The sequence below is a fragment of the Sus scrofa genome, chromosome X, assembly GCF_054392235.1.
Source record: "Sus scrofa isolate SSC_HxYL_T2T_F1_AM1 chromosome X, Sscrofa_HxYL_maternal_Yorkshire_Landrace_v2.0, whole genome shotgun sequence".
Taxonomy (NCBI): Eukaryota; Metazoa; Chordata; class Mammalia; order Artiodactyla; family Suidae; genus Sus; species Sus scrofa.
The window spans coordinates 97696689-97985046 of record NC_139401.1 but is presented as its reverse complement, the minus strand read 5'-3'; the positions used below and the strand labels follow the sequence as shown (position 1 = coordinate 97985046).

The 288358-nt window shown below is 37.9% G+C and overlaps 3 protein-coding genes and 1 pseudogene across 25 annotated transcripts; 3 read left to right on the top strand and 1 right to left on the bottom strand.

The window, feature by feature from the left end:
• Nucleotides 1–64731: 64731 nt before the first annotated feature.
• On the bottom strand, nucleotides 64732–102700 carry DNAAF6 (dynein axonemal assembly factor 6). 2 transcript variants are annotated; one of them, XM_003135296.6, is made up of 7 exons: nucleotides 102627–102700; nucleotides 94963–95130; nucleotides 91052–91124; nucleotides 88566–88671; nucleotides 85901–85997; nucleotides 70818–70903; nucleotides 64732–65740 (listed from the first exon to the last, which is right to left on the bottom strand). In XM_003135296.6, the coding sequence occupies exons 2-7, from the start codon at nucleotides 95125–95127 to the stop codon at nucleotides 65611–65613; spliced, it is 657 nt and encodes a 218-aa protein (XP_003135344.1). In that variant the 5' UTR covers nucleotides 95128–95130; nucleotides 102627–102700; the 3' UTR covers nucleotides 64732–65610. The 2 variants fall into 2 exon arrangements, with proteins under 2 accessions (XP_003135344.1, XP_005654348.1); XM_005654291.4 differs by lacking the exon at nucleotides 102627–102700 and adding an exon at nucleotides 101933–102089.
• Nucleotides 102701–102881: 181 nt separating this feature from the next.
• Nucleotides 102882–182424, top strand: NUP62CL (nucleoporin 62 C-terminal like). Of its 20 annotated transcripts, XM_085008113.1 has the most exons (16): nucleotides 102882–103020; nucleotides 105508–105637; nucleotides 107194–107230; nucleotides 108020–108064; nucleotides 112546–112708; nucleotides 114734–114822; nucleotides 116224–116427; nucleotides 130756–130860; nucleotides 132926–133024; nucleotides 138188–138344; nucleotides 146348–146498; nucleotides 146757–146806; nucleotides 146951–147082; nucleotides 148714–148825; nucleotides 160016–160082; nucleotides 181508–182424. In XM_085008113.1, the coding sequence occupies exons 8-16, from the start codon at nucleotides 130803–130805 to the stop codon at nucleotides 181600–181602; spliced, it is 921 nt and encodes a 306-aa protein (XP_084864239.1). In that variant the 5' UTR covers nucleotides 102882–103020; nucleotides 105508–105637; nucleotides 107194–107230; nucleotides 108020–108064; nucleotides 112546–112708; nucleotides 114734–114822; nucleotides 116224–116427; nucleotides 130756–130802; the 3' UTR covers nucleotides 181603–182424. The 20 variants fall into 20 exon arrangements, with proteins under 20 accessions (XP_084864239.1, XP_084864242.1, XP_084864241.1 ...); XM_085008116.1 differs by lacking the exon at nucleotides 114734–114822 and having other exon boundaries at nucleotides 112567–112708; XM_085008115.1 differs by lacking the exon at nucleotides 114734–114822.
• A 3604-nt stretch (nucleotides 182425–186028) lies between these two features.
• RBM41 (RNA binding motif protein 41) lies at nucleotides 186029–248203 on the top strand. 3 transcript variants are annotated; one of them, XM_013983724.3, is made up of 8 exons: nucleotides 186029–186058; nucleotides 189548–189664; nucleotides 190510–190702; nucleotides 190914–191118; nucleotides 192997–193068; nucleotides 219462–219865; nucleotides 240578–240725; nucleotides 243074–248203. In XM_013983724.3, the coding sequence occupies exons 1-8, from the start codon at nucleotides 186051–186053 to the stop codon at nucleotides 243235–243237; spliced, it is 1311 nt and encodes a 436-aa protein (XP_013839178.1). In that variant the 5' UTR covers nucleotides 186029–186050; the 3' UTR covers nucleotides 243238–248203. The 3 variants fall into 3 exon arrangements, with proteins under 3 accessions (XP_013839178.1, XP_003135343.2, XP_084864231.1); XM_085008105.1 differs by lacking the exon at nucleotides 186029–186058 and adding an exon at nucleotides 186132–186370 and having other exon boundaries at nucleotides 243074–248192; XM_003135295.6 differs by lacking the exon at nucleotides 192997–193068.
• LOC146394732 (U2 spliceosomal RNA) lies at nucleotides 221847–222006 on the top strand (annotated as a pseudogene).
• Nucleotides 248204–288358: the final 40155 nt, after the last annotated feature.

Sequence of the window (288358 nt, the reverse complement as noted above, 5' to 3'; positions counted from 1 at the left end):
TCACTCTCTCTTTTTATTTTGCTTTTTAACCCCCCGCCCCCGACTCCCGACCGTGGCATATGAAGGTTCCCAGGCTAGGGGTCTAATGAGAGCTACGGCTGCCGACCTATGCCACAGCCACAGCCACACAGGATCCAAGCCGTGTCTGCGACCTACAGCACAGCTCACGGCAACGCCAGATCCTTAACCTACTGAGCGAGGCCAGGGATCGAACCTGCAACCTCATGGTTCCTAATTGGATTCGTTTCCGCCGAGCCACGATGGGAACTCCTACTCACTTCTAAGCTTCACATCCCCCCCCCTTTTTTTACTCTGTTCCCTTTCACCTGAGCATTCTTTCCTTGATAACAGTACCTCTATGCGCTCCCTTGATCCGTCCAGCCAGAACTGATGTTTGTTCTAAAGGGGAAATATAGTTGGCTTCTAAATTAGAACAGTCCTGAATTCAAATCCCTACTCCATTCCTTCCTAGCTCTGTAGCCTTGAGCACTCAGCTCCTCTCTCCAGGGCCCTAGTTCCTCATCTATTAGACGGGGAGGGGGGTGGTCAGTCACATTAAGTGTGCTGGCAAGATCAAGGAAGAGAGCATATTAGGGGCTCTCATCCCTATGCATGTGAAAGTCATCTTCCACGTATTGAAATCCCCAGCCATCATCAATTTCAAACTTGTAAGCATTGATTTGGTTGCTTGTGCTCATTTGATTCATCTATTGGTTATGCACTGTCTTCCGATACACTGTAATTGCTCCATGTGCATAAATAAGGCTTGTCTTCCCAGAAAAGCAGTATGCTCATGGAAAGCAGAGAGTAAGCCACACAGAATGACAATATAATTTATTGCCCAAACCGAGACAGTTTTGAGAGTGGGGGAGGGGGACTGATAGGTGCCTCAGGTCCCTGCATAAACTAGGACTGTCCTAGGGGAACCAGGATATATGGTCACCCTAGTTGTATATCTCTTCAGCATCTCCTCCCGCCCTCAGCCCAGTGCTAGGTAGGGAGTAGGTGCTTGCTAAATCAATACTGTGGCGTGGCCTTGAAGGGCTGGCGGCCTCGGAAGTTAGCAAACATGGCTGGTCTTGCATAGCTCATCCCTTCCTCCCTCTGTCTCTTGCACGCCCTTCTCCTTATTCAGCACTAATGTCACCCCCAAATGGCACATTCATCATCCCAAATTAGCCATTATTAAAGCCATCCATTTGCAGGGCTGCAGCTAAAATGAATTGTGTTATTATTCCAGTTATGGCAATGAATGGCTGAACATCAAAAGCCATTTTGATTTTGCAGCAAGAAGGCAATCAATTATTGTGTCCCGCTGGCTGGTCCAAAGCAGCATCCAGCTTACTGCTGGTGAACAGCAGCCTCCCTCCTGCCCTCCCTCGGCATCCACACCCTTCCTCAGGCCTCCCCTCATGACACCTGAGAGCCAGGAAGGGGGGGAGGACAAATTTGTTCTAAGAGTCTGGATCCACTTCACCTCTCAGAGCCTGGGGGCTTCTTGGCCTTGAGGCTGAGGTATGCGACTCCTCCAGGCTCACACTGCTTTTGTCTCTCCTCTGCTCCTGACCCCTACACACCTGGGCAGCGAGCCAGACTTGGGGCGATTTTTTGGTTCCGTCTCCTCCATTGTCCAGTTTACCTACGCGATTGGCGGGTCTTGTCGGAGCCAACTGGTTTTGTAGCGAGGCTCAGCCACCTCATTTCCAGGCTCCTCCTTCTTGAGTCAAGCAATGCTCTGGACCGCTCACCCCCAACCCCAGCTGCCCAGTACCCTTACGATGCAGGGTTACTGATGGATGAGAAAGGCCTGAGGCAGAGCATCTTCCAGAAAACACCTGCATCTTATGAGGGTCTTTCCTGCTTTGGCTCCCAGGAGTGATTTAAATTCCCAGGGTAGGACCGTGCAGGTTGAGATGGCATGACAGTGAAAACCTTGCCCGGACAGGGTATTGATTGGCAGGCCCTTTCCGGGGTGGGAATAATGATGATGGTGATGAGGAGAAGAGCAGTGACTGGGTTTTGGCTGTTTGCGCTGGCCTGGACATAAACCAAGCAGTCCGGCTCCTCCAAACCCCACTGTGCACAACCTTGAGCTGTTGGGAAGATTAAATGCACTCAGGTCTTGCAGCCCTTCAACGCATATTTCCTGCAGGCTGTCCTGGCGCACTTCATTTCCTGAGGGGCTGTGAGCTCTGCGACTTCCCACGTCACGCTGCCACGGCTCTGCTGCCTGTAGCCACAGCTCCTCACTGAGAGCCTTTCTCCCTTCTTCCCGCCCCCATCCCCCCACTTCTCCCCTCCCCTGGCTTTAGGCATCGGGTCTGCAGGTAAGACCGAGCAAGGATGTGTGAGGGAGAGCACATTTCCCAGGCCCATGTCCCCATCCGCAGATAGTGGTAAGTGAGGCCACGTTAATTAGCTGGAATGAAGTTCTCTCCGCTGGCGAGTACCCCCAAGGGCTCCTAGTATAGAATCCATTTGCCTGTGCCCAGTGACAGAAATTGCACAAGCCCTGGCATTTCCCCCAAGCCCCAGAACCAGGACTGCATGCAGACTGTCAACCCCGGAGGCTCTCTGCTCACCACCCCCAGCCCCACCCAACTCCTGATCTGCATTTCCCAATGTGTGTGCATGCACGCATGCTCACACACACGCAGCTACCGCCCACATATACCTCCCTCACACTCTAACACCCCCTTCACCCACACACCCTTCCCACACCTATGTACCCTCCCTCACACACACACACACACACACACACACACACACACAACCTGAGGAAACATTGCTTCCTAAGACATGGGCTGCAAGGACAGAAACAGCCCTGAAGATCAGCCCCCAAGTAGTCGGCCGACTAATATGTGGATTATTGATGTATGTTTGCATTGCTTATGGGAACACCAGCAAGATGAGGAAGTATTTGATCGATGCTCTTGTTTATGTTTTTAGCCACATTCCTGTCACCCCCATGAAGAGGAAGGCCTCCATTTCCAGGCGCGAAAACAAGCATGAGAGGTAAGTGACTTGTCAAAATGGTGTGTCCAATCAGAAAGTGGACTGGATTAAAAAAGAAAGAGGAGGTCCCGTCGTGGCTCAGTGGTGAACGAATCCGACTGGGAACCATGAGGTTGCGGGTTCGATCCCTGGCCTTGCTCAGTGGGTTAAGGATCTGGTGTGGCCGCAAGCTGTGCTGTAGGTTGGCAGACGCGGCTCGGATCCTGCGTTGCTGTGGCTCTGGCATAGGCCAGTGGCTACAGCTCCGATTCGACCCCTAGCCTGGGAACCTCCATATGCCTCAGGGAGCAGCCCTAGAAAAGGCAAAAAGACAAAAAAAAAAAAAAAAAAAAAAAAAAAAACGGAAAGAAACAGGACTGGAATGGCAAATGTAGCCTTGGAGCCTCTGATTTGTTTTTTCGCTTTTAAGTTACCTCTGAGTCGAGGGTACTGGTTTCTTTGTTCTGGTGGGCCAGAAAGTCCAAAGAGGACCATGGTCCTCCCAGTAGCCATCTGACTTAGATCCAAGGTTGTCTTCCTCTACTCCAACCTTTTTATCCCAATTCGGGAGCGACAGCCTTCAAAATACAAAGACCTGTTCTTTTCAGACATCTGCCGTTTTTTACAATGTAGCAGTAACACAAGCTTACTTCAGATATTTAGAAAATGAAGGTAAGCCAAAATAGTGAGCATTTTGACGCGTTTACTTTTTTTTTTTCTGTATGTGTTTGTAGGCACAGCGTGTACATATTTCAAACCCTAGTTGCTGCATCCTGAGACACATATTCTTTGTTTCTGAAATCAGGATGCATCTTATAATGGCTGTCAAAAGTGGCTTGCACATGGCCAGGCAGAGGAATCCACTGTGACACCATTGTCACTGCTTGCGTGTGTGCAGACTTAGCCAGGTGTAGAGGGTATCTCTTCATGTGACTGTCACTTCAGCTGACTTATTTGCATTGGTAGCACCATTCATGGTTAAATTTTTAACTTAAATTTGGCTTTCTCCCTAATTGTCACTTAAAATGTCTTCCCTAAAAATTACACGATGATGCATCATTGAAATGAAAAATTATTGTGTCTGCAGAAGATTGCTTGTCATACACCAGACAATGCAATTAAAGGCGGTAGAAATTGCCAAATCTCTTGGAATAGATCATAAAATTTTCAAAGCTAGGAAAGGTTGGTGTGACCGTTGCATGCATTGTGAGGGACTATTACTCAGGCACTGAACGTCTATCTGTCAAAAGCTTCTGAGTGACTTTCAAGAGAAAGTCTGATTGATTTCTAGCTCATGTAATTGAATTGAAAAAAAATAGGCAAAGGAAAGAAAAAAAGAGACTATGAATTTAACGAAACAGCAAATGTAGATGGACTCTCAAGGTGCTTCTCCATGCTTTGATATGGTTTGTCACGTCATCACAAGCCAGGGTTGTGAAAAGCAGCCACATGTCAACACGATATGTTGCATTATCGTCAATGGCTAGAAGTAATTCAGAAGAATTTTTTGACTCTGGAATATGAAGCAAACTTAGATTCTACTTTGGGTGCTGTTCCCAAAGAAGAAAAAGGGATCACTTGTATGGATATATGCACAGTACTGTCAGCAGAATACAATTTGGGTGTATTAGAGGTACCATTTCTTTCCCCCCAAAGCTATTAATAAACCAATGTCTCATAATCTATTTCGTATCTGAATTGAAAAAAGATAGTTGAGATCATACTGTATGTAGGTATGGATTATGCCTTTTAACCTAATATATTATAAGCATTTTCAATGTTAGTAAACATTTAAAAACCTGAATCTATGGCTTGCTAGTTTTTATTTTAAGACTATACCGTAATGATTTCAACCATTCTCCTATCAGTGGACATTTAGTGTTATATATAACGCTAACATCAGCATCCTTATCTTTTATCAGGGATTCCTCATTTGAGAGACATAAAAACTGTGAAGGGTCTTGATACATCTTAAAAAACTGCTTCTCAAAGTTTTTACCAATTTATAGTCCCACCTGCAGTCAGTGAGTGTGCAGCTCATCAATACAAATTTTATTGTTTTTGGCTGCACTCATGGCATGTGGAAGTTTCTGGGCCAGGGATTGAACCCAAGCCACAGCAGTGACAATGCGAGATCCTTAACCAGAGCATGCCAAAGACATGTTTTTTAATTGAAAAAATAGGCCTTTGGAGTTCCCGTCGTGGCACAGTGGAAACGAATCCAACTAGGAACCATGAGGTTGCGGGTTCGATCCCTGGCCTCACTCAGCGGGTGAAGGATCTGACGTTGCCGTGAGCTGTGGTGTAGGTCGCAGACACGGCTTGGATCTGGCATGGCTGTGGCTGTGGCTGTGGTGTAGGCAGGCAGCTGTAGCTCCGATTTGACCCCTAGCCTGGGAACCTCCATATGCCACGGGAGCGGCCCTAAAAAGACAAAAATAAATAGATAAACAAAAAAGACAAAAAAAAAAAAAAGAAAGAAAGGCCTTTGCTAATTTGCTAGGCAATAAAAGATAGCATCTCTTCTATGCTTGATTACTACTGAGGTTAAATGCTGAAAAATATAATTGTCGGCCATTTATATTTTTTTATGTGCAATTTGCTGGTTCATGTCCTTTGCTCATGTGTCCATTTGGGCTCTCAAGGTCTGTTGTATTCATTTCCAATAATGTCCAAGATGCTGTTGTTGATGCTTCACCTCATATTCCCCTGGCCCATCTGCTATTACCTGCAGCTGAGTTTCCAGCATCCTGACGGTCCTTCGCCTCAAGTGGACTGTCTTTCTTCTCTGCCTGAGGCTTTCTCAGGCACATAGAAGCTGGCTCTGCCTCAGCCAGACACACCCTGGAAGTGCAGGATATTTAACACCACCGAGGCTTACCTTCAGCAAATGAGGATGGAAATCCATGGATAAATATCACAGGCTCTCTGTCCTCCAGCGGGATGATTCTGAGACGCATCCCACACAGTTTCTCAGAGAGTTCCCAGCAGGCCCGAGTCCCTGCTGCCCAGAGGGGAAACTTGCTCATTAACATCCTTGATATTAGTTTTCTTCCTTCTTGGCCTGTGCTTCCTGGGATCACCTCCGCAATAAACCACCTGTACCCAAATCCTTTTCTCAGGGTCTGATTTTGAGACCTGAAAGTAAGAAAAGCGACAAAATGAAACAAGAATATTTTCTGTCCACACACCTTTTGACAGCAATGTTTATTCTCGCAGATTGAATGCCTCCAATATGAAAGGCATGTATGAAAACAAACACAGAAGGATGAACACTAGCTTCTTAAGTAAACTTTGGAGTGCAGGACACAGCCATGCAGATGGTTCTGTCACCTGGGGAATGCTAGTTGGTTGCTTCCAAAATCTCTTGCAGGAGATGGCTGTGGCCTCTCAGTGCAGAGACAAAATTAGCTTTCTGCAAGGCTGAAGATCAGGATCTGGAATGAGCGAATTCAATAAGGCAAAGTCAACTTAAGTAGGCTCACATGCCTTTTTGATATATAGAGATTTTAATATCTTTGCATTTATGTCTATATTTCTCTATCCTCTACAAATATATTGCCATTCTAATCATATATATATATACATATATATATGTATATATATATACATATATATATACATATATATACATACATATATATATACATATATATATATCTGCTGGGATGCCAATTTATTAATGTACAATGAGAAATACAATTGTTAACTGGGCCAAAATGCTTGAGTAGGCAGATCAGTGTATTCTTTCCCTATGGGCAAGTTGTAAGGGGAGCCAAGTAAATTATCGAAAGATTGCTTGGTGAGCATAAAATCAGAACAAGGGGAGTTAGTCGATCATAAGAATGGTCTCTCGGATTAGATGACTTGAGGCACTCTCATCAACTCTAGGGCCAGCCTTTGCCAAAGAACCCATAATGCTGGATTCACTTGGCTGAGATCATTCTCTTGGATGGAATTGGCTGGTAATGGTCACGTCTTTGCTTCTAGCCGGCCAACTACTTCCTATTCACTCCAAGAAGTGAATACAATTAATTTGGTTTCCACTTACCAAAATTACAGTTGCATTCCAGTTCTGCTTCCTTCAGATTTGTCCTAGTTGATCTTGAGCAAAGTTTTGAGAGTTCCCCAAAGTTCCGGTCACATGTTTATAGATCATTTCCTGGTTGATTTCCGGATAACTAATCATGTGCCTTGCATGTGAATTTTACTCGTTGAACTCTCAAGTGGAAACTTCATTTACTTTTTTGGGGAGGGGGTAAAGCATATATAGGGAGCATCACATAGGTGTCCCCACTCCTGTTGAGATGAAAACTACTTTTGTTCATTAAAGTATAGTTGGTTTACAGTGCTGTGCCGATTTCCGCTGTACAGCTGAGTGACCCCATCATACATATATATACATTCCCTTTCTTATATTATCTTCCATCATGATCTATCCCAAGAGATTGGATATAGTTCCCTGTGCTATATACTAGGACCTCATTGTTTATCCATTCTAAATGTAATAGTTTGCATCTCCTGACCCCAAACTCCCAGTCCATTCCATTTCCGTCCTCCTCCCCCTTGGCAATCACAAGTCTGTTCTCTGTCTGTGAGCCTGGTTCTATTTTGTAGATAGGTTCATTTGTGCCATATTTTAGATTCCACATATAAGTGGTATCATATGGCATTTGTCTTTCTCTTTTTGATTTACCTCACTTAGTATGAGAATCTCTAGCTGCCTCCATGTTGCTGCAAATGCCATCGTTTTGTTCTTTTTTATGGTTGAGGAGTGGTCCATTGTGCATATGTACAACATATTATTTATCCATTCCTGTGGGAGAAGGTGAGTGCCATGTCTTACACCTCTGCTAGCTTTGAAAACTACTTTCAACTTTACAGATTTCTGCCTTCTCTTCCAACTTCATCTCCCACAATCGCACTATGTTCTAGGAATAGCCTTCAACATGACATCCCCAGAAGAGCCAATGTTGGAATGCCCTTCCTGTCCTCATTCCCCAGTGAACTCATCCATTCTTCAAGATCCAGCTAACACATCACTTCCTCTGCGACTACATCATTGAACTATCCCTACCCTATGCCAGGACCAAAGAGATGGACTCTTTCTCTTTAGTGTTGCCACAAGACTTAATTCAAACTCCTGTCATAACGTTTACCCCACTATACTGCAATCATTTATATGTCCATTTTTTCCCACTAGACTATGAGATCCCTGATGGCAGAGGCTATCGTCTTGTTTATTTTTATATTCCCAGAGCTTAGCATAGTGCCTAGCCCTCAATAAATGCTTGAGTAAATGAATTATCCAAAGTCAGAGAGCCAAGTATCCAGGTACTCTTTTATTTTGAAAGCTGTAGTCTTGAAAGATATATGACAGAAAACCATCAAGGGTCATTGAACAAAGTTGACAGAGAGCTATGAGCTAATATCTTATGCCATCCAGTCACTCATCAACAAATATTTGTGCCCAGCAATGGTGACACAGCAGTAAGGCACGTAAGGCCTCTATTTCATGGAATTTACATTCTACTAGAGGCAGACAGCTGATAAGCACATAGATAATTAAAACAATTTCCAGATGGTGGCAACTACTGTGAAGAAAATAAAGCAGAGTGACGTGAAAGTAAGTGACCTGAAGAAAAAGGATCTTTTTTGATTAGGTGGTCTGGGAAAGCCTTTTTATAAATGGAAGTATGGTTGATTTACAACTTTGTATTAGTTGCTGGTGTACAGCAAAGTGATTCAGTTATATACACACATACATATTCTTTTTCATATTCTTTTCCATTACGGTTTATCACAGGATATTGAATATAGTTCCCTGTGCTCTGCAGTAGGACCTTGTTATCTGTTTTATATATAGTAGTTTGTATCAGCTACTCCCAAACTCCTAATTTATCCCTCCACCCCCTTTCCCCTTGGGTAACCATAAGTTTGTTTTCTAAGTCTGTGGGTCTCTTGCAGTTTCATAAATAAGTTCACTTGTGTCGTATTTTAGATTCCACATAAAAGTGATAGGGTATTTGTCTTTCTTTTTCTGACTTACTTCGCTTCATATGATAATCTCTAGGTCCATCCATGTTGCTGCAAATGGCACAATTTGCCATTCTTTTTATGGCTGAGTAGTATTCCATTGTGTATATATACTACATCCTCTTTATTCATTCACTCGTCAATGAACACGTAGGTTACTTCCATGTCTTGGCTATTGTAAATAGTGCTGTTATGAACATGGGAGTGAATGTATCTTTTCAAATTATAAGTTTCTCGGGTTATATGCCAAAGAGTAGCCTTGCAGTATGCTATTTTATAGTATGCTATAGTATGCTATTTTCAGTTTTTATTTTCTAAAGAACATGGATACTGTCTTCCATAGTGGATGCATCAATTTACATTCCCACCAACAGTGTAGGAGGGTTCCCTTTTCTCCATACCCTCTCCAGCATTTGTTACTTGGGGACTTTTAAATGATGGTCATTAGGACTGGTGTGAGGTGATACCTCATTGTAGTTTTGATTTGCATTAGGGAAAGCCTTTTTTTTTTTTTTTCCTTTTCTAGGGCCGCTTCTGCAGCATATGGAGGTTCCCAAGCTAGGGGTCAAATCGGAGCTGTAGCCACCGGCCTCCGCCACAGCCACAGCAACGTGGGATCCGAGCCATGTCTGTGACCTACACCACAGCTCACGGCAACGCCGGATCCTTAACCCACTGAGTGATGCCAGGGACTGAACCTGCAACCTCACAGTTCCTAGTCGGATTCGTTAACTGCAGCGCCATGACGGGAACTCCGGGAAAGCCTTTTTGAAAGCATGACATTTGATCTGATATCTGAATGATGAGAAGGAGCCAGCCATTCAAGGATCTGGGGGAAAGAGGTACTAGGCAAAAGGAATAGCTGGTACAAGTTCCCTGAGGTAGAAAGAGGCTTGTGCAGGAGTTCCGGTTGTTGCTTAGCAGAAACGAATCTGACTAGTATCCATGAGGACGCAGGTTCGAACCCTGGCCTCGCTCAGTGGGTTAAGGATTTGGTGTTGCCAGGAGCTGTGGTGTAGGTTGCTGTGGCTGTGGCATAGGCCAGTGGCTGCAGCTCTGATTCGACCCCTAGCCTGGGAACCTCCATATGCCATGTATGCAGCCCTTAAAAAAAAAAAAAAAAAAAAAAAAAAAAAAAAGAAAGAAAGAAAGAAAGAGACTTGTGATTAAAAGAGCAGAAAGAAGCTCTGTGGGGCTGAAGAGTCCATAAGTGCTAGAAGCATGGTGTAGGATGAGGTCAGAGAGGTGAACAGAGCTCAGGTCATGTAAAGTTTTGTAAGCCACACAAAGATGTTTAGGTTTTATTCAAAGTACAATGAAAAGCCACTGGAGGGTTTTCAGTAGGAGGATGATATGTTTTGATTTACATTTTAAAAAGATCACTAGTCTGTTGCAGGATAATTATCCATAGAAACCAAGATTCCCATGAGCAATACAAAACTGAAAGCTCTACAATAGTCTAACAGTACACTGATATACAAGGAAGTGCAAAACCAACCTCAGGCTCTAGGAGTTCCCTGGTGACTCAGCGGGTTAAGGATCCAGTGATGTCACTGCTGTGCCTCTGGTTACAGCTGTGGTACGGGTTCTATCCCTGGCCTGGAGGGCTTCTGCATGCCAGGGGTGTGGCGAAAAACAAACAAAAAACAACTTAAGGCTCTATTACCCTCGAGAAAGTTGAGCGGCACCAATTTTACAGGTGGTTGGGGCAGGTCATGAAAACCTTACTCCTTTATAAAGAGACCTTTAAACTAAAGAATGCAGAGCCCACTCTAGCTGGACACTTAAAAGATGAAGAGGGAAGAAGGGTAGTTCACAAAATGCCTAGAATAGGCTGGGAAGGACATTCTTTGGTCCACTGGCCGGTTTTATCATTAAGGTATATGTAGCTTTCAGCTCACTTTTAGTGGTCAAAGTCAGTGCCTAAAAACCCACCTCAATTCTCTTAAGATTTAGGAGTTGGAATAGAAATGGGCTGAGCAGGAAGCTGTCTACAGAGCATCCACTTTCCCCTTCTGATCAGTCACTACAGAGAAACCACACAGCAGCTTGTCCCATTCTCAGCTCCTCTCTGCCAGCTACAGGATTCGGAGCATATAGGTGCAATGACAGTTCCACCATACCATCGTCTGTGTGTCCTGAGACACTCTGCATGTGGAATTTCTCTTATATAAATCTTAAGATACAGGGACAGAGGGCCACCAAAGTATTCTGCCAGAGAAGAGACTTCTGCCCAAGCCTGAGCAAGACAGGGCAACCTTATCAACCAGGGAAGAATTTCCAGAGGCAGAACCATGGAGGCCATTTCAATCTCAACTCATCCTCATGAAGAGGCAGGAGCATTGGATAAGGAAGGCAGACCTAGGACTCATAGCTTTGAAACCGTATATCTAGAGGGTTGAGCCCACAGAGAGAGGAGATTTAGAAGACAACCAAGGGGATGTCCAGATGGATGCTGGCGACTGCTGGGAATCTAAGGTAACACACTGCTAGATGTACTAGTGATGCTGATAAGGCAAGGTCTTAGCATGAGAAAGGAGAAAACCAAAAGTCCAAGGCATGGGACTGCCTCGATGGAAGAAGGGGGCTCCTGATATGATTTGTCTCCAAAGGATATTTAGAACCCAGGTTCTTCAGGCAAGGGGATCAGAGTCCAGCAGGACAACTGAGGAAAAGGTTTTAAATTCTTTCCCCCAATGGATACACAAAAATCAAGGTAGCCTCTAGACCGTGGATGCAGTTGAAATATCAGGTGGAGGAATCGAAGTTGCTTCCCAAAAAGTCAGGGGAGTTTGGCCCATGTAGATTAAATTTAAAGCACAAAGACCTCACCCGGTAATCTGACAACTATATGAGGGCCCCCAAGAGGGGAAGGGCCTGGAGTTTTCTAAGATGAGCACCTGGGGAGAGGTTTTTCTGGTCCCTTAGTGGAAAGGAGCCCCAAGAAGAAGGCAGGGAGAGAATTGAATGGAGGAGCTACACGCTGTGAGTAAAATGGCTTACCTAGTGAGAGGAGCCTAATGGAAATGTGTGGGAAGGGCTGATTAATTAACTGACTTGTATGGAGGGATATAATTATAAATCCCCCACAATTCTATTACAGTGGCTCCAGTAGGGGCAGCCATTTACTTCATAGCCCTTGAGCACCTGAATCAACAGTGCGTGCAGTGCTCATTCCCCTCCATATGAGACCATCATCCAAAAGTGACTGGAGATTACAGATCATCTTTGAGCAGTGCATGGAATTGTACTAAGCCAGGCACACATGGGGTGAAGGGTGGAGCAAGAAAACAGTGACCTCAAGATATGGAGCCCATCTTTGAAGCTGCTGATTGGCTACACAAATACCAAGGGCCTATTAAGAAATATCCATCAAGGAGTTCCCGTCATGGCTCAGTGGAAACAAATCTGACTAGCATCCATGAGGACGCAGGTTCAGTCCCTGGTCTTGCTCAGTGGGTTAAGGATCCGGCATTGCCATGAGCTGTGGTGTAGGTCACAGACGCGGCTCGAATCTGGCGTTACTGTGGCTGAGGTGTAGGCTGGTGGCTATAGCTCTGACTGGACCCCTTGCCTGGGAACCTCCATATGCTGCAGGGGGCACCCTTAAAAAGAATAACAAAAAGAAATATCCATCGAGTCCCTGGTGGCTCAGTGGTTGAGGCTCTGGTGTCATTAGTGCTATGGCTTGGGTTCATCCATCTCTGGCCCCAGAACTTCCACATGCTGCAGGCTTGGCTAAAACTAAACAAAAAAAGAAATATCCATATCAATTGCCACTCACTCCTCCTCCCCAACATATTGCAGAGCGACTTCAGGCCAGGGAAATATGACACCCGGTAAATTGGATGGGGAGACAGATAGCAACTGTGTGATATGCTGCCCGGAAGACAGCTGAAGCTGCAGGTCGGATGCAGGACATTAAGGGAAGGAGTGAATGTCACAGCTCCTATAAAGGGACATATCACTGAGGAGTCAATTTTTATTATATTGTTTGACCTGATGTGCTTGAAATATAGCAAACTGTCCAACTCTATGACACCTGAAAGATTTTGGCCTGACAGTTCCTGATCCCTTCAATATGGGTGGCATTTCATTTAGAAAAATATATGACCATTACCAGAAGAGATATAAAGCTGAGAGAGAGAGAAGAGATCCCAGCAATAGTTAGTCCAAGCGCTTTTGGCCTTTTTCTCGACCTTGGGTTGATCTGTCAAGTCTAAATTGTATTTTCACACAGCCTTTAGTTATTCTTCCAAAGTGTTCTTAGAGGCAGTGGGCTGTAGGGGTAGAACACCGAGTCTGGTTACATTCAGACCATCAGAGTTCTAACAAGTGACAACAAGGACATGAGTGGCTTAACGTCTCTGAGCCTCAGTTTCCCCCTCTCTAAACAGGAACAACCCCTGGTCTACCTCACGATGTTGTTTTGAAAGTCAGCTGAGAGAAGACGGATGTGCCTGGTAGACCGAAATGCACTCTGTCAATGCGAGGGTTGATTGTTCATCATCACCAAGCTTCAGGGCCTACCATCTTGTATTTGAAAGAGCCATGGAGCACGTATTTTACGTTGGTCAGATTTGGCCTGGGTACTATTGAATGCCAACCTCTGTCCCAGAGCATAGACCTACCTTGGGACGGATGATGTACCTTTTCTGTATTTTGTAATGTTCCCCTCAAAATCTCTCTTAACTTGAACACTATAAGGATTATCTGAATCTTTCCATTTGTATTGAGATAAAAGTCACACAACATAAGCGTCTCCATTTTAACCATGTGAAAGCCTACAATTCAATGGCTTTGAGTACATTAAAAATGATGTACAACCATTGTTACTAATTCCAGAACATTCTGATCACCCCAGAAAGAAACCATGCCACTGAGCAGTCACCTCCCTTCTTCCCCTTCTGCCAGTCTCTGACAACTGCCAATCTGCTTTCAGTCTCTCTGAATTTGCCAATTCTGGACAGTTCATACAAATGGAATTATGCACTATTTGACTTTTCGTATCTTGCCTTTTTCATTTAGCATCATTATTTCAAGGTTCATTGATGTATAAGTACTATATAAGTACTTCATTTTTTAAGGCTAAATAATATTCCATGGTATGGACATTTTGTTTATCCATTCATCAATTCATGGATATTTGGATTATTTCCACTTTTGGACTCTTAAAAGATTGTTGCTATGAATGTTTGTGTACAAATTTTTGTGTGGGCATATGTTTCCATATTTTAAGTATATACCCATTTTCCTTGGGTATATAGTTAACAGTAGAATTGTTGGGTTGTATGGTCCTTCTATGTTTAAATCTTTGAGGAACTTCTCAACTGTTTTCTATAGTGGCTGCACAATTTTGTAGTCCCACCTGCAGTGTATGAGGGTGCCAATTTCTCCACATGTTCATCGACACTTGTTATTTTCTCTTCTGTTTTGTTTTATAGTTATAGCCACCTCTGCCATTTTATTTATTTATTTTTTCTTTTTACAGCCTCACATGTGGCACATGGAAGTTCCCAGGCTAGAAGTCAAATCGGAGCTGTAGTTGCCGTTGGCCTACGCCACAGGCACTACACCTGATACGCCTGATCCGAGCCACCTCTGTGACTTATGCTGCAGCTTACGGATCTTTAACCCATTGAGTGAGGCCAGGGATCAAACTGGCAACCTCAGGGACACCATGTTGGATTCTTAACCCACTGAGCCTAAATGGTAACTCTCACCTCTGCCATGTTAGTATTTGTTTTCTGTATGTCTTTTGTTCCTGGTTTTCGATTTTATTTATTTATTTATATTTTTAATTTTTATTTTTGTCTTTTCTAGGGCTATACCCATGGCATATGGAGGTTCCCAGGCTAGGGATCTAATGGGAGCTGTAGCCGTTGGCCTACACCACAGTCACAGCAACGCCAGATCCTTAACCCACTGAGCAAGGCCAGGGATCAAACCTGCAACCTCATGGTTCCTAATCAGATTCATTAACCGCTGGGCCACAACGGGAACTCCTTTCCTGGTTTTAGATTTTTATTTAATTTTATTTTTTGAATTAAAACATAGTGGAATACAATACAATATTGGTTGTAAATCAATGTTGTACCAATTGTTTTCTATATATCTTACATCATTTTGGTTCATCAATTTCTGTTACTACCTTCTCTATGTTGAATATTTTTGTGGTGTACTGATTTGATTCCATTCTCATTTATTTTACTATGTAATTTTTGTAAATTTTCCTGGGGATTACAATTAACATCTTAATTTATAACGATCTAGTTCAAATTAATACCAACTTAACTTCAATAGTTTACAGAAAGTTTTCCCCTATGTAGCTCTGTCCTTTTCCCTTCATACTGGCTTGATCACAAGTTATATATTTATACATTTTGTATTTGCCAATATAGACTTAAAATTATTATTTTTTGTCTTTTTAGGGCCGCTCCCGAAGCATATGGAAGTTCCCAGGCTAGGGGTCAAATCGGAGCTGTAGCCACTGGCCTACACCACAGCCACAGCAATGCAGGATCTGAGCCAGGTCTGCGACCTACACCACAGCTCATGGCAATGCTGGATCCTTAACCCGCTGAGCAAGGCCAGGGATCGAACCTGCCTCTTCATGGACGCTAGTCAGATTTGTTTCTGCTGAGCCACGATGGGAACTCATATAATTGATTTATGTAATTGTCTTTTAAATTGTATAAGAAAAATAGAGGCATTACTAACCAAAAATATAGTAATACAGACTTTTACATTTACTTATTTAATTATCTTTTCCAGTGTTTTTTATTTCCTCATATGAATTTGAGTTATGTTTAGTTTGCTTCCATTTCAGCCTGAAAGACTCTCTTTGGCATTTCTTATAGGACAAGGTTACCAGAGATGTATTTTCTAGGATTTTGTTTATCTGAAAATGTCTTAATTTCTCCTTCATTTTGCCAATTACAGTATAGAATTCTTGACCAGCAATCATTTACTTTCTTTCTTTCTTTTTTTTTTTTTTTTTTTTGTCTTTTTGCTGTTTCTAGGGCCGCTCCCGTGGCATATGGAGGTTCCCAGGCTAGGGGTCTAATCGGAGCTGTAGCCCCTGGCCTATGCCAGAGCCACAGCAACGCAGGATCCAAGCTGCGTCTGCAACCTACACCACAGCTCACGGCAACGCCGGATCGTTAACCCACTGAGCAAGGGCAGGGACTGAACCCGAATCCTCATGGTTCCTAGTCAGATTCGTTAACCACTGTGCCACGATGGAAACTCTTCATTTACTTTCAACATTTTGAAGATGTCACCCCACTTCTTTCTGGCCTCCATGGTTTCTGATGAGAAATAACCTGTTTGTTTGTTTGTTTGTTTTGTTTTTTGCTTTTTAGGGCTGCATCTGCAGCATGTGGAAGTCCCCAGGCTAGAGGTGGAATCAGAGCTGCAGCTGCTGACTTATACCACAGCCACAGCAATGCCAGATCTGAGCCATGTCTGCAACATACACCACAGCTCACAGCAAGGCCAGATCCTTAACCCACTGAGCGAGGCCAGGGATCGAACCTGCATCCTCATGGATACTAGTCGGGTTCGTAATGCACTGAGCCACAACATGAATTGCCCCTGTTTATCTTATTAAGAATCCTTTATGTATGAGTTACTTCTCTTTGACTGCTTTCCGATTTTTGTCTCTTGACAATTTGATCGTAGCATGTCTTGGTTTTGATCTCTGGATTTACCTTTTTTGGAGTTAAGCTTTTTGGGCATGTAGCATGTCTTTCACTATAACTGGGGGGCTTGGGGCCATTATTTCTTCAAATATTCTTTCTGGGACCCCTCATCTCCTCAGTGACGACCACTATGCATATGATTGTACACTCGATGGTGTTCCACGCACCTCTGAGGCACCATTTATTTTTCTTCATTCCCTTTTCTTTTTGCTCCTCAGACTGGATACTTTTAATTGTTCTACCTTCACCTATTCTTTTCCTTCAGTTTCAAATCTACTATTGAACACCTGTAATGAATTTTCAAATTTCATTTGTTGTAGTTTTTTAACCTGAGAAATTTCTATCTGGTTTCTTTTTATAATTTCCATCTCTATATTCATATTATCTATTTGGTGAGACATCATTCTCATGGTTTCCTTTATTTCTTGGTATGGTTTCCCTTATCTCTTTGAGTATATTTAAGTTATTTAGTTTTTTTTGTTGGTTTTTTACTTTCATGGCTGGATCCGTGGCACATGGACGTTCCTGGGCCAGGGATTGAATCCGAGCCACAGCTGCAACCTATGCCACAGCTGCGACAATGTTGGATCCTTTAACCAGGGATCAAATCTCTACCTCCGCAGGAACCCAAGCCACTGTAGTCAGACTCCTAACCCACTGTGCCACAGCAGGAGCTCCAATTTAGTCTTTTCCTAATAAGTCCAATGTTTGGGCTTCTTCAAGGACAGACTCTATTAATTTCTTTGTTTCCTGTGTATGGACTCTACTGTGTTAAGAATGTATGGATATACTTATTTTGCCTTGTAACTTTTTTGTTGACTACTGAACATTTTGACTATTATGATATGGTATCTCTGGAAATCATGTTGCCCCATGCCCCCACCCCACATAGTTTTCTGTTGTTCCTTGTTGTGTTTGTTCTTGTTTGTTTGTTTATTGACTTTTCCAAACCAATTTCATGAAGTCTGCATTCCTCGTACATGGCTATCGAAGTTTCTGTTAATTTAGTTTCTGTCAATTAGTGGTCAAAAGTCACAAAGCTCTTCTACAAAGATTCACCCTTCCCCCCATTTTTCTTAAGCACTTGCCTGATGGCTATAAATCTTTGATTGTTTTCCAGGGCTCCAATAAAGTTGATTCTGACAGTTTTATCCATTTATTCACTATTTTGGTGAATAAATGGGCCCTTGGAGTTCCCTATTCTGATATTTTCACTGATGAGTTTAACTTGTTTAATTTCTTTCACCACTCTGGCCTCAGTTTACTCATACGATAAATAGGAAGACTATAAATTATCCCACCAGGTCGTTGTAAAATTAAGCAATGCGTGGTAGGTCAGCAATATTTGTTTTCCAAAATGCTATTTGGAAAGGGTGTCACACTAAGCTTCATAGATCATTACCACCTTAGCTCTAATTGGTTTCTAGGGAGAAGGTGGATCTTGAGAAAAATGTAGACATAGGACAGGTGAGTTGATTTAAGTGGAGCACAACGACTTGGATGCTACTCCTTATCTCCTAGGCAATCTGAGAAGTATCAGACACTGCCTAGGTAAAGGAGTAGAATGAGAAGGCAGGAAATACAAATTTTTAGTTTATAATATTTTCCTAGATCAATTGCCAGTGGCCACCACTTGTGATGGAGCCCCACAGAAAGCCTCTGAGACTCATAAAAAGCCTAAGATGAACAAAACCAGAAGATCCTTTGCTTATTAAGACTTTGTTTAATATCCTGCTTTCTCCCCCAAACTTTCCTGTCCAATCCATAGAGATTTCTCCATCTTTATCCTGATTTGGGGGGGGGGTATCAGTATTCTGGAATTAAGTCATAAACTGCTTTTGTAGTGTTAACTCTTCATGTATACCAACTCAACTCATCCTCTACTGCCCCTCCCTAATTGCACTATAATCTCCTTGAGAGTGTATTTTGACATCTATTTCTTTGTATTTGTTATAGCATTCAACAAGTGCTATGCACATAGTAGGTATCCAGTAAACATTTAAAAATATTTATAGCATGATAAAAAACAATTGTCTCAAAAGTAGCTGGAATTCTTCCAGCATCTCCATGTCAAGGCACAAGGCACGTTATTTGAGTGATAATTAGTTTCTGAGCTCAGCTACAAGCTTTGCCATGCTTCAGCAGAGAGCAAGGGTCCTATGTAGTACCCATAATGGAGCAAAATTCTTGAGCCAAATCAAAGAAATTCTTTATCAAGGGGAGCCCTTCTATCTCCAAGTCATACTGCTCTCTATTAATCGTGCATTACTTCCTGCTGTATCAAAAGCCCTAGAAGCTCTTTTAGCCCAAACAATCCTGGTTTCAAAGTCAAGTGTTGATTCTCCATCCCAGACCTTTTAGGAAGCAACAGAAACTTTGCACTTGCCCATTCTCCACGGCCTGTGAGGTCAGCTACCTCTGGGATGGATCAGTGCATTCTTCTAGTATCTAGGCTGTCAGAAAGTGATTTTAATGATAGGGGTTCCTCCCTAGCCTCTTGGTTTCATTACCTCTCTTGATTATATAGGGCAACCTGGCCCATTCTACAGAGCTTCTTCCTGCCATCGTATTATTGGCCCTTAGTTATGAAAGCTTTTGCCTGGACTGCTGTGTCAGAGGTTAATGTGACTATTTTTTTTTTTCTCCTCAGACTCACTTTACTGGAAACAAACTCCCTATAATGCTGCTTAGATAGTTATTTATCTTTATAACTTGAAAAGGCCATGTTCATGCTAGGGGCCCTGGGTGAATCTTACCATTGTTATTTTCACTCTGTCACCTCCCACTAGTCTCATCAGCTAAAAAGATCCAGAACGGACTGTGAAAGAGAGTAGGTCAATGGGATGCAGAGCTTGGCCTTCTAAAGGGCATGCTTTTTTCCCAAAATGGTTTGTCACTGGACACTGGAAGACAAGGACATGGATGGCTCTCTTGGACCTTTCCATCTTGAATTTGAATTAGCCTGGCCCAAGGTGAATCAATAATGATCTTTGCTTTATGCTTTTCATCCACCCTAATATGCTACTCAGAGCATCATCACTGGTACAGCACAGGGTAGAGGGAAGTTTCTTTGTATTGGAAGAACAGTCACATTTTCTTTCCAGTTCATTCTTCAACTCAGGATGTTAGCTTAGTACTTTCTCTGAGGCTTGACGTTTTGGGGGATAGTGGGCGATCCACCCTAGTGTTTAAGAAATCACATCGTAGCTTCTCTGGAGATGCCTCTGTCATCTGGAAGGACAAGAATACAAAAAGTTGAGCTATGTCCTGGACATGAAAGAGCTATAGGGCTGGATGGAAAAGCAAGGCCTGGGACAGCCCCAAAGCCTGGTTCAAAGGCTGCCTCCTCTGGAACATTAAATGGTTCTCTCTTTTGTGTTTCTAGAGCATTTAAAAAACCTTAAAATAGCATTTCTTTATTTTTAGTTGCTCAATTAATATATGAATACATTCTTATTTTAAAGGACTCAAATGATACAGAAAAAGAAAAGACCTCTGGAGGGGGGATTAGGCTTGCAAGGCAAGCTTATCCTCTCCAGAGGTAACCACTATTATCACAGTGGTTTAACTCTTAGACATCTTCTATGCATGTGCAAACATACATATATATATATACACATAAATATATATTATAAATAAATATAACATATAATATATAATATACAAAAATGTATATATTAATACATATAAACATATAATATCTAAATATATATGTAATATTTATCAAACATATTTATATATGTATATATATGTGTATATAATGTGTATATATACACACACACATTGAAAATGTAGTGATTTTTTTAAAAATATAGTTTCACACTATTTCATTTTGCAACTTTTTTCCTTCTAACCAGTGTTTCTCAAATGTTAGCGTGCATCAGAAAAACCTGAGGGGGGGGCTTGTTAAAACACAGATTTCTGATTCCCACCTCCAGAGTTTCTGATTGAGTAGGTCTGGGATGAGGCCCAAGAACTTGCATGTCTAAAAAATTTTCAGGTGAACTGAAACTGATGGTTCAGGGACCACACTTTAAGAACCACCCCCTTAAACTTCATTTTATTCTAGAAACTGCTGCATTGCATTCCCCAGTTGCACAATGTACCTACCTCTTCTACAGTGTTTATCTTGTGGAATTATGGCTAACAATCCTCTCTGCCATCTTTGCTACCAGCCCCCTACACACACACACACACACACACACACACTCACACACACACACTCACACTCACAATAGATTGGCTCTGTGAAAGAAGGGATTGCATCTTTTTTTCATATAGCCTTCCTTGTGCCTGGCATGTAATATACACCACATAAATTAATGAAAGGAAAGAATAAATGACCAACTGATCTGTGGGGCTATTGGAAGCTATTTGTGTTTGGGGGGAGGTCCAGTAAGATTTAGGAGCATTAGACATCTTGGACTCCCTTTGAACTCTGATGAGTCAGACATATTAATGGTACGGATGTGTGTGTGTGTGTGTGTGTGTGTGTGTGTGTGTGTGTGTGTGTGTGTGTGTGTTACAGTGGGGACAGGAGAAAAACTGTAAGTTGATTTCTTATCTACCTCGTCCTCATCCTTCCACCTCCTCCAACACTGTCCACTTCCTTTAAAAAAAAAAAGCAGTTGCTTATATGAGGGCAAAATAAATGGCCTCTGTCTGTACTCAGATGCTGATAATTTGCTAGTTACGTGTTACCAGAGGTAGAAATCACTCATCTTGCACTTTAATATCCTCATCTATAAGATGGAATGGCACTGGAAAGGGATACTCATTTTATACGTTGAATTTAGCTCTTTTCATTTGAGAGTCATAAGGCATTCTTATCGCTTTGGTCCTTATCTCGTCTGCCTGTGGCCTGATAATTTGCTATCGGAGAAACATTTACTACAGTCATATGCAGATACCTGACATATCTCCAGTGGGCTTGCAGTCTGTTTCTCAGTCGCATTTCTTTACTAACGTGTGAATTACAATCCTCTGCTCATTGTATGAGGACAGCCAAAATCACTTATTCATACTATTACCTACTACTAGCGTGGTATCATGCTAAAACTTGAGGGCCAGAGAAGAATTTTAAGGTGAGATTTCTGTTCTCAAGGAGCTTAGGTGTTAGGTGGAAATACCAGACATTTACATGTGAAATCATCAGGTAGCAATACATCATGATATATGATTAGGTGCCAGGATATATAGTATAAATTTGTGTGGTTCAATATGCAGCCACTTGCCGTTTGTGGCTGTTGAGCAACTGACATGTGACGAGTCAGAATTGAGATGTGCTACAAATGCAAAATAGGCACCAGATTTTAAAGACTTAGGATAAAGCAAAGAACATAGAGCATCTAATTAAGGCTTTTTGTTTGATTTATTTTTTGTCTTTTTAGGGCCACACCTATGGCCTATAGAGGTTCTCAGGCTAGGGGTTGAATTGGAGCTGCATCTGCAACCTACACCACAGCTCATGGCGATGCCGGATACTTAACCCACTATGAGCAAGGCCAAGGATCAAACCTGTGTCCTCATGGATACCAGTCAAATTCATTTCTGCTGAGCCACAACAGGAACTCCTAATTAAGAATTTTTAGGAGTTCCCATCATGGCGCAGTGGTTAACGAATCCGACTAGGAACCAGGAGGTTTCGGGTTTGATCCCTGGTCTTGCTCAGTGGGTTCAGGATCCGGCGTTGCGGTGAGCTGTGGTGTAGGTTGCAGATGCAGCTCGGATCCTGCGTTGCTGTGGCTCTGGCGTAGGCCAGGGGCTACAGCTCCAATTAGACCCCTAGCCTGGGAACCTCCATATGCCGCGGGAGCAGCCCAAAGAAATAGCAAAAAGACAAAAAAAAATTTATATTATAGGTTAAAATGATAATTTTGATATATTGGCTTAAATAAAATATGTTAAATATTTCCCCTGTTTCCTTCCACTTAAAAAAATTTTTTTTTTAGGGCTGCACCTGTGGCGTATGGAGGTTCCCAGGCTAGGGATCGAATTGGAGCTGTAGCCACTGGCCTATGCCACAGCCACAGCAACATCAGATCTGAGCCGTGTCTGCAACCTACACCACAGATCATGGCAACGCCGGATCTTTAACCCACCAAGCAAGGCCAGGAATCGAACCTCCGTCCTCATGGATGCTAGTCAGATTTGTTTCTGCTGAGCCATGGTGGGAACTCCTCCTTTCACTTTTTAAAATGTGGCCAAGAGAAAAATTAAAGTTAGGTATATGTGGTTCACCTTGTCTTTCTATTAAACAGTTGGTATAGATAGTTGTAAGAATCCATAAAAAGCTAGAGCAGTCACAGAAGAAATGGGGCTCTTGGTAATGAATGATGAAAACTCAGCTCAGCGTAATTAACACACACACGTATACACATAAGATGGGGGGCGGTTTACTTATTTGGCTCAGTTAACTGGGCAACCTACAGAGTATATTTGGGACTAAGAAGTCATCTTGCACACCATGTGAAAATAACACAGTAAAGGCATGAACCTTCTGACGATGCTGTTTGAGCCTGAGGCTCACAATGTCCCAGGTAAGCAACCCGAGCAGGAAAAAGAGTCTCTTCTCCTCTAGCTTCAAGAGATAGGTCCTAAGGAGGACCCTCATTGGCCCAGCCACAGCTATGGTTGAGGCGAGGACAGAGCTCTGTGACTGCTGGCTTTACCAGGGTCACATGGAGAGGGGGACGTGCATTTCCAACGGAACCAGAAGAGAAGTAGGAAAGAACAGACAAAACCCATAGGTACTATGTCCGCTACAGCTGGACTATAGGTGTGTAAAATACAATTTAGGTAAGAATATAAATATACTTTAAATAAGCTAATGTGTTACAGAATGCTGGAGACAGACTTTTTTTTTCTTTTAATTAACTTAAAAAATTAATGCCAAGGAAATTTTAAGTTTTGACTCACCCCTTTTTGCTGGTATGTGGTATCTCCTCCTCTCTAGAGAGCCAGTGTGGTATAGGGTATTGAGCTTAGACTCGAGACTGAATTAGGGCTCTGCCATTTACTTGACATGCAGCATTGATAAGATACCTAATGTCTTGAATCTCAGTTTTCTCATCTATAGTATGGGTAGAATAATACCTACCTCATAAAGGTGTTAAAGAGAATTACATGTGTTAACAAATGTAGTAGGTGCTCAATCAATACTTCCTTACCTCCTTCCTCTTAATGGTAGAGAACATGCTTGGAGCGACATGTGCAGCATTGTGCTAAGAAATGTTTGCCAGCCAATTCCCTGGATAAAATGTACTCTGCTTGGTAGTGTTTGCCAATTTCTGTGGTATAAATATTCCCACCATGGCAGATTTCAAGGTGCTACTGTAAGGTCACTGAACACACAGGAATAGATGTGCAGAATCAGCTCTCTCCATACCACCTTTACAACTCAATTCTCTCCTCGAGCATTTAAACCATACTGCTGCCCCCTTCAAAGGGGAATACAGAACAGAGAAGTTATCATTTGTGAATATTGTCCCAAAAATTCTCTCCTGATAGCCCTTCTCTGGCCTGGTTCTTCCGATTACCTCAGGTGAATCTCATGTAACTCTTTCAGCGTTTCTTTGGGCCTAGTAGAAGCTAAGCAATTACTTTGTGGTTTTAGGGCTACTGGCTCCCCCATGAATGGAGATCTTTTATTGCAAAGTTCAAAATGGCTTTCCAGGCAAAACCAGGCAGGATGCTTAAACTCAGTCAATAAGAAGGCTTATCTCAAAGGAACTTCAAAGCAGCTTCTCCTCTCAAGTGTGCTTCCTTTAAAAATAAAAGATCGAGGAGTTCCTGTTGTGGCTCAATGATTAACGAATCTGACTAGGAACCATGAGGTTGCGGGTTCGATCCCTGGCCTCGCTCAGTGGGTTAAGGATCTGGCATTGCTGTGAGCTGTGGTGTAGGTCGCAGACGTGGCTCGGATCTGGCGTTACTGTGGCTGTGGTGTAGGCTGGCGGCTACAGCTCTGATTAGACCTCTAGCCTGGGAACCTCCATATGCCGTGGGAGCAGCCCTAGAAAAGACAAAAAGACAAATAAATAAATAAATAAAAGATCGACATCACCACATACCTATTCAGATGACTAACAACAACAACAAAAAAATAGTGATACCACCCAATGCTGGTGAGGATGTAGAGAAACTGGACCACTCATGCATTGCTGGTGAGTATGTAAAATGGTACAGATACTCTGGAAAACATTTGGCAGTTTCTTAAGAAACTAAACATGCCACTACCAAACCACCCAGTGATTGTACTTCTGGGCATTTATCCCAGAGAAATGAAAATTTATATTCACACATAAACCTGTTCATGAGTGTTCATAGCAGTTTTTTTCATAATAGCCAAAAAATCAGAAACCCAGATGTCCTTCAACAGATGAATGGTTAAACAAACTGCGAAACATCTCTACCATGGAATGCTACTCATCAAGAAAAAGGAGCAAACTATCGATATACACAGTAACTTGAATGAATCTCCAGGGAAATGATGCTGAGTTAAAAAAAAAAAACAACTAATCACTCAAACTTGCCCACTGTATGATTTCATTTGTATGACACTCTTGATGAAAGCATAGAGATGGAGAGCAGGTTAGTGGTTGCCAGGGGGCAGAGATGGGGATATGGTGCAAGGTGGAGGTGAACTTGGCTATCAGTGGCAACATGAGGGATCTTTGTTGTGTTGGAAGTTCAGTATCTTGACTGATGGTGGATACAGGGACCTGCACAAGTGATGAAATTGTATGGAACCACACACAACACACACGCACGAACGCGCGCATGCGCACGTGCGCACACACACGCAGAGTATAGGCAAAACTGGGGAAATCGGAATAAGATTGGTGGATTATATCAATGTGGACATCCTGGTTGTGATATTACATATAGTTTTGCAAGATGTTACCATCTGGAGAAACCAGTTAAAGTGCACAGTGGCTCTCTCTGTATTATTTCTTTGCTTTTCTTTTTTAGGCCTGTACCCATGGCATATGGAAGTTCCCAGGCTGGGGGCTGAATCAGAGCTACAGCTGCCAGCCTACACCACAGATCCGAGCCGCATCTGTGATCTACACCACAGCTCACAGCAACGCTGGATCCCCGACCCACTGAGCGAGGCCAGGGATCAAACCCGCATCCTCATGGAGACCAGTCAGATTTGTTTCCACTGCGCCACCATAGGAACTCCCTCTCTGTGTTATTTCTTACAACTGCATGTGAATCTACAATTCTGAATGAAACAGCCAATTAAAAAGAAGTCAGAGAAAAGCTAAAAAAAAAAAAATAAAAAAAAAAGAGAGGAAAGAATAAAAGAAGATCCTTGACCGCAGGGTTCTCCAAAGTGATAAAGGCCTTTCATCTCTTTGCTTCTGCCAAATGTCTCATCCTTTGGCACTGACCTTTTCTCCATTAATATCTTCACTTAAATGCCTATACTTTTTCACTTGCCCCCAATTTGCTACTGTGTGTTGTGTGCAACACACAGTGTTTCTTGGTCATCGTCTCCTGTCTAATCTCACACCCCCCCACCACCCCACCCACGCAGGCACACAGAGTATTCTTATTGATTTGTCTTTTTATAAATGTGGTGACTTAAAAACAACAAAAATGTTGAAGACACTGGCCCAGGGCCTTCCTCTGCTAGTCTATCTCGGTTTGATCTGGCAGCCTCACTTAATCTTCCAGGCTAGGCCTTCTTTAAGCCATGCCTCAAGCCGCTTTCCTGCATTTTATTTAGACAGAGGTAATCTAGAAAACTTGTTTTTTCATCATTTTAGAGTGTGCTGTTGACAGACCTAGGTTTGAATCAAGGGTTTAGCACTTACTAGCTGCGCCTTTAGGCTACTGAGAGAGTCTCTTTCCTTATCTGTGAAAGGAGATAATAATATCTACCTCATAGTTGCTCTGAGGATGAAATGAGATAATAGATGTTAAATGCCTAGCGTACAGTAAGTGCTCACTTATCATTATTCCATTATTCTTGCACTTTCTGCCTTTAGACCTCACAGCAGGCCAGCTCTGCTCTCCCAGGCCTGTTTTTAAAATGTTTTTGTCTTTTTAGGACCGCACCCATGGCAGATGGAAGCTCCCAGGCCAGGAGTCGAATCGGAGCTGCAGCTGCCGGCCTGGGCCACAGGCACAGCAATGCCAGATTCCAGCTGCCTCTGTGTCCTCCACCACAGCTCAGAGCAATGCCGGATCCTTAACCCACTGAGCCAGGCCAAGGATCGCTCCCATGTCCCCATGGTTCCTAGTCAGCTTCACGACCGCTGAGCCACACCGGGAACTCCTCTCAGGCTTTTTTTGGTCTGTATATCCAAGGCCAGGATCCATTGTTTCCAGTCTCTGGCCTTCTGATGACCTGCCTGCTTTTGCTACCTAGTGCCTTTATAAAGCTAAAGCTGATGACTGTGGGCAGTATAGAGGAAGGATGTGGCTACTACAAGGGATATCTCAAGTTCAGTCCCACCCTTGTTTGAGTCCTAAACCTAGAACTGCCCTGAAGTCCGTTCTTGCTTTCTCAGCCTTTGGGTGTGTTTAGCAATGTCCCATCTAGTCCACCTTAGGTGGGGAGGAAACATCCAAGAGCTGGTAGGCTTATCCTTTTTCCCCAGTCTCACCATAGCCCTCGGGCCCTAGAACTCAACCGATCTCTCCTGTACTAGTTATTTTTATTTTTTATTTTTTATTATTATTTTTTTCGGGCCGCCCCTGTGGCATATGGAGGTTCCCAGGCTAGGGGTCAGATTGGAGCTCTAGCCACCGGCCTACACCACAGCCACAGTAACGCCAGATCCGAGCCACATCTGCGACCTACACCACAGCTCATGCAACACTGGATCCCTGCCCCACTGAGCGAAGCCAAGGATCGAACCTGTGTCCTTATGAATACTAGTCAGATTCATTTCCCCTGAGCCATGACGGGAACGCCCGTCTGTACTAATTAGAAATGTGGTTGCTTTACTCAGATATTTGTAGTCAGAAATATGGTTGCGCTACTAGATAATTCTAGGGTGGTAGGGTGATTCTTCTCCCACAACCTAAAGGAGAATTTTTCAAAGCCAGTCGGAGAAAGCGAGCAATACCAACATTATCACAAGCCTTTCTTTCCCCAGGAGAGGTCGTGTACAGAAAGCAGTGGTTCTCAAAGTGTGGTCAAAGCAGCATCAGCACTACCTGGGAGTCCATTAGAGATGCGAGATCTTGGGCCCCATCCCAGACCTTTTGAATCAGAAACTTGGGAGGTGGGGTTCAGCAATCTGTGTGTTAGCAAGCCCAACGTGACTCTGATAAACAATGCGTTTTGTTGTTGTTGTCTTTTTAGGGCTGCACCCACAGCATATGGAGGTTCCCAGGCTAGGGGTGAATCGGAGCTACAGATGCCGGCCTCCACCACAGCCACAGCAACAGGGGATCTGAGCCTTGTCTGCAACCTACCCCACAGCTCATGGCAACGCCGGACCCTTAGCCCCCTGTGAGTGAGGCCAAAGATCGAACCTGTGTCCTCAGGGATACTAGTCAGATTCGTTTCTGTTGAGTCATGCCGGGAACTCCAACAATGCAGTTTGAGAGCCACTTGTGCAGTACTTAGGAACACAGAATCTGAAATCGGATTGATTGGGCTTACCTCTTCGCTCTTCTATTACTAGCTATGTGACCTTGGACAGGTTACTAATGCTCCCATGCCTTAGTTTCCTTACCTGTAAAGTGGGAATAATAGTACTCTCCTTGAAACTCCCACTGTTTTTCCTCTCGGCCTCATCGACATTACATTTTCCTGGTTTCTCTTACACGTCCCTGGCCCCTCATCCTCTTTTGTTAGTTCCTTGTCCTCTGCTGGACCTCTGCATGTTGGAGGCTCCAGGGCGCAGTCCAGGAACCTCTTCCTCTTTTCTATTCCATTCTCTCCCTAGACAATTTCATCTGATCACAGGGATTTAAATAGTATCCATGTGTTGTTCACTCCAAAATTATTATTATTTTTAATTTCTTGGTTTTTAAATTTCCTGCCTTTTTTTTTTTTTTGTCTTTTTAGGGCCACACCCATGGCATGTGGAGGTTCCCAGGCTTGGGATCAAATCAGAGCTGTAGCCACTGCCTCACGCCACAGCCACAGCAACACAGCATCTGAGCCACGTCTGCGACCTACACCACAGCACACGGCAATGACAGGTTCCCCCACCCCACTGAGCGAGGCCAGGGATCGAAGCTGTGTCCTTATGGATACCAGTCAAATTCATTTCTGCTGAGCCATTATGGAAACTCTGACTCCAAAATCAATTTCTATCTCCAACTCTCCTATCACTCAGAACTCAGACATAGATATCTGATTACTTGGTACATCAATTTGGAATTTCATTAGGCATCTCAACCTTTACCTGTCTAAAGTGGAACTCTGGCTATCTGACCAGCTCCTTCTCCTTGAGTCTTTCCTATTTTAAAAAATGATCTCACCATTCACCTGAGTCAAGAAACCTGGGAATCCGCTTGAGTCTTCTCTTTCCCTTTAAACCTGACATTCAGACCATCACCCAAACCCTAACTCCAAAATACAAACAGAATTGTCCTTGCCTCTTCTTCCCAGCACTTTACACCAAGCCACCACTGCCTCTCATATTGTCTACTTGCAATAGTCCCCGAATTGGATTCTCTGCTTCTGCTCTCACTGCATTATGGTTTACTCTCCAAAAGTTATCAGGGAGATCTTTAAAAATGTCAATCTGACCACCGCACCCCTCTGCTTAAGACCTTCTAATATCTTTTCTGAACAAGTATTTTAGAAGAAGAATGAAATCCAGGCCTCTGGCTCAGGCCCACAAGGCCTCCATGATTGAAACCCTCTCCAACCTCCTCTCATATGACTGTCCTTGTTGCTCACGATATGCCTGTCATGCCAGCTTTCTTTGTACTTCTCCAACACATCAAGCTCTCTCCTGCCTTCAGGCTCCTGTACTAGCTGTCCCCTCTGTCCACAGCATTTCTCCCCTAGATCTGCAAATGGCTGGCTTTGTATCATTTAGATCTTGGCTTAAATGTCATCTCCTCAGAGAGCCATTCCCTTATCAACCAATCAAAAGAAGACTGTCCATCTCAATCAATTACCTTGTTTTTATTTTGTTCATAGCACGTATTAAAGCACCTGTTGTAATATATTTCTTTGTCATGATATATTTCTTTGGGTGTTCATCTGTCTCTTTGTGCTGGAACGTAAGCTCCGTGAGAACTGGGACCTATCTTGCTTACTGTTGCATCCCAGTGTCTAGCACTGTGCTGCCATGTAAAAGGCTCTCAGTAAATATTTGCTGAGTTAATAAATATTCTCAAATACAGTCATCCTTCAGTAATCTCAGGGGACTGGGTCCAGGACTCCCTTGGACACCAAAATCTGTGGATGCTCAAATCCCTTATATACAATGGCGTATTGAACCTACGCACATCCTCCTGTATACTTTAAATCATCTCTAGATTATAAGACCTAATACAACGTAAATGCTATGTAAATAGTTGCCAGCACTCAGCAAATCCAAGTTTTGCTTTATGGAACTTTCTGGAATTTTTTTTCCAAAGATTTTCAATATGTGGTTGATTGAATATACGGATGCAGAACCTGTGGCTACAGAGGGCCAACTGTAACTATAGTTCTAGGAAAATGGGTAGTTCTCCATTTGTATGATGAAACATGCCAGGCATGTATTCCTACCTGCATGCCTGTATTCACACCTAACCTTAGGCTCTTTTTTTCTCTGAGCAACTAATGGGGCACGCTCTCTCTCTCTCTCTCTCTCTCTGTCTGTTTCTCTCTCTCTCTGTCTGTTTCTCTCTCTCTCTCTCTCTCTCTCTCTCTCTCTCTATATATATATATATATATATATATATATGTATGTATGTGTATATATATTCGGTAAACATAGCTGAAATTAATAAATGAATGAAATTCTACAACCTCCTCTCTGTTTCACCTAGCACATAGATACAAGCGAGAGTGATGATCCTTATATTTGCTTAGTTGTTACATTGCCCTAAAAACAACCCCCCCAAAATGAAGGAAGAGGGCTACCTACATGTCATAAAGGAAAGAAGGCAATAGTTAAAACAATTAGCAAATGCCATGTCTCAGTTAGCTAGCTGCAGGCTGTGAGTGTGTAGAGGGGGCGGTCTTTAGTGGGGTGTGGAGGAGGCGGAGTGCTTGGGCCACTGCAGTGGTTCTCACACTTTGGTATTTATAAAAAACAGTGGTTCTGACTCAGTAGATCTAGGGTAGAGGTGACCAGCCATTCTGGTTTGTCCAAAACTTTCCTAGTTTTCATACTGAAAATCCAGCATCTGAGGAAACCCCTCAGTCCTGGGAAAACCCAGATGACTGTTCACGCTGGTTCTGAGGGAGTGTGCTTCTGATGCAGGTTGTCCCCAGGCCACACTCTGACACACCGCGACATGAAAAAAAAAAAAAAAGGTTTGGTGGAGACCCAACTTGCCTCGGTAACTCTGATCTTCATTCTGATACGAAATAATAGGGTTGGCTCAGCTGCTGCTGTTCTCTTTCCAACCTTAGCTAAAAGAACACTTTGTAAGGCTTCAATTGATTCAAGAAGATTGAAAATGCAGGGCTAAGTGATTAAACCTCTTACAGATGGAAGAACATTTAAATGCCTAAATTGCCTGAGTACTTTAAAAATACGGAGAAATGGCCAAATTGTATCACCCAAAAAGGTCTAAAATAATCAACTAAAAGGAACCACTCAGAATGTGAGTGGCATCGTGTCATTTCTTCCCAGTCTGCTGACCTCTTCACTTCAATAGCTATGGGCAGAGTTGTTAAGTGATCTATGAAATGTTAACCTTTCTATCACGGCTGCAGATGCTGTCACCGGAATAAATTTGAATTCGGTCGATGAAAAGGTGTCAAAGGACACCAATCTCTCGTTCCTCAATCATCTCCAATTCTTTCAAAGATTTTCTGCTCAGTTGTCACTGTGACTGGAAATCCATTTCAGTTTCTTCACCTTAGCTTTCATAGTTGAAGTGTGTACCATTAAGGATACAACCTTAGTTTCAAATAAGCCAGTCTGAAGAGAGACAACTATCTAAATAAAGGCGTATCTTCAATAGAGGTGCTATTTACGGTTTGTGGTACGTGTTGGTGGGGATGTGGAGATATTGGAGTCTTCGTACATCACCGGTGAGAATGTAAAATGGTACAACTGCTCTAGATGCAGGTTGGCAGTATCTCAAACAGTTCAACATAGAATTATCATATAACCCAGCAATTCTATGTCTAGGTATATGCCTCAAAGAACTGAAAACAGACTCAAACAAATACTTGTATGCAGATGTTCACAGCAGCATTATTCACAATGGCCAAAAGATAGAAACAATCCAAGTATTCATAGATGGCTGAATGGATAAACAAACTGTGGTATATATACATACAGTGGAATATCATTCAGCCTCAAAACGGAATGAAATCCTTTCATCAAGAATGGAGATCTGACACATGCTACAACATGGATGAACCTTCAAGACATCATGCTGAGTGAAATAAGCCAGGCACAGAAGGAGAGGTATGGTTTGAGTCCTCTTATATGAAATATCTAGAATAGGCAAGTTCATGGAGATGAAAAGTAGGTGAGAGATTACCAGGGGCTAGAGGAAAGGAGAAATGAGGAGTTATTACTCAGTGGGTACAGAGTTTCTCTTTGGGGTGAGGAAAATATTTTTGATATAGATTGTAGTCATCATTGTATAATGATGTGAACATAGTTAATGTCACTGAATCGTACCCTTAAAAATGGTTACTACTTTATGTTATATATATTTTACCTCAATTAATGGAAAAAGACCTGATGGTGAGTAAGCAAGAAGAAGCTGGTGGTGGTGGTAGGTTGGAGGAGAAGATGAGAAAGCTGCTGTCCTGAAGGTAATTGCCTGGTAAGGTTGCAGCTTTGAAGATAAGGATTATCTAGAGCCTGGAACACTGCAATAAAGCTATAGAAGGTAGTATGTGAGGTACCACTCAGGTGAGTGGTGCATGTAGTCCTAGGAGTAACCCTTCCATAAGCAACAGAGTACATGCATGGGTCAATGATCAGCAAAGCCTTGGTAAGTGGAATTCGAGTGTGAGGACAAATACTTACGAGCCTAGGACAGCACCTAGCAGGTGTTCTAAAAAATTGTGCTGCATTATTGATTGATGGCAGGATAAGGGGCACTAGATAAATATTTTTGAATAAATAAATTCATATCATTATCTCTTTTGGAGATGCATTTTCCCCACATCTTTGGGGAAATCCTGTTCCTGTCCTCCTAGGCCTCATACCTGAGATTTTGATTCACTATATTAGGGCCCAGGAATTGGCATTTTAATAGACTCTCCAACTGATTCTGAACTCAGTTGTCCAAGGACCTCATTCTGGGAAGTTTTTCTGTTTCCTGGTGCCAGTGGCCTCAATTCTTTTTTTTTTTTTTTATTTTTAAATTTTTTTGGTCTTTTTGCCTTTTCTAGGGCTGCTCCTACAGCATATGGAGTTTCCCAGGCTCAGAGTCTAATCAGAGCTGTAGCTGCCAGCCTACACCAGAGCGACAGCAATGTGGGATCCGAGCCACATCTGCAACCTACACCACAGCTCACGGCAGTGCCGGATCATTAACCCACTGAGCAAGGCCAGGGATTGAACCCGCAACCTCATGGTTCCTAGTTGGATTCATTAACCACGGAGCCATGAGGGGAACTCCAGTGACCTCAATTCTTAACCCGTCTTCATCATTCATCTTTAGAAATGTGATACACACCTCATTTTACCTCATTGTTTTTGGCCGTGCCCATGGCATGTGGAAGTTCCTGAGCCAGGGATTGAACCCGAGCCACTGTAGTTACCCAAACCATGGCAGTCACAACGCTGGATCCTTAACTGCTAGGTGACCGGGGAACTCCAACACTCATTTTAGAAAAGACTACTTTCCCCCTTTCAAGGCTCTTGGCACAGTTGTAGAAAATCAATTGACCATAGGTGCATGATGTATGAGTTTTTAATCAGTTGTACATGTACATATATCCATTCCTTTTCAGATTCATTTCTCATGTAGGTTATTACACAGTATTGAGTAGATTTCCTTGTGCTATGCAGTAGATCCTTGTTACCTATTTTATATACAGCAGTGTGTATATGTCAACTCCAACCTTTGCAAATGAAGCGACCATCAAGGGATTAATCTCCAAAATATGCAAACATCTCATACAGCTTTATACTAAAAAAGCAAACAACCCAATTAAAAAACAGATGCTTGTGTTTATTACTGGATTCTCAATTCTTCGCAATGTATAATATATCTCAATTATCTATACCAGTACCACATATCCTTTTTATATTGACGTAAAGTTCACATCACCTATAATTCACCATTTTAACCATTTTAGGTGTAAAATTTAATGGCCTTTAGTACCTTCAAAATATTGTGCAACCATCACTAATATCTAATTCCAGAATGTTTTCAACACATCAAAAAGAAAACCTGGGAGTTCACATCTTGGCTCAGTGGTTAACGAATCCAACTAGGAACCAGGAGTTTGCAGGTTTGATCCCTGGCCTTGCTCAGTGGGTTCAGGATCCGGCATTGCCGTGAGCTATGGTGTAGGTCGCAGACACGGGCTCGGATCCCGCGTTGCTGTGGCTGTGGCGTAGGCCAGCGCCTACGGCTCCGATTCGACCCCTAGCCTGGGAACCTCCATATGCCGCCCTAGAAATGCCAAAAAAAAAAAAAAAAAAAAGACGAAAAGAAAACCTGTATCTATTAAGCAGTCACTATTCATTCCACTTCCCCACCCCCCCAGCTCCTGGCAACTACTAAGCCACTTTCTCTGTCTATAGCTTTGCCTATTCTGAACATTTCATATAAATGGAATCATATACTATATAGATGTTTGTGTTTTCAGGGTTCAACCATGTTGTAACATGTATCAATATTTCATTCTTTCTTATGACTGAATAATATTCCATTGTATGGTTATCCCCCATCCATCAGTTGATGGGCAATTGAATTAGTTCTGCTTTTTCACTCTTATGAATAATGCTGCTATTTATGTACAAGGTTTTGTGTGACATATGTTTTCATTTCTCTAGGAGTGGAATTTATGGATCATATGATAACTCTATGTTTAACTTGTTGAGGAACTGCCACAATGGCTGCCCTACTTTAGATTCCTACTAGCAATGCGTGAGGGTTCCAATTTCTCCACATCCTTGCCAACATTTGTTATTTTCTATTTTTTAAAATTATAGCCATCCTACTGGGTGCAAGACAGTATATAATTATGGTTTTGACTTGTATTTCCCTAATGACTAATGATGTTGAGCATCTTTTCATGTTCGTATTGGCCACTAGTATATTTCATTATACTGTCTTTTACAACTCCTTTGTCCATTTAAAAATGAAGTTGTTTGTCTTTTTTGTTAAGCTATGTTAAGTTTTTGTTAAGTATGGACTCTTTATATATACTATTTATGCTAAACCCTCATCAGATATATCACATGTAAATACTTTCTAATTTCATGGGTTGCCTTTTCACTTCCATTGATAGTGTTTTTTTGAGGGTACAAAGTTTCAATTTTGTTAAAGTTGAATTTGTGTCTTTTTTCCTTTTGTAACTTGTGTTTTTGTCATCTCTAATAAGAATTCATTGCCAAGTTCAAGTCATACAGATTTTACCTTTATGTTTTCTTCTAAGAGGCTTATAATTTTAGCTCTTGCATTTAGATCTTTGTTCTGTTTTGATTTAATTTTTGTATGTGATGTGAAGTATGGATCCACCTTCATTCTTTTGCATATGGATATTCAATCACCCCAGCACCATTTGTTGAAGAAACTTTTCTTTCCCCATTGCACGATCTTGGCACCTCTTCAAAAATCGACTGAATGTATAGGTTTCTATGACTCTCAATTCCATTTTATTGATCTAAATGTCCATTCTTATGCCAGTACCACACTATTTTGATTACTGTAGTTTGTAGCAAGTTTTGAAATTGAGAAGTGTGGGTCCTCCACTCGTGTTCTTTTTCAAGATCATTTTCATTATTTAGGGTGTCTTGAAATTCCATACAAATTTTAGGATAATCTTGTTTATTTCTGCAAAAAAAAAAAATCAGTGGGATTCCATTGAATCAGTAGATAGCTTTAGTTGGTGTTGTCATCTTAATAATATTTAGTCTTCCAATCTATAAATACAGGGTGTTTTCTCATTTATTTAAATCTTAATTTCTTTCAACAATATTTTGTAGTATTTAGCATATAAGTCTTATACTTCCTTGGTTATATTTATTCCCAAGTATTTTTCAATCCTATTGTAAGTGTAATTATTTTCTTGATTTCTTTTTAAGATTGTTCATTACTAGTGTATAGAAATACAAATGATTTTGTATGTTGACTTGTATCTTGCAACTTGGCTGAATTCACTTACTAGCTATAGAGGTTTTTTGTTATTTAGAATTTTCTATGTATAAGATCATTACATCTGTGAATAGAGATAGTTTGATTTTTTCCTTTCTAATTTGGGTACCTTTTCTTTTTCTTAAGTAATTGCTCTAGTTAGAACTTTAAACACAGTGTTGAAGTGGTGAGAGCAGATACACTTGTGATTTTCCTGTTCCCCTGGGAAAACCTTCCAGTCTTTCACTATTGAAGTATAATGTAAGCTGTGAGTCTTTCATACCTACTCTTTTTCAGGTTAGTTGAGGGATTTTCCTTCTATTTCTGGATTGTCGAATGTTTAAACCAAAGTTACATTCATAGGATAATCTCACTTGGTCATGGTGTTTATTTCTTTTTATATGTTGTTGGATTAATATTGCTAGCATTTTGCTGAGTGTTTTGTTCCTATATTCATTAGGGATATTGGCCTTTATTTTTATGTGTGTGTGTGTGTCTCTGTGTGTGATGTCTTTGTGTTTGGTATCAGGGTAACATTTCATCAAATGTGTTAGGAAGTTTCCCCCTCCTTTCAATTGTTTTTGGAAAAGCTTAAGAAGGGTAAGTGTTCATTTTTCTTTAGACACTTGGCAAAATTTTCCATGGAAACCACCTAGTCTTGAGGCGATTTTATTGTGGGAAAATTTTTTATTTCTAGCTCAATCTCTTTACTCGTTACAGGTCTAAACAGATTTGCTACTGATTCTTAAATCAATTTCAGTAGTTTCTGTGTTTCTAAGAATTTGTCCACTTCATTTAGGTTATCTAATTTGCTGATATATGGTTGTTCATGGTATTCCTTTTTAATAATTATTTCTATTTGGGTTGCTAATAATGTCTCCTCTTTCATTCCAGTTTTGGTTATTTAAATCTTCTCTCTTTTAAGTAGGTCAGTCTAGCTAAAGGTTTGCCAATTTTGTTTATCTTTTCAAAGACAAAATTTTAGTTTTATTGATTTTCTCTATTGTTTTTCTATTCTCTATGTTATTTATTTCTACTTTAATCTTTTATTATTTCCTTCCTTCTATTTGTTTTTGGTTTAATTTGCTCTTTTTTGGTTTCTCAATTTGGAAGATAAGATTTTTGGTTTGAGATCTTTTTTTATTTTTATTTTTTTGGCTTTTTATGGCCACACCTGCAAGTCCCTAGACTAAGGGTTGAATCAGAGCTGCAGCTGCTGGCCATAGGATCCAAGCTGCATTTGTGACCTACACCACAGCTCATGGCAATACCAAATCCTTAACCCACTGGGCGAGGCTAGGGATCAAACCCACAACCTCATGGATACCAATCAGATTCATTACCACTGAGCCACAACAGGAACTCTGAGATGTTTTTTAATGTAGGCATTTATAGCTATAAATTTCCCTCTGAGTACTGGGTTAGTTCCATCTCCTAAGATTTTAAATGTTGTGTATTCATTTTCATTCATCTAGAAGAATATTCTTTTCTGCTTTGTGACCCCTTTGTGATCCATTTATTGTTAAAGTGTAATTGTTTAATTTTAACGTATTTGTAAATTTTCCAGATTTTCTTTTGTTACTGATTTCTAATTTCATTATGCTGCCGTATGAAAGCATATTTTATGTGATTTAAATACACTTAAATTTATTGAGACTTGCTTTATGGCCTAACATATCTTCTATCCTAAAGTATGGTCTATGTATACTTGAGAAGAATGAATAGTCTCTTGTTATTGGGTGGAATATTGTTCATGTTCATGTTTGTCATGTCTGCTTTGTTAACAGTGTTGTAGAAGTCTTCTAAATCCTTGCTGACCTTCTGTCTAGTTATTCTATCCATTATTGATAATGGTGTGTTAAAATCTCCAACTATTTATTTTTTAAATTAACATATAATTGATTTACAATGTTGTGCCAATTTCCACTGTTGTTATTGTTGAACTGTTGTCTTCCACTTCAATTCTGTCTGTATATGCTTCAGGTATTTTGGATTGCTCTTGTTAGGTACATGTATGTTTGTACTTGTTATATCTTCCTTTTGGATTGCTCATTTTAACCTTATAAAATGTCCTACTTTGTCTCTTTATATAATGCTTGTCTTCATTTCCATTTTGTCTGTTGCTAGTCTAGCCATTCTCGCAACCTTTTGGTTACTGTTTGTGTGATATACATTTCCCCATACTTTTATTATTCAGTATATTTATCTTTGAATCTGAAATGAATCTTTTGAAGGAAGCATCCAGTTGTATTTTGATTTTGGTCCATTCTGCTAATCTCTACCTTTTGATTGGAGAATTTAATTCATTTACATTCAATATAATAACTGTTAAGATAGAATTTATGCCTGCCATTTGTCTATTTTTTTCTATGCGTCTTATGCCTTTCTTGATTCATTATCCCTCAATTATTGCATTCTTTTGTGTTAAGTAGATATTTTCTGGTGTACCATTTTAATTCTTTGTCTTTTTCTTCACTTTATTTTTGAATATATTTTTCTTTGAGGTGACTCCAGGGAGTATAGTTGGCTATAATCTATAACAAAATAGTTTAGAGTGAAACTAGTAGTATGAAAAACTGCTCCTATATTGCTTAATCCACCCCTCCTTTATCCATGTTATTATCACAAACTATATCTTTATATATTTGTCCAACACAGATTTATAATTTTTACTTTATGAAGTTGTTTTTTAAATTAGTTATGAAAAAAAGGAGTTACATAGAAAAAATACATTTGTGCTGGATTTTATATTTTCCTATGTAGATATTTTTGCAAGCACTCTTTATTTCTTCATGTTGATTCAAGTTAATATAATGATTCCTTTAATTTCAGCCTGAAAAACTCCATTTAGTATTCTTGGAGAACAGTTCTGATAGAGATGAATTGTTTTTTCTGTCTATCTTTTTTTTTCTTGCCATGCCCATGGTATGTGGAAGTTCCTGGGCCAGGGATCAAACCCAAACCACAGCAGTGACAATGCTGGATCCTTAACCTGCTGTGCCACACGGGAACTCTTCTGTCTATCTTTGAATCTCTTAATATCTCCTTAATTGTGAAGGTAGTTTTGCCAGATATAGAATATTTGGGTGACCTATAAAATTTTTTCTTTCAGCACTTTGAATATGCCATCCCATTGCCTTCTTGCCTTCATGATTTCTGATGAGAAATCAGCTGTTAATCTTATTGAGGCACTCCTATCTGCTTAGTCATTTCTCTCTTGCTTCTTTCAAAATTCTTTGTCTTTTGACAGTTTGACTATGATGTATCTCAGTGTGGAGCTCTTAGTTTGTTCTACTTTGATTTCATTGAGCTTCTATTATGCATAATGTTTTTCATCAAATTTGGGAGATTTTCCATCATATTTCTTCAAATATTCTTTCTGCCTCCCCTTATCTCTTTCCTTTTTTCTGGGACTCACAATATATGTATGTGGGCATACTTTATGATATCCCACAGGTCTCTTAGTTCCTGTTCAACTTTCTTCATTCTTTTCTCTTGCTGTTCTGCAGATTGATAATTTCAATTGATTGATCATCATATTCACTGACTTCTGTTCAGCACTAAGTGAAATTTTTATTTCACTTATTATACTTTTCAACTTCAGTATTTCCACTTGGCTCATTTTTATAATTTCAATATCTATACTGTCTATTTAATGAGATATTATTCTCCTAATTTTCTTTATTTTTTTTAAGAAATGGTTTCCTTTAGTTCTTTGAACTTAAAATAGCTAATTAAAAGTCTATGCCTAATACTTCCAATGTCTGGGCCTCCTCATGGACAGTCTCTACTTCTTGGTGTTTTTCATGTGTTATGGCCATAGGATTTATTCATGTCTCATAATTTTATATAAAATACTGGATATTTTAAATAATATAATTTGGGCTTCCCCTGTGACATACAGCATAACTACATGGCATTGTCTCTGTACTGGCTCTGGCTTAATCACTGTCCCTGAAACTCCCACATGCCACAGATTTGGCCAAACACTTTAAAAATAAATAAATAAATAAATAAATAAATAAATAAATACTATAATTTGACAATCCTGGAAATTATATTGTTCCCTCTCCCTGGAGTGTATTGTTATTGATGGATTTTTGTAGTTGTTTGTGTGTTCAGTAAGCTCGGTACACGTCATATGTGGCCAGTGAAATCTCTGCTCAGGTAGCTTAAAGGGCAGCTATATTTAGGTAGAGATTTCCTTAAATGCCTAGAACTAGAACATCCCAGTTTTTGCCTAGGGGCTCTGCAAGCATGTTGGGCACCTTTAACTCTCATCCAAACAGTTAACAATTCTGCATTAGCCTTCATTTACTGCTTGCACAGAACCACAAATCAGTCAAGGGTGAAACCTTATGGCTTTCTCAAGTCTTCCTTAAGTGTATGCACAGCCTTACGTATGTGTTTGGTTTTCTAGATTACAAGAAGATATGCAGTAACTCTTCAGAGTCCCTATGGAAAACTTAATTTTTCCTTTTAAGCTTTTTAAATAATCTATCGTTTGCTCTGTTATCAGTTACCTCAGAGTTCTCTTGTGGTGCAGTGCATTAAGGATCCATTGTCATCAAAACAGCGTGGTACTGGTATCAAAACAGACAGACAGACCAATGGAACAGAATAGAGAACCCGGAAATAAACGTTAACACCTATGGTCAATTAGTCTTTGACAAGGGAGGCAAGAACATAAAATGGGAAAAAGAAAGTCTATTTAGCAAGCCTTTCTGGGAAACCTGGACAGCTGCATGCAAAGCAATGAAATTAGAACACACCCTCACACCATGCACAAAAATAAACTCAAAATGGCTGAAAGACTTAAATATACGACAGGACACCATCAAACTCCTAGAAGAGAACATAGGCAAAACACTCTCTAACATCAACATCATGAATATTTTCTCAGGTCAGTCTCCCAAAGCAATAGAAATAAGAACAAAAATAAACCCATGGGACCTAATCAAACTGAAAAGCTTTTGCACAGCAAAGGAAAACAAAAAGACAACTTACGGAATGGGAGAGAATATTGTCAAATGATGCAACGGACAAGGGCTTAATCTCTAGAATATAAGCAACTTGTACAACTCAACAGCAAAAAAGCCAATCAACCAGTGGAAAAATGGGCAAAAGACCTGAATAGACTGTTCTCCAAGGAAGATATACAGATGGCCAGCAAACACATGAAAAAATGCTCAACATCGCTGATTATAAGAAAAATGCAAATCAAAACAATCATGAGATACCACCTCACACCAGTCAGAATGGCCCTCATTAATAAATCCACAAATAACAAGTGCTGGAGGGGTTGTGGAGAAAAGGGAACCCTCCTGCACTGTTGGTGGGAATGTAAACTGGTACAGCCACTATGGAGAACAGTTTGGAGATAACTTAGAAATCTATACATAGAACTTCCATATGACCCCGCAATCCCACTCTTGGGCATCTATCCGGACAAAACTCTACTTAAAAGAGACACATGCACCCACATGTTCATTGCAGCACTATTCACAATAGCCAGGACATGGAAACAACCCAAATGTCCATCGACAGATGATTGGATTAGGAAGGTGTGGTGTATATATACACAATGGAATACTACTCAGCCATAAAAAAGAATGACAGAATGCTATTTGCAGCAACATGGATGGAACTAGAGACTCTTATACTGAGTGAAATGAATCAGAAAGACAAAGACAAATACCATATGATGTCACTTATATTTGGAATCTAATATCCAGCACAAATGAACATCTCCACAGAAAAGAAAATCATGGACTTGGAGAATAGACTTGTGGCTGCCGGATGGGAGAGGGAGGGAGTGGGAGGGATCGGGAGCTTGGGCTTATCAGACACAACTTAGAATAGGTTTACAAGGAGATCCTGCTGGGTAGCATTGAGAACTATGTTTAGATACTCATATTGCAACAGAACAAAGGGTGGGGAGAAAAATGTATACATGTAAGGATAACTTGATCTCCTTGCTGTACAGTGGGGAAAAAAAAAAGGGATCCATTGTCATCACTATAGCGACCCAGGTCATCGCTGTGGCATGGGTTTGATCCCTGGCCCTGAAATTTCCACATGCTGCAATGCAGCTTAAAAAAAAAAAAAAGATAAAAGCTTCATAGAGAACTTGGTATCCATCCCATTAAAACATTTGTTGAAGTCTTCACAAAGTTAATTTCTCAATACTTCAAAGCGACATATTGTTTTGTTTACATTATTTCCTAGAAAACCAATGAAAGGTAAATTTGAGCTCAGTTCAAGTCAAACTATTTCAAAACAATACAATTTTCTAAGCACTTTAAATGTAACTGAGGATCAGATTAGCAAGCTTTCCCAGAGTCTTGTTGCTAAATCATTCTAAGCTTTAAAAAAGAATATTTAGAACAAGCAGTTAAGTAGGAGAATGTTAGCACAGTTAATGAGAGAAAGTGACAATGATGCCTTGCCATATCAAGATTCGAAGGTATTAACTACCTTCAAAGCTGTGAAATAGTAAAGATACAGTATTCATAACAGAAATAGTCTAAGCCATAATTTAGTCCTAGGTTTGTCTGACTCTACAGGCTATTCTCTTTAATTACTAGGTTATATATTGCCTCTTCTCTCTGTATCATGTCAATTATCTGATAAAAATCTGGATTTACTGAATCAAGGCTAAACTCCTTTTCTGATTTTTCAAGCTCCTCTCTCATTTTTCTTCCACCTACCTAGCCAGATTTATTCTTTGCTAATCCCTAAAGCAATCATCCAATTTAGTCAGATCAGTTTGCATACTGTGCTTCAAATCTGTCATATTCATTTCTCATTCTGGGCTTTCACTTACCAGGAGCACTCAAACCTCGGCCATCCTACAAAAGCCAGATCAAGACCTATCTCCTATATGAAGCTTTTCCTTATCTAATCCTCTGAAAACCTACAGAATTTATCATCTAGAGCACATATTTTTTCATCGGACTTATTTTTCAGTGATTTAAAAATTGATTTATAATTTATATACCATAAAATTCACCCTTTTAGAGTGTACATTTCAGTGTTTTTTAGTATAATTCACAAAAATGTACAACCCTATTTTTATTGCCTGCTCTTCACCCCATTAGTGAGAGAGGGAGTCCCACTGTAGGGTTGTGAGAATGGCCAAGCACATGACACCTGACACTGGACAGATGAGACTGACAGCAGTTTATTAATCATTTATGCTCAATCCCCAGGGGAAAGATACAGCATGTCACACAAGGTCACAAAGGAGCTGTACTTGGGAACAGAGTGAATAAGCAAGGGCTGTGGGAGGCAGGCTTTGTAGTATAAGGAGGGTGGGGTGATCTTCATTTCCACATGAGAATATGATGGTTTGTTTGAATAATTTCACAGACTACCAGGGAACTGAAACTTTTTACTTAAAGATAAGCAGGAATTTTGCCTGGTCCCTGTGATAAGGAGGGTTGTTTAGCTAGGGGACCTTATCCACAGGAGTAGATTGGGAAGGATGGCTTATGGTTAGGCTATTAGATCCACACCCTCCTCCTCATTTTAGATATCAAGGCAGTACATAATACTGAACCACAGACCATCTCCACTTTCTAGAACATTTTTTATCACTCCCAAAACAATCTGCCTCTTCATTATCTCATTCCTCTGTGTTCCTCCCCTGCCAGACGTAGGCAAACACAAATCTACATTCTATCTCTATGGACTTGCTTATTCGGAACATTCTTGATTAGGATACCTTTGTAGTAAGTGTTGAAATTGGGGCATATAAGTTCTCCAACTTCACTTTTCTTCTTCAAGATTGTTTGGGCTATTCCGGGTCCTTTGCATTCCCACATAGATTTTAGAATCAGTCTGCCAGTTTCTGCAATAAGCCACCTGGTATTTTGATAGGGTTGGTGGGTTTGGGTAGAATCTGTAGATTTGAGGAACTCTTACCATCCTAACAATATTAAATCTTCTATTCCATGACCGTGGAATATCTTTCCACTTATGTAGGTCTTCTTTAATTCTTTTCAACAATGTTTTGTAGTTTTCCATATACAAGTCTTGACATTCTTTTGAGAAATTATTCCTAAGTCTTTTATTATGATGCCAGTATAAATGTAATTAATTTCTTAATTCATTTTCAGATTGTTCATTGCTAGTGTATAGGAATTCAACAGATTTTTTTGTGTTGATTTTATGTCCTAGAGCTTGATAAAAACATTTATTAGTCCCAAGAGGTTTTTTTTTTTTTTTTGAGGGTTCTTTGGGATTTTCTATATACAGAAATCTGTATATTTTTTAATATATAAGATAAGATTACACGCAAACAGTAGTTTTACTCCTTCCTTTCTAATCTGGATGATTTCATCTTTTTTCTTGCTTAAATGCCCTGATTAGAACCCTCAGTCAAATGGTGAATAGAAGTGCTAAAAGTGGACCTCTTTGTCTTATTCCAGATCTCAGGAGAAAGCTTTCTACATTTCACTCTTATGTTGGCTATGAATTTTTCATAGATGCCCTTTATTAAGGTGAGGAAATTTCCTTCTATTGCTAATTTATTGAATGTCCTTGTCATGAAGGGTATTTAAGTTTGTTAAATACTTTTTCTGTATGTATTGAGGTGATCATATTTTTTTGTCCTTTATTCTATGAATATGCTGAGTTACATTGATTTTTATATATTGAACCAACCTTCCATTCTTGAGATAAATTCCACTCAATCGTGGTGTTTAATCCTTTTGATATGTTGCTAGATTGTGTTTGTTACTATTTTGTTGAGCATCTTTGCATTCGTATTCATAGAGAACAGTGGTCTATAGTTTACTTGTGTTGTGTTTGTCTTGTCTATATATCAGCATAATACTGGGCATGGGACTCTGAAGGAGTTCTGTATTTATTTATTAGTTAGGGCTCTCTAAAGAAACAGAACCAATAGGAAATATATATGGGGATATAGACACAGATATAGATTTATTATAAGGAATTGGCTCACACAGTTATGGAGGTTAAGAAATCCCATGATCTTCCATCTGCAATCTGGAAACCCAGGAAAGCCAGGGATGTAATTCAGTCTGAGTCCTAAGACCTGAGAACCAGAAGAACCAATGATGTAGATTCCAGCCTGGGTCTGGAGGCCTAAGAACTATAAGAGCACGGGGGGAAAGAAAAGACTGATGTTCCAGCTTAAGTAATCAGGCAGAAAGAGTTGAATTCTTCCTTCCTTCACTTTATTGTTCTATTTAGGCCCTCAATGGATTGGATGATATGCCCACCCATAATGGGAGGGCAAACTGCTTTACTGAGTCTATAGATTCAAATACGCTAATTTCATCCAGAAACACCCTCACAGACACAACAGAAATGATGCTTAGCCAAATATCTGGACACTCTGTGATCCAGTCAAGTTGACACATAAAATTAACCATCGCAAACTCCCTCCAGTGGTTTCTAGGCTTATTGTTTTCACCATGATTGTGGCCTGTGATTTGCAAAGTTACTGTGGAGCTGGAAGAAGGTGCAAGTAGGAATAGGGTAAGTTAAAATGCCACAAATCTTGCTATTTTTACTCAGGTTCAGCCATTTTTCTTAAATAAACATTCCCTGGGTGGTTGCAAGCTTTTAGTTAATTTCCAGAGTTGTTATAAAGTTAATTCTTGAGATTTTTTTTTTTTCGGTCTTTTTGCCTTTTCTAGGGCCTCTCCCGCAGCATATGGAGGTTCCCAGGCTAGGGGTCTAATCAGAGCTACAGCTGCCAGCCTACTCCAGAGACATAGCAACTCGGGATCCGAGCCGCGTCTGCCCTACACCACAGCTCACGGCAACGCCGGATCCTTAACCCACTGAGCAAGGCCAGGCATCGAACCTGCAACCTCATGGATACTAGTTGGATTCGCCAACCACTGCGCCACGACAGGAACTCCTTGAGATTTTTTTTTTTGGCTAGTTTTCTCATTGCTTTTATGGAGAAGAGGATTTTTTGTAATCCTTACACTACCATTTTTTGCTAATGTCCTGCAATGTAACACATATATATTATTTATTTGCTTTTGTGTCATGTGCTACTCATATTTTCCAAAGCAAACTATAGATTTTTTTTTTTTTGGTTACACTTGTGGCACATGGAAGTTCCCAGGCCAGGGATTAAAGCCACACCACAGCAGTGACCCAAGCCACTATAGTGACAATGCCAGATCTTTAACAGCTAGGCCACCAGGGAACTCGTAAACTATAGATTTTTTGACTGTATACTTCTATACACCACATCTACAATGTCTAGCAAAGAATTTCACTTACCAACCTTATTGGAATTAAGCTCATCTTTTATGTCGAACAGGTTGTATTTGTGAAATAAAACCAGCTGTCATCTACAAATAGATTCTCTCCTTAGTGGAGTATATTCAACAAAGCTTGAAACACTCCATAGGTGAGAATGGCAAAAAATAAAGTCCCAAGCTGCAAAGGCAGCCGGATCAGTGATGCTTTGATTATAATTTTGCAGCTGACTTTCGCCTCTACCGACTTTTTATTTTTATTTATTTTATTTTTTTTGTCTTTTTGCTATTTCTTTGGGCCGCTCCCACGGCATATGGAGGTTCCCAGGCTAGGGGTCTAATCGGAGCTGTAGCCACCGGCCTACGCCAGAGCCACAGCAACGTGGGATCCGAGCCGTGTCTGCAACCTACACCACAGCTCACGGCAACGCCGGATCGTTAACCCACTGATCAAGGGCAGGGACCCCAACCCGCAACCTCATGGTTCCTCGTCGGATTCGCTAACCACTGCTCCATGACGGGAACTCCTCTACCGACTTTTTAAAACAAACTTTTTATTTTGACATAATTTTAGACTCACAAGAAGTGTCAGAAATTGTATAGCAAGGTTTCTTAGTTTACCTGTCTTCCCCTAACGTAAACATCTTGCATTACCATAGAGCAATGATCAGAACTGAGAAATTAACATTGGTACAATAATATTAACTAAACTATAGACTTTATTCAGATTCCTCAACTGACTTTTAAAGTCTATAGTGCATCAAGGATTGTAAAAAGAAAAAATGGAGGATGCAGAGAAAGAAAGACTGCCTGAAGTTGTGTATGGCCAAAAGCAACACATAAGAGGGAGCAAGTTGAACCCCAAATTCAGGATAGGCACTACGTACACCATATATATTATACAGTGTCTCTTCCTAATTGGCTTCTGGAGAGTTTGCCTTTTTTTAAAAAAATGAAAGCACTCATTTATTTCTTTATTCAACAAATGTTTATTACACAACTGTAATGTTCCATACATGGAATGATCTCTGTCCACAGGCAGGTCATGGTCTGGTAGAGGGAACAACCATTAGCAAATATTAACTATATAGTGTAATCCATATTATTTGAAAGAAGTGTGTACCAAGTGAGTATTCCTTTTTTGTTTATTGTATGATTCCACTTACATGAAATGTTTATTTTTTAATTTTTTAATTTTAATTTTTTTTTTGTCTTTTTGCCATTTCTTGGGCTGCTCCCGTGGCATATGGAGCCATGACATATGGAGGTTCCCAGGCTAGGGGTCCAATTGGAGCTGTAGCCACCGGCCTACGCCAGAGACACAGCAACGCGGGATCTGCGACCTACACCACAGCTCATGGCAACGCCGGATCCTTAACCCACTGAGCAAGGGCAGGGATCGAACCCTCAACCTCATGGTTCCTAGTCGGATTCGTTAACCACTGCACCACGACGGGAACTCCTAATTTTAATTTTTTGTATTTCCCCAATACATTACTTTTTTTTCTACTGTATAGCATGGTGGCCCAGTTACACATACATGTATACATTCTTTTGTCTCACATTATCCTGCTCCATCATAAGTGACTAGACATAGTTCCCAGTGCTACACAGAAGGATCTCATTGCTAATGCATTCCAAGGGCAATAGTCTGCATCTCTTGGGCATATATCTGGACAAAACTGGCCTTAAAAAAGACACATGCACCCGCATGTTCATTGCAGCACTATTCACAATAGCCAAGACATGGAAACAACCCAAATGTCCATCAAAAGATAATTGGATTAGGAAGAGTATTCCTTTTTGTTATTAATCTTTTTGTGGAGGGTGCTTTTGGGGGAGCCTCTTTGTCAATGCGTGGGACAGTGGAGCTTTTTATTTGCATCAAGATTCCATGTTAACCTTGGCATTGCCTTTCCCTGTACTCTGAGTTATCTACAAGGCAAATATTGTAAACAAAAACAATTACCTTCACCCTTACTACCTAGGACAAAGGAGTGCCCCCTACCCCGCCACTCCTGAATGTGGGAATATTCAGACAGTATATTTAGATAAAAATACACTTACGTTGAAAAGCGATGCTGTCTTTTTCTGCTTGGAGTATGAAACAACAAAACACTAGCACGTCTCTTGTTCGGTGTTCATAATGAGGCTTCTTAAATTTGTACTAGTATAAATTCAGTGTAAGTCTTATTCATACATATGTGAATGTATTTTAAAGTCAAATAGAAATATTTAAGAATTATCTTGTCAGAGGAGTTGACTAAAAGTGCATTGCACTCAAGTAAATTCTGTTACTTTGTAATATATTACAAATCATCAACTGCTCTTCTAACAGCATAATTTATGGATGATTTCATGGTAAAATTAAATGGGAGAAGCCAGAGTGTGACAGTGAATGTTTTAAATGCATTTCATAATGCTCAAATCTGGTATTAGAAGGCTAAAAATTAATTGTTCTAAAATAAATTCCAGATGGATATAGTTTAAAAGTAGAAGATGAGACCTCAAAACCACCAAAATACAAATAAGTGGATAATCTGTCTACAAATAAACTACATAACAGTAAAAAATTTCTATTAGAAGTACTATAAACAAAACTAGGAGTTCCCTTCATGGATCAGTGGAAACGAATCTGACTAGTATCCATGAGGACTTAGGTTGGATCCCTGGCCTCCCTCAGTGGGTTAAGGATCTGGCATTGCTGTGAGCTGTGGTGTATGTTGCAGACATGGCTCACATCTGGTGTTGCTGTGGCTGTGGTGTAGGCCGGTGGCTTACAGCTCTGATTTGACCCTTAGCCTGGGAACCTCCATGTCCTGCGGGCGCGGCCCTTAAAAAAGACAAAAAATTAAAAGGTAAAGAATATTCTGGGGGAAATATTTGTAAAATGTATTCCAAATAACCAAATTTGATATTCTTAATACATGTTTTAGAAAGCAATAAGAAAAAGTTAAATATGCTAATAGGAAATGATCCAAAGTTAAAATGGTCCTCAAAGCAAGAACATAAGTGGCCAATAAATGTATGAAACATTGTTCAACCTCACTAGTAAGTCTGTAGTGTAAATGCCCTACAGTTATATGTTTTGATTGTAATATAAGTGCCTGACATCAAGCTTTTGATTGCTGAGGCATCCATTGCAAAGACATATACATCTTCAATATACACATTGCCAGCTACACAAGAAGATAAAGAATCAAGCCACCCCACCTATGAAGTTCTCCTTCTATTTATTTATTTTTTTGCCTTTTAGGACCACACCTGTGTCACACGGAAGTTCCCAGGCTAGGGATCCAATCAGAGATACAGCTGCCAGCCTGTGCCACAGCCTCAGCTACACGAGATCCAAGCCACATATCTGCGACCTGTACCACAGCTTATGGCAACACTAGATCCTTATCCCACTGAGTGAGGCCAGGGATCCAACCCAAATCCTCATGGATACTAGTTGGGTTTGTTACCACTGGGCCGCAACGGGAACTCCAAGTTCTCCTTTTAGAAAGCCCTGGGCAACCTAGTTAACTAACTGCTGACTTTCCCTTCCTACATTTTAATTCCTGCTTTTATGTTTTAAATTCACCAATGAAGAGTGAATCTGGGGAAACCCTGTAACATGTCACCCTTGAGCCCAATAAAGGCGGAACCCAGGTCCACACTCTGTTTACCACATCTCTCTGTGTGGTCCTCGAACATGCCATGTATTGTCTAGAACCTGTAAATAACATCCCTTGTTTTTTCAAAGTTCCCCGATGGTTGTTGCAGAAGTGCGTCCTGCAATTGTAATAAGAACTACTACGAGGGCCAGTCTAGCCACAACATTGACTCCAGTTGGGGAACCATCTATGGTGGCTCCTCACAGGTAGTACAGGTCCAGGGGAGGGCCCTAGGCATTCCTGGCTGCTAGTATTGCTATCAATAGACAGAAACCAACACAAACTGATGTCAAAGAAAGGAATTTGTAAAAATGACATGATGCTGTTTTTCCTTATTAAATTGGAAATTATGAAAAAGCATGATGACTTTCAGGATTTCTTAAGAGTGTAGAGAAATGGGTACTAATATATTGTTGGGGAGTTATATATTAGTGCAAGCATTTTGATAGGCAAATTGACTAAATTTATAAAAATATTTTTTATCCTATTAATAAGACATTTATATTTGTATTAAAGTATAGTTGATTTATAGTGTTGTGCCAGTTTCTGCTATACAGTACAGTAACCCAGTCATACATATATATACATTCTTTTTCTCTTTCTTTCTTTTTTTTTTTTTTGTCTTTTTGCTGTTTCTTTGGGCCACTCCCGTGGCATATGGAGATTCCCAGGCTAGGGGTCCAATCGGAGCTGTAGCTACCAGCCTAAGCCAGAGCCACAGCAACGCTGGATCCGAGCCGCGTCTGCAACCCACACCACAGCTCATGGCAACGTCGGATCCTTAACCCACTGAGCAAGGGCAGGGACCGAACCCGCAACCTCATGGTTCCTAGTCGGATTCGTTAACCACTGCGCCACGACGGGAACTCCTCTTTTTCTCTTTCTATCTTCATCATGGTCTATCCCAAGAGACTGGACATAGTTTCCTGTGCTGTACAGTAGGACCTCATTGCTTATCCATTCTAAATGTAATAGTTTGCATCCACCAACCCCAAACTCCCAGTTCATCCCACTCCCTCCTCCCTCCCCCTTGGCAACCACAAACCTGTTCTCATGTCTGTGAGTCTGTTTCTGTTCTGTAGATAGGTTCATCTGTGCCACATTTTAGAGTCCACATATAAGTGATATCGTATGGTATTTGTCTGTCTCTTTCTGACTTACTTCACTTAGTATGAAAATATAGAACTACCGTATGATCCAGCAATACCATTCTTGGGCATTTATCTGGAAAAAACTATAATTCAAAAAGATACATGGACCCCTATGTTCACTGCAGCACTATTCACAATAGCCAAGACATGAAAACAACCTAAATGTCCATTGACAGATGAATGGATTAAGAAGATGCGGTACAGCAGGACAAGATGGCAGAGGAGTAGGAAGACACGCTCGCCCTCTCCCACAAACACAACAAAAAAAGCACATCTACAGAATAAATGACTCACACAGAACAGCAACCAATCGCTGGCAGAGGAACCTAAACTCCAATAACGGCAAGAAATTCGTGACATTATTGGGCAGAACAGGAGAAAAGAGGAGAGCGAGAGAAGGCGAATCCGAGCGAGACGGGGGCTCCCGAAAGGGAACTGCGGAGGAGAAAGGGATCCCGCACCCTGGAAAGTCACCTACCGGGCGAAAGATCAAACGAACCGGAGGAATCTCCAGATGCAGAGAAGAGTGTAGCAGTAAGTTGGAGTACGGAAAAGCCGATCAAGAACCCAACGGACCATCTGAACTACGGGCGGAGTCACCAAAAATTGAGACGCCTGGGTGGGGGCTGGGCACCGAGACCTCGCCTCTGAAGGTTAGTCCCCGGGAAAGGGCCGGGGGATGCCTGGGAGGGGGGCTGAACACCGAGACCTCGCCTCTGAAGGTTAGTCCCCGAGAGGGGGCCGGGGGACGCCTGGGTGGGGGCTGAACACCGAGACCTCGCCTCCGAAGGTTAATCCCTGGGGGGTGCCGCCTGGGTGGGGGCTGGGCACCGAGACCTCGGCTCCAGAGATTAGTCCCCGGGCTAGGGGGGCGGGGCAGAGCGGAAACTGCTTGGGAGGTCTAGAAACCAGTTGACGGGGCAGAGACTGCCTGGGAGACTAGAAAACAAAGCCGTCGCAGAGGAAGGGAGCAATACTCCAGGAGTGGGGAAGGGGAAAGCCACATCAGAGGGAACCTGGGAGAAGAGCCTGGTCTGCGCCCGTGCTGGGGAGGGGAGAGAAGAAGGGGTGGGTCCCCATAGAATACCCCCCACGCCACAGCAAGCTTACAGGCCCGCTAGCTAGCTGAAAACTCTGCTTCCCAGTGCATCCCCTCCCCCCACCCCCGCCACGCCCTACGCTCTCATGGACCTGGGGCTGCCTGCCATCCAGGAGGGCTGGCCTCAACAATTGCCTGAAGCCTACCACCGCAGGGGCTGTCCCTGCACAGGCCTGCTTGCCCTTTGGAGGGGCTACACTTCCGCAGAGCAGCACCAAACAGCACCAGCCCACGAGAAAAGGCCTGCAGCCTAGAAAAGCTAGAACAAGCTTAGCCAGGCTGTGAATAGATCGGCCTAATTCTCGGACGGTTTTTCTGAGTCGGGCTGCCCCGGGGAGGAGCCTCTTCGGTTTCCAACGGCCCTGCTACCCGCCCAAGCCCCCAGGGGATGCTCTAGTGGACCAGCTGCATAGGACTGCCAGCTCCAGGCAGGACCCCCTGCAGCCCAGAAAAGCTGCAACAAGCTCAGCCAGACTGTGAAAAGATCCGCCTACATTCTCAGGCTGTCCTTCTGAGTTGGGCTGCCCTAGGGAAGAGCCTCTCAGGTTCTCAGTGCCCCAGATAGCTGCTCCAGCCCCCAGGGGGTGATGCACCCCTAAAAAGCAGCTGCCCAACACCGCCAACCCCCTGCAAGAACCCCACAGCCTAAAAACACCAGAGCAAGCTCTGCATGGCCAAGTGGAATCTGCTACCATCACGGTGTGGACCTCTCAGTCCTGTCTACCCTCAGGAAGTCCTCCTTTGCTTCAAAGAAACCCTGTTAGCCCCATCAACACTCCAGAAAAGCCACACTGCCTCAAAAAAGATTGACCAACAACGCCAGCCCTCAGGAAATATTCCACGGCAGTGACAAGGCAAACACTGCCTGATCACGGAGAGTACAACTCCCTCAGGAGAAAGAAAACAACAAGCAAGATGAAGAAGCTGAGAAACCACCCCCAGTCAAACCAACAGGAGAACTCACCTAAAACAGTCAACAATGAAACAGATCTCGGCAGTCTGACAGACCTGGAGTTCAAAAGAGAAATAGTGAAAATACTGAAGGAATTAAGAGAAGATATGAACAGTAATGCAGATACCCTCAGAAAGGAACTAGAAAATATAAGGAGGAGCCAAGAAAAACTAGAACATTCATTTGCAGAGATGCAAACTGAACTAGGGGCAGTAAAAACCAGAATGAATAATGCAGAAGAACGAATCAGTGATATGGAAGATAGAATAATGGAAATCACTCAATCTGGTCAACAGACAGAAAACCGAATCAAAAAACTGGAAAGCAATATAAGAGACCTATGGGATAATATAAAGCGGGCCAATCTACGCATAATAATAGGAATTCCAGAAGGAGTAGAAAAAGATAAGGGAATGGAAAATATATTTGAAGAAATTATTGCTGGAAACTTCCCAAATCTAAAGGATACTAGATTCAAGATACAAGAAGCACAGAGGGCCCCAAACAAACTGAACCCAAACAGACCCACACCAAGACACATCATAATAAAAATGGCAAAAGTTAGTGATAAAGACAGGATCCTCAAGGCAGCAAGAGAAAAACAGAATGTTACCTACAAGGGAACCCCCATAAGAATATCAGCTGATTTCTCTGCAGAAACACTACAGGCCAGGAGGGAATGGCAAGAGATATTTAAAGTGCTAAAAGGGAAAAATATGCAACCTAGAATACTCTATCCAGCAAGAATATCATTTAAAATAGAAGGGGAAATAAAAATTTTTTCCAACAAACAAAAACTTAAAGAATACAGCAACACAAAACCCAGGTTAAAGGAAATATTGAAAGGGCTTCTCTAAACCAAAAAGAAAGGAAGGAAAGGGAAGAAAAAAGAAAAGAAAAAAAAAAGAAGAAGAAGAAGAAGAAGAGGAAGAACTAGGACTGAGGAAACTGCAATCAGAGAGAAGTCACTCAAATAAGCCAGCATACAGATTTAATCATGAACATGCTTCAAACAAAATAAAATTAAAAAGAAAAAAATAAAAAAGAGTCATCAAAACCATAAAATGTGGGCAAGGGATGTCAGGAGGTAAATAACCCTTTTTGTTTATATGTATGTCTCTCTTCTTAATTTTAATATAGTAATGAAGTGTTTGAACTTACAGGACCATCAGGCTAAAACACACATTTATGGGAAGGGGTTAGCATACTTAAAAAACAGGGCAATCACAAGCCAAAACCAAATATTGCATTTGCAAAAAATGAAAAAAAAAACCACTCAAGCAGATAATAACAGGAGACCATCCAACCAAAAAAAAAAAAAAATGGAGAACCATAGAATCAACTGGAACACGAGGTTCAAATGGCAATAAATAATCATCTATCAATTATCACCTTAAATGTCAATGGACTGAATGCCCCAATCAAAAGACACAGAGTGGCTGAGTGGATAAAAAGGCAAAAACCTTCAATATGCTGCCTACAAGAAACTCACCTTAGGACAAAAGATACATATAGATTGAAAGTGAAAGGGTGGGGAAAAATATTTCACGCCAATAGACACGACAGAAAAGCAGGAGTCGCAACGCTCATATCAGACAAAATAGACTTTAAAACAAAAGGCATAAAGAAAGACAAAGAAGGACACTATTTAATGATTAAGGGATCCATCCAAGGAGAGGATGTTACTATTGTCAACATATATGCCCCAAATACAGGAGCACCCAGATACACACAACAAATATTAACAGACATAAAGGGAGATATTGATGAGAATACAATCATAGTAGGAGACCTAAATACCCCCCTCACATCAATGGACACATCCTCTAGACAGAAAACCAATAAAGCAACAGAGATCCTAAAGGAAACAATAGAAAAGTTAGACTTCATTGATATCTTCAGGACACTACATCCAAAAAAAGCAGAATACACATTCTTCTCAAATGCTCATGGAACATTCTCAAGAATCGACCACATATTGGGACACAAAGCGAATCTCAATAAATTTAGGAGCGTAGAAATTATCTCAAGTATCTTCTCTGACCACAATGCCATGAAATTAGAAATCAACCATGGGAAAAGCAAAGAGAAAAAACCTACTCCATGGAGACTAAACAACATGCTACTAAAAAACCAGTGGGTCAATGAGGAAATCAATAAAGATATTAAAAACTACCTTGAAACAAATGATAATGAAGACACAACCTCTCAAAATCTATGGGATGCTGCGAAAGCAGTGCTCAGAGGGAAATTTATAGCAATACAGGCCTTTCTCAAAAATGAAGAAAGATCCCAAATTGACAACTTAACCCTCCACCTAAACGAATTAGAAAAAGAAGAACAAAAAAGTCCTAAAGTCAGCAGAAGGAAGGAAATTATACAGATCAAAGAAGACATCAATAAAATAGAGACTCAAAAAACAATAGAGAAAATTAATAAAACCAAGAGCTGGTTCTTTGAAAAGGTGAACAAAATTGACAAACCCCTGGCCAGACTCACCAAAAAGAGGAGAGAAAGAACCCAAATAACCAAAATTAGAAATGCAAAAGGAGAAATCACAACGGATACAGCAGAAATACAAAAAACCATAAGAGAATACTATGAACAACTATACGGCAACAAGTTTGACAATCTGGAGGAAATGGACAATTTTCTAGAATCTTACAGCTTGCCAAAACTGAATCAAGGAGAAACAGACCAACTGAACAGACCAATCACTAGAAATGAAATTGAAGAGGTCATAAAATCACTCCCTACAAATAAAAGTCCAGGACCAGATGGCTTCACAGGTGAATTTTATCAAACATATAAAGAGGAATTGGTGCCCATCCTCCTTAAACTCTTTCAAAAGGTTGAAGAAGAAGGAATACTCCCAAAGACATTCTATGAGGCCACCATCACCCTCATTCCAAAACCAGACAGAGATACCACCAAAAAAGAAAACTATCGCCCAATATGATTGATGAATATAGATGCAAAAATTCTCAACAAAATCTTAGCCAACCGAACCCAACAACATATCAAAAAAATTATACACCATGACCAGGTTGGGTTCATCCCAGGTTCACAAGGATGGTTCAACATACGCAAATCAATCAGCATCATACACCATATTAACAAAAAAAAGGTCAAAAATCATATGATCATCTCAATAGACGCAGAAAAAGCATTTGACAAAGTTCAACATCCATTCATGATCAAGACCCTCGCCAAAGTGGGTATAGAGGGAACATTCCTGAATATAATCAAAGCCATTTATGCGAAACCCACAGCAAATATAATCCTCAATGGAGAAAAACTGAAAGCCTTCTCACTCAAATCTGGAACAAGACAGGGATGCCCACTCTCACCACTGCTCTTCAACATCGTTTTGGAAGTCTTAGCCACAGCAATTAGACAAACAAAAGAAATAAAAGGCATCCATATAGGAAGAGAAGAGATCAAACTGTCACTGTATGCAGATGATATGATACTATACCTAGAAAACCCTAAGGACTCAACCCCAAAACTCCTTGAACTGATTAATAAATTCAGCAAAGTGGCAGGATATAAGATTAACATTCAGAAGTCAGTTGCATTTCTGTATACCAGCAATGAAACATTAGAAAAGGAATACAAAAAAATGATACCTTTTAAAATTGTACCTCACAAAATCAAATACCTCGGAATACACCTGACCAAAGAGGTAAAGGACCTATATGCTGAGAACTATAAAACTTTAATCAAAGAAATCAAAGAAGATGTAAAGAAATGGAAAGATATTCCATGTTCCTGGATTGGAAAAATCAATATTGTGAAAATGGCCATCCTACCCAAAGCAATCTACAGATTCAATGCAATCCCTATCAAATTACCCATGACATTGTTCACAGAACTAGAACAAACAATCCAAACATTTATATGGAACCACAAAAGACCCAGAATCGCCAAAGCAATCCTGAGAAACAAAAACCAAGCAGGAGGCATAACTCTCCCAGACTTCAAGAAATACTACAAAGCCACAGTCATCAAAACAGTGTGGTACTGGTATCAAAACAGACAGACAGACCAATGGAACAGAATAGAGAATCCGGAAATAAACCCTGACACCTATGGTCAATTAATCTTTGACAAGGGAGGCAGGAACATCAAATGGGAAAAGGAAAGTCTATTCAGCAAGCATTGCTGGGAAACCTGGACAGCTGCATGCAAAGCAATGAAATTAGAACACACCCTCACACCATGCACAAAAATAAACTCAAAATGGCTGAAAGACTTAAATATACGACAGGACACCATCAAACTCCTAGAAGAAAACATAGGCAAAACACTCTCTGACATCAACATCGTGAATATTTTCTCAGGTCAGTCTCCCAAAGCAATAGAAATTAGAGCAAAAATAAACCCATGGGACCTCATCAAACTGAAAAGCTTTTGCACAGCAAAGGAAAACAAAAAGAGAACAAAAAGTCAACTTACAGAATGGGAGAAAATAGTTTCAAATGATACAACTGACAAGGGCTTAATCTCTAGAATATACAAGCAACTTATACAACTCAACAGCAAAAAAGCCAATCAATCAATGGAAAAATGGGCAAAAGACCTGAATAGACATTTCTCCAAGGAAGATATACAGATGGCCAACAAACACATGAAAAAATGCTCAACATCGCTGATTATAAGAGAAATGCAAATCAAAACTACCATGAGATACCACCTCACACCAGTCAGAATGGCCATCATTAATAAATCCACAAATAACAAGTGCTGGAGGGGCTGTGGAGAAAAGGGAACCCTCCTGCACTGTTGGTGGGAATGTAAACTGGTACAGCCACTATGGAGAACAGTTTGGAGATACCTTAGAAATCTATACATAGAACTTCCATATGACCCTGCAATCCCACTCTTGGGCATCTATCCGGACAAAGCTCTACTTAAAAGAGACACATGCACCCGCATGTTCATTGCAGCCCTATTCACAATAGCCAGGACATGGAAACAATCCAAATGTCCATCGACAGAGGATTGGATTCGGAAGATGTGGTATATATACACAATGGAATACTACTCAGCCATAAAAAAGGATGACATAATGCCATTTGCAGCAACATGGATGGAACTAGAGAATCTCATACTGAGTGAAATGAGCCAGAAAGACAAAGACAAATACCATATGATATCACTTATAACTGGAATCTAATATCCAGCACAAATGAACATCTCCTCAGAAAAGAAAATCATGGACTTGGAGAAGAGACTTGTGGTTGCCTGATGGGAGGGGGAGGGAGTGGGAGGGATCGGGAGCTTGGGCTTATCAGACACAACCTAGAATAGATTTATAAGGAGATCCTGCTGAATAGCATTGAGAACCATGTCTAGATACTCATGTCGCAACAGAAGAAAGGGTGGGGGAAAAAACTGTAACTGCAATGTATACATCTAAGGATGACCTGACCCCCTTGCTGTACAGTGGGAAAATAATAATAAAAAAAAAAAAAAAAGAAGATGCGGTACATATACACAATGGAATACTACTCAGCCACAAAAAAGAATGAAAATAATGGCATTTGAAGCAACATGGTTGCAACTAGAGAGTCTCATACAAAAAATATTTTAAAATATGTGTATTTAGGAGTTCCCGTCGTGGCGCAGTGGTTAACGAATCCGACTAGGAACCATGAGGTTGCAGGTTTGATCCCTGCCCTTGCTCAGTGGGTTAACGATCCGGCGTTGCCGTGAGCTGTGGTGTAGGTTGCAGACGCGGCTCGGATCCTGCGTTGCTGTGCCTCTGGCGTAGGCCTGTGGCTACAGCTCCGATTCGACCCCTAGCCTGGGAACCTCCATATGCCGCGGGAGCGGCCCAAGAAATAGCAACAACAACAACAACAAAAAAAAAAAAGACAAAAAAAAATGTATATTTAATGATTTTACTTCTAGGAATTTAAGCTAAAGAAATAAGTATGAGATGTGGACTAAAAGAATATACAATAATGCTCATATTGTATTATCAATATAGAAAAAATAGGAATAGGCAATCCATTATTATTGGATATTTAGAATCAATTAATTATGTTATATATACACATATGGTGGGATGCTCTGAAACAATTAAAAATCATTTTCATTGACACCATTATTGCATCCAGACCCTGCTTTAAGACAGAAGGCCTTATCCCTCCAGCAGCTAGGAGGGCTACTGGCAGACAGTCCTCAGCTGTCAGCCTTCCCTGGGAACTCAGCTAAAGAGAGTGACCTGTCCTAAGGTGATACCCTCTTTCAAGATGCAGCTTGCATTCAATGACCAGTCAATGCTGGAGTATAAATGTTCAACTTCCTTTTCCAATTTGGGACAATTCTGAGAGATTATTCTAGATTCAGAGCTCCCTACGTGATCTGCTAAGGCCTTTTGGCTGCATTGCAGCCCAACTTCTCTCTTTATCCATTCTCGTTTCCTTTCCTTTCTCCCACAAGTGTTGATCCCAAAAGCACTCTCCAATATACTTTTGCCTGAGTTGGCATCTAATTTCAGGGAAATTCTGTCCACAACCAACTGTGTTAAAGAATATAATGTGAGAAAAAGAATGTATATATGTATGTGTGCCTGGGTCGCTTTGCTGTACAGTAGAAAATTGACAGAACACTGTAAACAAGCTATGATAGAAAAAATAAAAATCATTCTAAAAAGAATATTTATTAACATGGGATGATATTAAAAATATTTTGCTCAATTAAGAAAGATGACTGGCCATTTCTGACAATACGGCCACCTAAATTAACTGAAAACCTTCTTGATATAAACCTGTGTAGTGCAGGATAAAATACACACTTTTTTAAATTGCAAAACTGAGTTCATAAGAAATAAAGGAAAATTCCCAGATGCAAGAAATGAAGAGGAAATGAAAAATCAGAATTGTAATCTTGTGGGTGGAGGTTGTGGTTGCCTTGGGAAGGAGTTTCAACTTTTTAGAACCACAGAGTCAGGAGGTGAGGTCTTGGGCACAAGCATCCCATCATAAAATCCCCTGGGAGGTCTATACTCTCTGTAAAAGGTTGGAGTAGGAAAAAAAATATGCATCTGTGGTATAAAAAACAACAAGGAAGTTTATCTGTCGCTAAGTCAAAGATGGGAGAAAAAAGTTCCTCTGAGAATTTAAAGCACAGGCCTGGAACTCATGTGAGCTTTGGGTTTTAATTTATACTACCTGCATATGACCAGGGAAGTTGTACCCTGAGACTCTTGGCAGAAGCCAAGGTAAAACTGCTTTGAAGGGCTATTCCCGCAACACAGACTTAAGAAGTTTTCAGAGAATTTTCTAAAAGCCCCATTAAATAAGATATCAAAAACAAAAAACAAACAAAAAAAAAACCAACAAAACCCTTCAAGAATAAGTGATCTACAATGACTGAGAGTCAGTGGAAACAATCACCAGCAAGACTAGAATCAATGAGTTGGGGTATAGATTTGAGAAAATTGCCACTATTATATGTATGACTGGGTCACATTGCTGTACAGCAGAAATTGGCACAACATTGTAAATCAGCTACACTTTAATAAAATAAATAAATACAAGAAAAAATAGAGATGGAAAATATAACAGAGAGGCTAAAAAACATGGAGGATAGAATGAAAGGTCCAACCTTAATCTAAGTGAAGTTCCAGAAGGAAAATAGAACAGAAGAAAGGAAATATTTGAGGACATAATGGCTGAGGATTTTCCAGGACTGGTGGAAGATTTAAGAACAAGTACCAAGTGAAATAAATGAAAATAAATGTATATTCATACACTTCCAAGCCAGCAGGAGAAAAAAAGAATTTTGAAAACTGACAGAAAAAAAGGTAAGCAAGGATGAAAAAAAGCATAGAAAAAAAGCAGAATAGAGAAGAATCCCATGATAAAGTGATATAAATAAATCCAAGTGTATATTAATCATAATAAAAGTAACTGGACTAAAATATTTGAGCTTAAAGACAGAATCTTTGTTGCATTTAAAGATCCAAAATTTATCAAAATTTTGTTCATAAAAGCCATACCTAAAACATAAAGGCATGGAAAGTGGTGGAAAAAGGTAGGCCAAGCAAATACTAACCAAAGTTGATGTAGCTAATGTTGAGCAAAACATACTTTAAAGCAACAAATATTAAGGATAAAGAGTGTCACAGAATACTGATAAAAGGAATAATTCACCAGGAAGATAGAGCAATTTTTAAATCTGTCTGCACCTAAATGTATTGCCTTATATATATAAAGCAAAAATTGACAGTTCTCATCGTGGCTCAGTGGTTAATGAACCCTACTAGCATCCGTGAGGATGTGGTTTGATCCCTGGCCTTGCTCAGTGGGTTAAGAATCCGGCATTGACGTGAGCTGTGGTGTAGGTCGCAGATGTGGCTCGGATCTGGCGTTGCTGTGGCTGTGGTGTAGGCCAGAGGCTACAGCTCTGATTCGACCCCAGTCTGGGAACCTCCATATGCCAGGGATGCGGCCCTAAAATGACAAAAGACAAAAAAAAAAAAAAAAAGCAAAAATTGACAGAATTATAAGAAGATACCAACAAATCCATCATCACTGGTAAACTTTAATGTAAACTTCTTCATGTTGATACAGAAAGCAGACCAAAAATTAACAAGAATGTGGCAGATCTAAACAACACGATTAACAAAAACTTGAATTCTGGGGTTAGTAGATGCAAACTATTGCTTTTGGAGTGGATAAGCAATGAGATTCTGCTGTATAGCAGAGGAAACTATATCTAATCACTTGTGATGGAACAAGTGAAAACAAGAGAAAAAAATGTGTATATATATATATATATGTATATATGTGTGACTGGGTCACTTTGCTCTACAGCAGAAATTGACAGAACATTGTAAATCAACTACAATAGAAAAAATAAAAATATTACAAAAAATAAAATTAAAAATTGAGATATATATATAAATATATATGTAAATTCTGTACCCAATATTTATCAGCCTTTAAAAATACATGTGGATCTTGGAGTTCCCGTCGTGGCGCAGTGGTTAACGAATCCAACTAGGAACCATGAGGTTGCGGGTTCGATCCCTGCCCTTGCTCAGTGGGTTAAGGATCTGGCGTTGCCGTGAGCTGTGGTGTAGGTCACAGACGCGGCTCGGAGCCTGGGAAACTCCATATGCCACGGGAGTGGTCCAAGAAATGGCAAAAAGACAAAAAAAAAAAAAAAAAGTGGATCTTTTATCAGACCCTTTTATCACAATGTAACAAAATTAGAATTCCCAGAAACAAAAAGATAATAAAAATAATTTACTTGGGAATTAAAAGAAAGTAGATTATAAAGCCAGTTTGCATGATATACCATTTTTTGGAAAAATAATATCTATGTTATGCCTTGAAAAAGAAGGGTGGAAAGAGGCACTAAAAATGGTTAAGACTGGTTATTTATGGTTTGTTGGCTTACAGGTGATTTTAAATTTTGCTTTGTTTTTAAAAAGCTTGTCTGTATTGTTAAAAAGTTTCCTGCTTGGAGCATTAAGCATGTATTTTTTTCAGATTAGGAAAAACAACAACAATGAATTTTACTCAGGATGATGCGTAGAATAATAACTTGCCTGAACTAGTGCGATAGCCTTCTAGCTGCTCTCCCCATTTCCATTCTTGCCTCCTAATACATTCTCTTCTCCAAAGCACTTAGCAGAAAATTCAGTTCCTAACCTCAGCCTGTAAAGTTCTACTTGACATTGCCCCAGCCTATGTTTCCAACATTACCTCCGCTTACACTTGCTGGCTTCACTTTACTACAGTCACAATGACTTTCATTTCCTTGAGGTCCACTCTCCAAGTTCTTCCCATCTTTGCACCTAGAAGCCTTCATGCCCTCCTTTCCTCAACACTCTCTTTGCCTGGCTAAATCCTAGGTATTCTCCATGTTCCAGCTGAAATACCAGATCCTCAAGGAAGCCTTTTCTGCTCTTCCTCCCCAGCCTAGGTTTTGGTTTCTCTAATACTCTCAAAGCACCCATTCTTTTTCTTCATAGTAACAATAAACTTGAAAATATATGTTTATATGTTTATTTGGTTATTGTTGGTCTCCCTTGCTAAACTACTTGCTCCTTGAGGACAGGGGCCACATCTGGTTTGGTCATTACTATATCCCGAGCACCTACCATAGTGCCAGGCATGTGATAAATGCTCAGTGGATAGTTGCTGAAAGAATTAAATGATGAGTGCATGAATGCATGACTGAATCCTCACAAGTGCTACTAGAGATTATGGGACCAAAATAAGCGAGGTAAAGAAGTTCATGAAGGAGAAAGGTAATCATATGCCACAACTGTGGTTTTAACTTCTACTTCTCCTGGTAATGTCTGAGAGTCATTGAAAAATTCTGAGGAGATAAATTTCCTTTTTTTTTTTTTCTGCATTTGCTTTAGTGAACTATTCCTCTGTTTAAAAAAAGAAAGCCCTGGCGTTCCCATCGTGGCTCAGTGGTTAATGAATCCCACTAGGAACCATGAGGTTGCGGGTTCGATCCCTGGTTTTGCTCAGTGGGTTAAGGATCTGGTGTTGCCATGAGCTGTGGTGTAGGTTGCAGATGCGGCTTGGATTCTACATTGCTGTGGCTCCGGCGTAGGTCGGCAGCTACAGCTCCGATTAGACCCTTAGCCTGGGAACTTCCATATGCTGCGGGAGCAGCCCAAGAAATGGCAAAAAGACAAAAAAAAAAAAAAAAGTCCTGTGAATCAGCTTAAAAACAAAACAACAACAATTGTTACTTCTGAGGCCAAGGACAGTGAAGTAGGATTGTTTGTGTATGGGTATAAATCACTGGATCACATTTCATTGTCTTGAAGCTCTATTTCATTACATAATTGATACAATACCACATAACCAAAGCCCAATTCAAGTTGGCCTGGATATGCTCTGTCTTCTTTTCCAGGGACAACTTATACACATTCAGTGAGCTTGAGTAATAATGGCCTTGGTAATTAGGGCCAGTACATAGGAAAAAAAGATACGTCTTCCACTGACTCATTGTTGCTTTCCAGAGAAGAAAAATATTGGTTACTGCTCTGGCTTGCTCCAGAGTTTACAGTTTAGGGTGTAATCGTAAATTCTTAAAATATAGCCTTTTAAAAAGATGTTAACAAAGCAAAGCAGGACACTCTTTTGATCCTGTAACACCATGAACTTAAATTCACAGTTACTAACTTCCTTTCAGTTAATCCCACTCTCAATTCTTGCCCTCACAGAAGAAAGTCATGGTGGTGATTTCAAAGTCAGATTCTCTACAAGAGCTTCGTGTTTGAACACAACCACTTTTTCCAGAATCTCAATCTCTTCCTTCTGTTTGACCTAGTCAAAAACTAGATGCTTGGTAGTTTTTGGCATAATTAAGTCAAAAAATCTCTGTATTTAGTCCCTTAATAGTTCACATCTTTCAGCTGTTCCTCTCTTTTCAAAATTTACTCCCAGGTAACTCCAGAGTTCTACAATGATGTGTCAGACAAAATCACACAAGTTTTAAAATATAATTTATTCATAAATAATTCTAAAATAAACTTATGCAATACAATACAGAGGAGGTAGGGTACATTGGCATAATTCATAAAAATAAGTATGTCCAATTAAGAATAAATATAAGAAATGAGAGAACGGGATTTGTAACTGCACCACACTTTATATTACTTTTAAATGTCAAGGGATTCAATTACTAAGTATAAACACAGTACTCAACAAAGCATTGTTAATAATTATTAGTGCACAAAGGGAAAAATAATTTTAATCTAAATAGAGCCAAACACTGAGAGCAGGACTGAGGAAGCTGAATAACACTGCTCAAGAGTCTTTCTTATTCAATAAAGCATGTTGTTAGCATGGCACATCAAACTCTTTGTAATCCTTTGTTATTTGTATATTCCAGAACAATAGTGAGAGCCTAAACAGAGAGCACTTGAAATCATGTGATTAAATCAACAAAAAAGCAAACCAAATAAACTTTTCTAGTGATGATAATGGCCAATTGCTATGCAACTGATTGTATCGTGGTATAATCAATTGGCTTAAGTTCTTCAGACTACTGAAATAAGTAGACTGACAATTTCATGGTCATATTTCATTTATTTAATTGACCATGTAGTAATCTAAGTGGTTAACCTGTAAATTCTATCCAGCTATCACTATAAAAATGGAATAACATTAGTATGAGAAAACAGTATTTCCTATTAGAGTAATAGAAGTAACTATGAATGATCAGAGTATCAAAAAAATTGAATTAAGGCCCTATCTGTACTATTTCAGAATAATAAAGAGAAGATAGAAAATATTAACCAATTTTTTCAAAGTGTTTATTTTTTTTGTGCTGTTTTACCACTTTTCCTCCTTATTCATGCAGTTTCAGAAGAAATTAACAAAATCCAGTTCTCGTTTCATAGTTACAGTGACTTCGAGAGTCTCAGTTTCAAGGATATAGTAAGCTTTGGCACTGCTGCATTCCACAGGATGGGGAAGGGTTACCAACAGCTTTCTAAAAAAAAAAAAAAAAAAACAAAACAAAATAAAAACCTACAATCAATGATATCAAGAAGATACCACTTTTAATAAGGTGATGGGAAGCAATATATTCCATCAGAATGTTAGGAACCAAAAATGTATAGAGACGGCATGAATACTGGACCAAAAATATGCCTAAAAAACACAAGTAGTATATACCAGTTTGGCTTTAAAAATCCAAGCAGTAGGTTTTTTTTTTGCCATTTCTTGGGCCGCTCCCGTGGCATATGGAAGTTCCCAGGCTAGGGGTCTAATCGGAGCTGAAGCCAATGGCCTACACCATAGCCGCAGCAACTCAGGATCCAAGCCGTGTCTGCAACCTACACCACAGCTCACGGCAACGCCGGATCCTTAACCCACTGAGCGAGGCCAGGGATTGATCCCGCAACCTCATGGTTCCTAGTGGGATTCATTAACCACTGAGCCACGACGGGAACTCCCCAAGCAGTAATTTTGATCCCTCTTCTTTTTTCTAAATTGACGTCCTTCTGCATGATATAAACATAGGTTCATTGGCATGGAAATAGAACCATTGTAACTTTAACCTGGTTGGACAGATCTGTTGCCAGGCATACATATGTGTAGATGGGATGTGGTTGCCCGAGAGAAATCTGAAAACTGAAATCTGAAAACTATAATTCCACTAACACAACTTTAGGTTGAGCCTCTACTACAGGTGTAGTTAATGAAACTCAGGCCCAGATTGATTTCAATATCAGATCAATGAAAGCACTTTGCTTACTTCTGGTTCTTTCTACCCTGCATTGACCAAAATTTCCTGCGAGAGATTGCTGAGTGTAGTTTGCAGTTTATAGCTCAATTGCTGGATAGCTGTATGCTTTAGGTGCATGGCTGGGATAAGGCATTTGTAATTCTGTCACAGTGGTATGAATCTGAATTATGTATGGGGTCAGCACATGCTGGTATCTGAAGAAAATTAAATAGATGAAACACTTGTTACTCGTTCTCAGTAGAGAAGGCTTGAGTATCTCTATAAAAAGCAGACAGAAAAGCTCTTTTAGAGGTATAAGATCCAAATCAGTAAAGGAATGTCATCATTTTAGCAGTACTTATTGCATACTTGTACAAAGAATGGTATTTGAAAACAAAACCCTTGAAAATCAATTGCCTCTGCTCATTTGCTAAGACCTCTGTTGAGGAAACTGGGTTCATTAAAAGTATTTATCACACATCTCTAGAACCTAAAGGAGACATTTTCTGTTACTCTTATTCCATTCCAGATACTTGGGGTAGGAGAAACACCTCCTTCCTCCTGAAGTAATGAAATCCTGATGTATTTTATTATAGCCAGTAATATTTGACATCCCCCCAAAAAAGTGGGCACAAAAATATTTAAGGTCCATCTTTTAAAAGTTGTTTATAACATAGGTTGTGCTAGAGTTAGATTTGCTTTATCCCTTATCCTACAAATGATAATATGTTCACTTTTAAAAGGAAGCAAAGCTCAGTGGTGGTAGCTTCATTGCACTAAAAGACAACTATAAATCAGCTCAAGGAGGAGTTCCAATGATAATGTGCATTTCTCTGTCCGGACAGAAATAAATTCAAAAGAGATAGTTAGTGGCCATTGGAATGATCCATCTATCCCCACATTTTTTGTCTAGTCTTTAGTAGTATGGCTTCACATACTAAAATTTTGAGTAGAAACTGTGCAAACTTATTTAGGCTTTTAGAAGGGAAGTACTTTTGCCTAGTCTGTTTTACTGTCTCATATCTGAAGTAAGATTTATATTTTAAACAAAATAAAATTCTACAAATACACAATTCTACAAATATGTAGTTCATCGAAGAACAGGACTGTATTTTACCTTGGTGTCCCCCCAGTGTCTAGCAGACTTCATAGATGTTTGTTGAGTGAATGAATAAATGAATGAGAAACAAATAGGTCACCACAAAATGATATTTGAATAACTAGTAATAGATTAGTACTATAATAAAATATGAATGAACTTTTTTTTTTTTTTGTCTTTTTGCCTTTTCTAGGGCCGCTCCTGCAGCATATGGAGGTTCCCAGGCTAGGGGTCTAATTGGAGCTATAGCCACCATCCTGCGCCAGAGCCACAGCAACGGAGGATCCAAGCTGCATCTGCGACCTATACCACAGCTCACGGCAACGCCGGATCCTTAACCCACTGAGCAAGGCCAGAGATCGAGCCCAAAACCTCATGGCTCCTAGTCGAATTCGTTAACCACTGAGCCACGATGGGAACTCCATGAATGAACTTTTAAGCCCAATCCTTTTGCATTTACGCTGAAAATATATTTATTTTTAAAGAAGCTACAGTTTAGTCACTGATCAAATGTTTATCCAGTGTTAATTTTCACTAGAAATTATTTAAATGCAAGTAATAATATATGAAAGTAAAACCAAAAAATTTAATCTATACAGTGGATACTAGTTTAGAGATTTACCTGCTTACATTTATATTAGAGAATTCAAGTTGATATTTTGTGCAAGAGATTTAAATAAAGGGCAATCTTGTACTGTGTCTATTTACATAATGCACTTTTTATTTTATGTAGTTAATACATTATTTGGTTTACATATCTAGGCTAAAAAAAGACACAGCCTTTTTAAGGTTTCCTATTGGAGGCATAACTATTTTCAAAGAAAGTGCAGAAATAGCTACTGAACTGCAATTCACTATTCCATTTAGAAGAATTTTCTTTTAGGTATTAATGCCTTTGAACATCAGTCAATTCTCAGTCTAAATCGAAGGAGCACAGTAAAGGTGAAAATACTCTAAAGCGACACGCAACCAAAAATTAACTCATACTTGTCTTTAGAATGTGTTTTTATTATCATATTCAAGAAATTCATTTATGATATTCTTAGAATGCATCTAAGAAATAATGAAACCCCATATAAAGACAAAAGTGAGGAGATTCTGAGACATTATACAATTTCTCCTTTCTTCCTTTCTACCTTCATCATGTTGGGAATCTACATGCCAAAACAACCAGTTTTTTAAAATGAAGAATCCAGTAAACTCTTTTGTCTCTTTTGGTTCTATAAAGATAAAAATCTGGGTTTTATTAACGATTTTAGTGCAATTGACTATCAATAGAGTGATATTACTAGTCAGTCCAGTGAAAATAATTCACTTGTTTTGCCTAGTAGATGAGCAGAATGTCCCCTTGTATCTTTCTTGGAGCCAGTAAGCATAGTGCTGCAGGATGTCAAAGTTAGAAACTAAAGAGAGTAGACGTGCATATCAATAAATGCAAAACAAGACACATTTCCAATAATTCAATTTTAGGTAATAGCATGGCTCCAAAGAATGTTCGAGTGTTTAAGAAAAGTGATAAAACCCTTAATTCTATCTTCTGTCTTCTATCTTAATTAATGATTTTTTTTCTTAAGAGACAGTACCTGTCTGCACTGAGCATTTAATGTCTAAGTACAATATGATGCAAGTGACCTAGTGCAGCCCACATTCTATGTGGAAAAGTATCTCTGTGTAAGTCTTTCATTTAGTGGGCTCTGATAGATAATCTGGAATGACAGCATAGCCAGAGCAGCTGCTTAAAGATTGATGGCGACAGTGAGAACTGCTAGGGGAACGGAAATTAAGTCCGCGGTGTGTAGATATGTGTGTGCTTTTAACAAGCGTCAAATATCATGGAAGATTGACTGTTCATTTAACTACCTTTCCTTGCAAAGGTTGTGTGGGAGAGTAAATGCGTGTATAACATGTAATGAAAAAATTACAATACTCATTGAAGTGAATGGTAGGAATAAGGAATGTACTTCTTATAACGTGACAATTTTTTCGAGCGAATACATTTTTGAAATTATATTGAGAAAATATTTGCTATGTATTCATCTGTAGATCATTTTGGGTTAAATGCACCTACTGCAGAAATCAAGGTTAAGCTATTTATGTACGTTGAGTTATTTACTCCTATAAGTCTTTTGTACCAGAGACCTAATTTTTAAAAAATTTTCCTGAAGCCCTACGATCAACAAAAGAGAATGATAGGTACTGATAATGGAAAGTAGAGAATGTGCCAGCAGCTGACGGCTCCCTACACCCGGTTTGAAATGTTTATGAGTTACAGAGAAAGAACCACTGCAGTCAACCAAAGTGTGCTCAGTGCCATACATCCAGATGAAAAGCGAACAAAGCAGTGAGATGTTTAGATATTTTATCTAGCATCTGCCAGTTTGCATCGATTCCTTCCTTATAGACTTACTTTCGAGAGACAGGACTAATTTATCCAGGTTTCAGGATAAACATTTTTATCAGAATTTTACTGTCCATTTGTTTGGAAACATGATTTGAACCTGTGTAATAATAAGACTATTTGGAAAGTATCAAAATGTTTAATTACATTATTCCATTATCATCTACATTGTATTTATATTTATATTTATATATTTGGCTGCACCCGTGGCATGCGGAGTTCCTGGGCCAGGGATTGAACCAGAGCCACAGCAGTGACAATGCTGGATCCTTAACCACCAGGCCTCCAGGAAACTCTTCATCTGCATTGTTTTTAAATGTATTCATGTAACTTGAGGATCTAGTGATATATTAGCTGTTAGAATTTTTAAGTAATTGATGATAAGACTTTTCTTCTTGATTTTTAGATCAACATAATCAAGTTTAACCTTAGAGCCCCACAGTATCCCAAAAGTTTAAAGATAGTGCTTTTATGCCATCACTGTACCAAAAACAAAACAAAACAAAACAAAACATGTGCAAGACTTACAACTTAAGAGATTTTTCACTTCTAGCTATTTCTCCTGACAGATAAGCAAACTGTATCTGAATGTCAAGGACTATATTTTGGTGGTATCAACCCACTCCAAATGCATGCATACAAAGTAGAAAAAAATCTAGGTATTTACAAATATATTTAAGTTTATATTACCTAGATCAAACTTATGAATGATCAACTGACTTTTTCACTTTTCTTTAGGCTTTAGGGGAGATGTAAAATAACTATACGTTTTTAAGAAGGATATTAACTAAAGATTCATTAATATTATAATATTCATTATTCTAGTTCTAAGTTTTACTCACTTATTAGGAGTACGGAGGTCAAGGATCATTTCCTGAATGTCAATTTTAATTTCAGAAGGGTTTGTATTTGGCAGTTTAATTTTAACCTGAAAGAGAAAATGAGAAGAAAAATGCTGTTGTCTTGAAGAGCAGTTAATTTGAAGAGTGTACAAAAATATGGGGGAATGAGAACTAGTATTTATTAAGTGATGACTCTGTGCCAGAGTATGCTCTTTCCTCATAACAATCCTGAGAAGCAGTGATTATTACCCCCATTTTACAGATAGAGAAACTGAGATACAGAGATGTTTAGTGAGTGACCCAAGCAACTGTCTGTAATTTGATTATAATCTATCTGCTTCCAAAGCTATTATAGAAACAACTTTAGTTACATGCTTGTACTTCTGTTGCATGAAGGTGTATACTAGTGCACCTGTTAGAGTTAGGGACCTTCAACTGCCTTTATACCATTGAGTACTTGGTATAAAAGTGCTTAGTTCTCATGTCGAGTGTGGCTTGGTGATGTCCTCTTGAAGTCTCCTGGTATAAACTCCCATATCACATCTCCTAGAGAAGTGTAAGGAGTCCAGAAAAAGTTAACATAACAAGAGAGAAATAACAATATGACCCCCCCACACAAAAACGGGACTATTTGATTTAGTAAGATTTCGCTTAAAACTGTCTCATCTCAATTACCACATGGCCCAGCAATTCGACTCTTGAGTATGTGTGCATGTGTGTGTATAAGCGCTAACAAACAGGCACATGAACAAAATTATGTACATAATGTTTTTGTTCAGGGCAGCATTATTTGAAATAGTCAAAAGGCACAAAGAACCTAAAAGTTAATTAACTGGATAATGGATAAACAGTTAATGAATAAACAAAATGTAGCATATCCCTACAGTGGAATATTATTCAGCCATAAAAAGGAATGAAGAACTATAACATGAATCACCCTTGAAAATAATAACCTAAGTGAAAGAAGCCAGGCACAAAAAACCACATATTATAGTGTTCTAGTTATATGAAATATCCAGAATAGGCAACTCCGAGGAGAATGAAAGCAGATTGGAAGTTACTAGAGGGGCTGGAGAGGAAGAAAAGAGGAGTGACTATTTAATGAATGTGGATTTCCTTTTGGGTTGATGGAAATGTTCTGGAATTAGATAGTGGTGATGGTTACACAACATTGTAAAGCATACTAAATGTCACTAATGGTAAATTGTATATTATGTGCATTTTATCACAATATAATGTCTCATCTCTAATTTAATTCATCCTCTTTTTGATAGAAGTTGATGATCTCTCTCTCTCTCTTTCTCTCTCTCTCTCTTCATAGTGTATAGTTTCCATAAACAAAGAAAAACAACCCAAGGTTAAGATAAATTATGAAGCCTTATCTAAAATGAGATAAAAGATCTGAAACATTGGACATCTGATGATTTTTGAGCTGGAATAGCAAGAATAAAAGCAACAGGTTATGAAGGAAATATATGTCAATAAGTAGTGGGAAAATTTGGAATTCCTTGTAAGAAGCTTAAAATAGGCAATAGTGTTTTTGCTATATAAAATATGTGAACGAACATGTCTGTGTTATATTTTACTTTATTAAAATTCCATATAAACAAATACTTGTAAATAGAGTTCCAGAGGTCCTACTATCTAATATATCCTTTGGTTAATATTTTCATTAAACAAAGAATTACCTCCTAATTTATATTTAAAAAATTCAAGTCTTCTTAATTAGAGATGCTTTTAATGAGAGAAATAGAACATTTCTCAAAGAGGTAATTATAGGCGCTCTACCTCAAAGTAAATAAGCAGTCTATTGGACAAGAAAGACATGTTCTTTATTATAATAATATTCCAATCTGATAGTTGGGTTGCGATGTTCTTTAGTTGCAGGATAACTCATTTCATTCGAACTAAGAGATACAAATATTTGTTTCTTTATTCTGAAATGGTTATATTTTTCAAGGTAAAGAATTATTTTCCCAGGGTTGAAATGACATTTTGAGTAAGAAAAAAAAATTATGACTTAGTGAAATTTAGATAAGCTTTTGGGTAGAACTTCAAAGTGGTTCTTAAAAGCATTTGCAAGTCAAGTTAAGGGTAATTCAGAAACAACTCACTAATTTTTTTCCTCTTGAGGAAATTAAAGTTGTGCACTAAAATGCTTTCAGAGGAAGGACAGGAAAAGGAACAAATTAAGTGGAATGGTACACATTAATATCTCATAAAATAGAAGATTCAATGAAGAATCAACAGAAAAACTCCTCCTGAAATATGAATCAGATTTCTTTAGAAATACTTTTAATAAATACTTGGAAAAACAGGCATAGTTATTATTGACTTTGAACTGATCATACTCAACACCTAACTTATCCAACAGTAGTAAATATAGACTACGTCACTGACCAAACAAAAGGACTGATGTTCTTTTTTTTACATAAGTTGTGAATTGAGTTCATTTTAAAGAAAAATTATTTTTATAGGTAAACTAAGGAAAACTTGCTAAACATTTCATTGAGAATCTTTCAACCTTTTGGAAGATCGACCTTTGGAGTCAAACTTGGGCTTGAATTCTGGTTCTGTCACATATTAGTTACTGTTTATTAGTTATCTATTGTTGTATAACCAAAACCAATTATACCTCCTCCTCCCTTAATTTATGGCTCAAAACAACAATAAACATTTTCTTATCTCGGAGTTCCTGGTCGTGGCTCAGCAGTAACAATCCCTGGTCTTGCTCAGTGGGTCGGGGATCTGGCATTGCTGTGAGCTGTGGTATAGATCACAGACGCGGTTCGGATCCCATGTTGCTGTGGCTATGGCCCATAGCTGTAGCTCTGATTCAACCCCCTAGCCTGGGAACTTCCATATGCCATGTTTGCTGCCCTTGAAAAGACAAAATAAAATTGCTATCTCACACATTTTCCATAGGTTCTGAACTCAGGAGTGGCATGGCTAGGTAGTTCTGGTGTAGGGTCTATCATAAGGTTGTGGTCAAGATATTGGCTGGGCTGCCAATATCTGAAGGCTTTACTGGAGCTAGAGAATCTGCATCCAAGATGGCTCACTCACATGGCTGTTGGCAAGAGGCCTCAGTTCTTTACCACATGGACTTCCCCATAGGAATTAGGGCCCTGAGTGTCCTTACAACACAACAGCTGGCTTCTCTCCAGAGTGAATGATTCAAAAGTGTGAGACAGAAGCAATGCCATTTTAAAAAATATATAGCCTCAGAAATTACACACTTTGATTTCTGTAATATCCTATTGATTATACAGGTCAGCCCCATTAGATGTGAGCAGGGACTCCACAAAGGGAAGAATATTAGGAGGTGATATTGCAGGCCATCTGGAATGCTGGCTACCACAGTACCCATCACTAACTTCAGTTCATATTTCTGACTTCTGGTCTTGTGAATAAAAAGTATCAAGAAAAGAGACCACACTAATTTAAAGTTTGTGAGACCCCTTTGTCCCACATTCAGCCGGTCTTCAGGCAAGTAGTGGAAACTACTCCCTTAATCTCTCTAGGAATTCACTTTGGGGCTTTCTTGGAGACAGGGAAATGTAGGTCAAATTGCTTACAAATTGTTTTCCTTGTCTTCCATTTACTCTCCTCTATGGGTTTTCTCAGAGCTGGCTTAATATGCCAAAGCCTTTGGGGGTGGGGTCATTAATGTGAGATTGTCATTTTGAGTTTTAAATGTCCTCTTTATTGTCTTGTTCTTATAATAGATTTATATGACAAGATGGTTCCTAAAGACCTTATATTCCTGTAATCTGTAAGTGATTAATACAGGTTTCCCAACTCCTCTGGTAAGTGCCTTTGATCATATTCTAATTTGTTTGAAAATTGAAATGAGAAGGCCAGAGAGCAAGTGTTCCATGGAGCTCATCCATTTTAGGTTTCCTTTTGAACTATCACTTCTTAAATACCAGGACAAAAGAATAAGTGATACATATATATGTAACTTGACCAGTCTATGCTATTTAGTGAAATTTAAGTGAAGCTTAAGATATACAAAAAAAAAAAATGTGGCCTGACACTTCAGAAGACAGTCTTACTTAATATATAGGTTCTAAATACTGTAAAAATATTCTTATTTTACAGAAATATAGCAACCACATCAATATATTTGATTCTTAGCAAAGAAGACTGTGTGAGTTTCCAAACATAACATTAGGAAATCTTGATTAACAGAAAAAGTTTGGGTAGGTCTCCTTCTGAATTGCTTCAGTGATTTAATTTCCTGTTGTTTAATTATTGGAAATATATGTGAGATATTTTTCCATTGTGCCATAGTAAGTATTTTATAAAAACCCTCATGAGCAATGATAATCTATGGGAAAATAAAAAAAAAATTAAAGGTGCTGGACCCCCTATTGTGAAACTGTATAAATACTTACCTCTGAAGAATAAAAATGTAGAGGTATGTGTTTCCCAAAACTAGGACTCAAAACCGACAGATTTCTTTTAAAATAAATGGATACCTTTTCTATAATGTTGCCATTGTGAGACAGTCCAGTACTATATTTCCATACCTGTTTCATGAGATCATGGAGCATGACTCCTCTCCTCTCACAGGCATCAAGAGTAAGCTCAGCTCATTCTGGAGTAAGAATACTCATCTACGGAACCTTCATACTTCTTTTGGTTCCCACACTCACCCCCAAACACAGCCTCACCACCATTAGATGCCTTGAGACTACCAGAACTAAACTCATATTTTTATCTCTACTTGTCAATAAAGACAAAAAGCCTCAGATTTCCAAGTCCTTCCTTATCACCTAATAATTGCCATTTGGTCTTCGTATCTCCTATTTTGTTTCCATTTCCTGGCCCTTACCAAACCTCATGAAACCCTTCCATTAGGTCCTCTGGGACACGTTGTACAACATCCTTTATCTCATAAGCCTCTGTGAATAGTCTCTGCAACTTCTTGGTGTAACTGCAATCTGGATCTCCCTTGATGACACTGATTCCCCTATAGTCTTCTAAATTTATGCCTGTTTTTTTTTCTCCCAATCCCCTTGTACCACTGGGCTTGCCCTTTTCCTTCCAGCTTTTAAAAATAAATCTCATGAATTCACACTATACCAGCAATTACCCTCCTCGTTGCAACCAACTACCAATTTCCTGGATCAGGACCTCCCATCCCAATTTCTCTAAGAATAGTTCTTTGTGCTCTACTGATAATTTCAAACATTAACTGCTGTCTTAAATATTGGTGATCTAAATATCCACTTAAATAATTGGTGATTTAAACATCCACTTAAATAACCTTTCCAACATCCCAGCCTCACTGCCTCATCTCTTTCAAGCTTTTGCACAAATATTTCCTTCTCAGTGAGGTCTTCCCTGATCACACTATTTAAAATTGTAGGCACTAACTACCCAAGGGATCCATATCACTTCTTCTTGCTCTTTTCCTCTTCATGGCATTAATCACCTCCCAATCTACAATAAAATTTATGCGTGTATTTTTCATTTATCTCTTCCACTAAAAGTATGCTCTGCAATTGAGTGACTATTGTTGCCATCTCCTAAGATGAGGAAGATCAATAAGAAAGAGCTTGGGGGGAGTTCCCTTTGTGGCTCAGTGGTAATGAACCCCCCTAGTAGCCATGAGGATGTGAGTTTGAGCCCTGGCCTCACTCAGTGGGTTAAGATCTGGCATTGCCGTGAGCTGTGGTATAGGTCACAGACATGGCTTGGATCCTGTGTTGCTGGGGCTGTGACATAGGCTGGCAGCAATAGCTCTGATTTGACCCCTAGCCTGGGAACTTTAATATGCTGTGAATGGGGCCCTAAAAAGACCAAAAAAAAAAAAAGGAAAGAGGTTTGGGGACTACAAGAATTCTGTTTTGGACATTGTGTAGGTTTGAGTTGTATATTAAACAAGTGGGAGATGTTAAGTAAGTGGTTGGTTATATGAATCCAAAGATCATGTAAGAAGTCAAGATTAGAGAGATAAATAGTATTTATCTCAAGACAGATGGAAAGAGAATAGAGAAAAAACACATAGTTTTTTTAAAGAGTCCTAGAGAACTTTAGGCAGGAAGAAAAGAGCCAGTGATCTAGGACCAAAGGAGATGAGGAATGCCCAGTGATTTTGGAGGAAAATCAGGAGAGAGTGAGGTCATTAAAGTAAAGAGAAAAAAATGTTTCAAGAAGGAAGGAGTTAATTAACAGGGTGGAATATTGCTGGGTGGCTATATTATGTCTTCAGTCTCCCTTTTTCTAATTTTATCCAGGACAACTCTTCATTTCAGGATTGTCTCTCTTATTACAGGTTTTAGAGCATCTGTGGCCCCTGAGTACTAAATGTCAATAACATCCTGTAACTAAAAATGTCTCCATCCATTTCTAGAAGTCCCCTAAGGGCCCATACCATGACTATTTCTTTTTTTTCTTTTCTTTTCTTTTTTTTTTTAGGGCCACACCTGTGGCATATGGAGGTTCCCAGGCTAGGTATTGAATTGGAGCTGTATCTGCTGGCCTATATCACAGCCACAGCAAGGCCAGATCCGAGCCACGTCTGCAACCTACACCACAGCTCATGGCAACGCTGGATACTTAACCCACCGAGCAGGGCCGGGGATTGAACCTGTGTCCTCATGGACACTAGCCAGATTTGAGTCCCCTGAGCCACAATGGGAACTCCTATGACTACTTCTTTATGGTCTATTCATTAAGCCTAGTAACACACAGTAGGCACTCCATAAATATTACATGAGTAAATGAATGGACCTTTGACATCAACTGAAAAGCATTCTTAAGTATTTCCTATTCTGGAGTTCCCACTGTGGCTCAATGGGTTAAGAACCCAAGATAGTCTCTGTGAAGATGCAGGTTCCATCTCTGGCCTCATTCAGTGGGTTGAGGATCCAGCGTTGCCATAAGCTCTGGTGTTGGTCACAGACGTGGCTTGGATCTGGCATTGCTGTGGCTGTGGCGTAGGCTGGCAGCTGTAGCTCCTATTCGACCCCTAACCTGGAAACTTCCATATGCCACAGGTGCAGCTGTAAAAAGAAGGAAAGATAAAAGTCTTTCCTATCCTAAAAAAAAAAAAAAATCCAGCATCGTCCTCAACAACTGTCTCCTCTCTCTCCTCCCTTTCACTGCCAAACTTCCTCAACGAACAATCTATATTGTCTGCCCTCTCTTCCTCACTTCCTATCCACGTCTCAACTTTCTTCAATCCAGTGTTGGCCCCTACCATGCCTGGGAAGCGCTGTCTTTCAAAAGTCACCAAAGACTTCTTAATTGATGAATCTAAAAGTTCCTTCTGCATCCCAGTCATGCTTTACTTCTCTATGATAGTAGAGATTGTTATGGTTTTCCCTATCTCTGAATATCCTTCTTAGTTCCTCTTCCTTTACCCATCCCTCAAATATTTGTATTTTCTATGGTTAATCTGTGAATCTGCTTGCATGGATTCAGAAGTTTCTGCCAGTTCTGGTTCAAGGATTCTGGACCATGTAATTAAAATATTTGAGAAAACCGCCTCATAACAACATCATCAAAATGTGAAATTACTGATTTTATTACCAAGTAATATGTATAAGACATCTTTCACCCTCATTTGATCCTCGACCTTAAACCCATCTCAAACTCCCTCTCTCCCTCTCCTGTGTCTCTCTTTCTCGATCTCTATCTATCTATGTATTTCTCTCTCTCTCATTATGGGGGACTTCTATTTTCAACTCTACTAATTTTGGCATTATTTAAAATTTTAAATATATATATAACTTCCATCATCAGAAATATATTAAGTCTGTACAATTAGATTAGCTTTTAAGGGAGTATTCATTCCCCTACCATCATTATGGAAAAATATTATGATATTAACTATAAATGTACGTATATTACTGAGGGAACTATTAGAAATTTAATTGAAGGTTTACTGTGCTGCCTGGAGCTGATAATAAGGAATTGTATTATAGCTCAAATATCTTTCTTCCTGCCACACAGTATGATATATAACCAATCAAGTAAGGTTAGCATAATCAGAAAGCCTACCAAAAAAAAAAAAAAAAAAGGTGTCCATCCTCCAGAATTTTAAATGGAAAAGAGAACCCATTCCATTATCGAGCAGCCCAATCTATTTATTCATAAGAGGTAAATGAATATGACTGTGTTAACCTTAAGGGAGAAATCAGGATTTGAGAAGCACACCATTCAAGAAGCAAGCGAATTCTCAGAGGATGTGCAGACACTTTGCTCAGAATGATTGATAACCCTTTCTGAGATGAATACGTGTGATAAACATGTGACTCCTGGTTGTGTCTGCCAGATGGTGACTGACTCCTATCCTATCCCCGACTCTCACCTCATTCTCAGTGAGATCCAGAGATGGAATAAGGCTCATATCCCAGTGAGGAGGTGACAGTGAAAAATAAAAATCAGCTTAATGGCTTGTTTTTAAAGTCACATCAGAATTCCCCTTATCAATATAGATCCCTTAGAGTAGGAGCACCAAAATAGTATGTATCCATTGCAGCTCAAAACGAGTATCAAGCTATCTGCAGGCTTGTCCCTGCTCCGAGAACAAATGATGGGTCATTTGGCAGAATATCAATAAACCTAAATCCCATTCATTTTGGGATTTTTAGAGATAGTGCTGTTAAGCACCCATGGATGAAAATGGAAATCCACTGACCTACTTCCCTATTGCACCTATTGTCGTTCCTGCCACAAATAGTCCAATGGGAAAGCCAGGGTATATCCTTATGTATCTTTGATACCTAAAACTCCTTTTTCTACACCCTCTAACTGGCACCCAAGAGGTCAGATACTCAGTCATCCCTGTTTCTCAGGGGTAGGCCAGTTCCCATCTTCCCACCTTGTTTCTGTGACAGATTTTTGGCTTTCTCATCATTGTTGTTTGTAGCCTGAAAGCCATGCCACAATTCCAACCTCATTTCATTGACCCGATTTCTCATGGTTTTCAGTACCTAGCCTGGAACTGGAGTGAGAATTTACTCTTCTCTAATTGTTGAGCCCATCCCAAAGGCCACTTATTCTGTTCCCAGTTAGTCCCATTTCCGCACGTTTCCTAGTATCCCCCTCAACACCTCCCCCTCTCCAAACATACACATACTACCTAAAAACAGTTCTACTTAATTCCAAGCCTGGTGTAAAGCCAGCACTCTGTGGTAGTATACTCTAACCTCTGCAGAGAGCAAATACCAACTGTGAAAGTCAACATCTCCAGTCTCTGTCTTTGAATTCCATTGAGATTTGTATTTCTAATAGCCTTCTCTACACATCCAACAAGATTTTCCACAGGCATTTGAAACTCAGTATCACCCAAAATATTTTTCTCATAGAATTTTGTCTTCCTTCTTTTGCATTCCATACCTGATCCCCACAGCACAAACAAAACCACCCTTTGTTTACTCTCATTTCAAAAGTAATAGATAGTAATTGTAAAAAATATAGAAAATTCAGATGAGCAAAAATAAATAAAAACCATCTCTAAGATTACCATCAGATATAAGTTACCGTACCTTCCCATATCTCGACTAATGCCACCACCACTCATCTAGTCACCCAAGCTTGAAGTCTGACTCTTGTTTCTCCTTCATATCGCATTTGACTACTTTCTAAATCCTATCAACACTACAGTTGATCCCTGAACAACACTGTGTTTGAACTGTGTGGTTCCACGATGTGTATCCTTTTCAATAAATACATACTACAGTACTCTACATCCACAGTTGGTTGAATACATGGATGTGGAACCACAAATGTGGAGGGCCAACTGTAAGGTTAGAAGCAGATTTTTTGACTGTGTGGGGGATGGGTGCCCCAACCCTAGGATTGTTCAAGGGTCAACTGTACCTCCAAAACATTCACTGAAGTCATTCTTTCCTCTCTATCCCCACTTCCATAGGCCAGGCTCTCACTTCTCTCAGCTGAACTACAATTGTCTATTGACTGGTTTTCCATTACTAGTCTCCCAAACTCACACTCATCTCTAACCATAATCTCCACCAACTTCTCCACCACTAGAGTTGTGAAATACACAACTACTCATTTAATTCACCTGCTTTATAATGTTTAGGAACTCTAATGCTGACAAACTAAAGTCCAAATTTCATGTTGTTTTAGTTTGCTTGGGCTACCATAACAAAATACTATAGACATGCCAGTATGATTAGCTTTTGGTGAGGGCTCTCTTTTTGACTTGTAGATGGTTGCCTTTTTCACTGTGCTCACATAACAGGGAGAGAAAGCAAAAAGAGCAAGCTCTCTGGTGTCTCTTTGTATAAGGGCACTAATATTATCATGAGGGCCCCACCTATGTGACCTCATCTAAACCTGCCTGGCATATAGTAAACACTATGTAAATTGTTTGCTGTCATTATATCATGTTAAGTAAAAACAATCAAGATAAAAACTTTTATTTATGGACTGTAAATGCAGGGAAATGGCTCCACTATGGCACTCTGGCAACTTTGCACTAGTCACATAGGTCACGTAGGCAATGCTCAACTGCAGTCTGCCCCCAGTCTTGGCAGAACATCCTGAGATCCTCCTAGAACACAGGAAGATAGGTATTCTTGTGAGGAGCTGCCTCAAGGCTGTTTCTTATCTGTCTTTCTACCTTGTGGGAGGCTCTCTATCTTGCAGGATGCTGCCATGAGGTTCCAGTAAGGCATAGGGCTGTCCAGCTCCCTTCCCCTGGATATATATGCAGGCTATAAAACAGCTTAGCTGCAGTCTAGAGCTGGCTCTTCAGCAAGAGTGTCCCATTACTCATGTCACCTGTCATCTGGCCCCTTTAGTTCAATGTTGTCCTGTGGGGCAAAGGGGCATGAGGAGCTGACACTGTGCTGATCTTGCTTATGCTATCTATGTAAGTAATAAACTACATCCTTTTGGGCTCATTGTGTCCTAGTTGGATGGATCTATGAAAGTCTGTGCTGCTGCTTATGGACTGCTTGATCTCTTAACAAGAAGCATCTGGAGAGAAGGAGAACTTTATATCTATTTTGTTGAACACTGTATATCAAGTATCTGGCCTCTAGTAAAAATGCTCAATAAGTATGTGTTGAATTTTAAAATTATGGGAAACAATGATAAGTGTATATTCAAGGATATGTATCAAATCTATTATAGCAGAAGTCTTGTGGGGGTTAGAGAGTATAGAAGATAAAATATAAAATAAAATATAAAATTAAGACAGAGGCATTCACTCATGGGCTTTAAAGAAAAACATATGCATGTCACCTAGGAGGAAAAAGCCCTCTAGATTCTCTTGTATTCACATAAGAGACTTTGCAAGTTTGACCTTGTTTGCTCAACCTTATATTTGGCCTTTGTAAGCTTGACCTTATATTTGTAATATAAGGAGGAAAGTCTAAATCAACATCTTTCAAACTATGTCCCGAAGAGCACCAGTTTTTCTCCTAGGAGCTGTTTCATGGCTGATAGCACCCTTTTAACCAAGGCAGTAGTATTTTATGCATTTTAAATGTTGGGCTTTCTCCTAGAATTTTGTCTGAAGAAAGGGGTTAGCAGCTAAAAACAAAACAAGCCTACAAGCCACTGGCCTAGTTCTAGCTCTAAAATTAAGGTACAGCATGATGACAATAGTTAATAATATTGCATTGAATACTGAGAAATTCCTAAGAGACTAGATTTCAGATGCTATCACCACACACACACACACACACACACACACACACACACACACACACACACACAAATGGTATGTGAGATGATACGTTAGTTTGAATGTATTAGTCAGATCGTGTAATGTGTATCAAATCAACATATTGTACACTTTAAATATATAGAATTTTTATTTAAAGAATAAAATGTGAAAATATAGATTGAAGCAAAGGAAGTTTGATAGCTATGAGCCCAGCAGGCGTAATTTGGATGATGGAGCTCTTCGGGTTGGAGTTAGAAGGAAAGAAGGGCAGGTTTGCTGAAGACATACATATTCCTAACTCAGAGTTTTATTTTGGACAAACACTTTGATTTAAGACTCATAAATCTTGCTCTCTTATTTGGAGTCTGGGGAGGGTGAAGGAAAGGGTGGCCCTTATAAATTTTTAACCCCCAAATCAATCCTTGTATTTAGACAGATTGTTTGTGTTCCTATTACCTTCCTCAGCTTAACCAGAGGGCTTCTTCTTAAAGTCTCTGGGTCGGACTGTTATATAGAGACCAAGTCCAGCCCCCAAATAACATATTTAACCAATTCTAAGGTGCAATCTTCCTCGCATTTTAATGTTTCCAATACTGGGATGAATCACACAATCGGTGTGTTTTTTTAATGGGGTCGTATTCCTAATTTTCCTTTGTTACTAAATAAATGGCACATCTACAATTTGGTGATGTCTTAGAGTTGAGAAAATGCCATATTATTAACAGGAATAATAAGCTTATAAATTTGTGCAAGAAATATTCAAGATGAGGTCAATAACCTCTTTAGTTGGAGTCTTCCCAGCGGGGTTAAGCAATGACAGTGGATGTCATCATTAATATGCCTACAGGATAACATTCCAGCTACACATCTATTTTTTTTTCCTTTTTTGAGAGACAGCTTACCAGTACACCACTGTCTGCAATTACTCTTTATTCTTGTTACACTCAATACTTACTCAAATAGACCATACTATTTCATGCCTGAATACCTTTCCATGTGCTCCTAACTGTGCTTGGAGTGCCTTTCTCAGAATGTTGTCCACTGGAGAAATCCTATCCACCCAGTGTTGATCCCTTTCTGCTTTATGTCACCACCCACCTGGTTTATGCCTCTAAACACATACCTGCTGTACTGAACCACAATGATTTGTTAGGTGTCCATCTCTTAACTATAAATTCCTTGAGGGTAATTGACTGTTTCTTATTTGTCTCTATATTCCTAGTGCTTAGGGCAGTGCCTGGTATGTAAAGGTGTGCACTGAATATTTAAAGATTGAATGTATGAAGAAAAAGAAAAAACATAACGCTATGCATATAAAGTGCCACAGCACCAACAAATATTTCATTCGTTGCTAGCATTCAAAGGTGTCCATGTCTTACCCAAACCTTCTGAACTCCTGATACACTTAAAAATTGTCAACACTGAGTTTAATTGTTAATAATAAAATGAGTTCGTTCATGTTAGTTTGGTCTTTCCAATCAACTCTAAGTTCATTAGAGGGAGGGATCAAGTCTTTTTCTGCACATACCTGTTGAGTTTTAGATAAATTGTATCCTCCTACTCTGAGGTGTGATTTAGTTTCCAAGATTCTTCATCCAGCATGCCTTAATATTAATATGCTAGTAGCAAGTTGCATGAGAAAAATGGAAAGGCTTGTAACAGTTTTATTTATTTAGGGCCTAGAATTTCTTTAGAGTAATCCGCAATACCAACATCAAAACCATAATTTTACAGTCATTTAAAATTTGAATATTACTGGTAAAACCCTGGGAGCTAATTACTTCGAGATCACTTGAAACCTTAACTCGTTAAGAGTTTGAAAAATCTCCTGAGGTCCTTAAAGACACTATTCCCATTATGTTACTTGATCTGATTGGCTGTCTTAAATTTTTCTAATAAGAGAAAACCTGAAGCTTATGCAAAAGAGAAACCCATTTATCATTTGCTTAAGGAAAAATATTAAGCATCTCCTATGGGCACCTCAGTACTCTATATTATAAAGTATTATAAGAAAGGGAGGGGAAAATACAGATGCATAGCCCCTGATCTCAAAAAATGAATTCCTAGTGCTGAACGCCAGAATTACTAGTGTACATTGCCAAAATGAGTTGCATTTCACACACTTGGTCAGGCCCAGACTTTTCAATAAGATCCTTATGAAACTCACACAAGCAAAAGTGAAGTAGTCTCATAGTGTTGGCGTCACTATTGCTGTTATACAGAAACAGTGGCTTGGCAAAGGATGCTCTCCAGCATACTGTAGTGTCATTCAGATAAGGGAGCCAAGTAACATTTTAGATGTCTTTTTAGACTATTGAGCCAGTGGTTTAGATCCAAAAAAAAAAAAAAAAAAAACTTTGGGGGGGGGGTCTTTCTAGGACCACACCCGCAGCATTTGGAGCTTCCCAGGCTATGGGTCCAATTGGAGCCGTAGCCACCAGCCTACACCACAGCTCATGGCAATACCGGATCCTTAACCCACTGAGAGAGGCCAGGGATCGAACCCGTGTCCTCATGGATGCTAGTTGGATTCGTTAACCACTGAGCCACGACGGGAACTCCTAGATCCAAAATTTAAGGGGGAAAATATCCCCTTTTAAGTCCCCGAATGTGAGCTGAGTCATTAAAAGAAATACAGATATAAGAGATAAGACAGATTCAGGGAAGCAAATATTTCATTTTGATTGACTGTCAACTCATCAGAAATTAATAACCAGTCAGATGGCATGTATGGGACAGAACTGAGATGAAAGAAAATGCAGTCCAAACAGATTGGGCTGGCTTTTTTTCTCTTTTTTCTTTTTCTGGCCAGGGATCGAACCTGAGCCACAGCAGTGACAACATCGAATCCTTAACTGCTAGGCCACCACAGAACTCCCCCGATTGGACAGTTTTATTAGGATTAGAAGTAGTGTGTTATGTAATATGATTCTAGTATGTTTATTTGTACATCTTATCCATATGTGTATATTTAGTTTATTTTGTACATTTACCATTTTTTAAAATTTTCCCAATTCATTATTTTTTTTCCTACTGTACAGCATGGTGACCCAGTTACACATACATGTATACATTCTTTTTTCTCACATTATCTTGCTCCATCATAAGTGACTAGACATAGTTCCCAGTGCTACACAGCAGGATCTCATTGCTAATCCATTCCAAAGGCAATAGTCTGCATCTATTAACCCCATCTCCCAATCCATCCCACTCCCTCCCCCTCCCCCTTGGCAACCACAAGTCTATTCTCCAAGTCCGTGCATTTACCAATTTTAAACTCTCTATTCTATTATCCCTTTAGTACCTCAAACATAGCAACCATTATTTTTTAAAGAGTTTACAGCCTTGTCTATGGTATTATGTATATAACAGTCAATTTAACTCTAATGGTCATGTGGAAAATGGGGAGGGGGGAGAGGCTTACCACTAGATCCTTACAACATGCTGTTGAAGGATCCTTTCTGGTCAATCCCAGGAACATATCTTCTGTTCCCACATGCTGTTTGAATACAATTTCGTATCTGGAAAAAAAAAAAAAAGTCAGCGATATAGAGACTCAAATGAAAGAGCAATTTTCTGTCACAGAGCAGAAAACCAGAAACTTGTGAGGACATGCTATTACAAAAAAAGGACCAAATAAAGTGCTTGCAGTTTTTTCAGGCATGGAGCAGAACCTAAAGGAATTGAAGTCTAGAAATTCCGTCAAAAATACCTAAGACTGTAAAGCAGGATTTATGTTGTATATACTTTTTTTTCCCCTGAAAATAAAGCTTAACTGTTTTGGAGCTATACAAACAAAACAGAGTGAGGAAACTTCTAATAAGTTTCTAATAAAAGTAGACGAAAAAAGGAAAGTCCTTTCCTGAGAAACACTGGCTCAGAAGAATAGTGGGGCCATAGCCCAGGGATAGAATGGTTTATAGGAAACCCTAGTCATAATGAACCCTATCTTTTTAGATGGAATGAAGTAGGCAAACATTTATAAATGATCTTTTCTATTTAATTCTATTCTAATGAAGAAGCAGTAACTCTCTAGATAGGAAGACTAAAGGACTTGCATTGAACTTCTGACCACTTGTAAATAGGAATGCCCAAGGAAGAAAAAGGTATTTCTCAGAGTTGGAACAAGACTAGCTGTGAGTAGCTATTTGAGATGGGACACTTTTTCCTTAATAGACTATAACAGTTACCAGGTATTGACAAAGGTGAAGCCAGGTTAAAACAAAACAAAGATATCGATCTATATGCCCATGACTCCCACGTGGATTTGCTCTAGCTGCTGCCCTTCTCATCTCCAGATGCAATTTTCCAACTGCCTACTATATATATTTGCCTGGATGTCCCAAGGCACCTCATTGTCCTCATGCCTAAAACTGGACTCACTGCTTCTCCAACACATTCCAAATTACAGTTAATGGCTTTACTCTTCACCCAGTCACCCAAGCTATCATCTTTTTTAAAAAAATCTTTTATTTTTTCCCATGGCCTGTAGAAGTTCCCGGGCCAGGGATTGAGCCCTGGCCACAGCACTGACAGCACCAGATCCTTAACCCACTGAGCCACCAGGGAACTCCCCTCAGCAACATCTTTGACTCTTTTCTCTCATTCATTATATCTAATCAAATATCAAATCTTCCTTCAAATATCTTTCGAATAAAGACCTCAGATTTCTCTCCCAGGCCAGTGACTTAGCTCGGGCCCTTATTATTTTTTATTTGGTCACCTGTGAGTCTTCTTTTGTGATCTGTCTACTCACATTTTCTTCTTTACCAATTGGGATATTTTGAAATGTATTTGCATAAGATAGAAAATAAAGATGAAAAAAATCTTATAAAGCAATTTTCTTCATATCCTGACTGGAGTTCTTGCTCATCTAAAGCTTTCGAGGATATTCTTTATACAGAACATCGAACATCAGGATGAAAAGTAAAAATTTACTCAAATTTGGAACGAGCCGCATATGGATTTTGATGTTCATTAAACTATATGTCAAATGAATGACTTAATTCTTATCTTTTATAGGGATGTGTGGGCAGTATACAAACATACTCTGAGATTTACTTTCTTTATCCTTAATATGTAGACAGAAATGTTTTAAAATCCCCTTTGATTTCTTTTTTAATGAAGTTTATGGGTTTTTTTCTTTACATTGCTTATTTGATAGCTGGATGCTTTTTTCCAGTTAATTGTCTGCAGTCTTCTACTGCTTCTGTTTTCAGAACTGATGTAGAAGATAGGAGCATCGAATTTTTTTTAAAAAACATTGGACACAGTTTTATAGTCAGAATTAGAAAAATTCTCAGATCCCTTGCCTTAAAAGTATTCAAGAAATTATAAAGTAATTACAATTTAATAAATATTGCCTTTGTATTTCAAGCTATTCTAAATATTCGATCAAGATTTTATTTTAAAGTACTTATATTTAAAGCTTATTGTATTTAATCATTAATTTCAATTATGTATGTAAACATACTTTAATCCTTAAAAGTATGAGTGGTTTCACTTATTAGTGTGAAAGGCTTTTTATGATAATTCTAAATGTCATATTTATAATTCCTATTGAAAAGGCTACAATGCAAGCCTTTAATCCTGCTTAAAAAATATACTAAACATAATCCTAAAATAACTAGAAAATAAGTCCAGGTAACAATCGATAATTGGAGGGAGAACATAGCCTTTTACCAAAATTGTGGAACACCGAGTAATTAAAAGCAGGTCTTTGACACATAAACACGGCATGATAATTTAGTTCGTATGAATGCTTGTAATTTAATGGGCTGGTATTACCCACTGTTACTTCCACATTATACAACTAAATGACATTAAATACAAATTTATAATGGAAAGGACTGTATTTTTCATTTTTTGTTAGATAATAAGATGTTACAGAAAGGAAAGTGTTATGTTTCATTATTTGTTTCTGCTCTAGGAGGAAAAAAACACATCAATTACACATGCCTTCTCTGTGTCACCGTAGTTTTATCTTTTATGTGGTAGAAGTACTTTATGCATCTTGTCAAAAATAGAATGGTATCAGATGACACATCTAACTTACACCCCTAAACACGTCCTGGCTTCACTTGACTTACTCTGGTGTTTCTCTATCATCCCACGTATCATGGTGCTCTGCTCCCTCTGGAACCTCCTCTGGATTCCAGATGTCCTTGGTATTTTCATCACCTGTTTGAGGGATGACTGTGAAGAAAGGGAAGATAAAGCTGAAGCTCTTGCCCTTAAAATTGCTCCTGTTCTTCTCACTCAGTTTGGGATCACTGAAGTGAAACATTTTCTTTTTTCTTAAATTTATTGAAATACAGTTGCTTTACAATGTTGTACTAATTTCTGATACGTAGCAACGTGACTCAGTTATACATACATATATATTCTTTTTTAAATATTCTTTTCCATTACGGTTTATCACAAAATATTGAATATAGTTCCCTGTGCTATATTGTAGGACCTTGTTGTTTATCCGTTCTATATATAATAGTTTGCATCTACTACCACCAAACTACCAATCCATCCCTCTTCCACCCCGCCCCATTGGCAACCACAAGTTGATTCTCTGTGTCTGTGAGTCTGTTTCTGAAACATTTTCTATTTGTAATCACTAGCTTGTTTTTTGGTCAAAGGAAGCTAAATTAGTAACAACTGACTTAATTGTTTTAATCAACACACAGCCAATACATTTAAGAATTATAACAATAATTGTAGAAAATTTGGAAAAGACATATCAGCAAAAAGAAGAAAATAAAATAATCTACAATCCAACCACCCAAAAATAATCAATGATAGCATTCTGGTGTATATCTTTCCAGTCTCTCTCTGTGTATGTATATGTATATATATATATATATATATATATGTGTGTGTGTGTGTGTGTGTGTGTGTGTCTCATATGTGTATATACACATGTAAAACATATATAATTTAGTACATAAAATAACATATTGTATATAAAATACATATTGTATATAACATATGCAAAGACATACATTTTTTCAGACACAAATAGGCTCATGTGTAAAATATTTTTATATAAAAGAAGAAATCGAATATGCAATTAATATGATTTGGGTAGAAATGTCTTATCTCACATTGTGTTTTACAATATAAAAGCCCTTCAATAACTTTTCCACCCAAGCCTGACATAATTCTTAATAAATATTATCAGTTAAAGAAACAGAAAACAGTAGAGACAACGATCATTTTTAATCCAGTATTTTCTTCATGTAGACACAAGCTGTAAAGAAAATCTCACTTGTCCTTCATGTCAAACGGAGCATGTGCCTGGGTTTCTACATGTCATTTTTAAATGTTTAAAAGTAAATAGGCATGCAAAATCCCAGCTTGCATTTGTTCCAACTACTGGGGCAGCAAATGGAGACCCACATTAGGTGCAGAGCATTATTTTGAGTCCTTTCAAGCATTCCCAGAAATGCACCTGATTGTCAGGTTTTCAATTCTGCCAGTTCTTTTGAAATGATCTGCTTCTATCTAGCATGGGCTTTGTAAAGCCTAATTACAGATTTATATGTAACGTTTTACATATGACTCATTGTTCGCAGAATTTAGAGATTATTAGACCTACATTATCAGAAATACGGGCAGCACAGAAATACATCCAAATTTGAGCTAGTCTTCCATGGAGTGAATATCTCTTGATAAGGCAAATAGACTCTTGAGTATGTAGAATAATAATAACTGAAATTTTAAAATCGTCCACTTAGACCTCATTTTAGCCATTATTCTAAACATTTTTTCCAGATAAAATCTTTTACAATTACCTAAATTGATGAAGGTACTTCACTTTCTTTCCCTGTCCGCCCTCTGGTAACTGTGATCATGACCGACAGAATTAGAACTTTCTGTATTTTAAAGATGTACAAAAAAAAAAAAAAAAGATGTACAGAATGTTCAACTCTGTAGAAATGTATAGGCCAAAATGCTGGGAAAACATCCACAAATATTTATTCTAGTTTTTTTGGGCCCATGAATTTAAAAGTCACTCCATAGGCTTTAATTTATAAGCCTTTTAAGGTAAGAAAAAATCATGTAGTTATTTGTTTTATTGTGTTCTCCAAAAGACTATTAGCTCAATGGAGGTAGAGATCCGTGTTATTTTTATCTCTATTGTAGTCTCAAAGATGATCGTACTACCTGATACATAATAGGGTCTCAATAAATATTTATTGAATGAATTAACAAATGAATTTTATGAAATTGCCAGAATATAGCAGGGTAGCAGGTAAAGAAACGTCTCGGTAACTAGATCTTCAATAATAAAAAAGTTATCTAACCACGTGTGACTTTCTTGGTTTTCCATCTCAGGAAATATGCCCCAAAATGTGAAAAATTAAAGGCAAATTAATTTCTCTTACTAAAAAAATGGCTTACCTGCAACACTAGCATAAAAACAGTATCCATATATGTATATAGCTGTTCGTTGTTCTCACAATTATTTGAGTTCACCTTTGATAAGTGCTAGTGTTAGTATTACTCTCCCTGTAATTTTGCTCCCAAAGAAAAGATTATTCTGATTCTATTGAGCTATATGCTTTATTAAATAACTTACATTTAAGCTCTTCTCTTTTTGGTGGTCCAATATTCCCAGGACCCATGGCTCCAATCGCGGATGAACTGTTTGACTGGAGGAGAAGGAAAAAAGTCCAACGTTCTGTAATTACTACTTGTATAACTTATATGACCAGTAATACTTTAAATTTGATAAGCTTCCCATCTACAATTTCATTGAGCCTCCCAGGCTAATTATCCATTGTTGTTATACGACCGAGAGACAGATGTCAAGTATTATTTTGAATGTGTTTTCCTCATCCTTTCAAAAAGTATTTCCTTTCATAGACCCTAAGGCAGAAGTGATATTTGATCAAACTAAATCTCCAGTTCCTGCCCAGCGAATCATGTATTTCTGGGGATAGGAGACTGAGCCATATTCATCTCTTTGAAAGTTAGAACCAAGCGTTAGTATAACAGCACCGACTCCTTTGGGTTTTGACAGTTGTCTGGTCATAGTTAGATGTGGGACAGAAGCAAGGAAAGTTTTATAGAGAGAAAAACAAACCACTAAATAGAATCTAGGTATTTAGACATTAAACAACTCATTCAAAAGTCTTGATAATAGCTTTTACTCTTTCTACTGTGGATATGAAACACTTCTTCATTCCCATCACCTCATGACACTGAACTAGTGAATTTAAACAGAAATCCCAATTTAATAGTGTCAAATACATGCTGAACCACTTCCATTTTCATGCAAGTTCAGGTTTATTTTGCCGTCTTCTGCACAAGTGTACACCATACCACAGCACTGCCCCTAGCTCAGCAGTAGAAGAACAGTGTTCTTATTTCAACTAAGTATAACACACAGTACACCATCAGTATAGCGGTAACAACCTCATTGGTCCCTGTCAGGTGTTCCAGGAGTTCTGTGACATTTCAAGAAAACCCCAGTGTTTTTACTAATTGTTCTTGCTGATGTCAGATTCTTCAACTCCAATTCACTTCATTGCTGGCAAAAATCAAAAATTCTTATCTCCTTGGGTTCTGGGAAACTAGCACCTCTAACTTTTCCTTTCCCAGGTCCCTGTCCTTATCTCCCAAGACTTCAGACAGGTGCAAAAGGTATAATATCCTGTTTGGGCAAGAGGAATAGTGTCTGTCCTTGAAAGCTGGTGGAAAAGCTCACCTATATCTTTATAATGCTGAATTATCCCAACAGCTATAAATTAGAAATTAATCGATAACATCTCAATGGTTTCTGAGATAGTAACCATTCCTTTCCAAAAGGTGCTTCAAAACTGCTATGTCTGCAGTTAACGTGTTAAAGGCATTTTTATGTGAAAATCCCAAGACAATATTCTGTACATTTTTTTCTTTTAAATCACTGAAGTCATATATACATATACATATATATGTATATATATGTGTGTGTGTGTATGTATATATATACACATACACACACACACACTTTTTTTTTTTTTTTTTTAGCCATGCACAGCATGCGGGAGTTCCCAGGCCAGGGATCGAACCCATGCCACAGCAGTGATAATGCCAAGTCCTTAACCACCAGGCCATCAGAGAACTCTACAGGGCTTCTACAGGGCTTTTCTTAAGTTATTAGTCACCAGATACTAATAATACTTATAGCCAATCAGGGTAAAGCATTTCTTGGAATACAAGGGCCTCTTGTTTTATTGAGTGCTTCCTTCCACAGCAAATCAAAATCTGTAGAAATAAAAACTTGAAAATTCCTGACAAAAATTGGTATACTCTCCATGGACAGTGATGATTAGAACAGAACAGAGAGGGAGTCTCAGTTTATTAATATAATGAAAATAAATGATTAAAAATAAAAATTTCAAGTGAAAAAATGGATCTGGATAATAAAAACATTAAAAACCATCTGGCCATTGTTTCTGTAAGAATATAATTTCAGCCTCTACCGTGAATCCACATTCAATTGTCCGAACAATTTGTCATTGCAATTCATGCCACTTTGCAATATGTAAGAGAGTTAGAATATTCTTTGTTGCATTGTCTGTGAAGGGTGATGAACCTTATTTCCCAAGGTCTTAAGATCCCCTTGTGAGTTTAAAAAACAATAGACATACTCTCTTCTCATACTGTAAATAAACCAATGTGTATGCAACAGTCCTAAATGCTGTTTTCAGTGAGAGTATTTTTAAAAACACATCACTCTTATAATTCTACCGTTCCCAAGATTACAACGTGTTAAAAAATGAAAAGCTGTTTCTCTCCTTGAAAATTTAATAGTTCATTAGAAACATTAATTATTCTCCCACTGTTCTGATACTTCAATTCTATATCCTCTAATGATATCTGTACTGCGGTGTCTGAATGACCAATTATCTCAAAATTGCTTATAACCCAGATATACAGAATCATACATTATTATAGTAATTTTCCTCTATAAATTGTACAATTTGGTAAAATTATTCTAGTCTCTCTATTCTCATAAGCACTCATCTTTCCCCTGGAAACACCTTTAGATGCAAATAAACATCTCCATACATAAATGCCAAAGAACCAGGCTTTGTAACCAGGGTAAATTCTTATCTCTGATGAATATGTTCCAGTTATAAGTTCCACTTCGCTTTATTCAACATCACCATTTCTCAAATACTTTATATATTTTGTCTATATGACATAACCTTACATTTCCCAGGATGTGTGGTTCTATTTCAGCTAGGGTAGCAAAAATGAGTTTGCCTTCTCCCCTTCATTGTTATACTGCTCTTCACTTTCTCTCTGGGTCCTATTTGTTGTATATATTCCATGCTATTACGAATGATCTGGTTTTTCTTTGTTTGGCCTCTACTTATAATTTTTCCCTGACTAGAACTTCGTGGGTCCTAATCCTGGCTCCAAGCCGACGCTGTCCCCCACCTCTACACATTTTATTTCCATTGCCTGACTTATTTGATTCTGCCTTGTTCCACCTAACTTCTTCCTAGAGGGTGGCAGCTCAATCCAATGTCAATCTGAACCACTGAATAAACTGCTTATTTAGATTATAATACTTGTTTTTCCACACTATGGCAAAAACAAATTTGAGGAGGAGAAAATTGATATGTATGTTCATGAGAGATGGTTGTTCACGGTAAACTGGTCATAATAACAAAGCACATTAAAATACAGCAAATTGCTATATTCTGCTAGAGTATGAGATTTCTGCCCCCAATTTTGTTTGCCTTCACATAGGCAGTCTGATAGCCAAGGTTTGCTAATATCTAAGGGGAAGGAGAATGGAGAGCAGGAGGTTACATGAAAGTATTTTGATTATTCTGGGAATACTGGCCGTGAACGTGAAATGGCCAAAGGTCAATTCACGGAACTCTTCTACCCAAAATGAAGCCCATCTTGCCGCTGCAAGCTTCCCTGAGGTTCCCTGTCCTGACCCCAAATGCTATTCAACTAATTAGATTCCGCAGCTCTATCTGAGCATGTAGCCGGAAGCCAATTTTAATAGGCTGAAGCTAGTTTATCCCATTATTTGGCTCAAAATATTTTCTGTTCTGCCTTCATGTGTAGACAAATAAAAAAAATATTAAGGGTTTGGGGGGCCTAATTAATACTAATTAAAATTATTTGTTTTATAAGAATATTGTCTAGGCTTAAAAATCCTAGCTACCACTCTTTGTAATGGTTGTCAAGCATTCTTTGGCCATAAATATAAATGACAAACATTTTGAAATGTGGCTATTGCTACCATAGTTACAGAACTATTTTCCTATTCAGTGTTCAGGTAGTTTAGAAAAAAATATAATTATGTTTGCTAGAAATGTACTAGAGGTTATACTCTCATGCATAATCAGCCCTGCAACCTCCTGTGAATGTATTAGATGACACAGCCCTGCTCCCACAGCAAGGTTGGAACAAGTTGTTCAGATACAGTTTCACGACTTAGCGTGATCAGAACTAATTCATCTATAAGTATAAGACCACCTGTCCGAACTCAAAGTCATCCTCCTCAGGATAAAGTAATTTAGAGAGAGCCTGCAGAGCCGAAACCGAAGAAATGGTCTCAATTTCCATATTTTCGGATTCCATATTTTCGGTTTCCATGTTTTCAGCTTCTGCATTTTCAGAGTCCATATTTTCAGATTCCATAGTCTGAAGAAGAAGATAATCAGAAAGAGGCATTTTAGTTTTCTATTTTATGTTATTTAAGACAAGATTTTTTTCTACCTTTTTTTTTTTTTTTTTTTGGCTGTGCCCACAGCATATAAAAGTTCTGGCGCCAGGGATCAAACCCATGCCACAAGCCACTGCTGTGACAATGCTGGATCCTTAAACTGCTGCACCACAGGGGAACTCCAAGATTTTTTTCTAAATTGCCATATCTCCCTTCTTTCCCTGGGTCACTCCATTATCTCTTATTCCTCCTTGAAAATCCTCCTATCCTTTAGATATAGGTATTTTGCCAACTCACAGACCTGGGGCAGCAAGTAAACACAAATACTCAGCTTGCTTTATTAAAGCTTCATGCTCAATCTAACAAGCATTCCTTGAGCACCTTAATAGTGGAGCTCAGGCTTTAGTGTGTTTAGGAATCACTTGGGGGGTTACTTAAAAATGCACATTCTTGGAGTTCCTGTCGTGGCTCAGCAGTTAATGAACCTGACTAGCATCCATGAGGACGCAGGTTTGATCCCTGGCCTCATTCAGTGGGTTAAGGATCTGGCGTTGCCGTGAGCTGTGGTGAAGGTGTGAAGGTCCCTCGTTGCCATGGCTCTGACATAGGCTGGCAGCTACAGCTCGGATTGGACCCCCAGCCTGGGAACCTCTATATGCTGCAGGTGCGGCCCTAAAAAGACAAAAAGACCAAAAAAAAAAAAAAATACACATTCTTAAACTCTCCCTCTAGAGAAGGGTATGTCAGTGTCATATAAAATGTGCATCGTTATTTGGAAACGTACTTTTGTTGACTACCTTTTTATCTGTCTCATATATGCAGTCTAGGCTGTATATTCCATTCAGTGAACTGAAAAGGAGGTTTGTTGCGAGGAGTATCTATCTCAAGGAACTTTACTCATTTCATACTTTGGCCTCAGGCAGCCCTGTACCTTCTGCTTTATTTAAAATTTTAATCAACCCTTGATGATACCTAGCGCTGTATTGCTATTTGAGACTCCTAATGGGTTGGTTCATTAGCGTCAATAAAAGTTCACACAAAATCAATTATTTGTTTTTTTTCTGGTTATAATAGTGGTACTATGTCTTTTGTGGAAATTTTAGGAAATATATAATTATTTACTAATTTTAGTAAATATACAATATACAATTTAAAAATAAGAAAATCACAACCACCTAATCCTACTAACCAGACATCAGTTTTTAAAATAATCTCCACCATTAAATTTGGAGTGGGAATTCAGGATTTTTAAAAATCTTGGCAGTATCAGACTTTGTCCTGAATAAAGACTGTAAAATCAGGCCTATTGTTAGTGATTTGGACATAAATATAATAAGAATCTTTTCTACACTTCTGCTGATATTTTTAAGCATTATTTTGTAAAGTTAATTCACAGGAAAAACATTTCTTTAGTATTTTTATTAAATGATCCACTAACATTTTTGCATTGTGCCTAGAACAGTAATACCAAGGGACTCTCAAAAGTGTGCGGTACATGGAGTTCCCATCGTGGCTCAGCGGAAATGAATCTGATTAGTATCCATGAGGATGCAGATTCGATCCCTGGCCTTGCTCACTGGGTTAAGGATCCAGAGTTGCCGTCAGCTGTGGTATAGGTCACATACGTGGCTCGGATCCCACATTGCTGTGGCTGTGGTGTAGGCCAGAGGATACAGCTCCAATTCGACTCCTAGCCTGGGAACCTCCGTATGCCATGGGTGCAGCCCTAAAAAGACCCAAAAAATTTAAAAAAGAGTGTGCTGTCCAATCACCTGTCAAAATCAATTTGCACATAGATGGTGTTTTACAGACCTTTTGTTTTACTATTATGTTTTACCATTATTTTGACTTTCTTTCTTAAAAGGAAAACTGATCTTAATGCTTATGGAGATGTCAAGGGCATGAAACAAGTGTTCAGTTGCCCCAAACATCTAGCATAGAGGCAGTACATTATAGTGGCTAAGAATAAGGGCTCTGGAGTTCAAGCTGTGTAGATTTGTATCTATCATTCATTTCTTCACCCTGTGACTTTGGGTATATCATTTAAACTCTCTATACCTCATTTTCCTTATCTATAAAATGGTGATAATGATAGTACTACTTCATAGGCTCGTTACAAGAATAAAGTAGCTTAATACACATCAAAGAGCTTGGAACAGTGCCTGGCACACAGCAAGTACTCAACATACGTTAGCTATTATTGGTTCTTTAGAAATTTAATTTTGCTGGGCATTAATATCACTCCTAATAATGATGTTGAATAACTTAATGATAACACTCATTACATTGAAAACTCATTAAATTGGAAAAGGTGAAATAAGAGGCGATAAAACCATCTTCTCTCACAGTATGGTCTGGTAGTCTGCTATGGAAATGAATAATTGACACATTAAATTAAACAAAGAGGCTCTTGTTTATATTTTTAAAGTCCTAGCTGATTATGCATTCATTAAATATTTACTTAACATTAAAAGCAAAAAGTTTATTGAAACATTTTTTTACCTTTGATAAGAAAGGGAGAAATGGATCCAGATATCAGATGCAATGATATAAATGGTATTTTGAGTTGAGATTGTACAATGAGACTTTTTAAAAATATATAGCAGAAATTGTTTTATTATTCCAGCATTACTTACCTTAAAATATTTTTGTGATGGTCATATTATGCAACATAGGTGAAAGAGTTTGCTAAAATATGAAAGCTTTATAAAAATATCATTATTATTGGCACATAGTGTCAGCACCTACAGGTACATGATGATGAGGCTTGTTAGAGCTCAATGGTGGGCTGGTGAAAGGGGAAGATACTGGAACCAGTAGAGCTAGCCCAGAAGAAGGGTATTTGGAATTCCCAAATATAGTGTCTGAGGTAGCAATCAGAACTGCTATTCATGCATGCTCATCGGCTTGGCAGTGACAAGGCAGGGAGAGTATCAGGATGAGAGCAGTGTTGCAGGGTAGAAAGGTTGAATGACCGTGGTTACAGGGAGGCCTATTTAGGGGAAGGAGGACCCTGGTCCACAGGTAGTGGTATAGCAGGCAGGGATCTGATTCTTAAGGATTGTGGGGGAGAGTTGGCATTTAGAGGAAGGTTCAGAATAGGGCAGGGCTCAACATCACAGCTAGAAAAGAGAACATGAACCAGGCCTGCCATCAGAGACTTTCTAATGCCATCAGAGACTTTCTACCATCAGGGTAGTCGCAGTGGAGGTTATGAAGGAAGGTCAGGTTCAGTAGGTACATTGGATACTGGATTTAAGAAAAGCAGATTAATTCTAAGTCTGCACCACTTGGGAAAGGGCTCTGGCCTGGTTCCCATTTGGTGAGAGGCAGGGCAGCGTGGGCAGCTGGAAGCTATACCTGGAAGCTGAGCATCTTCAGTAACCAGAGCTGGCATGTAGTCAGCAGTTGGTGAATACTGAATGAAGCATGATTAAATTCATATGAATGTTGATTTCAAAGTAGTCACCTTGGAAGGTTATATATTGATATAAATTATGCTATCAATGCTCAAAATATTTTGGAATTGCCTTCATATGTACCACCAAGAAAACAGGTATCATTATGGTATCACTCAGTTTGATTACACATCAGATTTGTCTCCAAGTGCTTTCTCTATCTATCTAAATATCACATCTACTTTCAAAATATGACGATTTCATACTTTGAAGGTATTCAAAGGAACGTGCTACCGGCCTCAAGGCGATTCTAAAAGTGTAGATTCAAAAGTAATTTGAGCAATAACAACAGCATTAGAATAAGTGGATAGCCTCCCGAAGTGACTGCTTTAAAGGTAATACCACTCCTTGAGATGTAAAATGATTTACAGTAGTTTATAGTAATGCTCTTTTTATCTGAAACGTATTAGGAATTAGACTTCTTAAATTCTAAATTATTCTGGTGCACAGTTGGCATAGGTTCATACTTAGCCAGATTGAAGCAGAAGTATCAAAATAAAATTGGCACTCCAGCAAAAATAATTATTACCATATCAACTATAATAATCATCTATAAACACAAAATAATAAATCATGACAAGTTTGATATTGTATTTTTGAGAAACAAGAGAATAAGTAATACTTTGTAAGTACCTAATCAAAGAGTTCAAAGTATCAAAAGAGAAAAACAATGATCTGAATTTTTAGAAAACTATACTCTAAATTCCATGGAAATGAAAATTCTAGGAGTTCTCTTCATGGATCAGCGGTTAATGAACCCGACTAGGATTTTCGAGGATGTGGGTTCTATCCCTGGCCTCGCTCGGTGGGTTAAGGATCCGCTGTTGCCGTGAGCTGTGGAGTGGGTTGCAGATGCGGCTCAGATCCCACATTGTTGTGACTGTGGCTGGCAGCTGCAGTTCCAATTGGATCCCTAGCCTGGGAACCTCCATATGCCATGGGTTTGGCCCTAAAATGCAAAAAAAAAAAAAACAAAAAACAAAACAAAACAAAAAAAACCCAAAAATTCTATTAGCTTTTCTAGAAGTCTAATAAATTAAGAATAATTTATTAAACTATTAAAAAACATATCAAACAGATCACATTGGAAAAACTAAAACAAGATTTCTTTTTATGAACTATGCAATGTTATTTATTTGTTGGACTATCTTTTATCTGTAAATTTAATATAAAGTTCATCTTGAGCCTGGCAATAAAGGCCCTTGAGGATATAATCCCAATTTTCTGCCCTTCTTTCCTATTATTCTCCTACATGTAAACAGCAGTCCGTTAAAAACTGAACTGCTAATTAAACAGACCCTATAATCTCCTGCCTTTTTACTTTGGAATATATTCTTCCTTTTGCTTAGACTATCCAGGTAACATAGCGTAGTGATTAAAAAAAAAAAAGATTCTAGGGAGTTCCCATTGCGGCTCAGCAGATTAAGAACCCGACTGGTATCCTTGAGGATGTTGGTTCCATCCCTGGCCTCACTCAGTGGGTTAAGGATCCAGCGTTGCTGCAAGCTGTAACAAGCTGCAGTGTAGGTCACAGATGTGGTTCTGATCTGTGTTGCTGTGGCTGTGACATAGGCCTGGAGCTGCAGCTCTTCTTCCACCCCTAGCCTAGGAACTTCTATATGTGGCAGGTGCAGCCCTAAAAAGAAAAAAAGAAAGAAAGAAAGATAAGATTCTGGAGCCACACTGCTGTTTTGCATCTGACATTGCAATTTAAATAGGGCAAGAATAAATTTAAAGCAAATTTAAGTGAGAATTTCATTAAAAAATATATTGCTAAATCTTTTATTTGGGATTTGGTTACTTAGAAAATAAGTTCTCTAGCACCTCCCTTTCTTTTTCTCTCACTCTCTTTTGCTAGGCCCATTCCAAAGGCAGCATTTTCTAGACAGTGCCTTTGATTTTCCCACACCGTCCTGAGCCCCTAGGGCCTTCATAGGTAGAGGTGTGATTGGGGGAATTTCTCTTGATACTAGCCACAATGCCCTAAAAAGGCAGCCGCTTCAGAACCAGTCCTTTGCCAAAACATTGGAGACTTTTAGGGACTAAACAAGCTCAACCAGGATGGCTCCAGACCCATGGCACTGAAGCAATAGTATCAATAAACTGAGATTAAGTCAGACTCTGGTTGAGAGGACAGGGGTCATGCTTTCTGTTTATTTTTGCCTCCATCCACAGTGTCAACAGAATGCTCTTAGACTTGAACTAATTGGAGAGAAGTCTAGCTTAAATGAGTGAAAACTCTGAATTATACACTATTCAAAAAGAAATGATATTTTATTTATTAATTTATTTATTTTGCAAGCAAGCGAAGTCTTTATTATAGGAAAGCAAGCAGCTCCCAGGACAGCTGGGAGGGGGAGAAGAGCCCCCCCCCATTGCCTTATAGGGTTTTTTTAATCCCTTAAAGATGGGGGGGTATAGATGATATTTTATTGATTCAAGTTTATATAGCAAATAAAATCAGGGTAGTAAAGAATCACCAAAGAGTTTCATTTGGGGAACTTGTTTAATAGGAAAACACATGTCCCTATGTAGACTACTGACTGTTTATAGCTGAATGATTTCAAAGTACCAAAAATCCATTTACTGTCCTAAATAAAATTGGCATTTCTTCTGCAATTTTATTTACATAATGTCTTATTTAACAATTCCTGTATTAAAATTCTTTTGGAAACACAAAAGTAAACATCATCTCTGCCTATTTCTGAGTTAAATGATAATATACTGGTTAATTGGGTTTTTTTTTTTTTTTTTACATTTTTGACAACTCTGCCCATCAATGATTCCCTGCCTATTAAACCTAATTCATTTTGACTTTGTTTTTACAAAACCCCAAATAATTCCTTTTTTAGGGTCTCTAAATTTCACTGCCAGCAAATCTACTAAGTCATAAATAACCATGGGGACTTAGAGTTTCTGTTACAAATTTAAAGTATATTTAATGGAAGATGATTTTTGAAAGTACCTGGAATATTTCATAAACCTAAAGGTCAAGAAATGAGCCTCTTTTGATTTAATATTTCCTCAATCCATTATTCTTTATTTTAGCCAAACTTCATACACTTGTAATTTTTGTTTGCTTGTTTGTCTCATTCCCATAATCCACCTCTATCTACAAAGGAATTGAAAAAGCACATTTTCTCCAGTGCTTTGAATTTTCCTCCCCAAGTCCATAGGCTTGTTTTTATTTCTTTACAAAATAGCCTCTGTTCTGAATCCTTTCCAGAAGCTCTTAGGGGAAAGGACCCTCACCTCAGTGCTCAAACTCTGTTCTCTCCCCTCACCCCGCCCCCCACTTTTTTTTTTGGTCACAGTTCCTTACCTTTTGACAGGTACAGTCCAACGGCATATAATACTTACTCTCCCAATCAGCTACTTGCTGAGTAGCGGGTTTGGTAGATACAAGTAGCCCTTGCACACCACGCTCCAGCCCACTAAGTGCAGCCTGACTTTTTCACTCCTCAACGGACCTGACCAACGTCCGTTGGAACTCTCAGGTCGCAACGTTCACGTTTCTCGAACACAAGACATTGTCCACGTACCACAAGCCAGTTTTTTTTCAGTCTGAACAGCGTTATACTCCCTAAAAATATGTATCCCAACCAAGGCATGCTGGTCGGTGTACATGTAAAACCAACTCGGAGCCCCCAGATACACTTACAAGGAAACAGTTTTCATTCTCAAATTAGCGTTACGAGCAGTGTCTGTGTCTAAAGAAGCCTTAGCATGTTCATTTTGGCCTTCTGACATTCCATCCGCATCCCTTCCTTGTCTGGTAAAACGGCCCCATCTTTCACTCATATCCTGAATAGCCTGAGTTTTATTAAAATTGAATCTTGCTTTTAGCGTCTAGGGCAGGGGGATTTAGGGAACGGCTCTGTTCTGTCTGAAACTTGCGGCTTTTTGTGGGTATTTCTCAGAGCCGTTAAGTATCTAGAGTTCTCCCTAGTTTCTCTAGTAGCCGCGGCATCTGAGGGGCCCTTCTTTTCACCCTCCTAAGATTCGGGTTTCCTCACCTGGGTCAGTTTTTGGGTCGCTGTGTAGGCTTGGAAAATAAACGGAGAGCTCTGCGTCCCCCTGTTGCCTGGGTAACAACTTTGTTTCTGAACTCCCCCACCCCCACCTCCGCGTTCCCGCTTGACTTTCCTGACCAATCGTAGAAGAGTCTCCTTTGAAATTGCAGGAGAATTAACGAATCAGAGAGCGTGCCAGTCGGGGTCCAAGCCGCCCTTACCAGTTAACTAGGTCGGCCCCCTTTAAGCCTCTGTCTCAGTTAGCGTCGCTCCTGCGGGGACGCGTCCACTGTGGAGGCCAGTTCGTTCTCGCCGGAGAAGGCCCTGGTCTGCCTCTCTGGCCTCTCCGCAGTCTCGGCGGCTACCTATCGATTTACCTTGGGGCGCCGCCGCCAAGGTAAGTTTGCGGGATTTTCGATTGTCCGGGCATCAGCCGGCTCCCTCATCGTTACTTTTTTTTCCTGCACGTGAATTCCAGATCGGACAACTCCTGTCGCCGATCCGGAGCAGCGGGGGTGGAAGGGTAGGCTTGGTGGCCCTGGGGGTTGAGGAGATTTTGCTGCGGCACCACACGCCCTCCCCACGCCCCCTTTCCGCGCGGTGACAGAGACACGTGTAGTGGGTTCGGTCTCGGCTTAGCGTTTGTGCGTGTGAATTGTGTGTGCGTGTGTATGGTGGAATCGCGCTTTTTCCCCCTCTGCTGTGGGCAAGACTTCTGGGTTCGGAGCCCCAGAGGGAGAATCCCTTCGGCTTGCCACGAAGCTCCTGCGAGGTAGCGTCCGGTGGTACGCGTCGCTCCCACTCTCGGGAATGTCGCCGGACCCGGTGCCTGGCTTTTCCCGCCTAGGAGTGGAGCGATGCAAGCGCGCCGCAGGTTTGCCACTGCTTGACAATCGGAGTGCTTGCACTTCTAGAGGTACAGTTGTGACCCTAGTTTCTCAGGAATTCCGTGGTTTGGTTTTAAACAAAAGGGAAAAAGAAGAGATGGCTTAACGAGTATTTGGAGTATTTGGAACTGATTAGCTGTGTTCAATAGTGGGTCCCTTCAAATATTATTTGTGCAGTAAGCAAGGAGAGATAGGATGGTTTTAGTGGATGGTTAATTTTGGCCCCAGGGCTTGGAATTCGGTTATGAATTAACTAAATTGCGTTCCTTCTTTCTGCTTTATGGTGAAGGGGCTAGTAGAGCTTGAGGAATTTGTCCATTCTACTTGTTATTACCGTAGTCAACAAAAAATTAAGGTTGAATATTTAAGTTATTGGCTAAAATTGTGGCTTTGGGGGGAAATTACCTATACCATAATTCCCCCTATTACTGTAGGTGATCAGAGTTTAAGCATCTTAAGTTTTATTTCTCTTCATTGTGGAGCTTAAATCATGCATGTTATGCTGTCTTTCTTCTTGCTTGCTTTTTATCTTTCTATTCTCCCTCACTCTGCAGTATTCTAAGTCTGTATTGCCTAATAAGTGCTTTTTGGAGACCTGTTGGCTGTGACTCACAGCAAGAAATAAATTTTGTATTGTGATCCAGTACATATATGCAATGTGTAACTGACAACTATTTCACAGAAATAGTACTTAATTCCATGCAATTTACCCTGATACTTTCCATTCTATTTTTTAATGTGAACCCACTAATGAATTGTCATTTACAGTCTGAAAAACTCAGGCTTTAGACCCCTTGGTTTTCAAACTGAGTGTTTAGGCATCACTTTGGATGTTTGTTACAAATGCAGATTTCCCTGGTTCACTCCAGGAACTGGTTCTGTGGATTCACGGTAGGGCCCCCTGGAAGGTGGTTCATATAGCATGTATGAAGTGCTTGGTGTAGTACCAGACGTGCAAATATTCAATATATAATAATTTTCTTTTTGGGAAACAAAACTGTTTATGTTTAGGGGGTATAATTGCCTCTTCAAAGTTTGGCCTGCCCCTGGCAAGGCTGAATCCAATGCTAAGGCTGTTTTCTCCAAGGCTGGGGAGGCAGGAGTTTGGAGATCCCTGCTGGGTCTGAGATGAATCTTTAAGCACTTGACTTTCAAGAAGAATTTCGCAAATACAGAAAGTTAGGGGTTGAGGAATATGAAGGTTAGAGAGGTTCAGTAACTTGTCAAGGGTCACGTTGTCAGTGAGTGGGTATCAGATAGAATTCACTTGATTAGATCAGTTTAATATTCTCAGCGCTCCTGCCTTGATAGCAGGTCAGGTCTAAAGGCAGATGTTGAAACGGGAAAAAGAGCTTCCCTGGCTTGCCTGTATCCCAGAAGCAGAGTTAACAGAATTTCTGGATTTTTGACTGCCTGTATCCCATAAGCAGAGTTAACAGAATTTATGGATTTTGACTGCTAGTTTGATTTTAAAGTGATGAAATGAGAGATCTAAAAGATAAAAAACACAACTAAAACTTTGTGGGTTATAGATGTGAAAAGGGGATATAGCTTAGTTATTTTTTTTAATAATATACCAACTGCTTAAAAACACTAATTAAATATTTCATTAAACCAGCATTAAAAGAAATTAAAGTGAAAACTTTCCCTCAATTCTGCTGATAAAACTGATATTTCTGTTTCCCTCCTATTTTATCCAGATGGACTGATATTTTTACGTAATCTTAGTCCCTGTTTATACCGTATTTTGCTCCTTTTATTTAGTACTGTTCTGAGAATTTTTTTCTGTCTTGCTGATAGTCCTCATATTTTTCATTATTAAAAGCAGCCTAATATTCCATAAATAGAGATGGCTATAATTTACTAATAATTTACTAAACTAACAACAGAACAACGATTTATTTCCGGTTATTGCATGCTATCAATAACGTTGTAAAGTCTTGACTATTTAAAATCATTTTCATTTATATAACTTTTACCTTCTTTGCACTCAAAAGGAATCCTAACAGGAAGGCCAGGAATCTGGACCTGAGCTGTGAGTTTTTGCCCCCTCGAATGTCTGAATTTGCCCATCTACGTTTGTGTGTGCTGGAGTAGCAGTGATCAACCACAATATTCGGTATACATGTGAGTTAGGTTGAGTGTATTTTTTAACTAATAAATATGGACATTTTCGAAAGGATTTACATTTAAATAATATATGAATCATAGCAGATTGAAGCAGATTCAAGTGCCGTAATAACACTCATGGTGATTAGCTTTCTCTATGAATATCTTTTCCAAAGAGTATATGAGTGTGTATTCATTTGTAATTTAAATTTTTTTTATAAAGGAAGCAATTAAGTTGACTGGGAGAATAAAAGCTATAATTGGCCTGTATTAGCACATTCCCCTTTTTCAAAGCACAGAGATTGTCTTATTTTTCCGTCATTCTAAAACATTAACTAGCCCCTCTTTTTAAAATTATAAAAATATTTTAAACAGAAAAGTATAGAGACGTGTTATACACCATCATCCATGGACCCACCAAAGATTTAACATTTGTTAACCTTTTGCCAAGTATTCATTAGGTATTGTTTTTTAAAGAAGTAAAACATTACACTAAAACTAAATATAAAACTAAAACACTACTTCTTTGTACCCCTTCCCAGTCTCATTTCCTTTCCAATCCAGAGGTAATTGTTTTTCAGAAACTGTTATTTATTTTTAAGTGCACTCAAATGCAGATGGCCACAAATAATTTATAATATATTGCTTTGCATGTCCTTTAACATTTGCATAAATGGTATGTGGTACTCTTCTACAAGTTTTGAGGGGAATCGGTATTGTTTTTGAGATTTATCTATACTGATAAATGTAGATAAAGTTCATTATTTTTATTGCTGTAAAGTACTCTTCATATAATTATGCCACTTAAAAATATCTCCATTCTGGAGTTCTTTTAGGGCGCAGCTGGTTAAGGATCCAGCGTTTGTCACTGTAGTGGCTCAGGTCGCGGCTGCGACGCCACGGGTTCCATCCCCAGCCCAGGAACTGCCACGTGCCAGGAGCACGGCCAACAAAAACCCCACTCCATTCCAATATTGTTGTTGGACATTTAGGTTTTTTCAAGTATACAAATATCCATAGAAATCATACTTGCCACTAAAAGAGGTAACCTAAAATAGGCAAATTCATAAAGACTAGGTAAAATAGAGGTTACCAGGGGCTGGGGGAGTGGGCAGTGGGGAGTTATTATTGTTCAATGAGTTGAGAGTTTCTGTTTGTGGTGATGGAAAAGTTTTTAAATAGATAGTGGTGATGGGTGAACAATGCCATGTGTGCATTTAATGCCACTGAATTAATTGTACACTTAAAAATGGTTAAAATGGCAAATTTTACATTATGTATATTTTACCACAATAAACAAATTACAGGTGTAAGAATTATGCTTAGTTTTCAAAGGCATATACCTGTTGGCTTGCTTTTTGTGGAATAAAGCCCTGAGAAAAGTGAGATTGATTTAAAAAATAAACTCGAATTATTTTCCTTTGTAAAATGTAAAACAGATCTATTTTTTCCTTGTGAAATGACATTTTTTGAAATCTTTAAATGACTATTATTACTTGACACTTGTACAAGACTTTTGTGAATATTCTGCTTCAGAAGTCTCCAGTTTTTCTTTCTTTTTTTTTTTTTTTCAGATTTTTCTCAAGGTTTGGGGGGAGGATTCTTCTAAAAGTGAGTCGTGGGCCTTTGAGGCTGTTTTGCATTTGAATGCCATTCCTCTTTCACCTCTCAGACTAGTTGTCTCCCCTCCCCTAGCCCTGTGCTTTCTCCGTGCGCGTCCCTGGCTCTGCCCTTTTGGGTCCCTCTGCCTCCTTTCCACTTAACCGAGCCTTGCGTTGGGCTCCTCCTCTCCACACCCCTCCCTCTCTTGCGACTTTCTCAGCTCCTCCAAGGTTTCCCCTCTCCTGAGTGCCCCTGCCCACCCTCCCCTTGGGTCCCACCCCTGGCCTTGTCTTTTCCAATTTTGTAACTGCGAAAGGCATTCACTGAGAATAAGACCTGTTTCATGGAAATGTACAGTCTTCTGCAATGTCAGTGTAACATTTGGAAAGTTGGTCTTAATTTGGGGATTTGAAAAAACCTTTGTCGCCCTTAAAATAAGATTTTGATATTATGGCCTTGACGAGTTATAGTGTGAAGGAGGAGAAAAGCACTTAAGGTGAAAGATAATCAGTGAGTTATAGTGCTTAAGATGTTTAAGATGAACTCAAAACGAATGTACCATTTTCAGCAGCTCTGTCTTTTATTTTGGCACAAAATAAAATGCCCACCATTAGATTTGTGATCTCTTCCTATTCCCTTAAAAATGGCTGAGCTCATTTCACCTCTCCTTATCACATTCATCTAGGATAAAACATGAGTAACTAAGTTTCTGCTTTCACAGTTGGCATCATTAACTGTCAGTGCCAATAAGGACCTTATTGTTCTTTGAGGCTTCAGTTTTTCTACTTTCTTCTTCAGTTTCATTTCTGGAAGGCTTTCTTGGTGGAACAAGGGGTTTCTTCGGTGAGTTTGTACTTTTCCTTTGCTTCTCTGCCTCTCTCCCTAGTTCGATAATTATTGATATGTTAAGGAATCATATGTATCATCAGAAGTTACTATTTATAGGAATGATTTTATAACACGGCTAATCACATTGCATGAATTTTCTGGCCAGATCATTTAGTCGTGATGTTCTTGAGAAGGTGAAGTGAATTTGTGGAACTTGGTGGTTATCAAGTAACCAGGCAGAAGATTCGTCTAATATGCTTCCAAGAAGGCAGGGACATTTTAAAATCAATTACATGGCTGAACTTCTGTGCTAGTCACTTTCTTGACAGTCACTTCTCAAAGAAATGTAGAGGAATAATAGCACGAATGATCCCCCAAATAATTTATACTTTGTGAGACAGAAGCCCCTCAACATTTATGCTGAAGTGGCTTATAATAGGTATCTGGGCTTGAACTTACTTGCTTTTGCCCTTTGAGATGCAGATTTATCTTCCTAATGTGTGTTGCTTAAGCTACTGCTTGTTTGACCTTGGGAAAGTGATTTAGCATCGCAGAGCCTCAGTTTCCTCAACTATAGAATGGAGATCAAAATACCTTTATGATTTGTTGTGGGTCATTAAAAGATAGGGAATTTCGGATTCCTGAATGCTATCTTTTCTTCTTTTCCTCTTAAATAAGAGATTCAAGAATTTTAAGTGGTAAAGTAGTATGTCCTGAAATGACCTCCCATCATTTATTGATCCTCAGTCAGATTTCTTACTACCCAGAACACTCCTAGGATCCATAAATAACAATAGGTAGTACATAGAGAAGATAATTTGCGTGCTGATAAATGAGATGGTATTTTTTTTAAATTGTAATTTAAAATGCAATTTATGTTCACTCTCTGGGCCAGCTAAGAGGGTGCTCCATAAATACCCCTGGTTGACTGATCCTTCACTGACAATGAGAACCCCAGCATTATATTTTGGAAAGTTTTCATATAGCACTTTACGTTAAATTAAATTGGCTGGGGTAGTATATGTGGAGGGCCCTTTGTAAACTTTTTTTGTGTGTCTTTTTGGGGCCACACCTGTGGCATATGGAGCTTCCCAGGCTAGGGTCGAATCAGAGCTGTAGCTGTCAGCCTACACCACAGCCACAACAACGCCAGATCCAAGCTGCATCTGCGACCTATACCACAGCTCACAGCAACGCTGGATCCTTAACCCACTGAGTGAGGCTGGGTATCAAACCCACAACCTCATGGTTCCTAGTCGGATTCGTTTCCACTGCGCCACGACAGGAACTCCTTTTGTAAATTTATTTTTAAGAAAACATTTTGGTAACTCACTTAATGGAACTGCCAAGAGGCGGTGCTTATTGAATCGTTTTCTTCCTATCCAGTTTAGTTAAGTCAGTAAGCCTCATTTAGATTGAACTATCATGCAGGGATCATCTGTCTATTTCCAGGAGCCTTTTGAGTGAGCTCTGATGATTTCTTTGGGCCTACTGAATTTTCTGCAGAAGGCATTTACCATCTAGTATTTCTTTCTTTGAATACGTATGCCTGCATTAAGGCATCCAGGATGGAACTGAAAGCTGGGCTCAACATAAAAAGCTGTATCTTTGTCACCTTTAAGCTCCAAGTCAGGCAGTGTGGATAAGGAGAGAGCACTTTGAAGAGAAATAGAAGTTGGCTAGAGGAACTCAACAATGACAGAGACAGATAGATATTCCTACTCATGGCCACATAGGGTACAGACTTGTTTTCCATTTTTTTTATTAAAGCAGTGATATGCAGAGAGAGGCTAAAGTGTGCTAAGGTCCTATTTGTTAAAAAGCATGGGGAATAATGATGAACTTCAGGCTTTTGTTAGAAGAACATGAATTTATTTATTTATTTATTTTTTGCCTTTTTTAGGGCCCTACCTGCGGCATATGAAGATTCCCAGGCTAGGAGTCGAATTGGAGCTGTAGCCAAGGGCCTACACCACAGCCACAGCAATGCTGGATCCCAGCCGTGTCTGTGACCCGCATCACAGCTCACAGCAACTCAGGATCCTTAACCCACCGAGCAAGGCCAGGGATTAAACCCGCATCCTCATGGATACTAGCTGGGTTTGTTAACTGCTGAGCCACGACTTTAAATATGTTAAAGAGTTCAAGAGAAACTCAGACAAATAGAATATGTAACTTCCAACTATGGGAAAAATGAGTACAGAAAATTCAATTAATCCAATTATGCAGAAAAAGATAATACATGGCCAATAAAAAAAGACAAAATAAGGTGGAAGAGATGAGTCCAGTTATATCAGTAGTCATAATAAATATAAATAAAATTAAACTTACTCTTTAAGAGATTCTTAGACTGGAGTTCCCGTCGTGGCACAGTGGTTAACGAATCTGACTAGGAACCATGAGGTTGCGGGTTCGGTCCCTGGCCTTGCTCAGTGGGTTGAGGATCCAGCGTTGCCGTGAGCTATGGTGTAGGTTGCAGATGTGGCTCGGATCTTGCATTGCTCTGGCTCTGGCAGAAGCCAGTGGCTGCAGCTCCGATTGGACCCCTGGCCTTGGAACCTCCATGTGCTGTGGGAGCGGCCCAAGAAATGGAAAAGAGATTAAAAAAAAAAAACGAGATTCTTAGACTATATTTAAAATTTTTCAGCTTTGCTTTTTACAAAAATCACACTAAAAATGACTCAGAAAGGTTGAAAACAAAGGGATGGAAAAATATATATAGTTGGCATATACCAACCAAAAGAAAAACAGTGAGGCAGCATTAATGCCAGACAAAATATGATTTAAGGCAATTTAGTAATAGACATTTCACACCTGTGAAAGAAAGGAAATCTACCAAGAGGGTGGACCATGAATCTGTGGTCCTGACAACATGGTCTTGAAATATAAAGCAGGAGTTTCCACTGTGGCTCAGTGGTTAACGAATCCGACTAGGAACCATGAGGTTGTGGGTTCGATTCCCGGCCTCGCTTAGTGGGTTAAGGATCCGGTGTTGCCATGAGCTGTGGTGTAGGTTGCAGATGTGGCTCAGATCCTGTGTTGCTGTAGCTGTGGCGTAGGCTGGTGGCTGCAGCTCCGATTTGACCTCTAGCCTGGGAACCTCCACATGCCGAGAGTGGGGCCCTAGAAAAAGCAAAAAGACAAAAACAAAGAAAGAGATATAAAGCAAAAAGCAATGGGGTTATAAGAAGAAATTGGCAATCTCTAATACCAATGGGAAACTTAAAACACCTTTGCCAGAAACTGGTTAAGTATAAGGATGTGACAGATATAAGATCTCAATGAAATGGAAGGGAAAGAATCTTTCATTACAAATTCTTAGTGACAAAGATTCATTTTTAGTCCCAAAGGTGATTTTCATTTGTTTTATTTCTCAAATTTCTAAGAAAGAAAAAGTATAAATGCACCTGCTACATTTTTTTTTTCCCTTTTCTGCTGCACCCATGGCATATGGAAGTTCCTGGCCTAGGGATGGAATCTGAGCCACAGCAGTCTACACCGGATCCTTAACCCACTGTGCCACTGCTCCACTCTGACAGGTGGATTCTTAATAAGAGGGAGATTCTTTAAATTACTTCCAAAAGACTAGAAAGTCCACCAATGCAAGGACACAGGAAAAAAAATTCCACCTTTTGATGGCTACCAGAAGTTTCTCCTTTGGCCTGCTCTGCGACATTGATGACAGTACCTAATTCTGAAAATATCAATTTATGTGACAGTATCAGAACCATGTTTTGACAACAATGGTTTTTCTGTAGACATTTTTAATATCATCATATAATTGAATGTCATAAATATAAAATATATAATATAATATATAATTTATATAATATTTATAATAACATAACATTTACAACCTCAGGAGTGTGGTATCCTTGGGAATATAAGACTAACTATAGCAAGGGCTCTTATTCTGCCCAGAATGCCTCCCTTTCTATGCCTGCCAGGACTGAGTTACTACACTATTGAAATCAGCATTTTCAGTTCACGTTTTTAAGATGTTCCAGTTTTAAGATGTGTATAACTTTAAAATAAGCATGTCATAATTGACACATTTAGATAAATATTGTTCTTCAGATTTACTCTTGGGGAGGTGTTCACTTATAACCATGACACTAACACTACTCAAGATACTATTTCATCAGTTTAGAGAGGTACAGGTTTTCATAGTTTACGGTCTCTGAGATTGAAATGAGTCTTAAGAGTTGATAGTATCTTACAATCCTCTTTGGCCAGATGGCAGTTGTGACATCATAGTTGTTTCCATATGCACATGTAATATCAAAATGCCTAGGATCAAAACCTGCATAACGGGTGGCTTGGGTTAAAATCCCAGAGACATAGGGGATCACCTTTAACTCCTAGTAAGCAGTGGTTGTGGGGAACAAATGGAAAAGATGGTTAATCAGGTTTAGGTATTGATTATGCTGAAGTGGGAGACATATTTGCAAAGCTGGCTTGAAAGCATAGCAAAAGTGGCTTTTCGTTCTTATGAGTTCTTTTAAGAATTGCTGCAGCTACAGTGCTCCTGGTGCCACAGAAGACTTCAAGAAATTTGACTTGAAAATTGGATTCTGAATATTTTTTTCCTAATGTATGCATGTTTGAGTAAAATCTACGTCTACATTGAAAGGAGCTCTTTCAAAAAGTGTAAAAAATGTAAGTAATAAGAAAAATTGACAGGTTGGTGTTGTGGTTTTTTTTTTTTTTCCTTTTTGCTGCTGCATAAAGTAATGGGGCTCTTAACTTTGATGAAATATTTTTGAAACTGATTTCTTAGAATTGCCTTTCAGAGCTATTGTGTAAAAACTGATTGTTAGTCACATCTCATTTTATGAATCTTGACTGGGATAGAATTATAAGTACACAATGATTTTCCCTTAACATTTTAAGGGATATTTAAAGATATTATTCCATCTTCTAACATTTACTGTTGCTAACGAAGAGCCTGCTGTCAACCTGGTTGTTACTCCTTATTAGGTAAATCCTTTTTTTTTTCCTCTCTGATAACTTTCAGATTTGTTCTCTACACTTGATAGTCTAGGATTTCAATATAAAGTGTGTGTGTGTGTGTGTGTGTGTGTGTGTGTGTGTGTGTGTGTGTGTGTGTGAGAATGGTGGTGGGAGGAATTGCCTGCTTGCATTTGGTGGCTTTAAATATGAGGACTCATTTCTCTTTAGTTCTAGCAAACTCATTTATTAACCCTGAATATTGTCTCTGCCATTCTATTTTTTTCCCTCCTGACATTCCTTCTGGATATATATCGAAACTTCTTTTTTATTTTCTCCTTATCTTTCTCTGTGCTTTCTCATCACTTTATCTGCCCTGTGTTCTGGCAGATTTTTTTTCTGTTCTTTCTTCCTGTTCCACGATTTTTTTCCTCCTCAGTTGTGTCTAGTCTACTATTTAAATCTATCGCTTGAACCTCTTTTATTTCTAATACTATATCCATTTCTTGGATTTGTCCTCTGTTCTTTTTCACAGTCACTTGTTTGCTTTGTGTATGTTATTTATTTATTGAGCTCTTTGAACGTATAAAACATTTTAATGTGCCATTCATATTGCTCTATTATCTCTAATTCCTCAATTTTCAGGCTTATAGACTGCTTACTTAGATGTTTCATAATTCTTTTTTTTTCTTTTTGTCTTTTTAGGGCCACACCCATTGCAGATGGAGGTTCCCAAGCTAGGGGTCCAATCCGAGCTGTAGCCACTGGCGTACGCCAGAGCCACAGCAATGTGGGATCCAAGCTGAGTCTGTGACCTCCACCACAGCTCACAGCAACACTGGATCCTTAACCAACTGACTGAGGCCAGGGATCGAACCTGCATCCTCTTGGATGCTAGTTGGATTTGTTAACCACTGAGTGCTGAGCCACAATGGGAACTCCAAGTTCTTCTTTTTTTTTTTTTTTTTTTGTCTTTTGTCTTTTAGGGCCGCACCTGCGGCATATGGAGGGTCCGAGCTGCAGCTGCTGGCCTACGCCACAGCCACAGCAACGTGGGAGATGTTTCGTAATTCTTATCTTTGAGTTTTGATTTTCTGGGGGCTTTTTTTTTAAGGATCATGGGTGTGACCTAGGAAGTGGAGGTATCTCTGCTAAGTGATGTTGTGGACTAGCTGCCTGGGCCCTGAAAGTTTCATCAGCTCCTAACTAGTTTTTATGTTAACATCTTAGTTTGAAATTTCTGTATCACAAAGGTAGATTGAATTCGAGCCACCTATGCATATTTTTTGTACCAGCTTGGGGTGCTTGCCTGTCTCCATTGCCTTTTCCATTCTTCTGTAGAGGTTTCTGAGATTTAAGCTTCACTAGGTCTCTGGAGATTGAGGAGACTATGCCCTTACCCTGTTAGCCTCAAATTTACCCACAATCTAGCATAGTTCCTGCTTTTAGAGCAGATATCTCATTCAAGTCACCCCCTTGGGCTTGGGCAGTTTTAGCTTCTGCTCATAGATATGAATTTCCTGTCTGGTACCTGGAAATTTGTCTTCTTTGAAAACTCTGCTTTGCATTTTTTTAAAAAAAAATGTATTTATTAAGTGCTTTTTAACTGATATTTCTTGGAGATTGGAGTAGAAGAGAGAGATTCCAGTGTGGCTTCTATCTACCATGGTGACTTAGAAGTCTTGTTGAGATCTCTTGATTTTCTTTTTCCATTTCTCTCTCACCCCCATTTAGAGTTTGGAGTCAGGGCTGGTTTATTTTCGGAGGAACTGGTACCCCTATAGGTTGGTTCACTTTTGGCTCTGCAAAGACAACTGCTTCAGGTATAGTTTACTTTCTTCACACCTTGTATAGGAGGGTTGAATTTGGGGACTCTGTCCCAACCATTTAGAAGTACCTCTTCTACTGGCCTGTTCTCATTCATTAACACAGCTCCAGCTAGGCAGAATACATGATTCAGCTTTGGAGCACCAAGTTGCATCAACTCCTGTCCCGGTAGGAACTGGATTTTCCTTAGGGTAAGAGCAGTATGGTTTGATTCTTTTAGTGCCTACAAAGGTAATCATCTTTCAAAGACAAACTTTCCATTCAAAGCATGGAAAGGGTAAAGAGATAGTATGGTCTTTCTAAGTCAATTATTAGGAATTATGCCACTTATTCCCAAGATGGTCTTATAAAATTGAAGCTGTTGCTGATTTGAGACACAAGGCACATTGAATTCTGATCAGTGGTATCCCTTCATTTTATGTGAGCCATAGGAAGAGTACTCACTGGGTTTTGAACATATATCATCTTGAAATTAGGCTGCTTGCTTATTAAGTGTCTTTCTCTAGAGAGATCTTTGTCTATTGATCATTGTAATGACCTTGGGTATACGTTTTTCCTTCATGCATCTCAGAATTTTTAAAGGGAGCATTTTGAAAATGTCCTTCTATGTTAAATTCAGTTGGATCCAGCCATTTCTTTCAGTAACACCTGATAGCCTGATGAAAGCTGGAGTATTCCCTCTGGAATTTTCCCCTATGGTGTTAGTTATCTAATAACTTGTAATTGAGTGTTAAATAACCTTTCCTAGGGTGGATAATTTAAATATTGAAGTGCTTTTTTCATGGGTCATGAAATACATTTAAAAATTTCTGGAAACTCTATTAAAGGGATGCCTCTTGTGTGACTTTGTGATTGTGTCTAGAACAAAAAACTATGGTTTTTAATGAAGTCTGCCAGGCTGATAGAAATGTAAGTTCTGTTGTCTCTACTGAAAATAAAATTTTCTGAACTACTCCTTCCCCGTCAAAACCTTTTAAGACTTTTTTCTCCTTAAAGTAGACCAGGTTAGGAAACCTTTATCTATGAATGAGCAAAAAGGGAGCTCTGTGCATGTATTCCTATATTAATATCTGGTTATTTTTCTTTCTGTACTGAGATGAAATAACCCACAGAATAAAATCTTGCAAAGTGTTCATATTTAAAACACAGTTTGACAAGAGCTATGTTATCTAGCTGCTATTTAATGTGTCAGAGAACTATTATATTGATTTTTTTTCCTTTTTCTGTTTACAATAAATGCACAAAAGTTAAACTTGGGTAACATGGCTTTCACACAACCTACAGTGATTAGAGATGCTTTGGGCTGGGTACCAACACCCTTACTAATGCTGTAACAAGCAGTGTCCAATCACACCAGATGATGGTATCACTCCTTTTGCTTTTGGTTCTGCTACCAGCTCTGTTACTCAGTCTGCAACTGCAACAGTATTCTGATCCAGTGGTGAAAGTGCACCTCAGACTGGGTGCACCAGTTTCAATACTGTCTTGATGGGGAATGCAGCTCAACCAGCACATTTGCAAGATTATCCCTCACTACTGCTACTCGTGCATCTAGTGAAACAGTTGCTACACAATCAGTTGCTCCTTTTTGCCATCCACTGGTAAGGTTTGAACTCTGTTCTGTAACGGGGAAGCACAGTATTAAAGGTTGATTTTGAGATTCTTTTTTTGTTTGTTTGTTTGTTTGTTTAGGGCTGCGTGTGCTGCATATGGAGGTTCCCAGGCTAGGGGTCAAATCAGAGCTGTAGCGGCCGGCCTACACCACAGCCACAGCATGGTCAGATCTGAGCTGCATCTGTGACCTACACCACAGCTCATGGCAACACCGGATACTTAACCCACTGAGCAAGATCAAGGATCAGACCTCCCTCCTCATGGATGCTAGTCGGGTTTGTTAACCACTGAGCCACAATGGGAACTCCTGATTTTGAGAATCTTATTTGATACATTTATCCGAATGTGATTTAACTCTGTTGTTGGAGGTTAGTGTTATTGATGAAGGTGATAGAAATTAAATCTAAGCTGCTCCTTCTGGTTTTGCAGTTTTAGGTTTAGAACCAAATACTCTTTGGGGAAAAGTGACAACCTTCTGAGTAGTCTAGATAAACTGGTCTCTAGTAATAATAGAGTTACACTGAAATGTTTTCCTCAACTGTTTAGTACTTGTGTTTAGCAAGTATGTTTTTGTTTACAATCTGTTGGTATGTTCTGTTTTCCTTTTTTAAAATAAAACTTCCAAAATGAAATTTATCAGGAGATGAAATAGAACAGGAAAGAATATTTTTGGAGTATAAAATCTTAGAGAATACTAAAATAACAGTGCAATAATAAGTGAGTTAATGTGGCATCATTGGGGACTGGTAAAATATTTTGGCTGGTAGAGGCATCTTACATGCATGGGTTACCGGTTTCTAAATAGGTAAGATTCAGTAAAATACATTTAACCTATACTGAACATTAATGAGAAGGCATTTGTAAAGGATCTTGCTAAGGCAAAATGCAGTTAATAAAGGGTACTGATTTATAAGCATATAAGCTCAGTTTTATTATGGATGCCTCAGATATTTTAGAACTTGGGGAAGATACCGAGTGAGATATTGGATACATTTGATTTTATGGTATATATTATTATATTACACAGTATAGTAATGATTTCAGAGCTTTCGGAAACAGCCAAAAAGGTAAAATATTTTTTAAATTATGGATAAGAGAGAACTAACTTATTTATAATTTGTAGTAGTGATAATATAACCAATTTTGATTGGCTGTTAATGGCATTATAGGACACAGAAATGAAGAGGAGCATTAAAATAATTATAATGTTAGAATATTTAGTCACTATCTTGAGGGGGCATCATTTTAATTGTATACAAAATGAATTTTTGGTATTACAAATAATACCTATCTGTTATCAAAAAACAACTGGGAAATAAAAGTTTGACTCTTGGCTCTGTTATTTACTAGTTCCCTGACGTAGGACAAATTGCTCTAACCTCTCAGTGTTTGGTTTGCTTCTCGATAAGTGTTCAACCCTTTACCTTGTTGTGAGGATTAGGTCACTCAGTTAATATAAATAAAATGCTTAGAACCTTGTTTGGTGTGTATGTGATAGGTACTCAGTAAATAAGTGTTAGTAATCTTTGTTGTTTTTATGAAAATATACATTTCCCTGCAGTGTTACATATGTTGGATATTATCCTTTTTGTTTATTTTTTAAGCTTCGGTAGTTGAACAGTGAGAATAGTATCATAGCATCATGTTCCTTTACATTTCCTTAATTATTAGTAAGGCTGACTTCCCTTCAAATTATTTATTGATTAATTATATCTGTGTTGTGTGTGTGTGAGAGAGAGAGAGAGAATGAGAATGAATTCCCTTTTTATATCTTTTGCTCAGTTTTCTAATATGGTGCCCATCTTTATCTCATTTATATGTGGTTTCAGTATCTTAACGCTTTGATATTTGTATAAGAAATATTTTCAGACCTGTGATTTCTGTTGGTGACAAAGTCACAGGTACTGCTAACCTATGGGGTTTGTTGCCTACCTTCATAATTGAAGAAAGTACTCAATTTCTGCTAGATGGTAGGGAAAAGAAAGATGTAATTTTCTCCTCCCTCAAAAAAGAAGTATTTCCCCCAGTTTGTTACGGTTTTATTTTTCTTAGAGTTTTATAGATATTAAAATGTTTTAATCTTTAAATTAAGCTTTTAAGTTTGACAGAATTATAGATTCTCATGCATTTATAAGAAAAAAATACAGAGATCCCACATATTCTTTGTTTTCTCTTGGAGGTGACATCTTGTATTACTATAGTACAATGTCACAACCAGGATGTTGATTATCAGTGGTGAATAATTCTCTCACCACTGCGTCCCTCATTTTGCCCTTTCATTGCACACCTACTTCTCTTCTACTCCCACACTATATTTAACCCTGGAAACCATTGATCTGTTCTCTATTGTTATAATTTTGTCACTTAAAAAAGTTTTATAGGAGTTCCCATTGTGGCGCAGCAGAAACGAATCTGACTAGGAACCATGAGGTTTCGGATTCAATCCCTGGCCTCAATCCGTGGGTTGGGGATCCGGCATTGCTGTGGGCTGTGGTATAGGTCACAGATGTGGCTCAGATCCTCCATTGCTGTGGCTATGGTGTAGGCCAGCAGCTACAGCCCTGATTCGACCCCTAGCCTGGGAACCTCCATATGCCACAAGTGCAGCCCTAAAAAGCAAAAAAGCAAAAAAAAAAAAAAAAAAAAAAGATGAATTAAAAAAATGTTATGGGGAGTTCCCGTCGTGGCTCAGTGGGTAACGAATCCGACTAAGAACCATGAGGTTGCGGGTTCGATCCCTGCCCTTGCTCAGTGGGTTAAGGATCTGGCGTTGCCGTGAGCCGTGGTGTAGGTTGCAGACACAGCTCAAATCCTGCATTGCTGTGGCTCTGGCGTAGGCTTGGCAGCTACAGCTCCAATTAGACTTCTAGCCTGGGAACCTCCATATGCCTCGGGTGCAGCCAAAAAAAAAAAAAGTTTATAATCTTTTGGGAATGGCTTTTTTTACTCAGTATATTTCTCTGTAATGAGCCATATTGTTGTGTGTGTCAGTTGTTTATTTTATTGCTGCATAGTATTCCATGGTCTGGATGGATCTCAGTTTGTGTTAACTATTTGTCCTTAAAATAATTTTTCCACTATAGGTCGGATGCCAGTTTTTCCTTGCTACTTTCTTTTTTTCTTTTTACAGCCACATCTGTGACATATGGAAGTTCCCAGGCTAGGGGTCAAATCAGAGCTATAGCTGCAGGGCACAGCCACAGCCACAGCAATGCCAGATTACATCTGCAATCTATGCTGCAGCTTGTGGCAGTGCCTTTTTCTCGTGTTCTTCTTCTTTTTTTTTAAGCAAATACTTCCATTTTATTTATTTTTTCTTTTTAGGGCCACACCTGCGGCATATTGGATTTCTCAGGCTAGGGGCCGAATCGGAGCTGCAGCTGCCGGCCTATGCCATAGCATTGCCAGATCCCAGCCGTGTCTGCGACCTTTGCACCTCAGCTTGTAGCAATATCGGATTCTTAATCCACTGAGTGAGGCCAGGGATTGGACCGGCACCCTCACGGAGACTATTCCCGGTTCTTCACCCGCTGAGCCACAATGGGACTCCTCTCACTACTTTCAATATTTCTTTGTCTTTAGTTTTCAGAAGTTTAATTATTAAGTGTCTTGGTATGATTCCTATTATTGTGTTGTCATGTTCATTGTTTCTTGTCTCTATCCCCTCCATTCTGCTGCTGAGTCCTTTCACTTAGCTTTGCATTTTGGTTATTGGTTATCTGGTTATCTCAGATTTCTACTTGGTTCTTCTTTATATCCTCTGTGTCTTTGTAGAGATTTTAATTTCTTTTCTTTCTCTCTCTTTTTTTTTTTTTTTGCTAAGCTATTTTTTCATGTGTTTGAGATGTGTTTATAATTTCATTTTGATGCATTTTTAACATGGATGCTTTAAAATAGTCATCAGATAATTCTAATGTTTCTGTTATCTTGATAATGTCTTTTTAAATTCAGCTTGAGATCTTTCTAGTTCTTGGTAGGATGAGTGATTTTTTTAATTGAAGCCTGGACATTTTCCCTTTCTTTGGCTTTTTTTTTTTTTTTTTTTTGTCTTTTGTCTTTTTAGGGCCACACCCATGGCATATGGAGGTTCCCAGGCCAGGGGTCTAATTGGAGCTATGACCTACACCACAGCTCACAGTAACGCTGGATCCTTAACCCACTGAGCGAGGCCAGGGATCGAACCGCTACCTCATGGTTCCTAGTTGGATTCGTTTCTGCTGAGCCACGACGGAAACTCCCTGGACATTTTCCTTTAAAAATTTTTTTTAACTTTATAAAAAATTAAAGTATAGTGGATTTATAATGTTGTGCCAATATCTGCTGTACAGAAAAGTGACCCAGTCACATTCTTTTCATATTGTATTATGAGACTCTAAATCAAATTCAAGACTTTTGTTTTAGCTGGCTTTATTTGACATTTCTCTTGCATAGGAAAGAAGGGTGTCACCTTGTTTGCTGTTATGTGGAATAGAACTTCATTTTCCCCAGTTGGTCTCCATTGCTACCCAGGGCAAGAGTCTCCTTGTTACTGCTGGACGGGGGTGGGAGTTCCTGCTTCTGATGTGGTTTCCACTGGCAATGGGAAGATATTGTTCATTAACTGCTGGCAGGGATAACATCCTGACTCCCTACTTGATCTTCTCAGTTACCATCTGACTAGGGTACTGGGACACCTCATATGAGCCTCAGGAAGGTGGAAGTTTAGGCTCCTCACTTGCTGTTGTTCTCTGGTATAGGTGAGGAGTGGGACCACGTTTTTTTTCCTGTGATGTTTAGTTATAGTATGGTGGTTATCATCTACAAGTTTTCTGTCTTGTTGGTCTGCCCTTTTCTTTGTCTTTTGTCTAGATTGCAGGCTTTTGTTGGGTTTTGTTTGGTTTGGTATATATCCATTGGTGTTTCTGGCTGGCCAGCCTCTTTAACTCTAAGCCTGGGAAATACAAGGCAAAAAGAAAACCTGTGGAACTCATTACCATAATGTTCCTTGGGTCTCAGCTAGTTTGCCTTCTTCTTTCCACCTTTCAGCGTTTTGTATTGTCCAGAGGTTTTAACTGTATGTAGCGAGAATAATAGGGAAAAATACATTTTCCTAGAAATGGAAATCCTTAAGATTTTAATTTTTATGTTGTCAAATCTCTTATGAGTTTCTCTCTGTGGACTTATTTGTATAGACCTTTTTCATCTTAAGATTCTTAATTCTTTTTGTTCTTTTATAGTTTATATTTTTAGGAATTTTCTGACTGTCTATTGATTACTTCAACATTTTTTAGAATTCTATTATGTTTTTTTAGGAATCTTTTTTCCCCCTAAATGATTAGTGAGTTAAACCATTGTATTTCATTAAATTCTTCCCTTATTGATTTGAGAGTTTGCCTTTCTCCTACACCAAATTATTTTATATGCTTGGTTCTGCTTCTGGATTTCCTATTCTCTTTTATTGATCTGTTCTTTCTTCTTCTAGTATCACCATTTTGTTATTATAGCAGGCCCCACTATCTTGTAGTATGTAGCCACATTCCCCCATTCTGTTAAAAAAAAATCCTGCCTATTTTCTAGGGCCAACAGTTTGTTAAGATAGTTGACATTTCCCTATGTTCCTAAACATTAAGGAATTAGGCTGACTTTGTTATCCTTAGAGCACTAGATGGAGAAAATTATGATATGGAACCCTATTTCTAGTCCAGTGGTTTTCAGCTGGAGGCAATTTTTGCCCTTTCTCCTAGACAATATTTGGCAGTATCTGGAGACATTTTTGGTTGTCCAGACTGGGTAAGTGTTACTGGCATCTGGGGGTAGAGTCCAGGGATGCTGCTAAATACTTTTCAGGGCACATAAAGGAAAATTTTGTTGTCTTTGACACATAACACTTCTGACACCAGATACATGGAGGTTCTTTCCACACCAACCAATTCGCCAACTCTCCAGACACCTTCTGGGTGTCCTACAATTCAGTTATGATGCCTACCACCTGGAGCTAGCACAGACCCCACAGGGTAAGGGTACAATTCCTCAAGACTGACCCCTACTTCAGGTGTCACCTGTATTTCTGACCAACTGGCTATAAACTGAGGGTTCCCATAATCCCTCCCTCCCTAAGTTGGATGATTTGCTTGAATAGCTCGCAGGATTCTGGGAAACATGTGGCTCCCAATTCCCAGTTCATTATAAATGATACAATTTAGGGAGAGCCAAATAGAAGAGATACATAGGGTAAAGTATGGGGGAGAAGCCCAGCTCTTCCAAGTCTTCTCCATGCATGTCACCCTCCTAGTATCTCCATGTGCTTGCCAACCTAGAAGCTCTCCAAACCCCTCCATTTAAGGGTTTTGATGGAGGTTTCATTATCTACGCAAAGAATTATCTGTCCCCAAATGTCAGTAGTGCAATGTTGAAAAACCCTGCTCTAGTCCTATAATTAGGAAAATGAGACTTTGTCTTTTAAACCCTTCCTTATTTAAGAGTAAGATTCCTTTAGCCTAAAAGCAAATCATGTTAAATGGCATTTGCTTCCTTAGTTACCTCTGGGTATGTGATTTTTAGATCAGGCCCCTGAAATTATGCCAGTATCTGAGACAGATGATCAAGATTTTAAAATATGGGCATAAATCAACGGTAAATTTAATTAGTGCTCATGAAGATGTTTCAGTAATGTGACCAGTTACAAAATAAATAATGCAAAATCAATAGCTTTCCCATGTTTAAACTATAGTAATTGGGAAATATAATGGAGGAAGTTCCCATTAACGGTTTCCACCAGAAGTATGAAATACTTAGAAATGAACTTTAAAAATGTGCATGACCTATAGGAAGGTAACCACAAAATTTTACTGAGGAATGTAAAAGAAGTCAGAATAAATGAAGAATACATAGGCTCAATAGTATAAGAATGTCATTTAGCTCCAAATTAACCTACACATTTAATGTAATTCTTGTGAAACCACAGTGGGAATCTTTGGGGGAAGGAAAAGGAGGGACTTCATAAGATTCTCAAGTTTAAATGGGGGTTTGGAGTTCCTGTCGTGGCTCAGTGGTTAACAAATCCGTCTAGGAACCATGAGGTTTCAGGTTCGATCCCTGGCCTCAGTCAGTGGGTTAAGGATCCAGCATTGCCATGAGCTGTGGTGTAGGTCGCAGATGTGGCTCGGATCCGGTGTGGCTGTGGCTGTGGCTGTGGCTGTGGTGTAGGCCAAGGGCTACAGCTCTGATTAGACCCCTGGCCTGGGAACCTCCATATGCTGCTGGAGGCAAAAAGACAATAAATAAATAAATAGGAGCTAAAGGCATGAGACTAATCATGTCTTTTGTTTTTTTAAGGAAAGGGATGGTAGAGTACTTGTAGAAAAATACATGAAAATATAAGTTTATTCTCTAACTGTAAGTTAAAAATATTTCACTTAAAAATAAATGAATTCTAGTGCTTCAGTAATTGAAACTCTCTTATGGAGCAGGGATAGAAAGAAAAATCAGTGAAAAAATTTTAAAGTACAGGAACAAACCTGGGCTTATGAAGATGACATTTCCAATCTGGAGAGAGAGGATGGAGTAGTGAATAAATAAATTTCAATAGCTGGCTAGCTGGGTGATTTAGGGGGAAAGGGATTATGTTTTGCCTAAAAAGATTAACTGAAAGAAATACTAGGTGAATTAAAGGTAGAAAATGAAACCATAAATATTTAAAAAGCATGGGTGAATACGAAAATGGGTAAATAATATTCCTTGGGTTGCAGAGAGGAACAATTACTTAAGTATAATTTAAAAATATATAATATAGTCAGTCAAATGGGTTCAAAAATAAGACTGTAAAATAGTATAAACAGGTAAGCTGGCCCCCATCTACCCTGTATTACTCCCTCCTCCCTCCCCCGCCCCCTTGGTTCAGCTAACCACTGTCATTGTATGTATCCTTCCAGAGTTTCTTCATGGGTTTGCTAGCAAATACAAATATATATATTCTTAGCCCTCTACCTTTTTAAATATGAATGATAGTATAATCTACACACTAGTCTATACCTTACTTTTTAAACTTACAACTTTTTATGCACTTATTTCAAAGATTTTGTAGCTCTTTTCACATGAATCAGTATATGGAGAGCTTCCTCATATTTTTTATAGCATCACAGAATACCATGGTATATAGATATGCTATAAATTATTGTCTAGTGCCTTGCTGATGGGTGTTTGGGTTGTTTCCTCTTTTGCTAATACAAACAGCGGTGCAATGGATATCATTTAACATGTACATCTTTGTGGATGAATTTCCAGAAGTATTACTGGAAGTATACTTGAAGAAGTATTCAAAAGAGGATGCATTTATCATTTTTAAAACATTAGCCACTTGTTTTCCATAGGCGTTATCCCAATATACATCCCATTAGAAATCTTGGAGCCTACCCATTTCTTCCCAGTGTCCTTAACAGAATGTGTTACTAGGTTTTTGTTTGTTTTTTTTCTTTTTTAAGGCCGCACCTCAGCATATGGAAGTTCCCAGGCTAGGGGTCGAATCAGAGCCGGCCTACGCCCCAGCCACAGCAACACCAGATCCAAGCCACATCTGCGACCTACAGCATTGGATCCTTAACCCATTGAGCAAGACCAGGGATTGAACCAGCATCCTCATGGATGCTAGTTAACCCGCTGAGCCACAATGGGAACTCCTAGTTTCCCTCCCCAACCCATCTATTAGTAAAATTGCTCTCAGTGTAGTTATGACTTGTGATTTCCCCTAAAAGTAAAGTTGAACACCTTCTATATATTTAAGAGGGAATTTTGAAACATGATATAGACACATAAACCACAAAGGAGAAAATAATGGAAAGATTTGATTACATAAAAAATACAAACAAAATTTAAAAAGTAAATAACAGACTAAGGTTGGGGAAATATTTGCAGTATTTGACTAAATAGCCTTGATATACATTTTTACTGAAAATTTGTAAGAGGAGTTCCTGTTGTGGTGCAACCGAAACGAAGCTGACTAGGAACCATGAGGTTGCAGGTTTGATCCCTGGCATCCCACAGTGGGTAAGGATCGGGCGTTGCTGTGGCTGGGCCATAGGTGGCTAGGAACTGTGGTATAGGTTGCATGCGGCTCAGATCCTGAGTTGCTGTGGCTGTGGCATAGGCCCTTGGCTACAGCTCCAATTCACCTGAGAACTTGCATATGCTGCAGGTGTGGCCCTAAAAAGCAAAAAAATAAAAATAAAAATCAATGCTGAGGAGACTATACTCCAATGAGAAAATGGGCAGATGATGTGAGTAGACAATTTTTTTTTTATTTTAAGTGAGAATTGCAACTTTCTTATTTTTATTTATTTATTTGCTTTTTAGGGCCACACCCATGGCAAATGGAGGTTCCCAGGCTAGGGGTTGGATCAGAGCTACAGCTGCAGCCACACAGGATCCGAGCCACATCTGTGACCTACACCACAGTTCACGGCAATGCCAGGTCCTTAACTCACTGAGCAAGGACAGGGATCGAATCCGCAACCTCGTGGTTCTTAGTCAGATTCGTTTCCACTGAGCTACGATGGGAACTCCTGAGTAGACAATTTTGAATAAAAAAATTACAGTAGCCATTAAACCCATGATGAAAATTTAGTCTCGCTGGTAGATAGTGAATTATAAATATTAAAACACCTTTGCTGTATTTGGTTATTTATTGGTGCTTCTCTTAAATGAAACATAGGGATAGTCCATGATATACCTTTTAATTTTTTTTTTTTGGTCCTTTGTCTTTTTTTAGGGCCACACCCATGGCATATGGAGATTCCCAGTCTAGGGGTTGAATCAGAGCTGTAGCTGCTGGCCTACATCACAGCCATAGCAATGTAGGATCTGAGCCGTGTCTGTGACCTACACCACAGCTCACAGCAACACCGGATCCTTAACCCATGGAGCAAGGCCAGGGATCGAGCCTGTGTCCTCTTGGAGACTAGTCGGGTTCGTTAACCACTGAGCCATGACGGGAACTCCCTCATGATACACATTTTAAATAGTTGGAGATACGTGGTAATGTTCCCAATTCTTTCCCAGGACCTATCCCCTCCACCCCTAATGTCCTTAGATGTTTTTCAGAGTCTAACATCATATATTGCCATGAATTGTTCACAGCTGTATGAGGGTGGCAATAGATTCAGATGCAGTTACTTGTTAAGCACTTTTTCCTTTTGAAAAGGAAGAAGAATATCTGTCATTATCTATTGGAATCTGGAAAAAGTTGGTTTAATTCAGCAGAAACTTTTATTGAGCATTTACTACATTGTGCCGTGAAGAGATAAACTTTTAAGGCTAAACTTTGTTTTCAGTTGTTAACCTATTAATCTTATATGTGTCTTTATGTACTTAATTTCTTATAGCCTTATTTCTTTTATAGTTTTTATTTTAAATTTTATTTATTTTTTTTGTCTTTTTAGGGCCGCACCTGCGGCATATGGAGGTTCCCAGGATAGGGGTCTAATCAGAGCTGGAGCCGCCAGCCTACACCACAGCCACAGCAACGCCAGATCTGAGTCAATCTGCCACCTCCACCACAGCTCATTTAACCCACTGAGCGAGGTCAGGGATCGAACCGGCCACCCCATGGTTCCTAGTTGGATTTGTTAACCACTGAGCCACGACGGGAACTCCAGGAACTCCTATTTTAAATTTTAAAGAGGCCAGGTAATCTGTTTTCTGAAACTTTATTCCAGACTTCTATTTTAAAATTTTTTTCGTAGACTCATTATTGTATATTTCCCATATCATACAATTTACCCATTTAAAGTGTATAATTAATTGGTTTTTACTATAGTTGTGCAGCCATCACCCAAGTCGATTTTAGAACATTTTCATCACCCAATGAAGAAACTGCATACCCATTAACTGTCACCGTCCATTCTCTCCTCACCCCAGTTTTGGCAACCATGAATCTGCTTTCTGTCTCTATAGATTTCTCTGTTCTGGACATTTCATATAAATAGAATCATATACATATATGGTATTTTGTGATTAGCTTCTTTTACTTAGCTTAATGTTTTCAAAGCTCATCCATGTTTTAGTATGTATCAGTACTCCTCTTCCTTTTGATGGCCAAATAAAATTCCATTGTATTAATGTATCCCATTTGATTCATCCATTCATTAATTGATATTCATTTGGATGTTTTCCTTCCACCTTTTTCTGTTAGGAATTTTGCTGCAGTGAACATTCGTGTACATGTTTTAGTTTGGGTATATATTATTTCTTTTGTTTGTATACCTAGGAGTGGAATTACTGGGTCATATGGTAGTTTTATGTTTAACACTTTGAAGAAGGGCCATACGGTTTTCTAAAGAGATTATACTGTATTATATTGCCCTCAGCGTTGCATGAGGTTTCCAATTTCTCCATATCTTTGCCAACACTTGAAATTATCTGTCTTTTTGATTATAGTCATTTTGGTACATATGAAGTAGTTTCTCATTGTGGTTTTGTTTTCCAATTCCCTAATGACTAAGGACATTGATTATGATTTCAAGTGTTGAATGGCTATTTGTATCAACAACTTTGAATGTTTCTGACCAGTCTTTTATAGTTCTTGTCTTCCTCTGACCACAGCCTAGAAAGAATATTTACTTTTAAGGATTTCATATCCTTAGGTTTTGCTTACCTGGATAATCTAGGATAATTTCCACATATCAAGTTAGTTAACCTTGATCTCATCTGTAAAGTCTCTTTTGTCAAGTAAGATATCATATTCACAGAATCTGGGTATTCGGCTGTGGCCATCTTTGGGGACCACTTTTCTGTCTTCCATACCATCTTAACAATATAAAATTTTCTGATCCGGGAACATGAGGTCTTTCCATTTATTTAGGGTATTTTTAATTTCTTACAATAATGTCTTGTGTTTTCTGGATACAAGCCTTGCACTTCTTTTGTTAGATTTGTTCTTAACTATTTGATTCCTTTCGAACAATAGTAAGTGGAATTATATTCTTAATTTCATTTTTGGATTGTTCATTGCTTACGTAGAGAATTGTAATTTATTTTTATATTGATCTTCTAGCCTGCAACTTTGCAGATTTTTTTTTTTTTTTGTCTTTTGTCTTTTTAGGGCCGCACCCACAGCATATGGAGATTCCCAGGCTAGGGGTCAAATCAGAGTTGTAGCTGACGGCCTACACCACAGCCACAGCAACTCAGGATCCGAGCTGCGTCTGTGACCTACACCACAGCTCACGGCAACGCTAGATCCTTAATCCACTGAGCGAGTCCAGGGATCGAACTCAAAACCTCATGGTTCCTAGTCGGATTCATTTCCGCTGAGGCACGATGGGAACTCACAGAATTTGTTTTGTTCTAATAGATCTTTTATGGATCCCTTGGAATTTTCTGTATTCATGATCATGTCATCTGTTAATAGAGATAATTTTACTTCTTCCTTTTCAATCGAGTGTCCTTTATTCATTTTCTTGCCTGATTGCCCTGGCTAAAACTTCCAATGTGTTGTTGAAGTGACAAGAGCAGACATCCTCTTTTTTTGTTTTTGATGGCAGTGGGAAAGTATTCAGTCTTTCGCTGTAAGCATGTTAGCTGTGGGTTTTTCATGAATGCCCTTTATCATGTTGAGGAAGTTTCTTTCTCTTTCTAGTTTGTTGAGTGTTTTCCTCATGAAAGGGTTTTGGATTTTCTCAAATGCCGTTTCTGCTTCTACTGAGAGGAACACGTGGTTTTTAAATATCATTCATATCTTAAACGTCACCCTTTTAAAGTGTAAATTTCAGTATTTTTTTTTAAAAACGTATTCAAGGTGTGCAGCTGTCCTCACTATGTAATTCCAGACCATTTTCATAGCCCCCCAAAGAAATCCTGTTGCCTTTAGCAGTCCCTCCATACTACCCCCTCCTCCTAGCTCCTGGCAGCCACTAATATACTTTCTCTTTATGAATTTGCCTATTCTGGGCATTTCATATTAATGGAATCATAGAACATGTGGCCTTCTGTGTCTGGCTTCTTTCATTTAGCATAATACTTTCAGAATTTATCCGTGGTGTAGCATGTATCAGTACTTAATTCTTCTGATCCTCAGGAGAGCTCTTCAGCCTTCTCTTTCCTTGGTTATCTCTGCTAACCTAGCTGGCCTGCAGCCTAAATTACTGCTCTCATGAAGCTACTTACTTCCTGTTAATTGTTTACCACCAAAACCTCTATTTTTTTTTTTTTTTTTTTTGAGAGAGAGTCCTTTGGCTTAAACTTCCTCTCATTCTTTTTCAGATAAAGTCAGTTCTTTTGGACATAGCTGCATAGCTTGGGAACTCTCTGTTCTTATGTGCTCCCTTTATCCCTGGGTAAAATCTTTGAACCAATGCTTTGGGTGCTGGGCAGTGACGGTTGCCTCTGTTCTTCTTGCTTATCTCTTCGGGCATTCAACCTCAGCCCGGTGAGGGAGCTAGGACAAAGCAATCAGAGTGATTACTGGGGCTCTAGCATTTTCAGCCTATTGCGCCTGGTGTAGAGCCTCTGCCCTATGAGTGGGGGCTGACTGAAGGAAGGGAGCCCCCCTTAACCCCTGGCTGTACTCATCAGGTACTCACTAGGTGCTGATTGTACAGCCCTTTAATTACGTTTGGGAGGTGATGAGAAATGCTGGCTGCCTCTCCTTCTAAAGAGATACTGTATTCCTTGGTTGGGAGCTGAGGGAAGAGGGAGTCCAGGCTTCTTGGCTGCTCCTGCCTAGAGTGTAGCTTCTCTCAAGGTTAGCAAGGCAATGGAAAGAAGGAACAGAGTGCATTTTGTTTATGCCACAGAACTCTCATGGGTAATACTGAATTTTAGCAGATTTTCTTGAATAAAGCTTTCTTTATTTGGGGTATACCTTCAGGACAATTTCCAGAGATTTCAATTTAAATATATATATTATTATTATATTATATGATATTATTATATATAATAATATTATGTATAATACTATTATATATTATTATATTATTATTATTATTATATTTACCATAACTGGTTTATATATATATAAACCAGTTATGGTTGCTTCACTGGGGAGTGAGTCCCTAGGATTTCTTATATCACAATTCTGGAAGTGGATCCCTGTCCTATGTTGCTTACTTTTTTAGTCAAGTAGAATTTCTTATGATGGTGCTAGGAGGCTGGCCATACTAAGCAGTACAAATGAATTGTTTTTTTTTTAATCAGGCTTTTACTATGTCATATTTATTAAATATCAGGGCACTTGATTTTTCTTGCTTTGTTTTTGTTTTTCCATATAAGTGAAATCTGTTATAATGGTGTTTTACTTGTTAAAATTCTTTTTACTGACATAGTTGTCTGTCAATTAAATTTAGGTTTGGATCCAGCATCTACTGCTGTTGCCACTACTAGGTCAAGCACCATGCTGTTTACCTCATTTTCAAATGCTTCATCCTCCACTGCTGCTACTGGGATCTCATGTAAGTTACTGGTTGCAAAGAAAATACCATTATTTCACGTCAGGCTACTTAACTCATCTTGCCAGTATAAGCTATGGATTTCCTACATCTCATAAATTATTATGCTTGATCCCATCTATAACTGCTCATATCAATAGTAGCTTTGCTTAAGAACCTAATTGTCATGGCTTTTGCTGTGAATTTTATATTAACATGATTATTACAGCTTAATGTGATAATTTTAAGCATATTATTCATTAACATCGTAATGTTTTGAAACAACTTGAAGCTAATGGGAGTAGGAAGAGTGGGAGATTTGCCAAGTACGTCTGAAGGGAAGAAGTCTTATTATCCATGTGAATAAGATACAATGGGAGGAGTTCCCGTCGTGGCACAGTGGTTAATGAACCTGACTAGCATCCATGAGGATTCGGGTTTGATCCCTGGCCTCTCTCAGTGAGCTAAGGATCCGGTGTTGCCGTGAGCTGTGGTGTAGGTTGCAGACATGGCTCAGATGCCATGTTGCTGTGGCTGTGGTGTAGCAACTACAGCTCCAATTCAACTCCTAGCCTGAGAAACTCCATATGCTGCGAGTGCAGCCCTAAAAAGACCAAAAAAAAAAAAAAAAGATACAATGGGAAATAAATGTTGGAGCCTTGATGGGTTTTATTCTTCTATATAGACCAAGTTTGTGGTCCTTAAATTTTACCTATCAGAACTGTTACATGACAAAAGGACCAGCTGTAGTTTTGAGCTTTAGTTGACACTGTATGATGTCTCCTGTTCTTTGCCCTTGAAGATGAACATCTGGGTGCTTTGAAATGAGAAGCAGAACATTAACTATCTTGTAACCTCAACTTCTTTGCTACACATTTTCCATTAGTAGAGTAATAGCAGATGTTGAGGATATTGAATTCTGTCATGTATCTTTAGGCAGTTCTTTCTGACAGGTCCGTATAAGCAGCTTGTGCTCTTGAGCCCTTTCAACAGTGCCATGATGTTTATCATTAGATTTCATTATTGTAATCCTAGCAGTAATCTGGTCCTCCCAAAGCCCTGTTATTGTGAGACTGTCACCATTCCTCCGAATAAAACTTACCAGGAATGGCTGATGCCAAGTCAAGCATGCAGAATGGTGGCCTACCATTCCCATCCTCTTGTGCAGTTGGCATAGGTGAATGTTAGTTGAAATTGCTGATTACCATTGTGGAGTTGTATTTACTTCCAAGTAGAGACAGTTCCAATCTTGAGACGTAACTGAGATTCTGGAAACATTTTGATATATGTAAGCATTAGCTTTCTCAAGTATAACAGATTTGTGAAAATGACCATGTCTGAGGTTGGGAGTTAAAACTATTGAATGAATTCCATTTTTAATCAAAGGCTTGACTTGTGGCCTTTGGCAGGCTTTTTTTTCCTTCCTCTCTTTGATGTCCTTGCCTACAAAATGAAAAGAAATCTTGACCTCAGTATTTTTAAGTTAACTTTAATGAGGTATAATTTACATGTCATAAAATTTACTTATTTTAATTATATAATTCAGTGATTTTTTTTTTTTTGGTCTTTTAGGGCTGCACCCATGGCATATGGCATATGGAGGTTCCCAGGCTAGGGGTCAAATGGGAACTGTAGCTGCCGGCCTACACCACAGCCACAGCAACTTGGAATCCGAGCCTCATCTTCGACCTACACCACAGCTCGCAACAAAGCTGGATCCTTAGCCCACTGAGTAAGGCCAGGGATCCAACCTGTATCCTCATAGATACTAGTCGGATTTGTTTCCACTGAGCCATGATGGAACTCCTAATTCAGTGATTTATTTTAATAAGTTTATTGAATTGTGAAACTATCACTATAATTCAGTTCTAGAACATTTTTATCACCCCCATAAGATATCCTAGCCTCAGACTAATCTATTTTCTGTCTCTGTGCTTTTTTTGGACTTTTCATATAAATGGATTGATCATAGTTATCTGAAGTTTAGCCAAAGTTACTAAAGGACCCCTCAGATGAAAATGGCTCTATATGAAATTTTCACTGTTTTTGATTAAAAGAGTAATAGGTAATATTATGTTGTTCTCTGCAGTTGGTTCCCCGACAACTTCGACTGGAACACTTGGTGGTACAACTTTGGGATTTGGATTAAAATTCCCTGGAGCCGGTGGAGCAATGCCTGTTGCATCTAGTAAGATTTTAGAATTACTGGAATGTGTTTGGATGCTCCTTGGAAATCTACTGCATAACAAGCAATAAGTAGGTTGTATTCCTTAGCTCGTAGGACTGTCTAATTAGGTTTTGATCATCTCCCATCAGAGTATCCAATAGGTACATCAATATTGACGATGGCCAAAGAGTAGAATGTGATAGTTAATATCATTGATATTACTTCTTTGAGGCGACTATAATCAAAGCTGCTATCAAATCTTATCAACTTTGAAACTTAAGGATTTTTAGTATTGATCATACCATTTAAAGTCACCTAGTGCATTGGGATTCATAGAGTTTTATTCTCTAAAAGTTAATTTAAGGTTTGACCTGTATTAAAGTTAATCCTCTCCAAAAACTGATTATAAGAGTTTGTATAGACATATCCTAAATTTGTTTCTGCTGGTTAGGTGCTAGTTAGGTGGTAGGTTAAAGAAGACTTGGTTACCCATTGCCTTTTAGCTATTGTGAGCAGCTGGGTGGTTAGAGGTCAGTTGCTACTTAAACCACCATTTAAGTCAGACTCCACTTTAAGGAAGTCTCATTTGTTTTTTTTCTTTAAAAAGTTTACTTAGGGCTGAAATGAATCTTTCTTCAAACCTGGTATAAACTAAAAGTCAAGCTCTTTTAAGTTTAGAATAATTATTCCTAAACAGAGATGTACACCATCTTTTGCATCACCCACGTTTAACTGAGTTCCTACTGTGTACTCATGAACATGATGAAGGGTATGGCTTGAGAACTATAGTGACCATATTAGCAAAAAAAAAAAAATATAACACATAGTTTCCCTTATAAAATACTGAACAAAAAATTGATTCTTTCAGTTGTGGGTTGAGTCTTTGAAATATGAATTTGCAGGCTCTTTGGTGACTACCATAACTCCCTCCCTCCCTCCCTATCTAAGTCCTCACATTCCTTCCTGCAAACTGGTACCTTTGCAACTAGCTAATTCCATCCACCACAACCTTATGTACTTACCCACCTCCCCATCAACAGGTCTCAACTCCATACCCCAACCCAGAGTTGTTTTTTCCCCCACTCACCTTTCCTTCTCCCCAAGTGTATTTACTTGCTCATTTCTTCATCTCACAAATCAGCCTTATAAGGCAGTTTTCAGGTACCGTATCTATAACTTTATAGCCACTTGGGATTATTCTTTACCCTAAGTAACACTAGCAAGTTTTAAGAGAAGCTTGCTTGTTATCAATCTCATCTTTTGTATGAGTCTGAGAAAGTATTGATGTCCATTCCTAGTATGGAGTAAGATACACAGTTGTTGATCAGAGACAGGATAGGAAAATTGTCTAGTAGCTTCTTTTAAAGGATGGTTTCACTATTTTTTTTTTTTTTGTCTTTTGTCTTTTTGTTGTTGTTGTTGTTGTTGTTGTTGCTATTTCTTGGGCCGCTCCCGCGGCATATGGAGGTTCCCAGGCTAGGGGTTGAATCGGAGCTGTAGCCACCGGCCTACGCCAGAGCCACAGCAACACAGGATCCGAGCCGCGTCTGCAACCTACACCACAGCTCACGGCAATGCCGGATCGTTAACCCACTGAGCAAGGGCAGGGACCGAACCCGCAACCTCATGGTTCCTAGTCGGATTCGTTAACCACTGCGCCACGACGGGAACTCCGGTTTCACTATTTTATGGAATGATTTTTAAGATCATCAGAATGAGATTTATTTAAATGTAAATCCAAATTTGGTACGCAATTATTTTCTATTATTTATATAACTCTGCTTCCCTTTCACTACACAGATAACCTAGAGTTGACTGTATTTAGTTTGGACCAAAGTTGTAACTTGCAAAATCAGACCGTGATAGAACCTTCGTTCTCAAATCCATTGCTTCCTTTGGTATTAATTGAAATATTATTGTTATTTGAGTATTGTCTCTTATGCCAGAACTAATTTATACCTTTAAAAATAATATAAAATAAGAAACAAAGATAAATACTATATAAAGTTTTGAAATAATCATACCATTTTTTTATGACTCAAGATTCCTTTGTGTTTAGGCTGACAGATATTAATTTCCTGAAATTATCACACAGAATCTTTGGAGAGGTGTTCATTTGTCTGTAAATATGTTTCTTTAGAGGTGGTGATGGTAGTTGCTTTTTAAAAAAAATTATAAAAACCATACACACGTGAATACACACATGTAAGGAGAAACCATACACACGTGAACCTCACACACGTACATACATCTATCATTCCATCTGGAGAGAACAGTTTGCTATTTGTCTTTTCAGCCTTTTTTCCAAACGTATACAAAAAATATGTTAAACTTACTTGTTTTACAAAAATGGGATACACACACATAATCTTAGAATTTGCTGTTTTCTCTTAAGTATATATTATCTTTGGACATCTGTCCATGTCAGGAAATGCAGACTTTAAAAAAAAATCTTCTTTGGGTAAAGATAGCTCTTTTACAAGAATGACTTGGTTTTTTTCGTCATTGTTTTTCCGTTTTTCTGTCTTGAATATAGTAGTTACACATGTTTAAAAGAATTAATCAGTAAAGGGGGGTCTTTACAGTGTCATTAATTTTCAGCATTTCTGGGGAAAGAACTCTTCAGATAAATTTTTTTATTCTCAGATGAAGAACGTGATGACATATGACTGTAAAGAATGCCACGTGGGATCTAATCTCTCCGGTGTTTTGGGTGTTAGTGACTCCAGGGATCCTTTGTGATTGGGCATGGTCTTCCCTCGTGGTGCTCACTCCACTCTCAACAAAAGCTAACACAGAGAAGTGGGGAATTGTAAGGATCTTTGTGGCCAAAAGAGAAATGGCATCTTGTGGAAATCTAATACGTGTATTATCATGGCACTGAACCTACGGAAATTGGAATTTATTTATTTATTATTTATTTATTTATTTATTTATTTATTTATTTTAGGGTTGTACTGCAGCATACGAAGGTTCCCAGGCTAGGGGTCGAATCAGAGCTGTAGCTTCCAGCCACAGCCACAGCAACACCAGATCCGAGCCACATCTGTGACCTACACTACAGCTCATGGCAACTTTTGATCCTTAACCCACTGAGTGAGGCCAGAGATCGAACCTGCATCCTCATGGATGCTAGGCAGATTCATTTCCACTGAGCCATGACAGAAACTCCCTGAGAAATTGGCATTTAAAAGTTGTTTTAAAGTCATTTTTAGGGACCTCTGAATGTAATGTTGTATAAACATAACTCAGCTAGTCTCCTTTTGTCTATTTCTTTTTTTTTTTTTAACTTTCTTTTGGTTTCTTTACCTCTTTTTCTGCCTTACTGTTTTAGCTTATTCTTAATTTTGACTTGCTTCCTTAATTCTGCTTCATGTTTCTCCTCTTCATATTAACTTCCTCTGCCTGTAGTCTGATTCCAAATTTCTGCTTTGAGTCTGATTCTTTCCATATTTCTGGAAATATTTCTATGTTTCTATCTCTTGTCTGATACTTTCCATAGTTCTAAATTTTAAAAAAATGAGATTCTGACCCATTTTATCCTTGTTCAGCTAGAGCTTTTTTTTTTTTTTTTTTATTTTTTTATTTTTGTCTTTCTGCCTTTTCTAGGGCCACTCCTGCGGCATATGGAGGTTCCCAGGCTAGGTGTCTAATCGGAGCTATAGCCGCCGGCCTACACCAGAGCCACAGCAACGTGGGATCCGAGCCGCATCTGCGATCTTCACCACAGCTCACAGCAACGCCAGATCCTTAACCCACTGAGCAAGGCCAGGGATCGAACCTGCAATCTCATGGTTCCTAGTCAGATTTGTTAACCACTGTACCACGACAGGAACTCCTTTATTTTTATTTTGATAAATTAATTTATCGGTCATGCCTGTGACATGTGGAAGCCACAGCAGTGACCTGAGCCACAGCAGTGACAACACTGGATCCTTAATCCATTAGGCCACTAGGGAATTCCTCAGCTAGAGCTTTTTGTGCCAGATCCTCTCATAGGCTGCCAGTAACATATGGGATGGCCTTTTATACTTCAGATGCCCACCTTTGTCCCAATCAACTGTGAACCAGGATCAAAAGAGAGAGTTACTGAAATTAAGAATGGGTGTCTGAGCCTAATCCCTCAGCAGGAGCAAAGCAGGCCAGTTTCCCTAAGAATAGGCAGTACATGTTGGCCAGCAGCATGACATATGTATTTATCTAAAGCAGGAATTAACTTGAAAATATTGCCAATTGAGAAAGCAAGGCTAATGTAAAACAAATAATTGTATACATGTTGTTATATATGTTTATAGCAATTTTTTTGTTATAGAAGCAGCATTTGAAAATGCAGGAAACCAAAAAGAAGGAAAACATTTCCAGTCCCTACCAGCCACAACTTTATGTGCAATTGCTTTTTTTAAGTGCTCACTGTGTGAGAAAGAACCAAAAGTGCTATAGAAGTTCAGAAAACCAAGAGATAACTATGAGTTGAAGAGAAGTGGGCAATAAACATGGGGAAGGAAGAGTTTTAGTTAGGTCCACGATGTATATTGAGAATTTCATCTGTAGAAGACAGCACATTCTAGTAGGGATATAATAGAAAAAGACATAGGAAAGAGGTCTGGGCTGTAGATAGAGCTTTGAGAGGCCTTTGACTGTAATACTGGCAAAGATGTATACCTGCTATGGGCTATAGTGTAGAGAAACAGGCACTTTCAATTGAGAGGGTTGTAGATTGACCCTTTGATCTAGCAATTTCATTCCTAGGAATTAATTACACAAACATATTCATGTAAGTATGCAAAGATATAAATGTACAGAGATTTTGTGTAAGATTCCAATTATTTTTTTCCTTGAAAGTTGAGTAGAGCTTACCAGTGAGATCATCTGGGTCTGGAGTTTCTTTATAGGAGGAGTTTTCAGGATTGATTCAGTTTCTTTAATGGCTAAAGGTGTGGTTAGGCTACCAATTTTACTTTTTGACAGATTTAGCCAGGATTTTAAGTTTTTAGCATGAACCTGAATCCAGATACCTAGCCTGCCATGTGTTATAGCAACATTGAGTTAAAATTCCATACAATTTGGAGTTCAAATTGACATTTAAAAAAAAAAAAAAGCTTTTGTAGTTTTTAATCCTGAATGATCAAGGACTGAATTAAAAAGTTTCTTATTTATTGCTGAGTTATACACTTTATTTTCCAGCTACAACATCAACTACCACTACCACCACTGTCACCACCACTACCACCACTACCATCACCAGTGGATTTACCTTGAACATAAAACCACTGACATCAACTGGGATTGATAACACTGTTCCAGTCGGCATTACTTCTATACCTTTTACTTCGACTGTTAAGTAAGCCTGTTTATTTGAAAATTTGTGAGTTTTAATTATCACCTAGAAGGCATGGTTTGCTTGTATATCCTTAGAATAGTGTTTGAAAGTAAGGTAAATGACTCAGATTGAGGAGCAATTGGAGAAAGGATTCCTGTTGCTTAGGAAGTTGAACTAGAATACCTTTGTCTTCTGAATACTATTATAATTCGATTATTACTATTGCTAAAAATAAGTAACATTTCTTGTGTAATTACTGTATGTTTAGCAATGTGATAGGGCTTCACAAACATTATATCATTTAATCCTCACAATAACATTATGAGATAGGTACTATTTTTGTTCTCATTGCATGGATGAGGAAACTGGAGCACGAAGAGATTTTATACTCTGCCTCTAGTCACAGACTTGGTAATTGTTGAGCCAGGATTAAAAATCAGGCAGTTGAGCTCTAGAGCCTCTATTCTTACAGTCTATGCCACGAATCTCTCTAATTATTTGTTTTTTTAAACTTTTTATTTTGAGATAATTGTAGATTAGTGTTTACTTCTAAGAAATAATACAAAAAATTCTCTGTGTACTTAACCTAGTTTTCCCCAATAATGACATCTTGTGATACTGTAGTACGATATCACATCCAAGATATTGATCTTAATACAGTCAAGATATTGAACAGTTCCATTCTCACAAGGACTCTGTCTGTTTTCCTTTTATATCCACACTTGGTACCTTCCTCTCCTTTTCATGAACCTGGACAACAATTACTCTGTTTTCCATTTCTATATCTTTTTTTTTTGTCTTTTTTTGGGGGGGGCACACCTGTGGCATATGGAAGTTCCCAGGCTAGGGGTTGAATTGGAGCTGTAGCTGCAGGCCTATACCACAGCCCCAGCAACGTGGGATCCAAGCCGTGTCTGTGACCTACACCAGAGCTCATGGCAATGCCAGATCCTTAATCCACTGAGTGAGGCCAGAGATCAAACCCACGTCCTCATGTATACTAATTGGGTTTGTTACTGCTCAGGCAAGACAGGAACTCCTCCATTTCTGTATCTTGACACGTAAAGAAATACTATACAAATGGAATCATACAGTATGTGATCTTCAGGGACTTTTTTTTTCCCACTAGGCATAATTTCTTGAGATAAGGTTGTCATGTGCATCAATAGTTTGCTCTTTTTTATTTCTGAATAGTATTCTGTGATATCATGGATGCACCATTGTTTGTTTAAGCATTTTCTTGTTAATGGACATCTAGGACATTTGGAGCTATTATAAATAAAGCTGCTATGAACATTTGTCTACAGGTTTTTGATGAACATATATCTCATTTCTCTGAGTTAAATGCCCAGGTATTATAAAGTTTCTGGATGGTATGGTAGTTGCAAGCTTATTTTTTTTTGGAAACTGCCATATTCTTTTCCAGAGCAGCTGTGCCGTTTTACATACCCACTAGCAATGTATGAGAGACCCATCTTATTCATATTCTTTCCAGGATTTGATATTGTCACTGTTTTTTATTTTAGCCCTTCTAGTAGATGTGAAGTGATATCTCATTGTGGTTTTACTTTGCATGTCCCTGATTACTAATGATATTGAACATCTTTTCATGTGTTTATCTGCCATCTGCATATTCTCTTTAGTGAAGGGTCTGTTCATGTCTTTTGTCCATTTTCTACTTGAATTTTTTAAAATAAGTTTTGAGAGTTGTATGTATTCTAGATACTTGCTCTTTGTCAGATGTGTGGTCTGCGAATATTTTCTCTAACTCTATAATTTGGCTTTTTATCTTTTTTTTTTATTTTTTAATATAATTTTTTAATTTTCCCACTTTTTATCTTTTAAATGATATTTCACCAAACAAGACTTTTAATTGATGAGGTTTAACTTATCAGTTTTCCCTTTAGTGAATTGTGCTTTTAGTGTCAAGTTTAAGAACAAATAAGAAGTGCTGGAGGGATTGTGGAGAAAAGGGAACCCTCCTGCACTGTTGGTGGGAATGTAAACTGGTACAGCCACTATGGAGAACAGTTTGGAGATACCTTAGAAATCTATACATAGAACTTCCATGTGACCCCACAATCCCACTCTTGGGCATATATCCGGACAAAACTCTACTTAAAAGAGACATGCACCCGCATGTTCATTGCAGCACTATTCACAATAGCCAGGACATGGAAACAACCCAAATGTCCATCAACAGATGATTGGATTCAGAAGAAGTGGTATATATACACAATGGAATACTACTCAGCCATAAAAAAGGATGACATAATGCCATTTGCAGCAACATGGATGGAACTAGAGAATCTCATACTGAGTGAAATGAGCCAGAAAGACAAAGACAAATACCATATGATATCACTTATAACTGGAATCTAATATCCAGCACAAATGAACATCTCCACAGAAAAGAAAATCATGGACTTGGAGAAGAGACTTGTGGCTGCCTGATGGGAGAGGGAGGGAGTGGGAATGATCGGGAGCTTGGGCTTATCAGACACAACTTAGAATAGATTTACAAGGAGATCCTGCTGGGTAGCATTGAGAACTATGTTTAGATACTCATATTGCAACAGAACAAAGGGTGGGGGAAAAATGTATACATGTAAGGATAACTTGATCCCCTTGCAGTGGGGAAAAAAATAAATTAAAAAAAAAGAACTCTCTGCCTAATACTAGCTCCCAAAGATTTTCTTCTAATTTTTACATTTTTACATTTAAGGTTGTGATCCACTTTGAGTTAACTTTGGTGTAAGGTGTGAGTTTTCTATTGAAGTTCATTCTTGTTGTCTATAGATGTCCAATTTTTTCAGCATCATTTGTTGAAAGGATAATTTCCTTCATTGAAGGGCTTTTGCACCTTTGTCAAAGATCAACTGGACATATTTGTGTCAAATGCTTTTTCTACCACAGTCAATGTGATCTTTTAAGATTTTTCTTTAGCTTCATGATATGGTGAATTACATTGATTATGATTTTCGAATGTTGAACTAGTCTTGCATATGTGGAATAAATCCTACTTGATCCTGATGTATTTTTTATACATTTTTTTATTCAGTTTGCTAGTATTTTGTTTGTGGGCTTTTGTATCTAAGTTCATAAGAGATATTGGACTGTAGGGTTTTTTCCCTTTCTTTTTTAAATTCTGTCTTTGATTTTGATATCTAGATGATACTAGCCTCGTAATCAAAGATTGGTCTGTTTCTTTTAAGTTGTGGAATTTATGAGTATAAAGTTGTTCATATCCCTTTTATCCTTTTAATAACTATTGGCATAGTCCCCTGTTTCATTTCTTTTTTTTTTTTTTTTTTTTGGTCTTTTTGGCATTTCTTGGGCCGCTCCCGTGGCATATGGAGGTTCCCAGGCTAGGGGTCCAATCGGAGCTGTAGCCACCAGCCTATGCCAGAGCCACAGCAACGCAGGATCTGAGCCGCGTCTGCAACCTACACCACAGCTCACAGCAACGCCAGATCGTTAACCCACTGAGCAAGGGCAGGGACCGAACCCGCAACCTCATGGTTCCTAGTCGGATTCGTTAACCACTGCGCCACGACGGGAACTCCCCCTGTTTCATTTCTAATATTGGTGATTTGTACCTTTCTTTTATCAATTTTATTAATCTTTTCCCAAAGAAGTAGCTTCTGTTTCACTGATTATTCTGTTATTTTCATTTTCAATGTCATCGTTATCTGCTCTTTATTATTCCTTGCCTTCTGATTGCATTGGTTTTATTTTGCTCCTTGTTTCTTGAGCTCTGAACTTAGATTAAAGATTTGAGACATTTCTCTTTTGTAACCTAAAGCATTTAGTGCTACAAATATTCTTAGCACTTTGTAACCTAAAGCATTTAGTGCTACAAATATTCTTAGCACTGTGTTAGCTGTATATGCATATTCTATCGTGCTGTATTTTCATTTTCATTCAGTCCTATGTAGTTAAAAATTTTCCTTTACGAATTCCTCATCCACTGATAGATTATTTAGAACCGTGTTAATATCCGAGTATTTGGAGATTTTCTTGTTTTCTTTCTGTATTGATTTCTAGTTTGGGTCCATTATGGTTGGAGAACATGTTCTATATGATTTCAGTTCTTTTACATTTGTTTCAATTTTTTTTATGGGTTAGGGTATGGTCTTTCTTGGTGAGTGTTCCATGAGCACCTGAAAATTGTGTTTTCTGCTTTTGGGTGGAGTGTTCTGTATATATCAATTAGATACTGTTGCTTCTCTGTATTTTCAGTTCTGTATCCTTGCTGCTCTCTAGTGCTTCTTTTCACTTGTGGAGAGTGGCTTTTTAAAGTTCCCAACTGTAATTGTAGATTTGTCTATTTCTCTTTAGCTCTATCATCTTACTTAATGTATTTTGAGGCCTTGCTATTTGGTTGGTACATATTTAAGGCTGTTAGCCTTCCTGGTGCTACAATTCTTTTATCATTATGTAATGTCCCTCTTTGGTAATTTTCTTTACTCTGAAATCAACTTTATCTGATATTAATATAGCCATTTATTTAAAAAAAGAATCTTGCATGTGTATCTTTTTTCATCCTTTTACATTCAACATGTGTCCTTGCATTTGAAGTGAGTTTCATTCTTGTACACAGCATATTGATGGATCATAATTTTTATCCATTCTGCCAATCTCTCTATGTCTGTTAGTTGGTATATTTATCACATTTACATTTAAGGTAATTATTGATATGTTAGGGTTTATGCCTGCCATTTTATCTTTCGTTCATTACCTCTGTTTTTTGTTTTTCTGTTTCACTTTTTTAAATGTTCGTCTGAATTATTTAGACATTTTTTTAGGGTTCTATCTTGTTCTGTTTATAATGTTTCTGAGTATATTGCTTTGTGTATTCTCTTATTGGTTGCTCTAGGTATTGGAGTATACATATGTAACTTAAAACCATCTAGGCATATTGACATTTTACCACTTTGGGGGAAGTGTAGAAACTTTACTCCCATTTAGTTCCCTTTATGCTTCTTATCTTTTAAGTATCACTGTTTCAGGTACTTCCTCTATGTATATTGAACACCACATTCTGTGGTTTTATACTTTTTGCTTCAACCATCAAATATGATTTATGAAACTCCTAAGAAATAGAATAGCCTGTTATATTTACCTTTTTTCAAATATTTAGATGTTCTTTCCTTTATGAAATTTCATGCCTTCTTCTATTCAATTGCTTTCTGTTTAGCCAATCTTCGAGGGTATGTTTGACAGCAACAAATTCTCTTAAGTTTACTTTGCATAATCTTTATTTTCCCTTCATTTCTTAAGGATGTTTTCACCAAATGTAACAGTTGTGGCCAACAGGTTTTTTTTTTCTTTCAGTGCTTGAAAAATGTTGTGACACTTGCTTCTGGCCTCCATGGTTTAAGACGAGAAGTCTGCCTTCATTCGAATTAGTGTTCCCTTTTAAGGAATGTGTTGTTTCTCTCTGGCTGCTTTAAAATTTTTAAAATTTATTTTCAGCTTTCAGAAATTTAAATATTATATGTCTTAGTGTGGATTTCTTTGAGTTATTCTCTTTGGGGTTTGCTCAGCTTCTTGAGTCTGTTGGTTTAAATCTTTTGCCAACTTTGGGAATTTTTCAACCTTCATTTTCAGAATACTTTTTCAATCTCATTCTGTCTTCTCTGTTTTTTTTTTTTTTGAATGTTGTGAAGAGCCTTTTTTATTTTTTTATCATTTATTTATATATATATTTTTTCTACCATACAGCATGGTGACTCAGTTACACATACATGTATACATTCTTTTTTCTCACATTACGTGTTCCATCATAAGTGACTAGGCAGAGTTCCCAGTGCTACACAGCAGGATGCCATTGCTAATCCATCCCAAAGGCAACATTCTGCATCTGTTTACCCCAAGCACCCAGTCCCTCCCACTCCCTCCCCTTCCCTCTTGGCAACCACAAGTCTGTTCTCAAAGTCCATGATTTTCTTTTCTGTGGAAAGGTTCATTTGTGCCTTATATTAGACTCCAGATATAAGTGATATCATATGGTATTTGTCTTTCTCTTTCTGACTTACTTCACTCAGGATGAGATTCTCTAGTTCCATCCATATTGCTGCACATGGCATTATTTTGTCTTCTCTTTTTTATAATTCTCTGATGATATATATTTACCTCTAATTACTGTCTCCAGTTCCTGGATATTTTTTTTTTCATTTTTTGTGCCTATTTTCTCTGTAAGTTCTCCTGCTTTATCCTCAATTTCACCAATTTTATCCTCTGTTATTTCCATTCTAGTATCAAATTCTTCAAGTGAACTTTACTTCAGCTATTTTTCAGCTCTTTGATTTCCATTTGTTTTTCGTAACTTCTGTTTCTTTGCTGAGATTTTCTTTTTTTCATTTCTTTCCCCAGAGGTCATAATTGCTTGTTTGAACTTTTTTTTTTGAAGATTGATTTAAAATTGCTTTAAAAATTTTCTCAGATAATTCCAATGTCTCATACCTCTCAATGTTGGCATCTCTAGATTATTTTTTTCTCTATCGAGCTGTGATTTTTCTGGTTCTTGATATGATAGGTAATTTTCACTTGTATCCTGGACATTTTATCGGTTATGTTAAATCTTTGATCATCAGGGAATCCTTTTGTTAAGGTGTTGCACAACAGTTGAGTGTATCTGTATATTCAGTTTCCCATTGGACCCTCCTCACACCACCTAAGCAAAAGTGGTATAATGCCTCACACTGCCTCAATGCAGATAAATGTTATGGAAGTTCAGTTCTCCCCCTTAGCCCTGCTGACTCATTCCCCATGAAAATGGAACATTGCATTGCACCTCTTTGCTTGCTGCCCTGGGGCCCCCAGAATAAGAGGTAGTGGGAGACTAATGCATACTGCTTAGTTGCTGCAGGGTGGAGATAGAATTTCAGCTTCGTATTGGGCCCCACTGACACAGGAGGGAGGAAGCGAGATGGCGATTACTCTGCATCATATCACTTCATTCAGCCTTATTGATGCTGGGCTGATATGGAAGCTTAGCTCACTACTAAGTCCCACTGACTCAGGCTCTGAGAGAAGGCAGACAGAGTGCTGACTGGCCCTGCTTTGCCCTGCCTCTGTCAGTCTTGGTTTTATCAGTGAGTATGGAGGTTAAGCTCTTTACTGAGCCTTGCTGATACAGGCATAGTAGGAAGTGGAGTCTTTACTAGCCTGAGTGGCATTACCTTTTTCAGTCTCAATGATGCCGGGTGAGTATAGAGGTTTAGGTCTCTATTGGCCACCACTGACACTGAAGACAAGGGGTGAAGCCTAACAGTAACTAACTCTGTCTCACTGTCTTATTAAGTCTTGTTGATGGTTAGGGGTTAAGGTTCAGCTTATCACTGGACCTCTCCAACAGTACCCTAGTGGGAGAATTGGAACACCGTCTGCCTCTGCTGACCTGGGAATTGATGATTTACCTCTCTGCCCAGCCCTACTGACACTACCCCAGAAGAGGAAACAGAGCATTGCCTGATTTCTCCAGTCCCAGGGTGGAAAATGAGCTACCTACCTGCTCAGCCTATTTGATACTGCCTGGTAGGGGAATCCGAGTTCCACTTGGTTCAACCCAGTGGGGGATGGAAAGTCAGTTTCCTACCCTGTCTCATGGCTACTGCTTAGATGGAGAAATGGATCACTGAGACTAAGAGCTGAGGGAAGAGGGAAGCCTGTCTCTTGGGCCACATGCACGCAGAATGGAGCTTACATCACACTGAGCTGAGGGAGAAGGAAGGGAGCAGGCAGTGGCACAGACTTTAGCTGTTCTTACTGAGATTTAGTAGGTTTATTAATACATTTTTCCGTATTTGCTATATTCCCTTAGGATAATTTCCACAGACTTTGAATGGTTGTTTTTAAAATCGTCTTTATTAGATATGGTAGTTTGTTGGGGAGCAGGTCTGAGAAACTCCTCAAGTGCTATTTTCTTTCTAAATCCACCTATGTTATACTTTTAAAAAATACGATCATAGTTTTGAAAGTATGGTCATCTGATCATACTGTATCCTTTTTTTTTTAAGTGCAATCATAACTCCTGTGATGACATATGGTCAGCTGGATGGTCTGGTAAACAAATGGAGCCTTGAGTTAGAGGATCAAGAGAAACACTTTCTTCACCAGGCCACCCAGGTCAATGTTTGGGACAATACTTTGATTGAGAATGGTGAGAAGGTAAGAAGATATTCCCATTAATCTATTTGCATTAATACAAATATTTTGAGATGAACACAAGAGAATAGATCTGTATTTTGAAGTTAATTATCTCTTCCAATATTGGTGATAAACTTAAAAGTATTTTCCCTAAGTAGTAAGTGCCCTGAGTTAGGAATTCTTTCAAACTTGAACTGTATATGAAAAAATAGATATTGCTTTAAAATTATAATATAAATTCAAATATTTACAGTATTGCATTCTTATTTTCCTTTATAGATTACTGCTTTGCATGGAGAAGTAGAAAAAGTGAAACTGGATCAGAAAAGGTAGAATCTTAGATTCCCTAGGTTGAAAGATTAAAGATATGTTTCTTTGTCTAGTTGTTTTTTTTCTTGTTACAGTTTATTGACATTTATTTTGTCACTCCAAATTCCTTTCATTACCCTTCTACTGATTTGGGTTTTTTTCAGGCTGGAAAAAGAATTGGATTTTATCCTGTCACAGCAGAAGGAATTGGAAGATCTCTTGATCCCTTTGGAGGAGTCTGTTAAGGACCAGAATGGGTCTGTGTATCTGCAGCACACAGATGAGCGTGAGAGCACGTAAGTAACTGAATAGAGGCACGGGGCAGGACTTAGCTATCAAAAGGGGGGGGGGGATGAAATGGAAGGCAGGGAATAAAAATTCATACAAAATTACCAGTTCTGGTAGTTTCCATTTATCAAGTTATTCAACTTATTTACTGTTTATCTTTTCAGGATGCTTGAAGTAATCATCTGGCAGTTTTGTTTTATAGCATTTTGTACGCTGTTCATTAATCTCAAGCTTATACATAACCACTGTAAAGTTTTTATATTTGTCAAGTTTGTTCTTAAATTAGAAATACAAAATTCATGTGTGTGGTGTCATGATGTTGTGGAATATTTATGGTCTTCTATTTATATTGACTCTTTTAAACCTAATGTTCATGCAGTTGCCTCAGTGATAAATCCATTTCTTATTTTAAAGGCATTTTGTTAATCAGGGGGCAAACTGCATGACTTTTAAACATTGAATGATTTTATCAATGTCTTGGGCTGGATGTATTTTATTTGTGTATGATATAGTCTTTACCTTCAGTCAATAATTGCCAGTATTCCCACAGTAGCTTTATCTCTTTGCAACTGAGATTTGGTCATCAGGCCAAATTATAAAATGTTACTAGAACTTATATGAATGTGCTACATAAACTAGGTTGAGACTAATCTGACTCATTCTATCAATAGCTTATTAGTGAATCAAGACAGCTTATTTTTAAAAGGCTTACAATTTAGCTATTTTGTAGGTATATTAAATATGGTAAGTACAGCTCATCTTTGTGGACCCTAATTCTATTTCTAATTTTGTATTTCAGCTTTTGTGAATCTTTCTTTTCTTTGCATTGCTTATTCTATGCATTCTGTCATTTTTTTGGAAACATTCATGGCTATGAGAATCCTAACTGTAGTTTGAAGAAATAATTGAAATATTAGTCCCTTTCCAATTGCTTTTAGGCAGTCAAATTTATATTTTGTTAGAATCTTCACTAAAATTTCCAACAATCTAGGCAACCAATTACCTATAAGTACTATAGGATAGAAAAGCAGTAGATAGTTATCAATAAATCTAATTGAATTATTTAACCTTTATAGACATTAAAATTGAAAGATCCTCTGGCCACTTTAATTCTCATTCATTGACTAGGTTAAGAGTGTGCGTGTGTGTGTGTGTGTGTGTGTGTGTGTGTGTGTGCATGTGCACAAATAGTTTTGGTGGAAATCTTGAGAATTTAACCAATTAATTGGTTTGTTGTGAACTTAGCAGATTTATCAAAATCATTGAAGACATCTCAGTATTTATCAAATGTTGCTAAATTCCAAATAACTTTTCACATATCTAAGTGACCTATGAATTTATTTTGATACTTAAAAAAGAGTTCCTTTGCTTCAGAGCTCCCCAGAACGTTATCCAGAGGGTAAATAGGTGACTGTAAAAATGACAAGGTTGATAAAAGCCTTCACCTATGGAGTCTTCATAGAATATGGTCCCAAATGCTGTGTCCATAAAATAAGTGTTGTTAGTCATTACTGAGACCCATTGAGAAGGTAGGGAAATTGTGGCAAATCCAGTTGGCAGTTTCATTCTTTGTATGCCAGTAACAGTACATAGTGGAGAAAACGTCTTATTAACCCCTTTATTTTATCTGCCTTTTCAGTTACAAGTTAGCCGAAAATATAGATGCTCAGCTGAAACGAATGGCACAAGATCTCAAGGACATTATTGAGCACCTGAATACCTTTGGAAGTCCTGCTGACACTACTGAGCCGGTGTGTTAACTGCTTTGTCTTTTTAGATAACCAAAATTTAGGGTGAAATTAGCATTCTGTTGGTCCTTTAGCTAGTCACCTACTCCTGTCCTCTAGAGTGCTCCTTATCCGCCTCCAGAGATACGAAACTCTTGGATATAGTTAGTAGGGCAGGAAATATTTAGGAGCAGAAAAACATTGTGAGTTTTTTGTGATTTTTCTCAGGAGGGTAAAAAAATTACTTTTCTCCTCAAATTTTCAGTATTTTCTCTCTTTTGTCCGTAAGTATGTCCCTGTTCTTATTTTTCTGTTCACTTACTTGTTAGTTATTGTTCCTTTTACATATTAATCTAGATATTCTTGTAATTTAGAGTATACATTATATATATATATTTGAGTCTGTTATGTATATCCAGGCATCCTTAATTTATAATTAAATTAGGTTGTAGCTTAATAGTTTGATAAGTCAACTGTTTGAGACTTCAAATATATTTTTCTTTTTTATATTTTTAATTTTAATTTTTCAAATAAAAAAATTAATGATTTTTATTTTTATCATTATAGTTGATTTACTCTAATGTTTTGTCAATTTCTACTGTACAGCAAAAAGACCCATACATACATATATATATATATATATATATATATATATATATATTCTTTTTCTCGCATTATCCTTCGTCATGTTCCATCACAAATGACTAGATATAGTTCCCCTGTGCTATACAGCAGGATCTCATTGCTTATCCACTCCAAATACAATAGTTTGCATCTATTAACCCCGAGCTCCCAGTCCATCCCTCTCCTTCCCCCTCCCCCTTGGCAACTTCAAATCTGTTCTCCTAGATCATGATTTCTTTTTTGTGGAAAGGTTCATTTGTGCCCTATGTTAGATTCCAGATATAAGTGATATCAAATGGTAGTTGTCTTTCTCTTTCTGACTTATTTCACTTAGTATGAGAGTCTCTAGTTCCATCCATGTTGCTGCAAATAGCATTATTTAATTCTTGTTTATGGCTGAGTAGTATTCCATTGTGTATATATACCACATCTTCTTAATCCATTCATCTTTCGATGGACATTTAGGTTGTTTCCATGTCTTGGCTGTTGTGAATAGTGCTGCAATAAACATATGAGTGCATGTATCTTTTTCAATGAAATTTTTTTGTTTGGATATAGGCCCAAGAGTAGGATTGCTGGGTCATATGGTAGTTCTATATTTAGTTTTCTAAGGTACCTCCATACTGTTTTCCATAGTGGTTGTACCAATTTACATTCCCACCAACAGTGTAGGAGGGTACCCTTTTCTACACACCATCTCCAGCATTTGTTATTTTTGGACTTGTTAATGATGACCATTCTGACTGGTGTGATGTGGTACCTCTTACTAGTTTTGATTTGCATTTCTCTAATTATTAGTAATGTTGAGCATTTTTTCATGTGCTTGTTGGGCATCTGTATATCTTCTTTGGAGAAATGTCTATTCAGGTCTTTGGCCCATTTTTCAATTGGGTTGTTGGCTTTTTTGCTGTTGAGTTGTATAAGTCGTTCGTATAGTTTAGAGATTAAGCCCTTCTCAGTTGCATCCCTTGAAACTATTTTCTTCCATTCCGTAGGTTGTCTTTTTGGTTTTATTTTTATGGTTTTCTTTGCTGTGTAAAAGCTTGTCTTTGCGATTAGGTCTCACTGGTTTATTTTTTCTTTTATTTCTGTTGCCTTGGGAGACTGACCTAAGAACACATTTGTAAGGCTGATGTTAGAGAATGTTTTGCGTATGTTCTATTCTAGGAGTTTGATGATGTCTTATCTTATGTTTAAGTCTTTCAGCTATTTTGAGTTTATTTTTGTGCATGGAGTGAGGGTGTGTTCCAGTTTCATTGATTTCCATGCAACTGTCCTGTTTTCCCAGCACCACCTGCTGAAAAGACTGTCTTTTCCCCATTTTACATTCTTGCCTCCTTTGTTGAAGATTAATTGACCATAGGTGCCTGGGTTTTATTTCTGGGTTCTCTATTCTGTTCCATTGGTCTGGATGTCTGTTTTTGTACCAGTACCACAGTTTTTTGATTACTGTAGCTTTGTAATATTGTCTGAAACCTGTGAGAGTTATGCCTCCTGGTTGGTTTTTGTTCTTCAGGGTTGCTTTGGCAATTCTGGATCTTTTGTGGTTCCATATAAATTTTTGTATTTGTTCTAGTTCTGTGAAAAAGTCATGGGTAATTCTATAGGGATTGCATTGAATCTGTAGATTGCTTTGGGTAATGTGACCATTTTTACAATATTAATTTTTCCAAAGCAGGCGTATGGAATATCTTTCCATTTCTTTGAATCCTCTTTAATTTCCTTGATTAATATTTTATAGTTCTCAGCATATAAGTCTTTCACCTCCTTGGTCAGGCTTATTCCTAGGTTTTTAATTTTTGGGGGTGTTATTTTAAAAGGTATTGTATTTTTATATTCCTTTTCTAATACTTCATTGTTAGTATACAGAAATGCAACTGATTTCTGAATGTTAATCTTATATCCTGCTACTTTGCTGAATTCACTGATCAGTTTGAGTAGTTTTTGTGTGGGGTCCTTAGGGTTTTCTATATATAGTATCATGTCATCTGCATATAATGGCAATTTTACCTCGTCTCTTCAAATTTGGATACTTTTTATTCTTTGGTTTGTCTGATTGCTGGGACTAGGACTTCCAATACTATGGCTGAATAAAAGTGGTGAGAGTGGGCATCCTTGTCTTATTCCAGGTTTTAGCTGGAAGGCTTTCAACTCTTCTCCATTGAGTATTATATTTGCTGTGGGTTTGTCACAAATGGCTTTTATTATGTTAAGGTATGTTCCTTTTATACCCACTTTGGTAAGAATTTTTATCACAAATGGATGTTGGTCTTTGTCAAATGCTTTTTCTGCATCTATTGAGATGATCATGTGGTTTTTGACTTTTCTTTTGTTATTATGGTGTATGGCATTTATTGATTTGTGTATGTTGAACCATGCTTATGAACCTGGGGTGAATCGTACTTGGTCTTGGTGATCTTTTTCATATGTTGTTGGATTCAGTTGGCTAACATTTTGTGGAGAATTTTTGGGTCTATGTTCATCAAAGATATTGGCCTATAATTTTATTTTTTTGGTAGTTTCTTTGATTGGTTTTGGTATTAGGGTGATGGTGGTATCATAGAATGTCTTTGAGAGTGTTCCTTCTTCAACCTTTTGGAAGGGTTTAAGAAAGATGGGTATAAGTTCTTTTTCGTATGTTTGATAGAATTTGTCTGTGAAGCCATCTGGTCTGGGACTTTTGTTTGTAGGAAGTGTTTTTATTACATATTCAATTTCATTTCTTGTGATCAGTCTGTTCAGTTGATCTGTTTCTTGATTCAATTTTGGCAGGCTGTTAAGTCTCTAGAAAGTTGTCCATTTCTTCTAGGTTGTCAAATTTGTTGGCATATAATTGTTCATAGTATTCTCTTATGGTTTTTTGTTTTCCTGCAGTATCTGTTGAGATTTCTCCTTTTTTCATTTCTTACTTTGTTTATTTGGGTTTTTTCACCTCCTCTTCTTGGTGAGTCTGGCGAGAGGTTTGTCAATTTTGTTTACCCTTTCAAAGAACCAGCTCTTGGTTTTATTGATTTTTTTCTATTTTTTTTTCTGGAATCTCTTTTTATTGATTTCCTCTCTGATATTTATGATTTCCTTCCTTCTGCTGACTTTAGGTGTTGTTTATTCTTCTTTTTCTAATTCTTTTAGGTGGTGAATTAAGTTGATTTGAGATTTTTCTTCTTTTTTGAGAAAGGCCTGTATTGCCATGAACTTCCCTCTAAGCCCTGCTTTTGCAGCATCCCATAGATTTTGAATGGTTGTGTTTTCATTATCATTTGTCTTGAGTTATTTTTTAATTTCCTTTTTGATTTCCTCATTGACCCATTGTTTTTGTTTTTGTTTTTTGTTTTTAGCAACATGTTGTTTAGTCTCCATGTAGTCAGTTTTTTCTCATTTCTTTTCCTGTGGTTGATTTCTAGTTTCATGCCATTGTGGTCAGAGAAGATACTTGAAATAATTTCTATACTCTTAAATTTGTTGAGGTTAGTTTTGCACCCCAGTATGTGGTCAATCCTTGAGAGTGTTCCATGTGCACTTGAAAATAATGTATATTCTGATTTTTTTGGAGGTAATGTCCTGAAAATGTCAATTAGGGCTAACTTTTCTATTTTGTCATTTAGGATCTCTGTTGCCTTATTGATTTTCTGTCTAGAGGATCTGTCCATTGATGTGAGTGGGGTGTTAAAGTCTCCTACTCTGATTGTATTCCTATCAATTTCTCCTTTTATGTCTGTTAGTGTTTGTTGTATATATATGGGTGCTCCTATATTAGGGGCATATATATTGGCGATTGTTATATCCTCTTCTTGAATGGATCCTTTTATCATTAAATAGTATACTTCTTTTTCTTTATGGACTTTGTTTTAAAGTATCTTTTGTCTAATATGATTATTGCAATGCTCTGCTTTCCTATCTTTTCCATTGGCTTGAAATATCTTTTCCCATCCCCTCACTTTCAATCTATATGTATCCTTTGCCCTAAGGTGAGTCTCTTGTAGACAGCATATTGTAGGCTCTTGCTTTTCTAGCCAATCTGCCACTCTGTGTCTTTTGATTGAAGCATTCAGTCCATTGACATTTAAGGTGATTATTGATAGATATTTACTTATTGCCATTTTAAAGTTTGTTTTCCAGTTGAATCTGTTTCTCCTTTGTTCCTTTCTTTTTTTTGGTTTGATGATTTCCTTCTATTTTATGCTTATGTCCTCTTCTTTTTAATTTCATGGATGTAATGTTTGGTTTTGATTTGTGGTTGTGCTGTTTTTCAAGTATGTTAACCCCTGCTTGCTTTAGCCTGGTAGTCCTATAGGCTCAAACACATTCTAAAAAAAGAGTCTAGATTTTCTTACTTTCCTTCCCCACATTTTATGGTTTTGAAGTCCTTTTTTAATATCTTCATATTTGTCCTTTTGCTGTTCCTTGTGTTTATCATCACTTTTACAATAGGGTTTTTTTTTCCTTTTAAATCTGTAAACTGGCTTATTTAAGTGATTGCTTTCCAATTGTGATTTCCTCCATACTATTTCTTTTTAGTTCTTTTTTATTTAGAGAAGCCCTTTCAGTATTTCTTTTAGAATGGATTTAGTATTGCTGTACTCTTTTAGTTTTTGTTTGTTGGAGAAATTCTTTATTTCTCCTTCTAATTTAAACAATATTCTTGCTTGGTGGAGTATTCCAGGCTGCAGATTTTTCCCTTTTAGAACTTTGGATATATCTCGCCACTCTCTTCTGACCTGTAGTGTTTCTGTAGAGAAATCCGCTGATAGCCTTATTGGGGTTTACTTTAATTAACGCTTTATGTTTATCTTGCTACCTTTAGAATCCTCTCTTTATCTTTAACTTCTGCCATTTTTATTATAATATGTCTTGGTATGAGCTTGTTTGGGTTCAACTTGTTTGGGGCCCTCTGTGCTTCCTGTATCTTCATATCTGTTTTCTTTAGATTTGCAAAGTTTTCAGACATAATTTCTTCAAATATATTTTCAATCCCCTTTTCTTTTTCTTCTCCTTCTGGAATCCCTATTATGCGTAAATTGGCCCACTTTATATTATCTTATAGATGTCTTATATTGCTTTCATGTTTTTTCATTTGGTTTTCTGTTTGCTGTCCTGATCAGGCGATTTCCGTTATTCTTTCTTCCAAGTCACTAATTCGTTCCTCTGCATTATTCATTCTGCTCTTTAGTGCCTTTAGCTCAGTTTGAATCTCTGCAAATGAATTTTCTAATTTTTCTTGGTTCCTCCTTATAGTTTCTAGTTACTTTCTAAAGTAATCTGTGTTACTGTTTATATCTGCTCTTAAGTCCTTCATATTCACCCCTAAATCCTTCACTGTTTTCACTACCTCCCTTTTGAACTTAGTGTCTATTAGGCTGCAGAGGTCTGTTTGTTGCTTCAGGTTAATTCTCCTGTTCTTTTAACTGGGAATGGTTCCTGAGCTTCTTCATTTCGGTTATATTTTCCTTTTTCTGTGAGTTTAGCAAAACCCACTACTTGAGTCTTGAGGGCTAGTTCTATGCAAGAGCACCCCTTTGTATTTTGTGGAGGGTTACTACTTATTTTTGGTGTGGAAGTTTGGATATTTTCTGTCTCTTCTTTCAGTCCCAGCAGGTGGTTATCCTCTTGATAGGGTGCTGAGTGTGTTTCCAGGGAGAAGGAGGCAATGCATAGGGCTAGTAGTCAGTGCCTGGTTGCTGGGCTCTTGACAGTAGCAAGGACCTGAAGGAAGGTAGCACAGGCTATTCCGAGTTGCATGGTCCTGGGAAGTGGTAATGAATCTCAGGCAGATTTAGGCAGTGCCTGAAGCATTTGGCAGTGGCAGGGGCAGGGTGTTAGAGTACCCAGGGGAGTGAGAGCAATAATGGGTGATGTTTGCTTACAGCGTTCTCCTTTGTGGTGCCCTCTGAGGTGATTGGGGCCTCAAGTGGTGTCTGTTCATGCACCCCTAGTGGTGGTGGGCCATGCCCACCTGTGGAGTCAGAGATAACTGTGGTGGTTTTCCCCCACCATCTATGGACCACACAAGAAGCACCCCACTCCACTTAGCCATGCAGGAGGTGCTGCACAGGCTACTTCTAGCTGCAGGGTCCTGGGAAGTGACAGTGATCAGGCATGCGTAGGCACCCCCCAGAGCATTTGACAGTGGCAGCAGCAGAAGGGAGGGTGTGATCCCAGGGGAGTGAAAGCAACAATAGGTGGTGCTCAGTTGCAATTCTCTCTTTTTTTTGCCGACCTCTAAGGTGACTGCAGCTGCAGGTGGAGCCTGTTTACAGACTCCTAGTGGTGGCAAGCCATGCCCTCCTCTGGTTTCTGAGATGACTGCCGTGGTTTATCTCCACCACCTGTAGATTGTGCAAGAGGTTCCACATCGCACTTAGCCCCCTGCTGCCCTTAGCCCACACAAGAGGTGTCTGGCTGACTGCAGCACCCTCAAGAGGTGCCTGGTCTCCTGTAGCCCAAATAAGTGGCTTCTTGCTACCTGTAGACAGCACCAGAGGCTCCCTGCCCTCTGAGAGTCCACGTCTGTGCAGGGAAAGAGATACCTATGGTGGTTTGCCCCTCCTTCTCTCGCCCTCCCCAACAATGGTGCTTGCTTCTCCTGAGGGCCCAGACCTCCTCCCAGGTTCCCTCGGCTGGGGCGTTCCACTCTCCAACCTGTGGCACACTGCTCCTTAGCCCCTCCGGCTCTCTTTACAAAGTCAATCCTAGTCCTCTCCCTGGAACTGACCTCTAGAGCCTGAGTCTCAGTGCCCAGCCCCCACCCGAGCATCTCAAGCTGTGGTGTCTGGGGCGGTGCTGCAGATGATCTGTGAGGCTGTCACTCTGCTTTGGCCTCCTCAGTCTAGCTGCTGTGCTTTACTTGGAGATTTTGACGTCCCTCTGTCTCGGCTGATCACCCTGTCAATAAGGTGGCTTCCTAGGTTTTGGTTCCTTTTCTCTTTAATAGCTTCCTCTCAGGAGTGCTAGTCCTATCCTGATTCCTTTTCTCTGTATTTTTTTCCCTTTCATTTTACCCATTTATGTGGAGGATTTCTTGCCCTTTTTGGTGGTTTAAGTTCTTTTGCCAGTGTGCAGTACACATTCTGTGAGAATCATCCTACATATAGATGTGTTTTTTTGATGTGTTTGTGGGAGAAGGTGAGTGCAATGTGTTACTCCTCTGCCATCTTGATCCTTCTCCTAGAATATATTTTTCCATAGAAACTTTAAGTATGGTTATTAGGTTCCTGCATGCCTTATGGAATCCTAGTTAACTCATAATGCAAATCTGTCATAACATGAGAAAATACATTCAAGGCTCCAATTACAGGGTTGAGGTGTTTTGAATTAATTTGATAAGTTGAGGTGTTTTGATTGGGCATTTTTCCTTTATTTATACTCTAAGGAGCTTATTTCTTCTGCCTTTCCCTATTGTCTTAGCAGTGAAATGGAGTCTTCCTTTTCACTACTCCCACCCCATGGCAGTAGTGGTAAGAGGAATTTCCCACTGTGGGAGATCCCATTGTACTTTCTATCAGATGATTATAATTAGGAATGAGGCCAGGATCAGAGTAGGTGAAAATGAATCATATATATATATGAATCATATATATATATATATATATATATATATATATATATATATATATATAATAGTGATTATCTTTAGTAAGCTTTTTGTCCTACTATATATAGACAGTTCTTTATATATGTATTACTAGCTTTTAAAATTAGAATTAGATAGCATTGTATAGTTGAGGAAGCATTAGAATTTTATTTTAAGTCATTTAATCTCTCTGGGTCTTAGCTCCTTTTGCAGAATGTCAAAGTGGACTAAATGATCTTGAAGTCCCCTCTAGCTATAAAAATAATGTCATTCTCTACTTTGGGTGAATCTAAAATTCAACAGAGACAAATGAAAATTAGTCTGAGACTACATGTACATGCTACCGTCTTTCTGTGTTCATGCTGATGATCAAGAATTGACAATATAGATTTTCTTTTTAGTGAAATATTAGCTCACCATTGTGATTCTAAAATCCAAAATTGTTCTTTGTCTTGGATCTTTGATGCATAGATAAATACATGCAGATTTAGACATGTCTAGTTTCTCTGTGCTGAATTAATATAAGACAAATGTTCTGAACAGAGTAAGTAAATAGAGACTGTAACCTTATCCTCTTTCTCTACTTGGCCTTGGATTGTTTTATTTTATTTTAGTAGAGGAGAGTAAATGATTTGAGTCTTTTATTTTTAATTTTTCTGGCAAGTGTGATTGAGATGTTTAAGATGGGTGAATTAAAGGATAATTGCTTCTTGATAGCAGGACGAAGCAAGAGATCAGCAACAATTCATTTCTTTTCTCAGATAGCATAAATTATTGGACAGGAAGCAGAGGAAACATTTGCTGAACAGTAATATTCTTGTAGATAATTAATTGTAACCAGATCAACAAACCTTTGTTATTGTGGGCCATTCGCCAGCGTAGAAAAATACTCAGTATGTTCCAGGATATTCACAATGACGAGATTCACCTGTTTATTTTTACCATTTTGGAGGGGAAATAGGAAAGACCACGCAATATTTTAAAATGTGGACTTAATAGCAAGTCCATATTATGGCATATGATATTCAGTCACATATTTTTTACAAAAATTCATTCTTCCTACTACAAATTATGCTTCTGTTTGTTATATTAAAATCACTAAATTTGCTGTTTTTATTATACACTGTTTTGTAAAGTGTGGCAACATTTTCATTTCTTCTTGTTTTCAATATTATCCTGGACTTTGCCAGAATATTTGTCAAAAGTGTTCTAAAATTTTTAAAAGATTTAGCATTTGTTATTATAAAGTTAATATATATACTTATTCAATGTATTAAGCTTGGAAAATATGGCAATCTGTAAAGAAAACTAAATCACCTATGGTACTAGTACTCTGCCAATATATTAGAATAGATGAGTATATTTCTTTTAAAAAAAATTTTTATCGCAATTGATTTACAATGTTCTATCAATTTCTGCTGCACAGCAAAGTGACCTACCATACATCCATATACATTCTTTTTTTTCACATTATCCTCCATCATGTTCCATCACAAATGACTAGATATAATTCCCTGTGCTATACAGCAGAATCTCATTGCTTATCCACTCCAAATGCAAAAGTTTGCATCTACTAACCCCAAACTCCCAGTCCATCCCTCTCCTTCCCCCTCCCTCTTGGCAACCACAAGTCTGTTCTCCATGTCCATGAGTGTGTTTCTTTTCTGTAGATAGGTTCATTTGTGCCATACATTAGTGTATTTCTTCTAAGTAATTTTTTGCTCTGCCAGTAAGAATGCTTATTTTCTTTTAAATAGCATCGGAAACATGCCTGTATAAAGTTTTGGATTGTGTCTTCACTCAATGTTCTTTCATGATATTTTCCTAAAATTTTAGCCATTCCTTGAAAATATGGTTTTAATGACTCTATAAAATTTCATTAGAGGTGATTTTGCCATAACATATCTAATCATTTTTTAAATTGGGATAGATATTGTTTCAAATTTTTTATCATTATAAATTTAACCTGTAATGATGTTTAGATTTCAGTATTTTCTCTGGATAGATTTCCAGAAATATAATTATAAATATAATGTAATTATAAATTATAACTATAATATACTGCATTACAAAGTATGAATATTTTAAGACTTTGCTATATATTGCAAAAATTTATATTTTTAAGAGCTAGGTCAATTTATAGTACCATATGCTCTATATGAATATACCTACTTTTCCACACACACCCTTGACAACTGAGTATTATCATTTATTAAAGATTGCTGAGTTGGTAATCATGCCATTTGTGAACAACATGGATGGACCTTGTGGGCATTATGTGGAGTAAAATAAGTCAGACAAAGACCAATGCTATATGATCTGACTTATAAATGGAATTGAAAAACTAAAACTAAACCAAGCTCATAGATACACAGAACAGATTTGTGGTTGCCAGAGGCAGGAAAGGGTGGTGGGCAAAATGGCTGAAGAGGGTCAAAAGGAACAAACTTCGAGTTATAAAATAAATAAGTAAAAAAATAAATAAGTCATGTGGCCATAGTAAATAATATCCATTATTGAAAATTGCTAAGAGAATAGATTGGAAAAGTCCCCATCACAAGAAAAAAAATTTTTTGTAACTGGTGTATGTTAACTAGACTTAATGTGGTGATCATTTCGCAATATACACAAATATTATTGTATACACCTGAAACTAATATATGTCAATTATACTTCAATTAAAAAATTGTTGCTTTTGTTAACAGAAGGTAATATTTAAAAACATTTTATGTGCATTTCTTATTAAATGTCTCTTAATATTCTTTATTTTTATACTATAGAAGTCAGCTTTTATTGTAGAAATTGAATTCTTAACAGTTACAAAATAGATTGAACTAATATATAGATGTAATGAACATTACAAATATGAAATAGCAAAATCCCACACAATTCTCATAGCACATTTTCAGGCAGTTTCTTACCAGAAGAAATGAAAATAACTTCCAAATTTCAGTTTTTTATTTTTATTTTTTGTTTTCCATATCAGAATAATCATAATCTAAAAATCTTGTTTTTGTTTTTAGCTCCAGCAGATCTGCAAAATTCTGAATGCTCATATGGATTCTCTGCAATGGATTAATCAGACATCAGGTAAGAGTTTATTTGTACATCAAATTATCTGCATTGCAGGTAGAAAATGTGATACAAGTCAGCACCAAGACCGCACTCAAATAAAAGCTCAGTTGTAGGGGTGTTGTTAAATTTAACACATGGTGTATCTGTATTAATCCTGAAGAACTCTAATTGCTTATTTTTATAAAATGAAATGCAGATAACTAGAAATGAATAAAAATGATGAGTGTTTAGGAAGGGAATGGAAGAGATAGGGCTATAAAACAGGACTTCTTTGTTTATACCTTTTTATATAATTTTGACTTTTGGGCCATTTAAAAGTTAAATACTCAAAAATTAAAATTAAGCCAAAAATAATAGGAAAAAGACAAATGCTAAAACTGAATACAAAATGAAACCAAACAAACCTGTGTAACTAACTTATAACAAAATCATGCAGTTCAAATAACTTTTGAACAAAGTTTTTAAAAAATTTTTAAATTTTTTATTAATGTATAGTTGATTTACAATGTTATGCCAATTTCTGCTGCACAGCAAAGTGACCCAGTCATACATATTTATACATTCCTTATATTATCTATCATCATGGTCTATCCCAGGAGATTGGATATAGTTTCCTGTACTATCCATTCTAAATGTAATAGTTTGCATCTACTAATGCTGACAAACTCCCAGTCTGTCCCACTCTCTCCCTCCTTTGAACATAGTGTTCTTGATGGTGCATCCTTGCTAGAATGTAATCTTTTTATTCAAATTGCCTTCAAAGCTAAATTTTATTTGATTTGATTCAGATTTTATTCTTTTTTAATAGCCAAACTAATTTAATAAATGAATATAATAAAGTTAATGAATTAAGGGTCAATATGCAAAAATCACCTCTGTCTCTACATTCCAGCATTAAACAAATGAAAAAATAACATTTAAAATACACCATTTAAAATAGCATCAGAAAACATTAGTACCTAGGATTAAAGCCAATTAAATATATTTAAAACCTCTATACACAAAGCTAGAAAACATTAACTCAGTAAGTAAAAGACCTCCATAAATATCATCTCTAATCTTTAGGATGTAATCTTAGTGATAAAAAGAAGTGCAAAGAAATCTTTAGCTGGAGTTGCTGCTGTGGTGCAACAGGTTGGGGATCTGATATTGTCTCTTTGGTGGCACAGGTTCAATCTGTGGCCAAGCACAATGGGTTAAGGATCCAGCGTTGCTGCACCCATGGCATAAGTCATAGCTGTGGCTGAGATTCAGTATCTGGCCTGGGAACTTCAATATGCTGCAGGTGTGGACATAAAAAAAAAGAAATCTTAAGCTTTCTTAAAAATTTTATTGTTAGTTTCAGAATTATACTATAATTATATAAACATGGTATAATAATGATGCTATTTCATATATTTTATAGTATAAAGAAAATGCACAAATATATTAATGATAATAGAAACCAAGATTTTCATTGAAAGATGATATATTTTTCTTTCCCTCTTTTATACTTGTATTATAAATTTGAATTGGAAATATCAGTATGAATTCCTATTCCCTATTTTCTGTACATGGAAAGGGCCAAGAAGCAATGACACACCCTGATAGCAGTGAGCACATCTAGCACCAAGATCTTGGTTTCTAAATACCATTACCATTAAAAGGAACCAAGACTTCTTGGAGAAATACCTGCTCTCAGGTCTTAGTCAAGGAAAGAGTTAAGTTTGGTACTTTTTATGCCAGAAAACAGAGATTGTTCAAAGGCTAATGAAATTATATCAGGACACAAGATTGTGCTTTAATGGGCTTCTACTGGCCAAATCAGGTTTCAACATCAAAAAGAATGACAATGATGGATGATAATACATTGAGGGAGAAAAAAATTCATGAGTCTGCAGTGATACTCTAAAGAGAGAGAGAGAGAAATGGGAGGTGCAAGGAAAAGTCTTTATAGAAGCATGCCAGAATTAGAGAACTACTGTTAAAAGCGTTTTCAATGGATCGCTTTTACTAAGCTTTCCCTGATCCTGAATATCCTGTCTCATTTATAAAATATTTTAACTGTTAGTCATTTCTTGGCAGAAAAAATATAATAGCAGGAAATGGACCAAATAGAGAGTTATTGTTTTTGAGTTTTATTTAGGTATAACTTTTATGCTTCATTTTAATTACATTAATTTATATACAGTCATTTTTTATTTTATGATTTTTATTTTTTCCATTATAGTTGATTTACATTGTTCTGTTAATTTCTACTTTAAAGTGACCCAGTCATATATATATTTCTTTATTAATTCTTTTTCTCACATTATCCTCCATCATGTTCCATCACAGGTGACTGAATATAGTTCCCTGTGCTATACAGCAGGATCTCATTGCATATCCACTCCAAATGCAATAGTTTGCATCTATTAACCCCAGATTCCCAGTCCATCCCACTCCCTCCCCCTCCCCCTTGGCAACCACAAGTCTGTTCTCCAAGTGCATGAGCTTCTTTCCTATGGAAAGTTTCATTTGTGCCATATATTAGATTCCAGATATAAGTGATTATACACTCAGTTTAATTGTACAGTTTAATGGGAAAGTCACAATTTTGTAGCCTCAGCTTAATGATTGATTCAGGCAAGCGTCATCAAGGAATGCTAAAACCATTGAGTTTAAGATTGTTGGGGAACAAAGTATTTGCATGGTCTCAAAAATACCAGTCTACAGATTACTTAAGAATTACAAAAGAGAAAATGTGCCTTTAGAACAGAGCTATCTGATGAGTACCACTTTAATTGTGATCAAATTTAATATCACCAATAGTGGGATAACTTATTATTGTGTGTCTCTTGATCTGACATGAGAAGTGCACAGTATCCCATATGTAGTATTCTTACCAAAAATGTTTAACTGAATCAAGTCACAAGAATCAGGCAGTCTACATGTGAGACATTCTGAAAGATAATTGGCTTTGACTCTTGAAAAATCAGTCATGGGAAACAAAAAAAATTCAAAACAAAAAATTAAGGGGATTGTTGTAGATTAAAAGAAATATAACAATCAAGTCTACCATATTAACTTTGATTAGGAGTTCCCATCATGGCTCAGCAGTTAGCAAGACCAACTAGCATCCATGAGGATGCAGGTTCGATCCCTGGCCTCGCTCAGTGGGTTAAGGATCTGGTGTTGCCGTGAGCTGTGGTGTAGTTCACAGATGCAGCTCAGATCCCGCATTGCTGTGGCTCTGATGTAGGTCAGTGGCTACAATTCTGATTAAACCCCTATCCTGGGAACCTCCATATGCAGGGGGTGTGGCCCTAAAAAGACAAAAAGACCAAAAAAAAAAAAAAACTTTGATTAGATACTGGATCAAAATCAAGAAGACCTTTAGAACAATTGGGGAAATTGAATATGGACTATACATTAAATATTAAGGAATTTTAAAATTTTCTTATGTGTGTTATTGCGGTTATGTAGGAAAATAGTTTTATTCTTATAAGCTCTATGCTACATTATTTAGAGTAGTGTCATGTTTCTAGTTTTACTTCAAGTGGCTCAGCCAAAACCATTTGTGAAGAGAAAGAGAAGGAACAATTTGTGGCAATATGGTAACAGTGGCTTAATGTAGGAAAAGGTATACGAGTTTATGATTCTTACTTTTCTCTCAACTTTTCTACCGATTTAAAATTAAAAATGGTGGGAACTGAGTTTTAGGGACTTTTGCCTAAATATGGAATATAATGAGACTTCAGTAATTAAGACAAATGGGGGCTAGTTAGCCAATCAGAGTTACTATTTTTAAAGATGTGGTATGAAAATAATACAAATCTTATTTGGCTTTATAGATTCCTTATTCTCTGCATTAATAGAGGTCATCAGCCATGAACTACTTCTTTTTCCATTCTACACATAACCTATATCATCATTATCCATCTTTACTTCCTTTTCTCTAAATTGTGTTTTGAATCTAATTAGAGGGAGGTTAAGTTCTATATTGCTTTAGTACAAATTACCTGATGGGAAGAGGTTTCGGAGTCAGATATGGATTCAAGTCAAGGTGTTACCACTTAATAGTTGTGTGACCTTAATTGTTACTTAATCTCTCTCTAAATGGAGGGTAATATTTACCTTTTAGGGCTTTTGTAAGGATTAAAAGAAGTGACATTGAACTTTCCTTGAGTGGTGCCTGGCCCATGGTCAGTGGTCAGTAAATGATAGTAACAGAACCGGTTGTCAGGGTTTACTGCATATAGAAGTGGGGGTGGGGAGAAAGACAAGAAGGGTCTTAGATTTCAAAAGGTAGCTATTAAATTGGGCCTGGAGAAGGTAGTTCCAGGTAGATTATCATTGAAAACTATTTAGTGATGTTGGAACAGCTGAGATGTGGGAGAATGTAAGTGGCCAGAAAACACTGTGCAATGAGATTATACAAAATTTCACTCAGTTGTATTCCTGTCTGATGCATATTTTCCTACAATGAGCAATGCTTTTTGGATGGAGTTTTGGGGGATGTCAAAATGTAATTAGGTAAAGAAAGATTATGGTGATTTTTTTTTTTTCTCTTGGCTGGGATCCTCTTTGTCATAAATGAAATCTCAAGGCTCTCAGCCAGTGTTTTCCTACTAATAAAATTAAGGTTGTTAGCACTACAAAGAACTTACTTTATTATGTAAATGAAGAAACTGCAGTTCAGAGAGGTTAAATGACTTCCCTAAGAGCACACAGTTAATTAGTGGCAGAGCTAGGACCAGAATCCAAATTTCCTAATTATCACAACAGTGTTTTTTTTCTACTGGTATGCCCTTAAAACAATTCTAACGTAGGCATTACTGGATATAAAAACAAATCTTAGTCATGTACCTAACCGTAGAGAACAAGAGTTTTGAAAGTATGATAATGGTGATACTTGGATGGGATGTAAGTTCTAGATGTTTGGGTAAAGTTCTCAGTGGACACAGGGTAAGAAGAGTAAGACAATGGAGAGTAATGATTACTTGGAGTTACTTTTCTGTTCAATTCAGCTGGAGGGGCAATGAGAGTTCACAGAGGTTCCCAAATGAGACAAAGGAGGCCATGATAATGGAAAAAGTCTGGTAATTCTTGATACTGTGTGCTCCTTTTTACTATTCCCACCCAAGGAAGCTTTCCTTTTCACATCAGCAAATGACATGATCAAGGAATGGAGAGTGGCAGAATTTATGCTAAGAGAAGGTTTTTGTTGTTGGTGGTGGTGGTTTATTTTGCTTTTTAATAATTAATGGGATCATGTCTGCTGAAATGATCTGTGGACTAAGTTGTTTGTTTTAATTTTTTTAAATTGTAATCAATTGTTATTTCCCCAATACATTTTTTTTTTTTTTTGCTACTGTACAGCGTGGTGACCCATTCTATTTTCTCACATTGTCATGCTCCATCATAAGTGACTAGACATAGTTCCCAGTGCTATACAGAAGGGTCTCATTGTTAGTCCATCCCAAAGGCAATAGTCTGCATCTATTAACCACAAGCTCCCAATCCATCCCACTCCCTCCCCCTCCCCCTTGGCAACTACAAGTCTAAGTATAGTTGACTTACAATATTGTGTTAATTTCTGCTGTGCAATATTGTAATTTCTGACTTACAATATTGTGTTAATTTTGTTGCTGTGCAACAAAATTATATATATATAATTTTTCCATTATGGTTTATCACAAGACATTGAATATAGTTCCCTGTGCTGTTCAGTAGGACCTTGTTTATCTATTCTTTATATATTAGCTTATATCTGCTAACTCCATCCTCCCATTCCTTCCCTCCCTCAAACCCCTCCCCCTTGGCAACCACAAGTCTGTTCTCTATGTTGTGGACTGAGAAGTTTTAAGGTTAAACTTATCAATGAGTCTCTTTATTCACATTCTAAATAATACTTATAGAAAAACTAATACATCTGTTATTTTAGCAATAGAAATAATATAATTTGTTTACCAAAGAGAAATCTCTAAGATTTTTTTTAAAACAATGATTTTAAAGCTGAAATCTGTATTTTGAAAGGTTTCTGGGAAACATTTTTATGATTTGATATCTTTAATGACAGTACAGTTTTTTTCTGGTATAAAACAACTATTAATGCTAATAAGATCATGTATTTAAGTTAAAAATCAACTTGTTTTTAAAGGTGGTTTGAAAATCATACATTACACTTTAAGTATGTTAAAATATTACACCATATTCAGTAAATTTTTCAATATCTATGAGTAAATAAAGAACCAGGCCCCTTTCTTCCTGTAATCTACATAGAACTATGATGGAACTGAACTAGAAAGAGATAAGCCATAAGAGTATTGAATGAGAGCATCTGAACATGTGCTGGTATTGGCCAGTTTTCAAATTTGATACTTTTTCATTTTTTTTAACATTTTCTATGCTGCTTTTCCTCATGATTAATATAGCTAATTGAGAGTTAATAGTAACTATAGTCATATAGTAGTTCCCTCTGTTATCTTTCTCTTTGTACAAATTTATGGCATTATTTCGAGGTTGGCTTGATGGCAATGCTGTAGTCACACATCTGTCTTCTCAGTTGGCATTCACTGAAACTGCGGCAACTCCAGCTCTGCTGGGACCACTTATGACAGGGTTGGCAATCAATCTGAGCCAATTTGTTACTCATTTAAAATATATGGAGCTACTTCTTTTAGAGGGGGGGAGATAGGCCTGAAGGAAAGGCATTTTTGGTTTCTTCATATACCAAACCTTGTCATATCTGTTAATATTTATCAAACAAGAGTTCCTGTCGTGGCGCAGTGGTTAACGAATCCAACTAGGAACCATGACGTTGCGGGTTCGGTCCCTGCCCTTGCTCAGTGGGTTGATGATCCAGCGTTGCCGTTGCTGTGAGCTGTGGTGCAGGTTGCAGACGCGGCTCAGGTCCCGCGTTGCTGTGGCTCTGGTGTAGGCTGGTGGCTATGGCTCCGATTAAACCCCTAGCCTGGGAATCTCCATATGCTGCGGGAGCAGCCCAAGAAATAGCAAAAAGACAAAAAAATATATATATATTTATCAAACACCATAATAAAGGTGGAAAGATGGGCGGTGGAAAATCTTATACTTGTCATTATTTGAAAGTTCCTTAAATATTGTCATCACATTTGCTTCTCTTACGAAGTGTCCCAAAGGTACATGACTAAAATATATTTCATCTGTAATCATTGCAGTCTCTTATGGGTTAGACTGCCATAATTATTTAATATCTGCTCACAACATTTAGCCAGCTATTTATGGCAGAAAGAGAATAATCCTTAGCATACCTAGAAATGCTGTAAGAAACTGTGATATTTCTAAAATATAGTCCTACTAACACTGGCCTATGAACACCTTATTTATTTATTTTTGACATAAAACATACTTAGTCATCTAGTGTGATGCTACTAACTTACATAAAATGCCTTCAGGATTATTTTAGAGAAGCAACTTTTTGTGATATGTCATAATCATATTTCATTTTTACCCAAAGTTAATGTTTATTGTTTGAAAGATTATTTTAAAATAGATCTTTTTTCAAGGATGGGCATCTTTTTCTTTTTTCTTTTTTGTTAAATTGAGGTGTATTGGACATACAGCATTGCATTAGATTTAGGTGTACAACACAATGATTCAGTATTTGTATGCATTGCCAAATGATTGCCCCATAAGTCTAGTTAACATCTGTCACCTTATTACATAGTTAGAATTTTTTTCTTGAGAACTTTTAAGATCTACTCTTAGCATCTTTCAATAGGCAATACAGTGTTATTAACTATAGTTAAGAAACTTTGGTCCAGACAAGAAGTGCTTTAATTTTTTTTTTTTTTTTTTTTTTTTTGGCCACACTCATGGCATGCAGAAGTTCCTGGGCCAGGGATCGAACTCGCACCACAGCAGCCACCTGAGCCACAGCAGTGGCAATGCCAGATCCCACTGAGTCACCAGGGAACACCTAAAATATTTTTATTAATTACTTTCAGCTGCTTCATATCTAAAGTGTATCTAATGCCAAGATGCCAAAAGATACGTTTGAATTCCAATTAATGTGTCTTCTTCCTATTTCATCTTCTAGAATAGAATCTGCTTTACTGATTGAGGTGGTTTCTTTTACCTCTTCTTTTTTCAAAAATTCTTTGGGAAATCTTGGTGACATCAGTTGATCAATGAGGTCATCTGTGTGTTCTGGAGTATAATGTTTCACTTCAGAAACTTGAGAGGTGAATGCTCTTGATCTTGATCAGAGATGTGGCAACAACACAAAGAAACACTTTAAAAGGGTCTCTTAAGCTCAACAGAAACAGGTACTTACTTGCTTCTTCCCACTGCAGTTAAGTGAAAGGTATTTTATGTCTTCCCATTGTTTAATGAGCTGCCCCTTCATCTCTGCTCCCCTTTACAGATGAAATAGATTTATTGTCACACCATTGTTCCTTGATCCTAAGGACTTTGTTGTAGGTTAGATTAGGGTACTAAGATTAAAAATGATCAAGTCTTCAGCTCCTGTTAGGAAAGAGTATGTGATAGTTAACATTCTCAGAGCTCCTCTTCCCAAACTTCCTTTCTATATGTAAATCCAGATTTGAAATAAACTCAATACATCTGCAAAATTAGATTTCTCACTAATCCTACTTATGTACATTTTGTGCCCAAGTGAATTTCCTCAAGCTGGAGAGCCTCCCCAGATGAATTATATGTAACATGATTTAAATCACTCCCAAATAGCAGAATTTATATTGTTTGTGTGATATACAGATTTTTCTCCAAAGCAATTTTCTTCCTATTAGTGGCTAAAAACTATAAATATACTACAGCCTTGCAATAATGCTGTTTTGGGGCCCACGCTCTATGGCCACCTCATAGATAAAGTGGCCTGATAGTATTTCACCAATGACATCTCCCCAGTTGGGATTCAGATAGACCTGCTTTATTTTGAGCACTTCAGTGTTTGAAAGGACAACAAATAGTGTTATGCTGTGGTGCCAGTTGGTACTTTTTATTTAAAATTTTCATAGCATTTGACAGACAGACGCACTGTAATAGAAAAAGTACTCTTATCTGGGAGTCTGAAGATATGAGTCCTGCTATCCATTCTCATTAGTTTTGGCCTTTGGGAAGCCACTGAGCCTTCCTGAGTTTTTAGTTATTCTCTTTACCCTAGGATATTGTGGGAATCAAATAAGGTAATATGTATAGGCATTTTGAAAACTCAACTGCTACATAATAGAAAGTGTTCTTTTAGATGCAAGTCAAAACCACAAAGTAGTTGTGACTCTAAATACAAAGCACCTACTATGTGCCAAGGGGCTGTGTTAATTAGTGTAGGAAGTAGAAACATCAATGGCACGCACCTCTACCTTGAACAGGTTCGTGTGGCTCTGGGGGCAGTAAAGAAAGAGCAACCTAATCTTTAGTTGATTTTCTAGAAAAGCTAGAATTTGAAATGAGACTTGAATAGTAAGTTACATTTCAACAGGATGACTCTCTAAGGGCCACTTCAGATGTAATAATCCCACTACCGTGTCCTGCTTCCTGCCTCTCTACCTCCAAGAATTCAGGATGCCTTCGCCATTTTTTGTTTTTATTCCTTTCCCTGAAATGTACTTTTTATGAATCTCATGTGAAGGATAGTGCTGTATACAAGCGGAGTGTCTTGTCATCACCACCTTAATTTATCAGTGACGAGATTAGGATGAGAATTCTTGTGGCAGAGTTGAGAGCTTCGAACGTCTCTAGAAATACTCTTCTTCCCATCAGACCATAGTTAGCACTAAGAATTCGAGTATGTTTATTCTGAGTGTTACTTTAGTTTCAGTAACCTGGGAATCTTCTTAAAAGTACCTGTGACAAGTGGGAAAACAGTGTTCTGTCTCTCCTTTCTTTGCCTCCCTCTCTCCCTCCCCATTTCCCACTTCCGACCTCCTTCTTCCCCTTTTTGATTGAGAAATAAACCTTAATTAGGTTAAGCTCCCAGGTTTTCAAGGTTGCTTTTAAACAGCAGTCTAACCTACTACTGAAGTATATACTACAGTAACTAAACCTTAAAATGTGGCTTTGGCTTAGCAGACATGCAACAGTGAGGAAACCCGTATGGAAAGCTGAAAAGATGGCCAACTATACTAAACAGTGACACTGTTGCCTCACACAAATTGAGGGTCATATTAGGTGCCTACTCAGCAGGCACTTCTAGAAGTTGGGAATCAAAACCTTATTTGTGTGTGTTAGTCTTTTACACTAATTGAAATTTTTTATTATGTAATTGTGGATTCACGTATAGTGGAAGAAATAACAGAGGTCCTGAAGAAATAATGTAGAGTTCCTATTTATTCTTTTCCTAGTTTTCCCCAGTGGTAGCATCTTACAAAACTGTAGTACAAAGAGTTCTCATCATGGCTCAGTGGAAACGAAGCCAACTAGGAACCGTGAGGTTTCGGGATTGATCCCTGGCCTCACTCAGTGGGTTAAGGTTCCAGCGTTGCCAGGAGCTGTGGTGTAGGTTGCAGACGTGGCTTGGATCCTGCATTGCTGTGCCTGTGGTGGAGGCCAGCAGCTGTAGCTCCAATTCGACCCCTAGCCTGGGAACCTCCATATGCTGTGGGTGTGGCCCTAAAAAAGCAAAACAACAACAACCAAAACTGTAGTACAGTGTCACAACTAGGGTATTAACATCTATAAAATCTGACTTGTTCAGATTTCCAGTTTTACTTGTGTGTATGTGTGTTTAGTCATATACAGTTATATCACAGGTGCAGGTTTGTATATCCACAACTAAAGTCAAAATACAGAACAGTTCCATTACCACGAGAATTTCTCAATACTCCCCTTTTATCACTACACCCACCTCCCACCACATTCTCCTACTCCATGCTCCCCTAATTCTTGAAAACTTCCAATCTATTCTCCCTTTCTAAAATTTTATCATTTCAAAATACCATCTAAAATGGAATCATACAGCATGTAATCTTTAGGGGTTGGCTTTTTTTTTTTTAAACTCAGCATAATTCCCCAGATATTTATCTTACAAACTGTTGTAAGTCCATCTTAGATGTTTCCAGTTTTTGGCTCCTGGAAATAAAACTTCTATGAATATTTATTACAGAATCTTGTGTGAACATAAGTTTTCATTTCTCTGGCGTAGGTGCCCAAGAGTGAAATTGCTAGGTTATATGGTAGTTGCATATATAGTTTTATAAGAAACTGTTACAATGCTTTCCAGAAAGGCTGTACCATTTTTATATGCCCACCAGGAATGTATAAGTGATCTAATTTGTGTCCTCAGCATTTGGTATTTTCACTATTTTTTTTTTCATTTTAGCCATTCTGATAGATGTGTAGTGAGATCATTGAGGTTTTAATTGGATCATGCTTTTGGTGTCAAGTCTAAGAACTTTTTGTATAGTCCCATATCCCCTAAATTTTCTCCAGTGTTTTTTTCCCTACAGTTTTATTGTTTTATATTTTACGTTTAAGGCTGTGATCCATTTTGAGTTAATTTTTGTATAAGATGTGAGATTTAGGTAAAGTTATTTTTTTCCTCTATGAATATAAAACTTTTCTGAGATTTCTATTCCATATATTTATATGTCTTTCCCTTCACCAATATCACACTCTCTTCATTCTAGTAAGCCTTAATATCTTGGAGAGTGATTTCTTTCACTTTCTTTTTCTCCATCAAGGTTGTTATATCTATTTTAATTTCTTTGCATTTCGATAAAAATTTGCTGGGATTTGATAATAATTACATTGAATCTGTAGGTCAGTTTGGAGAGAATTGACATCTTTACTATGTTGATTCTTCTCATCCATGAACATAGTATGTCTCAATATTTATTTAGATCTTCTTTGCTTGCTTTCATCAGCATTTTGTCATTTTCAGCACCCATATCATATTCATGTTTTGGTTTTGCTAGACTTATACCTAAGTATTTAATTTTATTGGTAGTGATTACAAATGGTATTGAATTTTAAATTCTGGTTTCCACATGTTCATTGTTAGTACATAAAAACTCAGTTTTTATGTTATCTTGTATGCTTGATGAATTCACTTCTTGGTTCTAGGAGTTTGTTTTTGGGGGGTTTTTGTTTTGTTTTGGTTTTGATTCCTTGGGATTGTCTACATAGGTAGTTATATCATCTGCAAAAAGGGACATTTTAATTTCTTGGTTTCCAACCTGTATACTATTTATTTCTTTTTCTCACATTGCACTGGCTAGAACTGTAGTACCATGTTGAATAAGAGTGATGAGAGCAGACACCCTTTCCTTGTTTCTGAGTTTAGTTTTTCACTAGAAGTATGATTTTAGCTGTAGGGTTTTTTGTAGTTTTTTTTTTTTTTAACAAATTGAGGTAATTCTACTCTTCCTGACTTTTTATCATTAATGAATACTGGATTTTGTCAAAGGCTTTTCCTACATCAATCAATATAATCGTGATCTTTCTTTAACATGTTGATATGGTGGATTACATTGACACATATTTCAACACTGAGTCAACCTCACATTTATGGAATAAAATCTACTTGGTCCTGGTTACTAGTTCCTTTTATACATTGTTGGAGTTGGTTTGCTAGAATTTTCTTGAGTATTTTTAAGAGTTTGAGAGATTTTTTTTTTTTTTAATGCGCCTGAGCAGTACTCATCTATAGTTTTCTCTTATTTTTTTGTACTGTCATTTCTTAGTTTTGTTATCAGGCCACTATTTTTAAAATTATTTATTTGTTTTTTTCTTTTTATAGACACACCTGCCATATATAGAAGTTTCCAGGCTAAGGGTTGAATCAGAGCTGCAGCTGCCAGCCTGCACCACAACCATGGCAGTGCTAAATCTGACCACATGTGCAACTTATGCTGCAGCTTGTGGCAATGCCAGATCCTTAGCCCACTAAGCAAGGCCAGTGATCAAACCGGCATCATCATGGACGCTGTGTTGGGTTCTTAACCCGCTGAGCCACAACAGAATTCCAGGCCTCTGTTTTAGAAGAGTTTGTGAAGAATTGGTATTGATTTGTCTTTAGATATTTAGTAGAATTCTCCAGTGAAACCATCTGAGCCTGAATATTTCTCTTCTGGGAACTTTTTAATTACTAAGTTAATTTTTTTCATGCTTCTGGACTAGATTATTCATATTATCTTGGTTGAGTTTTCTTAATTTGTGGTGTATTTCTACTGTCATTTAATTTATAGGCATAAAGTTGTTCATAGAAATATTATCCTTTTAATGGCTACAGGTTCTGTCATGATATACCCTCTTTTATTCCTTATATTGATGATTTGTGTTCTCAATTTTTTTTCCTGTCTTGGTACAGAGGTTTTTGTCTCGTTATTGAGGTTTATCAATTTATTGATGTTTTTTTTTTCTGAAGAACTAGCCTTTTTGGTTTCCTTGCTTTTTCTCAATAGTGTTCCTTTTTTTTCAATTTCTGTGAAAACTACTCTTTAATATTTCCTTCTATCTCCTTGCTTTGGGTTCATTTTACTCTTTTTCAGTTTTCTTAAGTTAGGAACTTAGATTTTTGGTTTGAGACCTCTCCTTGTCTCTAAAAGTATTCTCTTTTAAGGGCTTCCTGATAATCGGCATTTTTGAAACCTTGGTTGTCATCTCTAATCATCAATTTCACTAATGCTTCTCTATCTGTTCTAAAGCTCCATGTTAACAAATATCTGCACATAGGATATGCCAAAAGCACCTCAAATTAAATTTGTATAAGTTTATCATTATCTTCACTCTCTCCTGGGCCTCCCAGATCTGTAACTCCTTCAACTTTTCTTTTTCTCAGCTGATTGCTACTATTTATTCAGAGACTTAAGATAGGCTGTTTCAATTTCTTTAGTAAGTGATTATGATTATACTTTTTAAGTAGCTCTTGAATCTTTTCTTTTCAGTAGATAACTGCCACTGCTTTATTTCAGATCTTCGTCCTCTCCTACTTTGAAAGTGGAATAGTTTTATATCATTTATGAAAAATATCAGTTCCTTGTCCATACCCCATTTCCTACTCCCCAGAAGCATATTCATTATTTTAGCTATTTTTTTAAAAAAAAGCAAAATATAAGTATCTCTAAAAACCATGTATACTACTACTTTTTAGTTTTTCCATTATAGGCCTTCTGTACTGACTTCCCAAAATAAGAGGTGAGGGTTTAACTCTTTTATACCACTTTCTTTCTTTCTTTCTTTCCTTCTTTCTCTCTCTCTCTTCCTTCCTCCCTTCCTCCCCTCACCACTCCCTTCCTTCCTTCTTTCATGTCTTTCTTTCTATTTATCTATCTATAATATACATAATACATGCATACAATATACAAATATATATAATTATGCAATTCATATAATATATATACCACCATACCACCCTCATTTTTTTTTACGGCCGCACCCACATCACATGGAAGTTCCCAGGCTAGGGGCTGAACTGGAGCTGCAGCTGCCAGCCTATGCCACAGACACAGCAACACGGGCTCTGAGCCACATCTGTGACCTACACCACAGCTCATGGCAATGCCAGATCCTTAACCCACTAAGTAAAGCCAGGGATCGTACCCGCATCCTTGTGGATACTGTCGGGTTCATTACCAGTGAGCTGCAGTGAGAACTCCTGAAAAGATCTTTAATCTACCCTCACACTTAATGGATAATATTGAACGTCAAATTCTAGCTTGGAAATAATTTTCTCTTAAACTTTTGGCAATATTATCCATTATCTTCTAGTTTTGAGGGCACTTTAATTCCTGAACTTTTTTGTTAACTCTTCATTTTTATGTTTTATTTATTCTACGGAAGTTTTAAGGATCACAATACTAAAATTTCAGCTGACCTGCCTCATTGTGGGTCTGTTTCATCCACTGAACTGGTGTTTGGTGACCTCTTCCTGTTGGGAAATTAATTTCTTTCAGTTTGGGGAAATTTCCTTCAATTAGGATTCTGATAATTTACTTTCCTATGTATTCTCCATTAAGAATAAGAAGATTCTGGAAGTTCTTTTATTCTGTCTGATATCCTAGACTGATCTAAATTTATTTTCTCTAATTTCTCTTTATGTCTTTGTTAAATTTTCTCAGATATTTACTGAACTTTTTATTCCAGTCTTTCTATTGATCTTTGCTTTCTGCCATAATTTTTATTTTGCAAGCATTTGTTGTGTTGTTTTATGATTGTGTGTGCGCATTAAATAGCACCCAGTTCTTATTTCATGGATTTAATATCCTCTCTCTGAGGATATTAATGATATTTAAAAATATTTTATTCTTCCTGGATTGTTTCTTTCAACTTTCTTTATCTTTCTGTTTTGTTTTGGTCTTTTGTGTGTGTGTGGTGGTTAATTTATTTTGGGTTTTTTTTAATTAAATTTTATTCAGGTATGGTTGATTTACAATGTTGTGTTCCCCCTGGTCTTTCTTATGTTAGAAGCTTTTCTCAAATATGTGGTGATCCTTGATTGTCCATTTATATTCAAGAATGAGACACCAAATTGTGGATGGGGCTTATTTACTAACTTGGTATAAAGTAGCTTGGCAAAAACTTTTGATTGGGAATTTTTAGGATTTTTTTACCTTTAGGATTTTTCTCTTTAGTTGATCATATTCTCCAAAGAAGAATTTTCTAATTCTTGGCTAGAGATTAATGAATTTAGTGGTAAGCCAGTATTCATAAAGCTGTTAGAGAGGGGACCAGGGGCTCAATGTTCATTTTGTAGACTTTTACTTAATCTCTTGCAAGCTTTAAATCCCTGTTTTTGGTACAGTTTCCCTGCCCTCAGCTCTGTCTGGTATCCCCAGTCTAGAGGTCATCTGTTTACCCTCTCCAAGGAAAAGCCTTCTGTTGGGCTTGGGTAGGGAGAATCACCCAGATGCATAGGATGTGGTGAAAAAGAGGGGGTCTCTTTAATCATTCATATTCCTGCTTTTAGCCCCACTTTCAGCACCACTTTGGATTACCTGTCCTGCTAATTCCAAGTCTTTTCTACGGTTCTAGTTAAATTTCTCAAAATTTTGTTCTTGTCTCCTTTCTTTTGTCTTTGTCCTTGTAGTTTTATGCTTTTATCCTTTTCTTTTTTTAAAAGTCTCCTTACTGCTCTTTCACCAGTGTTTTGGAATTCAGTAGCAATAAATTCATATGTTTAAATCTTTAACCAGGAACCTCACTGATCTCCTTTCCCCAGTGTTACCCGACTCCAATTCACTTTTACACAACTGCCAGAATGATCTTGATATAATGATACTCTATTCTAATCATCTCTTCAGTAGTTCCCATTGCCCAATGATAAATTGTTCCTTTGCATAATTTACAAACTACTCTGTATAACCTAATCTAACCCCTGCTGTTTTCAGCTTCATCTTTTGTTTGCAGCATTACTTTTTTTCATTGAAGTATAGTTGATTTACAATATTGTGTTGGTTTCAGAAGTATAGCATAATGATTCCAGTTTTTTGCAGGTTATATGCCATTATATGTTATTACAAAATAATGGGTATACTTCCTTGTGCTATCCAGTAAATCTTTGTTGCTTATCTATTTTATGTGTAGTAGTTTATATGTGTTAATCTCATACCCCTAATGTGTTCCTTCCTCCCTCCCTTTCCCCTTTGGGAACCCTAAGTTTGTTTGCAATGCCTGTGAGTAATATTTTTGGTTTTCACAAACACTTAATATTCTTTTCTCCATGTTTTTGGATGTTCAGTTGATTCTACCTGGCATATCCCACCCCATCATTGTCTGGTAGCTGCTCCCGTGCCAGACCATCTCTTCTGTGAACCCTTCCTTGACTCATCTTTCTAATAGGTTATTCTACATATGATATTATCAGCATCTATCATACACTGTTGCAGCTGTTTATTTACATATTTGCCTCTCTTACTGAAATTTGAGATCCTTGATGATAGAGAGTATATCTTAGTTATTTCTATATCTTCAGAACTTAGCAGTGTCTGACATGAACTTGGGAGCCAGTATATGTTTTTAATTTATTTGTCCCCTGATATGTACATAGCACACTGTACTCAGCTTTTTTTTTTTTTTTTTTTTTTTTTTTGTCTTTTTGCTATTTCTTGGGCTGCTCCCGCAGCATATGGAGGTTCCCAGGCTAGGGGTCTAATCGGAGCTGTAGCCTCTGGCCTACGCCAGAGTCACAGCAACGCGGGATCCGAGCCGCGTCTGCGACCTACACCGCAGCTCACGGCAATGCCAGTTGCTTACAGTTCCTTCCAAGTAAGTTGTACTAGTTATATTTTCACCACCAATTCATTAGGGTACTCATCTTTCTGCACTCCTTTTATTACTGGTTCTAAAATCATTATCACTACCACTACCATTATCATTATCATTCCTTGCTAAAAGTTATAGGTGAAAATATTTCCCTTTAATTTACATTCCTCTGAATATTAATGAGGTTGAGTTTTTTAAAATGTTTATGATAGAACAATGTAAATCAACTATAATAGAAAAAATAAAAACCTTAAATCAATCAATCAATCAATAAATAAAAGCATTTATAAACAATTTATATTTGATTTTCTAAGTTGCCTGTTTATATCTTTTGACCATTTTTTTATCAGGATATTTTTTCTCTTACTGCCACAGTCATTTTTTCTACAAGGAGAATAAGAGGTACACTATAGCAGTGATTATGAGAATACATTGCTTCCTTTGACAGTGAATTTAATATTATCTAAGAATATTTGTATGTATAACTTAAAAATATTTACAGTAGAAAACAGTGTTTGTGTTTAATGACCAAGGCTCTAATTTTCACAACTTTCTATGAAAGTCTTCTAATCTTTACCTGAAATATTTGCAAGTAGGGTAAGGTGAAGAAAACATCTGCCCCAAACAGAATGGGGCTAGCTGGAACCAGTTTTACCAGAATCTTATTTTTTTTGGGGGGGAAGTCATTTTTAAGAAATATTTTAAACATACAAATATGCTGTTTTAAACAATAGCTGTTTAACTAAAGCTATAGGCTTGTACAAATAGCACAACATCCAGTTTTAGGACATTTTCTATTACCTCCAGAAGTTCTCTCTTGCTCATTTATGGTTAATCCCCACTCGTATTCTGAGCCCCAGGCAACCACTAATTTACTTTCTGTCTATATAGATTGGCCTTTTCTGGAAAGTTTAAATACATGGAGTCATATTATATATGGCCTTTTTTGTCTGACAATGTTTTCAAGGTTCATCTATGTTGTAACGTGCATCAGTACTTCATTCCTTTTTAGCATTCTAGTGTATGAATATACCATATCTTTTTCATCCTTTCATCAGTTGTGTTTTCTTTTCTTTTCCCTTTCTTTTTTTTTTTTTGTTTTTTTTTTTGTTTTTTTAGGGCCGCACTTGAGGCATATGAAGGTTCCCAGGCTAGGGGTCAAATCGGAGCTGTGGTTGCTGGCCAACACCACAGCCACAGTGATGCAGGATCCAAGCCACATCTGTGACCTACACCACAGCTCACGGCAACGCTGGATACTTAACTCACTGAGCAAGGCCAGGGATCGAACTTGTGTCCTCTTGGATACTAGTCGTGTTTGTTAACCACTGAACCATGACGGGAACTCCTGTTTTATTTTCCATATATAATTTTAGCTCTTACATTTAGGTCAATAATCTACCGTGAATCAATTTTTCTTCATAGTTAAAGGTAGGGGTTCAACTTCATTTCCTTGTAGATATGCAGTTGTCCTTGTATCATTTGCTGAAAAAGACTATGCTTTCCCCCACTGAATTGTCTTGGCACCTTTGTTAAAAATTGACTATACAGAAGGTCTAAATAGACATTTCTCCAAAGAAGACAGACAGATGGCCAAAAAGCACATGAAAAGATGCTCAACATCACTAATTATCAGAGAAATGAAAATCACCTCACACCAGTCAGAATGGCCATCATCAAAAACTCTACAAATACATGCTGGAGAGGGTGTGGGTAAAAAGGAACCCTCCTACTCTGTTGGTGGGAATTTAAATTGGTGCAACCACTATGGAGAAAAGTATGGAATTTCCTTAAAAGACTAAATATTGAACTACCATATGATCCAGCAGTCCCACTCTTGGACATATATCCAGACAAAACCATAATTTGAAAACATACATGCACCCCAGTGCTCATACCAGCATTATTTATAATAGCCGAGACATGGATGCAACCTAAGTATCCATCGAGAGATGAATGGACAAAGAAAATGTGGTATATGTACACAATAGAATATTATTCAGCCATAAAAAAGAATGAAATAATGCCATTTTCAGCAACATGGGTAGACCTAGAGATTATCACACTAAGTGAAGTAAGTCAGACAGAGAAAGACAGACATCATATGATATCACTTATATATGGAATCTATAAAAAATTATGCAAAAGAACTTATTTACAAAACAGAACCTGACTCACGGATTTCAAAATCAAATTTGTGATCACCAAAGGGGAAATGTGGTGTGGAAGGATAAATTAGGAGAGTGGGATTAACAGATATACAATACTATATATAAAATAAATGACTAACAAGGACGTACTCCATACTCTGTAATAACCTATATGGGAAAAGAATCTGAAAAAGAGTGGATATATTATATGTATAACTGATTCACTTTGCTGTACACCTGAAACTAACACATTATAAATAAACTATTTTCCAATAAAATTTAAAAACATCAATTGATCATAAATATAGGGTTTTATTTCTGGACTTTCTTTCTGTTCCACTGATCTCTATCCTATGCTAATACCATACTGTCTTGATTACTGTAGCTTTGTAGTAAGTTTTAAAACTGGGTAGTGTAATTCCTGCAATTTATTCTTTTTATAGTATTCTAGGTCCTTGTCTTTTCATGAAAAATTTAAAGCTTGTTACTTCTATAAAAATAGCCCACTGGAATTTTCATAAGGATTGCATTGAATGTGTGGATCAATTTGAGGAGAACTGATATCTTAACACCACTGTGTCTTTCAATCCATGAACCTGGAGCATCTAATTTTTTAGATCTTCTTTAGTTTCTCCTAGCAATGGTTTATAGTTTTCAGTATACAGATTCTATAGTTAACTTGGTAAGCTTATTCCTCAGTATTTTGAATCTTTTGATGGTGCTGGGAGTAGAGTTGTTTTCTTAATTTCATTTTCATAGTGTTAATACAGTTACTTTTTAAAAAAACTGTCAGATGTGCATAGCATATTTCCCATCAAATTTTGACTATTACTAGCTTTTTACTTCTAGTTTGATATATAATTTAATAGGCCTTCAGAGACCAGTCACGCATGCATATCATGGGACCAGAACTCTGGGCAGTTAAGTGCCTGGGTGCCCTTAAAAAATAAAACTCCAAAAAATTTAAAATATGTTAATACAGAAATAGTCCTGAGAATTCAATTTGAAGACATGACAAAATATTTATGGTAAGACTCTCTTAATAATGCTGACTTGTGTTTCTCAACATTTCATTGATTTTGAAAATTTGTGTAAATGTCCTCCTTTGCATTTAACATGTATCAATCAGCAAATTAAGCAGATTGTGCTTATGTTGACACTTCTGGCCTCAAGTTAACGGTTTGTTTGTAGTGCTCATTTGTGCTTCTACCACATTGAAAAATGTTATCTGGGGGAAAAAATTTGCACCCTGCAGTTAGTTATTACAACAGAAAGGAGATGTGTTTTGCCAGATGGTTTTCCTAGTCTTTTCGTAGACAACCATCATTTACATCACTTGTTCTTAAAAAAGGTGTGAGCTCACAGAATGCCTATATGTCATAAGATAGGGTGAGATATTATACTTCAAAAACTACATAGCATTGCTTCTTTACCAATCAGTTGAAGAAAACTAAAGTATATTTTTTCACGTTTTTAGTTTTTCTTTTGTAAAATTTTTCTGAAATTTGTGGCACCAGTTATTGCCTCTGAACCACTGAGCATTAATAAACCCTAAAACAAGTGACCAAATTTATTTGTGCACGTAAATAGAAAACATCAGATTATCACGCTTACTTCAACAGCTTATTTTTACCACAGAAAGTTACTGTTTTATAAGGTAAAATGAATGGTATTTTGTGTTGCTCTGCCACCGAGCAAATTTAAGGACCACCAAGTTAAATAAATCATTAGAAATGTGAAGATACTCAGTGTACTAATTTGCTTATAGGCAGCAAAGACCCACCAAAATCTACACATTCAATTTAATGGCCATCCTGTACGGTGCTTTTAGGCTGTAATGAGTAAAAAGCAGCTAACAGTTCTCTTCGACAAAACATACAGTGTCAAGGCGACTGTTACTTACCTGAAAGATAGGGAAAGCAAGTCAAGAACTGTCTTCCTGTTCACTGTTTTCAAAGTTTCCAACTAGATAGCGGCAGTTTTTTGTCTTCTTTATTTTTAATACTTAAGGCTGCTAACATTGACATGTAAAGCTTTATAAATAATAGGTTGAAGGGAGAACATAAGTTATTATGTCCCTGGGCTATTTTGACCTCCGAGTAACACTGCCTAACTTCCCCCCCGTAGGCATGCTGCAAAGGAAGGTAGAAGAGGTAACACAGGTTTTCGAGCATCGTCGTCGCCAGGAGCAAGACCGCAATATCAGGATTGCTTTTGATTGAATGATCCTGTCTTCAACATGCTGTTTTTGGATTATACATGACCTATAAATGTTAATGGTGTTCATCAGACTAGTATTTACAGTTACAGTTCAATCTTTGGTGGCAATAAAGTGTATGTTCATTTTTTTCCCATTTAAGTATTGTGCTGTTGAGAATGATACTGTAGTTTGGCTTTTAGTAATAGCAAAGCAAAGCTATATCGGCCCTTCTCTCTAGGCAGCAACCTATTTGATGTTGACTCTGTGCGTAATTCGCGTCCTACTCTTCTAGGTTCCATATCTTACCGCCAGCACACATGGTCCTCACTCCAACTGGATCATAGAGAAATGTTTGCCAAAAAAGTAGATGCCAACCAGTCTTTACTGGATGCCTATTAACATTCAATGTATAGTGCTAGATACTGTAAAGTCTCCTCAAAGGAACTGTCTACTTTGATATGTAATTAATGCCTTTCTGTATAAAAACAATATAGACAATGCAAGAAGTGTGTTATGAATTACAGAAAGTATGTTATAGAAATTCAGAGACGGGAGGAAAAGCTAGGGAGGATTTAGGATTAATTCAAGGTTATTTTTAAAAGGGAATCCAGGCAGTTCATTTGTTTTTGATGTACAGATAATCTGATGTTTTACTTGGTTTTAGTGTATGATTTATGGTTGTGGATTTTGTGTATTTGTTTGTTTATTCGCTTCTTAAGAAAAAGCCTTGTTCTTAGCTTGGGAACAACTTGATCTCTTGTGTTTCATGCTTTACTGAAGTCATAAATAAAGGCGATGCCCTGAAAAATGAAAGTATAACACTAAAATAAACTCCTTAAAAGTTGTTGAGTGACGAGAGCTTAGTTACCCATAATTACTGAGCTGAATTTCTTTTGTACTGACTGATCATGACCATCCTTAGGGGTACATATTACAGAAAGAAAATATTTTAGAAATGAGTATCAGTGATTTATATCACTTTACAAGTGAACCAAATATCAGAACTTACATGGCCCCTGTTTTTCCTACCCACACTTCTCAAAGTAGCAGCTTCTAATCAGGTAAGTTATTGTTACCTCTTAAAATTATAAAATATGAGACTGTTTAATTTTATGGGTGATTTCTGTAGGTAAACAGCTTTTGAATATAATCTTGAGTAATCTCTAATTTTGAATCCAGTATTACTACTATTATAACCCAGACAAAAACATTTTCCCTATTGTGTCTGGAGATTCAACTCTTGTAGTCTCTGCACACATTAAGTTCCACATTCAGTAAAAAGAACATAGTATGTAGGAGGAAACACTGGATTTATTCTTGTCCCTGCTTAATTAACGGGACAAATAATTTCATTTGGAGCCTTATCTTTTGCCCATAACATGAAAGAGTTGGACCATATTAAGGTTTTCCCAAGTAGAAGAAACTAGTTTTCATTTCTCTGAAGTTTTGTGATTCCTTTGTCTTTTCACTACCAGTACATGCTTAAAGTTCCTCAGTAAAATAAAGAAAGAAAAGACTATTGACTTTGCATTGGAAGTTCTAGTGTTGTTTTTTTTTTCCCCCCAGGCCATAGAAGAGACAGGTGGATGGCAAGTGGCTTCCAGATCGGTACGGTAACATTGTAGGTTTCCTGGGAGCTCTCACTGTACTATTTGGAATCTGGAGCCCTGGACTAACTTGTCTTTAAAGTTCATTCTCACTCTGGTCCTAACGTGTGTCCAAAAGACATTGTTGAACAAATACGAATTAAAATATCAGAAATAATAACCTTTTCTTACCAGTAATTTTAAGGCAACCTTTATGTTAGGGACTGGAGTCTTGACTAACCATTGTCGAAGACCAGCTAAGATAGTAGCTGAAGGAAAATTCTTAAATGTGTCGTGCTGACACTTCTGCAGTGCTTATCTACTTTTTTTGTCCTTTGAAAAAGATGCTATATTTATTCTCCCTATAACAGCATTTATGCTATCTCATTTGGGGAATTTGAAAGACATGCACAGTTGTTTACTCTTAATATTTCCTGAGTGATGCTATCCGTCTTCAAGAGACGATTTTTGGTTTTCGCATCTTCTTTCATATCTGGAAATTATAATTGCTTCATAATGTATTCATCAGAAGTGTGCTGTGAACAAAGCACCTAAAAAGGACAAAGCCTGAAAATATGTCTATGTTAAGGAGGAACTTCTGGCTTAATTAAGCTAACCTTGTTAAATTGTCAGAAAGACAAATGAGGCATATTTTTCAGTTTGTCATAAATTCTTCTGGGGTGAAATTGTGAAATTACCTTGTGGTAAGATCTCTGTGCCCATGAATAACATCTAGAAATCGCAAAGCTTTTTATATACCGTCTGACATCCTTTTGAAGTGGAGAGAGGGATGCTGTGGGAAGCGGAATAACTATTCCACAGTTAATAAATTTGGCAGAGCTAGAAATAACCTGGTTTTCCTTCTAGTGCAATTTTCTGAATTCTTGTCCCTTGGTACCTACCACTCAGACTGGCTACAGTTATACACAGGTTTAGAGTACTTCCTTATGACCTTGCTTTTTAGTTGTAATTCTACCCCATATATGTATTTTTAGCCATTCATTCTCCACTCATCCCACCTAGTGGATTTGTAATGTAGTGTGTATCACCTCAGTACCAATAAGATGTATTTTTAGAAGTTGTATACAAGTCTGGTGTGGGGGTCAGTGTAGTATTTGTTTCACCCTTTGACACCTTCCCAGGGGACAGGCACACCAGCAACCTTGCTGTATTTTTCCATTTCCTTGTTGACCAATGTGTCAATTGGACAGTTTGGTTGAGCAGCAGAATCCAGCCCCACCACCATATAGGATTTACCTGGTATGACCCACACTTTGTTTTTGCTTACATTCGTCCCTGTTCTGCACCAAAGCCACAAAGTGGTACGTATTAGAGCTGCATCCATTCATCTGTGTGCTTCAAGAGCAGTTATTTTCATATGACAGGTTTTGAAAAACTAATATTTTCCATGACATTCTCGTCTGTTAGAAATTCTCGGCATAGGAAGTACAATGTCTTCCAGCAGCTGCTCTTTGGTCTTATCCTCTTAATTTGTGTGCTGTAGTACAGTCAGTTTTAATAAAGCTAAACCTACTGGATAAACTTGGAATATTTGCTCATAGATGACCACCCTTCAAAGTGATTTTAAAACCATTCTTTTGTGTGGTGCTTTATAAGCACCCTATTCTGAGGAATTATCCCCATTTTACAGTTGAAGAAACTGGCCTAGACCAGTTAAAGAAACTTAATGACATAATCTTGTAACTTGCCAAAGCTAAAGTTCAAGTCCAGATTGCCTACGGTTATTGTCAATAATTGTGGGAACTGAGAATCCAAGCTGTGACCCCCTCAAACCCATGATCTTTTTCTTCTTTGGCTCTTCGTGATATAACAAAGGTTCTCTTTAACAAAATATTAATTAGGTAATATAATCATGTAGTTCAAATTTCAAAGGATACTAGAAGATAGAGTGAAAAGTTTTTCCCATTCTTACCCCTCACCATCCAGTTCCTCTACCTGGAGTCATTTACTTACCACTTGTCAATATGTTTTCCAAGAGATATTGTATATATAAGCAAACACATGAATAAATTCCGTTTTTTTTTGTCTTTTGTCTTTTTTAAGGGCGCACTCGTGGCATATGGAGGTTCCGAGGCTAGGGGTCGAATTGGATCTGTAGCTGCCGGCCTATGCCAGAGCATCAGCAATGCCAGATCCGAGCTGCATCTGTGATCTACACTACAGCTCATGGCAATGCCAGATCCTTAACCCACTGAGTGAGGCCAGGGATCCAACCTGCAACCTCATGGTTCCTAGTCGGATTCGTTTCCACTGTGCCACTACGGGAACGTCCATAAATTCCTTTTTAAAAAAACTCAAATGGAAGCATCCTATATGCATTGTTCTGTACTTGGTTTTTGCACTAAATACATTTTAGAGATTGTGCAGTAGCAGTCCATGGAGAACTTTGTCATCTGTGGGACTGCTGCGTAGTTTTCTGTTCAATGGATGTATAATATTCCTGGTTATTTAAGTTTGCAATATTCTATTAGAAACAATGTTGTTGTGACTAATTTGGCGCGCGCACACAGCCACAGTCACATACCCACACCTTGAAAGCAGAGGCAAGATTAATAGGAACACATTCGAGGGAAGTTAGAGGGGCCAGGATTTGGTGATACTGGATGAGAATCAAGAAGTCAAAGGCGACTCCTAGATTTATAAGCTGGATATTTTGGTTGTTGCATTTATCCTACATGAGAAATTCTAGAATACACCAGTTGCTCAATGCTCAATACATCCTCATTCGCTTATTAGCGCTGCAGACTACAATTCCCAGAGTCCCGCGCTCCACCACAATCCCCTTGGAGTCGGCCGCGCAGATTTCTGGGACTTGAAGTCCGCGGCCTATTTACCCAAGTTAGAGCTAGGGGCCTGTGGAAACATGAAGAGGTAAGGGCTTGTCTGAGAGCTGGAGGTGAAGGGCGCTCTGTTCTACCTTTTAACTTTTCAAATGGCTTTGTTACTTTGGGTTTGGGGTATGTCACATTATGGGGAAGGGGTTTCGAGTGAGCGGGAAGACAAAGGAGGAGGGAAAAGGGGAGATGGGCTGGACGGGCCTGTGGGGCGAAGTTCAGGAAGGGCCGCCGCTGCCTCCGGTCCCCGTAGGGATGCCCTCCCGGTACAGGAGCCTAGGCCACGGCGCCGGCCCCGGGAGCTGGACAGATGCTGTGGCTTCTTCCCGTTTCAGAGGGACCCACCGAGGTAAAAGGGTCTTGCCTGACTGATGAAACTGGTCAGCGCCTGAGAAACATGGGCCGACCCCTCCCTGTCCCGCCCTACCTCCACCCCATCCTCAGAGAGGGGCTCAGGGCGCATTTGTTTGCAGTGTTTGTGTGTTAAAGAGAACTTGCTCGGGCTCGGAGAGCATGTAGCGCTTTCAGATCTTAAAGTAAGCAAGTGGTACTTTGTTTCTACAAATTTAGAAGCAAAGTATCAAACCCGTTCCATGTACTATCGGAAAAGAAAAGCATTGTTGCGAGCAGTTCCCCCTACCGGTTCTGCAGGAAATGGCAGCTTTAACGTGGCTGGTCATTGTTGAAAGCCTGAGCTTACTATTGACCTACACAAAGCCTTTTTAAAGGATCCTCCTTAAATTAGTTTTGTATTCACTCTGCAAGTAGAATAATCACTCTGGAGTAGGGTGGTACATTTAAATTCTTACCGGTATAGTGATTTCCTGCACTGTCAGTTTCAGCATCTTTTTAAAAAAATTCTGATTATCCTTGCATTTCAAAATGACGTTTTTAAACGTTTATGATATACTCATACATGCAAAATAATGTGTATATACAGGTTGTTAAATAAGAATAGGCTTGTACCCGTTAAAAGCTTTAGAAATAGAACATTATCAGTATCATGTATCATAGATACTGTGTCAACTGATACAGCAGTATGATTGATACAGTATCCTTGGCACACTGTCAGTATCAGGAGTCCCCAGGGTGCCTGCCCCTGAGTGTTTTTCTTCCCTCACTGAGGAGAATCGCTATCTAGTATTTCGTGTTAATTATCTCCTTGCTTTTTTCTTTTTAAATAGATTTACTACATATGAATTTATATCTGAACAAAATGCTGCTAGTGGTATTCAATTTTCGACTCTATTTAGACAAATAATTGTATGAGTTTTTCTGTGACGATTTTTTTTTTCACTCATCATTTCTTTTTGAAATTCATGTGTACTGATGTATTTAGCTCTGGTTTATTCATTTCAAAGGCACTTTAAACTTAGCAAAAACTTTCAGAATTCTAAATAATAAGTAAAAATTAAGATAATTAAAAGGAATTTTGAAAACCCTAAGCCTATGGTTATTTAAAAATTTCCCAAAGTGGGTATAAGTCTTTCTAGAATATGGGAATCTTGCTTATACATCTTCTAGGGCTCATCATAACCCCAACAGTAAATGGCTATTTTTTAAGGAAGATTAATATTTATTTTTCCTCAAGGAGTTAACTCATTTTATTTTTGTCTTTTATAATCTGTTGTTGCACACCTAAATGGCCTTGCTACTTCTTTTCTTTTCTTTTCCTTTTTTTTTTTTTTTTTTTTGTCTTTTTAGGGCCATGCCCACGGCATATGGAGCTTCCCAGGCTAGGATTGGGAACTGTAGCTGCTGTCCTCTGCCACAGCCACAGCAATGCAGGATCCAAGCCATGTCTGCAGCCTACACCACAGCTCACGGCAACGCTGGATCCTTTACCCACTGAGGGAGGCCAGGGATCAAACCTATGTCCTCATGGATGCTGGTCAGATTCGTTTCCACTGAGCCATGATGGGAATTCCCTCCTGCTATTTCTTTACACTCAGAGTGTTTAATTATTTAGGGTTTGCTAGATCTAATTAGCATTTCCTAGATTTCCACACAGTAATGCTTAAGCTATAAAATGTTATGAGCCCCCTCACTTTTATTTCTCTACTCTCTCCTTTGGTGATCTCCTCTCTCACAATTCCAGATCCTGGCAGCACAGATGACTCAAGATTTCCATGTGCAGCCTCGACTCTCATCTATGCAATAATTGTCGTATGTCTGTTTCCTTTAGCCAGTGTCACATACTGTCACCTCAGACTCAGTTGAAGCATTCCTGATATTTCATGCTGGTCTTGTAATAGATAGTTAACTCAACACGGCTAAAACATCTCTCAGTTGTATAGCTTAAAATTCGGGGTTATCTTTCATTTCTCCCTTACCTCCACCTTCAAAAGGCCTTTCTCATCTAAACCTTCCTTTCCATTTCTACTATCACCACTCCAGTTTGGACTTTTATCACCTTATGCTTGATAAATTTAAATAGTTTCCTAACTAGTTCTTCTGGTTTCTTTCTTACTAATCTATAAGGCGTATTATAACCACATTCATATTCCTAAACTATCACTTGTACCACGTCACTTAACTGCATAATAAATTACTTCTAATACTGCACATTAAGGTCCAGGCCTCTTAGATGGTGTGTGTTTAAGGCCATTCACAGTCTGAGTCTAATTACCCTCCCAGCATCATCTGGCATTGCCCCCTTACATGAATGCCAGCTAAATTGAGCTTCTCATTATCTGCCCCAGAACATATTTCTGTCCCTCCATACTCACTCTCCCCATTCCCTCCTTCATCACACCCAATCCTTCAAATGCCAGGGTTAAGAATTACCTTTCCCAAGTTTTCATTTACTATGTTGCCTCCCAATAATCTCTTTCTTCTGTGAACGCCTACTGATTTGGCATATGCTTCTTTATATCTTCTTTCTCCTTCTCCCTCTGTCCCTCTGTCTAGCCCTGTTCTTTTCCCTCTCCTTCCTCCTCCTCTCTCTCCCTCCCTCTCTGCCCTCCCCCACATGCACACAACACAAACATTTCTATTACCTCTCCCTGAATAAATTACAAGTTTCTTGAGGATAGGGCCTATGTCTTGAATATCTTTGACTCCATCAGTACCTAGCAAAGGGCATTCACTGCCTGCAGGTTGTTTAGCTAATGTTTGTGGAATGAATAATAAAAAACAACAAATAGAAAAGTGTTGGGAGTTCCAGTCGTGGTGCAGTGGAAACAAATCTGACTAATATCCATGGGGATGCAGGTTCAATCCCTTGCCTTCCTCAGTGGGTCAGCAATCTGGCGTTGCCATGAGCTGTGGTATAGGTTGCAGACGTGGCTCAGATCCCCCATTGCTGTGGCTGTGGTGTAGGCTGGCAGCTGCAGCTCTGATTTGACCCCTAGCCTCGGAACTTCTGTGTGCCGCGGGTACGACCCTAAAAAGCAAAAAAGAAAAAGAAAAAAAGTGTCTTTGAACAAATGAGATCCCTACTAATGGTAGATAATATAGATAAAGAATGTATTTTGAGATTTACTGTCTCTTCTATTTTCCATGTATATTGTTATATCTACCCCAGGGTCAATAGCTGTGTGAAGAGCGACGAGCATGTCCTGGAGGAGCTGGAAACAGAAGGGGAGAGGCAGCTGAAAAGCCTCCTTCAGCATCAACTTGATACCTCTGTCTCCATCGAGGAGTAAGTATTGATTTTGCAAACAGGTAGAGTATCACAGACCCTCACCTGCAGGTGACAGATGCCTCATAAAGCCTGGATGGAACACTCCTCTCTCACCTCCCTTTTCTTGGCAAACTTTTTTTTTTTTTTTGTCTTTTTGCCTTTTTCTAGGGCCACTCCCACGGCACATGGAAGTTCCCAGGCTAGGGGTCTAATCCGAGCTGTAGCCACCAGCTTACACCACAGCCACAGCAATGCAGGATCCGAGCCACATCTGTGACCTACACCACAGCTCACAGCAACGCTGGATCCTTAACCCGCTGAGCAAGGGCAGGGATCGAACCTGCAACCTTATGATTCCTAGTTGGATTCATTAACCACTGTGCCACGAAGGGAACTCCTTGGAAAACTTCTTATTAGGCAGAGTTTTACTTCTGTGTCTTCCTCTAGGAAGCCTCCCATATCCCACTCAGTCTGGGCTAAGTACCTTTCCTGCATCTTCCTTTAACATACATAGCTCTTATAATCCCGTATCATCCCTGTTTAGTTGTCTCTCTTCCACAGTTCTTCCACAAAAACAGAAAGCGTTTATCTTTTTTTTACTGTTAAATCTTCTGTACCTAGCACAGTGTCTAAAGCATAGTAGGTTCTCAATAAGTAAATGTTTGATTCAGTCGTTTGTTAGTCCCAGAGCAGAGGGACTGTTAAGGGAGTTTCACACCGTTGCAGTAGTGCTTCAGCCTAGAAATAGAACGTGAGGGAGAAATTGCTGCTGGGTTTCATTTGTTCCTCTTAATGGGGAGCCCCATTTCGGTGAATGGTGGTAACTTGAAGATGTTCTTACTCTCTTCCTGCTTGTTTTGCAGATGCGTATCTAAGAAGGAGAGCTTTGCTCCTGGTACTATGTACAAACCCTTTGGAAAGGAAGCAGCTGGGACTATGACTTTGTCCCAGTTCCAGACTCTGCATGAGAAGGACCAAGAGACTGCTTCTCTCAGGGAACTAGGACTCAATGAAACAGAAATCTTGATCTGGAAGAGCCATGTTTCAGGTGAAAAGGTGAGTGGGCCAGTTTTTTCCTGGAGACTAAAACCTGAGATCTCTTCATTTGGTACCAAGAACCTTTTCCTCTGCTCCTTGACTTCTTCACTAACATGTCTAAATGGCCGTTTCTGGGCCCTGGTCATTTTCTTTCTTGTTTACAGTATCAGATCTTCACTTTCAGGGTGTGTCTGATGTGATATATGCCATCTCATTTCTCTGCTTTCAGAGGACAAAACTTAGGGCAACCCCTGAAGCAATACAGAACCGTCTGCAAGACATTGAAGAAAGGATCTCAGAACGTCAGCGCATCCTTTGCCTGCCACAGAGATTTGCAAAAAGCAAACAGCTGACCCGGCGAGAAATGGAAATAGAAAATTCTTTATTTCAGGGAGCTGATCGTCACTCCTTCCTCAAGGCTCTTTATTACCAAGGTATGTGGTCGCCACTGACTCAATACGTCCTTTCACTGACAGAAAGATTTAACATCAGGGCATTAACTGTGAAGAGTTAGCGAAGCGAGTAGGGGAAAGACAAACGATCACTACTCTTGAGGAATGTATAGTCCAGTGAGAAAGACAAATATATACATAGTTGCAGTACAGCATGGAAATTGCTCTTGTAGAGATGTGGCTAAAATGCTGAGGGGACAGAGGATGTAGAACATTTAAGTCTGGTTGAGGGAGTCAGGAGTTGACATTTGTACCAAGTCTTGACAGACCAACAGGCATTGTCAGGTAAATAAGGGGGAGAGGGCATCCCCGATAGTGGGCGAGTAGGAACAGGAGTGTGAATGAACCTGGTGTGTCTAGGGAACAACGTACAGTTCAGTGTGGTGGGAAGTATAGGACCTGGTGAGGACTGACAGGTGATAATACTGGAAAAGCAGGCGAGGCTAGATTGTGAAGGCTGAACTAGAAATGAGCACAAAAAATATAGATAAATGGTGTGTGTCTCATCCGGAAAGAATGAGTTTAACAGACAAGTTTTGCTAGGCACTGTGAAAGGTGTGCAGAAGTTTAAGAAATGGCTCCTGACTCTGTGCCAATCGCTGTCTTGTTGGCGAGAGAAACATATAACATTTAATGACAATGCTAGATCCAGTTGCTAAATGCTGTAGGAGTTCAGAGGAAGGAAAGGCCACTGTGCATTGGCATGACTGAAGATGGCCTCTCAGAGGAGGTAAGATTTGAATGTTCTTTGAATACTACCAAGTCTGCAGAAAGGAGAGGGAAAGGCAATTCACTTGTAGCAGATGTTGCAAGCACTGTGGCATGTTTGAAGGTGTCAAGAGAAACAAGATTAGAAGAGGGGCTAAAAATTTTGAACTTTATTTTGGCAGGTAGTCTAGTATAGACCGATACCGAGTTAGTTATTCAGTTAGTCATTTTGGATATGGTTAAAGGTCTTTGCGCCACAGGAGTAAATAAGATGAAAACAGTATTTGAAAATGATTAGTTTAGTGGCCAGTAAAGAGGATGCACAAGAGGAACTGAAAGCAGGGAGAAAGATGTAGGAGGTGTCACGGTCATTTCGGCAGGAAGAGCTGGACTAGGATGATGGCAATGGAATTGGAAAGAGAAGTGGGTATGGTTATAGGAGACATTACAAAAGAAGAATTGGTAAAACCTGTGGTCTGAGAATGAAGGTCAGTGGAGAGGAATGTTTCAGAGATAATAACCCAGGTGTTTCAAGGCTGTATGACCTAACAGTTGGCAAAATTAAGAAAGACTTTATGAGGAACTTTGGAGGAAAGATGATGAATTTGATTTTAAACATGTTGAATTTGGGAGACTGGCAGGATCATCAGATGCAGATATTGAGGAGGCTGTTGGAAAGGCAGTAGTGAAGCTTGGGAGAGAGGGCAGAACTAATAGAATTGGGACTCATCTGTGCTCAGACAATAGGTAAAGCCAACAGAATGAATGAATGACTCTAATGAGAGACAGAGACATCATAGTCATGGAAGAGCAGTGGTGAAGGAAGAACCAAAAGAATGAACCCACAGCCTTTGGTGGAGAGACGTTATGGCATACTGATTAAGAACCTGGGCTCTTGAGGCAGATTCCTGGGAACATCCTGGCTCCCCACTTACTAGCTCTAAGATGTAGGGCAAGTTACCACTGTACACTTGATTTTCTTCATCTGGAAAATGAGAATATTAATAGCTGTATTATAGGATTGCTAGGAGGATTCAGAGAGGTAATACATGTAAATCACTTAAAGCAGTAGCTGGTGTTTGGGGTGGGTGGGTGGTGTGTGAATCTGTTGTGTTTCCTGTCTTTGAAACTCCTTGCTTTAAACCTTCACAGCATACCACAAAAAGACAAGTGCAGACAAGTACATGACCTCAATGAAGAGGAAGATAAAATTAGGCACAAAAGGCAAGTCGAGAGTTTTCTTACAGTGTTAGATTTAGGAATGTAACCTAGGGTCCCAGACTTCTAAGTTGAGTTCTTATTTGATTCCATATTCAGTATATGACAATGTTTATAGGACCTGATCCACAGGGAGCATATTATCCTGATACAGAATATGAAAGAGAGGAGTTAGTAGAAGTTGTAAAGCTTTTACATTTAGTGTTGTCGATTTTTCTCGCTATACCTTTAAGTTATTATACCAGACCTAAAGTGACCTAAATGAATTTTAGATCCTATTTCATAACTAACTCTGAATATTTTTGTTAGTCAGTAAAATATAACTATTGATGATGATGCTATAATAGCTGATATTTTAGTTTTGAAATGAACTTATAATAAAATTGCCTATTTTGGGGGGGGAGGGGTGTGTACAATTCTGTGAATTGTAAATCGTGTAAATCACGTAGATTCATGTAACCACCACCACAATCAGGATAGAGAACAGCTCCATCACCCTAAAACTCCCTCATACTCTCCATTGATAGTCACCCCGCCTCCACCCATAATCTCTGGCAATCACTGATCTACTCTCCATAACTGTGGTTTTGTCTTTTAGAGAATGTCATATAAATGGAATCATACAATACGTAATCTTTTGAGAGTAGCTTCTTTCATTCAGCACAACGCCTTTGAGATTCATCCAAGTTGTTTCTATCAGTAGTCCATTCATTTTGCTGAGTAGCATTCCATTGTATGGATGTTCCAAAGTTTGTCTGTCCATTCACCCATTCAGGTGCATTTGGGCTGTTTCCAGGTTATGGTGATTATGAATAATACTGATATGAATATTCTTGTACAGGCTTTGTGTGAACATAAAATTTTTATTTCTCTAAGGTAAATATCTAGGAGTGGGATTACTGGGTCATATGGTAAGTGTTTGTTTAACTTTATCAGAAACTGCCAAACCATTTTCCAGAGTGGCTGAACCATTTTGCATTCTCACCAGCAATGTATGAGAGTTCCAGTTGCTCTACATCTTTGTCAGCATTTGGTATTGTTGGTATTTATTTTAGTTATTCTAATAGCTGTGAAGTGGTATTTCATTGTAGTTTTAATTTGCATTTCTTTAATGGCTAATGATATTGAACATCTTCTCATATGCTTATGTGCCATCCTTATATCCTGTTTGCTGAAGTGTCTGTTCAAATCTTTTGCTGTTTTTTGAGTTGTTATTTTCTCCTGATGACTTTTGAGAGTTCTTTATATATTCTAAACACGGTTCTGTTGGATATATGATTTGCAAGTATGCAGTTTATCTTTTCAACAGTGTCTTTTGCAGAGCAAACTTGTTTTATTGTGGTGAATTATACCTAACATGAAATTGACCCTTATAACTATTTTTAAGTGTCCTGTTCTCTGTAGCATTAAGTATACTCACATTGTTCTGCAACCATCACCATCATCCATCTCCAGAACTTTTTCATCTTCCCAAACTGAAACTCTGTACTTATTAAACACGAATTCCCCATTCTCCCCTCCCCTCATCTCCTGCCGACCACCATTCATTCTGCTTTCTCTCTTTATGAATTTGACAACTCTATATATCTCATGTAAGTGGAATCATATAGTATTTGTTCTTTTGTGTCTGGCTTATTTCACCTAGCATAATGTCTTCAAGGTCATCCATGTTGTAGAATGTGTCAGAATTACTCTAAGGATAAAGAATATTCCATTGTATTTATCTGCCACATTGTGTTTATCCATTCATCTGTCAATAGACCCTTGTGTTGCTTCTACCTTTTAGCTATTGTGAATAATGCTGCTATGAACCTGGGTGTATAACTATCTGTTTGAGTTCCTGCTTTCAGTTCTTTAGAATATATACCCAGAAGTGGAATTGCTGAATCGTATGGTAATTCTACGTTTAATCTTTTGAGGAACCTCCATACTGCTTTCTGCAGCGGCTATACCATTTTAGATTCATACCAGCAAGGTACAAGGGTGTCTCAATCTTTTGCCCATTTTTTTAAATGGGTTGTTTATTTGTTGTTGAGTTGTAGGAGTTCTTTATATATTTCTGGATATTAACCCCTTATCAGATATATGATTCATAAATATTTTCTCCAGTCCTATGGGTTGCCTTCTTACTCTACTGATAGTGTCCTTTGATGCACAACAGTTTTTATTTTTTTTAATTTTTTATTTTAATTTTTTGATGCACATATTTTTTATTAAAGTATGGTTGATTTACAAAAAAAGTTTTTATTTTTGATAAAGTCCAATTTTTCAATTTTTTTGTTCCCTGTGCTTTAGGTGTTATTCTAATAAGTCATTGCCAAATCTAATGTCATAATGCTTTTTTTCCTATGTTATCTTTGGAGAGTTTTATAGTTTTAGTTCTTATGTTTAGGTCTCTGATCCATTTTGAGTTAAGTTCGTATGTAATATAAAGTAAGGGTCCAGCTTCATTTTTTGCATGTCGGTACCCAGTTTTTGCAGTACTACTTATTGAAAAGACTGCCTTTTCCCATTGAATGGTCTTAGCACACTCTGAAAATCATTTGGCTATAAAAGTATATTTCCAGGCTCTCCATTCTATTCTGTTGGTATATATGTCTGTCTTTATGCCAGTACCACACTGTTTTAACTAGTATAGATTTGTAGTAACTTTTGAAATCAGAAAGTATGAGACCTCCAACTTTGTTCTTATTTTTCAAGATTGTTTTCACCGTTTGGGTCCCCTGAGATTCCATATGAATTTTAGGATGGATTTTTCTATTTCTGCAAAACACATCATTGGGATTTTGAAAGGACTGCTTTGAATCTGTAGGTCACTTGGGATAGTACTGACATCTTAATGATATTAAGTCTTCAATCCATGAGCATAGAATATCTTTGCATTTATTTGTGTCTTTAATGTCTTTCAGCAACATTCTGTAGTTTTAATTGTACAGTTTTTTTCTTTCAGAGCAAATATTTTAAATTTTGATATGATCTAAATCCATATTTTCTTTTATGGATTTTTTTTTTTTGGTCTAAGAGCTCTAACACCAGATTATGAAAAAAGATTGATTCCCTTATTTTCTTCTAACAGTTTTATAGTTGTATGTTTTACATTTAGCTCTATGATCCATTTTGACTTAATGTTTACATAAGGTATGAGGTTTACATCAAGGTTCACTTTTTTAACTATTGAGTATTATTATTCTGGTGTGAATTGCTAAAAAGAGTATTCATTCTCCATTTACTTGCCTTTGCTTTTTTTTTTTTTTTTTTTTTTTTGGTTTTTAGGGCTTTACCCACAGCATACGGAGGTTCCCAGGCTAGGGGTCAAATAGGAACTGCAGCTGCCAATGCCACAGTCACAGTAACACAGATCCGAGCTGCATCTGTGACCTACACCACAGCTCTCGGCAATGCCGATCCTTAACCCATTGAGCAAGGCCAGGGATCGATCCCACATGTGACCTACACCACAGCTCGTGGCAATGCCAGATCCTTAACCCATTGAGCAAGGCCAGGGATCGATCCCACAACTTCATGGTTACTAGTTGGATTCATTTCTGCTGCACCACAATGGGAACTCCTGACTTTGCATTTTGTCAGAAATGAATTGGCCATGTGTTTGTGTTAATAATTAACATCATAATTATTGGTGAACAATTGAAATCTTCCTCCCAATACCAGGAATAAGAGAAGAATGTCCACTCTCGCCATTTCTATTCACTGGGGCATGACATTTAGGAAATTTACAAATTATGTGGGAATTGTAAAACTTTACTGAATATTCCAAAGGACCAAAAAGAAGTCAGAAGGGTTGTTAGAAAGTATTTTGAGGAGTTCCCGTTGTGGCTCAGTGGTTAACGAATCTGACTAGGAACCATGAGGTTGCAGGTTCGGTCCCTGGCCTTGCTCAGTGGGTTAACGATCCGGCGTTGCTGTGAGCTGTAGTGTAGGTTGCAGATGCGGTTCGGATCTGGCATTGCTGTGGCTCTGACGTAGGCTGGCGGCTACAGCTCTGATTGGACCCCTAGCCTAGGAACCTCCATATACTGCAGGAGCGGGCCGTAGCACAGGCAAAAAAAAGACAAAAAAAAAAAAAAAAAGAAAGAAAGTATTTTGAGATGAATGAAAACAAAACATACCAAAACTTAAGGAACGCAGTAGAGGCAGTACTTAGGGAGCCTATTTAAAGCTGTAAATGTCCATATTGATAAAGAAGAAAAATCTCAAAACTTATAACCCAAACTCCCACTTTAAGAAACGATAAAAATTTGTCCAAACTCATAGAATGTCAAGAGTAAATGGTAATGTAAACTATAGACTTTGGGTAATTACGATGTGTCAGTGTAGGTTCCTTAATTGTAACAAATGTTCCACTCTGGTGGGAACTATCAATAATGAGGGAGGCTAAGCATGTGTGGAGACAAGAGTATATGGGAAATCTCTGTAACTTCCCCTCAATTTTGCTGTGAACCTACAGCTGCTCTAAAAAAAAAATAAGTTTAATGAAGAAAGCTACAAAACGCAGAGCAAACCAAACCCATACTAAGCCTAAGGAAGAAAATAATAAAGACTAGAGCAAAAATAAGTGAAAAAAGAATCTTGAAAATAGAGAAAAGCAACAAAACCAAAAGTTGGTTCTATAGAAAGATCAATAAAATTCACAATCTTTTAGCTAGACTTACCAAGTTAAAAAGGGAGAAAACTTAAATTCCTTATGCCCTATTCTACTTTGATTCTTTTTGCATAGAATATCTTTTTTTATCCTTTTAATTTCAACCTTTTAAAATAAAAAAGGTATCTCTTATAGACAGCAAATAGTTAAGTCATTTTCTTTTTTTTTTTTTTTTACTCTATTCTGATTGTGTAGAGTGTTTGTTAATTTAAATTTAATACATTTAGGAGTTCCCATCATGGCTCAGTGGTAAACGAATCCAAGTAGGAACCATGAGGTTTCGGGTTCGATCCCTGACCTTGCTCAGTGGGTTAAGGAAGGATCTGGTGAGCTATGGTGTAGGTCGCAGACGCAGCTCAGATCCCTCCTTGCTGTGGCTCTGGCAAAGGCCAGCAGCTACAGCTCCAATTAGACCCTTAGCCTGGGAACCTCCATATGCTGCGGGAGTGGCCCTAGAAAAGGCAAAAAAAAAAAAAAAAAAAAAAAAAAAAAGACAAAAAATAAATAAATAAGTAAATTTAATACATTTAAGTGGACTCTGTTGATAAGGTAGGATTTTGCTCTTTTGCTGTTTGTTTTCAGTATGTCTTGTATCTTTGTTTCTCTGTTACTCCATTTATTCTTTCATGTTAAATAGGTTTTTTCAGTATGTCATTTTAATTAACTTGTTGCTTATTTTACTATTTTTTGCTACTCTTTTAGTACTTGCCCTAGGGCTTATAAATAGCACTTTAGCTTAAACAAATTAGTTTGTATTAGTGCCAACTTAATTACAATAATATTCAAAAATTTTGTTCCTGTTTAGGTCTGTTGTCTCCTTCCTCCTTTGTACTATTGTTGTTGTACAAATGACATCTTTCTAGATTTTAAGCCCACCAACAGAGTGGGCTTATAATTATTGCTTTATGCAGTTATCTTTTGTCTTTAAGTCAGATAGAACAAGAAAAAGAGTTATAAAGACAAAAACATTTACACTGTCTTTTATGTTTATCTATGCAGTCAACTTTCTTAGTACTCTTTCTTTGTATTAATTTGAGTTACTGTTTAGTGTTCATTTATTTCAGTCTGAAGAACTCCCTATGGGCCAATCTTCTAGTAATGAATTCTGTCAGTTTGTTTATCTTGGGATAGCTTAATTTATCCTTTAGTTTTAAATTATAGTTTCTTGTTGTACACTTGAATTTTTGGTTGGCAGTCTTTTTCTTTCAGCAGATCAAATATGTCATCTCACTGCCTTTGGGCCCCTGCTAGTGTCTGTTGAGAAATCAGCTGTTAATCTTAGGACCCCCATGACCATGGTGAACTTCTTTCTCACTGTTTTCAAGGTCTATTTTTCATCTTTTGCCTTTGACAGTTTGACTACTTGTTTAAGTGTCTCTTTGGACAGACTCCACACAGGTCTCTTTAAGTTTATCTTGGAGTCTGTCAAGGTTCTATGATGTGTAGATTAATGTTTTTATCAATTTGGGGAAGCTTTTGGCCATTAAGTCTTCAAATATTCTTCTTGCCCCTTCTGAGATTCCATTATGTATATGCTATTTTTTTCTTCATTCTTTTTTCTTTCTGCTCCTCAATTTAGAAATCTTTCTCAAAAATATTTAGAAATCTTTCTCAGATAAGGTAGTTGACATATCTTCAGGCTTGCTGAATCTTTTCTGTTAACTCAGATCTTCTATTGAGCCCCTGTAGTGTATTTTTCTTTTCAGTTATTGTACTTTTCAACTCTAAAATTTCTATTCAATTCCTTATTATAATTTCTATCTTTGTTTTTATTCTCTATTTGCTAAGATATTCTGAAACATTCTTTTAGTTCTTTATGCATCATTTCCTTTGTTTGAATAACTTATGATAACTGATTTAAAGTTTTTTTGTTTGTTTTTTCTGAGAAGCCCCATGTGCTTCCTTAGAGGAGTTTCTATTAACTGTTTCCTTTTTTTCCTTTGTGTGGGCCATACATTCTTGATTTTTGCTTTTTTGCAATGTCTTTGTCTTAGTCATCTCAGGCTGCTATAACAAAGTACCATAAACTGGGTGACTTATAAACAACAGAGATTTATTCTTCACAATTCTAGAGGCTGGGAATCTGAGGTCAGCATTCCAGCATGATCAGATTCAATTGAGAGTCCTCTTCTGGGTTGCAGACTGCTATTTCTTGTTGAATCCTCACATGGCAGAGAACAGAATGAGTAAGCAAGTTGTCTGACGACTCTTGTAGGGGCACTAATCCCATTCATGAGGGCTCTACCCTCAGGACCTCATCTAATCCTACTTACTACCCAAACACCCCCCGCTCCTATTACCACCACATTGAAGGGTAGAGGTTCAACATACAAATTTCGGTGGGAGGGGGGACACAAATGTTCAGTCCATAACACTCTTGTAAATTTTTTTTGTTGAAAATGTAGACATTTCATGATATTATGTAACAACCCTGAAAATCAATCAACCCCTCCCCACCCAGGGTTTGTTGTTGTCGTTGTTATTTGTTTGTTTAGGAATGTCCTGGACCAGTTCTGCTAATTTTGAATGCTTTGTCATGTACAAGCCATGAAGTCTGTCCAGTTAGCATAGTGGTCCACTAATGATTGGAACGAGTTTTCCTTAAATGTCTTGAACCAAAAGGTCTCCCAGCCTTTGCCAAGGGTGTGTGTGTGTGTTGGGTCATTCCTTCAATGCTCAGGCAGGCAGTTTTCAGCTCCGTCTTATATCTCACAACCTACTTATGCAGAGCCTCAAGATAGCCAAAAGTGAGAGATTAGTGACTTCTCAGGCCCTAACTTTTTGGGCATACACATAGCCCTGCACATGTACCTTACCCTCTAGAGTCCCAGGAATATGTCTGAACTTTTCAAAGACCCCTAATGGTATCTATCTCATTCCCTATTTTTCTTTCTTTTTTAAAACATCATGGTAAGAACACAATATGAGATTATTCTCTTAACAAACTTCTGAGCGTCCAACACAGTATCGTTAACTATAGGCACAATGTTGTATAGCAGATCTTTGGAACTTAAGTCATCTTATGTAACTGAAACTATAGCCATGGAGTAGTACCTCCTCATCTTCCCTTTTTCCCTGGCAACAGCCATTATACTCTCTGCTTCAATATGTGCAATTTCAATTCTTTTGGACAGATACTCAGAAGTGGGGTTGCTTTATCACATGGTATTTCAACTTTTAATCTTCTTTGAAACTTTCATACTCTTTTCCATAAGAGTCATACCATTTTACATCCCCACCAAACATTTACAAGGGTTCCAGTTTTTCCAGATCCCCACCAACAATTGTTATCTTTTGTTTTTTGGGTAATAGCTATCCTAACAGTTGTGAGGTAATATCTCATTGTCATTTTGATTTGCATTTCCCTGATGATTAGTGATATTGAGCATCTTTTCTTATACCTGTTGACCATTTGTATATCTGTGGAGAAATGTCTATTCATACACTTTGCCCGTTTTTAAATTGAGTTTTGTTTTTATGCCACGGAGTTGTACTTGTTTCCTATACGTTTTGGATACTAATTATATTTACATGTATAAATATTTATATATAAATATAAATAATATATATTTATATATATATAAATATATATATATATAGTGTGTGTGTGTATTTGTGTTGCAGACCATATATATTAATCAGAATATATGGTTCGCAAATACAGTTGACCCTTGACTAACACAGAGGTTAGGGGTTCTGACCCTCTAAACAGTTGAAAAATCCATGTATAACTTTATAGTCAGCCCTCCATATCCAGGGTTCTGTAGCCACAGATTCAACTAATATGTATGTCTTTAGTGAAAAAAAGCCTGCCTTAAATGGACCTGTGTAGTTCAAGTCAACTATTTTCTCCCATTCTCTAGGTTGTCTTTTTACTCTTATTTCTTTTGCAATGCTAAAGCTTTTTAGTTTTGATGTATTTTCTATTTTTGCTTTTGTTACCTATGTTTTGGAGGTTATACCCAATAAATCATTGCCAATACCAATGTCAAGAGGCTTTTCCCCTATGTTTTTATTTAGGAATTATAGAATTTCAGGTCTTAATTTTAATCCATTTCTAATTGAGTTTTGTGAATCACATAAGATAAGGGTCCAATTTTACTTTTTCACTTGTGAAAATCCAGTTTTCCCAGCATCATTTGTTGAAGGGACTATCCTTTCCCCATTGTCTATTCCTGGCACCCTTGTGAAATATCAGTTTACCATATATGTGTGGTTTATTTCTGGGCTCTTTGTTCTTTTCCACTGGTTCATATGTCTGTCCTTAAGCCAGCACCGTACTATTTCAATTGCTGTTGCTTTGTGGTATATTTTGAAATTAGGAAGTGTGATACTTATTCCCTATGTTTCCTTTTTAAGTTTTTTTTTTTTTTTTGGTCAATCTCTTGTTAGCTCCAACTGGTAATGCCATCTCAAGCAACTGCAGTGTTAAACAAATTCCACTGATTAGTTTTGAGATGATCTAGGGATGTACCGTTCCCATGGAGTGAGATATAAACCAACGCAAAGACAAACTCTCAGAATGTAGCTTTTCAGTAAGATGCTAGGAAAGTCAAACAGTGACAGTTCGCTGAGGATGGGACTTTTGGGGAACCCCAGAACTGCTCTGCTTCCTTTCGTGTCAGGCTGCTGTTTTTCACAACTATCATAGTGGCTACTGAAAAATTGGAGAGAGGCAAATGGGATTATGCAAAATTGAAATGCCACAAATCTTTTCTATTCTTGCTGCAGCTCAGCTGTTTTTCTTGAATTATTGTTCGTTGTATTGTTGCAAGCCTTTATTTAATTTCTAGACTTATCAAATTTGATGTTAAAAATTTTCACCAGTTTTTTTTTTTTTTTTTTTGCTTTTATGGAGCAGCAGATTTTTAGAGGTCTTTAGTCCAACGTTCCAGAATTGCTTTGTCTCCATGTTACCTTTATCCTATCAATATATTTGAAAGTGAGTTTCTTTTTCTTTTTTTCTTTTTTTTTTTTTTTTTTTTTGCTTTTTAGGGCCACACCTGGGGCATACAGAGGTTCCCAGGCTAGGGGTCAAATCAGAACTACAGCTGCCAGCCTGCACCACAGCCTCAGCCATGCAGGATCTGAGCTGCATCTGCAACCTACAGCACAGCTCACGGCAAGGCTGGATCATTAACCCACTGAGTGAGGCCAGGGATCAAACCAGAAACCTCATGGTTCCTAGTCGGATTCATTTCCACTAGGCCACAATGGGAACTCCTGAAAGTGAGTTTCATATTTTGAAAAAGTGAGTTTCTTATAGAATGTAGTCAGATCCTTTATTTTTCATTTCTTTGTTGAGGTAACTTTTACATACCATAAAACTCATTTTAAATGTACAATTCAGTCATTTGTAGTAAATTTACAGAGTTGTTCAGCCATCACCACAATCTAATTTTGGAACATTTCATCACCCCAGAGACTGCTCTCAGTCACTGTTTCCACTCCCAGCCCAGGCAGGCACTAATCTACTGTCTGTCCCTGTGGGTTTGCCTATTCTTGACAGTTCATATAAATGGACTTATATAATATATGGCTTTCTTTAACTTAACACAATGTTTTAACTATGTCTAGAACTAGTACTTTTTCCTAGTACTGAGGGATTTTGTGTGCAAGCTGAGGACATCTTCCAGTCAGCCAGGCAGTTAACAACTCCATTGTAACCTTCACTTCCTGCTTGCACGGAAACTCAAGATTAGTCAGTAGTGAGAGCTTAGGTTTTTCCTGGGCACATACAAAACTCTGGTCATGTGGACAGCCCTGTGCATGTGTATGGCCTTCTGCATTCCCAGAAATATGTCAGAGCTTTTCAGAGCCCCCTAAAGTCATTTTATTCCCTAGGATTTCCTTCTAAGCTTTTTGGTTAATCTCTTGTTTATCTCAACTTCACCACCTCAAGTAGCCACAAAATTCAACAACTGCATCTGATTGTTTTTGACAAAAGTTCTCAGGAAAAAGGCTATTAGCACTGGATGAACTTTTGAGTAGGGTCAAATAAAGAGAATATTGCTTGTAGGATCTTCTAGGGAACCGCTAGACAGGTCACGTAATGACAGTTCTCTGAGAATGGTGCTTTGAGGGAACTCCAGCTCTGCTCCTTCCTCAGTGGTTGCCAGGCTGCTGGTTTTCACTGTGATTTGGGGATGTTGGTTTTCAACATTACTACAGACCTGGGAAAAAAGAATGAGAAAAGGCAAGTTCAGATGCCACAAACTTATTATCCTTACTGAGATTTAGCTCTTTTCTTCAATAAATTTTTCCCCGATTGCTGCAAGCCTTTGGTTAATTTCCAGAGTTCTGAAAAAGTTGATTCTGACAATTTTTGCTGGTGTTTTCATTGCTTTTATATAGGGAGAATTTTAAGAGGTTCTTACTCGGCCATTTTCACAGACCTCACCCTTCTCAACATCATTTTCTGAAGCTTGAGAATTTGTGATTTTGATGAAGTCTAATTTTTTTTTTATGACTTCTACTTTTGGTCCTGGAACTAAGATTTCTTTCTAGCCCAGATCAGAAAGATTTTCCTCATATGTGTTCTTTTAGAAGATTTATAGTTTCAGCTCACATTTAGGTCTATGAACCATTTTGAATTAATTTCCAAATTACACATATGGTGTAAGGTTAGGGTTACATTAATCTTTTTGCACATGAATATCCAATAATCTGGCCACTTTTAGTTGAAAAGATAATTGCCAAATTAAACTGTCATGGTACTTTTTTGGAAAATCAACCATAAATGTACATGTTTTTAAACTTTTTCTCTTTATTCTTTTACTTTTTTTACTCTGTTTACTTTTCAGCAATTTGATCACGTTGTGTCTGGTTATGAGGTCTTTGCTATTTCTTACCTATTCCATCTGCTACTATGTACTCTTCACTGTCCTCTAGGGTTTATAGCTGTATTTAGTGGGAGAGGCAGGGTGAAGTGTGCTTACTTCATCTTACGTGAAAACAGAATTCCCAATAGCTAATAATTTTTGAGGGCTTATTTGTGCTACTTCTTGTGCTAATAAGCATTTTGCACATTAACACATTTAAACCTTACAGTAGCCCCATAAGATAGTGGCAGTATTACAGATAATGAAATTTAGCTTCTGAGGGGATAAATGACTTTCTCAAGGTCAGTTATTAAGTGGCTATGCTAGGAGTTAAATCTAGGTCTATTCTTCTGTGAAAGTTTGTACTCTTGGAGCTCGCTGGTGACTTAGCAGGTTAAGGATCCAGCATTGGCACTGCTGTGGCTTGGGTTGCAGCTGTGGTGCAGGTTTGATTCCTGGCCTGGGAACTTCCTCACAGCCAAAAACAAAACAAAACAGAACAAAACAGAAAGTTTGTGATGTTGATCATGGCATGTGGTTTGAGACGATTTTTTGATTTATTAAGCGTGATTTTACTTGAGACTTTGTGTGTGTGTGTGTAGTTAATATGTATCCCATTTTCTAATTTTAAATCAGTGGGGAAAGAACATATATTATCTCTAGGAATAAATTTCCTCTGAAATCTTAAATTTCACTATACTACTCCTGACCACAACCTTTCTCTTATTCTTCTGCTCTTACAACTCTCTTATACCCTGTTATACCATTTCTTCAACCCTATTGAAAAAATCTCCAGTTCTTTGATCTTTTTATTTTCTCCCAATCTGTGGTCCCCTTCCTGTTTCCTCTTCCACACCTCACTTAGACTCCATCAATCCATTATTTAGCCAAGTTCTTGCCACTGAATCATTCTCTCTGCTTCCTTGTCTGTGTATCATACCCACCTAGCAAATCTTCAATTCTTAATCAGCCTAACTAACTGCCTTCTTTATTTCTGCATGATGGTTTTTGGGCACTACTAGAGAAAAATCGTATAACTTTGTTGATTAAATTCTTGATCTCTGGTATTGTCCAGAGCCGTCTTCCTTGTTCAGCAATCTGTCTTCTAATCCCTGGTCAGCTCTCTATTTCATTCCTTATAAATGCTATTTTAGATCTTCATTACTCTTTCCTAACCTACTGATACATTATTTTTAGCAGGTAGTCTTCTTTCCTATTTTGAAGGAAACACTGCCATCAATATGAAGCTTCATCCACTTTTTACCTGACTCTCTGCTAACTTCTGTATCTTAACTCTCATTTTCTTCTGTTTCTTTTTTCTTTCTTTCTTTCCTTTTTTTTTTTTTTGGTCTTTTTGGGGCCGCATGTCTTTACATAGTCCTCTTGAAGGACATGGGTCTTTGAATTTAAGGCCCATCCTAATCCCTTACAACCTCATCTTAACTAATTACATCAACAAGGACCTTATTTCCAAATAAAATCACATTTTGAGGCTCTGTATGGACATGAATTTTGAGGGTGTACCCTTAAACTCAGTATAATCAGCCCCTCTGGCCCCTACAAATTCATATTGGTTTCACATGCAAAATACATCCACCCATTACAGCATCCCCCAAAGTCTTAACCTATTTCAGCATCAAGCCTAATCTCAAATCTCATCTAAATATCAACTCGAAAAGTCCAAGATCTTATTATCTAATTCATCTAAACGGGGTGTTAGTGAGGCTCTGAGTATCTTCCATCCTAAGGCAACATTTCTGCCTATCCAGAGACCTGTGAAACTAGACAAGTTGTCTGCTTCCAAAATAAAATGGTAAGGAATTCTCTTGTGGTGCAGCAGATTAAGGATCTAGTGTTGTCACTGCAGTGGTTTGGGTCACTGCTCTGGCGCAGTTTCCATCCTTGCCCCAGGAACTTCCACATGCCACAGGGGCAGACAAACAAAAACCAAAACAAAACAAAACACAATGGTGAGACAGGCATAGGGTAGGCATTCCCATTCTGAAAGGGCAAAAAGGAAGGAATAAAGGAATTTCTGGCCTAAAGCAAGTTAGCAGTTTAGCAAGGCAAATTCTCCGTTAGATTTCCAGGCCTCAGAGTAATGCCCGGGACTCAGTGCTCTGTCCTCTGGCCTCCAGGGATAGCTTTGCTCTCTGGGCCCTCTGGGACAGGCCCACCATCTTAGCCTATCAGGGCAGCCACAGCCCCACCCTCTCTGGCTTTTTGCAATTGTGGTTTCATTTTCCTCCGTCTCTTTCACTTTCATACCAGGCTAGCACTGTTTCTGCTGGTTAAAAAAATCCTTAAAAACCAGTCAGTCTCTTATGTATGTCAAGAGATCCATACCATGTGAGGATTCTCCACAGATCCTTTCTGCATAATCCCTCCTCTGTTCCTGGCTTCTGCTGAGATGGTAGATTGGATCCACGGGTCAAATACCTAATCTTTTCAGTGAAAGTTTGTCCAGCCACACCATTCATTGGCCCTTTATCCAGAGTGTGTTTGTCCAGATAGGCTGAGAATTCTCCAGATCATCAAGTGCTGGTTTTTAAACAGATCCTTACTCAATTTAACTCTCTCCCCACTCATTTTATTACCAGCATCAATGAGATACCAGGCTACATCTTCCACACTTTGCTTGGAAACATCCTTAGCTAAATATCCAAGTTCATCATTTATATTTTCCACTCAACAGCAGAACTCAATTCAGCCAATTTTCTGCTACTTTATGACAAAGCCTGCCTTTCTTCCAGTGTCCAATAACATATTCATCATTTCCTTCTAAAGCCTCCCAGAAACACTTTTAATGTTCATATCTCTAGCAACATTTTGTTCACAATGATAGATGTATTCTCTAAGATGTTAGAAGCTTCCTCTACTGTCCTCTTTACTTCCTTCTGAATACTCACCGGAACTGCTATTAACATTCATATTTCTACCAACAGTTTCTTCAAGGCAATCAATCTTTTGCTGTCAAGTACCTCAAGAATTCTTCCCTATCCATTACCCAATTCCAAAACCACTTCCACAGTTTTAGGTATTAGTTTCCCAGAATTGCTGTAACAAAATACCACAACCTGGATGGCTTAAAACAACAAAAATGTATTCTTTCACAGTTTTGGAGGTTAGAAGTTCAAATCAAGGTGTTGACAAGGTTGGTTCCTTCTGGTGGTTGTGAGGACGAATCAGTTCCATGCCTCTCTCCTAACTTTTGGTGGGTTGCTCGCACCCTTGGCTTGTAGATATTTTACTCCATTCTCTTCTTCATCTCATGATGTCTCCCTGTGTCTCTCTGTTTTCGCATGGTCTTCTTAAAAGGACACCAGTCATTGGATTTAGGGCCTACTTTTATCCACTGTGGTCTATCTTAATTCATTATATATGCCAATACCCTATTTCCAAATAAGATTACATTCTGTGGTTCTGGGTTAACGTAAATTTGGAAGGGATAATGAAGTGGATCATGCTGAAGAGTACTTAAAATATGCTCAGTCAGATCAAGAAATAAAACATTGCCAATACTCTAGAAGTCACTATGTGCCTTTCTGAAATCACCACCCCCTACCTATCAGATATAACCACTGTCCTGACTTGTGATAATAATTTCTATGTATTTCTTTATATTTTTACCACCTATACATACAGCACTAAACAGTGTTCAGTTTTACTGGTTTTTAAGCACTGTATCAATGAATTGTACTACATATATTCTACTGGGTCTTTCTTTAACGTTGTATTTGTGGTAAGATTCATTCACATTGCACTATGTAGCCATAGTTCATTCATCTTCACTGCAGTACATTATTCCTTTATCTGAACATACCAACATTTATTTATCCATTCCACTGTGGTTGGTCATATGGGTTGTTTCCACTTGATGGGGTGTAAGTATCAGTGCTGCTACTGCGATCAATCTTGTACATGTATCCTAGGACACACGTACAGGAATTTCTCAGGCTATATACCTAGGAGTGGAGTTGAGGGGTGAAGAAGTCACACATCTTCTCCTTTAATAGATATAAACTCTTTTATGAAGGGATTGTCCCAAGTTAAAATTCCACCAAACGTGTGGAAGTTCAGGTTGCTCTGTATCCTTTTCAACACTAGGTGTTGTCAGACTCTAATCTGATGAGTATTTGCTTGCATTTTGTTGTATTCCTTTTTCCCTTTCTTTTTTTGCTTTTTAGGCCCACACCTGTGGTACATGGAGGTTTCCAGGCTCAGGGTCAAATTGGAGCTGTAACCACTGGCCTACGCCAGAGCCACAGCAACGCCAGATCTGAGACACATCTGCAACCTACACCACAGCTCAGGGCAATGCTGGATCCTTAACCCACTGACCAAGGCCAGGGATCGAACCTGCAACCTCATGGTTCCTAGTCGGATTCATTAGCCACTGAGCCACAACAGGAACCCCTTCCCTTTCTTAATAATTAGCATTCATTTATATTACTTTTTATTTTCTTGGTCTTTAGTAAAGTATTATTTTCCTCATCCTTCTATTTTGAGAAAGTTCAAACATGGAGAAAAATTGAAAGAATAGTTAGTACATCTATATCCTTCACGTACATTTAACAACTGTTGGCATTTTGCCACATTTGCGTTACACCTCTCTTCATCTACATGAGAATTGTGTGTGTGTGTGGTTTGTTTATTGATAAAGTATTTGAAAGAGGCATTAAGAAGTTAGGTTTTACTCCTAAATACTTCATTATGTATCTCCTAAGAACATGAATATTCTCCTTTATTATCACAGTATTATGATCACTTGTAAGATATTTAACATTGTTACACGAATATTATCTAACATAGAGTTTGTAATTATATTTCTCAATTTTAAATCCAGGATGTAGCCAAAGATCACACATTGCATTTAGTTTGCTTTAGAACAGTTCCCCAGTCTTTGTGTGTGTGTGTTTGTCTTTCAGAACATTGATATTTTTCAGGAGTCCAGGTATATATTGTTTGTTTCCCTGTGATTTTAACTTCATTTTCTTGATATCTAAAGAGATTGGAAACCTTCTCAGACATTTATTGACCATTTGGATAGCCTCCTTTGTGAAAGGGCTATTCAGTTCTTTTGCCCATTTAGCAAATGTAGAAATGCCTGTTTCCTGCTTGAATGTCTTTCCATGTGTTTGTGTCTGTGTCCAGATGCAGTCTTGTATCAGAGGTCACTTCAGGTATGTATCAAAGCAATAGTTCAGCCCCAAAGCCCTAGGATATGGCAGATCTTAGTGATTACTACTTAGCTTTATACTATGGAAGAGAGGGAGCTAGAAAATGATTTTGATTGAGAGTCTGTTGAGTAAATCAATTAAGGACAGTTGACATATTTACAATATGAATCTTCAAACCCTCAAATGTAAATATGGTATATCTTTTCATTCATTTAATTGCCCTTTAATGCCTTTCAGTATATTTTCTGTTTTTGATTGCCTCTAACATTTTGTGAAACTGAATAGTTTTTTCTTAATTTTTAAATAGCTTTATTGAGGTATGTAATTTACATATGATGACATTCACCTATTGTATTCAGTTAGGTGCTTTTTAGTAAACTTATTGAACTATGCAATCATTACCACATCCAATTTTATGACATTTCCATGACTCTGAGAAGTTCCCGTGAACGTGCATTTGCAGCAAATCACTCCCATGTCTACCCCAAATCTTTTGTCTCTATAAATTTGTCATTTCTAGATATTTCATATTAATAGAACCTTGTAGTATGTGATCTTTGACATTTTAGTTCTTTCAGGTGGCATGATGTTTTTTGTTTTTGTATTGTCTTTTTATTTTATTTTTTTTTGTCTTTTTTGTCTTTTCTGGGGCTGCACCTGTGGCGTATGGAGGTTCCCAGGCTAGGGATTGAATCAGAGCTGTAGCCACCAGCCTACACCAGAGCCGTAGCAATATAGGATCCGAGCCGCGTCTGCGACCTACACCACAGCTCACGGCAAGGCCGGATCCTTAACCCACCGATCAAGGCCAGGGATCGAACCCATAACCCCCTGGTCCCTAGTCAGATTTGCTAACCACTAACACGACGGGAACTCCTGTCTTGTCTTTTTAGGGCCGTACTCGTGGCATATGGAGGTTCTCAGGCTAGGGGTCCAATCAGAGATATAGCTGCTGGCCACAGCCACAGCCACGCCAGATCTGAGCCGTGTCTGCGACCTACACCTTAGCTCACGGAAACGCCAGGTCCTTAACCCACTGAGCAAGGCCATGGATCAAACCCACAACCTCATGGTTCCTAGTTGGATTTGTTTCCACTGTGCCGTGAATGGGAATGCCGTATAAAGTTTGTTCATGTAATAGCATGTATCAGCAACTCAGTCCTTTTTATTACTAAATAGTTTTCCATTGTATAGATACACCACATTTTGTTTATCCCTTCACCACTTGATGACATTGGGTTGTTTCCACTTTGGGGCTATTATGAATAATGCTATAAACATTCATATCCTAGTTTTTGTATAGATACGTTTTCATGTCTCTTGAGTGAATAGAATTTCAGGGTCATATGGTTAACTCTATGTCTAAACTTTTGAGGAACTGCCAACTGTTTTCCAGTGTGTATGCACCATTTTAGTTTCTCATCCGTGGTGTATGAGCATTCTTACTTCCCTCCATCCTTGCCAGTGCTTGTTATTACATATGTTTTATTCAGCTGTTCTTGTGGGTATGTACTGATATCTAATTGTAGTTTTAATTTGAATTTATGAAATAACAAAGAATCTTGATACTTTTTCATTTGTTTACGAGCTATTCATACGTCTTTTTTGACAAAACATCTATTCAGATCTTCTACGTGGTTTTTGATTCAGTTGTTTTCTTAGTATTGAGTGATAAAGGTTCTTTATGGATTCTGAAAACAAGTCCTTTACAAGATGTATGTTCTGAAAATACTTTCTCCAGTGTGATTCTTTTTATTTTCTTAATGGTGTCTTTTGAAACAAAAAAAATTAATTTTAATGAAGTTCAGTTTATTAATTTGTTCTTTTCTGACTTGTGCCTTTGGTATCATATCTAAGAAAGATCAGAAAGATATTCTTTTTTTTTTCTTTTTTTTCTTTTTTTGTCTTTTTGCTATTTCTTTGGGCCGCTCCCAACGGCATATGGAGGTTCCCAGGCTAGGGGTCCAATCGGAGCTGTAGCCACCGGCCTACGCCAGAGGCACAGCAACGCGGGATCCAAGCCGCGTCTGCAACCTACACCACAGCTCACGGCAACGCCGGATCGTTAACCCACTGAGCAAGGGCAGGGACCGAACCCACAACCTCATGGTTCCTAGTCGGATTCGTTAACCACTGCGCCACAACGGGAACTCCAGAAAGGTATTCTTGTAAGTTTTCTTGTAGAATATTTGTAGTTCTCACCTTTAAAATTATCCATCTTGAGTTAATTTTTGTGTGAGATAAAGGGTCTAAGTTCATACTTTTGTGTATTGATATCCAGTTGTCCCAGCACTGTTTATTGTAAAGATTATTATTTCCCCACTAAATTGCCTTGGTACCTTTGTAGAAAAAAATCAGTTGATCATAAACGTGTTTATTTCTAGACACTCGTATTGGTTCCTTTCATCTATATGCCTATTACATATATGCCAATCCTTATGCTCTGAATCTTGTTACCTTTATAGTTAGTTCCAAAATCGAGTAGTGTAACTTCTCCAACTTTGTTCCTCTTACTCAGAATTGCTTTGGTTATTCTAGGTCCTTTGTATTTCCATGTGAATTTTAGAAGCAGCTCATCGATATTTCTATAAAAAAGCATGCTGGGATTTTATAAGGATTGTGTTGAATCTATAATTTAATTTGGGGGATTTTGCCATTTTAATAATGTTGAATATTCTTATTCATGAATATGGAATGAGTACATCTTCCTTTATTTATTTATTATTTTCTTCTTCTTTTTATGGCCACACCTGCAGCATATGGAAGTTCCTAGGCTAGGAGTAGAATCAGAGCTGCAGCTGCAGGCCTACACCACAGCCACAGTAACATCAGATCCCAGCCACATCTGTGACCTACACTGTAGCTTGCAGCAATGCTGGATCCTTAACCCACTGAGCAAGGCCAGGGATTGAACCCACATCCTCACCAAGACTATGTTGGGTTCTTAACCTGTAGAGCCACAATGGAAACACCCTCATCCTCCTTTATTTAGATTTTCTATAATTTATTTCAGCAATGTTTTGTAGTTTTCAGATTATATATAACCCTTTTATTGATTTCTAAATATTTTATTCATTTTGATGATCTTATGAATAGAATTTTTTCTTATTTTATTTTCTGATTGTTCCATGTAAATACATAGAAATAGTCCCATATCCATTTTGTATTCTGTGACTGAACTCTTTTATTAGTCCTAGTAGTTCAGTGCATTGCCTATAAATAAAGATAATACTTTTCTCTTTCCCGCCTGGTTGTCTTTTTTTTTTTTTTTTTTTTTTTTTTTTTTTTTTTTTAACCTCCATGCACTCTCTAGAACCTTCAGTACAGTTTTGAATGGAAGTAGTGAGAGCAAACATCCTTGCCTTTTTTCCAGTCTTAGGGAGGAAATACTCAGGTTTGTTTTTGTTTTTTTTAACATTAACCATGATCTTTTTTGTGTGCATGCTTTATAGCAGTATATTACTTTTCTTACTGTAAGGTGCTGAAAGATGCTGTAACTAACTACCGTGAATTTAACAACTTAAAGCAACACAGAATTTTTCTCTTACAGTTCTAGAGGTCAGAAGTCCTAAAGTCAAGGTCTCCACAGGGCTGCATTCCTTCTGGAGTTCTCTAGAGGAGCCTTTTGCATACCTTGGTTCATGACCCCTTCCTCACATTACTCCAACCTCTGCTTTCATCCTTCATCTCTTACTGTTGTTCATCCTTCTTCCTCCTTCTTGTAAGGACCTTTGTAATTACATTGGGTCCACCTGTGTAATCAGTGGCTTAATCGCATCTTCAGAGTCCTTTTTATCATGTAACATTTTTACAGATTCCAGGAATTAGGGTGCAGACATCTTTGGGGTGTCTTTATTCAGCCTACCACATGCATGTTGAGGAGATTCCCTTCTATTCCTAGTTATTTGAGGATTTTTTTTTAAAAATCATGAATGAGTGTTAGATTTTGTTTACTGCTTTTTCTGCAGTAATTGATATTTTAATACTATTAATTGATATTTTAGATGTTAAACCAATCTTTTAAATCCTGGGATAAATCCACTTATATCTGCATAATTGCAATTATTTTTATATGTTGCTGGATTAGGCTTGCTAATATTTTGTTAAAGATTTTTATGTCTCTGTTCATGAGGGATGTTGGTATGTGGTTTTCTTTGCTTGAGATGTCTTTCTTTAGCTTTGGTTTCGGTGTAATAATGACATCATAGAATAAGTTGGAAAATATTTCCTCCTTTATTTTCTGAAAGTGTTTGTGCAGGACTGGTATTATTTCTTAAATATTTGATAGAACTCACCACTGAAGCCATCTGGACCTGGACTTTTCTTTGTGAGCAGTTTGCTGATTACTAATTCAGCCTCTATGATTATTATAGGTTTTTCAGCTGTTTTCTTTCTTCTTTAGACTTCTTTAGTAATTTGTGTCTTCTTATGAATTTTTCCATTTATCTAAGCTTTCTACTTTGCTAGCCTAAAGTTATATATAATATTCCCTTTTAATTGTTTCCATTTCTATAGGGTCAGTAATGATACCTCCTCTTTAATTCTTGATTTTAGTCATTTTTGTCTTTTCTCTTATAGTCTTGGTTGGTCTAGCTGAGGGTTTGCCATTTTATTAACCTTTTCAGAGAACCAGTTTTTGGTTTCATTGATTTTCTGCATTTTTTTTTCTGTTTTCTACTGCACTGATTTATTCCTTAATCATTATTATTTTCTTCCTCTTGTTGCTTTGTGTTTAGTTTGCTCTAGTTTTCTAAGTTGGAACTTAGGTTATAGATTCAAAAGCATTCCTCTTTTCTGATATAGGTGTCTAAAGCTCTGAGCATTGTTTTATCTATTCATAAATGTTATATTTTGTTTTCATTTTTAGTTCAGGATATTTTAAAATTTCCTTTGGAAGTTCTTTGACTTATGGGTTATTTAGAAGCATGTTATTTAATTTCCAAATATTTATATTTTCCCAGATTTCATCTAGTAGTGGATCTCTAAGGTGATTCCACTGTAGTCAGAGAAATACTTTGTATGATTTCAGACTCTAAAAAAAATTTTGAAACATACTCCCACCTTGGGGCCCTCACTCTATCAGGATGATAGATTATCTCACTTTCTGTAAGTCTTCTCTCAAATATCACCTTCTCAATAAGATCTATCCCGACCAACATTAAAATTGCAAGCAACACTACTACCACCTAGCCCCTCCACTCACCCCTTATGCTGCTATAGTTTTTCTTTTTCATAGCACTCATAATCTTCTAGCATACTTTATAATTCACTTCTGTGAAGATAGAGATCTTTGTTTTATTTATTGATGTATCCTAAGAACGTAGAATAGTGATTGGATCATAATAGTCACTGAATAAATATTTTTGAGTATATACATTGGTATATTCATTCATTTGGTCATATGTAGCTGAAATTTGTTCACTTTTGTTGTAATATGATATTTCATTATAGAAACTACAGTTTTATAATTGATTCTTCTTAGATGGACATTTATATTTTTGCTAGTTTCAGGCTTTATAAATAGTCCTGATCTAAGGGTTCTCTTGTGGTGCAGTAGGTTAAGGATCAAGTGTTGTCATTGTAGTGGCTTTGGTCTCTGCTGTGGCTCAGATTTAGTCCCTGGCCTGGGAACTTCCATATACCATAGGCATAACCAAAAAAAAAAAAAAAAGTCCTGATCTAAATTCTTATTATTGTATCCTGGTGCACTATGCCCAAATTCTTCTAGGGTATATATGTAGGACTAGAATTGATGGGTGAGCATATATTCAGCATTAGCAGATAATGTCACAGTGATCTGCACTGTGGCTATACATTCCTACCAGCAATGTATGAGGGCTCCATTTGCTCTACATTCTCACTGATATATGTGGTATTGGTATTCTTTTTTATTTTCTGACGATATTATATTCTCTTCTTAGTTAGCATTTCCCTGAATTCTAATGTTGTGCACTTTTGCATATATTTATTAGCCAGTGCATTTCCTCTTTTGTAAGGCACCTTTTCATTCTTTTGCTCATTTTCTTTTTTTTTTTTTTTTGTCTTTTTGCTATTTCTTGGGCCGCTCCCGTGGCACATGGAGGTCCCCAGGCTAGGGGTCGAATTGGAGCTGTAGCCACCGGCCTATGCCAGAGCCACAGCAACGCGGGATCTGAGCCGCGTCTGCAACCTACACCACAGCTCACAGCAACGCCGGATCGTTAACCCACTGAGCAAGGGCAGGGACCGAACCTGCAACCTCATGGTTCCTAGTCAGATTTGTTAACCACTGCGCCACGACGGGAACTCCCTCTTTTGCTCATTTTCTTAATGATTGTGTTCTTTATCAGTTATTTGCATAGCAAATATCTTTTTCCATTCTGTAATTTTTCTCTTTATGATATATATATTTTTTTTGTCTTTTGTCTTTTTTGTTGTTGTTGTTGTTGCTATTTCTTGGGCCGCTCCCGCGGCATATGGAGGTTCCCAGGCTAGGGGTCGAATCGGAGCTGTAGCCACCGGCCTACGCCAGAGCCACAGCAACGCGGCATCCGAGCCTCGTCTGCAACCTACACCACAGCTCACGGCAACGCCGGATCGTTAACCCACTGAGCAAGGGCAGGGATCGAACCCGCAACCTCATGGTTCCTAGTCGGATTCGTTAACCACTGCGCCACGACGGGAACTCCTCTTTATGATATTTTTGATGAACAGAGCTTTTAATTTTTATGTAGTTGAATTTGTCAATATGTTCCTTAATGGTTAATGCTTTTTGGGTCTTAAGAAATCCTTCTATAAATATTCTTATACCTTGCTGGTGGAAATGCAGAATACTACAATTCCTATAGAGTGGAATTTAGCAATATAGAGAACAATTCCATACACATTTGCCCTTTATCTCAGCAGTGCCACTTCTTGGGATCTGTTTCAAAGATATACTCAAAAAATACAAAATCCTGCTGCACAAGGCTATTTGTCAGGGCCTTATTCACAATGGCAAAAAAAAGACTGGAAACAACACCAAGGTGCATCACTAGGGAAGTACTTGAATAAACTATTGTACATCCACACAATTGAGTACTATGTAGCTGTAAGAAGGAAGGGGAAGTGCTCTAACCACTAATGTGGAATTATTGCCAGGTATTGTTAGCGCAAAAAAAGTAAGTTTTAGAACATTATTTATGATAGCTTATCTTTTATGTAGGAGAGGGATTTAATGAATTATTTATATGTGTATATATTATATATATGTTCACACACACATAAATATGTGTTGTGTATTTTTGCCTATTTGCTTTTTCAAAAAAAGAAACAATGGAACCATAAAGCCAAAACCTAATAAAATTATTATTTATGGGGAAGGAATAGAGTGGGTTGATGGAGACAAAGATGGAAGCGAGACTTCTGTGAAGGTACTGTATAACACAGATATGACTAGACCCATGTAAATGTTTTGCATAGTTTAAAAAAAATAATCAGAAAGGAAGAACTCAATCCCTAAAACTTATAAACAGCCTGAATCAAATGAACCTAACTAGAAATAAAGTTAAAATACAAAGAAAAAATTATTTAAGGTGACTTTAAAACAATGCTTGTATATTCCTGATGGGATATATTTTAAGGACAAAAGTAACTGCGGGGAATTATAAAACTGTATTCAGTAGTTTTATTGTTGATAGTCATATTAGTATTGTTATTGACACAAAATTGCAGGAAAAGCTAATAAATAATTTTGTTAATATCATTAGGAGCCAATATCCTAAGCATATGTGAAAAGAGATACAAGTCAAAAATCAAAGAGTTTAAGTAAAAACTTTGTAATCTTAAATTTGGAGTGGAAATACTAGTATGAATTTATGATTTATTTTTCTCATAAAAAGTGTTCACAGCTTTGTCCCCTGAAAAAGTCTAAAAGCAACAACTCAACATTTTATGAACATACTTCACAACATATTGTTGTTTCTAGACACTATTTCCCACAAACAGGAGCCAGGGGTCCTTAGAGAAATATTCCAGTTTTAAATCAGGGAATATGTAAGATGGGCTCGAGATATCCTGCTGTGCCAGAAAACTGGACAGCAATGTAGGAGCCAATTTGAAGGGACTTTTACTAGTTCTAAGTGGAATAACTTAACTACTAAAAATAATGACTACATTTAATTAAAACACATCAAATATATGAAAAAATACATGTCTCACAATTATGCTAAAAATAATTATTGGTCACCATTGGACACTTTTTTTTTTGCTTTATTTTAGGGCTGCCCCCATGGCATATGGAGATTCCCAGGCTAGGGGTCTATTCAGAGCTACAGCTGCCAGCCTACGCCACAGCCACAGCAACGCCAGATCCGAGCTGCGTCTTCAACCTACGCCACAGCTCACAGCAACGCTGGATCATTAACCCACTGATGGAGTCCAGGGGTCAAACCCGCAACCTCATGGTTCCTAGTGGGATTCGTTTCTGCTATGCCACAACAGGAACTCCTGGACACTTTTAAAGTACCAATTCATTACTCTTAAGAGCTGTTAAATAATGAGAAACAAATCAAGCATTTATCCTGCCTTTCCTGTATAAACTGTACATAGAAGAACCAAATAGGTGATGACGGTAAGTCCATTGTAGAATTCCAGATAATAAATACAAAAGAAATAATAGAAATAATAAGTACAAAATAAATAATAGAAATAGGGGAGTTCTGTTTCACAACTCTTAATTAATGGATTTAGGCAGTGGTCATCAATGTATGTAAAACCCATTAGGTGAAATGGGAATGGGAAAACTAAATAGTGAAAGGATCAAATTAATACCACCTGAATCCACTGATGAATTTTAGCCTCACTAAAAATGGGGCCACCAAACATGTGCTTTATGACATGATATAATCGGAGCTGCATATCTATATAATATATGGAGTATTCTTGCCTAAAAATATTGAACCCAAATCTAGATCAGCACCATCCAGTGCAGCTTTCAACAATGACGTAAATGGTCTTTATTCTGCCCAATATGATATTCACTAGCTACATGTGCTTGTTAAGCATTTGTTATTCCTAGTTTAACTGAGGAACTGACATTTAAAAAATTAATTTAAATAGACTCATGTGGCCACTGACCACATGATAGCATAGTTCTAGATTTAACTGCCAGTTTGTAAGAAATAGAGGGATTAAGGAACAAGTTAAATAGTATCATCAGAAACAACCAGTCAAATTCATTTATTCTATGAACAAGTGATATGGTTTCTCTAATATATAATCATTGGGATGGGGGAGAAAACAGGTTGGAGGGGTGGAAATGAAGGGGCACTGTTTTTTTTTTTAATTTAATGAAGCTTAAAACATCCCAAGCCAAGTATAAAATGATATCTTTGAGAAAATCAGGGCCATTTGAATATGAACTCAGTAGTCGATAATACTAAGGAATTATTATCAATTTTGTGAAGTGTGATACATGTCATACTAGTTACATTCTTCAAATGTCTTTATCAGATGGATGCATGTACTTGCATGACCCTGAGAGTGAGCACATCCATAAATTTTGTACCCCAGGTGCTTTCTTGCCTCACCATAGTCCTGGCCTTGCCTAAGATGTGCTTTAATAACATAGCTATGTATTATTGTCATTTTTCACAGGTTGTAAATACCTGCCCCAGCAGGGTTTCTATATCTGAGAGCCAAGATTTAATTTTTATTAATTTGTCAAAGGTTGTATTGGTAGGCTTTGTAGAACTTCCCTATCTCTTTGTCTTGATCCAGATGAACCCCAAAAGAAGAACAAAGGTGATCCCATGAACAACCTGGAAAGTTTTTACCAAGAGATGATAATGAAAAAACGTCTTGAAGAGTTCCAACTAATGAGAGGTGAACCCTTTGCTTCCCACTCACTGGTCTCAGCTCCATCAGTGGGAGATAGTGGCACAGCTGAGAACCCGTCATTACTCCAGGACAAGGGAAAACAGGCAGCACAGGGTAAAGGTCCCAGTCTCCATGTGGCAAAAGTTATTGATAATTCACCTGAGCAGTGTTGGACTGGGCCTAAGAAGCTGACGCAGCCAATAGAATTTGTCCCAGAAGATGAGATCCAGAGAAATCGTTTGTCAGAGGAAGAGATCCGAAAAATTCCTATGTTTTCTTCATATAATCCAGGGGAGCCAAACAAGGTATAGGCCAAACCAAGAAAAAAAAAAACATGGGTTGTTTTCATTTTTATTTATCTCTACCAAAAGTAATACTTTTATATTAGTTTTGATTATACCAAAGAATCATGACATAGGCACAGTGACTGTGTTTTTCCTTGACCTTGACTATTCATTCTCTGCTAGATAAGTAACTCTGACTATATAAGTAGCATATTTCCTATGATGTTCTTTGTGGTTTTTCTAAGGTCCTACACTACCCTTAGAATTTTTAGAAAATCTCGATCAACCCATACCCACTAGAAACCCTCAACTGATGGAAAAGCAACCTCTAATTTCCTAGGCTAGTAATAAATCAAGTACTATTCATTGGCCCACCATATCTGGTAGCCATGTGCCTGGTTATGCATAGGGTTTACTATTACCACATGAGTTTTCTCTTCAGAATGCTCCACCTGCTTTGCATTTGACATACAATTTAAGTTGCTGGTAGCTAAGCAGCATATTTCTCTAAGCCTTGAGGAATTGGCAAGTATCTAAGAAAAGTTGTAAATAATCTTTGTTTTATTGATCAGATCATCATTTCACATTCATGCTATATTTACATCCAGAATTGAAAATTTCATTATCGTGTCACTCAAAGAAGCAACACAAGCCCCTGGAGCATATACTTGGTTGTGTCTAATTTGAAAAACAAAACCAAAAAAATAATGTTAGCTTCTAGCTATCTCTGAATTTTTTTTAAAAAAGCGGTGTAGATGAGGGATATTAAAGCAGTTTCCTTTGAGCAATTACATTTCTAATATATTCTTGCTGTTCAAGGGTAGCTTGATTTTTATTTATTTATTATGAAATATTACTAAGTATAACAAGTTACAGAGAATAATATAACAAATATTTTTACCCAGCCAGATATCTTTATCAATTCTTAACAATTTCCATATTTGCTTAATTTTTTAAAAAGGCCTTTATAGAAATATCTGAAGACTTTCATATATCCCTCACCAGTCTCACTCCCTTCTCCTTTCCAAAGGTAACCACTATCCTGTATTTGCTATTTATAATTTCCATGCACATTTTTATATTTTTGTTTCATATATATATATATATTCATAAACAGCTTATAGTTTTACATTTTTTTGGCCGTGCCCACAGCATACGAAAGTTCCCAGGCCAGGAACTGAACCCATGCCACAGCAGTGACAATGCCAGATCCCCAACTGCCACCAGGGAACTCCTAGTTTTACAAAATATTTTTAAACTACATAGATGATAACATACTTTACATGTCCTTCTACAACTTCATTTTTTAAAATATACATGTTTTTGAAATTTATATTTAAAGTTATAAGGAACTATGTAGTAGTCCACTGTAGAAATATACTATAATTCATTTATCCATTCTCCTGAAGATTTTTTCTTCTGTTATAGATAGTTCTTCAACAAACATTATTGTACATATCTCCTGGTTGCACATGTGCAGAAGTTTCTCTAGGACAGTTTTTCAAACTTTAAATTACTCTTAGTAGGTCACAACCAGCAAAATTTTTTTAAAGAAATTAAATAGAATAGAAAATTTCAAAGTGCATCCCAAAGAGTAATAAGGATGATCACTGTTTCTTGAAGCTTTTGTTGTGTGTGTGTGTAATATGTGTGTTGGCCAGAATATAAAATGTATTTATTCCTATAGATCTCAGTCAAAAAGATCAGAAAAATATTGCTCTATTGCAGTGATTCTGAAATGTTAACATACACCAGAATCACCTGGAAGGCTTGTTAATACACAGATTGCTGGGCTCCACCCCAGAATGTTTTGTTGAGTACATCTGGAATAGAGCCTGAGAATTTGCACTTCCAAGTTCCCAGGAGATACTGATGGTGATGCTGGTCTAACAGTGACATTTTAAGAATCACTGTTGTAGATTACATATCTAGGAGTGGAGTTACTGTGATATAGGGTATGTATATCTTCACCATCATGAGCAGGGTTTAAGAAATCTCTTTCATCACTTCTCAGCCTTTTGGCTAAGATCAAGTGAAGAAATCTCTTTCACATCTTTGCCAAGACTTTGAAGTATTTGACTTTTTATTTTTGCCAATCTAATGTGTTTGAAAGGCATCTCGTTGTTTTAATTTGCATGTTCCTGATTTCCAATGAAATTATGCATGTATTCATAAATTTCTTAGCCTTTCAGTAACCTTCTGTGAGTTGCCTGTTTTGTTACTTTACCCATTATTTGATTATTTAGTTTTTAATGTTACAGATTTTATTTTTAAACTCTGGATACAAAACTCTTGCTACACCTAGTGGGTAGCTTATTTTTTAACATTGTTTCTAATGTCTTCTGTTAAGCAGAAGTCTTTCATTTTAACGTTGTTAAGTAATCAGTATTTTATTTGATGGTTTGTGCTTTTTGAGTCATTTTAAAGAAAATTTCCCCTACAAATCCGTAAGAAAAACACACACAAAAAAACAACACAAATGGCCAGAAGATATGAACAGGCAATTCACAGAGGGAGAAAACATGAATGACCAATTAACTTACAAAATCTTATTATTAATCACAGAAATGCAAAAATAAAATTACAGTGAGATACTGTTTTATACCCAGGATGTTGGCATACAATTAAAGACCTGACAATGCCAAGTATTTTTGAACATATGAAACAGTAATATCATGCTGTGTGAATATAAACAAGTTCAGCCACTTTCAAGAACATTGTGGCAATATCTAGTAAAATTGAAGATGCTCATACACTATAAGTCAGTAATCCCACTTTTAGGTATCTATCCTAGGAGAACTCTTATGCATGCACATTAAGAGATGTTATAAGGATGCTCATTGTAGTATTGTTTATGAACAACATACATGTTCATAAGCAGGAGAATGGATAAAGCATGGTATATTCATAAAATAGAATACTGTAGAGAAGAGAAAATGAATGAAATAGAACTATAGGTATCAATGTGGGTGAAACTCACAAACATAATGTTAAATGAAAAAAGTTTGTTTCAGACTTTGGATTTTAATGCCAATATGTTCAGTGCTTAGAAGTCATCACTCCTGTCTTATAACAGGAAGGACAGCTGAACAAACTAAAAATCATTGACTTTTCTTAGACTCATTAGCAATTTGAAGTCAGAGAGCAAATTGCAGAATGCAACCCTGAAATCTAGAGAGACCAGCAATTACAAAGAATCACAGCCCAGATATGCTTATCAGGAGCAAAAACACTGGAACCATAAACTGGTAGGAACACTTAAGTGGTAACTTTGATGGATTGCAGGAAGCAGAGAGTATAGATTAATACTTGACTGACAAACTCCTGAGGGCCACAGTCTAAGGAGGCCCCCACATTTTCATGACTTTTACCTCCAGGATCCCTATTGGGTTTTCAATGTGAAGAGCCAAGAAAAAGTCTCCTATTCCAGGCATGGTGAGGGAGAAAGTAATCATTTTGAAATACATCCAGAGCTTCTATCTAATAAAGAGCTATCTAGCAAGGAAAACAACTTTACCAAAGCCTTCTCTAGTGTGGGAGAAGGGAAATTATCCAACTCTAGGCCCATCTGATCTTAGTGTCTCATCTAAGAGACAGTAAGATAAAAACTATAAAATATGTATATTTTATAAAAGCTATAAAATATGTGTTAAGGTTACAGGCTGGGGACACAAACACTGTAAAAGACTAGGACTTAATTATAGGATTGCAGAATGTTTCCCCACACCCCACATTTTACTACCACATCAAGAGGGCTTTAGTATGATAACTGTAGATTATAGTTGAAAGACCTGCAAGGCTTAGACTCTAATTAAGAATATTTTAGGGAAACCCAAAGAAAACAATGGAGACAAAAACAAGGATATTAGAGGAAATTGATAAACCTACAGTTAGAGCAAACATTAAACACAGCCCATTTCTGGCCAGATTAACATAAAACCTCCCACTAATGGCCTGTTTATCTCAGTTCCTATTATGTTATCCATTATGTCTGGTTTTCAACAAAAAAGAAATGATAAGGCATGCTAAAAGAAAAAACAGTCTCGGAGTTACCATTGTGGTCCAACAGTTAATGAACCCAACTAGCATCCATGAGGATGCAGGTTCAATCCCTGGCCTTGCTCAGTGGGTTAAGGATCCGATGTTGCCATGAACTGTGGTATAGGTCACAGACGTGGCTCGGATCTGGTGTGGTTGTGGCTGTGGTGTAGACTGGCAGCTACAGCTCTGATTCGACCCCTAGCCTGGGAACCTCCATATGCCACAGGTGCAGCCCTAAAAGATAAATAAATAAATAAATAAATGAAAAAAAACAGTCTCAAGAGACAAAAGAAGATCAGAACTAAACTCAGCAATGACATAGATTTTTGAATGATCATATATATGGAATTTTAAATAACTAATACACTAAAGAATCTGCTAGAAATAGTATACAACATGCAAGAATAGATGGATAATGTAATCAGAGAGATAGAAACTCTGAAAAAGAATCAGAAGGAGGTGCTGGAGCAAAAACAATAACAGAAATGATGCAATTGAAAAGCTCATCAATAGGCTGGATACTGCCAAGAAAAGAATTAGTAAGCTTATAGACATGTCAATAGAAAACTCCCAGGAGTTCCCCATGTGGGCTCAGTGGATTAAGAACCTGGCTACTATCCATGAGGATGCAGGTTTGATCCCAGCCTTGCTCAGTGGCTTAAAAGAAATAGCATGGCTGCAAGTTGCAGTGTGGGTCACAGGTGTGACTGAGATCTGGCATTGCTGTGGCTGTGGCATATGCTGGCAGCTATGGCTCCAGTTCATCCCCTTAGCCTGAGAACCTCCATATGCCATGGGTACAACCCCCCCCAAAAAAAAAGAAAAAAGAAAAAGAAAAGAAACCTCCCAAATGGAAATGCAAAAATAAAAGAAGACTTTAAAAACATAGCGTAATATCTAAGAACTATGGGACAATTTCAAAAGGTGTAACATACACATTATTGGAATAACAGAAGAAAGAAGCAGAAGAAATATTTCAAGTAAGAATGGCTGAGGATTTTCCAAAATTAATGACAGATACCAGACCACAGATCCAAGATCCAAGAAAGAACACAGAGTAGGGTAAATACCAAAAAACCCACAACAACACCTAAGCATATCATGTTCAAACAGAAAAGTGAACCAACAGAAAATCTTGAAAACAGCCAGAGAAAATCTCTTTACCTATAGAGGGACAAAGGTAATAATTACATTGAATTTCTCATTAGAAACCATGCAAACAAGGAGAGAGTAGAGTAAAATATTTTGAGTGATGAGAGAAAAAAACCCACCAACCTAGAATTCTGTTTCCAGGAAAAACAAAGACCTTATCAAACAAACAAAAACTCGGGGAAGTTGCCACCAGTAAACCTTACTTGCAAGAGATGTTTATTTTTAAAAAGTTCTCCAGAGAAAAGAAAAAAATATATAGGTCAGAATTCAAATCTCTATAAAAAGGAAGAACATAGAAGGAATACATGAAGGTAAAATAAAATGTTTTATTTTCTTATTTTAAGTGATCTGAAAGATAACTATTCAAAGTAATAATAGCAATGTGTTAGGTAATTAGAGTATGTGAATAAATGAAATGAATGGCAAGAATCTTGATTTTTAAGGGATAGAAGGAAGGAATTGTTTTTGGTGTATTATAACTGTTACAAGGTATCTGCACTATCTATGAAGTGATACAGTGTTATGTGAGAGTGAACCTGGGTTAGTTGTAAATCTATATTGCAAACTCTAAGGCAACTACTAAAAATTATAAAAAGAAGTATAATTGATATACTGAAAGTGGGGTGAAAGTACCCATTCTCTACAGTCTTTTCTAGAAAGAAGCCAAAGGAACACTTTCTGATTACTTTGAAACCAGCCCTAGCTTAACACCAAAACCAGATAAAGACATTACAGTAAAGAAATTGAGTTTCCTGTTGGCCTAGCGGGTTGAGCATCTGGCGTTTTCACTACTGTGGCTTGGGTCACAGCTGTGGCACAGCTTCAGCCCCTGGTCTGGGAACTTCCACATGCTGTGGGTGTGGGAAAAAAAGACTATGGACCAGTATCTCTCATGAGCATTGATGCAAAAGTTCTAAATACAGTAGTCCTCTGTTATCTGCAGGGGATACATTCCAAGACCCCCAGTGGTTGCTTGAAACCACAGAGAGATGGTACTGAACCCTATATATACTGTGTTTTTTCCTATTCATACATACCTATGATGAAGTTTAATTTATAAATGAGGCACAGTAAGAGAATATCCAAATTGCCGGCATCCCTACTCTTGTGCTTTGTGGTCATTATTAAGTAAAAAAAGTGTCACTTGAACATTAGCACTTCGATACTGCAACAGTTCATCTGATAACCAAGATGACCACTAAGTGAATAATGGGGCAAGTGGCATATACAAGCATGGATATGCTGAACAAAGGGAAGATTCATGTCCTGGGTGGGACAGAGCAGGTTGGAGTAGGATGGTACAAGATTTCCTCATGCTACTCAGAACAGTGTACAATTTAAAATATATTGTTTACTGGAATTTTCCATTCAACATTCTCAGACTGCATTTGCCCTTGAGTAACTGAAACCATAAAAAGTGAAACTGCAGATAAGAGGTGACTATTGTATTAGGAAAACTAAGATCAAGACATTTTGATTGAAAAATTAAAATACTAGGAAATCAAGTCCAGCAATGTATCAGAAGAATTGCACATCATGATTAAATGGGATTTATTCCAAGTATCCCAGGCTGATTCAATTTTTGAAAATTAATTAATGTAATCTACCACACCAACAGGCTAAAGAAGAAAAAGCATATCTTTATTTCAATTGATGTAGAAAAGCATTTGACAAAATACAACCATTAATGACAAAAACTCAGCAAACTAGGAATAAAGAGGAACATCCGCAACTTGATAAAGAATATCCAGAGTTCCCGTCGTGGCGCAGTGGTTAACGAATCCGACTAGGAACCATGAGGTTGCAGGTTCGGTCCCTGCCCTTGCTCAGTGGGTTAAGGATCCGACATTGCCGTGAGCTGTGGTGTAGATTGCAGACGTGGCTCGGATCCCGCGTTGCTGTGGCTCTGGCGTAGGCCGGCGGCTACAGCTCCAATTCAACCCCTGGCCTGGGAACCTCCATATGCCGCAGGAGCGGCCCAGGAAATAGCAAAAAAAAAAAAAAAAAAAAAAAAAAAAGAATATCTACAAAACCCAGCTAACATTTTTAATGGTGAAAAACTGGATGTTTTCCCTTTTTATTGGAAACAGGGCAAGGATATCTTGTCTCTCCACTTCCTTTCAATATTGTACTGGAAATGCTAGCTAGTGCAAGAAGACAAGAAAAGGAAATTTAAAACACACAGACTGGCAAGGAAAAAATAAAACTATCTTTGTTAACAGGCGATGTTTGTCTATGGATGACATTCCAAATAATCAACAATGACATGAAACAACACTTGGAACTAGTAAGTGAATATAGTAAAGTTGGAGAATATAAGATTTATATATTTAAATCAATTGCTTTCCTGTATACCAGGAAATAAACCATTGAAATTGAAATGAAAAACGCAACACTCTTCAAAAAAAAAAAAGTTGGTTTGATCCCTGACTCAAGAACTTCCACATGCTGTGGGTGTGGCCAAAAAAAAAAAAACCCTTTACAGTAGTACCACAGAATAGTGAAATTCTTAGATACAAATCTAATAAAATATGTTAGATGTATATGCAGAAAAATATAAAACCCTGCCAAAAAATTAAAAAAGATATGGATAAATGCAGAGATATCCTGTGTTCCTGGATTGGAAGACTTAATATTGTTAAGATGTCAGTTCTTCTCAAATTACTATGTAGATTCTACCCAGTCCCAACAAAATCCAAACAAGCTATTATGTGGATATAGCAAAATAATTATGTTTATATGGAAAGACAAAATATCCAGAATATTGAACACAATATTGAAGATGAAGAATATGAACAACAACAAAGTTTCAGGACTGATATTACCTAACTTCAAGACTAACTATAATCAAGTAGTTTGGTGCTAGTTAAAAACAAAATTAATTGAGTAGACTAAAGTCTCCAGAAACAGACTCACACAAATTTAGTGAACTGATCTTTGATAAGGGGACAAAGAAAATCCAATGGAGAAAGGATAATCTTTTCAGCAAAATGTGCTGGAACAACTGGATATCCACATGCAAAAAAAAAAAAAATCTAGGCACAGATCTTACATTCATCCAAAGAAAGAATAAAAATAGATTATAGGTCTAAATGTAAAACAATACTATAAAATTTCTAGAAGAAAACAGGAGAAAATCTAAGTGACCATTTGTTTAGTGATGTAGGTGCAACACCAAAAGAATTTATGAGCAAAAAAAAGTGATAAATCAGACTTTATGAAAATTACAAACTTTTGCTATCTGAAAGATGCTTTTTAAGACAATCAAAAGACAAGCCACAGACTGGAAGAAAATATTTGCAAAACGTCTAATAAAGTACTTGTATCCAGAATACACAAACAACTCCTAACCCTCAAAAGCAGGAAAACAAACAACCCAATTTAAAAATGGACAGAAGAACAAACACCTCACCAAAGAAGTTATATACATGTCAAATGAGCATATGAAAAGGAGCTCATCATCATTTGTCACCAGAAAATTGCAAAATAAAATGATAATAAGATGCCATTATAAAATTGACACTACCAAATATTATTGAGGGTGTGGATCAACAGGAACACTTATTCATTATTGGTGAGAATGCAAAATGGCACAACCTCTTCGGAAGATAGTTTGGCAGTATCTTGTTTTACCATACAATCCAATAATTGAACTCCTAATTATTTACTCAATTGATTTGAAAATATATTGATACAGAAACCAGCATGTGAAGGTTAATAGCAGTTTCATTCTTAATTGCCAAAAGCTGGAAGTTACTAAGGTGTTTTTCAATAAAGGAGTGGCTACATTCACCTGTGCTACATCTATGCAATTGTATATAATTCAGCAATAAAAAGAAATAAGCTGTTAAGCCAAAAAAGACACAGAAGGACTACAATGCATATTAGCAAAGAAGCCAGTTTGAAAATCATATTGTATGATTTCAACTACCTGACATTTTGAAAAACACAAAACTATTGGGACAGTCAGTAATCAGTGGTTGCCAGGAGTATAGGGGGAGGGGGGAAGAGAGGAATGGGGAAGCACAGGGGATTTTAGGGCAGTATAAGTATTCTGTATGATACTGTAATGGTGGATGCAAGAAGTACATTTGTTAAAAACTCATGAAGTGCAACTGTACAGCATGAAGAGTGACCCTTAATGTATACAAATATTAAAAAAAAATAATTTAGGAGATTGAAGAACCCCTGGGAAAGAATATAGACTGTGACATCGGAATCTATTATAAATATATACTACCTCAATGAAGTTATGGGAGAAAAGGTGCTGAGCAGTTGTAGTGCCAGAAGGTAAGGAAGTACTAAAAACAACATGAAAACCTTGTTGGGGATATGTCAAAGGAGCACAGAACACAGGAGTTTCCAGTGGTGAAAGATGGAACAATTTATACAGCAAAGTTTATTTATTTATTTATTTTTCTTTTTAGGGCCACACCTGCGACATATGGAGGTTCCCAGCCTAGGGGTCTAATCCGAGCTACAGCTGCCAGCCTACGTCACAGCAACGTCAGATGCAAGCCATGTCTGCAGCCTACACCACAGCTCATGGCAACACCGGATTCTTAACCCACTGAGCGAGGCCAGAGATCAAACCCGCAACCTCATAGTTAGTTCCCAGTCGGATTCGTTTCTGCTGCGCCACGATGGGAACCCCCACAACAAAGTTGATATTGAGTTATAACCCAGAGTATAGAACATCTATGAGTCAATACTGATAATAAAATGATTGAGTAAATCAATAAAAGTGGGAGAAGAGAAAAATAGCCCATGAAAAAGAATTCTAAATATTTTCTGTAGATACTGCACCTCAAGGAAGAGAAGTGTAACTCCTCCTTAGCTTTGAGCTACTTTTAGTGACTTCTTTCCAAAGAGTACAGTATGGAAATGCAGGGAAAAACAAGAGTAATCTTACAGTGCACACTGCCTCAGTCAGGTGGTCAAAGCAAAGATCAGCCGTAAATCATGTTGATGGTATACTTTATGTAGTATGATCAAAATTGCACTTTTTCTCTGTAGTCTTCTTCCTAATAATCCATAACCACAATCTAACCATGAGAAAACAACAGAAAAATTCTAGGAGTGGAGCATCATTTTAAAATACCCAACCAGTACCCCCTCAAAAATGTCCAGATCATTAAAAACAAGAAAAGTTTGAGAGGAGTTCCTGTCATGGCTCAGCAGTAATGAACCCAACTAATATCCATGAGGATGAGGGTTCGATCCCTGGCCTTGTTCAGTGGGTTAAGGACCTGGTGTTGCCCTGAGCTGTGGTGCAGGTTGCAGACACAGCTCAGATCCCTCGTTGCTGTGGCTGTGGTGTAGACTGGCAGCTATAGTTCTGATTCGACCCCTAGCCTGTGAACTTCCATGTGCCATGGGTGTGGCCCAAAAGAAGGCCAAAAAAAAAAAAAAAAAAAAGAAAAGAAATAAAAGTCTGAGAAACTGCCACAGCCAAGAAGAGACATGTGAAAACTAAATATACTGTGATATCCTGGATGGAATTCTGAAACAGAAGGACATTAGGGAAAAATTAAGAAAATCTACTATGGACTTTAGTTAATAATGTATCATTTATTTAACAAATGTACCATAATAATATGATATGTTTATTATAGGAGAAACTGGGTATGGGGTGTATGAGAACTCTTTGTTCTACCTTCTCAGTTTTTCTATTAATCTAAAACTATTTTAACAATAAAGCCTATTTTTTAACATATCTGAAACAGCTGTAGAAGAATGAATACTATATAATACCATTTATATAAAGTTCAAAAAATACAAAACAATACTGTTTATTGCAGAGGGATACCAGGAAGTGCATATTCTCTATTGGTTTTTTTCACAGAAATGTTTATCTTGTTTTTGAGCCTAGCTGTATCTTTATGTGTATCTTTGTATATATAAATATATCTGTATGTTGTAGATATGTACATACATACATATCCATGTGTGTTTATGTATGTATATGTGTACGTATATATGTATGGATATTTTTGGAGCAGAGAAGATGCATCCAAGCAAGAAGTGACCGAGCTACCTTGACCAGAAGTCCTCTTGATTTTTAAAAAATGTTTGTTCATATCAAAGGAAACAATTTTTGTATGGATCTTTGTTGGAGAGAAACTGGCAGTATGTTTCACATATCCCTCCCTTTCTGTAGTTAATTTGATGATGCTTTCATAATGAGTATTTGAGAGCCAAAATTCTAGATTGCCTGAAATTAAGTGAATCACAAGTCAGTTATTCTATGCCCTTGCCCTTAAGATATGAATATGGTTAAATGTTAAGTATGTGAATATCTAGCTTCTAAAAGTTTTGAGACATACTCTGCTGCTATTACAATGTTTAATATATTTAGTCACATCTCAATGGATAAGTCATTTAAATGGGTTCTATTTTTCTAGCTCTTTGCTTTTGCTGCTCCTTTGTCTAAATTTTTCTCAAGTTCTTTTAAGCTATAAAGAATATAACTTATGCTAGCTAATGTATAGTGATCTCTTTTTTTCTCCTCCAGTGCAGTAAAATACACATAACCTGAGATCCACCTTTTAACAAAATTTCAAGTGTACACTACAGTGTTGTAAACTATAGATACAATGTCATACAGCAGATCTCTAGAACTTTTTTTTCTTTTTTTTGTGAAGCAAGAAAAGCTTTTATTGCTATCTTAAAGATCATTTAGTTATGCCTTCTGTTACTATTCTGGGTCACCATGCTGTACAGTAGGAAAAAAAATATATCTCTAGAACTTTTTCATCTTACATGACTGAAATTTATACCTGCTGAACAGCAACTCCCCATTTCCCCATCCTTCCAGGCCATGGCAACCACCATTCTACTTTCTGCTCCAATGAGATTGACTGGTATAGATACCCTATGTAAGTGAAATTATGTAGTATTTATTCTTCTGTGATTGGCTTATTTCACTTAGCATAGTGCCTTTGAAGTTCATCCACATTGTAGCATGTGACAAGATTTCCTTCCTTTTTTCTAGCCAAATAATATTCCACTGTGTGTGTGTGTGTGTAGTGTGTGTGTACACATTTTCTTTGTATATCACCTTTTCTTCATTCATCTGTGATGGGCCATTTAAGTTGTTCCTACCTCTTGGCACTTGTGAACAGTGCTGCAGTAAATGTGAGTTCAGATATCTCTTCAAGATCTTGATTTTAATTATTTTGGATAAATAACTGGAAGTGGGATTCTTGGATCATATGGTAGTTCTATTTTTAATTTTTTTGAGGAACCTCTGTACTGTTTTCCACAGCAGCTGCACCATTTTACATTCATATCAAAATTACACAAGGGTTTTGATTTCTCCATATTCTCATCAACACTTATTTTCTGTATGTATTTGAAGAAATGCCTATTTTGGTCTTTTGCCCATTTTTTTTTTTTCAGATTATTTGTCTTTTTGCTTTTGAGTTGTAGGAATTACTTATATATCTTGGATATGAACTTCTAATCAGATATATGATTTACAAATAATTCCTCCCATCCCATAGGTTACCTTTTCACTTTGCTGATTGTTTCCTTTGCTGTGCAGAAAGTGTTTTAATGATGTAGTCCATTTTATTTTTGCTTTCGTTGCTTGTGCTTCTGCTATAATATCTGAGAAATCATTGCCAAGGTCAACATCAAGAAGTTTTTTCTATGTTTTCTTCTAGGAATTTTAGAATTTCAGGTCTTATTTTTAAGTCTTTAATCCATTTTGAGTTTGGTTTTGTATATGGTATGATAGAAGCATCCAATTTTATTCATCTGGACTGGATATCCAGTTTTCCCAATACCATTTATTAAAGAGACTGTCTTTTCCCCATCATATATTCTTGCCCTCCTTGTCTAAGGTCAGTTTGCCATAAATGTGTGGTTTGTTTCTAGGTCCTCTATTCTATTCCATTGGTCAATATGTCAGTGTTTTATGCCAGTACCATACTATTTTGAGTATTGTAGTTTGAAATCAAGATATGTGACACATCCTGCTTTGTTCTTCCTCAAGATTTCTTTGTCTATTTGGGGTCTCTTGTGGTTCCATATGAATTTTAGGATATTTTTAAAATTTCCATAAAAATTGTCATTGGGATTCTGATAGGAATTGCATTATATCTGTAGATCACTTTTGATAATATATGCATTTTGATAATATTAATGCTTCCAATCTGTGAATATGGCATGTCTTTCCACTTATTTGTGTCTTTTTCAATTTCTTTATGTTTCTATGTTTTAATTGAAGTATAGTTAAGTTACAATGTTGTGTTAGTTTCTGGTGTACAGCAAAGTGATTCAATTATACGTGTATGGAGGGGGTGTATACTTTTTCAGATTCTTTCCATTATAAGTTATTACAAAATATTGAATATAGTTCCTGTGCTATGCAGTAGGACCTTGTTTATTTTATATATAGTGGTTTGTATCTGCTATTCCCAAACTTCTAATTTATTCCTCACCCCACCTTTCCCCTTTGGTAGCTATAAGTTTGTTTTCTGTGTCTGTGGGTCTATTTCTGTTTTATAAATATGTTCATTTGTGTCATAGTTTAGATTCCACATGTAAGTGATATCATCCAATATTTGTCTTTCTCTGACTTGCTTCACTTGGTATGATAATCTCTAGGTCCATCCATGTTGTTGCACATGGCATTATTTTATTCTTTTTTATGGCCGAGCAATATTCGATTGTGTTGTGTGTGTGTGTGTGTGTATGTGTGTGTGTGTGCACACTACACCTTCTTTATCCATTCCTCTGTTGATGGATATTTAGGTTGCTTCCATGTCACAGCTATTGTAAATAGTGCTGCTATAAACATTGAGGTACATGTATATATATATATATATATATTTGTCTTTTGTCTTTTTGTCTTTTGTTGTTGTTGTTGTTGATGTTGCTATTTCTTGGGCCGCTCCCGCAGCATATGGAGGTTCCCAGGCTAGGGGTTGAATCGGAGCTGTAGCCACCGGCCTACGCCAGAGGCACAGCAACACAGGATCCCAGCCACGTCTGCAACCTACACCACAGCTCACGGCAACGCCGGATTGTTAACCCACTGAGCATGGGCAGGGACCGAAGCCGCAACCTCCTGGTTCCTAGTCGGATTCATTAGCCACTGCGCCACGACGGGAACTCCCATGTATATTTTTGAATTAGAGTTTTCTCTGGCTATATGCCCAGGAATGGGATTGCTGGATCATTGGTAACTCTATATTTTTGTTTTTTTTAAGGACAGTCCATGCTTTTCTCCATGGTGGGTGTACAGATTTACATTCCCACCAGCAGTGTAAGAGGATTCTCTTTTCTGTACACCCTCTCCAGCATTTACTGTTTGTAGACTTTTTGATGATGGTCATTCATTCTGATTGGTGTGAGGTGATACTCACTGTAGTCTTTATTTGCATTTCTCTATTAGTGATATTGAGCATCTTTTCATGTGCTTTTTGGCCATTTGTCTGTCTTTTTTGGAGAAATGTCTGTTTAGGTTTTCTGCCCATTTTTTGGTTGGGTTTGTTTTTTGTTATTGAGTTCTATGAGCTGTTTGTGTATTTTGGAAATTTAGCCCTTGTTGGCTGCATCATTTGCAAATATTTTCTCCCACTCCATAGGTTGTCTTCATTTTGCTTATCGTTTCCTTTGTTGTGCAAAAACTTTTAAATTTGATTAGGTCCCATTTGTTTATTTTTGCTTTTATTTCTATTGCTTTGTGAGACTGACTTAAGAAAACACTGCTGCAATTATGTCAGAAATTATTTTGCCTATGTTTTTTTCTACAAATTTTGTGGTATATTGTCTTATATTTAAGTCTTTAAGCCATTTTGAGTTTATTTTTGTGTATGGTATGAGGGAGTGTTCTAACTTTATTGATTCACACGTGCTGTCCAGTTTTCCCACCACTTGCTGAAGAGACTGTCTTTTCCCCACTATACATTCTTGCCTCCTTTGTTGAATATTAACTGACTGTAGATGTGTTTATTTCTGGGTTCTCTATTATGTTCTATTGATCCATATATCTGTTATTGTGCCAATACCATGCTATTTTGATTACCATACCTCTGGAGTGTTGTCTGAAGTCCTGGAGGGTTATGCCTCCAGCCTTGTTCTTTTTTCTCAGGATTACCCTGGCGATTCTGAGCCTTTTATGGTCCCAAATAAATTTTAGATTATTTGTTCTAGTTCTGTGGAAAATGTTATGTGTAATTTGATAGGGATCACTTTAAATTTGTAGATTGCTTTGGGTAGTATGGCCGTTTTAGCAGTATTAATTCTTCCACTGCAAGAGTATGGTATATGTGTGTGTGTGTCTGTGTGTGTGTGTCTGTATGGTATATCTTTCTGTGTCTTTAAACTGTCTTCAGTTTCCTTTATCAGTGTTTTATAGTTCTCCTTGGTCCAGTTTATTCCTAAGTGTTTTTTTTTTTAATGTAGTTTTCAAAGGGATTGGTTTTTTACCCCCTTTCTGATATATCATTGTTAGTGTAAAGAAATGCAACAGATTTCTGTTAATCTTGTTTCCTACTTCTTTGCTGAATTTATCAGTTCTAGTAGTTTTTGTGTGGTTTCTTTAGTTTTCTATGATAATATCATGCCATCTACATATAATGACAATTTTACCTCTTCTATTCCAATTGGGATACCTTTTATTTCTTTTTCTTGTCTGATTGTTGTGGCTAGGACTTCCAATACTATGTTGAATAGACATGGTGAGAGGGAGCATCCTTCTCTTCAGATTTTAGTAGGAATGCTTTCAGCTTTTCATCATTGAATTGTGTTGGCTATGGGTTTGTCATAAATAGCATATATTATGTTATGATGTGTTCCCTCCGTACCCACTTTGTTAAGAGTTTTTATCATGAATGGATATTGAACTTTATCAAATGCTTTTTCTGTATCCGTTGAGATTATCATGGAGTTTTTGTCTTTTCTTTTGTTGATGTGGTACATCAGGGTAATAGTAGCTTCATAGAGTGACATCAGTAGTTTTCCCTCATCTTCAATCTTTTAGAAGAGTTTAAGAAGGATTGGTATAAATTCTTCTTTGTGTATTCAGTAGAATTCCCCAGTAAAGCCATCCAGTCCTGGACTTTTATTTGCAGGGAGTTTTCGTATTACAGATTCTACTTCATTTCTAGTGATTGATCTGTTAAAATTATCTATTTTTTCTTGATTCAGTTTTGGTAGGCTGTATGTCTATAGAAATTTGTCCATTTCTTCCAGGTTGTCCAGTTTGTTGGCATGTAATTAATCATAGTATTCTCGCTCTCTCTCTTTTTTTTATTTCTGTATTGGTATTGGTTATTTCTCTTCATTTATTTGGATTCTCTCTTTTCTTCTTGATGAGCCTGGCTGGAGGTTTGTCGATTTCTTTTACCCTCTTGGAAAAATAGCTCTTGATTTTATTGATTTTTTCTATTATTTTTGATCTCTATTTTATTTATTTCATCCTAATCTTTATCATTTCCTTCCTTCTGCTGATTTTAGAAGTTTGTTGTTGTTCTTTTTCTAATTCTTTTAGGTGGTAGATTAGGTTGTTTATTTTTTGTTGTTTTTTTTTGTTTGTTTGTTTGTTTGTTTTTGCTTTTTAGGGCTGCACCTGCAGCATATGGAGGTTCTGAGGCTAGGGGTCGAATTGGAGCTGCAGCTGCCAACCTATGCCATAGCCACAGCAATGCCAATTCTGAACCACATCTGCAACCTGTGTGTGCCACAGTTCACAGTAATGCCAGAGCCTTAACCCACTGAGCAAGGCCAGGGATCAAACCCACATCCTCATGGATACTAGTTGGGTTTATAACCACTGAGCCACAATGCAAACTCCTGGGTTGTTTATTTAAGATATTGATTGATTGATTGATTGATTGATTGATTGATGAAGGCCTGTATTGCTATGAACTTCCCTCTTTGGACTCCTTCAGCTGCTTCTCATAGATCTTATATGGTTGTCTTTTTCATTTGTCTCAAGGTATTTTTTAATTTTCTTGTTGACTTATTGGTTTTTTTAGTAGCATGTTGTTTAGTCTCCAGATAATTTTTTTCTTGTTTCTCTTTCTGAGATTGATTTCTAGTTTCATGCCATTGTTGTCAGAAAAGGTACTTGAAATAATTTCTATCATCTTAAATTTGTTGGTGCTTGTTTTGTGTTTTAGTATTCTATCCTAGATATTGTTTGACATGCACTTGAAAAGAATGTGTGTTCTGTGGGGTTATTTTTTTTTTGGGAGGGGGATGTAATATCCTGAAATTATCAATTAAGTCTATCTGTTCCATTGTGTCGTGGAGAATATCTGTTACCTTATTGGTTTTCTATCTGGAAGTTCTCTCCATTGATGTCTATTGAGATGACTGTGTCGTTTCCACCCTTCATTCTGTTAATGTGGTATATCATACTGACTGATCGTCATATGTTGAACCATCTTTGCATCCCTGGGATAAATCCCATTTGGTCATGTTGTATGATCCTTTTAGTGTGCTTTTTAATTCAGTTTGTTTTCTGTTGAGGATTTTTGTATTCATCAGGGATATTGGCCTATAGCTTTCTTTTCTTGTAATGTCTTCTGCTTTTGATCAGAATAATGCTGGCATCATAAAATTAGTTTGAAAGTGTTCCCCCCTCTTCAATATCTTGGAAGAGAGTAAGAAGGATTGGCATTAATTCTTTTTTAAATATTTGGTAGAAATCACTTGTGAAGCCTACTTGTCCTGGGCTTTTCTTTGTTGGGGGGGTTTTGATTACTGATTCAATTTTATTGCTGGTTATAAATTTATTCAGATTTTCTATTTCTTCACAATTTTGTCTTGGTAGATTTTATGTTTCCAAGAATTTCAAGTCTTCTCTTTTTCATAGTCTAGCTAAAGGTAATCAGTTTTGTTGGTATTTTTAAAAACAGCTCTTAGTTGAGTTGATTTTTTTCTATTACTCTTCTAATCTTTTTTTTTTCCTGCCCTAATCTTTATTATTTCCTTTTGGTAATTTTGCACTTTGTTTGTTTTTTTTTTTTTTTCCTAGTCTCCTGAAAGTCTATAGTTGTTTGAGATCTTTCTTCTGTGATTTTTTTTTTTTTTTTGGTCTTTAGGGCTGCACTTGCAGCATGTGGAGGTTCCCAGGCTAGGGGTTGAATCAGAGCTGTAGCTGTCCACCACAGCCACAGTCCACAGCAACACCAGTTGCAAGGTACATCTGCAACCTACACCATAGCTCACAGCAACACCGGCTCTTTAACCCATTAAGCGAGGCCAGGTATCAAACCTGTGTCCTCATGGATACTAGTCAAATTCATTTCCACCGAGCCACGATGGGAACTCCTCTTCTGTCTTAATGTAGGCATTTATTGCTATAAAATTCCCTCTTAGTAGTGATCTTGCCTGCATCTCATAATTTTGGTATGTTGTCATATTGGTATCATATTCATTTGTCTCAAAGTATTTTCTGTTTTGTTTTTGTTTTTGGTCTTTTATCTTTTTTTAGGGCTGCACCCGTGTCATATGGAAGTTCCCAGGCTAGGGGTCGAATTGGAGCTGTAGCTGCCAGCCTATGGTACAGCCACAGCAATGCGGGATCCAAGCTGCATCTGCAACCTACACCACAGCTCACAGCAATGCTGGATCCTTAACCCACTGAGCGAAGCCAGGGATCAAACCTACGTCCTCATGGATCCTAGTTGGATTTGTTAACCACTGAGCCATGATGGGAACTCCATGTCTCAAAGTATTTTCTAATTTCCCTTTTAATTTCATCTTTGACTTATTAGTTTTCAAGAAAATATTGTTTAGTTTCCACATATTTGTAAATTTTTTAGTTTTTCTTCTGATATTGAAAGTGAGGTGTTGAAATCTCCCTAATGGTACTCAGTTACTGTCTATTTCCCTCTTCAGGCTTCTCAGTGTTTACTTCATATATTTAGATGCTCTCTTGTTGGGTACATATATATTTATAGTCATTAGATCTTCCTGGTAATTTTGACCCTTTTATCATTATACAATGTCCTTTTTTGTCTCTTTTGAAAGTTTTTGCCTTAAAGTCTATTTTATATTATATCATCATTGGCCAATTCTGATCTTTTTTTTTTTTGGTTACAGTTTTTTTTTTTTTATCCTTTCAGTTTCAGCCTATGTATGGTCATCAATCTAAAGTGAGTTTCTTATAGACAGCAAGTAGTCAGATCTTGTTTTTTATTTGTTCAACCACTCTCTGTTTTTGATTAGGGAGTTTAACCCATTTGCATGTAAAGTAGTTATTGATAGGGCAGGACTTAACTGTTGCCACTTATTAGTTGTTTTCTGTCTAGTCACTCTTTCGTTTCTCTTTTGCTCACATCATGTCCTCTTTTGTGTTTCATTGATTCTTTGGTAGTAAAGTGTTTTTCCTTTTTTTTATTTTGTGTGTGTGCATCTTCTATAGGTATTTTCTTTATGATTACAGTGGAACTTAAAATATCTTAACAATATTTTAAGCTGATAAAACTTAGCTTCAATCACATTTAAGGGCTCTTTTTTGTTGTTTTTTTTTATTGTTTCTTTTTTAAAAAATAGCATTTCATCCTATTAAGTGGAATATTTTCTCTTAATTCTCTGAGGGTATTAGTGATGGATTTTTGAAGTTTTTTCTCCTTGCATGGTTTCTGTTTTCTTCCATTTCCTTTCATTTTTTATTCTGTTTTCCTTTACTTCAGAGACTTTCTTTAGATGCCAGACAATCTGTGCTCATATTTATGAGTAGGGGCCAAAAAGTAGATTGGAAACTCTAAGGAAATAAGTGGCTCTTATTGACTTTGAGCTTCTCTTTAAAGTCATCTGGCTGATGCATTTGTTGGAGAAATTCCCCATCCCAAGTCAGCATTTTTAGATTTTTCTTCTTGGGGCTAATCAGATTCCCCAGAGAAGACTCTTCAGAACTCTTCTTAGGAGGATACTACCAGCATCATAGGAGCCAAATGAGAGGAAGTGTTTGGGATATCCTCATCATTCAGAAGGCATTATTTCTCTTAATCTAGTTTACAGAAACAGTATTCACATCCTCAACTGTGTCTAAAAATCCCCATATTCAGAGAATGAACTTCCAATACTCCCTAGGATTGGGAGTGGTCTTTACCCAGTAGCATATTATAGGGGAGGATGTTTAAAGATCTAGTTGATTTTTAAAGAGCTTTCAACCTATTCACCCCATCTTAACCCCATATCTTTACATCCATTTCCAGAGGTACCAGATATATCAGATCCTAAAATTATTTGAGGATTCTTTGGAATAGATTGTATTACTTCCTATTTTCCCCCACTTCTGGTTTAAGATTTGGCTTTCTTGAGTATGTTCATCCAGTTGCTTTCCAGCTTCCAGAATACTGTTTGTATTGCCTCCTTTCCTTGTTCCTCCTGACCTTGTTGGTTTGTATTAAAAAAAAAAAAAAAGTCCCTATAGTTTTAGAGTTTTCTGGAGGGAATGAAATTAGATGCATGTGTTCAATACACCATCTTTATCTGAAACTAACTCTTACCACAATGAAGTAGTTGCCTTATCTCCCTAATGTGATATTTCTATTGATCCTTGGTTTATATTAGGTGTTATACCTGAAGAACCTTAGCCCTCGGGTGACCGAAAAAGATCTGGTCTCATTATTCGCTCGGTTCCAGGAGAAGAAAGGACCTCCGATTCAATTCCGAATGATGACTGGACGAATGAGGGGTCAGGCTTTTATCACCTTCCCCAGTAAGTAGCATCATCAGGATAATCACTCAGTTATAGCATCAGTTCATTAGAGACTACTCATACTGTCTCTCATTTAGATAGAGCCCTTTGATTTCTCCATGGTACATGAGAAGCATGTGCTTGAATAAGCACATGGCAGGAAAAAAAGTATGGAAAATATTTTTTTAATTTTCTCCTATCCTCCCTTCTCTGTTTCCTTTCCTCCATTGACAGTGCATGACCACCTTACCTCATTGTCTTCGGTTTTCTCCAGTCTTGGCACTTCCTGCTCACTCTATCAAAATTTACTTTCCCTTTGCTGAAAGTAGTATTTCTAGTCCAAATTGTAATTACATTACTTATTAATATATTGGTATTCTGATCAGAACACTTGTACTTGCATTATGCCCTGTTCCTTTAGGGCTAAGAGACTACAAGCTATTATGCTATGATGCTATATTATGCTAATTCACTAGTAATTCATAATAAACTAGTGGATGATATGTTATTTTAACTGTTGTTTGCATCTTAATATATGACTTCAGTATTCTAAACCAAATGGAGGAATAATACAATATCTCAGGGATATTTCTGGTTCAATTTCACACAATTGCAATAAAGTGAATATCCCAATAAAACAGGTCACACGAATTTTCTGGTTTCCTAGTACATGTAAAATTTATGTTTATACTATACTGTAGTCTACTAAGTGTGCAATAGCATTTTGTCTTAAAAAACCAATGTACGTACCTTAATTTAAAGATACTTTCTTGGAGTTCCCATTGTGGCTCAATGGTAATGAACCTGACTGGTATCCATGAGGATGTGGGTTCAGTCCTTGGCCCTGCTCAGTGGGTTAAGGATCCAGCATTGCCGTGAGCTGTGGTGTAGGTCGCAGACACAGCCTCAGATCTGGCATTGCTGTGGCTGTGGTGTAGGCTGGCAGCTGCAGCTCCAATTCAAACCCGAGCCTGGGAACTTCCATGTGCTGCTGGTGTGGCCCTAAAAAAAGCAAAAAAAAAAAAAAAAAAAAATTTAAAAATTAAAATAAAAGTACTTTATTGGTAAAAAATGCTAACCATCTGACAGTGCAGGGTTGCTACAAACCTTAAATTTGTAAAAAATACAATATCTGTGAACCATAATAAAGCAAAGTGCAATTAAACAAGTTATACTGTATAGGAATTTCAGTTTCTATAACAGACCAGACTGTCTTTCTTTTTTGGTAGAAGCTGGGTAGGAGCTGTACCTTTTACTATCCCTAAACTATCATCATTTATGAACAGCCTAGTAATCTACTTAAAGGCAAGTGCTATTACACATGAGCAGTGCCTGACTCCCCTATACTCTTTTCATACAGCATTATACCATCTTCCTACTTCATTGAAGGTTGTGGATCCTCAGTGCTAGTGATTTTCTGTCTTTTCAAGTGTGAGAACCTTTTTTAAACCTAAAAAAATTATTTCATGCACCCCTCCCACCTAATATGATCCATTAATTGAAAAGATATAGGGATTTCCTGTGTGGCCTAGCAGGATAAGGATAATTTCATTCTCAGCAGTGGCTTGGGTCACTGCTGTGGTGCAGGTTCAACCCCAGCCCAAGAATTTCTGTATGCTGTGGGCCCAGATTAAAAAAAAAAGACTTATAAACTCAGTACTATTTAAATAAATAGCTATTTTACTAATTATATACACATTTGAAAATTTGTAGTGCATACAAATGTGAGACATAAATTGGTTCAATCTGAAGATGTTGCTTGTCTATGTATGATTTCACAGACTCTGGGCAATAATTTCCTTTCTTCCTAATTTCTCACATCCAGGCTCTGAGACCCATGTATTTGAATTCTCTTGCTGTACACTATGTACTCTCACACCTCAGGCTTCCATTTACCTGCAAGGATTCTTAAACATATTTATCCTAATGAAGGCTCCGACAACTTCTCTGATCAAAAGGAAAAAAATAGCAAAATGTCCCCAATACCATGATAACTTATTTTGAGTTTCCTACTTGGAAAATAATTTCATTCTCACAGTACCTATAATCTGTTACCTAAAATAAGGGTTTATATATTATTAGTTATAGATTAGCCTTCTTTAGCACACTGTATCCTTGTTTCTTTACCTATGTCCTTGAATTATGAGACACTCTCAAACATCCATTTAAGTTTTTATTGTCATTATTCTTACCCATTAGTTTAGTCTTGCTGAGTTATACAAATTTGAGATTATAAAAAGCCCGATAAAATCAAATAACTATATGGCCTTATAATCTCCATTGAACTCCAAGGTAAAACAGCATAAGCTAGACTTGGAATAGAATTGAACTATTAAACCACATGTAAAATGTTTTTCTTTCTCTTTTAGATAAGGAAATAGCATGGCAAGCATTGCGTCTAGTAAATGGATATAAACTACGTGGGAAGATATTGGTGATAGAATTTGGAAAGAACAAAAAGCAGCGGTCAGATCTCCAGGCTGTTTCTCTAATATCTACTACAGATAATACTACAGAAATCAGTGGTAGCTAGAAGATGGATAGATTGTGAGTCCCAGAAGGTCTTTCTTACATGAGAATCTTGGATCTAGGATTTGTGTATAGATAGCAGTTTGTTTGGAATTGAAGAAGAATAACTGAGGGAAAAAAAACTAAGATAATCCCTTTCAGCTTTTAGAAAGAATTGGTAGAAAACATTTTCTATAATCGAAGACTATATAGGATAGACAATATAATGAATGTGAAGGGTAGGGTACAGAGAGTATCATTTTCTCAGGATAAATTATAATGGATTATTTCCAAGGATTCTTTTATTCTTCATAATTTATATGAGGTCTTAATTATTTTTCCCTAGAGATAACATTCTTTCCAAGATTGCCTCCTATATATACAGAACTGAAAAACTATTTAAATGTTGAAATATTTATTTTATAGAGCCATTTGCCCCTAACTTTCTTCATCTAGTAAATAAATGACCAGGACCCCAGGCCTAAACATTCAACAAATGCTATTAAATGAGAACTATCAGCAGTAACAGTAAGTAGTTTTCATAAGCTATTTAACATAGTTAATGAACACTTCCCCATTGAGTTATAAATGTTTTCAAAAAAGCTATATATTTTTTCTAATGAAAGAATTTAGGTCAAAATATTAATGTTCTCACAGTCATTTAAGCTAGCTACCATTGAGTAACTGTTGAATTCAAAGCAATAAACATTGAATCATTATCTCATATATGTTAGAGGTTAGATCTATGAATTTTAGAAGAGGAACATACTAGCAAAGAATACTAAAGGGGGGATAAGAAGAAAGAGCTCTCTAGAAGAGAGGCAGCCAGCCCTAAATCTCCAATTGAAGGAGACTAGAAAGATAATATGATACAGAGGAAATAGTACAAACTTTGGAGTCATACCTGTTTGAACTTAGCCATACTTATCACTCTGTGACCTTGGCAGGTCACTTAATCTGAGCCTCAGTTTTCTCATCTATAAAATTGAGGATGATACTACTACTTACCTCATTGGTTTGTGATGATTAAATGTGCTGATTGTATTCAGGTTAAAGAACAGAAGGAAAAAAAGAATGAAAAATTTAACAGGGTATAGAATCATTAAGAACTGTAACATACTTGTAATGGAAATATCAGAGAAAGACAGGAACAGAAAAAATATTCCAATAAATAATGATTGTAAACATCCCAAATTTGATGAGAAACATTATCTACACATCCCAGGAATCTCAATGAACTCCAAGTAGGATAAACAAGAAGATATCCACAGACACACCATAATAAGAATGCTAAAACCCAAAGACAAAGAGAAACTTTTGAAAGCAACATGAGACAAATGAAGCATCACCTACAAAGGCACCTCAAGATTAACAGATGACTTCCCATCAGAAGCAATGGGAGCACATATTCAAAGCGCGCAAAGAGAAAAAAACTGTCAATATAGAATCCTATGTTCGGTAAAGCTGTCTTTCAACGATGAAGATGATTTAAAGACATTCCCACATAGTCAAAAACTGGGAGAATGTGTTGCTGGCAGACCTGACTTACAGGAAATATTAAAGGAAGTTCTTCAGGTGGAAAGTAAGTGACCTCAGACAGTAATTTGGATCTACACATACAAAAAATTAGCACAGGTAAAGGTAATTATGTAATTATAAAAAGACAGTCGAAATAAATTTTCCTTCTCTTGATTTAGAAAGCTATTTTATAAAACAATATGTATTTTAGTTGCATTGTTGGATCTATAACATATAAAGCTGTAATATACTTACCAATAACAAGACAAAGGAAGTAGGTAGAAACAAAGCTATATTGGACTAAAGAAATTACTCCAGATGGTAACTTAAATCCATAAGAACAAATGAAGAAAACAAGAAATGGGAAATAAGGTTAATATAAAAAGGCAAAAAAATTTATACTTGCTCTTTCACCTCTCAGCTTCTTCAAAATACATAAAATTATGTTAAGTGATAAATATAATGAAGTATTGTTGGGTTTATAACATGTAGGAATAATAATAACAATAATACTGCAAAAAGTGAGAAAAAGAATAGGTTTAAATAGGAATAAGGTTTTATATCTCATTGGAATTTAGTTAGTATATAGTTGAAGTCAGTTAAGATGTGTATGGTAAGCCTTAGAGCAACCACTAAGGAAATAACTAAAATATATATAGTGAAAATATTAAAGAAATTTAAATGTTACATTAGGAAATATTCAATGGGAAAGAAACCAAAAAGAGGAATGGAGAAACAAAAACTTCAGACATATAGAAAAGAAACAGTACAATGGCAGTCGTAAGTCCACCTACATTAATAATAATAAGATGAATGGATTAAACAATCTAATCAAAAGGCAGAGATCATAAAACTGGAAAAAAACAAGACTTACTTCTTTGCTATTTATTGGAGTCACTGTATTCAAAAATACAGGGTGAAGGTTAAAGGTTAGAAATATCAGACAAATGGCAAGTATAAGAATGCTGGAGTGACTGTACTAATATCAAACAAATGGACTTTAAAACAAAAAAAAAGTTACTATAGGACAAGAGTGACATCTTATATTGATAAAAGAATCAATCTATCAGAGATGTAACAATTATAAACTTCTATGCACCTTACAACAGAATACCAAAATACATGAATCAAAAACTGAAATGGAGAAGTATAAAAGCATACAATAAGAGTTGAAGAATTAGGTACTAGACAAAAGATGAATGACAGACGAAAAGACTTGAACAATGCTATAAATCAACTAGACCTTAAAGAGAATTGTAGAACAAGTCTAAAATATATATCCTTCTCAAGTGCACCTAAAACACCTCCAAGATAGACCATGTCACATACCATAAAACAAACCTCAATAAATCAAAGTGGATTGAAACCATGCAAAATACATTCTCTGACCACAAGGAATGAAGTTAGAAATCAGTACAGATTGTTGGGAAACACAAATATGAATTAGAATTAAACACTTTTAAATGACCAATGAGTCAAAGAAGGTATTACAAAGTTAATTTGAGGTGACTTAAAATGAACATACAACATGCCATAACTTATAGGATGCACCTAAACCAATGCTTAAGAATTTATAAGTACGAATGCCTACAATTAAAAAGAAGGATCACATATCAATAACCTTACTTTATACCTTAAAACACTGGGAAAAGAGAAGGAAACTAACTAGAACATGCAGAAGGAAGGAAATATGAAAAATTAGATAAATGATGTAGAGAATAGAAAGTAAACTCAATGAAACCAAAAGTTAGCTCTATATAAAAAGTAACAAAACTGACAAAACCTTTCACTGGATTGACCAAGAGAAAAAGAAAATTCAAATTATTAGAGTCAGAAATGAAAGAGGGAACAGTGCTACCAACCTTATAGAAATCTTTTTTTAATTACGAAGACACTATGAACAGTTTTATGCCAATAAATCAGGTATCAGATAAAATGGGTGAATTTCTAGAAATACACAAACTACTAAATCAAATGGGCAAAGAAAAGCATAGTCTCAAATGGCTTTTAAGATTAATTCTAGCAAATATTAAAGAATTAATACAAATTCTTTACAAACTCTTCCAAAAAGTAGAAGAGGAGGGAACATTTATAGTATATGCTATAACATGGAAGAACCCTGAAAACTTACTAGATGAAAGAAGCCACTCCAAAGGACTGTATGGATTATGATTCTAAATACACAGAGACAGAAAGTGGATTAGTAGTTGCTTAGGGCTGGGGGTAATAGCTGAAGTGTTTGGGTTTCTTGAGAACTTGATGAAAATATTCTAAAATTTGATTGTGATGATGATTGTACAATTCTGAATGTACTACATACCATGAATTGTATACTTTAAATGGGTGAATTTTATGGTTTCTGATTTATATTTTAATAAAGTCACACAAAGTATTGGATACAGCCTAAATGTCCATCAGTATGAGAATGGCACATCCATTTCAGGAATACTATACAGCCATTAAAAATAATGGGAGTATATCTATGAATACATTCTGACCTGTATGATGTCCAGGATTTCGTATTAGGTTAAAAAGTAAAATATGTATATAATGTGAATACTTTTTTTTATAAACAAAAGCATTTGTATGGGTATGGTATATGTATATATACATATTTCAGAGCAAACTTAGAAAAAGTTAGGAAATATACATACCAAATTGTGAACCTTTAGAGGTGGGATTGGATAGGCTGAAAGGGGAATTTTGCTTTATAAAATTTTTAAAGTGTCATTTGGGCTGATTTTTACTTTTTCCGGTATTTTTTAAATAAAGAAAATTTTAATATTCTGCCAGTGACTTGGCTTCCAGAATATTTGTCAGACCTGCTCTAAGGATATCATCTAACTATACTCAGGACAAACAACTATTACTTTGATGTACTGCTCACATAGGATTAACTCCAATTTTAAATACACTTTAAAGGGCAAGAAGTAACCTCTTGCACATGTTACCCAGGAGCATGGACTTTTCAGAAGGAACTTCTTGTTGGATATAAAATCTCACCTCTGCCCTTTACTAGGCCTTCAGACCATTACCAATAGAGGAAAATAAAAATGGAGGATGTCCCTCAACTGGTGCATAGATAAACTGTGATATATCCATACAATGGAATCCTATTCAGCAATAAAAACTATAATGTACATGCAACGACTTGGATGAATCTCAAATGCATTTTGCTAAGTAAAAGAAGCCAAACTCAAAAGGCTACTTACTGTTAGATTCCATTTATATGATATTCTGGAAAAGACAAACTATGGGAATAGAGAACAAATCAGTGGATGATGGCTTAAAAATGGGAGACATTACAAAATGGTACACAAGGAATTTGTTTTAATGGAAGTTTTCTGTAACTGGATTATAATTACATGAGTGTATGCATTTGTCACAACTCCTAGAATTGTACACCAAAAAGGATGAATTTTGCTGTATGTAAATGTTTAAATAAATGTAACTTTTAATGGAGGAAGGAAAAAGTTTTCTTTTGATTACTGTTGTAGACTTAAAGCCACTTGATTACTATTCCTTATTTTCTGCCCACAGGTCAGCAGAAGTCATCAGTTAAAAAATCTATATACACATATTCACACTAACTTGCCATAAAAAAATCAAAAGACAAACTGGAAGATAATTTTCCACATACAAGGAGCTAATTCCCTTAACATACAATGTACATAGTTTTCTCAATACACAGAAGTCAATAATCCAACTAAAAAGTAGGTAAATGAAACTTTTACAGAAACAAATATAAATGATGATAAACTAAGAAAAATGTTCAGAGTAGTAATACAAATTAGGACAATTAGCTCTCTTTAAAAAAGAAAGAAAGAAAAGAAAAGGAAGGAAGGAAGGGGAGTTTCCATCTTGGTTCAGTGGTTAACCCAACTAGGATTCATGAGGATGCAGTTTCCATCCCAGGCCTCGCTCAGTGGGTTAAGGATCCAGCATTGCTGTGAGCTGTGGTGTAGGTCGCAGACATGGCTCAGATCCCGAGTTGCTGTGGCTCTGGCATAGGTCAGCAGCTACAGCTCCGATTCGACCCCTAACCTGGGAACCTCCATATGCTGTGGGTGTGGCCCTAAAAAGCAAAACAAAAACAAAAACAAAAAAAACTCACCTTTTTAGATTTATAGAAAAGTCACAAAAATAATAGAAGAGTTCCCATATATTCTTCATTCATTTTCTCCAACGTTAACATCTTACATAACCATAGTACAGTTATCACAACTAGGAAAACAATATTGATGCAGTACTATTAAGTAATGTGCAGGCCTTATTTGATTTTTTTTCCATTTGTTCCATTAATTTCCTTTTATAGTCCAGGATCCCACATTGCATTTTATCATGTATCCTAAATCTGTCCCTAACTGTGACAATTCTCGCTGGTCAGTTATTTTAGAGAATGTCCCTAATTGGGGTTTGTCTGACATTTTCCCATGAATAGATTGAGGTTATGCATGTTTTGGTAAACAATACCACAGAAATGATGTGTCCTTTTTTTGTATCACAGCAGGATATGCCTGATGCTGAAATGTCTTAATACTAGTGATGTTTACCTTGTTCACTTGGTTAAGGTAGTGTCTGCTATGCTTCTTCACTATAAAATTACTTTTTTCCTCTTTATTATTAATAAATATAAGAAATACATTGAGACCATTCTAATATTCCATTTCTCACCATATTTTGCCCACTAGGTTTGCATTCATCAATGGTTCTTATGGTAACAATGACTACTGTGGTGTTTATCTAATGGTGATTTTCTGTTTTTTTTTCATGTATATGTATTAATCGAAATTCATAGAGTTCTCTTCTGGCACAGTGGGTTAAGGATCCAGCATTGTCACTGCAGTGGCTCAGGTTGCTGCTGTGGCACCGGTTCCATCCCTGACCCAGGAACTTTTGCATGCCTTGGGCACAGCCAAAAAAAAAAATCTCTGAGGAAGATGTCTTCTCTCCTGTTTATTTCACATTTACTTATACCAGCATAGACTAATGGATATTTAGTTTGTTCTATGACTTATATACTAATACTGTCATTATTTTGTTGCTTATATTGTTCTAGCTTTGCCCAAGCTTCTGTGTCATTTTGACATGTCCCTATTTTTTTACTTCTTTATTTTTTGGCACCACAAGATGTTTCAGGCTCATCTTGTTTCCCCTACCCCAGTGCTAGAATCAACTGTTTGTATAAGGTGCCCTAGTTCCTTTTATTGGAAAAAATCATGTTTAGAAACCAAGATCTGGGCACTAGGTGTTATATTTTTATAACCAGACAGAATGTCAGATATTACAAAGATTGAAAACATCAAATATTTCCAAGAGTATGGAAAATAGACACTTTCATACACATTGGATGGGAGTATAAACAAGTATTACTGTTGGCACTATCTTTTTTTCAAAAATTTTATCGTGAAGATCTAGAAAATCTACTTCCAGATGTCTGTTATGCAGAAATACTTACAAGTATGCTCAAAGATATATATAAATGTATAAGAATATTTATTGCAGCATTGTAATAACAAAAACCTGGAAACAAAATTTCCTCAATAGGGGATTGATTAAGTAATTAAACTGTGGTACAAACATATGATAAAATATGTTGTCATGAAAAGGAATGAGACTGATCTATACATATTGATGTGGATCTTTGCTTTATATTTCACTGAGAAAGTAAAAGCAATCAGATGAGAACTTCATCTTTTTATCACCAAATCTACCACCTACTTAACATTTGTGGCTACATTCTAGCTTCTTCCATTGACTGTATGGCATTGTGGTTAAGAGTGTGGGATCCAATGACAAGCTCAAATATTGACTCTCATCATTTACTAGCTGTGTGACTGTAAGTTAAACTTGCTAATGCCTTAGTTTTTTCATCTTTAAAATTAATGAGGGCAGAGTTCTCAGTTGTGGCTCAGTGATTAACGAACCCGACTAGCATTCATGAGGATGCGGGTTCCATCCCTGGCCTTGCTCAGTGGGTTAAGGATCCAGCATTGCGGTGAGCTGTGGTGTAGGTTGCAGACGCAGTTTGGATCCTGCATTACTGTGGCTCTGACGTAAGCCAGTGGCTACAGCTTCGATTTGACCTCTAGCCTGGGAACCTCCATATGCCATGGGTGCGGCCCTAAAAAGACAAAAAAGAAATTGATGAGGGCAATAATAGTATCTACATCTTAGGGTTATTTTGAGGATTAAATGAGTACCTGTGAGGTGTTTTTAATAATATCTGATACATAGTAAGAGTTCAATAAATGTACGATTATCATTACAATGAAGTACCCTTGCTTCTGTCAAAAGCCATCCCTTCATTGTATTTTGGATTCCCCTGATTTCTCAAGGCTTAACACATGTAATTAATCTCTAATCTTTATCATCAATCTATCATTCCCATCAGCATATAAACAGGTTATAGTATGTCCCATTTATTTAAAAACAAAAAACAAAAAACGGACAGGACCTTATATTTTCAAGTTGCTGCTCCATGTCTCTATTCCACACAGCACAGTTTCTTGAAGTTCTCCATAGTCATTGTCTTCACTTCCATTTACTCCTAAACCCACTTCAATAAGGCATCACTCTTTACTAGATCTTTGGTAACACCTCTCCCATCTATCTTGCCAAATCCTCGTACATCTCAAACAGGTGTGATGTGATATCACATTGGGGTTTTGATTTGGTTTTTCCTAATACTTAGTGATGTTGAACATCTTTTCATGTGCCCATTGGGAAAAATGTCTATTCAGACCCTCTGCCCATTTTTAAATTGGATTGTTTTGTTTCTTGTTATATTAGTTCTTTTTGGATATTAACTCCTTATTGGATAAATGATTTGCAAGTATCTACTCCCATTTTGATGATGATATGCTCAGCTGTGCAGAGCTTTTTAGTTTGATGTAGTCCCAATTGTTAGTTTTTGCTCATTTCCCTTGTCTTTGGAGTCAGCTCCAAAAGCCATCACTAAGACTGATGTCAATGAGGTTACCACCTATGTTTGCTTTCTACTAGGAATTTTATGGTTTCAGATCTTTCATTCAAGTCTTTACTCCATTTTGGGTTTTTGTTTTTTTAATTTAATTTTATTTTTTTAATTATTTCCCCAATACAATTTTTTTCTACTGTACAGCATGGTGACCCAGTTACATATACATGTACACATTCTGTTTTCTCACATTATCATGCTTCATCATAAGTGACTAGACACAGTTCCCAGTGCTACACAGCAGGATCTCATTGCTAATCCATTCCAAAGGTAATAGTTTGCATTCATTAACACCAAGCTTGCCATCCACCCCACTCCCTTCCCCTCCCCCTTGGCAACCACAAGTCTGTTCTCCAAGTCCATGATTTTCTGTGGAAAGGTTCCTTTGTGCCGTGTATTAGATTCTAGATATAGGTGATATCATATGGTATTTGTCTTTCTCTTTCGGACTTACTCAGGATGAGAATCTCTAGTTCCATCCATGTTGCTGCAAATAGAATTATTTAATTCTTTTTTGTGGCTGAGTAGTATTCCACTGTGTATATATACCACATCTTCCTAATTCAATCATCCGTTGATGCACATTTGGCTCGTTTCCATATCTTGGCTATTGTGAATAGTGCTGCAATGAACATGCGGGTGCATGTGTCTTTTTCAAGGAAAGCTTTGTCCAGATATATGCCCAAGAGTGGGATTGCTGGGTCATATGGTAGTTCTATGTATAGATTTCTAAGGTACCTCAATACTGTTCTCCATAGTGGTTATACCAGCTTACATTCCCACCAACAGTGCGGGAGGGTTCCCTTTTCTCCACATCCCCTCCAGCATTTGTTATTTGTGGACTTATTAAGGATGGGCATTCTGACTGGTGTGAGGTGGTATCTCATGGTGGTTTTGATTTGCATTTCTCTAATCATCAGGGATGTTGAGCATTTTTTCTTGTGCTTGTTGGCCATCTGCACATCTTTCTTGGAAAAATATCTATTCAGGTCTTTTGCCCATTTTTCCATTGGGTGGTTGGCTTTTTTGCTGTTGAGTTGTATAAGTTGCTTGTATATTCTAGAGATTAGCTCTTTGTCAGTTGCATCATTTGAAAGTATTTTCTCCAATTCTGTAAGTTATCTTTTTGTTTTCTTTTTGGTTTCCTTTGCTGTGCAGAAGCTTGTCAGTTTGATTAGGTCCCATCGGTTTATTTCTGCTTTTATTTCTGTTGCTTTGGGAGACTGACCTGAGAAAATATTCATAAGGTTGATGTCAGAGAATGTTTTGCCTATGTTCTCTTCCAGGAGTTTGATGGTGTCTTGTCTTATATTTAAGTCTTTAAGCCATTTTGAGTTTATTTTTGTGCATGGTGTGAGAGTGTGTTCTAGTTTCATTGATTTGCATGCATCTGTCCACGTTTCCCAGCAAGACCTTCTGAATAGACTTTCTTTTTCCCATTTTATGTTCTTGCCTCCTTTGTCAAAGATTAATTGACCATAGGTGTCTGGGTTTATTTCTGGGTTCTCTATTCTATTCCATTGGTCAGTCTGTCTGTTTTGGTACCAGTACCACACTGTCTTGATGACTGCGGCTTTGTAATATTACCTGAAGTCTGAGAGAGTTATGCCTCCTGGTTGGTTTTTGTTCCTCAGGATTGCTTTGGCAATTCTGGGACTTTTGTGATTCCATATAAATTTTTGGATTGTTTATTCTAGTTCTGTGAACAATGCCATGGGTAATTTGATAGGGATTGCACTGAATCTGTAGATTGCTTTGGGTAGTATGGCCATTTTTACAATATTAATTTTTCCAACCCAGGAGCATGGAATATCTTTCTATTTTGTTACATATTCTTTAATATCCTTGATTAATGTTTTATAGTTATCAGCATATGAGTCCTTTACCTCCTTGGTCAGGTGTATTCCCAGGTATTTGATTTTTGGGGGTGCAATTTTAAAAGGTATTGTATTTCTGTATTCCTTTTCTAATATTTCATTGTTAGTATACAGAAATGTAACTGATATCTGAATGTTGATCTTATATCCTGCTACTTTGCTGAATTTGTTGATCAGTTCAAGTAATTTTTGTGTGGAGTCCTTAGGGTTTTCTATATATAGTATCATGTCATCTGCATAGAGTGACAGTTTTACCTCGTCTCTTCCTATTTTGATGCCTTTAATTTCTTTTGTTTGTCTGACTGCTGTGGTTAGGACTTCCAATACTATGTTGAATAACAGTGGTGAGAGTGGGCATCCTTGTCTTGTTCCAGATTTGAGTGGGAAGGATTTAAGCTTTTCTCCATTGAGTATTTTATTTGCTGTGGGTTTGTCATAAATGGCTTAATGTTAAGGAATGTTCCCTTTATACCCACTTAGGTAAGAGTTTTGACCATGAATGGCTGTTGGACTTTGTCAAATGCTTTTTCTGCATATATTGATATGATCATGTGGGTTTTGACTTTTCTTTCGTTAATGTGGTGTATGACATTGATTGATTTGCATATATTGAACCATCCTTATGAACCTGGGATGAATCCCACCTGGTGGTAGTGTACGATCTTTTTGTTATGTTGTTGGATTCGGTTAGCTAAAATTTTGTTGAGAATTTTTTGTATCTATTTTCATGAAAGATATTGGCCGATAGTTTTCTTTTTTGGTGGTATCTTTGTCTGATTTTGAAATTAGGGTGATGGTGGAGTCATAGAATGACTTTGGGAGTGTTCCTTCATCTTCAACCTTTTGAAAAAGTTTAAGTAGGATGGGTATAAGTTCCTCTTGGAATGTTTGGTAGAATTCTCCTGCGAAGCCATCTGGTCCTGGACTTTTATTTGTAGGGAGTGTTTTTATGACATATTCCATTTCATTTCTAGTGATCAGTCTGTTCAGTTGATCTATTTCTTCTTGATTCAGTTTTGGCAGGCTGTAAGTCTCTAGAAAATTGTCCATTTCTTCCAGGTTGTCAGATTTGTTGGCATGTAATTGTTCCTAGTATTCTCGTATTTTTTTTGTTTTTCTGCAGTATCTGTTGAGATTTTTCCTTTTTCATTTCTGATTTTATTTATTTAGGTTTTTTCTCTCCTCTTCTTGGTGAGTCTAGCCAGAGGTTTGTCAATTTTGTTTACCTTTTCAAAGAACCAGATATTGGTTTGATTGATTTTGTCTATTGTTTTTTAAATCTCTATTTTATTGATTTCCTCTTTGATATTTATGATTTCTTTCCTTCTGCTGACTTTAGGTTTTTCTTGTTCTTCTTTTTCTAGTTCATTTAGGTGGTGGGTTAAGTTGTCAATTTGGGATCTTTCTTCTTTTTTGAGGAAGGCCTGTATTGCTATGAACTTCCCTCTGAGCACTGCCTTTGTGGCATCCCATAGATTTTGAGTGGTTGTGTCTTCATTATCATTTGTCTCCAGGTATTTTTTAATTTCCTTCTTAATTTCCTCATTGACCCATTGGTTTTTTAATAGCATGTTGTTTAGTCTCCATGTAGTATGTTTTTTCTCATTTCTTTCCCTGTGGTTGATTTCTAGTTTCATGCCATTGTGGTCAGAGAATATAATTGAAATACTTTCTATACTCTTAAATTTGTTGAGGTTAGCTTTGTGCCCCAATATGTGATCAATTCTTGATAATGTTCCATGTGCACTTGAGAAGAATGTATATTCTGATTTTTTTGGAGGTAATTTCCTGAAAATGTCGATTAAGTCTAACTTTTCTATTGTTTCCTTTAAGATCTCTGTTGCCTTATTGATTTTCTGTCTATAGAGTGGGGTGATTGTATTCCCATCAATTTCTCCTTTTATGTCTGTTAGTATTTGTTGGAGGTATCTGGGTGCTATATTAGGGGCATATATATTGATGATTGTAATATCCTCTTCTTGAATGGATCATTTAACCATTAAATAGTGTCCTTCTTTGTCTTTCTTTACGGCCTTTGTTTTAAAGTCTATTTTGTCTGATATGAATATTGCTACTCCTGTTTTCCTGTCTTGTCCATTGGCATGAGATATCTTTTCCTATCCCCCCACTTTCAATCTATATGTATCCTTTGCCCTAAGGTGAGTTTCTTGTAGGCAGCGGATTGAAGGTTTTTGCCTTTTTATCCAATAAGCCACTGTGTCTTTTGATTGGAGCATTCAGTCTATTGACATTTAAAGTGATTATTGAAAGATATTTATTTATTGCCATTTTAAGCCTTGTTTTCCAGTTGACTCTATGTTTCTCTTTTCTTCTTTTGTTTTCTTTTTGGTTGGATGGTTTCCATTTGTTTTATACTTGAATATTTTTCTTTTCAGTTTTTGTGAATGTAATGTTTGGCTTTGATTTGTGGTTGCCCTGTTTTTAAAGTATGTTAACACCTTCCTATATCTGCTTACTTTAGCCTGATAACCATATAGGCTCAAACACTTCATTAAGATAAAAAAAAAAGAATCTATTTTTTCTTACTTCCCTTACCCACATTGCATGATTTTGATGTCTTTTTTTTTTTTAATTAGTATCTTCATGTTTGGATCTGTATGCTGGCTTATTTAAGTGACTGCTTTCCAATTGTGGTTTCCTCCATCCTAGTTTTTCCTTTTTTTTTTTTTTAATTTAGAGAAGCCCTTTCAGTATTTCTTTTAGAATGGGTTTCATATTGCTGTACTCTTTCAGCTTTTGTTTGTTGGAGAAATTCTTTATTTCCCCTTCTATTTTAAATAATATTCTTGCTGGATAGAGTATTCTAGGTTGCAAATTTTTTCTTTTCAGCACTTTAAATATATCTTGCCACTCCCTTCTGGCCTGTAGTGTTTCTGTAGAGAAATCAGCTGATAACCTTATGTGGGTTCCCGTATAACTTTGCCTTTCTCTTGCTGCCTTTAGAATCCTCTCATTAACTTTTACCATTTTTATTATAATATGTTTTGATGTGGGCCTGTTTGGGTTCAACTTGTTTGGGGTCCTCTGTGCTTCCTGTATCTTGATATCAGTATCCTTTAGATTTGGAAAGTTTTCAGCCATAATTTCTTCAAATATATTTTCAATCCCCTTTTCTTTTTCTTATCCTTCTGAAATTCCTATTATGCATAGATTGGCCTGCTTTATATTATCCCATAGGTCTCTTATATTGTTTTCATGATTTTTTCATTTGGTTTTCTGTCTGCTGTCCTGATTGGGTGATTTCCAGTATTCTCTCTTCCACACCACTAATTCGTTCCTCTGCATTATTCATTCTGCTCTTTATTGCCTTTAGCTCAGTTTGCATCTCTGCAAATGAATTTTCTAGTTTATCTTGGCTCCTCCTTATATTTTCTAGCTCCTTCCTGAGGGAATCTGCATTACTGTTCATATCCTCTCTTAATTCCTTCAGTATTTTCACTATCTCCCTTTTGAACTCAAATCTGTCAGACTGCAGAGGTCTTTTTCATTTTTGATTGCTTTAGGTGAATTCTCCTGTTGCTTTAACTGGGAATGGTTTCTGAGCTTCTTCATTGTGCTTGTGTTTTTCTTTTTCCGTGAATTTGGGGAAGCCAAACTGTAGTACTGCATAGCACAGGGTGGTCTGGCGGGGCTGGCTCCATGAGGGTAGGGTGTGGGCACCAGGAGTGCAGGAAGGGAAGGTGCCGGCAGGCTGGATCAATGCAGGCTGGGTGCAGGCACCAGGAGCACACAAGTGTGCCAGTGCGACTGGATCCTCACGGGCTGGGTGTGGGTGCCAGGAGCGTGCAAGGGTTCCAGCGAGGCCAGACCCATGCGGGCTGGGCACAGGAGCCAGAAAGGAGTGCTCAGCTCTGTGATCCAGTGGGCAAATGTGCACACTGGGGCCCAAGGAGTTATCTATGGTGGCCTGCCCCTCCTCCTCTCCCCTTCCCAACAGTGGCGCCTTGCCTCTCCAAAGGGTCTGGACCTTCTCCCAGGTTCCCTCTGCTGTGGCTTTCCACTCCCCAGCCCTTAGCGTACCACTCCCCCTGCCAGCAACACACCACTCCCTAGTACCTTAGGCTGTCTCCACACCACCAACCCCAGCCAGCTCCCTGGGACTGACCTCCAGAGACTAAGTCTCAGCACCCAGCCCCCACCGAGTGTCTCAGTCTGTGGTGTCTGTGCCAGTGGTTCAGATGGTCTGTGCATCTCTCAGTCTGCTTCTTGGGTCTCAGACCTGCTGCTGTGCTTTTCTTGGCTTCTTGGAGTTCCCTCCGACTCCACTGATCTTTCCATTGGGTAAGTGGCTTCCCAAGGTGTAGGTTCCCTTTCTCCTTCACAACTCCCTCATGGGAGTGTTAGACCCATCCTGATTCCTTTTCTCTCTCTATTTTTTTCTTTTGTTCTATACATTTCTGTCAAGAGTTTCTTGCCCTTTTTGGAGGTTTAAGTTCTTCTGCCAGCATTCAGTTGATGTTCTTTGTGAGTCATTTTACATGTAGATGTGTTTTTTTGATGTGTTTGTGGGAGAGGGTGAGCACGTCCTCTTATTCTTCCACCATCTTGCAAGCTCTCTTTAATCCATTTGGAATTAACTTCTGTGTATGATGTAAGATAGTAGATCAGTTTAATTCTTTGCATATGGCTATCCAGTTTTCTTCAATACCATTTATTGAAGAAACTGTCCTTTCTCCATTGTATGCTCCTTGCTCCTTTGTTTCAGACTAGTTGTCCTCATATCTATCAGTTTATTTCTGACTTCTCAGTTCTGTTCCATTGATCTGTGTGTCTGTTTTCATGCCAGTACCATAATGTGTTGATTACTGTAGCTTTATAGAAACTCCAGTTTTGTGCTTCTTTCTCAGCACTGTTTTGGCTATTTGGGATCTTTTGTGATTCCATATAAATTTTGGAAATTTTTTGTTCTAGTTCTGTGAACCATGCCATTAGAATTTTGCAAGGGATATCATTGAGTCTGTAGATTGCTTTGGGTAAAATAGACATTTTAATAATGTTCTTTCAATTTCTGATCATGGAATATCTTTTACATTTATCTGTGACTTCAAATATCTTTCATCAGTGTCATAGTTTTCAGCATACATGTCTTTCACCTTCTTGGTTAATTTTTTCCTAGGTATTTTATTATTCCTTTTGATGAAATTCTTAATAAGATTGTTTTCTTCATTTTTCCTTCTGGTAGTTCATTACTAGTATATAGAAATGCCACAGATTTCTGTATATTGATTTTGTATCCTGTGACTTTACCGAATTCATTTATTAGTTTTAACTGTTTTGGAGGAGTCTTTAGGGTTCTCTCTATATAGAATCATGTCTCTGCAAATAGTGACTAGTTTACTTCTTCCTTTCCAATTTTGACGCCTTTTATTTCTTTTTCTTGTGTGATTGCTGTGACTAAAATTTCCAATACTATGTTGAATAAAAGCAGTGAAAGTGAGCAACCTTGTCTTGTTTTTAACCTTAGAAGAAAAGCTTCCAGCTTTTCACCATTGAGTATGATATTAGCTGTGGGTTTGTTATATATGCCCTTTATTATGTTGAGTTACATTCCATCTATACCTACCACTCTGTTGAGAGTTTTATCATAAATATTTAATTTTTCAAATTCTTTTTCTGCATCTATTGAGATGATCATATGATTTTTATCCTTCATTTTGTTAATGTGATGTGTATTGATTGATTTGCAGATATTGAACTATCCTTGCATCCTTGAAATAAATCCCATATGATAGTGGTGTATGATCCTTTTAAAGTACTGTTGGATTTTGTTTGCTAATATTTGTTAAGGATTTTTGCAGGTATGTTCATTAGGGACATCAGCCTGTAATTTTTTGGGGTGTCTTTTTCTGATTTTAGTATTAATGCTGGCTTTGTAAAATATGTTTGGAAGGTTCCCTTACTCTTCAATTTTTTGGAAGAGTTTAAGAATAGATATTAAATTTTCTTTGAATGTTTTAATTTGCTATGAAGCCATCTGGTACTGGGTTTTTGTTTGTTGGAAGGTTTTAAATTACTGTTCCAATCTCCTTACTAGTAATCTGTCTATTCAGACTTTCTATTTTTTCATGATTCAGTCCTGGAAGGTTGTATATTTCTAGGAATTAATCCATTTTCCTAGGTTATCCCATATGTTGGCATACAGTTGTTCATAGCAGTCTTTTTATGATGTTTCCTTTTTCTGTGGTATCAATTTTAACTTTTCTAATTGTATTTATTTGATTCCTCTCTTTTTTTCTTGGTCCGTATAGCTAAAAGTTTGTCAATTTTGTCAATCTTTTAGAGCTCTTGGTTTCATTGATCTCTTCTATTGTTTTCTTTTGTCTATATTTCATTTATTTTCACTCTAATTTTTATTATTTCCTTCATTTTATTTGTCAACTTCCATCTTAGCACTGCTTTTGCTGTATCCCAGAGATTTTGGTATGTTGTATTTTCATTTTCATTTGTCTCTAGATATTTTTTCAATTTATCCTTTGATTTCTTCAGTTATCCATTGGTTGTCCAGTAGCATGTTGTTTAATCTCCATGTTTTTGTAGTTTTCCTGTTTTTTTTTTCCCCCTCATGATTGATGTCTAGTTTCATACCATTGTGGTTGGACAAGATGCTCGATGTGATTTCAGTCTTGAATTTATCTAAACTTGTTTTGTGACATAACATATGATCTATCCTGGAGCATGTTTCTTGTGGACTTGAGAAGAGTGCATATTCTGTTGCTTTTGGATGGGATTTATCTATATATCTATTATGACAATTTGCTCTGATATGTCATTTAGGTCTGATGTTTCCTTATTGATTGTCCCTATGATCTACCTATTGATATAAGTGGGATGTTAAAGCCCCCTGCTATTACTCTATTGCTTTAAATTCTCCTTTAAGTTAGTTTGTATTTGCTTTTTATATCTTGGTGCTCCTCTGTTGAGTGCTATACATATAAATGTTTTATCTTCTTGCTAGGTTGATCCCTTTATCATTACATAACAGCTTTCTTTGTCTTTTATTACTGTCTTTGTTTTAAAGTCTGTTTTGTCTGTTGTAAGTATAGCTTATGTGGCTTTCTTTTTATTTCCATTTGCATAGAATATCTTTTCCCATTCCTTCATTTTCAATCTGTGTGTCCTTTCTTCTCAGTTGAGTCTCTTGTATAGAGTGGGTCTCATTTTTTTAATCCATTCAGTCACTTTATCTTTTGATTGGCCAATTTAGCCCATTTACATTTAAAGTAATTATTGGTAGATGTGTACTTATTCCATTTTTTAAAACAGTTTTCTAGTTGTTTTTGTAGTTCTTCTCTGTTTCTTTCTTTTTCTCTTTCTTCCTTTGTGATTTGGTTGTTTCCTCTGGTGTTGTGTTTATATTTCTTTCTCATTTTTCTTTTGTGTTTTTACTATAAGGTTTTATTCCTTGTTGCTATTGTTCACATATAACATCCTATGTAAATAGCAGCCTGTTTTAAGTTGAGAGCAATTTAAATTTGAAATATATTCCAAGGCTTAATTTTTTTTTCTCCTTCCACTACATTTAATACTCTCACTGACACATTTTGCATCTTTTTATTTTATGCATTTCTTAAGTAATTGTAAATTTAGTTAATTTTACTGCTTTTGTCTTTTAACCTTTATATTTGCTTTGTATATGATTGGTCCACTACATTTATTACATATTTACCATTTCCAATGAGATTTTTACATTCATATATTTCCTTATTAATTAGTGCCACTTCTTTTTCAGCTTAAAGAAGTCCCTTTAACATTTCATGAAGAACTAGTTTAATGGTGATGATCTTCTTTAACTTTTGCTTACCCGAGGAACTCTTGATCTCTTTTTTAATTCTGAATGAATTAAAAGCCTTCTGGGTAGAGAATTCTTGGTTCAAAGTTTTTTTCCTTTCAGCACTTTGACTATGTCATGTCACTCTCTTCTAGCCTATAAGGTTTTTGTTGGAAAATATGTAGATTGCCTTATGAGGTTTCCCTTGTACATAACAAGTTATTTTTCTTTTGCTGCTTTTAGAATTCCTTCTTTATCCTTAACTTCTACCAGTGTATCTTGGTGTGTGACTCTTTGGGTTCTTCTTATTTTGAGTTCTCTGGGCTTCCTGGACCTACATGTCTGTTTCCCTCCCCAGATTAGTGAATTTATCAGCTACTATTTCTTCAAATAATTTTTTTGTCACTTTGTGTCTCTTTTTTCCTTCTGGGACTCCTATGATGTGAATGTTATTCTTTTTAAATTTTGAAGTATAGTTAACTTATAATGTATTAATTTCAAGTGTACAGCAAAGTGATTCAGTTATATATATTATATATACTATATATATTCTTTTTCAGATTCATTTCTATTGTAGGTTATTATGAGATATTGAATAGAATTCCCTGTACTACAGTAGGTCCTTGTTATTTACCTGTTTTATATATAGCAGTGTGCATATGCTAATCCTAAACTCCTAATTTATCTCCTCCTCCATCCCCTCCATCCACTATCTTCTTTGGTAACCATGTTTATTTTCTATGTCTGTGAGTTTTTTTTTTTGTTTTGCAAATAAGTTCATTTGTATTATTTTTTTAGGTTCTATATATAGGTAATATCATATAATATTTATCTTTCTCCATCTGACTTACTTCACTTACTATGATAGCCTCTGGGCCCATCCATGTTGCTGCAAATGGCATTATTTCGTACTTTTTTTTGTCTTTTTTGCCTTTTTCTAGGGCCACTCCAGTGGCATATGGAGGTTCCCAGGCTAGGGGTCGAATCAGAGCTGTAGCTGCTGGCCTATGCCACAGCCACAGCAACTCGGGATCTGAGTTGTTGTAGGTCCGCAACCTACACAACAGCTCATGGCAATGCCGGATCCTTAACTCACCGAGCAAGGCCAGGGATTGAACACGCAACCTCATGGTTCCTAGTTGGATTCATTAACCACTGCGCCATGATGGGAACTCCTATTTCATACTTTTTATGGCTTAGTAGTATTCCATTGTGTATATATACTATGTCTTCTTTATCCATTCATCTATTGATGGACATTTAGGTTGTATCCATGTCTTGGCTATTGTAAATGGTGCTGCTATGAACATTGGGGTGCATGTATCTTTTCAAATTAGAATTTTGTCTGGATAGATGCTAAGGAGTAGGATTGCAGGATCATATGATAACTCTACTTTTAGTTTTTTAAGGAACTTCCATACTGTTCTCCATAGTGGTGGAACAGTTTTTATTCCCATCAGCAGTGATGAGGGGTTTCTTTTTCTTCAGACCTTCTCCAGCATTTATTATTTATAGCCTTTTAATCATGGTTATTCTGACTGGTATGAGGTCATACCTCATTATAGTTTTGATTTGCTTTTCTCTAATAACGAATGATATTGAGCATCTTTTCAAGTTCCTGTTGGCCATCTGTATGTCTTCTTTGAAGTAATGTTTATTTAGGTCTTCTGCCCATTTTTTGATTGGTTTGTTTGTTTATATTATATATTGTTTATATTAAGCTGTATGAACTATGTGTATATCTTAGAAATTAATCCCTTATCAGTAGCATTGTTTGCAAATATTTTCTCCCAATCTGTAGGTTGTCTTCTTGATACTGTCCCTAAGGTTCCTTAATGTATCTTTACTTTTTTAATTTCTTTTTTCATTTTACTTCTCTGTCTAGCTGAGTTCCATTGTTTTGTCTTCCTGTTCACTGATTTGTTCTTCTACTTCATCCAGTCTGGTGATGAACCCATCTGGTGTATTTTTCAGTCAGTTACATCTTCTGTTCTATATTCACTTGTATTTTCTCTTTGTTGAAGTTCTTACTCAGTTTATCCATTCTTCTTCCAAGTTTGGTGAGCATCTTTATGACGATTACTTTGAACTCTATTAGGTGTATTGCTTTTCTCCATTTAATTTAACTATATTTCTGAGGTTTGTCTTGGTCTTTTTATTGGAACATATTCTTCTACCTCCTCATTTGTCATAATTCTCTGTATTTGTTTCTATGTATTAGGTAAATCAGTTCTCTCTCCCAGTCTTGAAGGAGTAGCCTTATTTAGGAGATGTCCTATGGGGCTCAGAGGCACAGGCACAGGTGCCACCAGAGCCAGTCACTGAAGAGGTGTCTCCTATGTGGGCTGAATTTACTCTCCTTTTGTGGCAAGGCTGTAGCAACTGCTGAGGTCTGCTGGTGGGTGGGACTGGCCCCTGGACCTAACATGGGGCCTGATCACAGCTGCTGTGGTTCACTGCTGGGCACACCTGCCCCCAGATTTGCTGCAGGACCTGGCTGTGGCTACTTCGTGCACTAGTAAGCATGGCTATGAATTGGCTAGCTGTGAGGCCTGACTGAGATGCAAGAGTATGTCCTTAACTGGATGTTTCCACTGGAGCTCACAGTTTAGAAGAAGAAATTCAAAATTTCACCCACCAGTGTTGGCATTAGCAAGGTTGCCTGAGATCACATCAATTGCTTCCACCAGTGTCCTACTTCCCAGCTAGCATCTCAGCTGATTTTTGTCTGTCTGGAAGATGCTTCAAGATTAGTAAGTGGATCCCCTTCACTTATGGTCCATGCAATTTTTAATCTGGTGGGTTTTTTGCTGGTTTTGGGGTTGAGTGAGTCTGTGCATGGACATTTTAAGAGACAATTTTCTATTCCCTGTAGTCCTGTAGTTGTTTTGGACATATTTCTCATTGGTCTTCAAAGTCAGGTATTTGGGAGGAAGCTCATCTCTCTTGTGCAGGATCTAGGAGTTGGGGCACCTGATGCGGAGCTCAAATCCCTCATTCCCCCAGGGAAAAGATCTGTACATTTGTGAACCCTCCAAATTATGGGCCACCATGGCTGGAGGGTGGGGTTTTTTCTTTGGCAAGATCATATCTTTTTCTTTTCTACCCATCTCAATGCTGTTCTTTTACTCTTTGTATGGAGGCTCTGTTCATCCAGTTTTTGGGTCCCTTTCTGAAGGAATTATTCCTTATGAAGTTGTAGTTTTTTTGTGTCCACAAGAAGACGTGAGTTCAGAATTTCCTATATAACACTCTCTTCCCTTGACTTCTATAACACCACAATCCTGGTTTACTTCCTACTTCACTAATAAATTCTCAGTCTCCTCTGAGCTGCTTCGCTGCCTCTGTAAATGTTATACTGCCCCAGATTTCCCTCTGTAGCCTGATCTTTTCTGACTTTTCTCTTTCACTGAAAGCTCTCAACTAGTTTCATGGCTTACATTACTATCTATAGGCTTATGACTAACAAATCTACTGTGTTTATTTCCAGCTTAGACCTTTCTATTGCGCTCCAGATTCTTATATCCAACTAACTCCCTGACAAGGCCACTTGAATGTCTAAAGCTATCTCAAATGTAACATGTCCAAAATAGGACTTGAATATTTACTTCTCTCAACCTATCATTTTTCTAGTCTTACCCTTGTTAGTAAATGGTACTGCCATCCAAGTTCTAAGTATGTTCTTCATTCCTCCCTTCCTCTCACTTCCCACATATATTCATAAGCAATCCTGGAGATTACTTCCAAAAGTCAATTTCAAAAATATACCAAGAATCACCCATTTCTCTCCAATTTTACTACTAATCCAATTCACCCTAGACCAATCCATAAATGGATAGAGTATTATGTAAGCTTCCTAACTGGTGTCCTTTCTTCCACTGTTGCCTTTTTACAATTCAGTCCCCAAAGTCTTAAGAGAAGAATATTTAAAATATAAATTTTATCATATAACTAATTGGATTAAAACCCTTTAATCACTTTTCATATTAGAAAGAAAGTCAAACTCTTGTGAGTGATGCCACTGAAAATGGAAGAGCAGGGAAAGCCAAGGGTCCATCCTTCCACTAACACAATGATTAAGCTGGAAAAAACTGGGAGTTCCCGTCGTGGCGCAGTGGTTAACGAATCTGACTAGGAACCATGAGGTTGCGGGTTCGGTCCCTGCCCTTGCTCAGTGGCTTAACGATCCGGCGTTGCCGTGAGCTGTGGTGTAGGTTGCAGACGCGGCTCGGATCCCGCGTTGCTGTGGCTCTGACGTAGGCCGGTGGCTACAGCTCCGATTCAACCCCTAGCCTGGGAACCTCCATATGCCGCGGGAGCGGCCCAAGAAATAGCAACAACAACAACAAAAGCTGGAAAAAACTATCAAAATCAACTTTTTGGAACTCTGAAATATAACAAAAACTTAGAACAACCAGTGTAGTGCTTGAGGAAGAAAGAAGCGGCTGAGTTTCTGTAAGAGATTGCTCTGGCATTTTTACCTACCCGTCTACCACCCACCAATCAAGAGCTCAGTGACAACCATGGAATGGCCAGCTTACTGGTGCCCAAGTGGGAAATACAGAAGTTGTTCCCAAAGAGTTGTGCTTTTGTGTTTTGACCTGACAGATTGCTTGCTAAGGGATCAGCTAAGGGACTTGCCTTTGTTTTGCTATTCCCTGCCTCCAAATTCTCAGGACTAGAGTAGCCACTTGGGCAGTGATTTTTCTCCCAATTTTTAAAATGGCAGTAAAACATATGTAACATAAACTTTACCATCTTAATCATTTTTAAGTGTACAGTAGTATTAAGCACATTCATATTTTGGGGGATCATCATCACCATGCAGAACCAGAACTCTTTTCATCTTGCAAAACTGAAGCTCTGTAAACAATAATTCCCCATACTTCCCTCCAACCAACCCCTGGCAACCACCATTCTACTTTATATCAATATGAATTTGACTATTCTAATTAACTCATTTAAGTGAAATTAAACAGTATTTGCCTTCTTGTGGCTGGCTTGTTTCATTTAGCATGATGTCCTCTAGCTTCATCCATGTTCTGACATACATCAGAATTTCCTTCCTTTATTAAGGCTAAATAATGTTCTATTCTATTTTTTGCATTGCTTCCACTTTTTAGTTATTGTGAATAATGCTGCTATGAACATGAGTGTACAAATAACTCTTCAAGGCAGAGCTTTAAATTTGAGGGGTATATTCTCAGAAGAGGAATTACTGAATCATATGGTAACTCATTTTCAACTTTTTGAGAAACCAACACACTATTTTCCACAGTGGCTGTACCATTTTACATTCTCATCAACAGGGTACCAGGTTTAGAGTTTGCCCACTTCCTTGCCAACATTTGTTATTTTCTTTTTTTAAATATTAGCTAACCTAACTGATATAAGGTAGTATCTCATTCTGGTTTTAAACTTGAGTGGCAATTTTTTATTTTATTATTATTATTATTTTTGGCCTTGCTGATGACATGTGGAAGTTCCTGGGCCAGGGATCAAAACTGTACCACAGCAGTAACCCAAGCCACTGTAGTGACAGTACCAGATCCTTAACCTGCTGCACCACAGGAAAACTCCTTGAGTGGCAATTTTTGAAAACATTTAAAAGCATATAGTAGCTGCAGGGAGTTTCCATTGTGGCTCAGCAGTAACAAACCTGACTAGTATCCATGAGGACTCGGGTTCAATCCCTGACCTCACTCAGTGAGTTAAGGATCTTGCATTGCCATGAGCTGTGGTGTAGGTCACAGATACAGCTCAGATCCCACATTGCTGTGGCTGTGGCTAGTGGCTACAACTCCAATTTGACACAATGAGCTGTGGGCATGGCCCTAAAAAGACCAAAAAAAAAAGTGCATATAGTAGATGCAGCTATTTGAGGCAAGGGTTGAGAAAAAGGTACAAAGGGTATGGATAAGAACTTTAAAACTCCCACATATATTGAGGTATCTAGAAGATTGTGTGCATGCTCAGGGATAAACATTTGCTCCAAAAAGGCTACAGACTACATATATGTGTTGCAATATGGATGGACTTTGAAAACATGCTGAGTAAAAGAAGCCAGACACAAAAAGCCAAATATTGTATGATGACATTTATATGAAATATCCAGAATAAGCAAATCTATAGTGACAGAAAGAGTGGTTTCCAGGGATTGTGAGGAAGAGGGAATGGAGCATTCTTGCTCAGTGGTTACAGGATTTCCTCTTGGCATATTGAAAATATTCTGGAGCTAGATAGGGGTAATGGTTGCACAACATTGTGAAGGCATTAAATGCCCCTGTAGTGTACACTTTAAAATTCTTAAAAAGGTAAATTATATTTATGTTTATTTGACACTTTTTTTTTAAGCAAACGCCTTAACTATAATCTACAAAGCCCTATACCAGATCTAGGTATCTGATCTCTCTGACCTCTTCTCCTACCACTCTGCTCTTGCTCATTATATAGGAGACACACCAGCCTTGTTTCTGTTCTACAAATAAGCAAAGCTTCTCCCTACATTGGGAGCTTTCTTTCCTTTGTCTAGAAAATTGCTTCCTCCCCATATCTGCATGTGGCTCTTCCTTTATTACACCAAATCTCACTTCCTTAGAGAAGCTTCCTTTGATTACCTTATTTAAATAGAATCCCACCCACTCTACTCTTAATCACTTTCTCATTACCCTGTGTACATCCTTTATGCCACACAACATTATGTGAAATTATCTTCCCAATTATTTGGCATATTTGTTTGTCTATTGCCCCCATTAGACTATAACCTCCAAGAAAATAGAAATATTATGTTTTTTTAATTGCTATGTTCCAAACACCTGGAATAGTGGGTTTGGCACATAGCTGCTTAAGAAATAATTATTGAATTAGTGAATGAAAGTATATACTTGACACATTAACCAATTCTCAATGTCTTTCCCTTTACCCACTGTGTTTCTAGTGAGAAGCTTGCACACTAAAAGTTATGTCTCCTGTAACATCTGGGAAACTATGGAAGCCTTTTGGTCTCTCGTAAGATGTGCTTGTGTATAGTGAGTAGGACAGTCTGTCACCACAAGTATACTCACGAAATTCTGAATTTCTTGTTCCAAGAATTTGACTTTCTTTTTTGGTCCAAACTTAATCATGAATGTTAAAAGTCCTAAAATTACCTAGACTACTATAAAAAGGTTCAAAGGATTCTTATACTGAGATAATAATAGTAAACATAACAATTTACCTACCATTACTGTGCTAAACATTTTGTATAAGTAAATGATATAATCTTATCTTTAAAAATAAACCCTCCTTTGACCCCTGAATGCCCTCCCAGCTATGATCCATTTATATGCTCCCCTTAACAGTAAAATTAACCCCAAAGCATTCATACGTATTTATCCCCATTTTTTTCTCCTTAACTCCTTAATATTAACCAGACTTTTGGCCTTAACATTCTATTGAAACAGCTCTTATTTGGGTCATGAGTTGCCAAGTGCAACAATCATCTTTTTGCCCCTATGTTACTTAACCTATCAGCAACATTCAGCACAGTTGATCAATCCCTCTTTTTACTTTTTTTTCTTTTTTGGCCACCCTGCGGCATATGGAGTTCCTGGGCTATGGGTCAGATCTAAGCTGTAGTCGCAACCTAAGCCCCAGGTGTGGCAACACTGGATCCTTAACCACTGTGCCAGACTGGGGATCGAACCTGAGACCCAGCGCTCCCAAGATGCTGCAGATCTGTTGCGCCACAGGGGGAACTCAAATCACTCCCTCTTTTTAAAACAGTTTCTTCACTTGTCTTCTGTGATACCTTGCTCTTAGTTTCCTTTCTCTCTCATGGGCTGCTTGTTCGCTATTTATTTTGCTGGCTGAATTTTCTTCCTCTTCTCACATCCCTAAATGTTGGATTTCCCCAGGTGTATGTACCACAGAACTCTTGTCAGTATGCAGTCATTCTAAGATAACTTGATTCTTGGAGTTCCTGTCGTGGCTCAGTGGTTAATGAATCTGACTAGAAACCATGAGGTTGCAGGTTCGATCCCTGGCCTCGCTCAGTGGGTTAAGGATCCGGTGTTGCCGTGAGCTGTGGTGTAGGTCGCAGACGCGGCTCAGATCCCACGTTGCTGTGGCTCTGGTGTAGGCCAGCAGCTACAGCTCTGGTTTGAACCCTAGCCTGGGAACCTCCATATCCTGCGGGAGTGGCTCAAGAAATGGCAGAAAGAAAAAAAAAAAAAAAAAAGATAACTTGATTCAGACCCAAGGCTTTGAATCCAGCCATATGCTGATGACCCCCAAATTTATAACCCCAGGTTGGTTCTCTCACTTGAATTCTAGGCTTGTATATACATCTGCATACATGACATCTCCAAGTGGATGTCTAAAAGGCATGTTTATGTATGCTTATACAAAACAGAACTCTTGGTATACTTCTTACCCCAAAACTGGTTTTGTTAACAATGGTCCATCCCCTAAATGATACAACCATTCACACAGCTGTGAAAGTTGAGTCCATTAAAACACATCTGGAGCCAAGAGTGAAACCTGGCATGTAAAAGCTGAACAGTAAATATTAGTTGAATAAATTAACAAAATTAATCGTTATAATCCTCGTAAACCCTTCTCCACCTGATATGATGAAGCTCAGCCCTGTGGGATACGGAAGGTAGGAACAGACTTCCCTCCCACTGTAACTAGAAAAAAAAAAAAGGAGATATCTATCAATCTATATCTACATCTATATATCCCAGAGAGAGAAGAGTCATTTCTATATAAGTAGAGATTAGCAACCACTTTCCTTCTGTGGGGTATCTGGAAAGTCTGGATGTGGCGTGAGGACTGTTTTTGCCTAAGGCAACGGCTCTCTGCTGAGGGAGGGAAAGGCAGCAGAAACTTTTATAGGAGTTCCCGTCGTGGCGCAGTGGTTAACGAATCCGACTAGGAACCATGAGGTTGCGGGTTCGGTCCCTGCCCTTGCTCAGTGGCTTAACGATCCGGCGCTGCCGTGAGCTGTGGTGTAGGTTGCAGACGCGGCTCGGATCCCGCGTTGCTGTGGCTCTGGCGTAGGCCGGTGGCTACAGCTCCGATTCGACCCCTACCCTGGGAACCTCCATATGCCGTGGGAGCGGCCCAAGAAATGGCAAAAAAAGACAAAAAAAAAAAAAAAGAAAGAAACTTTTATAGCGTTATGGGTTGGCATGAAAAATCAGAATTTGAGGAGCCTCAAACTCATGGTCTGGTCTCACCATGGTTTCTCCCTAAAGGCGTCTCCTGAGGCTGACATGGCACTGGAGGCTAAAAGGCTGGTCTAGAAACTCAGAGATAGATTCGTTGCAGTCTCCTGATTTATGAGACAAAGTCTAGGTAGAGAAAAGGTCCTCTACCAAAAGGGAAAGATCTGTTTTCAAATTTTGCCCTTGAGAGTTTTACTGAGCAGAATTATAACAACAACTCAATGCCAACCTAGCTCAGTTTCTAGTTGGTTCGAGATGATCAGCCCCTTACTCATTTTCCTGCCAAAGAAAAGAAATTCTCCTCTCTGAGAGAAAAAAAACATTAGCATCAGGCTCTATGGTCACTTTATGCACAATGCTCAGCCTACAAAAAATTATGAGACAGGAGTTCCCATTGTGGCTCAATGGTTAACGAAACCGACTAGTATCCATGAGGATGTGGGTTCGATCCCTGGCCTTACTCAGTGGGTTAAGGATTCGGCGTTGCCGTGAGCTGTGCTATAGGTCGCAGACGTCGCTCGGATCTGGCTTTCCTGTGGCTGTGGCTTTGGCTGGCGGCTACAGCTCTGATTCGACCCCTAGCCTGGGAACTTCCATATGCCACGGGTGCAGCCCTAAAGAGAAAAAAAAAAAAGTGTCAATTCAAAAGAAAGACAACAGTCCTCATACTACGATGTAGATACTATTTGTTCTTATTCCAATTTTTACACATGAAGAATCTAAATCACAGAGTTCCTGGCGTGGCGCAGTGGAAACGAATCTGACTAGGAACCATGAGGTTGCGGGTTTGATCCCTGGCCTCGCTCAATGGGTTAAGGATCCAGCGTTGCCCTGAGCTGTGGTGTAGGTCACAGAAATGGCTTGGATCTGGCATGGCTGTGGCATAGGCCGGCAGCTGTAGCTCCAATTAGGCCTCTAGCCTGGAAACCTCCATATGCCATGGGTGCAACCTTAAAAAGACAAAAGACAAAAAAAAAAAAAAAAGAATCTAAATCACAGAAGCATGATGAGACCTACACAGATAGTAGACAATGGATCGAGAATAAGCTCATGCTTTTAAATACTACATTCTTTGGCAAAAACAAAAATGAAGCAAAAAACAAATCATTTCTCTTTGTGATTGAAATGAAAGCATTGCAGTACCCGAGGACAATGCCACTTTTTATATTCCTTTAGGGAAGCAGAGCAATTTCCCCACAAAGGCATTAATTATTTAAATTTAAACTTTAACCAGAATGAGGCCTGGGGATCCCATTTCAGTTGTGAAAGTAACAGAAAAACATTCTAGGATACCATACCCTAAGTGTAAGAGTGCATTCAGCACAGCTGTGGTCTAGGATCCTTGTACAACACTTCAAGCTACTTATAAAAATCAAGTTCAAATCATCACTTTTTAGATTGCTGTAAAACAAAGTGGAAACTTTCTTTTTCCATTACTACTCAAACTGCTTCAACAAAGCAAGTCCTATATTCTTGAGGGGAAGCATAGAAAGGATATGAGTGAAATTTAATTTTGTCAGAAAAGTAAATAAAAGAGAAATTTCCAGTAAGTCATATTCCTCTCTTCTCTGGGAAATAACATTTTCAGTGTCTGACTCTCCTGAAAAAGGCTCTAGACAGGTTGGGAAGCCACTCATCTGCAGGGAGCCCTTTTTCCTTTGGCTTAATTTTTTCTATATTAAAATATATATTATTGGTTATTTTATTATAAAAGGAATCCATATCTGGGAAGGGAAAACAAACTTTAATGTGGAGGACTTTTAGAAATAGCCCCTGGAGTTCCCTCTGTGACTCAGTGGTTAACGAACCCGACTAGGATCCATGAGGATGCAGGTTCGATCTCTGGCCTCATTCGGCAGGTTAAGGATCTGGCGTTGCCATGAGCTGTGGTGTAGGTTGTAGATGTGGCTTGGATCTGGTGTTTCTGTGGCTGTGGTGTAGGCCGGCGGCTACAGCTCTGATTCGACCTGTAGCCTGGGAACTTACATATGCCGTGGGTGCGGCCCTCAAAAGCAAAAAGAAAAGAAAAAAAAAAAAGAAATAACCCCTTAACTAAGTATCAATGGTGCTACCCTAAAAAGACAAAAGACCAAAAATAATAATAATGCAAAGGGAACACATGACTTTTGTGGTATTTTTCCCCAAAACTCATAACTCTAGTCTAATCATGATAAAATATCAGATGAACAGATGAACACAAACTGAAGGACATTCTGCAAACTACCTGACTAGTGTTCCTCAAAACTGTCAAGGTCCTGAAAATCAAGGAAAGAAACTGTCACAGACCAGAGCTGACTAAGGAGGCATGACACCTAAATGCATTGTGGTAGACTGGATTGAATCCTGGAAATGAAAAATAGAATTCGTGGGAAAACTGGTAAAATATGATTTAAGTCTGGAAATATGGTAAAACTGGTAAAATATGATTTAGTTTACAATGCGCCGATGCTGGTTTCCTAATTTTGACAAAAATGCCATGGTGGTGGAGGATGATCACATTAAGAGACACCTATTGCAATTTTTCTGTAAATCTAAAATTATTCCAAAATTTTAAGTTTATTTATAACTGTACTACATGATGGTGGTGGAAATTTTTTTTAAAATGACAGAAAAGAATAAAGAAGCGAAATAAAGAAATGGAAGACAGAAGGGAGGGAAGGAAGGAAGGGAGGAAAATAGGAAGGAAGGAATGTAGACAGAAAAGAAGGAAACAATAAGGTAAAAAGTAATTAATTTTTAAAAATCATCTAGAGGAAAATTATTATTTAAAAGTTTTTGTGTATAATTCCAGACTTTTCTTCCATGCACCTAGGCATATTCAAATATATATGAATTTTAATAAAGAGAAAGGATATTATGCATGTCTTATAACTTGATTTTTCACTTAATATATAACAATTATATCTCCATTAGTTCATACATTCATTTAGTCAGCAAATATATAATGACTGATAATTATTCAGGAGGAAGGAGTATGTGAATGTGGCTTTACTAGCATTTCCTGAAGGTATTATTTTGCAAGTGATGAGAGGTATCAGAAAAGGAAAGGGGATGAGTTGCATACATGGCAAATATATATATATTTTTTGTCTTTTTAGGGCCGCACCTGCAGCATATGGAATTTCCCAGGCTAGGGGTCAAATCAGAGCCATGGGTGCTGGCCTACGCCGCAGCCACAACAATGCTGGATCCAAGCCACATCTGCGACCTATGCTGGCAGCTTACGGCAACACAGGATCCTTAACCCACTGAGAAAGGCCTGGGATCAAACCTGCATCCTCATGGATACTAGTCAGGTGCTTAACCTGCTGAGCCACAACAATGGGAACTCTGAGTAATTTTTAAGGTTTCTCTCTAGGACTCTAAATTTTTAAAAAGACTGAATCTGACTAAAGATTCAGAGTGAGGGGCAGACGTTACTTGATATGCCCAGATTCCTTGAGTATGAAGACATTTCAACAGCCCAAAGCCTAGTCATTTCAGATGAAAGTTTAGACCTGTTATGGGAAAAAAACAAACTAGCCTCTTGGGGATTATGAAGGATGAAGAACCAAGGATTATAGCTATTGCCAGAGTAAGTCTGTCTGAAGATAAGATTCAATTTCCTATTTGCAAAACAGAATATTTTACTTTAAAATGGGCTTTTACAGAGAGTATGTTTATGTTGTGCCTTTTCAGATGTACTGCTGATCTAGGTATTTACCAATTCCGAGCTAAGTGCTATCGGCAGTAGCACTAATAAAACCTAATTTTAGGATGTTCCCTTGTGGCACAGCGGATTTGGAATCCTGCGTTACTGTAGGTGTGATGCAGATCGCAACTGCAGCACGGATTCAATCTCTGGCCTGGGAATTTCCACATGCTTTGAGTATGGCCCCCCAAAATTAATTTTGTTATTCAATACAATATATTCTATACATCTGGGCTCAAGATTAAGATGTTGATGCTGTCTCTCATAACACACCCAAGAGATTATTTAAACTATCTCCAGTGGAGTGTTCAGGGAACTCTGTAGCTCTCAAAGTACAGGACACTTTCCTGAGGGAAAAATCACCAAAAGCTTGGGGCTGCCTCCAGAGACTGGATCTATGGGGTGATCAACTCTGTGATCATGGCAACTTGTCAGTGTTCCAACTAGGTGTAAAACCTGGAGGAGAGGACAATGGACGGAATGCAAGCTAAAATAGCAAGTTCAAGGAAAAACCAAAGGTCTCCTAGGAAAAACTTTTATAAGCTATCTCCAGAGGACGAAATATTTTCCTTGAAGAATAGCATAAATGAGTACTGGCTAATGGTATATTACATAATACTCCGTACAAGAACAATGGAAACGACTGGTTACACCTCAGGAATGCTCTACCATGGTTGGGAGAATTTCGAATGACGGCATTAGCCATTTGGGGAAGGAAAGAACCTAGGATCTAGTTTGGGGGCTGAAAACGACTAAGGGCACAAGAGTCAAATGTGAAACCTCTACTCTCTGCATTCAATGAAGAATGATGCCACCTTTTCCGCCTTAGGAAGATACAACAGGAAGCCTGGGACTTGGAAGAGGGCCCCCTCACTCAACCACGCTAGCACCTTGATTCGGACTCCCAGGCTTGGACTCCCTTCCCTTCCTTTGGGAAGGTCAGAAATCTGAAATCAGTTTCGCTGCAATAAAGTCAAAGCATTGACAAGACAAGGACCTCAATCCTATAGCTGCAATGAACCTGAATTCTGAGCTCGGAAGAGTATTGTGAGCCTCAGATGAGGGCAGCAGAGACTGACATGTTGATTGTAGCCTTGTGGGACCCTGAACAGAGGACTCAGTCAAGCTGTGCCTGGTTCCAGACCTGTGGAAACTGTGAGTTAATAAACTGGTTTAAAAAATTCTTTTAATGTTGCCAACACAGCAGCTTCCCTGGAAGCCATTCAAAGCCAAACACTCTTATTAGAGTTGGTAAGTGTTGCTTCCTTACTGTGCCCTGAATACCAAAATGGAATACAATAAAATGCATCCCCAAAGATACAGATCTTCCTCTTACCCTATCAGCCACATGCCCAGAATCTAGAAGAATGTGCAGGAGAGGGGTTCTCTTTGCAGGAGAATTAGAAGTAGCTTTTCTGCACTATGCAACCCATTCTGCCTGCTCCACCAAAAAGAGGACTGAATTTTTGCCTTGATTCTTGGAGCCACTTTTGTAGTCACCATTCTCCCGGGGAGCCTCTTGCCTCTTTGGAGTATTACCTCTTCCCTTTTTCCTCCACGGGTCCCTCCTGCTCTCAAACCTCTGTGCTTTCCTCTTCTGAGCTTCTACATTTTTGCTTGCTTCAGTCTTTGACCCAGGTTGTTTGTCATTTGTTGCATCTAGTTCTTTCATGGAAGATGGAAAGATCGTTTTTTTAATTGAAGTATAGTTAATTTGCAATGTTAGGAGAAGATGGAAAGATCCTGAAATCCATGTGAAAGGAAGATAGGATGAAGGAAATCCACCCCCATCAATCTGGCATTTGAACATAACTTCTATGAGTTACTATGTTTTTAAAAAGTCTATTTACGGTTGCATTTCAAATAGCCCTCTTCTATTATCTTACTTTCTGTGTATTTCTGTCCACATTCCTCCTAAACACACACAACACACACGTCATTCTAAGAAAGGATCAAGTAAATCAAAAGACTACAGAGATTTTACTATTGTGAAATTGTAATGGAAAAATCATGTTGTCTGCAGCTAATGTCATGAGCTCTCTGTCCACCTTCCACTTTCCACAATCCAGTGTTTCATTTGCTTCCACTCTTAAACTAGGAGAGGTTTTTGTTTTGTTTTGCTTTGTTTTAATTATAGGGAGAGGAACCAAAAGAGATGAAGAAAGAGGATAGAAGTGGTGAGGGTGGATGTGTCCCCCAACCCTGTGGACTGAGTGACCTCTTGTGGTTAGAGAAGGGTGAGAAACTAGAAGCTGCAGGGAGCATTCAGGAAAGGCTCTAGGAGTTCCAGTTGTGGCTCAGGGGAAACGAATCTGACTAGCATCCATGAGGATGCAGGTTTGATCCCTGGCCTCGCTCAGTGGGTTAAGGATCTGGCATTGCAGTGAGCTGTGGTGCAGGCCAGCAGCTGCAGCTCCAATTTGACCCCTAGCCTGGGAGTCTCCATATGCCGTGGGTGCGGCCCTAAAAAGACAAAAGAAAAGAAAAAGAAAGGCTCTGAAACTCTGGGTACAAACAAGTAGGATTTAGAACCCAGGCAACACAGTGTCACAGAGTAGGGAGGCCCTTTTCTTTGCCTCTTTATGGGACCTTGTACAGGTCTGATACTCCAAAGATTGGGCATTTTAGAAGTATCTAGAGACCTCCTAATTGATACTGTAGGTGGTGTCAGTGGTAATGCTTTTCTGAGTGGCTTTACAGGCAGCAGATGTAGACAAAGAGGATCCATAAACAGGGGAAGGAACAGAGTACGTGCCGAGTGGAAACCAAAGATGATAGATGAGTTTGTAGCCACAGGTGGGGCATCCCTTTGCTACAGTCTCCCAGCAGATATTTGTATTACATACATATACATATTTATGAAAATATGTATCAATTGCATTAATGCATATGTAGAAACACAAAATAATCTACAGATAAATATTATAATGAATAAGTGAATTTTTCAAAATAATGGTAAAAAAAATCAATGTGCAAAAATTAATTTTATTTCAATATACTATCAACAAGCAACTGTAGGAGTTCCCATTATGAACCCAACCAGTATCCACGAGGATGCGGGTTTGATCCCTGCCAGTGGGTTAAGGATCCAGCGTTGCAGTGAGCTGTGGTATAGGTCACAAACATGGCTCAGATCTGGCGTTGATGTGGGTGTGGCATAGGCCAACAGCTGTAGCTCTGATTCAACCCCTGATGCTTGAGAACTTCCATATGCCATGGGTGTGGGCCTAAAAAGACAAAAAAAAAAGGCAACTATAAATGAAAAATTAAAAAAGATACCATTTACAATAACATAAAATACCTAGTAATTAATCAAACAAGGGCTCTACACAAGAAATAACAAAATATTGAAAAAAAGTTGAAGCAGATGTAAACAAATGGAGGAATTTACTAAATTCATGGACTGGAGGATTCAATATTTTAAAGATATCAGTTCTCTCCAAATCAGTTTATAGATACAATCCAACTGATCAAAATCTCTGCACATTCTTCTCTCTCCTCCTCCTCCTCCTCCTCCTTCTTCTTTCAGTGTAAATTGATAGGCTGACTCTAAAATTTATAAAACAGAGCAAAGGGCCAAGAACAGCCAAGACAATTCTAAAGAAGAACAAAGTTAGAGGACTGATACTACCTGATGGTGAGACTTATGAAACTACATTAATAAAGACAGTTTGGTCTTTCCAAAAGGATAGACAAATACAGCAATAGAACAAAATCTAGAAATAAGCCCACATATATATGAACATTTGATTTATGACAAAGGTGACACTGTAGAACAATGAGAAAAAGTATTCTTTTATTTTGTTTTTGTTTTTTTAATTGAATTATAGTTGATTTTAAATGTTGTATTAGTTTCTGGTGTACAACAAAGTGACCCAGTCATACATATATATACATTCTTTTTAAAAAATATCCTTTTCCATCATGGTCTATCCCAGGAGATTGGAGATAGTTCCCTGTGATATACAATAAGTAGGCCCTTATTGTCTATCCATTCTAAATGTAACAGTTTGCATCTACTAACCCCAAAGTTCCAGTCTGTCCCACTTCCTTCCTTCTCCCCCTTGGCAATCACAAGTCTGTTCTCTATGTCTGTGAATCTGTTTCTGTTTTTCAGATAGGTTCATCTGTGCCATATTTTAGATTCTACATATAAGTGATATCATATGGTATTTGTCTTTCTCTTTCTGACTTACTTCCCTTAGTATGAGAATCTCTAGTTGCATCCATGTTGCTGCAAATGGCATTATTTCGTTCTTTTTATGGCTGAGTAGTATTCCATTGTATAAATCTTCTTGTTCTTTTTTTTTGGCCACACTCTTGGCATGCAGAATTTCCCAGGCCAGCGATTAAACTCAAGTCACCGCAGTGCCAACACCAAATCCTTAGTGACTAGGCCACCAGGAAACTTCCAAAGTATATTCCTTTAAATTAATCCTTCTCGATCAATGGAATACCCATAAAGGAAGAAATGAATCTTGACTTCAACCTCCAACTTATACAAAAATAATTTCAAGGTGGATTGTAGATCTAAATGTGAAAGGTAAAACAATACAGCTTCTAAAATATAAAGTAGTAGAATATATTCATGAAATTGGAGTAATAAAGACAAGTAACACTAACCATTAAATGAAAATACTGATAAATTGGAGTTCCCGTCGTGGTGCAGTGGTTAACGAATCCGACTAGGAACCATGAGGTTGCGGGTTCGGTCCCTGCCCTTGCTCAATGGGTTAACGATCCGGCGTTGTCGTGAGCTGTGGTGTAGGTTGCAGACACGGCTCGGATCCCGCGTTGCTGTGGCTCTGGCGTAGGCCGGTGGCTACAGCTCCGATTTAACCCCTAGCCTGGGAACCTCCATATGCCGCGGGAGCGGCCCAAGAAATAGCAACAACAACAACAACAAAAAAGACAAAAGACAAAAAAAAAAAAAAAAAAAAAAAGAAAAAAAAAAAAAAAGAAAAGAAAATACTGATAAATTGGAATAAAATTAAGAACTCTGGCCACCAAATCATATCATTAAGAGAGTGAAAAGGCAAGCCAAAGAGTAGGATATGTTTGCAAAATTTGTAACTGGCCAAGGACTCATACAAAATATCTAAAGAACCACTGTAAATCAGTAAGATAGAAAATCCTGTGGAAAAAATGGGCAAAAGACTTGAATAGGCACTTAATAAAAGAAAATACACAAGTGATGAATAAACATATTTAAAGGTGTACAACATCATTAGTCATCAAGGAATTTTAAATAAAAACCACAATGAGGGAGTTCCCATTGTGACTCAGTGGTAATGAACCTGACTAGTATCCATGAGGATGTGGGTTCGATCCCTGGCCTCGATCACTGGGTTAAGGATCTGGCATTGCCATGAGCTGTGGTGTTAAGTCACAGACGCAGCTTGGATTTGGTGTTGCCCTGCCTGTGGCATAAGCCGGCAGCTACAGCTCCAATTGGACCCCTAGCCTGGGAACTTCCATATGCCACAAGTGTGGCTCTAAAAAGACCAAAAAAAAAAAAAAAAGAAGAAAAGAAAACCAAGAAACAAACAAAAATAAAAAAAACACAATGATATACCACTACATATCCACTAGCATGTCAGAATTAAAGGGTGACAATAGCAAATGATGAGGATATGGAGCAACAGAAACTCTTATATACTGCTGGTAAAAATGTAAATTGTTATAACCACTTTGGAAAGTTATCTGGCATTCTCTACTAAATCTAAACATATAATATATGTATATAAAAGGCCAAGCACTACAGTAACATTTCAATAAAATGATGTGTAAGATATATAAGAATAACCTCTCTTGGATAAGAGCACTTCGAAAAGCTGGTAGGGTGAGGGGAAGATTTTCCTGGGGCATGTCTTTTTAACAAGAGTAGATTGCTGCTTTTAGATTTAACCACTAGTCTTTTCTTTAGCTAAGTGGGGTGCCAAGATGAGGATAAGAGCTGAATATCTGTGGATAATTGGGGTTGTCTTGAAAAATAATTTCTAGGAAGAAGTAGAAGAAAGGATTCATAACAAATGAAAAAAGTCTTCATTGAAAAAGTGACTATATGAAATTTCATAAAAATGAATGATATAAACTCTTTCTCTAGTTGCCCCAACATATTTGGTTAAAAACAAACTAGGTTCTTTTCATGAAACAGCATTTGGGAAGATATAAGGAAAGTCATGACCAGAAATCATATTTTGCTGCTAACCAATCACTTATGCAGAGTCAAGGTGATGACACCAACCTTACTTTATTTTTCCCCATCGAATCATCAGTTTGTCCAAAATTTTCCTTTAATGGGTATTAGAGAGTCCCACCTTTCTCTCCCATCTCCTCCATTTCCAGGAGATCTTCTTAAGTCTTGCCTGCCTCCTTCATTTCCACTTGAATTCCCCAACCAAGAAGGCTTTAGATAGGTGCTTTAGATTCTTAGAGGTCTGTGAAATAAACAGACCCTTCCCTGATATTGCTGAGAGTTTGCTGATATGTTAATCTGCTACTTATCTCAAATCCATAATAAGAGGAGAGAAAGAGAAAGGAGAGGAAGAAAATTCTTTCCACCAGAACTGCAAAATTATTAAAGTAGTGTTGGCTTGCATTTATTTGGGGGATGCACTAATGGACCTGAAGAAAGAGAAAGGGTTACCCAGGAGGACCTGTCTCATATTGGTTGCTATTGTTGTGATTCCCACCACATTTAGCAAGTATCATAACCCTGCTATTATCAAAAGAAATGAGCCTACACAGCTTGGAAATGGTCCTTTCTACTTAGAGGCCCCAGCTTCGAAGTTGTCCTGGAAGATGTTATAGGATCTGTCCTTCCAGACTTCAGCTGGTGGACATGAAAGCAGATTTTGAGGATCAAACAAACTCAGGAATGATACAAGATTTATAGATCAGGAGAATCATTTTCAAAGGATCAGAAAAAAATTTACTGCTTAGGGAGATACAGGTGGTATAAATTCAATAAAGGAGGGTTTTAATTACAAGATTAAGGATACAAACGAATGGCATTAAGCACATGGCAAAGCAAGTAGAAAGAAGAAACCGAGACCATTTGATGACAGCAGTTCACTGTGTGCTTGGAAAGTAGCCAAGAGGAGCTCGAGGAGGGACAATTCTGGGTCCAAGGTTGTTGCAAGGTATTACTATTACATAGTATGGTTGTGGGAAGATTAGAGGAAGGTTACTGAGTAAGAGAGTGGAGAAAGGGAGAGTGCAAAGTGAGAAAAGAAAAAAACGTCCATCAAGGAAAGCAAAAGGTGTCTTATAAGTAGCATGTATTATTGGGTTCCATTCTCCTGCTGTGGGAAAAAAGCAGAAACAGCTCTGAAAAATTGCTGGTAAGGCATACACAAATAACTATGACAGATTGTACTTGAAATTATACTCCCTATAAATTGTGGTCTAGAAGAGTTTCAAGGGCCAGCTTATTTCCAAGGAATACCAGGCTCATTAAGGCAAATAACTTTTCAAGAGCCAGATATGATTTCTGTCACTTAACTGTTTGACTGTGCTTTCCATTTCTAAATGATCATTGTTCATGGGTATAATTTTAAAGGCTCAAACAGTAGCATACGTGTAAGTAGGTGGGGCCTATTAAATAAGGCAGTTGGATGGCTCCTTCCAAGTATAATTTCAGAGGGCATGTAATTCATTTATTAATTCATTCAAAGGAACCAAAGTATGTAAAACCCAGTGAGGTGCTGAAGACAAGAATGGCCAATAATACACAGTCCTTAGAGTTCCCGTTGTGGTGAAGTGGAAATGAATCCAACTAGGAACCATGAGGTTTCAGGTTTGATCCCTGGCCTTGCTCAGCGAGTTAAGGATCTGGTGTTGCTGTGAGCTGTAGTGTTTGTAGGTCGCAGATGTGGCTGGGATCTGGTGTTGCCACAGCTGTGGTGTAGGCCAGCAGCTGTAGCTCTGATAAGACCCCTAGCTTGGGAACCTCCATATGCTGCAAGTGCGGCCCTAAAAAGCAAAAAAAAAAAAAAAAAAAAAAAAAAAAAAAAAAGAAACAAACCGAAAACAAACAAACAACAAAAAACAGTCTTTGGCCTTACAAGTCACTTACATGAGTTGCAGAGACAAAGGAAACCCACTTATAATGTAGTATGCTAATTACTAAAATATGCTAATTACTAAAATAGTGGTAAGGTGATTGATACTAGGGATCCTCTTAGGATTCCTGAAAGTGAGTTATTTGGGCTCCCTCTCCCCTCAGTGAGAAGGATTGCACATGACTTCAACTTACCCCAAGGCCTCCAGGTGCTACGAAGCTCCCATTACCAGAAACTCCTGGGAGAAATGACACCTAAACTCAGATTCTTTGGCATCAAATCTTGAGCTCTTTTTGCTCTTCTGACGAGGCTGCTCTCTTACTTCTTCTATAAAAAAAGGAGAGCAATGGGGACTGATTCCCTAGAGCACAGACCAATGTCTCCAGCGGCATCTGGCCCTTGCACATGTCTCCCCAGGCTTTCAGGAGAACAGGGAACTATACATCTACTCCTTGTATCCACCGAAGCACTGTATATGATATTTGCAGGTTCAGTGGGAGGTATTAGGAGAAGTTTCTACTCTGTATGGATCATGGATGCTTCTCAGAGGCAGTGATGTCTAAAACAAAGTCATCAGGATGAGAAGTTAACTAGGTGAAGAGGAGGAAAAGCAAGGTGAGAACACCCCAGGCAGAAGGAACATGAGGCTTGAAAACCTGAAGATGAGTGAGATAGTGTGTTAGGGAAAGTGACACTAGTTCAGCATGGAAGAACTACCTTGGGAGGAGAAAAATGAAAAAAGATGAGGCTTCAGAGGTTAGCAAAGGATAAATATGAATGAAATCATAGTAACGACTTGGAACCATACCTTTAAAGCAATGGGGGAGCTCTTGTAAGTTTTGAAGAAGGGGAAGATCTTGATCAAAATTGTGCTTTAGATAAACTACTCTGGCACAAATATGGAGAATGAATTAAAGGAAACTAGATAGGTAATCTGATTGCTCATATAGCCATTCAGTAAATGTATATTGAGCACCTACTAGGAGCCAGACATTTTTCTAGGCTCTGAAGATACAAAAGTGTGGAAGAGAGAGAAGATCCTTATATTCCTGGAGCTTCTTATATTCTAGTGGGGGTAGGCAGCAAACTATCAATAAATACATGAAAAGGAAAATGTTTCAAGTTGTAATTAATAAGTGATAAGTAATTAATTAAAATAAAGCAGTATCATTGAGACTGGGCTAAGAGCTGTGGTCAGAAGGAGCCAGCAACATGAAGATCAGGGTAGGAGTTCCCGTTGTGGTGCAGTGGAAATGAATCCAACTAGGAACCATGAGGTTTCGAGTTCAATCCCCGGCCTCGCTCAGTGGGTTAAGGATCCGGCATTGCCATGAGCTGTGGTGTAGGTCGCAGATGCGGCTTGGATCTGGTATTGCTGTGGCTGTGATGTAGGCCAGCAGCTACAACTCCAATTAGACCCCTAGCCTGGGAACCTCCATATGCCACGTGTGCGGCCCTAAAAAGCAAAAAGCAAAACAAAACAAAACAAAAGTGTGAAGATCAGGGTGGGAGCATTCCAGGTGAAAAAAAAAAAGGTTAGAGCAAAAATCAGTGCCAATGGACATGTCTAGAAAGACTCATATGAATTAATGACTGCAAACCACTTATAACAGTGGCTGATACGTAATAAACAACATTTAAGTATTATCTGTTACTATGATGGTGATGATAGAGTTTTTATGACAGTAAAACATGTTCATGAAAACAAGCCTATTATATGCCCAATTGACAACATATCTGGTAACTGACAACCAGATGAGGAAACAGAACACCCCATGCACAGAATCCTCCTTGTGCTCTCTTCTGTCACTACCTGCCCCAAAGAGTAAACACTATCCTGTCTTCTAACAGTACAGATGTGTTTTGCTTGTTTTTGTACTTTATCTAAGTGAAATAATACAGGTTGAACTTTTGTATGTCTGGTTTCTTCAGCTCAACACAGTTTCTAAGAGTCATCCACTTAGATGACTTTTGGATCTAAGTTGTATGTCTTGGATGTAGTTGTATGTTATCCATTCCCATTACTATAAGGTATCCTATTGTGTAAATATACAACAATACACATTAGAAATTAGCAAAGTATCACTAGGAAAAGAAATGGCTAAAAGTCAGTGTCTGTTTTTTGTTTTAAGCCTTTCTGTTTAATGAATTTTAAAAAATATATCTGTACATTACTTTTATATATTTAGTCATAGTTCAGAAAGTAGCCACCACTCTATAATCCCAGCTCCACAAACTAGAGTTATTATTTCTCTTTTCAGTTCGTCTGGTGTCTGTTTTACAACTCTTAATTCTACAGTTGATTCTTGAATAATGCAAGAATTAGGGGCACTGACCCTCTGCACAGTTGAAAATCCATGTATAACTTACAGTCATGCCTCCCTATATGCGGTTGGTTCCCCATATCTGTGGCTCCACATCTGCAGATTCAACCAACCATGGATCATGTAGTGCTGTAGTATTTGCTATTGAAAAAGAACTCGAACAAAATATTTTAAAGTTTGTGTGGAAGTACAAAAGACCCAGAATAGCCAAAGACATCCTGAAAAAGAAAAATGGAGCTGGAGGAATCAGGCTCCCGGACTTCAGACTATACTACAAAGCAACAGTCATCAAAACTGCATGGTACTGGCACAAAGACAGACATATAGATCAGTGGAACAGGGTAGAAAGCCCAGAATTAAACCCATGTACTTACAGCCAACTAATCTATGACAAAGGAGGCAAGACTATACAATGGAGAAAGGACAGCTTGTTCAATAAGTGGTGCTGGGAAAACTGGATAGCCACATGGAAAAGAATGAAATTAGAACACTCCCTAACACCATACACAAAAATAAACCCCAAATGGATTAAAGACCTAGATATAAGACCAGACACTATCAAACTCCTAGAGGAAAACATAGGCCAAACCCTCTCTGACATAAACAACAGCAACATCTTCTCAGATCCACCTATCAGAGTATTGACAATAAAAAGAAAAATAAACAAATGGGACCTAATCAAACTTCAAAGTTTCTGCAGCAAAGGAAACCCTAAACAACACTAAAAGACAACCCACAGAATGGGAGAAAATCTTTGCAAGTGAATCGACTGACAAGGGATTAATCTCCAAAATTTATAAACAACTTCTGCAGCTCCATACCAAAAAAACAAACAACCCCACCCAAAAATGGGCGGAAGACCTAAACAGACAGTTCTCCAAAAAAGACATACAGATGGCCAAGAAACACATGAAAAGATGTTCAGCATCACTCATTATTACAGAAATGCAAATCAAAACCACGATGAGGTACCACCTTACACCAGCCAGAATGGCCATCATCCAAAAGTCTACAAACAATAAGTGCTGGAGAGGGTGTGGAGAAAAAGGAACCCTAGTACACTGTTGGTGGGATTGTAAATTGGTGCAACTACTGTGGAAAGCAGTATGGAGATTCCTCAGAAAACTAAACATAGAACTACCATTTGATCCAACAATTCCACTCCTGGGCATCTATCCAGAGAAAACCATGACTCGCAAAAACACATGTACTCCAATGTTCATTGCAGCACTATTTACAATAGCCAAGACATGGAAACAACCTAAAAGTCCATTGACAGAGGAGTGGATCGAGAAGATGTGGTACATATACACAATGGAATATTACTCAGCCATCAAAAAGAATGAAATACTAGCATTTTTAGCAACATGGATGGACCTAGAAACTATCATGCTAAGTGAAGTCAGCTATACAATGAGACACCAACATCAAATGCTTTCACTGACATGTGGAATCTGAAAAAAGGACAGACTGAACTTCTTTGCAGAACAGATGCTGACTCACAGACATTGAAAAACTTATGGTCTCCGGAGGAGACAGTTTGGGGGGTGGGGGGATGTGCTTGGGCTGTGGGATGGAAATCCTGTGAAATCAGATTGTTATGATCATTATACAACTACAGATGTGATAAATTCATTTGAGTAATAAAAAAATGAAAAAAAAAAGTGGACCCTTTCAGGTCAAACCCATGTTATTCAAGGGTCAACTGTATATATATTGTTTCGTTTTAAAACATATCAATTTTATATATTATGAGATTGTAATTATATCATTATAAGTCTATGAATGATGATAATTAATTCACTAGCCATCTTCTTAATATTAATGCTTTATTGTTTTTGGTCTTTGTAAAGTAAATAATATACCTGAATTTCTCCTGTCTCATTTTTTCTTAACAGTGTCTATTATCTCCCACTCTGTGAAATGAAGTTATCGTCACCCAGGCCCTTACCTTACTCTCACCTCTCTGCTACATGCCAGCTTATCATCTTGGCAAAATTAACATAATATTCTGTTTTGTAATCAGATGAAGTCTTCTATGCTTTGTCTTTCAGTCGATTCTAAAGGTTAAAAAAACAAGCCCAATATTACATTATGATGACCACCTAATACTAATCACTTCTAGGTTAAGTGGTTTGCTGGGTTATAGTCTTATTTCTGCAGATCCAATGTCAAGCCCATGTCCAGTGCCTCAGTTGCCCAAAATCATGTGATATACTTGGATACCTTTCTGGTTTTTCCTACAGTTTCTAGCTGTTTTACTCACTTTCAAAGATTCTGAAGAAAATACAAGAAGAACTTTAGGGCCCTTAGGGTCCTTAAATTCAGCTCAGTGTATTACACAGAAATTACCTCTACATTTTTAATTTTATAAACTCTCAGCCAGGTGCTGATGCCGGATAAATTCTGTAGAGACTGTTGATGTGAGTGTGGATCCAAAATGTATGCCTCATGATTCTCACGGAGTTGATGAGTGCCTTTGCATGTCTGACTTGATCACATGTCCTTGTTCTTTGCTTAAAATTCACCTATTACTAGAGCCAACTTTATGACTCATCAGTTTCCTAAGAGGCTCAGAGTCAGTTAGGTCCCAGCAATAGCCTGTGTCCTGGAGAAAATTGCTGCTCTGCCTTCTCCATGCTTAAAATGAGCTTCTCAGGCTGGTCATATTTGTCATCCCTTTCCTAGTGCTTTATGCCAGCCAAATAAAGGCTGTTCTCTGTGGGCTTGTGCCAATTGGATTTCTAGCATGAGATGAAGCTGAACTACTACCAACACTACAGTAAAAAGGGCTGTGATACCCCAGGGCATGTGCATCCTGAAGGCAAAAGAACTTGATTTCTTTGACTTTTCCCATCATCAAGTCTTCTTTGGGTAGATGGGGACTGTTTTCATTTGACACTTGATGTGGGATGTCAGCAAAAAATAGAACTCTGAAAGCGTGTCCCTCCATAAAAACAGTGTTAAAACTGGCAAAAAAAAAAAAAAAAAAAAAAGGAAAACATCAGAATTGACTTTTTAGGAAATCTTGAAACTAACCAAAGGCTTTCAGCAACATGGGGAGGATTTATTCAAGAAAAACAACTAATTATCAGTAAGCATAGTATGTTTTTTGGTGTTTTCACTTGCTCTAGTCCCATCTCCACCCTCCAACTCAGGATAGCCTTGAAAGTATCAGCCCACTTTCCTAATACAAAAGGAAACAGGGGAGTTCCTGTCATGGCTCAGAAGTTAATGAACCTGACTAGGATTCATTAGGACGTGGGCTTGATCCCTGGCATCACTCATTGGGTTAAGGATCGGGCATTGCGGTGAGCTGTGGTATAGGTTGCAGGCGTGGCTTGGATCTGGCATTACTGTGGCTGTGGTGTGGGCTGGCAGCTACAGCTCTGATTCGACCCCTAGCCTAGGAACTTCCATATTCTGTGGGTGCAGCCCTAAAAAGACAAAAAAAAAACAACAACAACAACAACAAAACAAAACAAACAAAAAAAAACAACCCAAGAAGGTACAGAATGGATTATATTCACAAGAACTTAAATGTTACCTTCATGGCTAAAAAGTGAAAACAAACCAAATGTCCATCAAACGATGAATGCATAAGCAAAGTGTGGCAATTTGTACAATGGAATATTATTCAGCCATAAAAGGGAACAAGGTAGTGATGTATGCTTTAACATGGATTGACCCTAA

Excerpts from the sequence above, each read along its gene's own strand:
- DNAAF6 (XM_005654291.4), bottom strand. The coding sequence starts at position 101,959 with ATGCCGTTGGACTGTACCTGTCAAAAG. Across the intron at positions 85,998-88,565 it reads GATGATAGAGAAACACCAGA|ATACGAAATTGTATTCAAAC; the intron begins GTAAGTCAAGTG and ends TTTTTTTTCCAG. Across the intron at positions 70,904-85,900 it reads CATGTTGTAAGGATCTAGTG|GTTAAAATTAAACTGCCAAA; the intron begins GTAAGCCTCTCC and ends TTTCTCTTTCAG.
- NUP62CL (XM_013983740.3), top strand. The coding sequence starts at position 112,642 with ATGTATGCATGTTTGAGTAAAATCTACGTCTACATTGAAAGGAGCTCT. Across the intron at positions 112,709-130,755 it reads TTTCAAAAAGTGTAAAAAAT|GTTTGGATCCAGCATCTACT; the intron begins GTAAGTAATAAG and ends AATTAAATTTAG. Across the intron at positions 146,807-146,950 it reads GTGAAACTGGATCAGAAAAG|GCTGGAAAAAGAATTGGATT; the intron begins GTAGAATCTTAG and ends GGTTTTTTTCAG.
- RBM41 (XM_085008105.1), top strand. The coding sequence starts at position 186,147 with ATGTCACATTATGGGGAAGGGGTTTCGAGTGAGCGGGAAGACAAAGGA. Across the intron at positions 186,371-189,547 it reads TTTCAGAGGGACCCACCGAG|GGTCAATAGCTGTGTGAAGA; the intron begins GTAAAAGGGTCT and ends TATCTACCCCAG. Across the intron at positions 240,726-243,073 it reads GGCTTTTATCACCTTCCCCA|ATAAGGAAATAGCATGGCAA; the intron begins GTAAGTAGCATC and ends TTTCTCTTTTAG.